This window comes from Ammospiza caudacuta, chromosome 5 (genome assembly GCF_027887145.1).
Source record: "Ammospiza caudacuta isolate bAmmCau1 chromosome 5, bAmmCau1.pri, whole genome shotgun sequence".
Classification (NCBI taxonomy): domain Eukaryota; kingdom Metazoa; phylum Chordata; class Aves; order Passeriformes; family Passerellidae; genus Ammospiza; species Ammospiza caudacuta.
In genome coordinates, this window is record NC_080597.1 from 46,052,245 (window position 1) to 46,340,602 (window position 288,358).

Sequence of the window (288,358 nt, forward strand, 5' to 3'; positions counted from 1 at the left end):
GATGTATCTCAAAGGAGTATCCCCAGATGGTGACAGTCCAGTTTCTGAAAGAAGAAAGATGAATCCCATCTCGTGGGGTCCAGCTCCCCAGATGTGTGTCCACCTTTTAACTGCAGAGACTATAAATCCTATAGCAGTGATGTCCAGCTTCCCTTTGGTCAAAACCATAAACCCTTGAGGTGATGTTCATCTTCCTTTCTCAAGCTGTTTTTCTCTGCTTCAATAAGGTGTGAGATAAGCATATTTCCTTTATATATATTCCAAAGCTATAGTTTCAAGGATACAAGTAATATTCTAAAATTATACTTCAAAAGGTTATTATTGCAGAACTCTTTATGGATTAAGTGCAGGCAAAAAGCAACATCTTTAACACTTTATTTCCAATGCTCCTAAATCAACTAGGGTTAATTGCAAACAAAAGATATGTTCAAAGGTCTTTTTCCATGCTTTATTCTCCTCAGTTATTATTAGAATTCACAGCTCTCCCATTGTCAGGGTCCACACATTTCGCATTCACAACTACACACATCGCCTGTTTGTACCTGACATGAAACACAACTTTGTATTTCACAGTGTAATGCCTGCAATTGTTTCCTCAGCCCCTTCCTGTGCCCAAGTCATTCCATCCGGCCCCATGGTGTGACTGACACTGTATCTCAGGCTGCCAGTTAAGTATTATAAGCTATTAGGCATTATTAACTAATTAACACTTAGAGTCTACTAGCATGTAGCTGTTACAAACAGCACTAAAAAGTGCTATTTAGATATGTGAACTGCAAAAAAAAAAAAAAAAGAAAAAGAATAGAAGGAAGGCTGTTATGCAGACATGGCAGTACAAAGTATTTTGTCAGGCGCTGTCAGGATTTGTCAGTGAGGATGATGACATTGAAATAAAGGCAAAATTATAATACAAAAATAATATATAGTATGTAAGAACACCCAAGAGCTCAGAGCAACTGGTGATGACATTCATGGCTTCTCTAGGAGCTGGAATGTGAAATTTCAGGAAGTAAAACATAAATGTTAGAGAGAGCTACATGGATCTAATGGCTACATTTAATGAGAGAAAACTTAACAACAAGAAGAAGGTTTCCAGCCACTTCAGGAATAAATTTCTTTGTTAGAATCTCCAAGTTTAGAAAGAACTTTGACAAGTTCCCACTCCACACACACCAGGGCTTAAGAGATAAGAATAGTGTTTTACACTCTGAAAGTTATCCCTGTTCCAAAATTGAATTTATACTGAAGTTATATTTTCATGGAAATTTTGGGGAAAATATTTCTTAATCCACAGTGCTGGAAAACTGCATTCATTGTTCATCAGGCTGTAGCAGGACCATCAACATCTAACTTTGCCAGAAGGTTCACCTGGAGCCACCCATGCCTCTGTGCTTTGCGTTGCATAACTGCAGTCACTCACTGAAAGATCTCCTATTCCTGGGTTCAGTCTATTTGTGGTACAGAAACGGATATTAGACAGGTATTAGGTGCTACAAATAGAGACAGCAAAGCATACAATGTGCCATTTGAATAAAGCTTTAAAGCTTTCCAAGAGTTTCCAAGGAGAGACAAAAGTAAGACTCTAGAACTACCAGTGCTTCACATGAAACAGTTTTTCATAATGGAACAGTATCTGAAACTTAAATCACATTTTTGGAAAATGCATAGTGTTAAATCTGGGGTTTTTTTCCCAAGCTTTTTATCAGTGCACAAGGAATTATTTCCAAGTTCTAGAGAGTGCCTGAGAATCTTTACATTTTAAATCCCCTGGTAAACAGAAGCAGCACTGGAGGTAGTGATGAATGACCTACCTTCTCTAATGAACCCCAGGCATTTGTAATACAAATGTGATATGAGTGAATGCAAGATACTGTAAAGCTAGCTGAGGTGGCACACCTTTCAGCTATCAGTGGGCCTTCAACTTTGCCTGATTTTATTGCTAATGGATGAATTTTTGTAAATTAATGTTTTTTGTTGATCTTAAAGAAGGATGCAATTAATAGAGTGTATAGCAGTACAGATTCAGCAAATGGGCTGCAGATAAACTGTGTAAACTGATGATTCTATTGATTCCCAATGCAACATAAAGTTTAAGCTCTCACTTCTTATTTTCAAGTCAATTAGTGGACTTAGCTAACAAATCTTAAAATACAACTTGTATTTTTGGGATGTGAGAAGCTCTGCATCTCAGTAGTAGATAGTTCTCTATACAATAAACTCTGTAAAATAACAGTTGCAAGTCTCACTCACAGGTAATACAGAATAATTCACCACTTTTTATTTTCTTTCAAGACCACTGCCACAGTTGAAGAGTGGTACTTTCAAATTTAGTGCTTCCACTGAGACTCCAAACCACATGCTGCTCACTTGCTCTCTCTTCCACACCCCCATCTCTCCTGCAGCATGGCTGGCGAGAAGAATTGGAAGACCAAAAGGTGAAGATCATGGTTGAGATAAGAACAATTTACTGGAAATAACAACGAGCGAGGGAAATGGACAGTGACAGCAACAGTGTTAATAACAAGTGTTCAAACAGAGAGAGTGATTCACAGCAAAACTGCTCACCCATGAGCTCCTACTGGCCACAGCCACACCACTGCTCAGCTCCACTCCCTCCGGCTCAGCACCAGGGCCACACCACTGCTCCCCCTGCCTCCCAAAGCTGGCCAGAAGGCACTCCTTGTCCCAGGAGGAGGCTCCCCTTCCCCCAGCACTGGCAAGGACATGAGGTGGCCCAGGACATGTCCTGCCCATGCCCCCTCCCAGCTACCGTACGATGAACCCCATCCTGGTCGGAACCTACCCACCACATTTGGGAATTTGTGGAGGGGGGAAAGAGGGCATCAGATTCCCCTCCCCAGTGGTCGGTGGTGAGCTCACAGCCACTGGTGGCTGTGTGAGTTTCCTTTTCAATATGAAGCTGCGTCAGACACGGAGTTTGACATAGTAAAATGGATATGATGAGTGCATTTTCTATGTAGTGTTCACACATACTGTTAGGAAAACATAGATAATTTCACTTTGGGTTGAGAAATCTGATGGAAACCCTAATTTAATTAATTGAATTAGCTAATATTAGCTAACCCTAATTTAATTAGCTGAATATATTTTCTGTGAATTCAAAGTGGAGCAAAAAGTCAATTACTAGTGCCACCACTGCTGGTTTTGTTCCCTATCCTTTTTTTTTACTGTATGGAAGTTGGTAATTTTTAAATAGTGATGGAATTTCAAGCCTCTTTTAAACAGTTCACAAGGACACCCAAGAAAGCAGAAATAACTGTAGACTAAAGTTAAACAAGGCAAAGCAGGGCTTCTGTAAGGTAAACATGAGGGAAAGATATACAGGAACGAAACTTCAGTAAAATTGGGGGAACCCAAGAAAGCATGAGTTGAATGATGGACAGAAGCAGATAAGAATATAAATTCTTTTAAAGAGAGAAAGAAAATGCAGGATAAATTTTACAGACTGACAGACAGAGAAATAGTTTGTAATTAAGATACTCATTTCTGTCCCAGACATAAAACTATGACTGCACTGTAGATTTGAATCCTGTTCTGGATCCAGTCTGTGCCCAACCTACCTCATTCACAGAGGCTGAACATAGCCATGTTGAACTCTTGTTTCAGCTAGATGGAACTGACATTACTAGCTACTATCGCAATAACACAATTTTGTTGGGATAAGAAAAAAGCCAACACTTAAAAATGTGTTTGTTTTCTATTCAGTCGATTCAATCTGATTGTTACATTTTTTCTACAATTTTAGTAGTTAGTAATTAGTGTTACCAAAATTATCTTTCATATGAGAGAAAAAGACTCTTTAAAAAGGAATGGATAGTTTTTCAATGTGTATAAAGCTACATGCACAGTTCTTTTACCTTTTCTCATTCATGGACTACGTCCAGGATCAGCCATCCTGGACAGATTAAATCAGAAAGATGATAGATGTAAATATAGGGAAATGATGATAAAAAAAGTTCAGTGAAATTAACAAAGGGTGTCCCAGGAGTATTCCTAATTTAATGACAATGGAAGAAAAGCCAGTGTCTTCCATTTTCTCCAATTTTGAATTTTTTAAATATTGGAGAGCATTCCTTTTTGTTTTTAATTTTCTGAGGAATGACTTTGAATAACATATGAAAGAATGGAAAGAAATATATTCTAAATAGAATATATTTAGAGTATTTATATAAAAATATTCAAATATTTATATAGGAATATTAAAATTATGTTTTACATTAACAAATATAGTTAAAAATTGTATTCCTATTGATTAATCATGTGTTTAACATATGCTTAAATATATGTTAAATTCTAATGGCCTAGGACTTGAAATAAGACTGTCTGAAAAATAAGCTTTTTAATGATCTGATCAGATACTAATGTAACCAATAATTACCCATTTTTCACAAGATAAAATTACTTTCCTTTTCCTTAATTCAATGCTTTTTTCTACACAAAACCCCATCCTATTTTAGATTGCTGTGAATTAGTTAGCATTTGTGTGTGTGTTCAAAGATGTTCTTCCTTTAGGAGTTTTAAACACAGAAACTAATTTCAAAGGTATGATGGTTTTAGCCATGGTTGTCTGATATGTCAAAACTGTTCCTAATTCCTGTATTTGCTTTACACATCAGAATGAATCCAAATTTTCTCCTGTGTGGTTGCAAAATGAGCTGGTTGGTTTTGAAGGCCAGAGATAAAATTAAGTGCATTAATTGTGCCCAAAGCATATCAACAATGCAATTCAAGAGCCATGGTTTTAAAAGGATGATTCACAATATAAGCTTTAAGCACTCGGTGTTGGAGATACATGAAATCTAAACACAATGTAGAAGTTAGGTTTTGTGAGATTTGCACATTGTGTGCTAAAAATAGACTGCTATTCAAGGAAAATAATTGGTGCTTAAGTGGAAGGAGATAATGGTGAGATTTATAGCAGGACCTAGTACAGCCAACAGACAAGTTGCAGAACTAAATGTTGTTGGCACAAGTAAAATTGTTTCAGCATATTTTTACTGTTTGGCTATCTAAACTATGAATAAATTCACATTCAATTCATTAACTAAGTATCACTGAAATCCAGAAGAAAATGCAGCAATATGCCAAATGCATTAGAATAACTTCACATTTTACATGCACAAACATGTACATGTTGGAAGGACAACCATTAAGGGAATATCTCATTGAAGGTGTATTTTTTAAATACATGGCACACAGAATTACATACAGGTATATTTTAATACTGTACATTTTAGATATGTGGTTTCTGCTTTCCTTTTCTAAATCTCCTTTAGAATAAAACATTTCTGTTACTATGGAATCTGGTTAGACTTATTGTAACCTGAAAATATATTCACACAATCTTGTAAAGCACAGAAATTTCCAAGTAGAGTGTCAGTGCATTTGTAAAATGAAAAATAAAACATTTTGACTGAGAAATAAATATTTTGATCAAAATATCTCAGACACAGAGAAGTTTTAGAAATTGAAAAATTCCTGAGTTGCTGCTCTGGCATTCCATCAGAAGCTATGGGAGCTTTTGGTGATTAGAGAATTTTTCACAGAATAAAAAAAAGTACATTTGTTGTTATGAATGTCAATGTTGTCCCTTGCTGTGTGCATGCAGGACTATAGTGAGAGGAAACAATGGCAAATTGTGGTACCTACATACAATCCAGTCATACTGGAACCTGTTGCACAAAGAGCCTCTTTCACCTTCTGCAATGGAATCAAAGTGCCTCTTGTGATAGTACATGGGAAAGTGATTTCCACTGAAGTACTTCAGGGGATGATCAGTCATTATAGGTCAGACTCATGCCTTGTTCAGATATTGACAAAATTATTTTACTGTTGACATTTGGAATAATCTTCAACCTATAATGTAATAAAAAAAATCAGTAATTGACAGTCAACCCTGTAAAACGAAATTATTTCCTTTTGAATTTGCAAGAATCTCCAAACAAATACATAAAGCATCTTGTATGTTTTGTTCTTTTTCTCTTTTTTCCTGAGGTGATGACGAAGCAGAAGTGGTTTCAAAGAACTCTGGGTCAGAGCTGCCACGTGCCCCAGGCCCTGGTGTTGTCCCACACCTCCCTGTCCTGGAGCACAGCTGCTGGAGAGGCCTGGCCTTTGCACCAGCAGTGTGACCTGGTCTTTGAAGTGCACCAAAGTCAGAGTCACAGCACACTGTTATCACTGTCCTGCAGCTTTTGTGCTCATACTTATGTTTTTTATTTTGCAGTTAATATTTGCATGTGAAGGGACACAGTTTTTTGCTTCTTAGAGAACTTCCCTTGATTGTATTGCAGTGCAGGGAGTTCTTTGTCTGAAGGGGTTGGCTGTGCACAGGGAAGGTGTGCTGTTCTTGCAGATCACAGGACACACCAGTGTGAAAAGGAGAGAGACCACTATGGCGAAGTTTTCCTGCATACATTTTTACCTTTTGAGATGTCATTTTCAGTGCATTATCCTTGTAGGCCTCACAGAAACTCTCCTCATCCTTTCTATTTGGGGTGAATATATAGGAAAATATATTCATAAATATAAAAAATATATCTGGTGTGAAAAGGTGTTTGAGGCTAGAAGCAATTAAACTGAGGATGAGGCTGTGGTTTCTTTAAAATAAATGTGTTCAACCCTTTGACATCCACACTTCTGCATCCGGGTCCTTTTGGTAGGATCCTGTATGACATTTTTTTTTTCTGAGAAAATGGTGAATTTCCATCTCCCCAGCCATTTGCACATTGTATTGATTCAAGCAGGATTACTGGAGTATGATCCTGCATGATCTGCCCAGCATACAACAAACTTCAATTAGATTCACCTGGATCCAACAGCCTATTACAGTAATTTGTTTGGCATAACTCAGTGCTGCTTTTATTCAAGTAAATGTCTGAAGGTCTGGATTTCCATACACTAGAAAACCACTGTACTTGTGTACTTTCAGTTTGGACTGGATGAGATAGCTTAACTTATTACACTCCTAGGAGCAAAACCATTTTTATTGACCATTTGCTCTTCCCTCCTGATCTGTGACAGCCCAAGGGTCTTCAGCTTCAGTTTGTTCTGGAAAGCCTCTTTTCATCATTTCTTGTCCACCTCTTTGTCTCTTTGAGGGCCTCTTTGAGGGCAACTGGGAAAGCTGCTTGTACACTCTAGAGACAATTCAAGTAAGCTGGTTTGAGTTTACTTTAGAATAAGCAGGATGTGCATTTGAAGACTAGTGTAAGTACTTTAAAAATATTGTCTTGTGGTAAAACTATGACATTAAAATTTCATATATTCTGTCAGTGGTTCTGTTGATTCAGATGTCTAAATAAATGGACTCATTGGCTTAAAAAGGTGTGATGAGAGTATGTGTTGCCCTTGATAACACAGGAGAGGAGTAAAAATGAAGAGCAAGCTTACCAAAAGAGACAGAACTTGAACTGCGGCAGGGATGTCAGAGTGGAGGTGAGCGGAGTAAGCATAAGCTGTGGAAAGGGGTGAAGAGAAGGCTTGTACTGTGTTGATATTGAATGATTTTTAGAAAGTCACCAAAATGCACAACCAACACACACAAAACTAACTCTGGAAAATTAATAAGGTGTAAGGACTTTGGTCTTGAGCAATTGTCATCATCATTCTCAAACTTGTTTACACTAAGGGTAGATTGGCTTGCACTTTCCTATATGTGCAATTTCCAGGTGTACCATTAAGGAATTTTGCTTGCTATGACTACCACAACTGCATTAGTAATTGTACAATAATTGTACAGTTGTGTTACCAGACACTGAAATGGCTCTTAATCTATCTCCTGAGGATGATATTTTAAATGTGAGAATGATAAAACTTTTCAGTCTTGTCCAAGTGCGTTTAGCTACATCTTAAATTTTCACAGAACTCACCCATTTCTGTAAAAATAGCTCAAAAGGGATCATTATTATAGATAAACATAGATGAGTCCACATGACTATTATTCGTGTTCATAAAAAATTTATTTAATTTTTAAAATCTGATGCTGTATGTTTATGATGTATATAATCTCAGGTCAGGAAGGATAAATAACCATTATAATGCAACAGAAACCAACTTCATAAAACAAGGGTGTTTTGTGAATTTAAGGGTGTTAATTTAAACAATAGCTAATAAAATCAAACTAATTTTATGTACATAAATTAAGTAAAAGAGGTAGACTAATCAAAGCTTAAAAATATAATTCAAAACAAAGCTCATTGATTTGGCATTGTAAAAACACATATAATCAAAAGAGTTGGAATAAGCACAGGTTTATGTTAAAAGTGCCAAGCATTTATTCTTGCTGAGATCATTATAGAAACTCAGACTAATTTCAGCTGGAAGTCACAGGACACGAGTAGAAGGCAAATCTGCTCTCTCACTGTTATCAATGATGCCTGCTTGGATGTGCTGGAGTGGGAATGTGCTTGGATGGGAATGATGTAGAGGATGGCATTTCATGCTACCTACTCTGTTCTGGAAAGAAGGGAGAAACAAGGGAGAAGAGGCAAGCTACTAATGAGCAGTCACAGGAACAGGGTTTTAAAGCAAAGATTGATGGTCAATCAGACACATTTATGTATATTCCATAAATTCATAATCTGGTAGGAAAATGAAGAATCATCAGAATACTTAATGGAACGTTTAAATTGTCAGTGAAATTTTAGGTGTTTAAGTAATTCTAGCAGAGTTATACTATGAAATAAATGGCCTCATTAATCTGAGTCTGTAATAGATGAAGTTGTCCTTGCATTTTCTTTTGCTGGGTTTCCTATAGACAAAAGCCTTGTGCATTTTGGAGCCCCATGTGATTTCAACAAAATTTGAGAGATGGGTAGTAGTCTTAAATTTATTCAATTCCATTAGGAAAGAATGCCTGGGAGGAAACTAAGAAAGCCACAGAAAGATGCTTCAGCATCTCTGAAAATCTGTCCCTTGGGATCACCATTACACAAAAAAGCAAAGATTTGAAGTTTCACAGCATAGGAAAAACTTGAATAAACCATGAGATAAAATCCATAAAAAACAAGACTTCATTAGTTCCAGAGCTCACAGAACTTGTTATCATTCAGCTTGTTTAGCAACTTCAAATTTTAGACAACTTTTTTCCTTGCGTATGTGACATGAAGCTTAACAGGATATTGAATCTTCTGTATCTGTGTAGGGCTCCAATGAAAAAAAAAAAAACAATAAAAAAAACCCAAGCCAGTGTTCCCTTAATGATTTTCTTTCTGTATGGTTATGCATGTATGTGCCAGGAGAGAAGGAGTGGAGAAGGCAAGCAAGGGAAGCATAAAAAGACCGAAATGTCATTTTGAGGATTTGGTGAAGCAGTGCGTTATCTGCGTTCTGCCTTCTGACATCTGCTGGCAAAACCTCTCCATTGCAATGCTTGCTCTGAATTTTTCGGAAATCCCTCCCCCAGAGCTCTAGGGGCTTCTCTGACATTTGTGGGTGTTTGATGGCAGTGAAAACCAGGGCACTTATGGATAAGGAGGTAACTCTGGTGGCTGTCAGGAGCAGCAGATATGCCATGAAGCTTAAAGTGGGAGGAAAACAAAGAAGATTTATATGGTGGGTTTATCACACTAGCAGCTGCAACTCTGCATCTTGGGCTATCCCTTCTGTGTAGAGCAGACATTTGAGTGCCTCTAAACTGCTTGGATAAGCAAATGTTTCCACTCCAAGCTCTAAGCACTGAACTTGCTTCTGGCTGCCAAGTGCCAGCACACCTGCCTGACACTGCAGCTACTATGGATCTCTCTGTCCCCCAACCACAAGTAAAAATGCTAATTATGCTTGTTGTGAATCCTGAATTTCAGGACCACAGTGCATACAGAAATGACTGGTCTGAAAACAAGTTTTAGAAGAAAACTATACATGATTAATCATTGGTCAAAACAAAAATGTCAAAATTATTCTCATGACCATACAAGATATATGCCCAAGGATCTAGAACTCCCTGACTGCTTATCATCCTTACATTATATTTGGGCTGTGTTTTGGAAAATGAGAATTACACACATCCAAGATCAATACAAGATGCTTATGCTATGTTTACCATGCCCTGTGGGTGAGAAAGAAATGGAAATTTGAACTGACTTGCTATGTGAGACAATCTGGCAGGTGGTGGAGTTCTGCAACTTGGCCAGAAGCGAGGCACTCAGTCTCCAGGGTAAATGTTTTGGCAGGATGATGAATGCCAGGCAGGGCATGCATGAGTCAGGTGGTGTCATTTATGTCCATTCACAAGTGACTGTTTAGCATGGGTAACAAGAAACTAATTTCACTTTGGTCAGGTGAGGGTGGAATTAATTCTAGCACTGAAGAGAGACACACATGAAGACTTCTGAGCACCACCACAGCATCACAGTGCTCTGCCCTCATGTAATCTAAGTTCTGAAAAGGCTGCCTACTACTTTTTCAAAGGAATCTGTCAATGAGAGCCATAAAAGCAGAAAAATTCAAAGGCACACATCCTTAACTTTTCCTGCCATGTGTGTGATGAAGGAGGAAAGGCTTGAGAGAGAAGGCAAAGCTCAGTCAGCCTGACCTCCTAGTCCTGCACATCCTAAGATCTAAGGAGCCATAATTCTCTTTAGGTATATATAATTTTCTGCCATATTTACACAAGATAAATTACTTTTATTCAGATTATTAACTATGTAATCCATTAGCTCCACATTTGAAATCTGATTGAAAGGTATAGTAATTCTAAATAGATAATGTAATCTTTTATTTATGTGGACTGGGTGTATTTGATTCTGTATTAATCAGAGGCATTTTTTTTCATGCTGAATTGATAGTTGATTATCTTCAGCCAAGCTGAAATGCTCTTTAGTTCTCTTCTCTGTCTCAAAAAAATAAGTGCTTCCTTTTGGTCATGCATTTGAAAATATCTTGAAATCTGCAATTCAGAGCATTTAAAAATGATCATTTTCTATTCATGTTTTGGTCCTATCCTGTTCTCCACTGCCCACTTCCCCCTCTCAGATCAAGGCTGTTTTGGAATAAATATGGTAATATTCTAAATAATGCTACTTCTTCTGCTCTTGACTTTTGAAAAGCTCCACATTTCCTGTACTCAGTATGCAGAAAGATGATATAAAAATACATCTTCTTGCCTTACTATTAAAACAGCATAAAATGCAAAGTCTTCAACAATCTTTAGGCCATCTTGTAAGGTTTTTTAATGCACATACACAAGCCTGAGTGCATTTTCCCCCTCTTCCTTTATTAAAACATAGATGGTTAAAACTTAGAGAAAAAAAGATTTTAAGTCAGAAAGAAATACTGGGGAACACTACAACTTATTCCTATTTAATTATTCAACATACTTTACCTTACACTAAACTTACTTCCTGAAATATGGATGATACTGTAACTATTAAACAGGGGAAAAATAATCAGGTTGACCTCTTGTTTTTCAGCAAACAATCTGACCATGCCTTAATTTATCTCTAGCCTGGAAGGAACTGAGTTACTGGGCCGGTAAGTTTTGATACCTCTTTTACCAGAAAGTGCAATGCCTTTTAAAAACAACACTGTGCAGATTAGAGAATGCTGCATTATGAGATAAATAAATGGCACCATGAATATTTACAGTGAAGCCTAATCCTTTTTGTAGATGAGTTCACAAGTCTGCCATCATGTTGCCCTTGGTAAAGACGTTTCAGACAAAAATAAGTATGATTTGTTTTGTTAAATCACATTGATCTTACTTACCTACTTACTACTATTGGTCTGTCTAACCTCCTGTTTTCACAAGGTAACCTTGATGAAAATATATGCAATATATGTTTTGGAAATAATTATATTTATTTTAAAATTGAATTTTGAAAATCATTAGGTAAGAAGGTCTGCTTTGTTTCCTATTTTGTCTATAATGTAATCTCTAATGTAAAATTGTAACAAAATCTACTTATAACCAAGGATAAAACATTGGTTAATTTTGGAATTCTTTGTAGCATAACTGCAAGATTTGGTGCTTTTTGATACACAGGAAAATAGGAACTCTCATATAGTATCAAATTAAGAAAAATGTATGCACTAATGACCTCTGTAATACAGTAACTCAAATTTAGAACACTTTTGGTACTGATTTTATTATTTTACTTGTTTCTTTTTCTTTCTCTGGATGCCTGATTTAGTGATTGTTTCTATTTCCTGTTTCCAGTCCCACAGATGCAGGTGGAGGGATGTTTTAGAAGAAAACTTGTGGGTATTCTTTAAAGAAAAAAGAAGGGAAAATGGCTGATATTGCCCTCTGGAATAGTTTGAGGCTTTTCCTAAACATGTGAATAATACTTACTCTATCTCGAATAAGAAGATGGTACTACACTTAATATTCTTGTCATTTACAACTTTGCTATGCAAGAAAGCCCCATAGGCATCCCCAAGTATTTGGCCCATGGAGGAGTCCTTTAGATGTAAAAAAGCTCAGACCTGTTACTTATGGAATATATAATATAGCTAAGTCAATAATTGGTCAAAAAGAAAATTTAAGACTAAATGCAAAAGGTGAAGAGGCCAAATATTGTTCTACTTTTGATCTGAACTCTTCTGGTGTTTTTTTTTTCTGCTTTTCACAGGGATTACTGTCTAGATTCCAAAAGAAATGTAGAAGCCATGGCATAAAATACTGCAACACCTAACATTTTTGTATGTGCTTCACCCAGAGCAAGATTCAGAAGCTATGCCTGGCAGCACAGGGTCTCAAATGCATGGAGAAAGTAAGGTGCCTCATGATGATAAAAGATCTAAAAAGCTCAGCTGTGACTGGTTAGGAGGTAGCAAATGAGAAATGAGGAGAGCAGGTTTTTAAATCTTTTCCCTTTAGGGAGCTTAGGTGCTTTACAAATGAGGAAGCGAAGGGAGAAGACCCATCCTTTGATCAGCATTGAACTCCTATTTATTGATCCAACATGCACATTTTATAACCGTGTTAATTAAGTTCATACATATTGCAAAACCCGAGCTCATCATTGGCTACAGATTACACACCAACCCCTCCTTTTGTTTTCAATACCTGTGGTTTGTTATTGAGACCAAGACTTGTTTTTCTCATCCTGTTATGAATGGTTTTCAAGGCCTCCATGTTTGTCACTCTGCTTTCCCATAACTATCCAAGGACAAGGTATTTACTTGTTATTAAAAAACAAGCCTGAGAACTCTGCTGTTTACAGGAACGTGCTTGAGAATTTGCTGCTTACAGCTGCCTTTTACTTTTCAATCAGCTGTATATGATTATGGCATGTCTGAACAAAACTCTATAAGCCATGTCTGAGCAAAATTCTCCAACATACAAAGTATAAGGAAGAAGCATCTTTATATTTCAAAATAGTTACAGTGCTCAGAGTCTGGGGGATTTTACTCTTTTTGATGAAATAGCATCAGACCTGATCATGTGATATTCCATGGGGTAATTCAGATGAACAGCATTCATCTGAGGGTTTCTTTGTTAGTCTGGGGGAGTAAAGCATCGCTCCTGATGGGAGATGATCAGTAGGCACCATCTAAGCAAAGCAGATAGACTGTGGGACTGTCTGTGGCACCAGGGGTGTCCAAATGCCCCAAGGGAGTGGGCTGATGTCATTGTGAGACCACTCTTTAACATCTGCAAATGATCATGGTGACAAGAGAAGATCCCAAATAATTGGAAAAATAGTAAATATGTCCAATTTCAATAAGTCAAGAAGGAGGATGTGGGAACTACGGGTTATTTTGCAGGTAGTTAATAGACAAAATTCTCCTGGAAGTAATTTCCACATGCATGAAGGGCAAGGAGGTGATTTGGAATAATAAGTGTAGATTTAGTAGAGGCAAATTCTGTCTGACCAACACAATTGCCTTCTACAGTGAAATGGCTGTCTGTCTGGGGAAGAGCAATGGGTGTTTACCCTGACCAGTTAGGCTTTTGGCATTGCATACCACAACATCCTTACAGCCAAACTGGGCAGACCTAGGCTGGGTGGGTAGTTTAAAAAATGGGTGCAGACTGATGGAACTGCAAGGCTTGAAGAGCAGTGGCTGGTCACTAGTGGCATTTCCCCAAGTGCAGGACTGGAGCTGAACTGCTGACAGTCCTCATAGCAATCTGGGTAACAGTGGCAAACTCTCCCAGCAGGTGATACTGAGATGCTGGGAGCTGTCAATACACTGGAAGGCAAGGCTGCTGCTCAGAAAGCTGAAAACAGGCTGGAGAATTGAGCTCAAAGAAACCTTATCATGTTCAACGACAAATGCAAGTCCAGCACCTGGGACAGAATAACCCCAGGCAACAGTACAAGCTTCTAGCACTATCTAGCAAACATTCTTGCAGAAAAATGCCTGGAGATGCTGGGGAACAAGATGATCAGGTGTCCTAGCAGTGGTGAAGGCGTGACATATGAGAAAACTCGTAGCTGTGTTTGCTCAGGCCCTTTAAAGAAGGAAAAGGGGAGAAATAACTGCTGTACTCAACAGCATGTGGATGGTGACAGGGAAAACGGAGCTAGAGGCTTCTTGGAAGTGCATAGCAAAGGGCTGAGGCAACTGACACAAAAGGCAGAAAGAGAATTTCAGAGAAATTTGTTTGGATGTAAGGAAGGAAAACCTTTCCATTAAGGGAGGTCAAAGGCTGGAAAAGGGACAAAGAGAGTAGCAGCCACAATTCCTCCTTGAAGGTATCTGATACCACTGGACCCAGCCCTAAGCAACCTGATTTAACTTTGAAGTCAGCCCATGCATGACTGAGCTGGAAAGACTTCCAGAAATCCCTTTCAACCCATTTTCTCCCTGATTCCCAGCCTTCTCTCCTCTTGAATGAAAGTAATCACTCCCCAGATTACCTTGAATATACATGTATCTGTGGGTAATTTTTCTTTCCTTTTTCTTTGTTATTGTTTTTATTTTTCCCCATCCTGGAAGTTGTCATTACTCTGCAGCATTTATGTTTGCATGCACAAGCAGCATTTATGTTAGCATGCACAAGCATACATGTGATTTATATCTTAGAAGAATTGTTTTAAATGGTAATAAAAACCCCAAAACATAGTGTTTATCTGTATAGCTTAAATGTTGTAGAAAAAAAAGACTGGTTACTTTCTGTAATTGTTTTGCAGTCAGTTTTTCTATTTTATGTGGAAGCTTTGAAAGACCAATGATCATTCCAGCATGCTAGTTAAAAACCTTTTTTTCTTCAAAATGCAATACCCAGCATGATTTTAGTAAATACCTGTGGGAGACTTATTAGGGAACCCCAGAATAGCTTTGCTCCATCATCTTTTCATTTCCATCAGCTTTTCAGGAGTCAATTACTTTTATTTTTGTATGTGAACATCTGGAATGTTGCAGAGCTTGTAAAGAACTTAAATCTGGTGGACCAGATTCTCACCTGTGATAAAAACATGATTGTGTGTTTGGGTATCTGTACAGACATTGTAAAGGGGACTTGTAGGCACTGTTGGACTGCCTCAGCTCACACAGTGTCAGGATGATAACCACAAATAGTTTACAGCAGCTGACATTGGAGATCCTTGCTTCCTCTTCCCCAGCTTTATGGGATGGCAATAAAGGAATACTGTAGGATGCTGCTGTACATCAGGCTCTACATCACTATATATCTCCTTACACTGAGGCATTCCTGGTGAGCACTGTGGTCTGAACTACTGCTTATTTATTTTAGCGTGGGAAGCTCAATATTAATATAGTTGGAAAACCTAACCAAAATCCTAATCTTTATGTATAAAATGAGAAACCAAGAACCTAACTGCTAAAATGAAAAGCAGTGCCAAAACTGGCACTTTTAGCTGGTTTAGATTAGTAGCATGGTGAGTGGTGGGAGGGGAGGATCTCTTCAGAAAGATAAAGGAGCAAAACTATATAATTAACAGTACTGACAGTACTGACATTGGTGTAAATTCTTAGAGACTAATCTACATGTGGCTATCAAAATACTGATTTTCCATTTTTTCTATTTAGCAGCTCAGAACATGCATGCTTCTGAGTAAAATTTGTGCTTAAAAGATATACACACCAGATCCACACATAACTAGTCAGAAACAAGTTTTTTACTTTCCTGATTTTTATGCTGTGCTATTCACCTTGAAATGGAAATACTGAAGTTGTTCCAAATACTACACCTGTTGCAAATGCCAATGCCCATTTTCATATATTATGCTTGCCTTTTAGCATGTGAAAGACACCTACACATGGATGAAAAGTAAGAAACAGTGACACTAACTCAAAAATGGAACTAGCTGAAGAAATAAAGAGAGAACATTCATGTAATAATTGTGGTTCATAACTACATTGTGCCACAGTATTCAGCTGGGGATTTTTCAATCAGAAAGATATAAATACAGGCTGTGTAAGACAAAGAGCGCCAATCTGGTGTTTCCATAACACGGTGAATTTATCATATTGTGCATGTGCAGCATGTACAAAGGCACCTTTGGAGATGAGTCAAGCTTACCAAGTAAGCATCTGTAAAACCAGCTGCACTCTGTAGGTGCAACATATCATTTCAGTTCTTCCCAGGAGCGTTGACCATACCCTGAAAGCAAGCAGAGAAGCTTTCTGAAAGCATGTCTTTCAGGACATGCTTTCATCTGCATGGTGTCACACAAGCTGTGTGTGAGTACTGCAGATTTGTTCAGATTTTCAGATGTTCTACGAGGAGATTTGGAACTGCTCATATGCAGCAGCATCGTGACATAAACAAAGACCACATTTTTCAATATTTTCACTGACAAAATTCTTAGGTTTCAAACAGGTCAGCTTACTTACTGCTTTGTCTGCTACTTCTTCTTTGGTTGTTTGCATAGGACTTGTTTGTTTCAACATGGTGATAAAAGTTCTGTGTCTACAGATGTATTTACCAGTTTTCTGCAACAGCAGGACACCAACATGAAACCACCAAGTTGCTCTGGTCTTACAACATGCAGTGAGCTTGAGTGTAATGGTACATGCAGGTAAAATAGACATAGGTGCTCCTATAGCAACAGGGTGTTTGCCACATCTCCACTGCACAGCTGCTGTAGTTGCATTTTTGCTGCTCTAGTTGTATTTTTGGTGTACTTTCACTGCATTTCATGGAGTAGCAATACCTATGGTCCTTCACTGAGGCAGGGAGTTAGAAGGATTACCCTTTCCACTATGTATTCAGGACCCCTGATCATTTGGAATTGGTGGGGCATGAGCATCCAGCCCCTGTGGATCGACTTGAGTTTGGATCTATCTCTTATCCTGAAATTGTGGTAGCAGCACAATCTTGGCTTTTTCCAATTCCCTCTAAATTATTTTTTAGCTGTCTGCAAATCTAGAAACATGGTTACCAAATAGGGCAATTCTGAAGTTATTGTATCAGCTTCCAATGAATGAGACAAGACCATATTTGTCTTTACAACCAGCAGCCTTTTAATTCAGCTGCAGTCAGCATCCGGCATGTGTGTGTACTGCAGTGCTTTCTGCAACTGCGCTTGTGACAGTCACATACCAGGCTACTTTTAACTTGCCCTTTCAATACCAGCCTCTTTGTATTTCATCCTAAAGCTGCATCACTGCATGCAGAGTAGTCCACATTAAGTCTTCATTCCCCCCCGCCCCCCTTTTTTGTTTTTTTGACTGTATGGATCTTTAGGTCTGCTTTTGAAAAAAAAATTTCAAACATTCTACAGATGCTTGCTTGCATGGAAGAACTCTAGCATGGACAATAACAAGAAGAGAACCCTTCCCTCGTCTGTTTCTGACAGTTGATTGTGAACATCAGGTAAGATGTGGTAACAGAGCTAAGGGTTCTTTTCTGAAAACTGGCCATTACACTAGCTTGTAGAATTGAAAAAAACCCCAACAGATGATCAGATATATCAGTACTTCTCAATGCTGTATGCATTCATCCCCATTTAATCTAGGAGTAGACCAGAATTACAGGACAAAACTGAGGACTGGACTGATGTCACTGTAACAAACAAGGTTTCTTTCTCACCTCTTTTAGCTCTCTCCCCTCCACTTCTCTGCACCACCTTTTGAACGGCAGAGAACACAGCAAAATAAACTACAATACTCTGCTTTTAACTATCCTTGCTCAGTGAATTTCCCTTTATTATTCAATAGTCGTGGCAGACCACCACGACCCGCCACCCGTCTTTAAAGCTGTCTTAAGAGAAACAGGAAGTCTTTAGCACCTGGCCCGTGCTACCTTTACTCACTACTTCTGGAGCGCAGGTACACGGACCAAGCTCGCCACCCCAGCGCCCAGGGAAGCGGGGCCCGGCCGAGAGTCCTCGGCTTTCCCGCCGCCGGAGCTGCCGTGCGTGTCTCCCTTCTCCCTCTGGAGGGAGACACAGTCCAGTTTTTGGCTGCCGCCGGCGCCGCCGCGTCCCTCCTGCCCCTGCTCCGGCGGCGGCGCCCCCCTTCCCCGGGGCAGCTGCCCTGCCCTGCCTGCCCGGCCCGGCCGCTCCCTCCCGGCCCGCTGCCCCAGCCTCGCACCGCAGGGCCGGAGGGGTCCCGGGGAGCGCGGCGGGGCCGCCCCGGCTCCGCGGGGATCTCCCCGGCCACACGGGGATCTCCCCGGCCACACGCGCCTGGGCGTCAACTTCGCACCCCCGCCCCGCCGCTCGGAGCGGAGAGGAGAGAAGGGAGGGGAAGGGAAGGGAGAGCTGCGGAGCGGAGCGGGCGGCGGAGGGAGGCGGCCCAAGCCCCAGCGTGCGGGGGCGGCGAGCGCCGCTCGGTCAGACAGAGCGGCGGCCGCTGGGACCTGCTCCCTCGCAAGGGCTGGGGAGGAGAGCCCCGCGTGGCCAGATAAATACGGGGGAGGAGACGGGCGTCTCTCCCTCTCCCCACCTCCCTCCACCTCCTCCCTCCCCCCAGCCGCGGAGGGCGCGCTTGCAGCTGCCTCTGCGTGTCCGGGCGCCCGGGGCGTCTCCGCGCCCTTCCGCGGTGCGGTGCGGTGCGGTGCGGGCTGGGCGCGGGAGGCTGCTGCTGCTGAAGGTGAAGCTCTCGCTCTCCAATTACTTTTCCCAAGAGAGAGAAGGAGGCAGCAGGAGGAGGAAGTCGTGCTGTGTGTGGAAGGCACACCAATCAGAGATGCTCTAACGCAGGGACTGCTGCAGGACGCGCCGGCTTCTGCTCCTTCCTCTGCCGGCGGGGCTGAATCGGGACCACGCGCAGCTGGCGTAGGGGCCGGAGCCGTACTGGGCTGCAGGACTTACCCATCTCCGCTTTTCCATTAGCTCAACCATACTTCGTGCTCTCTATTTTTTCCTTTTTTAATACTCTGAAATCGTGCACAAGAAGCACTCCAAATCTTCTCTCCATTCCCAGTTACTTCACCGTTCCTCTAGCGTCTCTTAGCCGGATTCCTGGTGTATTCGCAGAGAGGCGGGGTGAGCGAGCCGGGCCCCGCGGACGGCTGCTGCCCCAGCCGGGCCGAGCCGAGGGGAGCCGAGCGGAGCGCGGCACGGCGCCGCTCCATGCCCCGAGCGCTGGCGGGGCGCGGGGCGTGTGCCGGCGATGCCCGGGCGGTAAGGCTGGAGCTCCCCCCGGACGGGAGGCGGCCGATCGCTAGGCATTTCTAGCAAGAATCGGGACTGCAGGTAGGTGAGCGGAACGCTCCAGGGTCGTGTGTCTGTCCGTGTGTCTGTCTGGGCGCTGGTGGGGCGATACCGGCGGGGCCAGGTGTGGGGTGTGCGGGGCGGCTGCCGCGGGCTGCGCCCTCCCGCTGCCCTAAAGTCGGACGAAGCCGCATGTGGAGAAGAACTGCTTTGCCGTCCTTCTGCTGGAGCAGCCGGCTACAGCCTTTCGCCGGGAGATTCTCAAGGCTTTTGTTTTCCCTTTTATTTTTCTTTGATTTTACTTAAAATATTAGTTCAACAGAGCCGAGAGGGGAGCAGGGGAATCCACCTGGTTTTCAACTTTTATGGAACGGGTGGTCGCTAACTCGCAGGACCTTCGGGCACTTGGGTTACTGTGCCCGGACGCTTTATCAGCCGCCTGCAAGAGAACGGCTGGAAGAGCGGGTAGTCGCTTTATGCGTCCTCTAAAAACAAAACAAACAAGCAAAAAACGCGTTAAAGGGAAGATTCGTGGCTCTGTTTCTTTCTTTGTGTGGTGCTCTTGAAGTTGTGCATATATAGTATGAGATATACCTTGTCTATCCACGTTGCTTTTGCAGAGAAAGTTTTAAAATAACCTGCTTTATTCCTGTGGAGCTGTAGGATCGGACACCAGGTTATCAATGCAAAGAATAAAGAGCGAGAGCTTGCACTGCCCTGTTAGGGGTTGCCACGCGTGGCTCTTCTGTATGTTTCATTCCTACGGGAGTTAAAATGCTTAAAGCATTTTAAATTATATGTGTAGCTACAGTTCTCTCTTTCCAGCTTTTGCTTGGAGCTTATCAGTTGTTTTTTTTTTTTTTTTTTTTTTTTTTTTTTTTTTTTTTTTTTTTTAAGTACCTCAGTTCTACCACCCTCCCCCCAGCAGACACTGGCTCAGTATTTGAAGAAGCGTGCTTTGACTCCTGCAGAACTGTCAATTTAAATAATAAACATTCTCAACTCCTTTCTCTAAAACCCCATAAAGGACTCCAGGTCATAGGGTCTTTGCACCACAGTGGATACATTTAAATTACTATTGACTAAATGATAACTGTTATCTGGTTTCTCTGTCTTACCAACTAGTTTCAGACTTTAGCGTTCAGCCTACTATATGTTTAACACTTTCAAGCTACTTTATGGGCTAATTTAAGTCAAATTGAGAAATTAGATTCTTTCCTGTAGTGCTGGGTACACACTTGAAACATAGTTCAGTGATGCTAAGAGGATAGTTTAGCTGAAGTTGGAAAAGAGCATACTCAGATATTTTTAACAGAGGTGGCAAAGGTGCAAGTTTCATTATACTTTTTCACATTAATTGGGCTGTCATCTCATACTGATGCCTAAATTGTTTTGTGAGTGTATAATTAACAGTAGTAAAGTAATTCTTATAAATTTCACTGTTAATATTTTATTTCAGAGAGCTGATGCTGCTGAGGCAGTATTGAAAACCCTGTGGGTTTTGTTTCACATAGTCCCAATTTCCAGCAGTTATTCTTATAAATGTAAACTACCTCAGTACTGTAATTTCAGTGGAAAGCTTTGCTCAGTTGATACAGCAAATCAGATTTACTACTCAATGGTTCTGTATATTTTTTGGTATATAGAAGATTCCTCAAAAATGCGGTATTAGCTTTAGATACACTGATGGTAGTGGGTGACTGAGATAAAATCTTGATTCAGTCTTGCTGTTTTAATCAGAGAATGATGACTAAGCTGCCAGGACCTTTAATCACACTGGACATGGGGTAACTTTTTTACCTGCCTCATGATCTGAGGGATCTCAGCTTTACGTGTAGATGCCTGTAGTGCACTTGATTATTCCGGTGGGGAATACATGAAAAACTTGTTCTGAATGAAAGTAAATAGATGTGTGTACAGATGGATGTTGGAGATTGTTTTACTGGCAGGTTGCAAAGTGATGATTCATTGAGCCCTATCAGGTTTACATAAAGCAAATAATACTTTATACTGAATTGTTATGGCAAAGAAAAATGTAGCAGCCAAGAAGTTTCATGATTTCATCAGAAGTGATGAGAGACTTGATAAAGGACATCTTTGCAAATACAGGCAGTATGTTTTTGGTAAGCAAAATATAACCATGAAGTTTTTTGGATCTGAGCATTTTCACACCAAAATTTATTGCTGTCTGTATTGCTACTTACCAACCAGTGTAAAGCCTAAATAATGTACTAGAAAGATGTTACATTTATTATGTTGTATGTTTTGCTTACTATAAATAAGTAATGTTACAATGCTAACTAGTTATCTCACCAAAGGAAATCACTGACTTGGAAGCCTGAAAATTACAATACCTAATACTTATCTACACAGAAATGTGATCACCATCTTGAAAAATTATTCTGAATGATACAGCTATCAGTGAGCAAGTGGTTCTATGCCTCTGTTTTATCTTCTGCAGGATTTTATTAGAAATGCTTCATTAAGTCACATTATTTTGCAGCTGTTTGCTCACTGAAAATTAAAATAAAAATCAGGAAATTTATCCAGCAGAGCAGTAATATTTCCTTTGTTAAGTACTGAAACTTCAAATAAAACAAAATCTTTTAGCTTGTGTGCCAGAAGCAGTGAGTACATCCTATTTTTGTGATGTATGGATGGCATTTACAGATGCAATTCATCAATGTATTTATTAGTCAAATGTCATCAAACAAAGAAGATAAATGGCAGTAAACAAAGACTGCATGGTAATACAGAGGCTAAAGCAACAGAAGACCCTACAATCTAATTAATTAATGTTCAGTTTCCTATTTCCAGTCTGTATTTAAACATCTCCCTTAAATGTCTTTCATAATTTTTCTATTGCATATCCAAGTAATTCAGGTAGCAATAGCTTTTTATTATAAAATATATTTTTCATTTACCTTTTGAAATGCTGAATTTTGAAGACATTGAGCCAAAATTTGTGTAAAGACGAGTGTAACAGAAGGGTCCTATGCCAGCAGAACTGAATACTGACCTGTCCCTGTTCATGACCATTTTTGTGTTGAGGGTTATTCCCAACTGATGTAGACTTTCACTGCTCCCTTGGAGTAGTTGCAGCTCTGACATTTTAAACCAGCTGGAGTATTTGCTCCATTATCCTTAGATCACTGAATTTAAGTGTATTACTTAGAAGGATTTTGCTTGTGCTTTGTTTTACTGTTATTTTTTTTTAGCATGGTAAAACAATTACATAGTATACTCAGCTTCAGAGAGTCCATTGTAAACACACACTTTGACATTTGAAATATTTTTTAAAAACAGAAGTTCACTCTTAGGGCTATTTCAACAGGAAATTTGGCTCATTGATTTGGTTTTATAAACTGTTAATATTTACTTTGAAACACTTCTCCTCATGACTAAGTTCAGATATATAACATTCACCAGACATAGGAATGAATGTGGAAACATCAACAGTAATGTTGTTCATTTTTCCTGATGACAGCTACAGAGCTATCTCCTCTTGCTCTTGTGGAACTTGGGAAGATAGTGGGGTTTACGTTTTGTTTCTTTATATACCCGAGCCAGCCGCTCTTGTTTACCATATGTAGTGAGCTATTTATCAAAAGAGATAACAAAACAATAATGGCCAATTAACGTACCTTTTCATATTAGTGGTGCAGAACAGTCACATTTTTAAGATAAACAATTTAAGGCATCTTCATATAGCTTCTTTCATGTCATGTGTTTTGAAAAACAGTGGAGATAGAAGAGAGAAAGCAAAGACCTTGTGCTTTACTAGTTAAAGCAGTTAGCATAACTACGAGGTATGGCACTACATAGTTAGATAAAATGGGATGAAGTCACTGAAAAAAGCTTTCTTAGCTTTTTCTTCTGTCTGAATACATTGGTACAGTGATCTGTAGAATGCTCTTCAAGCTGTTGCTTGAAGTAGCACTGGAAAATGCTTTGTATGGATTTGATCCTTAGTCCTTAACTAAACACTTACAGGAGAAGCTCCTATATGTTTTGTGGGCTGGAAGAATAATTTATATAGCTGCATGTGTAAAAGGTTAGAAAATGCTTTTCCCCCTCATCTTTGAAGTTTCTCAAACCTCCTAATCTGTGCTATGTTCATAGCTTGCATTTTCTAGTTGCCTCACTTCACATCTTCCTGATCTTGTAATAGGAAACTTGAACACAGGTCTCTTGGCACCAGGACAGTGTTGTATGCAGCCGTCTCAGCTGTGAGCATCCCTTTAACAATGCCAAGGGGACAGCCTCGGTACAGGCTGGCATTCAGCTGAAAGCACACCTAGCTTTTTTTGACTCCTGGGTGTTTGGTAATCTTCTATGCCTATGTCACAAATCTAAGCTAATGTGGCAGAAGGTGCTTTACACTGGCAAACTTCACAGGTAAATAATAAACAATCACAGTTCAACAAACCTAGTGGGTTGTATAAATAGCAAAATATTAATAAATGAGTCAGTAAATATCAAACACTTTTAAAATAGATAAATTTTTGGTCTTGGTTGTATGCTGGCCTCTCTCTCTGTGGAATATTTCTTGCCTCCTCTGTTGCTATATTAAGGTCCAGTATTTGGAGATGAGGTACTGGACTAGACGGACCACCGTCTTGATTCAATAAAGCAATTTCTTTCTTGGAATGCAAGGAGGCAGTATTGCAGTACTGCATATTTATTTTACTTACAAGAACCGAAGTGCAAGAACAAAACTGCAATTGCTTAGTGTACTGCTTTTACTTTCTTTTTCACTTTTAAAAGCAGAATATAAAACATTTCTAAAATAAATCTGTCGGTGACATGCAGTCTCACACCAGCTCTTTTAGAGACAGGAGCACAGACCTGACTAGTCTCTCACATTTGCAGTGATACTCTCATATTGGATTTCTTCTACTCCCTCACTGCATTTTCTGCATCACATATTGATAAGGCCGAGCTGCCTTATCAATCTGATCCATCCTGCCACAAAGCCGTCAGTATGTAGCAGGTGTTCTCCCTCATCTCGGTCTGACAGGTCGTGTCATGGGCAGGGTAGAGGGTGTGGCTCAGCCCCTGGGTTACCCAGTGGATTTTCATGCTCATCTGAGCGTCTTCATACAGAACAGTCTTCCTGGTTACAAGCTGTCCCTGCCTCACCCCTCAGCATGTGGAACTGTGTGTGAGAGAACCTGTACCATGCAGTCATGCACTCGTAGGATGGGTGCTGCCTTCGGCCTCGTGACCGTGTGTTTGGGAGAGCTGGGAGCACTGCATCCAAACCGTGTACTCTAGATCCCCTGTCAGCTGAGACTTTCAGTGTTTGTTCCCATTTAAGATGCCTGTTTGGCCTTTCAGGTTCTAGGCTCAATGATATTTTCTCACTGGGTATTGTATTACTGCATTTAATGATGCTGCAAAGTCACATAGAATGGCTTGATGGCTCAGAGGAAAGCTGATGTCTTTCTGTGCTATTTGTATGTTGTAAACTGTTTGAAATGTGGCTCTTTTCCAGTAAGGGATGAAAGTGGGTACCATCTGAAGCTTGTCTCATGGTTTATCTAAGATGATTAGTAGTCTTAGTTCAGTTTGAACTGTAGAAGGGTCCAAGTCCCAAAAGTCATCTGGGAAAAATTAGGATGTGCAGAGAGGCAAAGCTTGAGGTCTGATCATGTGAGACATTTCAGCTGGTGTGGCTTCAGTGGGACCAATCAAATTAGTTACGTGATTTAAGTATTTTCTGAAGTGAGCCTGAATAAATATTTCTAACTGCTTAGACTCATCTGTGCTGGAGGCATGTAGGTGGGGTGGTCTTTTGATAACTATGTTTGTGTCTGTATCATGGGTATAAATTTAAGACTTGAGCTTTTATGAAGCTTCAATTCCATTATAATCAGAAGAGAGACTATATAACAGCAAGCAAAATTCAGAAAGATTCTACAGGTGTATGGGTACTCTGCATTATAAAGTTAGAGGCTACTATTACAATAATGTACGTTTTCAAATATGGTATTGCTGGTGTGGTAATAAAGTAAAATATCACTTTCTGACTAAGCATATCAGGGTCTGGTATTTGTGCAGGAAATTAGGTCATGTTTAGAGTCTAATTGCAGAAAAAAAGATCTATTTCAGCACCATTAAAAGAGAAGAATACCCTTACAGGGGCATATCCTCTCTTCAGACTCTGTTACCTGTGTGAATTTTGGGAAAAAAATGTCAATCTATGCATTGCAACAAATAAGCTATTATTAAACAAGATGGGAAGTTTTATCTTAAGATCTGGTAACAGCAGCAAATACAGAGAGATCAGTTCTATGGGCTTACTGGAATCAAGACACAAGAAATACTGTGTTTATATGCAAATATAACATGCCATAAATTTAGATATGGTATTATCAGCCAGTACACTGACATTTCTCATTATTATGATCCTGCTTTTTTCTGTTCAGTCTAGATTCACAAGGGATAAACCTTGCATTGGAATTAAGGTAATATTTAAAATGCGTTACTGCAAAGTGTCCAAACCTTCATAAGGAAGGCCTTACGCTGGTATTTGTGCAGAGGATGTTCAAATAAAGAAGTGGCTGTGAATCCTGGTTGAGCTTCTGATTTAGGAAATGTTGGGGTTTTTTTCCCTAATGCAGATTCATTTTTCCTTCATGGCAATGAGATTTTATTATTCTGGTTATAAACATTGTCATTGTGATTGTTCTGGTTTAGCCCAAGTAGGCAGCTCAGCCCACTCAGCCACTTGCTCACTCCCTCACAGTGAGATGGGGAAGAGAATTGGAACAGCAACAGTGAGAAAACTTGTGGGTTAAGACAGTTTAATAGGTAAAGCAAAACCTGCACGCACAAGCAAAGCAAAACAAGGAATTAATTCAGCACTTTGCACTGGCAGGCAGGGGTGCAGCCATCTCCAGGGAAGCAGGGCTCCCTCACACATACCCGTGACTTGTGAAATGTTTGCAATTCCTGCTTCTTCCCTTCCTTGGCTTTGAGCATGACCTCATATGATATGAAATATCACTTTGGCTATTTGGGGTCAGCAGTCCTGCACCTCCAAGCTTTTCACTGGTGGAGCAATGTGAAGAAGAGACAAAAGGCCTTGATGCTGTTTAAGCATTGTGTAGCAGTAACTAAACATCTCTTTTATCAGCATTGTTTTGGTCACAAATCTAAAACAGCAACCTAAAAGCTAATATAAGAATATTAACTATTTTCCAGCCAAACCCAGTACAATCTCTACCACTTATTCTTACAATTTGCATCACAATTCTGTCCTGTATTGTCCAATATCCTCCCATTAACCACCCCTTTTCCCTTCTCACTGCCTAAAATATGCAGCTATTATTCCTTTAGTCTGTGGCCCACCAGTGTATAGTCCATAAAATGCCAATTGAGTTCATCTAGTCCTTAACTTGGATTCTGTTTGTTATGGTGGTCACTCAGGAGAGGAGAGGTGGTTGTTTTGTGGAGTTACTGGACACAAAAGCCAGCTCAGGCTGGGTCACTACTGCACTTGCTCTGGTTGCTGTAAGGCTTATCCTCAACTGGTTTGGGTGGTTCTTGCTGTAGAACTTACTGTAACATGCAACTCAAATAAGGGCTTATGGCAATTTAAATGTAAATCTATTGCAGTCTCCATCCCTGGTCCCTTTGGACCAGGCCATAGGGTTTTACATTGCAGTGAACTTCTCTGATAGCCACTGCTGCAGCACGGGTCTGTCCATTGACCACAGCCTGTTCAGGGGTGTATCTGCTGCAGTGTGAAATAATCCACAGCTGTGGTCACTCTTGGGTGTGCTCCACTGCTCTGATGTGGCCTTGTCCTCAGACCACAGCCCCTTCAGGGGGTACTTGCTCTATTGTGGCCCTACCCATGACTGGGTCACAAATCTGAAACACAGTGAACTACTGTTAAGAAAGGTAACTCTATTCCAGCTAAAACCAGTACATTGTTAGAAGTATTCTTGGTGATCCTATTCCAGATTTTGTTTTACCACATAGATCAGTTTGTGACCAAAGCCTAACAACATAAAAGAATGTAACTCTGGGTAACTTTCTTCCTTGTGCACTGTTTTTGTATCACATGTGATTCTGAGCCCTGAGCTTGCAGCTCTTTGTACATTGCCTTGGGCCTTTAGATGACTCTGAGAGGTTTTAGGGAGCTTTAGCCCTCCTGTTTGTGCAGGCTGGCATGGCACAGCATGCACCTGTTGGTGTACACACAAGTGCATAGCTGCCTTCTCCCATTCTGCTCATGTCTGCGTCCGCTTGTGTAATTGTTGGGGTCACTGCTTATGGAAAATTTACTAGGAGAAAGTTTAAGCCTAAATCAGCTGTTCTGAGCTTCTCTCCCTTTGAGGCTGTGGTATAATTCTTGAGGTTTAAGGATTTTTTGGCAGCTTAATTATTCTTGAATATTTCAAGTAGTCTTTGACTTGCTTTGTTTTGTTGCATTATTATGAAGATATATTTGATGCTGAGTAAATACACACTTGATATGTTTTTACATTGGAAGAAAAATTAAAAATTGCTAATTATAATCAAATAAACTTTTCATAAAACACATCTGTAAGAAAGATGTTGACTCAGCTATTGCTATAGCTGCTTGAATACTCCAAATCTCTTTAATATGACACCTTGTTCCCATTTCCAACATTTTCAGCTTGAAAAATTGAACAGCCAGTAATGACACTCATATTCTCTCTTTCCTCATCATGTCTCAGCTGCTCATAACCTAACTTTTTCTCCTCTGGTTCTCCTTGCCCTTCCTTTTCTCTTCACTGTTCACCTCATCTGCATTGGTGTCATATGATCTTTCCGAATGTCAAGTAAATGCAGACTGCAGTCAGCATTACCAAATTGCTTTCCTGCCAGAAAAGTCTCTTTTCATGTGCATGACCCATCATCTCACAGTTAGCTGCAAGTCATTCTGATTCCCAAATTTACAATGTATTTTCTATTTAATGAGCTATTAGACATTATGCACTTTTTAACTTCATTTTTTCTAACTGCTTTCCTCCTGATAATTATAGCTTTCGAAAGAAACAATTAATTTGAAACCAATTCCGCAACAGAAGTGACATTATTTAGATAGCATTCCTCCATCTACATGCACTAGGGATTATCTCATTGGGATTCATTTATATTTGGAAACTCCTGGAGACCACTGTATGAGTCCAATAGCCACCATGGTGTCATCAATAACATAGACAAGGCTACTGCATATGCTATTTTAATAAAACATAAAATGAAGGTGGATACATGGCTGGCTGGGTAGTTGGTTTTTGCTTTGTCTAAATGAAAAAAATTAGTTTATACACTTTCTTCACCCATGAGAATGCTTTGAGTAAACCTGAGCACAAACACAAATAATAGTCCATGTGTATTGCAAAGATTTGGACATTTTTGAATTGGTATGTTGTTCTCATATATTCTTTTGGTAAGGATAATATTCTGTTTGTTAGGATAATTCTTCAAATTAAGTGGTTGTCTAATAACCAGCTGGCAAAAATTGAAGCTGATTCAGTTACTATGAAGGAGTGAGTTCAACATTTGTGGCTCATATGTAAGGTTCCTTTACATCCGTGTATTTATTAAATCTAATAATATGTACTAATGCAGGCTATATAATCCTGGTTTTGTCATTGTAGTTAATTATACCTAATTAATAGATACAAACTAAATGTATATGCAACCTGCCAAAGGATCACCTTGTGGTAAATCCTAATAATCTTTCCACAAATGCTAATATTTTTGTTTTTGGCTACTTTGAGTTCCAGCTAAGCAAAATATGGAAATGATTAATGGAAGGAAAACTTATCCATCACTCTGCCATGGAAGTTGGTAGAAATGTCCCAGCTACTGTAAAACAGTCTCTGATAGACTCCCTTCACTGGTTGCATATTGGAGCTCATACCTCATTCCCACAGTTACTTTGTGGGAACAATATTGCAAATGTTCCTGCAAGAAAATTTCCTTTCTCTAAATCTGTACATGTTAAATGCAGATTCAAAATTAATACAAGATACATATAATTGAAAAATACATTGAAAGTTTAGTATTATGTAGAATCCTTGTAACCTTTGTAGCTGAAGGGTATGTTGTTTATTCCCTTCTGTCTTGGATATTGTAGGATCACAATTTACCTGTGCCTTATGCACCTTTGCACCCCTGTTTGAGAAAATTGCTAAGTGTAAAAGTGAGTAATTAGTCAAGCAGATAGCTTTATGTCTCCCCTCATTTCTCTGGAACTTTTTGGTTTAGCACTGCTTCAGTTCAGTTGCAATCTTTTCTGGTTTCTTATCATGACAGGCCTAGTTCTGTCAGCTGAAATAATAAAATATTTCTCACTAGTGAATGATTCAAGTGATTCAAAGCCAGATTTTTAAAGCAAAATGTTTTTTAGTCTCCCAAACTTCCTACCCATTAAACAAAGAGATAAAATAGTCTGCACATACCAAATCCTTCCTAAGCTTTACTGTTTTACAGGAAAAGGTAAGAATCTCTGATTTCGTGCCTTGTCCGCAGCTACTCTATGAGCTGCAGATTTCAGTCTCTGTGTCTTTTCAGTGTCCCAAGCAATTGTTGATAATTCATGGCCTCCTCCCTGGAGAGACAATTTATAGCTGTCTGGTTCTTGTAATTTCTGTGTGTATTCTGGCCTTGACCAGAAGATCTGTATAATTTTTATCTAACACCTGAAAATAACATTTTTCCATTTACTGACCTGGCCATTATGACTTTAAATTATTGCCCCTCCATAGATATAATTATTTTTCTTTTTATTTGCAGCATGCGGTTGCCTTTGCATGTAAAATACATTTACAACCCTGTAAGCATAACAGTCCTTAAAACATTATGCACTGACCATGTATGAATAGCTGTGTGACAGTCTTCATTATCAACTGAAGCCATAAGACAAACATACATGGTTTTGCTGTATATGCAATATGTTCCTAGATCAGGAGTGGGCTGTGGAGTTCAGACCTCCAGTGATGATCATAATGTCTATGTGATATTGGAAAGATTTAAAGGTACATCTTTCTCTGTTCTTCCACTTTTGGGGTTGTGTTTTGTTGTCTAATTAACCTTTTTTAAATTGGGCTTTGCCAAAGAGTGAACCAGACCTACTATAATGTTTTAGATATTGGGCTACAGTTAGTTTTGGAGGCAGAGGGAAATGGATGATGGAGCTGTCTATATAATGATAAGTGGGTTCCCACAATATGACTGTTTCTGGTAGAAGTTATTGTTTGAAAATCATCATTTGCTTTAGTTTCTCCTTTCCCCTCAGATCAGGAGAATTCTTGAACTTAATTCATTGTCATGAAATAAGTGACTGGAGTCCACTGGAAAAGGAAATAGAATAGTGGACAAACAATTTCTCTGCTTTGTTTTTATCAGCTGTTGCTGAGGTTCTCCAGTGAGTCTGATCTTAGTAAAGATTTTCAGTTTTTATCCATCAGATCTCTTTTGTGAAGGAGAAGAAAATTATCTGTTAAGATACTTCAGTAATGGCCAGAGTCAGAGAACAAGTGGGACTACAATCTAACAAAAGAAGGAACTGAGAATGTAAGAAAAGTACTTCTTTGTACTTTGATGAATACTTTGTCAAATTCTTTCTGCTGGTCAGTGGCAGAGAGTGTTTCACATAGCACTGTTACAGGACAAATGCGAATATGTTCAGGCACTGAGTAGCTGTTTCCACTTTGGAGGAAAGAAACTGTACCTGGACTCTGCCTTCTGTTCTATTTTTGTTTTATGCTCTTTTCATATTTTTGGAAGACATTTCGTTAGAGTTTCCCAGAAATGTCTAGCCATGCATTGTAGAAAAGAATGTCTGCCTATGATTTTCTATGGAAGCTTGGTTTGTAAGGCCTTTCATTTCAACTATTGTAAATGCTTTCTAGCATTGAAGAAAACAAAACCATAATTGGGGAACAGGACGATGTCCATGTCCTTTCTTTTTTTAATTTAAAGACTTTTAAACTTAGAACTTAGGCTTCTGCCCAAGAAATACTTCCTTTGAAAAATGAACCCTAATTTATTGTTCTACTACATTTTTTGGTGGTTTTTTTCTTTTTTTTAAAGAGTTGTTATTGAATGAAATAATGTCTTTGATTAGTAGCAACATACTAATAATTAGAAACTTTTATTTACCTGTAAATACATTCCTCTACAAAAATTTGATCTCTACGTTAAATACCCCTCGCTCCAATGAATGAGTGCCAATTACATTAAGTAGTGGTATAGTAAAGGAGCACAACTCCTTGGTTTTGTTTTTATCAGCATAATCAGTTGTAGTAGTAATTTTCTGTGGGAATTTTAATTTTCCGGTATAATACGCAGTGAACTTGTAATGGTTCCTGAACTAGGTCTAATTTTTTCAGTTTCTTTGCCATTTGAGGGCACTTCCTCATACCTTTGAATGCTTTCAAGCCTCTAGTCCTTTATCTGTCTTTGAGCATAGCTAACATTTTGCCATTCCACTGACTTTCAACACCAGGCTGCCTTGGTGAGTCAAACTGATTTGTGGTCAGGGTTCAATAAAACAGACAGAAAAATTTTAAATCCAAAGTTATTTTTAATATTAAAAATCAAATATAAAGTGGATTTTAAAATACAGTCTGTTCTTTTTATCTTATGCTTCAGCTTACCTCTTCCATTTGGTACCCTGAATTGGTTTGACTTCTGCAGTTGCTCAGAGACCTGTGTAACACTGTAGCTTTTTCAGAAAAAGCTAAAGGACTTCAGCAACAGGCACTGCCATCATTAAAACTGGTTTTTAAAATAGCATCATATCCCTTCATGGTTAGCTTCATGTTCAGTTTCTCTGCTAGCCTACAATACTATAAAGCTTTCAGACTGAGTACTGCATACCTCCTTTTTAATTTCAGTCTCAGAGGTGACGAAGGAGGTTTAAAACCTGCTCAGATGGCCTAGATCTGTCAGAGAAAAGAGAGTCGAGCCCTTCACATAACCACTGCAGATACTCTGAAATTCACTCTGAGAATCTCATATAACAAAAGCTCTTTGGGTGGCTGATTTTGACTGAAAGGGTGAAGGTGAAGCCACCTCTCAGCATTTTCAGCACTAATAAAAGTTGTGGTTGGAATTTGCCTTTTCACTGATATTATCATATCCAGAAGCTGGATAACAGCTACAATTGTGTTTTACCACCCCCTTGTGTTACTTGATTGGCCTGAATATCTTTTTCCAGCAATTAAATTTTGTGACTTGGAATGATACAGATAGATGCAGCAGTCTCACAGGTCTCATAGTATTATGTTTCCTTGCCTGTTCAAACATATGGTAGTAATTTTATTTTTTGAAGTTATTCTTTTTAATCTTGAAGCCTCTGCTCAAAAATGTATTAAACCTCCTGGTATTTGGAGAAGAGTAATAATGGTGCATCATCAAATAAAATTCCTGAGCCAGCATACAGGACCTGAAAAGAACACCTTTTTAGACATCTCCCTCTCTTTTTCAAAGACCCCCAAAAACCACAAGCTATGCAAAATTAAAAGTAAATACACCTTTAATTGTGATTTATTTTGTTGTCAGATAATTAACCTTTGCAAAGCTACATTTGAAATGACAGTATCTTATTTTAATGGTAAAATAAGCTCCTTTAGAGACTTCAGTGTTCTGCAAAATTGGAATACTATGTATGTCACCTTGTTACTGCTTTGTGAAGTTTAAAGAAGTGCTGCTTGGCTTTAGGTGTTGGAAATTTGGTCATAACCTACCCAAAAAGGGTATTAAAGGCAGGATTCAGCTTGAGACTGACACCTAAAATAGGCATCCAATTGCAATGGGATGTGGGTGCTTTAGCTTCCTTCCTAGTCAAGGGAGATGAGATCCAGGGTAGGATTCAGGTGTATAACATAATTTAAAACTCTCTAAAACTTCTTGTCTGGCCTCCAAGTGCTGCTTCAGATGGTTGCAGAACCCTGTCTGGATCAGATGCAAAATGGCTTGCATCACATCTGCTGATCCCTTCTCTTGGGCATTTCAGATGGCTCTAGATGGTTATGTTTGGGCACTCGATTCCTGTTGCTTATCAATAGACCTAGAAAGTTGTGGAGGGATAGAATGTAAGAAAATAAAGGTAGTGCAGAAGGTGTCTCACCCCTGAGGAGCTGCAGCTGCACTAATCACCAAAGGTTAGGAACAGGCCTGCCCTTAACAGGCCACAGCTGTGTCCAATAAGAAGACGAGTGCTACAAAAGAGTGTGGTAGCTGGTTGGGAAGAGAGTTGGAGTTTGTTGGCTGTGCTGTGGAGAAGACGGAGTCAGTGCTGCCCATGAGAGATCACCAAGAAGGTATGGAACTTTGCAATAAGATGGCAACAGAAAGTGATTTGGCTTGCTTTGAAATCTACTATCTGCTTTGGATCAACTAAATTGTACTTCAAATCACAGCAAGTTGATTGAGTTGAATAGTTTGCCTTAAATGTAGCATTCTAGCAATTTGTAGTGAACATTTTAAATGTGGCAAAATATTTAAGATATTTGGATGGACTCTGTAGTAATGTACCAGATCAATAAGATGTCAATTATGTTTCCCCCTGCACTCATCACTGGTAGAGCTGCACCTTGAGGACTGTGTTCAGTTCTGGGCCCCTTCTATCAAGAAGTATGTTGGTGTGATGGGCGATGAAACTGGGAAAGGTCTGGAGCACAAGTTGTATGAGGAATAGCTGAGGGAGCTGGAGGTGTTTACCTTGGAGATGAGCAAGTTCAGGGGAGACCTTATCACTCTTTACAACTGCCTGACAGGAGCCTGCACCTTGGTGGGGCCCAGCTTCTTTTCACAGGCAACTTGTGACAGGACAAGAGGACAGAGCCTCAAGCTGTGCCAGGGGAGGTTCAGGTTGGACATCAGGAAAAACTTGTTCCTGGAAAGGGTGGTTAAGCATTTGAACGGGCTGCCCAGTAAGGTGGTGAAATCACCACCTCTGGAGGTGTTCAAGGAATGACTGGACCTGGCACTAAGTGCTGTGGTTTAGTGGACAAGGGGGTGATCAGGCCAAGGTTGGACTTGATCTGGGAGGTCTTTTCAAAGCTGTGATTTAGTTAACTGAACTGACTACTGACATTTCAATGCCTAAATGTAGGTCCCGTAATCCTGAATATATCTATGTTCAGTACCTATGTTATTGATAGATAACAGAAAGAATAGTAGCATCATATACAAGAATAACAAAACTAATTAACATTGGAGGCTATTTCTGCTAAAACTGTATTTTTTTTTTTTTGGTCTGTTGTTTAATGATGTAGTCTAATACAAAATACTGATGTGTGAAAAAATCCTCTGCTGCCCCATGAAATATTAAGCTGAAGTCTGAAATACATCCCAAGTTATGAGCCTGTTAATCAAGCTCTTTCAGCTAGATTTAATGTTTCTGATAATTTGAAAAGAAATAAATAATCAGAGAGTTTTAATAATAAAAATTAATATATAATATGCTACATATATATGTTAATAAGAAAGAAATAATCATCTTTTAAATGTAGGTCTGGAAAGGGTGCTTCTAGCTTTCCTTCTAGTTTATAAGGAGCACGACTTTAACAAAATTTTATTTCTCAGATCAGGTTTTGTTGCTGAGGCCCTGATCCGGAAGGATAGTTAATTTCAGAACAGGCACTTATTGGACTGTGATGTAACGGGGAAATGCGAGAAGAAGTTTCCAGAAGAATGAATGACCATATATTGAGTGACTGTAGAAATGTACTTGGCGAGTTTCAGAGCAGCAAACCAATGCAAAGTCCGGAAAGAGGCATACTTTTTGTGAAGTGTTTTTGTCTCAGTGACACTTAGCATGACCTTTCAGGACTGTGGTGCTGAACAGTGATAAAAAACTCCATTTTTCTGTCCTTTGGAAGACTGATGCCTACAAGAGAATCTTTCAATCCTTAGTCCTCACTGCATCTGCCTGTCATTAAGCGTACAGCTCTAAGTCATTACATTGTCGTAGCTGTGGCAGTGGTCCCTGTGTCCTGGCCTTTGAGGAGTGGGAAGTATATAATTGCTGACATCTACTAGTGTTTTATCAAAATACTGAGGATGTTATGAGAATTTCTTCTGGGGTTTTGATTCTCTAATGAGCAACTTGACTGTGATTAATTAAGCTCCTCTAGTTTTGGCTCTTTGTAGAATATAGGTCTACTGGCATCAATCCCTAAATTCCCACTCTGCTCATTGGCACAGGACAGCATTCATCTATGGAACTGGAAAAAATGACCATCATAAAACAAAGCAGCTCTCCTTCCTTTGTCTAATGAGAGTGAGTAATTTAAGAAACACACCTGCTTTGCTACTTCTTAGATTCTTGAATTCTATACTACAGAATTACAGAGAACTTTAAACAGAAGTGCTTTTGCTTATCGTTTGTGTGGTAAAGTGAGTCTTAGTGTAGACAGCAATAGTTGAATTCACTTAGTAAATAAAATGCTTGGGCCCCAATTCTGACATGATTAGCCCATGTACCCTCTCTCCCCGTATTGCCCTTTTTTTGTCTTCCCCAGAATTACTCTTTTCTCAGTAAATGCAAAGTAAGTTTTGACTGTATTTTTATATGCTGAGGGTTGTCACGGCTCTTATGAAGAACCTGCCTTGATTCTTCCAACAGGTGTATTTGTGAAGCATTTTTCTGCAGGACACTTCTATTAACAGAACATCAATATCTGACTAATTAGAGACGGAATATCCAAGCAGTATTTAGTAGTGCAGTTTTCTGACTTTTTAATTAATTGCAAAACAGGAGAAAGTGTTAATTGTCGTTGGAAAGATCCTAAATACCATTTTGCCAATTTTTACAATTTAATTGCAAGAAATTATGCAAATAACCAAATATATTACATTTCAAAAAATAAAGGTTTCTCATTCTACTTGTAATACAGTCATAAAATATTTTATGGTAGGTAAAATTTTAAGCTCCTGAAGGAATTTGAGGATTAGAATTCTCAGTGAATAAACATTATCTTTCTTATGTACTCAGTGGCCATTCTTTATAAATGTCCCATTCAAAAGAAAGTTTTCTACAATTTTCCTTTAGAATGCTTATACAAATGAAAAAATTGATATATTATTTGTGGTATTGTATGACAACTCTAATTGCAAGCTTCAAAACCAAGGACCTAATCTGTCTTAAAATGTTAGAGTGGATAGATGCACATGTATTGATGGATGCAGTTTAAAACCCTAGGACCTGTCTATAATGGAAAAAATTAGCATCAGCATTTTGTGCAACTGAACTGATGATGAGTGCTGTTTGGGTAAAAATGAATGAGGGATGAACTTTTAGACCAGGTTTTGACTGAGCCATGAGCCTGCATATGGCTATAATTCCCATGAGTTATGTGAGAACAGCTTTAAAACAAGATATCTGATGGTTAGCCTATTTTTAGGCTATCTGCATGGGGGCTTTTGTAGGACCCACATTAATGAAGGTATGTATATGTTGTGTTTGTAGTGAATATCTGTGAAGAGTCAGCAAGTTCTTTCTCCATAATAAGCAGATTGCATTATTAAGTTTGGGTCACTATTTATTACTAAATTGTAATCTTTACCATGGTTAGCTTTGGGCAGGTTTTATTTTGGTTGCTATATAGATGTACTTAAAATCAGTCTCCATTCCTATAATAAAATAGGTGGGAGATAACAGAACTTTGCAAGTTCTTCTGAATACTTTCACCTTTCATTTCCTCACAAGTCTCCCCAAACGAGTACCTCAGCATCATTTCCCAGAAGAATTTTTTCTACCATTACTTAATTCTGCATACAATTTTATTTCCTTTTCACAGCAGCACAGAAGAGACCATCAGAAAAACTCACATAAAATCTTGACTTCCATCCTACTTTTACTCTAAATGTAGACCAGGAAGTCTGCTTTCTGGGAAGCTCACTTGTTTTTTGGTAGTGTCCATCTGACCTGCTGGGCTACCTCAGCAGCACTGCTTAGAGTTCATGGTAGTAACGCTTCAGCATGGGGAGACTTTACTCAGATTTTACTTGGGGTGATGCAGGTGTCTTTCTCAGAGGCAATAAACCAAATAATCCCCAGTCAAAACACTTTTTGGACAGCAGGTCCAGCATTTTCAGCTGGTGCCTGTCCATGGTACTTTATGATAGGGATGTGAAGTTCTTAGAGCTTCCATTGACCTCAGTTAAAATTTGCAGTTCTGCAACTCCATCTGGGAACTTTCTGTGAGCACAAATTAAGATTGCATGTGCAAACTGTGAGACAGCCTGCATAACTTACTGTCATTTGCACATGTAAAATGATTATGTGCATACAATTCAGGCCATATGCTGAAAAAACAACACTGTATTTTAATCACATCTCTTAGATTAGCAAGTAGTTTAAATTTGATTTAACTATCTGCCCAGAAGAGTCCCGTCTCAGATGAGTATGAAATTCTTTTCTACATTGAGCAGGTCAAAATTTGAAAGTTTTCTGGACGTACAGCTTGCTTTAAAGACTGTCATGAAATCCTGGAAAAAGGAGATGAACATTAGTAAGGTTTGTAATCAAGTAGTCTGCTCAGAGAAGCTAATCGCTATCTTCAAACAATCTTTGCCTAAGTAATATTTTTGCACAGTGTCCTGGTTTAAAGGGAAGTGAATTTTTGGGGAGTTTGTGGTCAAACCAATCAGTGCTGAAATTTGAATATTGGCACCTGATGTGGCCACTGAGGACATGGATATGCCTCTGGGAACGCAGGGGGTTAAAAGCAGAGAACTCCCAGAGGGAAGCTCTCTTGGTTCCACTGGATGTACTGTACTGATAGCTGCAGTGGGTTTTTTTCCCTAAGACTTGTGCAAAACATTTCCAAGAGAGAGAAAATTGCAGATTGCTAGTAGTGAGTATAATTTGTTTTTTTTTCCATTTCATTCAATTGAATTTTTTGGCTTCTAGCCAAATGTGATTTAAAATATTTTTAGGTCTCGACCACTAAACAAATTAAGAACTGCATCCTCATTGCATGGAAGATGGGTTGGCATTTCTAGTTCAGCTTATTTAGTTCAGTGACTGTAGCTGTTATGCAGCACAGGTGACAAGAAGGTCCTTTGCCTTTGTGCATTAGTTAGAAAGCTTAGCTGGGGGATGCTGTTGTGTCAGCTACAAGGTTAGAATTGCTATGGACTTCTGATGCTTGAGAGAGCTGTTACAGCCTTGAGATGAAGAGATGTGACTCCTAAGTGCAAGGACTGCAATGCATTGCATTTTGTGTTGTGACATTCACTGTTTCAATCCCTAGTGAAACAACCTTGAAGCAATATTCACCTTTGCTAATCCAAGCGGAGTCTGAATCACTTTTCCTGCTCATGGGAGACAAGGCTATCAGGATAGCTGCATGTTACCCTGAGGACCAAATCTGAGTTTTCTGCAGGTGTTTTTTATTAGTTCATGAATGTATCTGAACTTGGCCTGCAAACAGAAAAAAAATCAGCTGATCAAATGTCTTAGTTTAGGAATGGTACTCCCCACTTTAGTGCTCCCACTGAGATTCTCCAAACCATGTGCTGGTCATTTGCTTCTCTCTCCTGCTCCATTGGTGGGATGGAGAGTAGAACTGGGGGCAAAAAAATGTGAAGGTTATGCATTGAGATAAGAATATTTACTGGAAACAGCAGTGAAATAAGAAAACAAGCAGCAACAGTAACAATGCTAATGGAAGCAGGGTTGGGTGGTACAAGAAATATATGATTTACACAGAAACCGCAGGACAAAAAGCAATACCTGTCTGCTTCCTTTGTGCCAACCCTGAAGGTAGCACTTCCCTGCCCCTTCCCCCACTCCCTCCCAAAAAGTATGTGAGGTGGTATGAAGTAATCTTGGGGTCCTAGCCATGCCCTTTCCTGGCTATAGCAAAAATTTGCCCAGTCTTGGAACTAGATTATCAAACTTTGGGATTTTTCTGTGGTTCAGGACTGACAGATTTTCATCTATCCGTCATATGTGTTGAATTTTTTAAAAATTCAACAGAGGAATGCTTTTGTGACCTTGCTTGTAATTATTGAAAATGCTGTATTTTGACATTATAGTTTGGAGAGCAATTTTCAAAGTTATGCAAAATGAGAACTTGCATAGCCGCACAGTTTTCTGTGGTGACCTGGACAATTTGTATTGACCTGCTTTAATTTTAAGGGAAAAAGTATCTCCTTTAGAAATCTTTTCTTTAGCTGAATCTGTACACTGTTACACATTCTGTTTGATCTTATCACCTAGCTGTATTGTTGATGCCTCTGTATATAGGAAATTTACTGTTCTCTTTTGGGGATATATACTGTGTTTCTCAAAGCAGGTGCAGTAGAGCATTATTGAGTGCCAGTGATGACTTATGCAAATTGGAACCCTTCATCTGGTAGGCAGATGATTTACAAATCAGGCTTTGTATTTTTTGTAAGTCTGGACTGAAGGTACTGATTTTCAACCCTTCAGTTTGGAGGACTGAAATTTCTGCAGAAACTGAGGAATTGGGTATGAAGTGTGTTCTTCGACATGGTACTAATTAAGGTTGAAGAAAAACATACTCCATGGTGACAACATCCCTCATTTGGAATCTGTTTGGAGGTAGCCAACTCTTGGGAAAAGACTTTGAAGTCTTAGTAAACACCTAAGACTGATGGGTAGTCCAGCACAGTGTGCAGCTCTTGTGCTCTGCCTGAAGCAGAGTAACTGCTTTCAGAATCTTTATGTAGTCAATAAGATTACCCACTTCAGTTATGATATGTCCTTCAAAGGACTTGGAGGGATGGTGTTCATGGGAGGGCAGTTCTGTGGTAAAAGGTCATCCTCGTATTATCAGAAAGTGTTTTATAGTAAGCATAGAGGCCAAGCAATTGAACTTCTGCATCTTCAAAGAGTGCCAAATAGAGGAATGTGACAACATTTAAAAACCCCAACAAACAAACATAATCAACCCACATTGTTTTTCAGTACAGAGCTCAAGATTTATTTTTTAGAAAAAATCTGCTCTCTGTGGTTAACTTGAAATACAAAATAAAATCCTGGTAATTACAGGCCAGTTAGCCTGACCTCAGTATGAGGTAAGGTAATGGAACAGCTTATATTGAGTATCATCACACAGCACTTGCAGGATGGCCAGGGTATCAGACCCCGCCAGCAGGAGGGTAGGTCATGTTTGACCAACCTGGTCTCCTTTTATGACCAGGTGACCTGCCTGGTGGATGCAGGAAAGGCTGTGGGTGTTGTGTGCCTGGACTTCAGCAAGGCCTTTGACACTGTCTCCCATAGCACACTCCTGGAAAAGCTGGAGCCCAGGGCTTGGCCAGGAGCTCTCTGTGCTGGGTTAGGAACTGGCTGGATGGCTGGACCCAGACAGGGGTGGTGAATGGTGCTGCATCCAGCTGGTGGCCTGTCACCAGGGGTGTCCCTCAGAGGTCTGTGCTGGGGCCAGTTCTGTTCAATACCTTTACTGATGACATGGATGAGGGGATTGAGTATTTCATTAGTAAATTTTAAGACGACACTAAGCTGGGAGCATGTGTTGATCTGTTGGAAAGCAGGAGGGCTCTGCAGAGAGACCTGGAATGGTTGGATGGATGGGCACAGTCCAGTAAGATGCAGTTTAATAAGGCCAAGTGCCCAGTCCTGCATTTTGGCCACAGTAACCCTCTGCAATGCTCTGGGCTGGGGACGGTGTGGCTGGACAGTGCCCAGGCAGAAAGGGACCTGGGGGTGCTGGTGACAGCCGGCTGGACATGAGCCAGCAGTGTGCCCTGGTGGCCATACAGGCCAGTGGCATCCTGGCCTGTGTCAGGAACAGTGTGGCCAGCAGGAGCAGGGAGGTCATCCTCCCCCTGTAGTGGCACTGGTGAGGCCTCACCGTGAGTGCCGTGTCCAGTTCTGGCCCCTCAGTTTGGGAAGGACCTTGAGAGCTTGAGCGCGTCCAGAGGAGGCAGCGAGGCTGGAGAGGGGCTGGGAACACAAACCCTGTGAGGAGCGACTGAGGGAGCTGGGGGTGTTTAGCCTGGAGAAAAGGAGACTCAGGGTGACTTTATCACTCTACAATTCCCTGAAAGGTGGCTGTGGTCAGATGGGGGTTGGTCTCTTTCACCAGACAGCAACTGACAGAACCAGAGGACACAGTCTCAAGCTGTGTCAAGAGAAATATAGGTTGGATACTAGGAAAGATTTTTTTATGGAAGGAATGATAAAGTACTGGAATGGACTGTCTGGGGAGGTGGTGGAGTCACCATCCTTGGATATGTTTAAAAAAAGACTGGATATGGCACTTGGTATCATGGTTTAGTTGAGGTGTTAGGGCTGGGTTGGACTCAATCTTAAAGGTCTCTTCCAACCTTGTGATTTTGTGAAAATGTTAAGGATGCCTTTCTTCTTTTGACCTTTCCCACTTCTCAGCATAATGTTGTTTACAATGTAAATACATTTAAGTATTTTAGGAAAAAGAAGCAAGACCTCAACTTCTGGAAAGAGCAGAAAAATGTTGGCTGCCCAAATGAAGTTTTGGATGCCCTTCAAAAACTTTAAATCCACAAATTCTTAGATCAATGAATTTACCTCATCTAGACTTCTGAGAGGAAATGGTGTGTGTATGGATCTGTGGTCTAAGCATAGATGTTTTCTGAACCATGCCTGTGCAAATACTAGATTTCATAATCTGGTTTTCTTTAATTGTCACTGAAGAATGATCATTAAAAAAAAAAGTTTTGTTTTCAAACTATATGGACTGTGATTACGAGGGAGATTATTGAAATTGAGATTTTTTTGGTAATGTTCTTGAAGAAGAAGAAAGATACAGTGGGGTGGGGTTTTTTGTGTTTTTTTTGTGCCTTTTTTTGGGTTTGGCTATTTTGAGGACTTCTAAATGTAACTGTCAAAAGAAAAGTAGCTTGCTGATATGATCAATAAGAAGCTAATGTTGATTTTTTTTTTCTTCCTTATTACTGTGACTCACCTCTCTGATGTTGTGGAAGGGGAAAAAGTCAGCTTCTCTTTTGAGTGTTCTTAGAATATTTATTTACAATTCAATCTCTATCCAAAATTGTAATTTTAGGGTGTGGGAAAAGTAATTTCCAAAGTGATGGATGTCATTTGTGCATGAAGCCAAACAGATTTCAAGTCCTTTTCATTGCCACATTGAGAACTCAGTGAGAGCTGTTGCAAGGGCAGCATGACAGAAGCAGCTCTGGCACAGTGAGGACTGCTGGTGGTGTCCAAGTTCAGCTGCTGCTACCTGGGATGCCCAGGACTAATGGTTTGTGTAGGCAGTGCCAGCAGCTGGAAGGAACACAAAAATTTTCAAAAGAGAGAACCAGAAGGCTACAGGTAGAGTCCAGCACATCAGTAGATTTTGCTTGGAAATGTGTTCTGAGGACAATAAAACTTACTAATAAATTGGTTGGAAAGAGGTGGCAAATGACTCAGCTTCTGTTTTCAGTACTTTTGATCCTAAACATATAAATAAGCAAAACTTTTACTGATATGTAAAAAGAAAATAGCCAAAAGTCATAACTGGCTGTAGAATTTGTTGGAAATTAGATGTGTGGAGACAGAGGTGTGTGTGGCTGTTCCTTTCTCCCTCCCATGGACCACTCACGTCAGTGTTACCTGCTTTGCTTGCTCCCCACACAGAGATGACCTTGTTCTGGCTGGCCTTGTACTTTCTCGTTTCTTTGTCTGTGTTAAAGCCAGCTGGTTCTCTCTATGGAAATTCACAGCCAGGACCCTTTCAGCAGATGTCTACATGGCTTCTACAGCTCTTCTCCTCTGCCCTTCTGTGGCTTTATTAGACTTTTACCCTCACATTACAAAGCGAAAGCTGGGTTACTCAACTTTCTTGAAGTGTGTAGCAATTTGAAGGCTATTTATAGTTGAACTTCAGAGCATATGGAGTGAGTATAGCCAGAATACTTATGACCTCTAGATCGCTGGCCTTTCTTCACTCAACCCCCAGATTTACGTAAGACATTGTAGCCTTTTATTTTTGAACCAGGATCTGTCCTGGTGCATTATAAAAGAAGGTTTTCTCCTGGAAACTGCAGATAAGTTAGGCTGCTTTCCAGCAGCATAACTTTATAGAAGTTTTCACACAGTTTATAACAAGATGATAACTGTGAGAAGGATAATGTTTGTTTAATGTGTAAGGGAGACTGAAGTCAGGTTTGAGATGGTATCACCCACAAGACACATTGAGAAGTCAAATAATAGTGTTGTCAAAAGAGTGCAGTGAACAGTGTCTCTATCTCTACCAGCTTTGGTAAAAACGTTTGAGACTATATACTTGCTACACTTGTTATTGCATGAGACCTCTTGCTACTTTAGCAGAAGATTTATACTTTTTACAGCTCAGATTTTAAAACTGCTTTCTGGAAACTTGGGATAGTCTAAAAGACCTCAGACCTATCTTTGAATACTCAGGGTTCAAAACATCAATAAAAGTATTTCTAAATGTGCTGCTTGCAGAAGTGACAAAACATGGAGGTCTTTGTACAAATACAAAGCTGGGTCAATGTTGTTTATACCTGTTTTTATTTTTAAGTAAGATTTTTCCTTAATATTTGTAGAGTTAGCAAGGATCTTGACAAAACCTCATATAAACATCTTTCTCTGCTTACTTGCAGTAATCTGAGGAAAAACAATCTTTGTAAATGAACAGTAAACAAAACAGTTTTTCTTGGATGAGCGTATGATTTTGATGGGTATTTTGAGTATCTCATTCAGTGCATACTAGAAGATAGCTGTGTGAAGGAATTATCTGTACTCAAGACTTCTAAGGCAATCTTGTTTCCCCTGTGTAGGGACACATTCTTGAGAATATTTTTCAAATAGAAAAAGACAAATTGTCCATTGTAGGTAGGAGACAGATTCCTCTGTGATATAAATTGACTGAGATTCCCAATGAAAGTTGAAAGAGGAAAAAAGAAATTAACTGCTACCACAGAGTATCAAGTCTACTTCATTTTCACGCTTTTGGAAAATGTCATTATTCTGATAGGGAACTGAATAGAAACATTTTCCTTTGAGTTTTTCCCCAAAGTCAGAAATCTGATTTGGATTTCAACCTGATGTTTTTGAGAGAACAGGTGTGGTGACTAAGGTGGACTTCTGGTTGTGGCAAGTACTTAGTTTTGGGTTCAAGTGTAAGCAGTTACTCTGGAATGGGAGGCTGCATAATGTTGTCAAAAAGGCATTGTAGGAGAGCTTCTACAATGTTCCCTGGCTAGTTCCTTGCCATCTGTCTGCAGTTTTGTGACCATCTCTAGTTAATTATTCCTTCAGGCTCTCAACAGATCCTGTACCTTCCAAGGTGATGCCCTGTGGAGGTTATGGTTTTCTTCAGGCACTTGGCAGAGCATGTTCTCTTAGCTGGGGACCTCACTCAAACTCTGATAATTGAAAATAATGTCACGACTCCTAGGTGTTTGTCTCATGTGCTTAGCAATGTGGGTTGAAAGGAATATATTACAACATGCTTCCAGGATTCTGTAGATTTTTGTGAGTGTAATTGAGAACTGATTTTGATTCAAGGTGGTGCTATTGATCACTGTTTATCTGAGCTTGCATCTTAACTATCTAGGAAACCAGTAAGACAAGAGGTGCACCAGACTGTAAATATTCAATCCAAAAAAGGTGACATGTTTCCTCACATAACAAAACTAGAGAACAAGAATATGAAATAAAAAGGTGGTGGTCTCTCTTGGGAAGAGCCCTGCAATTTTTTTGGTCTCAAGATAAGTATGACAAGCAAGGGGCATATGTAGTTCATAATGTTTGGAGGGTTCAAGCTTTGTAGTAGATCAGCTGTTTTCAGTGCAGGAGTGATCAGCTAGGGATGGGGAAGTTTTGAAGTGCCCTAGGTTGGACAGAGTGATGGAAGAATATGAAGGAAACACTGAAGTACATATGGATGGAGGAGAACAATGATGGGTCTTGTAGAGAGGCAGAGGGTGCTCTTGGCATTGTTTGTGGTGGAGGTGCAGAACTGCTTGCTGCAGATTGTTGTGGGCTCTAAAAGTGTACTTGACTCCAGGAATGGTCACTTCCATGAAGAAATTTCCACAAAGTTCTTACAAAAAATAAAAAAATGCCATCTCTGCCTCAAGAATTAACTGAGATGCAAATTGCTAGATTTTGTGAGCATGGGGAAATGATCACTGCATATTTACCCTCTTACAAGCTCTGTATAAACTTCTTACAAGGCTCCTGCTTTTGATGACTGTTAAAAACTATTTCTGGGGGGAGATGTACTTTCAGTCTCATCCTATACAACTGTTCTCATGAGCAGGCAGATGGATTTTGAGAGTGAGACACCTGTGAAGAGTAGACTGCCCTCTGGTAGGGGAAAGGACTTGCTTGTGTCTGCTTTCTGTGAATCATGAAGTAAAGTAAAATTCCTCAGAAAATATTTGAATTCTTCAGGAGCTCTTATTAAAGGAGTTGTAAGCTTGCTGTTTGGGAAAATACTAGGACAAAAAGCGTTATACCACTATACTGTTCTTTCAATTGATGATTTTCTCTTCCAGTAGAAGTTAATTTTGAATTATTTTAAGAGAATCATAACAAATGTTTCTATAAAATGCTGGATTTTAATCACAATTTAAGATGCTCATTTACACTGACAAAACCTTGCTGCTTCTTAACTCTAAATGTGATTAATGTTATTTGCAATATTTTTCAAGACTTTGCATTGATCTATTTTTCATGGTAACTGAGGCGAAAGCCAACTGAAAATAGAAAGCATCAGTGACAATGGTGGGAAAATCTCAATTCTTGACAGCAGTCCCACTTAAAAACACAAGGAAGAAACCAATTTTTAACAGAGTTTGGATAATAAAAGGTTATCAGTGTCAAAAAAGACCTTACAAGCTTACACTTAAGCTTCTGTTTTGCTCAGTCAAACATGGATGGCACCAACTTTTCAAAGTGCTTACTCTTAGTGAGTAGGGTTTTAAACTTTGGAATTAGTTTTCCTCCTTTTTTTTTTTTTTCATTATATCAAAAGCTCTTACCTCTGCATTGCATATAGTTTGTCTAAGTACAGATCTAAGATTTCATTTTGCCTAATGAGACTCAAAAGTAAGCAGTCTTTAAATACTGTGAATGGATGCATGAGATTTTTATTGTTTTCTCTGGGATTAGCCATATAGCTCTTATGGAAATTTTCCAAGGGACTTTGGAGATCGATACCTCAGGAATGACCAGAGCATCAAGGTGTGCCTTACATGCCTTTTTTATTTCTACATACTATGACAGTCTCACTGGGGTGGAACAACTTGTTCCCATCTCAATCTGCCAACTGTGAGTTCCCTTCAGAGCTGCATTAGGCTGAGAGTTTTGTCCAGTCTTCTCTCATGGTTTTGGAATTTCAAACTTCAGTTTACCAGTGAGGTTCCTCTATAGATGTCATTGCAAGAGTTCTACTTACATGTGAGCATTTTGCTAATCTTTTATTAATCATTAAACTTATTTTGACTTCCTCTCTGTATAATTATTGCAAAAGAGAGCAATACTATTGTGTAATGTTTGCATCACTTCTTCCACAGCCTTTTCATACAGTCCTTTGGAAAGGGAATGATAGAAAAGGTCACTGAACAACAGTATGAAATAATGTAGCATCAACATTTGGAGATTGTAATTTTCACAGGGTAACCTTTTTGTTTTAAATATTCTAGATACATTCTTACTTGATTTACAGGTTTGGTGATGAGGTAAGGAGAGATTAAAATATGAAACGGATTGAAATCTGGGAAACAGATTTGGCTGGGGATAAAAAGGGATTTTTGAAAACATAAAAATGTTCTTAGTTTTTAAGGGAAACATTCATGTATTCAAGCCTACACAATGATGTAGAAGTGAAATTACTTGAAATTTACTTTAAAATGATATTTTTATTTTGAAGTAACCTGAATTATAAAATGATTGAAAAGTGTGACACCAAAACCATAAAAAAATGCCCTTTTGAGTCTGACAAAACTTAAAACTTTAACTACAGTTTTTGTAATTCTTGTTTGCTGAAGAGAAACCCATTTTTCTGTTTTATTCTATTTTATCCTCTCTTTATTGCCTCACCTAAGAACACCAATGTTTGTACAGATCTACTGAAGGTAAATTATGAGGGGGCTTGACTTTTTATAGTAATTTAAGTGGATGCAATGGGGTTCTTTTCCCACATATGTGAAAATCATGAAAAAATTATTTTTTTTTACTTGTTGGTAGGGATGCAGTTGCTTGGGATCTAGCTTGTATACCCTGGTGTTACTTTCTCTATGAGCTCTCTTCCCAAAGAACTGACGGGTGAAAAAAGAGGTTTGAGGAGCTTTCCTCCTTGTTCTTTTTCACTCTCTTTGCAGATGGGTTTGTAATATGTAGGACCTTACAGTGTACACTACAGCATTTCCATCAATGTCCCATTCAACAGTTATTAAAAGTGAATATATGTCATGACACTGTCCCATGCTGCACACCTATGCTCAATCAATCATCTTACCTTCTAAATTCTTTAAAGTTACTTATAATGTAAGAGTAATGTGAGTAGTTCAACCCTGATACTTGAAGTTCTATTAAAAGTACTCCTAATTCAAATAAGTCAGACTTACCAAATCAAATCACTTTGTAGAATCTAGATTTTTCTTAGCATTGTTTTGGATTAAGAAATGTTCTGAAAATCTCATGAAAAATAATTTTATATGGTGATATTTTTATCTGGGATCAGTAGTATCTGTGATTCCATTAGAAACAGCACCATTGAGAGGAATTATTTTTAAAATAATTTCAGATGTGCTAAAATTATTTTGTATAATGCATTTTCATTAGTATTTCAGACAGTGCTGCATCTAAGGCCTCACAGATCATGTTGAGTTGTAAGGAATCCATCAGGATGATCAAGTCCAACTCCTGGCTTTGTCAAGGACACCCCAAGAATCCCATGATCCCAGCCTGAGAATATTGTGGAAACACTTATGGAAGTCAGACAGGCCCAGTGCTGATAGATGTTGGATATGTAACTTACTTATAGGGTGTTACATCATCTGAGTTTGGAAATATTCACCTTCTGAGAATATAAATCTAATCTAGATGAAATTTAGTATTAGGTTATTTACTGAGATTGAAGACTTGGTCAAATATCTCTAAATCACTTCCAAGCAGACACCTTACCATGGAGGCTAATGAGTCCTGTAGATATTGTATATTTTATGCAGACTACTGGAGAGACTACAGATCTTTTATTTTTCTCTGTGCATTCCTTCAGCCCAACTCATTCCAACTTAATATGAAATGGCATAATGTACTGAAAAACTGTTATTATTTTTGGTGAGTGGCGTGCTAATTTTAAACACAGCTGTAGGCGGGAGTATTTCATATGGTTGCATTGGCCAACCTGTGTTGCATGTTCCTGTCATCTGCCTGTTTTAGCAAGTGTCTCACCTAAGATTGCTTTGAGCCTGGAAAATTTTATGTCAGACTCCTAATTTTCTTGGTATATTGATATCCCCTGGCTTTAAGCTGAGCTGCCACTAATTATGGTTGCTCTTGTAATCTGTTTACAGAGAAGATGGTCTGGGAACACTTCTAAATCATACCTTTTTAAATGTAAGTATTTAAGTTACGTCACTGCATAGAGCTTCCTGTACCATTATTTTCAGACATACTCATGAGTGTATTTGTGAATAGATTTAGAAAAGGCTTCCTCTTGGAAACTTGTATTTACTGAATGACAGAATGAGATGGCTTTGTAGATGAGAGGGGAAACCAGATATATTCCTCTGCAAATTATTCAAGCTGACAGAAGGATCACTGAAGAGACAAAACTTGTCACATCCTATATGATTTAGGCTGATATCTATTTGACCCATCTGCACCCATATCTGTATTAAATAGTTCATAATACTTATAGGCATTCTGTTTCTAACTAATCTGTCTTCAAAGCTTTCTAGTTCCTTGTTATCTCAACTTGAGAAATTCTCTGAATTTGCCTGACATAATCCTAGACATTTTGAAGAGTATAAAGCTGTTGATTACAGAAGCTGGATTCCACTGCTCCTTTTGTCTATGTTTATATTGAGGCATTGCTGCCAAACCCTGAAGAAATATGTTTGTGTTCAGTACAATAGGTGAAAACTATCTGTAGACTAATGTTTTTCAGTGATAGTTATGATATTGTTGTGTCAGCATTGCTATTCTAGCGTGAAAGATAACCTCATCTTTCCTGAAACTTCTCACATAATAGTAAAAGCAAATCAAGACAAAGGAAAACTTATTTACCTTCCAAAAGGCTCTCTCTTTCTTGTAAGTTCAGTTAAATTTATGAGACAGTTTACAAATAAAATACAGTACACATCTGTATAGACCAGTCAAAGAGTTTTCAAAGAGTATTCTTATTTAAAATAGCTCTGCATAGTCTGTTCCATTGTTAATGTAATTGACTGTAGCTTTCCATGGGAGGCAGTGATTGTTAAAAATCTTAACATCTGAAGTGGCATTTTATTATTTAGGGTGTGTTGTTGAGATATTTATTTTTCTCTGTCAGGTTATTTTTTCACCTTTCTCTCTCCTAAATTTTTCTGGTTTAGAATGTGGATTTGCTGCATAATCTCATGTTTCACAAGAGCGTGGAAAGCAATTAAGAATACTTTTGGACTGGTTTGGCTCAGAAAAGCCTTCCCCTGAGATAATTTCATGCTGAAAGCAAACTCTGATTCTTGGCAGCAGAAAGAATTGAACCTTTTAAAAAGCAGACTCCCAGTAAGCACAATTAAGTTATTTGACCAAGCGAAGGTTGAATTTAGCCTCTCAAATAAACAATTCTGCCGGCTGCATCAGTACTGCACTGGTCCCAAATTCCCACTTCTTTGATCTGGCACAGCAAATTCATGGAGAGGAAAAGGCAAGATTCTGTATTTATTTGATAATCTGTCAGATGGAGTACAGGTTGAGGCCAGCCTCCACAGTTTTCTGTAGTGCCAGGGGAGACTCGTGAAGGTCGTGGGGAGAATAAAGAATTTGTCCCTAAACTCATTTGTATGTATTGCCACTTGGACTCTGCATCTTGTGAGTCTTCCTGCCTTTTGCTTGCTTTCCTCTGTGCTAAGACTCCCATTTTGCACACCTTTGGTGTTGTTTCTACACCCTTTTTCTGGATTAGCTTGTGAAAGTATTACAGGCTGTGCCTGTGTGACACTTCAGAGGGAGCAGTGAGATTGTTCCTGTCACTGACTCATGGTTACAGCGTGTGTGCAGACTCAGGAAGCCCAAGCTGATGTGATGTACATGCTTCTGTTAGTGTTTGTTTATTGTAGGCTCAGAGGAACAGGAACCTGGGTGACAGTGTCCCTCAGAGCACCCTGAAGCACCAAAAGCAGGCAGAAAATATGCACTGCTATGTTGAACTATCTCACTCCAGATTTTAAGGTTTCTAATAATACTGTGAGCAATCTTTGTGTGGTATCCATAGCCAAAGAATAACTATGAATGAAATAAGCAGTTTGTGCATTTAATATTTCTCCTGATGCTAAATTCTCCCAAATAATCCTCACACGTGTTATCGTGTCCAAGTGCAAAAGAATTAAGCAGTGCTGAGGCCTGCAAGGCTGTAGAGGAAAGTCTTGGTTCTTTTTCCCCTCCATGAGCAGATTTCATCTTGGACAAGAAGCCCCATTTTAATTTCAGCTAAACTAGGAAAAGGAGAGATAGAGGGTAGCTAAGCAGATGAGGAAAACAAACATTTAGTAATTTTAGTGATTTTGTGATTTGGTTCCGTGCCTGGTTCCCAAAAACGTTGCTCATTTTTCTTAGGCACTGTGTGATGATAAAGCTGGGTCTGAGTGAGCTTTCCACAAAGGAGGCTATGGCAGATCTAAGCTCCTATGTGCTGAAGCACCTCTAAATATGTTGTGCTTCTAAAGTGCTCCTTGAGAGGAACAATGTGGAGGGATGGAATGTAAGAAAATAGAGTGCAGAAGGCAGTCTCACCCCTGAGGAGTTGGAGCTGCACTAATCACCAAAGATTAGGAACAGGCCTGCCCTTAACAGGCCACAGCTGTGTCCAACAAGACAAGTGCTACAAAAGAGTGGGTTAGGTGGGTGAGGAGAGAGCTGGAGTTTGTTGTCTGTGCTGAGAAGAAGAAGGAGGAGTCAGTGAAGGAGTGCTGTGAAGAGCTGTCCATGAGAAATCACCGAGAAGGTATGGGACTTTTGAAATAAGATGACAACAAAACAAAACTTCAGTGGTGCATTGAAGTTACTCAGAACCACAATGAGAGAGTATGTCAGTGCAGCAGACAATGAATTGTTACTGACTACTTCAGAAATCCAAATGCCTTAAAAATTTTAATTCTCTTCTTTTGCTCTGGGCAGCTGTCACAGTCCTCCTATGTCAGTAAGGACCATGAGACACATCCAGAGGAGTGCAGTTCAGAGCATCCACCTTAGGTCCTTTGAGACATCCTGCAGATGATCTGTACCATTTCCTTGTTAGTCTTCAAAAACAAATCTTTCCATTAAAGGGTTCTGCTGAGAATGTCTTAAGATTTGAAGAGGATTTCTTTGTGTCAGGTTTGTGACACTCTACCATAAAGATCACTTCTCTCTCTAGGAGAACAACACATGCTCTGTGTTTCATTTTTCTTTTGCACAAGTAAGAGGAAATCTGAAGCAAATAGTCAAACTTCTGCAGAACAACTCCAAACACTGTAACTGTGGATTCGGTGTTTTTCTGTAATTCTATTTTAGAATCAGCCTAACTTTGTATTAAATACTAAAATAAACTCTATTTTTTGACCTTTGTGGTTGAAGTTTTAAAAATACATCCAATTGAAGCATCTCTGTATCATTGTAAAATGTACAAGTTGCAAGTAGAGAATAGAAGTTATGATGGCAGCTTTGTATTTCAGATTTTTCTTGTTAGAACTCGGTATTACAGCAGGTGTCTGGGGCTTGTTTTTGCTTTAGTTTCTTTTGTTTTACTTTGGTTTTGCTTTTGTTTGTGTTTTTTTTTTTTTACACTTGCTACTTAGCAAGTATTTATTTTAAGTCTGTAAAAAAAAAAGGTTTGTCACATGTAGCAATTTGTAAGCTTTATTTCAAGTGTTCTGTGGATATTTTGTACAGGATGGAATACAACATCTTCCATGGGACATGGAACTTCATATTTAGTGGCCTTAACAGAGCCACTGGTATTTTCATTTGACTTCTGCAACCCATAAAAAGAAGTTGACCTCGTTCTCTGTTCATCTTCACAGCAGTGTCTATCTTGTGCTCTGAACTGCTGAAATGACTGTTACAGGGATGCTTCAAGGGCACAGGGTAGAAAAGGGAGAGAGATTGGATACTCTTTCACTAAGGATAAGGATTAGGTGAGAATTTCAGCAAAAAGAGAATTGAAGTATAAGACTCTCAGATCCTATGATTAGGTTAATGGCCCTTGCTAGCAACTTAAGAAAGACTAAGAAATATTATAAATAATCACTTTCTCATATGGGACCTCTTCATGGCAGCATCAGAGCAGTCCTATGTACTTGATTTGAAGCATCAACAGCTCTCTTGTGCATATAACCTGTTCAGGAATGCGAGAGGACCTCAGATTTAAACAGCGTACCATGATGAGGGAAATGGAAAAAGATGAGGTTTGAACTGTAATCCTGATTAACCTAAAAGTACTTCAAGTTGGATTATGTTTGTACTTACGTATTTTATGTCCAAACATAATTTTATTATTTGCATTTGTTATGGGGATAAATGTTACACACAGAAAACTACCTTTAGTCTATAGACTTAGACACAAGATTTCAAAGGTAACAGAGCAAGTATGCCCTAATATTGAGTTGAACATTATAACTTTACTTGGTTAAATTTATTTCCAGGTTGTGATTGTGATGGTGATTGTGGCCTGTGTTAAAATGTCAGGGTGCTCAAGAGAGTGAGAATAAGATTGGAGGTTTCCAGGATGAGTGAATTTTTTTTCTCCAGGAATTAGTGAAGATTGCCATAAAGCTTACTGCAGTTTATGTAGAAGCAGTTTCTTAATTGCTCATATATAAGATGTGTAGTGGGGCATATAATGCTAACATGTGTTCCAAGAATTCTTGAAATTTTTGGTTGCCAATAAATGTCATAATAAGGAAAAGCTCAAGATGATTAATGAAGTAAAATCTGTGGTGACTAATCTTTATGTAAATAATTAAAGTGTAGTTTTGGTCTTTTCTTGGAGCGGAACAGATGTGCACCTTGGCAGTGCAAATTTCCATGCGTGTTCTTTCTCTTATCTTAGCTGAGAAAATAACTAATGTCAGCAGAAAAGGGCATCAGTTTCTTTGTGGTCAATGAATCCTCAAGCTCTGAAATATCCAGATGGTTTTGAGGGTTATTATTACTGTAGAGCTGAAAAGAGAAAAATCCATTACCTGCAAGATTGTTTTCAAAACAGCAGCAAAATTTCATAAGGAATATTTGGCAATGCATAAATTGCTAAAATGGAAGTATTTGAACATTGGCAGTAAAATCTTATTTGTATTTATTAATGCTAATTTTAACATGGAGAGACAGCACTCTGCTTTCAAACTAATGGAAGCTATTTGCTTCTAGTTAATTTACCAGCATGTATGCTGCATCCTATAGAAAGACAAGAAAGAGATAGGTTATCACTTAATCTTAGGGCCATAAGATTACAGGATAATTAGGAGAAGGGACCTTGAAGTCCACTTCTGCTCAAAACGTGGCCAGATCTCAAGTCAGACTGAATTGTACAGAGCTTTATCTAGTATTGTCTTGAAAACATCCAAGAGGAAGTGCTGCACAGTCTCTCTGAGCAACCTGCTCCCCTGCCTGACTGCCCTTAAGGGTGAAATTTTTTATCCTTAAATCCTTTCTGAACCTTTTGTTTCAGGTTACATCCATTGTCATTGGTCTTCATCCCATGAAGATCTTGGCTCCATCTTCTTGTTAGCCACCCTGTAGGCATTGGCAGGCTGCTGTTAAATATCCCCAAAGTTTTTTTAGTTTAACCAAGCTCTGGCTCTCTGAGTCTCTCGTTGTGGGGAAAGTGCTTTAGCCTCAGGCATCGTGGGGGCTCTCTGCTGAACTCCCCCCAGTTTGTTCATGGCTTTCTACTATTGAGCCCAGTTAGATGAAGTCTAGTGAGTGCTGAGTGGGGGATTAAGGGAGGATGAGTTCATCTCTTGATCTGCTAGGGCACAGATCTGGCCCATGCTCAGCTGCCCACCAAGGCAGTTTCCGCAGAACTTCTGCCCAGTTTATCCCTCCCCATCCCAGGCTGCAGCAGGGGGGCTTCCTTTTGCAGGGCAGCACTTGGCTTTTCTCCTCTCTGAATTGCTCACAATTCTTTTTAGCACATTTCTCTAGCCCACCTTTGCCTCTCTGGAAGACAGCTCTGCCTTCTAGCATATCAGCTGGCCCCTCTCTCTTAGGTGTTAATCTGCAAACTAGATGAGTGTGGACTCCACTGTCTCCTCTGAGCTGGTGACAAAAACATTGAGCAGGACAGGTCCCAGGCTAGAACTCTGCAATTCTCTGTGGTCACCAATTGTTGCAGTGTTGTTGAGGGTCCCCAGGACAAGGCGAGAGATGACTCCAAGTTCTCAGAAGGCTGATTAATTATTTTATGATATATTTTATTAAAAGAAAATGATATACTAAAACTATACTAAAGAAAGAGAAAGGAGACATCAGAAGGCTAGACAAGAATGAATAATAAAAACCCGTGACAGACTCAGAGTCTGACACAGCTGGCTATGATTGGCCATTAATTAAAAACAATTCACATGCTGGGTAAACAATTCTCCAAATGACATTCCAGAGCAGCACAACATGGAGAATCTGAGGCTTCTCATCTTGCCAGGAGAAGAAATCCTGGCGAAGGGATTTTTCATAAAATATCACAGTGACAGTTTTCTATTTCTTACTTGCCAGAATCTTGCACCCCACTATGGCACAGTCAGTACAGCCACGGCTGCCACCCACTCTCCCACCCCAGGTAGCTCTGCCCTGTCAGTGACCAGCAGATGCTGGCAGGCATTGCCCTGCCTGGCTCACACACAGGGCCACCTCTAGCACAGAGTTCTTCCTGACACCTTCAGTGAACTTAACTGCTTGTGTCCTGCCATGGTGCCCTTGCAGCACGCATCAGGGAACCTTGGCAACTGTGTAATTTCAATCATATCTCTTGAACTACTAAAACATTCTAGAAAGTTCATTTTTTAAGAAAGTCAGTTTTTAAGACATGAAAATATTAAGGAATTAAATGAAATTTTATTTATAATTCTGTAATCGATCTCTGAAGAGATTAATATTTTCCTGTTCAATATTTGATTTTGTATGCTGTTTGATGATCAACCCATTGAAATTTTTGTCTTAATAATCATGAAAGTGGAAATGATGCAAAATTGCTTTCCATGAATGCTACTATTAGTGCTTCTACAATATGCAAGAAGTTTTTTTTATAATATGATTATAACAATTATGAGAGTCTGATGTTCTATGTAAAGAAAGTGACTAATTTAAATGCAAGTAAAAGCAAGGAATAGCAAATAATTTATAAACATAACTTTTCTATGAAATTGAAAAATGGAAAGGAATTTCATTCAGTGGTATAGTTTAGTTCTGAAGCACTGCTTTTAGATTTTAATTTCATTGAATGAAATTATGTTAGTCCATAGTCATTACAGACAGGTTGAAATTCTGTAGAGACCTGGGTATGGATTTTTGGTATGAAAAGCAGAGTGCAGGTGGACTGAGCAGAGCAGGTGTGCTGCTTCAGGAATCTTGTTCCAGCGAGTATCTTAGCTTGAGATCCTAATTCACTCCATTTTTGAGACCTTGGAGAATAGAATGTATCAATTCCTGCCTCGAATTTAGCAGTGACACTAATGTTTATCCTGTGTAAACAGTCTTGATAAATTACAGATACTAACCAAATATTGATTCTGTAAAGAATTAATTTCAAATTAATTTTAGTTGTCCATAAGAAGAGCTTTATGAAAAGATTTAAAAATCCAAAATGTATTACAGCTGATAACTAACATTTAAAGTAATTAATTGAAGCTTGTGATAATGTTATTGTATATTTGAGGGTGGCAGTAATATACATTGGAGAGAAATGGTATGATCCCAATGACGTTTCTGTTCAGTCTCTTAAAACACAGTATTAGCCATCATTTGTTATTTGAGGTTGTCACTATACTCTCTTGTTAACATCTTAACTCTTAATAACATTCTGAATAACTGTTGGATTCACTGCTCATGCTAGTTTTAATAGGAAGTTGTTATTGCTGACTAATAAATGTTTCATGTTTGGAAATCTGCTTTTTCTGCTGATCTTTTCATTTAGTGAAAGGCTGCTTAAAGGAGGTTCTGAAGAGCATCAGTTTTTCATGGGGTGATAGTTACATTATTAGTCTTGCTGAATTAGATAATTAAGGGGACAAGCATTTAAATAGTTTTCAAGATTCTTGGGTGAATATATCGCAGGAAAACAGCTGCAGCTAAAGGCTGTAGAAGATTTCTAGACCATCACATTTCATGAAAGCAATTGACTTAATTTTATAAGACCATATTTCAAACAATAAAGTGGTTTTTGTAATATATTCTCTTTCAGTATAAGCAGAACTTTGTAGCTTGCCACAAATTAATCTCTATGTAAATTGATAGGGTGCAAGTTTCATGTTTGTTTTTTTTTCCTGGATATGAGGATATGAGGGTGCTTTGGCTTTGGACTTTTGTTCTTTCTTGAGAGAGAAACATTCAAGAAGTCAAGCTGATAACAAGCCAGACTTGTGCATGACACTGCTTTATGAGCTAAATTATTCCTACAGGTTGAATATTGACTAGACTTGCCCTTCACAAATATGCACCCTTTGTTAATATGCTGTTTACAATGTGCTAATGTTCCCACAAAGCCCAGTGAAGTAGAGCAAATTTTCCCACTGCATTAGTACAGGATTCTGTCTTTGAATCATTTTATTTCAAGTCAAATAGCTTTTTAGCTCTACAGCATCAATATAACTAGTATTTATTGTTTTGCAAAACAAGTTGTTGCTGTTTCCCATTAGTCATCTTTCTGCCTTGCTGACTCACTCCAGTTTTTTTTTCTGCTCTCTCAAACCATTGACATTCTACTAAAGATTTTGCAAGTGAATGTAACAATTTGCCTTTATGTTCAGTTTTCATTCTCTTTTTGCTATCATGGATAAGTGGAGTCATACAGGGGAAGCTGGTTCAGGATGACAGCTGAATACAATTTCTGTCTTTATGTAGAAAGGAGCAAGCACTTTTTTTCCCTCTATTTACTCTGCTCAGAGCAGGAGAAATTTCTATTTCTTGTATTGTTACATGTCACAGAGGGGCTGTGGACACAGATATGTTGTTCCACACGTGTGGCCAGCACACTTGGAACAGGTAGTGCTGTGCCTTGCAATGACTCCTGGCCTGGTTTGGTGTCTGCTCTGTAGGTGATGGTTTGTTGATAAATTAATATCTTTTGGAGGAGCACAAGCTCATCTGCTCTACATAGAGCAATGTGCTTAAAGCTAAGAATGTGTTTTGATGAAATGAATAATTATTAATTTGTTTAGGTGCTGGACAGAGTTATTTGTGTACAGAGATGTTTCCCGCTCTTGTCTGTCCCGGGGTGCTGTAGGAGAATACGAGATTCCCAGTGTAATGAATGTATTTTACCACTAGATGGTATTGTTATATGAGATTAAGTATTTGCTTTGTGCCAGGGGATGCTGAAGGCGAGAGGACTTTTAATGGCTGTTAGTCATGTGGGAGGGTACCAGTGGTGGCTTCTGAGTGAAGGGCAGATGGCCCCAGGAATATGGCTTAGCAGTTAATTAAACTAGAATTTAGGATTCCTTTTCCACTCTGTAGCTTGTAGGCTTCTTTGAATAATGAAAGTCCTTGTGAGTATACTCAATGAGTATACTGACAGAACACTGGAAATTGGAGAAGGTCTTCAGTTGCTTTCATAGTTTTCCATGATATTTTACATCTTGTCTCCACTAAGGATTTGATTTTCATTACACATATATCTGCTTGACAAAGTGTTTTTTTTCAGGAAATACTGAAAAGGAAGGAGGTAATACCTGTATGATCAGGAACATGAGGAGTCACAATTTGTAGCCTGAGTGAGGCAGTGATACTCATGTGCTTACACATCTACTTCTTAAAAATCCAGGGAGGAAGTAATGTGAGATGTATTCAATCACTTAGCCAAGTTATTATGCATCTTATTTCTTAAATAAAAAGATAACAAGAATTAGCAGCTGCTAATTGTTTGTGTTCTTAGGATGCTTTGTTCTGTGAAGTACCAAGAAAGTCTGCATGAGCTCTTTTATCTTGCTGTTGTGTGAAAGGTATTATTCATTTAACTCTGGATAGGGAAGCAGCTCTGAACACCGCAAAGCAGGCTGCTGCTTTCATTTGAAAACTCGACATAAAAACAGAGAAACATTTTGTATTTTTTTAGGATGGCTTTTACACTTCCTTATAGCTTTGTTTTCTTAAAATTTTTGAGAGAAAGTATTTTATACTTCAGCTGATTTGGAGTTTAAATTGCTTGTTCACGGCAGGCTTTGTTTGAGAATCTGCTGATTTCCTGTTTGAATCACAGGCAGATGTATTGCAGGATCTCAGTGCTGTGACTGACATTTACACTGTGCTCATGTTGTTGCTGTGGCAGTGCTACGCTGCTGCAGTCTTAGATCAACCCTATTTTCTTTGGAATTGTATGAATCCACAACAAAATAAGGTACCTGCCCCAGAGTTCATATTAGTTCATGTATTTAGAAGTAGCTTTCTGTACAGAAAAATGGCAGTGAAGTGCATATTTTTCAGTCATGCTGAGCTTTCCCAGAGTCCTGCCCAGTCCCCAGCAGTTCACACTAATCTTCAGGGAGACACAAGCACAGAATTCAGTGGTGCATGGATAAGGTGCAGCTCCTGGTGCTTGCTTCTCCCTGACTCTGTTCTCATTAGACTCGAAGGTGTAGCGTGTTTTAGCGTATGCCAAGCCAAAGCCTGGCTGGTGCGGTGCCTGGCAGCAGGCTGGGGAGCAGCCATCCGCAGCAGGCAGTTGGTCTGTCTGCCCTTCTGGCATATGGTGCTGCCTTGAAGGTGCTCTGTGCCGCGAGCAGCTGCCACCAGGGCAGCACCCAGCCCCTGGCGCTGTCCGTGTCACGCCAGCTCTGCTGATGGCACACTGCAGGCTTGCCCTGCTCGACAGCCAGGGCTGCTCTGTGCAAGGGCCCCCAGGGTGCCCAGGGATGCAAAATCACCTCATGTGTTAACGAGCAGAGTAAACAGTGATTTAAATGACTGGGTTCCCAGCAGGTATACACCACTCCAGCTCTTATCCCACTGGAAGGCCTGGCAGAAGAAATTTTATATCAAACTCAGAGTGATTCCTAGGCTAGGATGGCCTGCAGACAGCAAAGTCCGAAACAGAAATGTTGCATCATGCAATGTTGCCTACCAACCTTTAGCAGAGAAACGTATTTCATATTAAAAGTCATAAATATTTTAAAAGAACATGAAAGCTACTGGGCTTTTAAACTGTCATCATTATAATTTCCTATATTAATTTCTTCTCGCATTTTCTTTCTTGTACAGTCTTCCATTGAATGGATGTTGCTTCTTCTTTTTCCCTGGATTTCATTTTCCTTTTTGTTTCAATTATCTTCATGATGCTGTTTAAAAATATTTGAGAGAAAAAATGCAAACTAGTTTTTTTTTTTTCTGTGTTTTGCCAACTTCTGAAATTAGCTGCTGTGTGTGTTCTGTTACAGTTTTCTTGTATGAACATTTGGAAACTAGTGAAGAAGTTTCTTTTTCTGTGAGGGAATCCACTATCAGAGATTTTCTTCTACTGATGGTATCAGAGGTAGATTGTATTTGGGGAGGAGTGCTTGATCAAAGCCTGTAGCTCTTTATGAATATGTATTTGTTTAAATTTCTTTAAATGAAAGACTTTTGATTGACTTTAAAAAAATTAACTTCATCTCTGATAAGAAATATAAACAATTAAATTTTAATAAAAATAACAGCTAATATAGTAAGTGGTCTCACTTGTCATAAACATGTTACTATTCAGTTCTGTGGAAAGACTTTTAGGAATACAGTTATTTTCATTGTATTGCCAAAATACTACAAACAAAACACAATTTAAAAAACCCCTCTTGGACAAATCTTTCTTTTCCCTTTCTAAGTTAAGTTAGTGTCCTGATTTTGGCCAAGGACAGGGTTAATTTTTTGAAGTAGCTACGAGGGAGCCTGACTTATGAGAAGAAGGGGGTTCCATTGCTGTTTCCAGTAAATTAGGCAACAGGGTAACTTGCATATCAGCAATATTATTTTTAAGAGATATATCCCAGTCATTTGTAGTTCTGGTAATAATTAATTAGACCTTCAGTGACCTGTAGGGAGTCTAACAAAGGCAAGAAGTGAAAATCCAGCAATTTCAGTGACTTTCTGGTTGCCCTTATTAGATAAGGGTAGAAAGCATATTGTAACTGAAGAGAAAGAAAGCATCTCTTCCTTATTTTTCAATACTTGTTGGCAAATGATGGAGAAAAATATCAAGAAGGACAGCAATTGTTAGAAAAGATTGCATTTTGTGGAAGGGAAAACTCACTTGTAGCCAGTCTGTCTGACAGAAGCAGAACTCACACAGAGTTCTTGGGTATTCTCAATATCAGATTTCTGCACAATCACTCTCTGATGGTGGTGGTAAGGTGTGCATCTCCTGGATTTAGATTAAAAGTATTAATAATGATTGAAATAATCTTTCATTTTAAAAAATCAGATTGACTGATGGAAGGACCACAGATACCTCCTCTGACTACTAGCTCAATTCAAACCTTACATTTGCTGCTAGTATTTCATAGCTCTTTTGTTCAACCTGTCAAAAAGGAGGTTGTATTTTCCTCTAGTGCATGTACACTGAAAGTGTGCTATGTATATCCTCTGTAAGTTTAGCTGCTGTGTCATTATAGTGATATCAACAGCCTTGATTTATATTCCTTTAGCAATACTACCTAACTTCTTGTTTACTTTCTTTACTACAATAGTTGGCTAAAGGCTTTAAAGGATTTTTCTGTAATAACTTCAATCTCTTTTTATGGTGCAGAATCTTTTAGCTGATAGTCTGCCAGTTTGGTTCTTTGTTTCAGGGCTTGTCAGTCTGCATTCATCTACATTTGCTTTTGGCAAGACCAGGGTCTTTAATGATAGAAATCTTTTCCTCTTCAATTGCAGTTTCCATATGATATGTTGTGGCTCCTCATCTAATAACACTTACAGACTTTGAAATCTTCCGCTTTAACACTCTGGTTTAGGTCTTTTAGCAGGAGAAAAAGGAAAAAAAAATTAAAGGCAGGAGAGAATAAGGCGTTCAAGGACACATCTCTGATTTTGCAGCATCTTTTTACTATATTCTCATTAACCTGTTTATGTCGAAAATTTGACCAAACCCCTTAAAACTAATAGAACCTTCTGGATGTAAATGGGCACTTTGTCCAGTAGATTATCCAAGTCTTGTCTTGAGAAAAGCACATCTCAGGTGTATGTCTTGGGTCCTAATTCAACATAAGGTGTGAGCCCCTTCCTAAAGGATTAAAATCCTGAAAAATGTTTAACATTTCTTCAATTCTGAGGAGTGAATGGACTTGGTAAAAAAACCGAACATTTGCCGGGGGGGTTTTTGATGCATCATTTGAAGCATGTTTAGTTTCCTGGCAGAGAGATGCTGTGACTGCTCCAGCTGTGAGACTCGGGATTCTCTGGTCCTTGCAAAATCCTCTGAAGGATAACACTCATGTCCCTGTGCTGTGCCCTGGATCTCTCCCACTTGTGGGGACACCTGGCCCACACTTAGGCAGAGGTCTTTGACTCCATCAGCCTGGCATCACTCCTCTTCTGCCAAACAATGATGTTTTGGGGGTACTAAAGCAGAGTGGGAGGCAGAAGCCAATAGATTAGGGAGCTGAACATCTCTGATTGTCTGAGGAGACATCAGTGCTTGCTAGGGTGCTCTAAAGCTTGTTTTGTGGATGCCGTTCTTACTGTCAGAGCCAGGCTAATCAGAAATGCAAAAAATGAAGGTTAATTTCTCACTGTTTGGAAGTGTTGTCTTTCTTAACATAAGCTTAAAAAAGTTTATGGAATGACATGTCCAACATTAAGAGTGAGACAATAATTAACCCTAGTTTCTGGGAAGGTACTTTAAACACTCAACAAGAATGGGTAGAAACTATGAAAGGTCTCTTGCTAAAAGATATTTCCACTTGAATCTTTTACAGCCCTTCTGATTTCTGCCCTTTGGCCTCCTTCCAGTTCAGTGCATCTCCTAGTCCAGTACCAGGGAAAGCTTCACACTGTTCCATCAAACTTTTGTCAAATGATTCTCCAGATAAAATGTAACTGACATTTTTTTTCTCAGCCTCTTTTTGCACCCTGTCAGAACAGTCAGAGCAGCGATCAAGCCATTCAGCCAGTGGTGTGGAAACAGGCCATGCTGGTATTTTTGGCGTGGCCTAGAACATCCTTTTCTAGGCAGACACGTGGAAGGGTGTAGTGAGTTGACCCTAGCTGGATGCCAGACCAAAGACTAAAGCCTCTCTATCACTCCCCTCTGCAGCTGGACTGGGGAGAGAAAATATAATAAAGGGCTTGAGAGTCAAAATAAGGACACAGAGACCACTCACCAAATACAGTCAGAGGCAAAATGGGCTTGAATTGGAGATATTAATTGAATTTATTACTAACAATATTGGAGCAGGATAGTGAGAAGTAAAATAAGACCTTAAAAACACCTTCTCCCTGCCCTTTCCTTGTTCTCAGCTCCAGCAGCATAGGGAGAGAGGGAATGGGGTTTATGTTCAGTCCATTACAGTTGTTTCTCCTATTGCTCAGGGAAAGGAGTTGTTCCTGTGCTCCACTGTGGGCTTCTCCCACGGGAGACAGGTCTCCATGGACTGCTTCAACGTGAGCCCATGCAGTGGGCTACAGTCCTCCACAAACTGCTCCAGTAAGGGTCACTTTTTCATGGGGTGCAGTCCTTCAAGCACAGCCTGCTCCAGCATGGGTCCCCCATGGGGTCAAAAGTCCTACCAGAAAATTGCTCCAGAGTGGGCTCTTCTCTCCATGGGTCTGCAGGTCCCTGCCAGGAGCCTGCTCCAGCCCATGGGTTCACAGCCTCCTCTCAGGCATCTACTCGCTCTGGTGTGGGGCTCCTCCACAGGATGCAGGTGATCTCTGCCTCCCCATGGACTTCTGTGGGCTGCAGGGGCACAGCTCCATCATGGTGGGCTGAACCACGGCCTGCGGGGCAGTCTCAGCTCCAGCACCTGGAGCACCTCCTGCCCCTCCTTCTCCACTGACCTTGGTGTCTTCAGAGCTGTTCATCTCATGTATTCTCACCCCACTCTTCTCTGGCTGCAAGTGTGTGTGCAATTACCTTTTTTCAAAATTCTTAAATCTGTAGTCACTGAGGCATTAGCTCTATTTCTAAATGGCCCAGCCTTGGCTGGTGGCACATCTGTCTTGGAGCTGCCCAAGATCACCTCTGCTGGACATGGAAGAAAATTCTGGCAGCTTCTCACAGAATCCACCCCTGTAGCTCCCCACTAGCAAAACCTGACCATGGCAACCTACAAAGGTAGAGAATCCTGCACATCCCTTCCCGGGGGGATGGCAAGGACATTGAAGGGAGCTGCCTGCAAATTGGATCTCATGTTTCCAGCATGGAAGGCCAGCCACAGGCTGGGCCCCTTTGCCATGTTTATATTCTCCCACCATGGACTTCATTGTTCACTTTAGATCATTTGCCAGATCACCCCTTGGGGAGAGCTGCTTTCATCAATCCTCAGTGGGAGTGTTGAGCAGAGCGTGGGCAGTGCCCAGTGCCACATTACTGTAATTCAATGTTTCCAGTTTGTGCTGGGCATCAGATAGGCACTGTCCATTCTGTTTATTGTTCCACTGCCCATTTTAATCTCCTGTGTGTCACTCTCTGGTGTCATAGGACTACATGGACAGGACTCCTGGGATTGTGGAGGTAGACATGCCAGCAAATCTATGATGAATTCTGGTTTTTTTGGCTCATGTCAACATTAGTTCAGCATTAGCATGTTTTCCGCTGGATGACTTTCCTTTGTCATAAAAAGATGCCTGCTTCAACTCTCTCTTGCACGTGCAGAGCATAAACTTTATTTTTAAACTACATTGAAGATACTGTGTTATATGGTGGAAAGGCAAGGGGAGCAGGCAGTTGATAAACAATTTAGCAAACAAGAGAATCCAGGTAGAGGTTTTTCTCAAGGTCTCTTGAGTCATGTTACCTATCCTGGCCTGGGATATGATTAATTGAGCCTAAAGAGTCCTGGACGATGTTTGTACAGCCTCTTTGTTCACAGAAACTTGCACTCTTTGGGCTGGGAATCTTTCTTAGGGTTTCACTAGCCTTTACTATAGAAAGTGTTCCTCATGCCAACAAAAAGGGGAAGGCAAACAGGGGGGTGGCATTGGGTAATTAGACAGGAATCTGAAACTTTCAGTTATGAGATTAGTACTGAGTTACTGGCTTGATTGAAAAATGATCCTTCTATTATGAATAGAAGCCCAGAGGAGCCCTGGTTGTGGCTGTGGTTAAATCAGCATGAGTGTCTGGGTTGTGGCAGTTGGAAAAGCAGAGGCATTCCCCTGGTTCCTGCATGCCATGGCCCTGCGAGGCACATTGGGAAGGAAGCACCTCAGTGTGGTCCCTGACATAATGTGGCACTGCTGCCACTCCAACCCGTTCAGGTGGTGGTGTAGAGCTTGCTCGTTCTCTGTGGACCTGCCCTTCTTTCCCACCAGCCCCAGTTTTAGACAATTTAAAAGATATAGCTGTGTTATACCACCTTCCTCTTGCCCCTCTGTCTGCTCTGCTTCTCTAGGTGTGTTGTGGGGGGCAGTGGGGTCCTATAGCACAGCAAGTGAGGGATGCCCACTTTTCCTTGAAGTGACAGTGGTGTCTGTGTCTCCAAAGCTGTTAGCTGGATGGGGAAGTCCCAGGAAGTGTTATACAGATTTATGCTGCACTAAATTGTTGAATATTTCAGGAAGGCCGTAGCTGGAGGATGAGGGTGAACAAGCTCTTCTCTTGTAGTCTCTGTTGTCAGTAAATTTTTTATACAGTTGAGATTTATTCTAGTGTCAGCCTTGTTTGGTTCTGTATAGTGGGGGCAAGATGGAATAGCCTGTTTAAATAAAACTTTTGGCAGTATGTGAAGCCACCCTTCTTTTTTTAATCCTTAATGAATGTTTTGTCACTTCATACTACTCTTTCATTGTCAGCCCCTTACATGCTGTTCTTCATTACAGCAATTCTGTGCATGTTAATTTTTGATAGAGGGAGAGAGTGGGAGACAAATATTTAGGCAGAACTCTTTGTTTGGGAATGTACAGAACCAATGTGTCAGTTAAGAGAGAGAAACATTTTAACTACCAGTTCCTTGCTAGGCTTTTTTTTTTTTTTTTTTTTTAGGTATAGTCTTTGCTAGCAGATTTTTTTTTTTTTTTTTTCCCCCAGAAGGCAGCTAGAGAAAAGCCCACTCAGCCATTAGGGTGCTCGACATGTTCCTTGGCACATGTGGTGGCACCCTCCACCCGGCAGCCTGGACTGGAGGCAGCATCAGGGGCTGCTGGGCAGGCAGGCAGAGCAAAATGTTAATGTGACATTGTGACATGCCCTGGCCACCAAGGAGCAGTGTGTGGGTCCTTCTCACCGACAACATGAGGCTGTGCAGGCAGTTTCTGCGAATTGTAGAAGTGGCTTCTTGCAGTGTGCAGCCCTTCTGCTGGTGTACAAGGGCTGAGTAAAAACAAGATGCTTAAAAGTTACAGCAAGGCACAGTGCAACAGAGAGCATTCCTTAGCACTTGAAATAATACAGAAATGCAAAAAGCAGACAGAACTGTCTGACTGGAAAATCCTCAAACAAGGAGGGATGTTTGTACATAATGAAGTCAATCTGCAATGTCAAATGCAACCCGAGATTTTGAGATGTGTTGGAATGTACTAAGTAAAAATCTGAGATTTTGAAATATTTTCAGTGTAAAGTAGAACTGTATAAGAGTAGACATACTTTGTTTCTCAAGAGACTTGAAAATTATGGCAGTTTTGTATGTTTATTTCATATTCTCTGTAGAGAACTGCTGTGACAGAAGGTAATACATAGTCAACTTAAAGTGGAATTTAGTAAGAAAACTAAAAAACATTGGAAGTAGATGGGCTTGGTATTTTAGTTAGAAAATCTAAGTACAATACTACCAGAGGCAGATATGATTTCCCTAGAAGAAAAATTTGTTTTTCAAAATGCAAAAGAGAAAATAATGTTAAAATCAGTATTGTGCAAGGCAGAATTACGAACAAAAAACTGATGGGAAATATCCTGATCTATTGAAATCAGGAAGGGAAAATCATTAGCATAACTGGCATTACAGTGATCTTTTATATTATCTATAGGCTTCCATAAACTGAATTATCAGACCTGATATTAATAAGAAAAATTGGCAAGCTCTGATTAAACTGTTGGTGCTTTCTCTCAGTCCTACTTCCAGAAAATAATCTAGTAGTGGTGTTAGAAAGCATCCTCAGCAAATGCAACCAGTTTGTTTCCTTGTTTGTGTGAACAGAGGATAAGGTCTCATAATACGTGTGTGTGCAGTGTTTGTGTGCATATATAAAATAACCATTCCTTTTATATAACATTGATTTTTCTCACAGTTTTATAATGATCACAGCTGTTATCCCTGGCAAAACCCAGTCTGCCTTGCAGAGTCAGACAGAATAACTGTGTCAAATAAGATTTATTTCAAGGAAAATAAATGCCACTGCCCTTACTCACACAAAATTAAAGGCTTAAAAAAAAAGAAAAGCTTTTGCAAACTCCTTGCTTGCTTTGCTTTCTCGCTTGACCGGCTCCAAGCCAGTGAAAGACTCTCAGTGATTGAAGCAGTTGCAGAGGCTAAATGAAGTTTTTAGGTGAACATTTTAAATTGAAGCTGGCTAGGAGGTTCATGAAGTAATTTGAACACTCAGTGTGTGCATGTATAGAACACAGGTAAAAGTATTTTCCCCATTATCAGCCAGAGTCTGTCTATGAGCCAGGGTCGATACAGGGGTATACCTGTTGTGACACAGACTTACCCACAGCCACAACCACTTTGAGGTGCATCTTGTTCCAGTGTGGCCTTGTACATGGGCTACAATCCCTTCCAAAATAAACCTGCTCCAACATGACTGACCCATAGCTGCAATCCCTCCAGGGCTGTGCCTGCTCTGTCATGGGCTTGTCTATAGCCACACACACTGATGTACCCCAGCATGTCATCACGCAGAGCCACAGATGCTTCGAGGTGTGTGTTCTCCAGCATGGATTCACCCTTGGGCCACGGTCCCTTTGGAGGACACCTGCTGTGGCACAGACACAGCCATGGGTGCAGACGCCCCAAGAGGTACCTGATATGGGCTTGTCCACAGCCACACTCTTTGAGACATCCTGCTCCCATGTGGGCTTAGCTCCCTTCAGCTCCAGATCTCACTGGAGTTTCAGCCTGTCCAGTACAGCAGTACAGAAACAGCAGTGGTGCCTTCATCATCTGTCAGTGCATGGGCAATGCTAGGGTGGAAATGTTCCCAGGCACCATACAGTAAGGTCAGAAGCAGTACAGCACTACAAAAAAAGCAGCCACTAACAAGCACTAGACTCTAATTTACAGTGAAGCAAACAAGCACAGGAATCTGCCAATTAATAGATAAACAGCAATAAATTCAATCTGGCACATTACAATCAAGTCTGTTGTATTCTTGAACCTTCTGAGCCCCATGTTAGGTGCCAAAGAAGGACTGTTGTGGTGTAACCCCAGCTGGCAGCACAGAATTATCCAGCTGCTTGCTCCATCCCATGGTGGGATAGAGGAGAGAATCAGAAGGGTAGAAGTGAGGAAAACTGGGTTGAGGTAAAGAAACTTTAATAGGTAAAGAAAAAGCCACACAGGCACGCAAAGCAAAACAAGGAATTCATCCACCATTTCCCATGGGCAGGCAGGTGTTCAGCTATCTTCAGGACAGCGGGGCTTTATCAAGCATTACAGTCACTTTGAATGACAAATGCCATCACTCCAAATGTCCTTCAGCTTCCTCCTTCTTGCCCCAGCTTTTATTGCTGAACAGGGCACCATTCAGTATGGGATATTCCTTGAGGCATTTTGGGTCAGTTGTCCCAGCTGTGTCCCCTAACAATGACTTGTGCACCCCCAGCCACCTTGCTGACAGGAAGCAGGAGAGGCCCAAAGATTTGATGCTGTGTCAGCTCTGCTCAGCAGCACCTAAAACATCTGTATGGTGCAACACTCTTTTCAGCACAAATCCAAAACACAGACCTGTACTAGCTACTGTGGGGAAATGTAACTCTATCCCAGCCAAATCCAGCCCACATGTGTATGACTGGATTTTCTCAGCTTTATTCTCCAGAAATTTTGGCACAATTTGAATTCTTTATAAATGTGCCTGGCGTTTAGGGATACCTGATAAACATAGTGCAGGTGCCCTGCTCCAGCTGCTGCACATCAGCATTTCATAGTAGTCTCATCTGGGACTCTGGATATAGGAATGATCTTACTTGAAACTTCTGAAGGTGTGTGCTGTGTGTAGAGCCATGCATTATAAGTGTAACACTTCTGAAGGTCCCCCGTGTCTCTGCTCTCCGTGCTGTTTATGCGTGTACAGAGGCTCTGATTGCCCTGTGCACGAGAGCATGTGCTTTACAGTGCACACGCTTTCCAGCCTGGTGAATTCTGTACATGGAGGTTGGTTTGGTTCCCATGGAGACCTCAGACTTTGTTGTCAAGTTTGAGGGTCATATTCAAGGAATAAAACCGTGATTTTTTTCAGTTTTGTCTTTAACTTAGAGGGGCATAGCAATCCTGCTAGCTGGGCGCTCTGGTGAACAATGGAGTTTCAAATAAGTTGTATTCAACATAGCTTGTACATTTATGTCTGTAGCTGAATCATTCCTTCTGGTCAGCACCTTTCAGACACTTGATCCCCTTTCGCAACATAAAACAAACCTTTCTTATATGGTAATAGAAAGCATTATCTTTTCCCTTCTTAGCCTGCCCTAAGTGACCTGTGATTTTCTTGACCTAGAAAAGAAATACTGAAATGAAAACATAATTCTATAAACAGTTAATGTGCTGTATATTCATTACTATTTTTGTAGAAGTTATTCTCACTTCATTAGCTTGCTCTCCCCTTACATCCATTTTTATAAGAATTACTGTGAAGCCAGAATTTGATTAGTCTTACCTTTGTCAATTCAAGTTATTAATGATTAGTTAATTCTCTCAAGGAATCTATTTTTACTGTGTCAGTATTCATTTTAAGCCATTGAATCTCATGTTTAAACATTTTTAGTACATACTTTTCAATTATGTAGTCACAGTAGAGTAAAAGAAAACATTAAATACTTCCTTACAGGTGACTTGTGAAGCAGAAATTATTTATGTCTGATTTTCACAGCTCTAAATATATTGCCTAATGTTACACAGTGTATATGATGCAACTCATGAGCAAAATTATTCTTCTATTCTAGTTTTAGCTTTGAATATCACTTCTGTACAGGAACAGAAACAAGTGACTTCTTATTTAAAAAGAAGCTCATTATTTCTTCATTAGTAAGGGGTGTGAAAAGCTATTAAGGTGATTTTCTTGTTGATAATCTAAGTCTTGTCAACATTTTCTCAGCTCTTCATAGTGTTTGAAGAAACCTTTTCCTTCCAAAATTTGCAGATAAGACACTACCAATTGTATGCATAGAATGACCTGACCTGGTAGATAAAAATAAATGTACTATTCTAAAAATGACTGTAAATGTAAATATAAAGCCATGAGTACGTGATGTAGGACAAAGAAAATGGGACGCTTGCTGCTTGGGTTGTCTTTTACTTACATTCTTGTGAAACTACAGTAAGCTAGAATAAGCAAGTAGCGTGTGCTTTTTGGAAGTTTTAGACTGCCCTATTTGCACTTTTTATGCTGTACGTGGATGTTGGGAAGAGAGAAAAATAGAGTTTCCTACAGAATGTGCATGAGGATGTGCGTCAGGTCTCCAGGGAGTGTTTGCACGGCTGTACGAGCAAACTGCATACTCTGCAGAGGGACTGTGACTCATGTCTGAGGGGGATATTTTCTTACTAAGCCTTTTCAGTGCAGCACAGAAATTCCAGGAGTGTCTCATGAGGATACTGTGCAGATGAGAGCAGTTGGAAGTGCCTGTGCTCGCCCCATTAGAGTAGCCATCTGCCGGCCCTTTGAGAGAAGGTACAGTTGCATAGGAAGTATAATGAGGTCTGCAAAAGTCTGCAGAAGAGCCGCTACCTCTTAGGCAGCCTGACTGAGTAAAAGATGTGGAGACAGAGCTCATGATGCCCCAGAAACACCATCCTCTGCCCTTTCTCTTGTGGTTTTGAAATCTCACCAGAGCTGAAAGCTCCAACTAGGACTCTCTAGAGACATTGTTTAAGAACGCATAGCTCTCGAGCTCCCTCAGTTGGCTCTGTGTCTTTTTTTAAAAATCTCACACAGACAAATTAGATAAGTAATTAAATGCATACTTTTAGTTGCTGACTTGCAGGATCAGACCATGAAAGATTGCATGTTGTTTTGGGAGATTGTCTACTTGCTGATATTGTTAAAAATACTTGTTTTCCACCAGTTTTTCAGGGCTTCTCACATCCCTTCCAGGAGGTGGATGCTCACAATTCCACTGCATAATTTTTTAGGAATTTATCCATGTAAAGATTATATTGCAGGGAAGATTTGCCGGTCTGGAGAGGAGTGACTTTGTAAGTGTTCTCCAGACACAGAGAGTATCATTACTGCTTGGGCTCAGAGGCTGCTAATATTTCCACTGCTTGTGGACTGTTGATGTCAGATTTTTGTATAGACTAGCCAAATTGACACAATTCCCTTCTTGCCACAGTGGCACTCCAAGTTCCTAGCTAGTTTTCTGTACCTAGTTTTCTGCACTTTTTTTGCTATTCACATGCATTGTATCTAGTATGACATTCTGTACCTAGTTTTCTGCACTTTTTTTGCTATTCACATGCATTGTATCTAGTATGACATTTCTTCCATTTTGTCATATTAAACACTAGTTTGTTATCCTGCTAGATTCCCTGTACAAAGTAGTACTTTTGTTGGAATATTTGTTATAGTTTAGTGGTAAGATGTTTTTAAATTTTTGGTGGTATTTTTGTAAATCCATTAACTACATCTAGGCAAACTTAGATTGTGTTGCCACTTTTTGACAGCATGGTGCTAAAACTACTGAAACTGGATTGATTGTTTCTGAAGAGTGGTTCCATTACTTAACTGGGCTCTGGAGATTAGATATACTGAATGGCAACTTCTCTTTCTTTTCTTTCTTAATTCATTTCTGTTTCATGGTTAAATAGACTATGTGCTATTGAATGAATTCAGATTGTCTAAGTATTCCCAACATGCTTTTTATCAATAGTTATGCTCTATAAAGTTATCACTGCTTTTTAACTGCTTCATCACTTTCTTCCTGGTTATTAGTTTGAATAAAGTTGTTCCATGTTCAGTATTTTTCTTGATTTTGTCTCCTTTGTAGTGGTCTTTGTTTGTCTCCCCTAGTCATATTAAAAAATTCCCCTTTCTTAAGGACTAAATAATTTGATTGTAATTCTCTCTGTCAATTTCTTTTGTGGCTGTTTCACAACTGTGCATAGCATTGTATATAAATCACTAGTTCCCATTTTCGGCAAGGTTTTTTTTTAATCCACAAACCTGCAATCAATCTCTCTGAAGCCAAACTGGCCTTCTTGAACTCTTATAGAATAAAATCCTGCCCCAATTGAATTCAGTGGGAGTTTTGTCATTCATGTCAATTACTTCAATGCTTCACTCACAGTTAACAAACATTAGGTTTTAATTATAATGCCTTTTAGGCACCTCCAGCATTCTTCCTGCTTTATGGCTTTTAATTACTTCCCAGTGAGCACACTATTTACTCCTCCTAATTCCAGTCAGCTTGGGTTTTTTGTTTTTGAAGCATTTTTTTTTCTCATTGCTTGTCAGTACACAAGAGAAGGATGGCACCTTTGAAAAATAGAAATATAGCCAAAAGGGAATTAAGGTAAATGTTAAGCATTAATCATTCTCTAAAGGCAAAAAACCTATTAATTTTGATGGGCTTTATAGGAAACATGGACTTCTGCATGCCATCCAATGAAGGAAAACAGTTTTGCAGTACACAATTATCACATCTCAAGCACAAAGTGGTAATGTGTTTAAGAGTAAAGGATGGAAAAAAACTCCAATTGCCTGTGGCACACCTTGTGGTCCTATGATAAGAAATTTATAAGATTTTTTGTCTGAGAGATTACACAGCAACAAAAATTATTGACAGTGATTGCATATCAGAGAAAGATGTACTGAATTTATGGTCATCTGCTGTTTATCAATTTGTTGATAACAATATCATGTTTTCTGAAGTACTGTGCTTTCTAGTCTTTATTGGCTTGCTTCTTTTGTACCTTTTGAATAGCAATTTTGCTAACTGCATTTGTATAAAAGTGTCCCATGTCCAAGGAATTAATGATCACACAGACTGTTAATGAAATAAACCTGAATCACTCTGTGAATTTTCTCATGGCTGGTCTACAGATCTGAAGTTGCAGATTTATTAAGCTACTAAGATAAGCAATGATGATTTTCTGTGTTTATCTGTGTGTCTCATGATCATATATGGCTTTGTTCTTACATGGGATGATATCTGCTATTTGCTTCAGGTTGTGTAACACCTAGATGAATAAGGACTGATCCTACTCATTTCTGTATGCTCTGACCTTCAAATTTGCTCCCTCATTACATGAGACAGTATTCTATTGGGTCCTGAAAAGGACAGTAGTAATGGTGCCAAATTCCTTTGAGCAAGATGTTCTACAAAGAAACAGAACTACCGGAAAACACAACGTGGTACCATTACTTACTGGTTTTATGGTATGTCTTGGAAAATGTAACTGGTAAATAGCATCTGGGGAGGAGCTCTGTGTGCATCTGCAGGCTGCTGAAAGGGAGAGCCTCTTACTGGTCTACATAAGTGCACGAGTTTCTTTCTTGGTGGCAGCACATGAAGTGAAATACCTCATCATCGATCAAATGCTGAACATGTGAGACTTAAAGCGCCAGTGTGTTTCTTCAGGAGTAGTATTAAATAAAATTCCTAGGAGCAGAGGAGGAGAATATGGTGCCTATAAATGTCTAAGCAGGAGTAAATGGTATTATCTTGTAGTCAGATAATAAGTCTAGTAGTCCAGGGGGGTGATGTTCTTGTTAGAGAACTGATCCCATTCAAAAGGTTTTGTCAGGATCAATCCCAAAGAACTGAGGTGCTATCTACATTCAGCATATATTTTTCAGACTTCTGAGTACAGCAAAGTAACTATTGAAAAAAGAGTTCTTGTATAATAGTGAAAACAACTATCCTCTTTTGTAATTATTTTATTGCTCAGAAGTATTGCTGATGACTAGAATCCCACTGTATGCAGCCATCCTATTGCCATGTCTACCCTTTCCCTGTTCTGACTGCACAGTGGAAGTAGATAAGAAATACTCTGGTCATTCAGTCTAAAAATAGTTTTGACAACTATTTCACCTCACAACAAGGAGGTGAAGATGGCTAGCTTAGTAGTGGGGAGGGCAAGAGGCATTCACATTTGTTTTTTACCAAGACTGATATTGCCATGGTAATTAATTTTTTTAAACAAAACCCCAAACCCTTTTGTTTACAGAATTTTGACTTTGAGAGTCTTGAGCCATCCATCAATCACTTTGCCTCTTAAGTACTAAAACATCAATATCGATATTCTGAACTTTCTGCTTTCTCTTTGATGTCTTTTCTGATTGGTAACACTATCTGAGTCCTCTCAGTTGAAATCATTCAGCGGTAAAATACAGAATTAGGTCATTGAGGAATTTGTAGATAGTGAAATAGTGTAGATAGAATTTGTAGATTTTCTGAAAATTAAATAGCATTATTTCTTATTTCCCATAATATTGGTAACAATAACTTAACCTCTTCATCCCTCTTTTCAAAATGTAGGAAAGACGGTCCTGGTTTGCTTGAGGCCAGTTTCCTGGAACTGAGACTGCTCAGAAGCTTGAGCAAAATATAATAGCAAAGAGATATATATTAAATATAACAGCAATGTTAGCATTGTGGGAACTGATGCTGCTCTTTGAGAGAGATCCAAACCTTTTCTGATGGCAGAACAGGCAGCTACTAGCACTGGCTCTTTCATTGTAGTTATGGTGACATTGGAGGTGGATTTAGAGCAGATACTTCTTTTGGTAACGCATTTTATTGAGCAGTTGCCTTATCCCTGCCTCTTACATTCTGTCTGGATTTTTTTGCCATCCACACAAGAAGGGTACCTAAGAGGAGCTTGGACTGTGCTGCTGTGACAGGAATTTACTGCTGCTCTATTTTCTTTTGTGGAAAGGATGTTTTTTTCTATCATGGTGCCAGCATGGAGAATGGGACCAAATCCCAAAAAGTCTTGTTTGCTTTGAATGGGATGTTTTTTTCTGAAGTGTTTCTCTACAGCTTCTCTGTAACGGGAAAAAATGTCTTGTAAAGAAAAGAACACCCCCCCCGAAAAAGCCACTAATGCAGCAAAACTCCATCCTGACTGAAAATGGTAATGTACTTCCTATGTACTTAGCTATAGCTTGTGCTGACTGCTTTGGGAAAACAGTTGTGAGGCTTTGAAATTCCGATGTTTGTTTCTTCTGTGATCTTTCAGTTATCTGCCTTGCTGTAAGGCAAGCTGCAGATCCACTGTTCTGAAAAGATGTGTTTGGGCTTGCGAGAAATGGGAGAAATCTTAGAGCCTCTGGATATTCTTTGCTTTAAAAAAGTCATTTGATCCTCCATCACCACGTGGTGGGGGCTGTGTTCTGCAAAGGAGAAGCAAGGGGGAGATTCTAGAGCAGTAACTTGTTCCTCACAGGTTTTGTATGCACTTTTAGAGTTTAGGCTAACTGACTTTGTTTCCTTCTCAGTCCTGAGGATTTCAAAATACGTTCTAATTAAAGAATTTACTAGAAATAGTTTTTAAGAGTGAAGGAAAAATATTTATCTGTTGTAAAGAAGGAATTTGTTATACAGACGTGAGATAGGGCAGGTATAAACTAACACTGTCATTAAGTCTAATCCCCTGTAATCACTGTGAATTATTACAATTATTACAACAGATGTTTTTTTCAGGGGTTCACACAAGAGCTGCCTCATAGAATCTGATATTTAGAGAACATCTGCTGCACAAATAGTCACACATCCATAACAAAGTGATTCCTACTACTCTGTGACAAATGCTAAGACAAGACAAAAGTAGTGAAAGGCCAAAAAGAGACAACTACAATGTCACAGTAAAGCAAATAAGAGAGATTGAGAGACATGGGCATGTCCTATATCTCTGAGATGTCAAGGATTTATCCAGCTACAACTCAATCTCAAGAGGCAATCAAAAGTCCAGTGATCCCCACTGGATTTGATTCTTCTGAAGGAGAAGTTGAAGTTCATTCTGATGTGAAACTGGAGAGTCATTTCAAGTTCCAGTGTGACAGCAGCATCCATGATACTGGATCCTGTCTTTCTTGCTTTACCAGTAATGGGGTAAATTCCAATGCTTCAGAGAAAACCAGTTTAAATTAAGCTGTCTGTTAAAAAGGAATTGGAAGCCTAAGTCACACAAGAGAAGGACCCAGCTCCTGTGATGTGCAGGGTTTTAACTTACCAGCATCTCTCTGCTAATATAGCATCCATCTTCATTAGTGTGAGCTATCTGTGGTTGAAAGCTGTCAGAATTACCTAGCAGCACAATTTCATTTGAGAAATTACTAGTATTAACTCTTCATACTGTTGTTCCAAGTCTACATCTTTGTTAATGAAATGAGAAAACTTGTTGGTAAGGTCAGCACTTCAGTTTGCTTATAAATTGTTTGCATTTTTTCCTGAAGCTTGTGAAGCTATATGCACTAAATTCTGCTTGTAGAAATGTATTTTCAAGAAATGACCTAGAAGAATATTTTGAAAGAAAGAGTCCCATCTACCCTCGTTTCTTGGCCTGATGAGATGGGACACCACTGCCAACATGTAATTCCACGTATTGCATGTAATTTGACATAATTCTTGGTTCAGTATCCAGTTTTTCTTTTGCATGGTGTCATAGTTTAGCAATGGTATATTCTCCACTTTGGTGCTCTCACTGAGGCTCTCCAAAACATGTCCCTCCTGCTTGCTCCCCCTCTCCCTTCTGCCGTTGGGCTGGAGAGGAGAGTTGGAGGCACCGAAGATGAACATCAGGTGTTGGGGTAAGAACAATTTACTGGAAACAGCAATGAAGTAAAAAACCAAACAGCAACAGCAACAGTCATAATGACAGGAAGGTACAAGAAAGAGCTGAACAATTCACACAGAAACGCCCCCAGGAACAGACAATAGCTGACTGTGCCCTCTGCCATGCTATGTGGACCCAAAAGAGCCCTCCTTCATGGAAGAGAATCCCTTCCCCCTACCACTGGCAATGGCAAAGTTGTCTAGAATAATTTCTGGGTCCTACCCATACCCCCTTCTGGCTACTGCAAAAGTTAACTCATTCCTGGCCAGAACCAGGATACTTGGAGGGAAAATAATATATTAAATGACAGTTCTGATTTATCCATTAAGATTCTAAAAAATTAAATACTTTGGTTTCTTGTAAAGCATATACTACAGAGCATATTTAAAATTAAAATAGGCGGTTCCACGACCAGATGCAGGCCTCTGTACCATTCTGTTATCTAAATAAAAACTAGTAAGTCCTAAACATGTATTCAGAATCTAGGATTTATTTCTGTTTGTCAAGTTAGCAAAAGAAAGTTTCAATGATGACAGCAAATCATAGAACCATAGGATAAAATCATTAAGGTTGGAAAAAACTCCTAGGATTGAGTCCAGCTTTGCACCATCACCACCCTGCCAAATAGATCATAGCACTAAGTGCCATGTCCAGTCATTTCTTCAGCACTACCAGGGACAGTGAGTCCAGGACTTCCTGGAGCATCCATTCCAATGCTTGACAACCTATTCCATGAAAAAATTCTTCCCAATGTCCAATCTGAACCTCCCCTGAGGGCATTTCCTCCTGTCCCATTGCTAGCTGCCTGGGAGAAGTGGCTCAGCCCCATCTCACTACCACTTCCTTTCAGGTACTTGTCAAGAGCAATAAGGTCTCCCCCGAGCCTCCCTTTTCCCAAGATAAACAATCCCAGCCACTTCTCATAGGACTGGCTCTCTAGACTCTTTACCAGCCTTGCTGCCTTCTTTGAACACGCTCCAGCACCTCAATGTCTTTTGTGAAGTGAGGAGTCCAGAACTGGATGCAGCACTTGCGGCGTGGCCTCACCTGTGCCAATGAGGGGGGATCGTGCTGCAGTGAGGTGGCAACTTCTTCCTGTGCTGTACCTAGAAATGACAGCTGAGGTGGTTAAAAATTAAAGGCAAGTGTTTGTTCAGGTCCTCAGATGATATTCTGGTATAGGAATAGGAGTTACACTGATGTAAGGTCTCTTATAGGATTTAGGAATAGCTGTAATTAGTAAGATTAATTAATTATCTGTTCGGTTCCTTTTTCAGTAATGGGAGCTAATCAGGTGTTTTGTGTCTGTTTTTTAGTGTTTGTGATCTTGTTTCTTGTCATATTAATGCCACTCTTTAGTCGGAAGCAAACATTAATTAGTGCATAATTTAAAGTAGGAGAAGCAGAGGCTTGGGTGGTTAATCAATTTTTAGCAGAGGATTTTATCTAGAGCTGTTTATGGGATTTCCCAGTTATGAATCTTTATGTAGTATATTTTTACTCTCATCTCAGTTGATGCTATATTTAAAGTGTCCATGAAGGATTATTCTGATGTATTTAGAAGTCTGACCAAGGGTGCATGGGAGTGCACAGAAGCTTTAAGGACAGTTAATGCTGAATTTACAGAGCATTACTTACTTACTATTGTCCATTACTTACTTATTACTTAATCTTGTCCAGTTTCAGAGGGAGTCATACCCCTCAGTGATTTTATGGTCTCCAAAGAAATAGTGTTGCCTAGCGTACTAAAAAATTACTTAGGAAAATGTTTCCTCACAGATTTTTAGGAAGGGGGGGAATTTCCTTGTCTTTCCTTCTTAAAGCATGATTCTACAACTAACCCATTAGTCATACTGACAAGGCTGTTGCAGGAAAGATGGCCCCAGGTGCCACTGTTTCATCTGTCAGCATGAGAGAGAAGTGCTCCTGGTTTCTGTTTGTGTGATGAGTTTGTGCATCCTGGGGCCATGGTGGGCAGGTAGGCATGGAGCAGCCGTGTGCCCTGTGAGCTGTGCAAGCAGGGTTACAGCCAGCACATTAAGGGAAGGGGTTATCTGCCTCTTTTCAGCATCTAGATACTGCATTTGGTTTTGGGCCCCTAGTGGGAGAAGACATCAGTGAACTTCAGTGAGCTCACCTGTGAGAAGATGGGGGAGCTGGGGAAGGATGTTCAGCCTGGAAAAAAGATGACTTCAAGGAGACTTCACAGAAGTCCCCCAACCCAACACCTAGGGGTATGTCAGCTTGAGACAGGCATTTCACAGTGTGGGAGGAAAAGGAAAAGTTACAACATGAGGTGTTCAGATTGGATTTAAGCAAAGGCTGTTGCTGTGAGAAGCATCAGGCAGTGAAGCAGGTTGCTTGGACAGCCTCTGTGGTATCCATCCTTCTTTGCTCCCAACAAAGTCACTGAAAAGCAGTCTGTGGTTTGTTTTTTCACCTGTCAAACACTGCCAGTGGCTTCACTCCCTGAGAAATCCATAGGGCTGTTTCTTTTCCTTGGGGAACTGAATGTCACCATTTAACGAGAAGAAGTGCAAGGTGGAAATGGTTTCATTAGAGGGTGTTAAATTTTATAGTTCCTTCATCACATGTGTCACATTAATAGGAAGAAAGGGTTTTAAATGGTTGACTTTAATTAGGAGAACGGAGAAGTCTGCCAACAACAATAATCCATTTTTGGTGACCAAGTGTTTAAGTAATTTAGATGTTATTCCATTTATTCTTAATTATGTTTTCATTTATAGAAGTGTAATCTATTCAGAAAAATACCAGTGCTAATGCTTCACAGAGCACAAATTATGTTGCAGAATATTTAAAACAATTTTTTCGTCTAGTATTTCCTTTTTGCTATTACAATCTGTAATGCTTTTAGCGTCATTTGATACATCTGGTTATAAAGTGTCACCTTACTGTTAGTTTTACCATTTGGTAAGTGTTTGCATCTGGTTCAAAGGCTCCTTTTTGCAGTCTCTATATTACTGCCAAGCTGAGACCTTGATCAGCATAAAGCTGCAGAAATGCCAATTAATGCTTTTGTCATCTCAAGGGCTGATTATTGTAATTCACTCTTTTAGGGACTTTCAGCCCATACTGTTAGGAAATTGCAGCTGACTCATTATGCTGCCATGAGGATTCTCTTCAAAATGAGATATATGAATGTATTATTAAATTTAAAAAATACTGTTTGTAGAAAAATTAATATTAATTATTATATTACATTGCACCAGGCTGCCCAGGGAAGTGTGTGAGTCACCATTCCTGGAGGCATTTAAAAGATGTAGATGGGGCACTTAGGGATGTAGTTTAGTGGTGGAGTTGGCAGTATTGGGTTAATGGTTGGATATAATGATCTTAAAGGTCTTTTCCAATTTAAATGAGTCGATGGTTCTATGTATTAGGGAGATATTAAGCTGTTATTATTATAAGCCTGTCATGTGAGTAATCATTTTATAGTTTCTATATATCATCCAATTTACTGAGCTGTCTTGAGGAAGTCTATTAATATTTGTGCATCATCAAGACAGTAAATTATCCATGGATATTCCCCAAGCTGAACTTGTGTTGTTTCTCAATCACCATGGAAATGCATTATGTTTACTTGAACATCTGAACTGCAGGTTTTTCTACTCCTATTTTTAATTGACAAGTGTATAACACAGGCTTGGATGAGTATTCTTGAAAGCTAATTAATCACAGATATTGAAACTGACCAAATGACAGTCCAGATTTCATGATAGATTTGATATTAGCACATAGAAGATGTAAAAATGTTGTTTTTACTATTTTTCATAGCTATTTTAAATTATGATAGAAAAAAGGAAGTAATTCTCTTTCTATTTAGCAGATCTTTTTTTCGGTATTATATAGGTGAAAAAAAAAAAAAAGGTTTTTAACTTTCCTAAGCAGAATAATCAGAGTGATTTTATCAATATGGGTAATAGTGCTAATGTGTTTTGCATGCCAGTCAGTTCTGTCTCATTAGCAACCTTATGTTAGTAAAGTCTTTTTCCCTCTAAGAGGAAGCCTGAACATCTAAAAAGTAATTTTGAAAGGTTGGTTTCAAAGGAAAAGCAGCTTATGCCTTATATTACAAAGCCTAAATGAAAGCTTTCCATTCTGATAGACTCTTGGGTACCTATTTTTTGGTCTACAGCAACATACAGGCTTTGGAAAGGCTCAAGAAATTCACTCCAGTGAAGCCATGGGATCAAACATATTTCTGAGAGTTCTGATTTTAGCCTGGGATATAGTATTTCACTTCAGTCTACTATGCCTCCAGAAAGCATCTTTCCAATGCATTCTTTTGCTATTTGAAACATGTGATGTTCTTGAACAAAGAAAAGAATGCACAGGCAGATGGTCTCCAGAACATGGGAGCTGAGACTTGGTTTGTGTTGAATAACTATTATCTAGCCTTTTATTCACCAGCCCCAGACTGCATAAAATGAGGAACTAACAGAAAATGTTAGCTGTTCTTCAAGTCTGTTTTCTGCTGAAGAGAGAAGGAATAATGTAGAAGCTGGTGTGTCATAAAATGAGACCCAGAGAAAGGGCCCAGGCTCAGATCCACGCTCAGGTGAATGTGCTGTACAGGTTTCTCTCTGGGTTAAAGCTCTGAGACCAGCTAAAGGATTTTCTGCATGAGATGCCAAAGTAGCCAAGAAGGACTCTAGAATATTTCCTTTTTGCAGTCCGATTTCTAACCTTGTAGTGAATTGCCTCGTTAAAATAAACATGTTCTATTTTGCAGTAAGAGTCTTTGTTAGGCTGGTGAGATGGGATATATTCCCTCTCCAGGAGTAATTACTATAAGTGAGCAGAATATATAGGCTGTTTCATGTGGATATATGCTGCAGGGAGCTTGGGGCTGGGGAGCATCCCCTTGCTGAGTGAGCTGGGGTAGCTGAGCCTGGCTGCAGGGCAGAGCTCTGTTGCTGTTTGTCCTGTGAGAAGCTGGCAGCAGAGACAAACCCCGAAACACTGCAGTGAGAAAGTCAGAATAACTTACTTCAAACCAGATAATCCTCCCAACACAATAGAAGGATTTTCTTATTTTTCTGTATGATTTATATAAAACTTACTGCAGAAAGCAAAAAGGCTCCTTGGAGGGCCCTTTGCCTAGGTGTTTGATACTACAATGATAGCCTGCATTTATATTTCTGGGCTGTAAATTCTTTAGGGTGGACATCAAATTATTTACATTTAGTTGAGTGCTGTGTGCTTTTCCTGGAGTTTAATCATATTTGTAAGAAATCATCTCTTCACTAGGGAAACAACCTATCTTTCAGCCAAGTTAATGTGGAGTTTGGCCTATATAAGAATGGTGGGATTTGAAATGAGGATGTCATGTTTTGGTGAATGTCAAGATTCATTATCATGGATTTATGATATGCATTATTGATTTCAAATCCACCTTTGTCATTAGCTCCTTTGGGAGGTTAGTGCCTTTTAATGTGCTTGTTTTATATTTTCTAATTTAACAGCATTAGAAATCATGAGAGTTGAAATAAAGAAATTCCTACCTGCCAGCATCTTGGAACACCACCCCCCCTCCCTTTTTTTTTTCCATTTAAGCAACTGTTAAAAAGGGCAGAATTGAAATTAAAGGAGTTTCTACACAATATTTTGCTTATAAGCTTGGGAAGCAGCAGCCTCAAGTCTTCAGTAAACCTATCAGATTTTAAATCATTTATATTGCTGAAATTGGTTAATGTTCTATGAAAAATTAGGACAAATCTATATTATTCCAAATATCTGATATATTTTATTTATTACTAAATATTTCTTAATTTTCTTCCTTTATTTTTTAAATGTGATGCAAGAAAGGTAACTTTTTATCTGGAGTACTGTGGTGATTCTTGGTGAGAAGGTATGGGGAATTTCCCCCACATGAAAAGTTTAGGCACTTTAGGATAATAAATTGCTTTATGGATATATACAAGACAATAATTGTAGAACTAGTTGAAACTTGTCTCCTTAAACTGACAATTTGAAGGTCTGTTTAAATAAACTCTTCTTTCAAGTGGTATTTCTCTCTACTGGCTGACTTGCTAAGCTTCCTAAGCAGCACTTGAGTTCATTAGACAGCGCTGTGTGTTTGCAGTGCCAAAAGCTGCTGTGTTTGCAGTGACTCCTGCTGACAGCGGTGGCGGATCAGGACGTGAGGCAGCCACAGGGGACTGTGGCCATTCACCATTCTGGAGCAGATCTAACCTTGTGCTCTTCAGTCCTGGTAGAGCAGCTTATTGTGTGGACTGGAGGAGGTGGGACTTTGCTTTGATATGCTGAATCTCACTGCTCTGAATATTGGAAAAAATGCGTGGGGAATTACAGTGACAAAAGAGGTATGCTTGCAGCCGCGTAATTGCAACAAAATCCCCCTTCAGTTTCCACAGCATCAGTGATGCTGAGAAGTCAGTTTTGTACTGATAAAGATGTTTCCCAGTGGGAAAAAGGGTTAGTATAGTAGATAATGTGTAACTGCCCCTTGTTGTGGAGAACCCAGTTGATGAGGGCTGGTTCTCTAAGCTGAGGGAGCTAGTGTGGCCTGTTTTCTTTTCCACAGTCCTCTGTCTCACTAAGAGATTGTTCTTTCATCCTCTTAATACAGAATAATTATTTTATTTTTTATTGTGTAGTCATTGGTGCCGTTGTAGATCTGATAGGAGTCTGTTGTGTTTCACGCACATTATTGTGTTTAAATTAATTTAGAACATATTCAGACATCTAGAAAGGTGTAGCATGCAGCAGTGGGCTTCTTAAACAGAGGCACTTCCAGCATATGTTATATGAGACTGATAATATTCAGCTGTTACTTCTCAGTGTCAGACAGCATTTTGTTCTAAAATAATTGGTTTTTAATCTTTGTGAAAAAGTAGGTCACTGCTTAGGGACTGGCAAAAGCAGACAAGCTGGATCCCTCATTGTTCCAGTGTTGGAACACTGCTGTTCAAGGAAGGGGTCTGATGTTTTCCATTTCACTTGAAGCTGTTGCATTTTGGGGTATGCAGGTAGTATAGCTGCTTTTGCAGCTATATTAAGGCTAGAACATGACAGGAGCAGTCCATGTTTATAAGACAGCATGGTTAATTTTATTTATTTTGCCTTGGATTTGGGATAATAGTGCTGTACAATTCTGTTTATTGTAATATTATATTTTAATTGATATAAAGCACCTTTTTATAGTAAATAAAGTTATTGTTCCTCTGATGCTCTTCAAATATTCCTGTATCAAGAATATACAGCTTTGAGAGATCTTCAAAGTTAAACATAACATTTCATTGCTATTGAAGTATGAAATAAAAGCTACTAAAGTGTTGAAAAACTTTGTAGTGTTTTCTACTAGACAAAACTATCATTTGTACATCAGTGTCCTTGAAGCAATGCATTTTTGCATCCATTTGTTATAAACTAGGATCTGCAGCTGAGCCATGGCAGCCCAAGGGCTATGAATGTTGTTGGACACTATACATGAGGCAGTGGGGGTAGGAAGTCTGGAACTTTAATGGGATTGAATTTTTTTTTTGCAGTACAAAACCCCCCACGTTGACATGTAAGAATAGGATTGTGATGAAGAGCTAATAATGAAAATTAACATAAAATATTCCTACTGCTAAAGTTCCGGTGCTACAGGGTCATGGCTGTATCATGGCTCTTTTTCTCGGACCAGAGCTTCAAAATTTCTCACATACCTTTTCTAAGATGATCCCAGTGCTATCGGATCTGCATTTGTATATTTTAAGGTTTATTTTAGAAGATGTAGACAGGAGTATCTCTGAGAGTGTTCCTGGAGAAAATTATAAGCTAATTACAAGCTAATAAGCTAGTAAGCTAATTATAAGATAATAATTATAAGTGAATATTTTGGGGTGTAGATCAGACATAATGTCAGAACCTCCTGCCAGGTTTTCTTTTTAGAAAAGACTTTGATGAATACTTGTGTCTTTATCTACAAGAAAGCATTCAGGAACACAGGAGGGTTAATTCTATCAGTTTTCTTGGATTCACTAGTACTCTGTTTTTTAAAATAAGCACTTCTAAAAAATGACTTGTACATCGACTCTTCTAACTGCTCAGTAATTCGTTGATTAGTCATATGAGATCTATCAAAACTGCAATGTGGGAAATATTAGGAAGGTAGAGTTTCTGAGTTATTTGTCCATTATTAGCAGTTGTACAACAATTTGGGATGACGTTTCTATAAATACCTTAAAAATGAATGAAGAGAATCCAAAGAAACAAGTTTTAAACAGAGCAATATAGCATACTGCTGTTTGAACAGAGGAAAAATCCAAGACAAGGAAGACAGATAAGCCTTACCACAAACTTAATAAGACTTTGGATCAAACCCACCCCAATGAGAGCTCTGAAGTCGTTATTGTAGAAATCACTCTAAATCATATTGTGAGTGTGAAATCACTCCCAGCTTTTCATTTACTCTCCTGGGACCAGCAGCATCCAGGGATTTTATTTTGTTTGAAATATTTTTGGGACTGCGGCTATAACTTTTGTATAATTCTTAAATCTTACATCATGAAATATCTGATGCCTCATAAAAGTCTAGAGATCTAATGATTAGAAAAATTCTGCTATCAAAACAAGAAACACCTGTTCAAAATATTTGTTTGGAAGAGTCCATGAAAATTTTTTTCTTCTAAGTACTTACTGCACTTTGTGAAGCAAATACCTGTAATCCAATGGATAAAATAAATTTTCCAAGCATATACTAAAACATGCATGAAATATGCATGGTATGAGAAAATTTCAGGATTGTATTATTTATTTGTGATTTTACTTTCTAAGGAACTCATGTACTACACATTTGGAAATCTGAATCCTGTGTTTGGAGTCTTATCTTTGTAACCCCTGAAATCCTTCATTTGCCTTATCTTTCTGTGCAAGTATGAGGCTCATGTGGAAGAAGTTCTGACTCACTAGCAAAGTTGTCATCTGAGCAGAGGGTATAGGGATGGTCACAGTGTGTTTCTGGTATTTACTAGGTGGTTACTTTCTTGTATAGAATAATTGTGTTCCAAATACAGTTCTGACTGATTTTTAGTAATTTAGAGTTCTTAACTCTTGTCTTGGAACACTTAAATCTTTGGCCAAATATATCCTTGAAATTGGGCCATCTTAAAGGGAATGGCTGATTTCCCTGTTCTTTGACCACTCAGCTGTAAAACAGGAACATTTTCCTTCCTTATTAGAAGAAGGGATGTGAGAGCACATCATTATTAGTTACAGCATAATGCTTAACAAAAAAGTGATGTAATCATACTAATCAGCAAATTAGTAAGACCTGTTCATTAAAGCTAAATTCAAACATTTCAAATGCATAATCCCATGTGTGACTGTCACAGCTCTGCTCTCTGTGCCTTGTACTGAGCTACTGGATTTGGGCAGTCAGTTAAAATTCATCCATGAGCACTGCTTCATACAAATCAGCTGCACTGGGTCAGCTCAGCCTGGGCTTCCTTGGTGAATGGAAACCTGTGGAACTGCACAAACAGGACAGAAGGTCCTGCCTACTTGGTAACACCCCTCCAGCTTCTCTGCATCAGGGAACCTTTTGAATCAGAGGTTGCATCTTTGTGTTGGATAGACAGTGATAATTTTCTTGCATGAGCTCATCTAACTGAACCCATATAAACTTTAGATACCAATGTATCCTGTGACAGTGATTGCTATATTATCTGTCCAAACATTTCTATTTGTATTTCTTTCTAACTTTGTCTGATTTCACCTTATACTTAGTACAAGTAGTATTCATTATGTATTATGAAAAAACAATGAATAATGATTTCCTTTTCACTTTTCCATGCTACTGCAAGCCCATCATTTTTATATTCTTGTGGTTATTTTTCACAAAATAATGCATTTAATTCCCACTTTCAGTTTCTCTGGAGAGAACAGAATGTTCAGGAACTATAGAATACTGTCCTGTTAAGCTGCACAACTTTTTGACAGAACAGAGGAAAATGCAATTTTAATATTTCAGTAGCTGAAAGGAGGTAGTTCAAAGAGTGTAGGCAAACAATGATGAGAATGTGTTGACAGTGCATGAAATCTTTGATGTGGATTCCTTTATAAAATAAAATGACTTTTTGGGGCTGCAAGGATGGCTGCTAAAAACTCCAGTTATAAGCCCTTGTGAGAAAATAAGAAAGTCGTCCTGGTTTTAGCATTTCTCCTCAGCTGAAAGTATGATTGATGATTTTTAAAGAACATCTTTTAGAGCAAAGCACCATAACAGAGGCTATCTAACAGATACTGGTAATCAGTACTGTGTTTTTATATTCATTTATTCACTCTTTGTGGGAAATTAAAATAGATTAATGGGAGGGTTTTTTTTTTTTAGAAGAAGGGAGTAGAATTCAGGAAACAGAACTGTCAAAATTTGTCCTTACATGATGTGGTTGTGTAATGTTTGTCAAAGAAGAGAAGAGTACTACAACCTTTTTCTGTGCCCCACTATAGAATGTTTATCTGTAGAGTGCAAGCAATGGACTTCTTATTTGTTGCACTCACCTGAGGCACAAAGAAGGAGTGAAAGTGTTGAACTGGATTCCATCTTATAGACACAGCTCTGCTCAGGTTTAATCATTCTGTGTGCTGTAAGAACATGAGAAAATAGCCTGCCTTGAAAAATTTGAGGCTAAGTACTCTGCAATTCATGAGAGAGGAACAGAGGCACTGAAATCTGCGGCTCACTGAGGCCCTGGATGAGGTCTGCCTTGCTGTGGAGATCGTGGCCTGCACAGAACCTTCCCAGCAGGCTCTGAAGGGACACTCAAGTGGCTTCCTGTCTTCCCAGCTACTCATGCTGAGAAGAAATCCTTTATTGTGAAGAGCAATAAAGCTGTTTTCTATAAATAATCTTAAAAATCCTCTCGTCATTTGGCTGGCGGTCACGGTAAAGAGGGAATCAATCCCCATCCCAATCAGATTGTTTCTGACACTTAACAGTCCCCATCCCAATCAGATTGTTTCTGACACTTAACAGTTGATGGACATTGTTTTTCCTTTCACAGACAGTGAAGTGCTCAAATGATGAGCTCTTCTTTACTAAAATAAATAGGTCAGATACTTGAAAGTTCTTTTATGAAAAAGAAACACTTGTTAATAAAATATCTGGGAGATGATTGCGGTCTTTGATTTGAGGTTATATTTATATTTATTCTCTAGATGGAGAACTATGCTGAATGACTTCCTAATCCTCTGGGAACAGCTCCGTGGAAACAAAAGTAAGATGTGGGGATGGACAGATCTCTAAAGGATCTGATATTCTGTATGGAACTTGTGAGAAGCATCCTTGAAATATGGTCACACACAAGATTTCACAGCCTAGCAGCCAACAAATTCATGCCCTTCCAACTCCAAATAGGAAATAACTGCCTGAGAAATAATCATGAGTACTCAAAGAAAGTGCTCTTTGGAAAATAGCACAGGTTTTGTTTTGCCTACAGGAGGTACCCACCAGGAGTGTGTAAGAATGGTACTACAATCTTAAGTGTGATATTTGAGCGGTAGTCTCTTTTAAATACAAGGACTTGTTCACCTAAAGTTTTGTTAAAACCTCTATAATTTAACTAAGATGCCATGTCCATTACATAATCATTATTTTGTTGGCACCTGCTTGGTTTTTGCCCGTAAATGTTACTTAACATCTCTAGGATATGATGAAAATGCTTAGAAATTTTTGCACAGTGTCAAGCATTTGTAACATAACACAATTGGAAGATTAGGTATTGATGGTAGATACATGATCTACCTTTGTTAACATTATATTTGAGTGTTTAAACATCTTACTTTATACTGTAAGGTGATTACTTGTCTTACTGTGCCTTCCAGTTTTATGGATGGTGTCTCTGTATAGGAAGACTGACTGGGTCCCCTAAGATCCTGTAGGAAACCTGTAGAAGTTTAGAGAATGGAGGCACACTCTTCTAGTCCATTCACTGGACTCCCATTTCTTGCTGTCTGACATCTTTGATGCTCAAGACAAAGGAAACATAGCTGTTCCAGACTACTTTGCTGTACTGAAATTAACTTACAGGGAAGGATTCATAATATGATTCATAATATTTTTAACATTGTGCAGATGTTAAAAATATAAGCTTAAAGATTTCTGTATCTCTTGTTCATAAGGATGCAAATAGTTTTGCTTTTGATAAAAAAAATTCAGAGACACAAATACAGAACTGCTTCTTTTCAAGCATGCAAACTAGCATCAGGTATCCAGTACTTCTGAAAATTTAAATAGTGAATTATCTGCAGGAAAAGGACATCTCATAAGCTGACAATCCAGGTAACTGGAAATGGATTTCAGAAATCTCTTGCTGAAGGGGTACTGAGCAATCCTTGGATAGAGGAAATGGAAATTCTTTGAAAGATCTGTATTTCTGTGAAGACTGGTGTTTAGAAGGGGGTAGTACCCTTCAGGTAATGCTTTCACAGCAAAGATGGAGAGGCTGAGAAAAGTGTGCGTGCAGTAATGTGTGACAGAGAGAGACAGATTGTTAGGTGCAGAGTACACTTAAAAACATCACAGCTGTTCTGTCAGATATGACAAAATTATATAATACCTATTTTGAAGAAAGTTTATGGCTCTTAGGATCATAGAGTCACAGGTAATTCAGGTTGGAAGAGTCCTTAGGTCGTCAGCCTCCCCAGCCTGGGTGGCTGCAAGGGTTCTTCTTTCCCAGGAAAAGTGCTTTGCATCTCTCCTCTTTGGATGTGAAGAAGATCCTTGACTCACCTGTCAGCCAATTTCTCCAGCCCACCTGGATCTCACTGGATGGCAGGCCTACCCTCAGCATATCAGCTGGCCCTGCACCTTGGTGGCACCTGCAGACCTGAAGAGAGTGCATGCCAGTACATCCTCCAAGTGCCTAATAAAGGGGGTCAGCAGGACAGGTCCAACATCACTTCTCACTGGCCTGCAGACAAAGTGTGACCCATTGGCCATTACTGTCAGAGGCCTATCATCCCAGCAATCCTTTACACCTCTGCATGTCTATCCCTCCAGAGTGTAAAGTCCTAATATTTATAAAGGAGCACTGTGGTAAACAACGTTGAAGGCCTTCCTAAAGTTGAGGTGAATGACATTCACTGGTCTACCAGCGAATGTTTTTCTTTAGATATATTTTCTTCATTCTTAATGGAATTTTAATTGGAAAACAAAGCTATGATGGAGTTATTATGCACAGCTGGGCAGAGAGAGGCCAGAAGGAGAGAGAACACAGTGAAGGGCAGCTCCTTTTGCCAACAGTTCAGTGAGTTCTGTTGTCTGTCTGCTTCAGTTCAGTTGGAGAAACCACCTGTGGGTAACAGCACACAGCACTTCCATATGTACTTAACCATTGTGCAGATGTTAAAAATATAAGCTTAAGGGTTGTGCAGATATTAACTCACTCTAATGTGTCTTGTTACCCTGTTGAATCCAACATTAATGTTAGGAATGGCCAAATAATCTGTTCAGTGCATGTATGTGCAGAAGACCCAGGAGTAGCATTGCAACCTTTTAGAGCTGTGAATTGGATTGTAAAAATGCTGAAGTTGTGGTAGAATAGAGAGAACACACACCTAGGAGACTGATTTGCTACAAGACTACAGGGATCATCATAGAGCAGACATAACCTGAGGCTGAGGAATTGAGTAGCTTGTCTATAGATGGTGTGATTTTTTAGTAGCAACTGATACCAAATCAATTCTCTTGGCATGTGCTTGAGGAGATAACCTGCAAGAGTAACCCCAACTTTTAAAAAAGTTGTTATATTAAAAACAAGTACAATAATATTTTTCCTGGATTATTGCACTTCTATAAAATAACGTACAGAAATTTTAAATAGAACATGGATTCATTTTAAATAAAAAAGTAGTCATTGTGTAGCATTGTCTATGCCACAGTCTATTGGGATTTCAAAGACAGCTTTCGTTCTGTACCAAGAATTTTCTTACCAGAAAAAGTGAACCCTTGAACACTTCCCCAAATACTAAATCTTTCCAAAACAGGATCTATTCAAAATACAGTAATCTGACTCCAAATTCTATCATATTTAACCTATGCAGACTCGTAAAGATAACATGAAAGGGAATAATCTGAAGGAAGGGATTGTGGCTGATGATTCATGTGATGACCTAGGTTGTGCTGAAAGAAGTAAAGAGTGAATTTCTCTTTTTACCCTTCTATTGGAGAATGAAAATGGATGATACTTACATAATTGGAACAGGATAAGAAGAGAAAAGTGACTTGGTGAAAGGGGTTTGGTTTATAGCATTGGAACTTGGAGATCTCTGCTTAGTGAACAGCAGTGCTGCCTTAGTGTCAGTATACATCACTTCATGCTACATTGGGAAAATATTTGAGATTTCCTCAAAGTTGGGTGCAGTCCTCCATTATTGGGCATAATTTTTATTTTTCTCTGTGCTGTTTTTGTCACATGATGTTGATTTCCTGGCTTAAGATGAGTTTTCCATTCAAAATGTCAGTTTTTATGTATAAGTGCTCTCCCAAAGTGGTGTGAGGTGGTTGTTAAAGAGCAGTGGCTTTGCTTGGAGAACGTGGTCTTTGCCACACTTGGCTAAATACTTGGTTCTTGTGTTACTCTTCACAGGTGACTGTGCATTGTTACATGTAATGATATCTTAATTTTATCACAGGTAATGTGGTTTGAAAGGGAAAATGAAACAAAAAGTTGTACTCCTGCTTAGTTAGCCTGCTGTGAAATTCTAGCTCTCTGGGATGGAGACATGTTAAGAGTGGGATTAAAATGTATATCCTCTGGGTAGTGTGATAGTGGCATTTGGAAACTGGTGTGCTGGAAGGGTTAGTGCTTATTAACTGGAAATATTCTGTATGTCTGTATTGCTGAAAGGAAAAATGCTGAAGTAGTGAGTAGATTTCTTTTCATTGTGACTGAAATAAAGAACATGAAGAAAAAACTTAATGTAGTTTAATATATGTGTAGAAAATTGTCTTGGTGGTGTGCAGGCAGTACTTTACAGTAATTGTAGTATAACTAGGAGAATATTAATGCATGCTGCTTTGACCTGCTATCAGTCATTGTGATTTGAATATAATTTGCATAATACTTTGCATATTAGTAACATACTTCTCATTAGATTTTATACTGCTAGGATGGTGGATTAGCAACATTATTGTAGTAGCATTGTTCCAACAAAAGGGATCAACTTCTATGTTTCTCTTTTTTCTTACTATTTTCCAAAGTAATTTATAACAATGTTTTTAGAATATTATTATTTTTATCAGGATTAGTAATAAATCCTGGATGGCCATGTTAATACTACCTACCAGTTCCCTGTTAGCTTCTCATTTGTATTTATACTACCTTATTTAAGCATTCCTAGACAGTTTTATTCGTGATAAAAGCTATGTACTTTCACTATGACTTTTAAAATGTTTAGCATATTTAACAGTGACAACAGAGAGCTTAAATGCAGTGGTTAAAACCGAAAGCTGGACATGAAAGCTATTGATTTGATATAAATAGTTAAAATTATTAGAAAAATATTTCACTACAGGTGTATTAAAAAATGTTATGAAAACTTGTGACTTGATTGGCAGCCATCATTGCTATCAGAGAAGGCTTCCAGGATGGAAAGTTTGTCCAGTGTGTGTCTACAGTGATTCAAAGTGCATAGGACTTGGATCACAGGCAAAACCAGACAGGGAACTTGTCAAATAAGGTGGGTTATTTTTGGTTAGGAAGAAAACTTGTCTGTTTGTATGCATTTCCCAGACAAGGTGTTGCAGTTCCAGTGCATTATTGGAACATGTTGATTATTCCCTGTCTAATGCTTTGATTTTGACCTCATGCATTTAGATTTTTTAGAGATATGTTAGAGGTAGACACTGCATAAAAATCCAGAATGGCTACTAATCTCTTTCACCCTCAGTGTGAATTATCACTATCAGGTTCTTTCTTCCTAACTGCAAATGAATTCAATGTACAATACATGTGAATTCCACTGGCCCATAGCAAAATTCTTGGTGGTGCCAGGAAACTGTATCAAGTTCATAGAACATATATAGCTCTATGTTCTGAATTAGGCTTTTTGTCAGTGGAAAGATTACATGCATTTACATTGATATGTAATGGTTTCAGTTAATGTAAGTCCTGCTGTAATGTCAGTAGTCTTTTCTTTCCTCTATTTATTTATAGCTTTCAAAGGAACTTTTACAATTCTCAGTAGAGCTGTCTCCTAAAGTTCCAGTGACATGCAAACTGTTTTGTTGTTAATCAACCTCCCTCATAGCCAAGCATCATGAGAATTCCCAAAGAGCCTTTTTTGCTTTCAATGGAAGATGCACATTTATTTTTCAAACATTGACTTTTTAAACTAAAGTTTTCATTGTTGTTTAAAGAAATATTTTTTCACATATCCTAAAAGACTTATCCTTAGACAATATCTCAGTGTATTTCTTTGGGTTCTTGAAAAAGAGTTGTAATGTAGAATTGGCTTTGCACTACTTGATAGCAGAAATTTTACAGTGTAGCCAGCTGTTTTTTATGCCTGGTAATAAAGGTACTGTTAACAGGCCACATGTGTACTACTGCTGCCTTTACCTTAACTGCTCCCAGTTGTTTGAGAACTTGTCAACCTCTCACCTGTTCCACACTTTCCATAACTATTATTGACATAAAAATTCTGTGGGGAAAACAAGTGGATAGATTCCCTATGTATGTGTATGAACTGAATTAGAATTGTATGTACAATTATATGAATTCGAATAGCCACTTGCTAAACATAACTTGCATGAGTATTGAATGGTAAAATATTTCCCAGATGGATTTAATTTAGATTGCAAGTTCCCAGTGAAGTTATGTTACGTATTTGTATAGAACATTTGCTCTTTGAATGATGGTTCATCTCAGAAGCTTTAGAGTGTAATTAAGGACTTGTATATGTAAATCATAGAAATTAAAGATTGAATTTCAGTGTAAATTCTAAAATCCTGAGAATTTTAAGGGAAAACCTATCTTGGACCCTGGTTAATATACCTTCCCATATGGATATACCACATGTGTGAAAATTAGTTGAAAAGAAGCATCTTTCATCTCTTTCAAACCTCTGGAAAGAATGTACTCTAGATATTTTAATTTTCGGGTATGTATGGGAGGGGTGGATCAAAAATACTTCTCACCAAATGTTTGGCCCTTCCAGATACCAACTTGTATTTCTGGTGTTACAGCTGTTACTGTTAGGGAGGAAGGGACTTCTGTGAAGGGACACAGGATCTAGTCTTGTGTCTAGTCTAGTCTAGTCTTGTCTCAAGTCTAGTCACAGTGGATGTGACACTTGTGCATTCAGAGAATACCAGAATAGTATTTTTTAGTAGTACATAAAAAATTTTATGTCTTACAACATAACTGGACAAAAGTCTCCAGTCTGCTCCCAAAGGACTCATTCCTAAATCTTAGCAAAATTTTGTGCTGTTTTGAAATATTAGAAATACTACAGGATCTTTGCTTTACAAATTCAGAAGATGGATAAATACAAGAAAAGAAAAATGACATAGCATGTGATTTTAGACATTAATCATGCTTTTTCAAATCAAAAATTTAAAAGGAATCAGTCTATATTTGTGTAAAGATGTATTTTTAATTCAAACATTGATAAACAGTTTTTAAATAGAATTCTGAATGCTGTAGTTGTAGAGATTAGGGAAATATAAAAGTGCAATTTTTAATGTAGAATTTTACAGAATTCATACTATGGATTTGCAGAGCTCTACTTTATTGACATAATTACTGTAATTCAGAGTCAGTATTAATTGAACCAAACGTTATTAACAACACTTTAGAATATAAATGCTAATTTAATAAAGAATGACGAATTCATTTAACTCAGCATGGTCATCCTCTTTGCTGAATTTTATCATTAGCTTTCACTGTGTAGAGTCTCATGGCCCAAATCAAGAATAGGTCATGCATGGTTGCTTAGTGGTTTCTTAATTAGTATTATAACCCATTTGCTTTGTTAATAGCTTTGCATTTGCAAATATCATATCCCCTTTTTGCTGGGGAATCGTCAGTGTAGTAGAGTAGGCCTGTTAAGGAAGCAGTAGAAATCAAATCCTGTATAATCCTGCAAAACATGTTTGTCGTGTTCTGTGATCCAAGTGACTGTTCTTTGTTATAGCTTTCTTTAATACCCTTCTGTGAGAACCTGGGCTGACATAGAACCTGACTGCAAGATTGTATCTTTAAGGGTGGTGCTGTCATTCACTGTGATTTTAGCTATCTATGTTAAATGCATAAGTTCTTGATACATGTAGGTCAAATATGTAATCTCTGCTGGCTTTTTTTTTTTTTTTTTTTTTTTTTTTCCCATTTCTACCAAAAAGGGAAATGGTTTTATCAGAAAGGAAACATCTGTAGAGTGGAGATATGGCTGCATTGCTTACTGTTTAAAAGCTTCCTTAAACCCTTGCACTGCGTTGCTGAGCAGTGCAGCTCTTGGTCTCTAATGACAAACCAGAAGCTGCGATGTGCCAAGTCCCACGTCCTGTGGGCAGACATTTACTGCAGCTCTGTGGTGTGCCGTGGGGCTGGGGAGGTGGGGTGAGAGGCACTGCAGAGCTGAGCTTGGTGCCGAGGAAAGAAAGTTCTGAGAGTCCCCTTGGCTGCTGCTCCTGGGCACTGGTGCAGCTCATAGCCCCTTACTATGGCTGCTATGAAGAAAAGCAGCTCTGCTGCATGCAAACCCAGCACAACGGTGATAACTATCTGCTTCTGAAAATGACAGCCAGCTACACAGAGGGCACAGTAACAAGGGCTTTAGTGTGCCTACAATGAAATCTTATTTTTACATTAAAAAAATACCAACATTTTTAAATAGGAAAAAAAATTAATTTTCTCATTTCCTACAACAGAGTCATGTTGTGTGATTTGAGCTAATGTTGGTCTTGTTTAATGATCATTCACTAGCTCATGACAGAGGCTACAGAGTATAACAAAACCAGAATAAGCTCGCTCAGCACATGGTTGGAGGTTTATTTGCAGTTCGTGCTGCACAGATGGGTAATAGTTTGAAAGTGCAGATGGAATTTAAGGAACAGCAAGTTCAGTGGGGAAACTGCTGTATTAAAAAGAGGAAGAGAACTGAATGAATCAACAGCTTGAGAGAAAAATATTGCGATTCAGCTGGTTATTGCACAAATTATTTCAGCATCTCCTAATGTATAAACTGTGAGGACAAACAACAAATATTTTACAGGAATTGGCTGCTTCCCCATTATTCTCTTATACAAGAAGTACCTCTCAAACCTAGTCAAAATAGAAGGGTTTTTTTTCATTGAATGATGTTGTATGCGGAGTTAGTGAAGGAAAGATGCAATGATCTATCTAAACAGCAAGACAAAGCTAGAGAAAATGAGTAGGGCAAAGTGGCTGGAGGTTTTAACCCCAGGGTTTGTTAATCCAAAGAGAGAGATTAAAAAGCCACTTTGGTAAGAAGGGCAACCTGCCAGGCTCACCAGTCTGCAGCTCCTGCTAGTGCTGAGTGCCTGCCTCTTGGCAGGACCTGGTTCCAAGTCCTTCAACAGCATTTTCATTGTGCATCATCTTCAGAAAGGGCGGGCACAAAGAAAGCCTCACTACTCTTCTGGAAAGAGTAAAGGGAAGAATACTCCCAGCAAGGTTTCACCCACCTGCTTCTTTCCCTCAGCTGTGTCCACTTGTCACACCCTTTGCATTTACCTGCTTCCCACCAATGGCACAATTAGGTTGTGTCTGCAGCGATTTAACCTAATGCCAGTGTGTTATGGACTTCAGCTCTTGAGTGATTTTATTATCTGGGGATCTGTTTACTCGAAACTTTTCTGTTTTAGCTCAATTGAGTCTTTCATCATAATTAAGTAACTGGGCTACTCTATACTTTCAGATTTTCACATCAGAGATTTTTGGAAAAGTTTCATTCAATAAATAAGATCTGATAAGAAAAAATGAAAAAATATGATGAAAACTCATTTTTGCAGAACATTTACATATTTTATATTATTCTCTCAGTTCTCCAATTTTCTAATATTTCAGTAATAAGTATGAGGCAGATATTTTTAGCCAAGTTATAAAACAAAGAGAATTATTTTTGAAGTACTAAATTACGTATATATGTAATTCCAAGAATAATGCAGAATCCATCATTCAGAACAGGAGAAGCCTCAGCAATAAATTCATTCCTTCAAGCACTGATTTAAAAAGAGGGAGAAAGAGAAGAATAAAATTATATAATCAGATGAATTAAGACTATAATTTACTGCTGTGCTCTGATTTATCTCCTGCTGTTAGAGATTGTCTCATAAGTGAAGCCAGAATGGCTGAGCATTTAAATTCAAATTTTTTTAGAACTGACTGTTTTTTTTCTCAAAGTTGTATGTTTCCAAATATTTAAATTCTAGCTTATTGAAAAAAAAAAACAACCTTACCCTGAGAACTTGCAAGGTTATTTGCTGTGTATAACTAAGTTTGTAAAAAGAGATATTGTAAAGAATTGTAAAAGCCCCAAATAAGTAATTCTGCATCATAGTGTGGTAATGCTCTATTTAAAATAAACCACCCTCATGACAGATTTTCTGTAGAGTTCTGCTGTAGGAGCTGAGAGTCTTTCATCATAAGAAGAAATAACAAGGAAGTTATTAATGGTTTTTGTTGTGTTTATTGGATTAAAGAAAAAAAATCCATTTATTTTTTCTTTATTTCTTTCCATGAACTGACCTGTTTCTTCCAGAAGCCCATTGAGATTTACTCTTCTAGTCTGTCATTCTTCTGTTTCTTGAACTTTATAAATGGTGTTGGTTGCTTTTTTTCAATATTGAAGTCATACCATTTTTGGTGGTAACATCAGTGTCCTGATTGATATTTGATTAAAAAGAAATTAAATATCAATTTTTAACACTTCTGAAAATGGGCCTTTCTTTCTTTTTCTGGTCTATGGAAATTTTTTTTCATGGAGCTTCTACATTTTCTCAGAAGATAAAGAAAGTGAAGGTTTGGCTTGTTTTTGAAGGAAGCATTGATGCTGACAGACACAGAGAGGTTTCTTTTTGACGGAATCACAGCATGGGTTTGTATCTTCCAGCTAAGAGTTTATGATTGAAAACAACTGGAGGGGACCTTGCAAGGTCATAATGAAGGATGTAATAGGGAAAGATCCCAGCATTTATATTGAGGATCTGTTGATTCATTTTCTGGACACAAGATAAATTGTGGTGTTTTCAACCCTCATGTACAAAGAGTCTTTTGAAACTCAGACGGACTGAAAATGGGAAAAAAGTGTTAGTGCTGTTCAGAGAAAAAATACTAATTCTCCAAGCTAGCAAGTTGTAAAGACATGTCTGTAAAGCTGATCCCTGCCCAAGAGGTGCCAGCAGACATACAGTGAGTGCATTCACTGCCCATCCAGCTGACTTTACTGAGAAATTGAGTGTAGCTAATAATGGAGTACCGTGCCAAGGGAGTTATGTCCCTTCTAGTAACTAGGCTAGTTTTGTCCACTCTGATCTGAGCATCTCTACATGAAACTGCTCACATCTGCACAGACGTGTTTGGTTAGTGAAGACAGCTTCCTTGGATGCAGAGAGACATTAGAACTGTCTGCAGCTAAAACCTGTACAGCATTAAACCCCTCTGCCTCCTACTCCCTCTAAGTGTGTCTGTGGAAAATTTCCTTCCAGCAACGGTCCAGGCTGGACTCACTGGATTTTCAGTGGTTTTGGTTGCACCTCAAAAGAAAAAAGATGCTAGATTGTATTATGGGGATCCTGATGGCTCAAGGAAAGAAGTGATTTTGTGTAAAAACATCATTCCTTGCAGAGCATGTATGGAGATACCACAGCAGGAAATTACATCAGCCTGGCTTTTGAAGAACAGACTCACAAATAATATTCCTTAGCAGAAACTGACTGACATATTCTTGTTAGTGTCAATAGGTAGTATCATAAATTACCATTTATCACTTTTGTCATTGGCTCATAAAGAAACACAAAGAAATTTCTAGCAGTGAGACGGTGACTGACTGTTCACACTTTGACTGGAACAGCAGCTTTATAAATAGAGTAACCAGTTTGCATAGCCCTCTGCTGTGTCCTGCAGAAATAGCCTTTGTACCTGACTGTACGAAGGAGATTGAGTTGAATGAGTTTAACAAGTAACGCACTTATGTGGCTGTGTTTTTGCCATGTCAGGCTCCATGTGCAGAGGGTGAGCAGAGTTGAGCAGTTTATGAGGTGAGTGGAAAGCATCGATGCTGGCAGCCATCAGGCTTCATCCCTTGGTGCCACGGACTACAAAGAGCCAACCACTGATTTTGGTCACAAAACTCTGTTAAGGAGTACAGGAGCCTCATGTAGGATGGCATGGATGGACACAGCTGTTCCTGTCCTGCCTGCTATGAACACAGTAGTGCTTTGCTCTGTAGGAATATTGGTCAACCAGCTATGGTCAGTGTTTCTTTCTGCAAACCACACAGCCTCCCTGACTTGTGTGGTTATTTATGAATTTTATCTCTTTGTTATGAAGAGGAAAATAATACCGAGCAGTTTCTATCCTATTTCTGGATTTTCACTTCAGATTTTAAATATCCTCTTATAGTTTTCACAGTCTTTAGTAATAATGGAAGACTGACAAAAGAAAAACGGATATGCATGAAATACAGAGATACATTCTTTGACCATGTCCCCTCAATGGTACTATATATCCTAGTTTAATTTTTGAATTCTAGCTTTTTCCTTGCTCTCTCAATCCACAAACAGAAAGTAATTGGCGCTTTCAAGACAGGTTTTATGTGCCCTCAAGTTCTATTAGTGTAGAGAAACTCAATTTAAGAAGGCATAATTGGTATTAATTTCTTTAAGCATCCAAAGAAAAGGCTCAGCTTGAATGAGCTAACAGTAAGCAGGGCATGTGAGAAGCCTAGATGTTGGCTTGTCCTTGTCCTGTCGGCTTAAGGAGCAGCTCCTAACTCCATTCTGTTCAGGCCTGGGGCTGTGAAAGGGAGAGGCCTTCAGTGGAGGACACAGCTGGACTCCTGCTTTTGAGGCCCTTTGCAAACAGCATTGAAATGCTCTCACTGCAGTGGTTTTGGCTTTGGTCATGTTCCCCCTGAGCAACACGTCTTTTGGGAGTGGACTTGTCTCTAGGTTGTTAGATTTTTGCCCTCTCCATCTATGTTCTCCAAAAGGATATCAAGGAAATACTGTGTATCTTTGGTCAAAACTGTTTTTTATGATTTAGTCTGAATAGTTCAGAACTTTCACTATTTTAATCATTCTTTGATTTATCTTTCTTACAAAGAAGTAAGTGCATACCAAGTTAGTGGATCCACTTGAGCCATGCAGTGTCAAGCTTCTGTCAAGTCACAGAGAAAAAGATTAAAAATAAAAGGGCCAACTTTTGGTCTTCATCTCTCTGATGCAAGTGCCAACCTTTCCCTCAGTCAAATTTTTTAATTAAGTGTTTTAAAAAGAAGAATATGCTTTGAAGTTGTTGGATAAATCAAGGAGGATGGGAATTCAATGGGTTTTAAGCATAGGCTTTGAGTAAATCATTAGGGATTTTATGAGGGTAGTGTTAATAGAGTGCAAAGAGTAGATGGTGAATTTGAAAGAGGTTATACAAGGATATCTATATGCTGGATCTCTCTGGAAATAAGATTTTAAAAATATATTTGAGATAAAATGATAAAATGTGAAAATCATAGCAAAGAATAAAGTATTTTAATAAGATTGCCCTAGATAATTGTATGTAAAAAAAGTAAAATGTGTTAAAAGGCAGGTTACTTGTTATTTTAGGTCTAAACTCAAATCAACACTTAACTTTTAGCAATGGAAATTTTTTCTCCTGCCTGAATTTATGGTGTCCCTAGGGTAGTGCTGTTTTCTTATTGAAATGCTTCAAGTTTCTATAATATTCTGTTCAACAGATTGCATAAAGAATTTTCGAAATAATTTTAGTTTTGTGTGATTTTCCAAGGAGCAATAGGTAGATGACTCTAGTGCATTCTGCTTTCTTTCTTTAAAACAAATTAATGTGTAAATATTTTTGCCACCAAAGCTACAAAGGTTTTAAGATATACTTTCTTATTTTGTTGACCTTTATGATGTTTCTGAACTTCAAATAATTATAGTGCTTATTGACATCATGTAATTTCAGTTCTCTTGTCTGCAGGGACTTTGATGAAACAGTGGTAAATCCTTAAGAAATTCCTTCTTTCTATAATACGAGAGATAATTTGGAGACTAATGGGAGAGAGCTCAGCTCTTTACTATTTATGGCAGAAAGTTTTGGTCCCTTCAAAACATACCTCACTAATGATATGGTAGATGTGTCATAGCTAGAAGTATTGCACCATCCAGCTTCCCTGAAGAAAAATATGGGCTAAGTAGTGTTTGACCAATTGATGCCACTATTCTGTTATGGTTTGCTGTTCTTTGATAATCCTAGAACTATACAAACTGAAATGAAACTATGCAAAATGAAATGTACAGCGTAATTGATAAACTTAACACTGTTATGACATTTATTTATATGATGGCTCTGCTAGGTTCTGATAAACCATAGCAAAGACTAGAATCAAGGGGTTGTTAAAGCTTTGCACTGCCTTCCTCTCAGTGCAATGCACTGTATCTATGCTGAGACCCAGGAAAACTCTGTTAGGTGCCAAATGCTTCCCTAGATACCAAATTAAACAGGCTTGTACAACTAGTATTTTCCTAGTGTTTTCCTTTTCCCTCTATTTCCTAGAGGAAAAAAGGAAATTAACTAATATTACTTTGTGAACTTCCAAAGGATAAAGTGAATCCTCCACTAAGGAATATGCAAAAGTTCTGCCCCATCCTCCTCTGTAGTGGGGTGCTGCTGCCTTGCTGAGCAAGCTTCTCCCTGTTCCGCAGCCCTGGGCTTGGGAGAGTCCAGCTTTTGGTTTTTAAAGCTAGTCTAAGCTAGTAATTCCATCCTACCTTTAGTCAGTGGTGAAACTGACAACAGGCATCTCCAGAGAATTATTACTTATCTGGCCATTTTCTGAAAGTATTTTTTCTCCTGACTTGGCTATTTTTCTCCATTAAGTGGATTAGTTGGTGGTATTTTGATTACATCTGCTGTCCATTACCTTTTCTCTTTTTACATCTGCTATCCATTACCTTTTTCTCTCTCTAGTCTTTTAGGTATTTTATATGATCTAAGTCTTCTTTTCCAGGGACAAGGATTCAGCGAGTAGCCCAATAATGAAGCCCACCTGATTACAGGCAAGGTACTGTCAGATCCAGTCCATCAATAAAGTTTACACACACAACTACTGCTGAATAATATGCACTGGAAGCTGAGACTGGAATACGGAATTTTTATTGGCTGATTATTTGTTCCCTAAGGGCTGGGCAGGAGTTTGGATGTAGGGATCTTGTAAGTAGCCCATTTTTTCTAAGTTGATTAAATGGTGCCTAAGTCCTGTTGTTGACATGGCTACCAGCCTTGCTGGGAGATTCAAACAGGTATTTTCTGCAAGCTGTCTGCATTTGTAGGTGATTAATCTTCTCAAAATCTTATGTAACAATTCATAAGCAATTTAGTATGTGATACAGCTTTTGCTGATCCAGTTGTGGATGTATATTCAGAAGATATTTTCTAAAACAAGATTAAGCTACATGTACCTATTTTTCTACAAGTACTTTCTGACTGGTACAATAAAAGTTGCAACTCCATCCTCTAATCATTGACTTGGACTTACAACAGGAGAACTGTGTGTCCAGACATGGCATCTCAAGGTCAGCTGGCCTGCATTTCTGGAAATAAATTATATGGTGCTTACAAAAATGTTCTGGTTGTCTTTCAAAGTACCCAGGGCACCTTTATACTTGTTGAGGTCAATATTGTAACTCCTAACACCAGAGAAAAACATATTTATCTTCACTCAAAATTGAATTCTGTTACTCCATCTTTTAACTGTTCATTTTTATTTAACTCATTTGAATTACAAAATAAGCTGCTTATGAACTTTTCTGGGGTTGTTGTTTATAAAGTACTGTAAATAACATTAATTTTTTTAAAATCACAACTGAGTAAAACATGTCAAAAGAATTTCTGAGAACATTAGTATTTTGTAAAAATGAAGATAATAATTTTTGTGTAGACTCATTTATTTAGTCAGAAACAGTTTTTCCAAATCTAAGAGCAGTTTTACCTCTGATTGCTTTTTAAGTGTTTTTATGATGTGCAAAATATGTTAAAGGAGATAATGAACTATCTGGTCTCCTAATCTTACGGCACAAGAAAACTAGTCAGAAATGAAAAGGACATAACTTAACAGTTGGAGACATGAGAAATCCAGTTTGTATTCAGATTTCTTTCTGCAACCAAAAGAAAATGGCCATGTTTCTCACACTGGGTTTGAAATACTACAAATTCCAAATTTTTTGTAAACTCTGTGAGCTGATAGCAGACTAGCTTTTACTGATGAATATAAACCATCTCCCACATTTCTGAGTTACTTATTCATTTTATGCCATGTAAAAATAATTATAGCAGAAGCTCTTCCTAAAAAATATTTTTACTGTTGTTGTAAGACTATGTAGGACTTTTTTCAGCATCTTGAAATTACTTTGACAGGACATTAGGCATGACTTAAGAGATCTAAAACATGATGACTTGTGCTATGCGCATGTAAAATTTATATGACCGGAATACTTTGAAGACCCTTAGTAAGGGTAGTTTTTTATCAGTAAAATGGTAATTCTTGCATGTTAATAATGCCTTCCTACACGTTTTGAAGCTGTGTCAGGGGCAATTTAGATTGGATATTGGGAAGCAATTCTTCACCCAGAGGATGGTTGGGCACTGGACCAGCACCAAGCCTGACAGAGTTCAAGGAGCATGAGAACAAGTGCTGTGCAGGGCCAGGGATGTGGACTTGATGATCCTTGTGGGTCCTTTCCAGCTCAGCATATTCTGTGATTTGAGAGCAGCTCTCAGAGCAGCTAATTGTTTCTCTCATTCTTCTGGAGGTGTAGCAGCCATAGCTGGCAACTCGGTATCTTGTCATCCCACTGAGCAAACTTAAAAAAAAATGTGCTTGGTAGTAGAGTGGGATTAATGCTTTGGTCTGCTGAAAAATAATTGCTCAGAAGCAGTAATTATGCAGAGTGCATAATTATACAGTGTATAATTATACATTAAACACTGCATGTCTTGAGTTGTTTATTTCTGTTGACTTTATTTTTGTTACACAGAAGCAAATTCAAGTTTCCTTCAAAATATCAACTATCTAACAAAATAGTTTTTAATCATTGCTGAAGTATGACTAAGGTACAGGTGTATCCTAATCCATTTGATGAATATGCAGTATAATTCGATATTCAGTATTTGTTCTACTTAACTCTGCACCGTGACCTCTGTGTCAATACATGACTGTCTTTTGTCTCTGGAGGTTGCTAGACACTTTTGCAGCACTGTATATGCTTTTGTACCCCAGTTGTTGGCATCAGCTTTTTCAGAACAAAACTGGGAAAGGAGGCATCTGACAAATCTTTCCCTTAGAAAGTTTAGAAACCTCTATTTATTCAATTTTCTTAGCATGCCTTGTCCTGACTGCATTGGGCAAATGGTTCTTACCAGCTCCAGGGAGCCAGAGTGACAAAACAATATACCTGGGCTTAATCTTTTTTCTTATTATGGAACAGTTATAGCTATTGTACAGTTAAGGTTGAAGTTTACTTCCATTACAAGCCTGATCTACAACTCCCATCAACCACTTATCCCCAAAACAAGCCATTACCTGTGCAATTTCACATCATATCTCATGCAGAGTTGTATATTTCTATGAAGGCTAAAGAAAGAATACAGAAAGGTCTCTTAAAGTTCCAAAGCTTGATTCTCTGCTGCCGTGAACTAGTTTTAGTCATCATAAACAATGAATGTGTCATACAATGTGTATGTGTATATTTTATTAAAGGGATTACTACCTTGATTATTGTCAGAATCCCTAATAAGTCCTGTCATAGGGCCCTATTTTCACTTTCTTATTGCTTTGATGAATGTTTACTGTCTTGAGATTTTATTTCAGCTTGATGTTTGTGTTTATGCATGAAGGTATGTGTAAAATATCAGCCAGCTCAATGCAGTTATTGTGAAGCAAGACAGTTGCACAACAGATCACTCCTTTCTTTGTGTAAACACTATGTTGTAGCTTATGAAAAGAAATATCAAAAGCCTAAAAAAATCCAAAAGGAGATATCAGTTACTGGTTTAGCACAGGACAAAAAAATTTCTGGATAACACCCTGCCAGTTGGCACTGGCAGACCGTAAACCTTATATTCCACTTGGTGAAGCTGGCATTATTAGATTTAAAAAGTCCCAATTACTTACCTGAAATTAAACTAGCTTCAATAAATATCCAAATTATTCAAAACTTTTTAGTAGTTTTCTGTTTAATCTCACAGTTTTGTGGTATGATAATAAGTGGCAGAAAAATATATGTGCTGCTCCCTCTCTCCCTATAGTATACACTAGCATTGTTAAACTACATTTTCCTATTATTTGATCAAATTATTCTTTTAATTTGGTTAGGAACCAGTTGTGCTAATTTAAAAATGTAGTCCAATGTAAAATTTGAAATGCTTGTGTTTTCTTATCAGACAATTTGCTTTTGAAGAATAATCAAGACTTCTATCTTGAACTAAAAAAAATCAATATCCATGTTAATAAGCTTTGCTTTTTTGTAATGACAGGATCTAAATATAGAAGGGACAGAGCCATATTCATTCTTGCCACATTTTAAAAGGAATATGTAAAAAGTGTTAGACCTGTTCATTTGATCCTAGGTGCCTTACATTTTTTACTTCCTTTTGTAACTCATTAGACAGACCCTGTGGTATTTGAGAGGTGTTTTTTTTGTATAGGAGTTTCACCATGTAACTGACAGTTTTTCCCTGGAATAACCTTCTTTTATTTCACTAAGATATATCTGTAGAACGGGCTATCAGTTGTGACAAATTGATGTTTTCTTCTGGAGCTCACTGACTTCCTTTGGATTAGGTGTATGAGAACAGTAAATCTCATTTCCAGTCCTGACTTAAACTCAGTGCCAAAGAGCTTTTGCACTTAACCCTCTGTGTCACCTATCTTCTCATGAACAAAGTGAACATATGAATAAAACTCCCAGTTTTGTTCTTGAAAATCTATTCCATGTTGAATTAGCAGAGATACCAACTTTTAGCTATTTAAGGAAGATGGAATGTCTATAATCATCATATTTTAGTAGCACATGTAGTTTTTTTGCACTGGAGACTGAAATAAATTGCATGTTATCTTGTAGTACTAATGAAAACAAATAGAAGAACTTATGTCTTCTGTTGTGCTTGCTATGGATTTGTCATGAAAATTATCTCAAACAAGTCACAATGCACACCAAACAGATTTTTTTATACAACTCAATATATGGTTTTGCTGCAGAAATCTAATTAATTTGATTGATAATAGTCACCATTTATTGCATAGAACTGCTCTACAATGGCTAGTGCTTGAATTTTGGTTGGTCATATTAATTATTAAGTAGACTCCTTACTGATTCCTTTGCCCAGTTCTATTTTAAAATTGATGGTATGAAAGGAGATGGTCTTATCTGAACTGAGATAAAATTGAGGGTCATAACTTTTTTTAAAACCATAAGGTGTAACAGACTGTGATCTACTTGGGATGAGACCTCTCTCAAATAAATGTCAAACTAGTTCCTTGCCTGGAAAATTAAGAGTCTTCACTTTTTCTTCATTAACTTTACTGTTCATGTGCATTAGAGTGGTGTGGTATGTCTTTATTTTATTTTTTTTTTTTTTTAATCTTAAGTCTTTACATTTATTTAAGTTATATCTTAAGAAATGTTTTACCTGAAAATTTCTTATTCCACTATTAAGCTGAATTGCAAGGATATAATAAAAGATGATGGGAGTATGGATCTTGATTTCTTTCAGTGCATTCAGAGATCAATGTGTCTTTCTCTCAAGTTTTAAATATTTAATTTAATTCAGTATTTTCTTATAAATTTTAATTTTGGATAATATACTGTCCTGCATTTTTGTTGCTATTTGTAGCAGATAGTCCAAGTAAAGCAGATTGGTGTCTGACATGGACATGTAAAAATACAACAATAGCCTTAATTTATTTGACAGCATCTTCAGATAATCTATACATTTCCTTTCACAATATGAAGAATTTTAATGGTAGGGCTGTGAAAGGCTTTTGGGCAAAGGATTAATTTGCAACACTGGAGCAAAAACCTTCCTCTGTCTCTATGTGTGTGTGTATGTGTGTGTCAAGGCTATGCAGCTCTTTTGTTAACTGGGAAATTTTTACTGCAGTGTCTGTCTGCAGCAGTATACTTGCAGATGCATTCTGCAGTGAAGGTGCAGTCGTCTCCTTAGAGTACAGATCTGAAGGATTTGAAAGATTTTTTTTCAGACTCTCCAGGAGGTGATAAAGAGAAGTTTTTAAAATATCTTTCCAAACCAGAACTCAGGGTGTTTATTTTTCACAGTTTGGGGGATCTCTCATGGTCTTTGGTAAGACATTTTATCAAAGGGAGGCTGAAAAAGAAGGGGCTGATGTAGAGCCATTGAAGAATGACATAAATTCAGCTGGTTCTCTCTTTGGGAAGGGAAAAAATATAGTAACTTTCTATTCTGGTCTTTTCTGTGAAAAATTGAACATTTCCCAGTGGGTTCTGGGTCAAGATTTGTGTTTGTAATGCTTGAGGTTTTGACTTCTTTGGTGTTTAGACAAGAATATTTCAGCAGTGTTTTGGAAAGGAAAAATAAAAACAAGGCTGTCATTGATTTTGGTTTAGAGAAAGCAGTAGTCACTGGCTTGAGAGCTATCCAAATGAATCATCCTGATGGGTCTACACAGGAAAGCAGTTTAAAGGGTAAAGAATAAATTAAAGGATATTCCTTTACATTTAGGGTTTTTTCCCTGTATCTATAAAGCTGGAAACAACGTATGAACTGCCCTAATTTTAACTGATTCTTAAATTCCCGAAGGCATAAATTAGAGAGAATATATATGTATAGATATATATATAGGCATATATACATTGTTATATATTTATAGAGCTGTTTGAATATCTGTGATTATAGACTAATGTTAGCATCTCAGGTAAACCACTCCTTTTTCTATGATTCTATTTTATTGCAGCTTTTATTTAAGTTTTTCATACCTATCTAACAAAAAGTACTGTTAAATTAATTCATTCAGCAGAGTTCAGCTACTCAGTGCCAGAGGAGATTGGTCCCAAAACATGATCCCAAAATAATGAGGGCTAGATTTAGCTGCCCTTTTGCTGCTTTTTCTCTTTTCTCCTATGTAAAAGAAGAAATGCTAATGCTGACTTAGTTTTTCCACACTTAAAAATGAGAAGATGACTTCTATTAGTTCACAATACCATGCCCAAGAATGCACTAGAGATTGCTGCTTGATCCATCCCTGGGACTGTCATGCCGATGGAACATGCAAGTGCACTGATGAAGAGGAACATAGTGCCACACATGGATTGAAAAGATACCCTCCAAAATCTCCTGATCTTTGGGTCCTCGCGTGTTTTTGTTTGACCAAACCAGTGACAAGAAAAAGCTCCCCAGCTGGGACAAGTCAACTGACAGCAGTATACAGAGCCATAGTAACAAATTTTGAGGACTATGAGGAACACAATTAGAATTTTTATACATATCTAGTTAAAATACTTGGAAAAGCATTATGCTGGAAACATAATGAGCTTGTATGACTCAGAAAAGATAACATCAGGGATGAGGTTACTGCAGAAGCATAGTTACCTAGTAATATTATTTTCATGTAATTTTCCCAAATCCCTGTCATCTGTGCTGCTTAATAAGGGTTTTCAATGGATGTCAAAATGAAGTATTTGGAAAAAAAAATATCCAAGGTAGTACAACTATTTTTTCCCTGTTGTTTGAAAATATTTGGGTGGTATTAATCTAGGGGAAAAAAGTGTGGAAATCACCTGTTTTGTGATAAAATTCTAAGTGAAGTAAGTTTTTCACATCTGAGCTTCATATCTAAAACCAGGGATTTTTTATTTTTCTTTTGTTGTGTCTACATTCTGTTGTTAAAAATACCTATATCACGTTTCAACCTGATCAAGGGAAAGCCATTTGTTGCTTAAAAAATTTCTCTATTCACAATATAAAGGTAATGTGATAACAGTAGTATCACATTCACAAGCATACATAGATGCCACTGAAATTCACTTGTTTTCCTTGGGGCTTCTTCATCCTCCCTTTTAAAATGGTATCAATTTATGCTAATATGTATCCTATCCTATCTATCTTAATGTCTTCCAGGACATTATCCTAATAAATATCTCCCAAATATTCAAGGCAGTTATTTATATATGAAAGCCATTTATTTATATGTAAATTTTGATTAGCTGGTTCGAGGGTGCTGGTATCTCTCCAAGCAGTGTTAGAAGCTGCGGAGCAAAGTTGCCAAGTGCAGCTCCTGCGAGCGCAGTGGTGGCGCCGTGAGCAGCAGCACTTGCTGGGGTCCCGGCTCGGAAGGGAGGAAAGCTGGTGCTGGCACGGGGCGCCCTGGCTGCTGCCTCCACGGCCCCGCACAGCTTCTGACATGGCCTAAGAGCCAGCGAGGAACCAACTGGAAGCTGGAAAGGCTGCTAGCCAATTCCGAGCTCTTACATGACCACCCCTGCCAGCAGCACACGAGTGCCTATTGCCGCCGCTGAGGTTTGAAAACGCAAAATATTGGAAGTGCAATCTGTAATTATTATTTATACTGATAAGTAAAAGGGTCTTACTGCATAGCTGTGACACATTCAATTTGGTATGACCATCTAGTTCTGGAATTATTTTGCAATATTTTAACATTTATTTTTTAAAAAATTAACTAGTAATAATAGTTTAAAATATTATGCATAGACTGTAAAGAGAAAGAATAACTTGAAATTTTTTTTTACCAGGCATACACATTATTCAATGTTCCCTGTCTTTGGTTGGATGGCTGTGGTTCCTTGAGCTTATCAAAGCAGAAAGCTTTTACCAAATAAGTAAAGAGGTGGTACCTAATTTGTACTATGCAGAGAATGGGAAATTGCTTGCACGAGGTGTGTTCTTGATTGTCCAGGGCTACTGAAAACATAAAATGTGTTGAAGATGTGGGTTTTAACTAAAAATTAGAAACTATTGTATTTTGAATCAAAAGTAAATACTTTTGAATGTTTTAAACTTAAGATGATTTTTGAATCAAAATAGTCTTAAAAATTAGGTTTTGAAGCAGATATTTATTTAAAATATTTTGATTTATTCAAGTTGAATTCATTAATTGATTGTGGTTTTGCTTATTGATTTCTCTGCAAAAACCCCTGAACAATGTTCTTGTAAAGTTTCATGGAGCTGCAGCTCTGCTACAACACATTTTTTATCCTGTGTACAGCACATATAGCTGTCACATTCCAAAGCTCATAGTAAGGATAGACCCAGTCTAAATAAAATGATGAGGTTTTATAGCTGCCATTAATTTTTGTGAACTCTTTTTGCAGTTGAATGGCCAAATATTTATTTCTGTCTCGACATGTGCAGACAATCTTAATAAGCTGACCAGTACAGGATAATAAAGGATGTGTGAAAATGTGTTCTTCAGTCTGGGTTGTGTTATTGCCTTGGTTTATACAACTCCCCAGGGTCCTTAAGGTGGGAGAATAGATTGTTTAGTAACACACTAACAGGATTTGAAGTGTTTCACCTCTGGGACATTGATTTATGTCCCAGGCTAGGTTGGCACTGAGTGTAGCTGTCACCTGAGAGCTTTTGTTTGGCCTATGTGAAATGAAAAGCTTAAATTCATAGTGGACAGATCCAAATCACGAAATTACCCTCTTGTTTTGTGCTAATTATGGCCTTTCATGTTTCAATAAAGAGACAAGAATTAAACAGACATTAAAACTTCCCTCATATCCCTGGTGAGTAATCTTTGTTAAGGCACTTTGTCAGGTTTTCCTTGACAGTCAGGTGCTGCTGTCACCATGCCAAATACCCATTTAATCAGTAATGAAAAAAACCTTCAAGAACAGAAAATCTCCAACACTACTTTAAAAAAGCCATAGAAAATGTTCAGGATGAGAATTTCTACTGTTTAGAAAACTGTTATTCCTCTAAGACTTGGAGTCTAGCAATCTCAAACTCTGTCATCTCAAATGGTTGATTATCATGTGTCTAATTTCAGTGAAGAAACAGGGAAAAGCTGCATGCATGAATCACATTTCTATTTTTGTATCTACCGCACTACAGATGCAGAATAGTGTGTTCACTGAATAGAAGCAATTCATGCTGAAATATGGGGAAAGTTCTAATCCTAATTGACCAAGCATGATATTAAATACAAGAATAGAACCTGCCTGCTGAAGAAAGTGTGTGAGTCCTATGCTACCTAGGTCATAACTTCGTGAAAGTAATATTAAAACTTTATTCTGGATTTGCTGTGGATGAACAAGGTTGGGGAGAAATTTGACTTAGATAGGAGATTTTATTTTGTTGTATTTTTTGCCGCAGAAGTATGGTCAAACAGGTAGCTGAGCAATGGGTGATTTCAAATGTCAGGGCACCCCCAAACAAAAGGATAACGATCCTTAAAGCCCAGCTGCTACAAGAGTAGGAAGCACCCAGGTCCCCAGGATGTGCAGCTTGAAGATACCCAAAAGGGAATATCTCCATGGGAAAAAATAGCTCAGATCTTGTGTCTGAGGGCTTGGGAATGACTAACATATCTTCCAGGAACAAGAAGATCCTTTGAAATACATTAAATCAGAGAGGAGACTCCTTGACTTTGGATTTCTAAAGTATCATCTAAGAAATCCAGAATACTTTAGATAATTAAAAGCTGATAAATTTATTTTATGTTATTTTATGTTATTTTTTTCTTATGGACTAGAGCAGCCATGCTGTAGTAAATTAGATGCCAGCCTGCAGCCATGTAACTTCACAGTCCCCTTCTCTGTTAGTGGAAAATTGGTAAGACTCAGTGTGAGATCCCATGGAAGAAGAAAATGGCTTTATTCCAAACTATGATTTAGTTCACAGAATCACAGAATGTTTTGAGTTAGAAGGGATCTTCAATATATTATTTCAGTCCAGGGCACATCAATTTTGTCAGGCAAGAAGGCAAAATAGAGGAAAAGATTGGAAAATGTAGAGTTTTGATAGGACTAACTTGAAATTTTATATGAGCCTGTTGTATGTGGAGAGGAATTCTTACACTATGAATAGTGAGCATTTACTGAGTACATGTCTGGGTCAAAAAACTTAGCACTCTGCAAGGTGAATTGATTGCATATTTGGGACTTGACAGGCTTTCAGTACACATTGCTGACATTTTGTCACTAGAATGGGAACAGAAGAACAACAATATTTTGCATTAAACCAGTAAGGAGACCTTCTCCATAAACTTACAAAATCTTGGATTTTTTATAGTCATTTCTCTAGTTGACTCATTCTACCAATTAAATCAAATTTCTAGAGGCAGCTACACAATATTTGCATCACATCTCTTTTTATTATGTGAGCTACTAAATTCATGATGGGTTCTTTGAAAGCAATTGTTTATTACCTTGTTTGTGTACTTTTTCTTCATGTTTTTAATTTGCCAAGTCAACCAATTGCCTCATTTTTATGAAAGCCAGCTTTTAGCATAGACTGTTTTGTTGGTATCATTAAATAAAAGACATTAAATGATTACTGCAGTTGTAGGGAGTCGTGTAGTGTAGTTTAAACCTTTAGTGAGTAAAACTTACACATATGCAAAATTTTTCTACTGAAATCTGTTACTAGCTTTGTCAGCTGGCACAGCAATATATAGAAAGAAAATAAACTAATTCTTTTGGAATAGTGCAGGGATAAAGTACATGGCATTATCTTCTGGGGAAAAAAAAGCTGAAAGGGGAATGTCCTGTGGTTTGTGTTGCTCTTGGTTTTCTTTTCCTTTCTGGTTTCTTCCAGCTTCAATGTGGAATGTTCAAGTGGCTGTTCATTGAAAAATGTCTTTATGATCTTTTTGGCTGTACAGTTTGTATAGATCCAAATGGATTTTCCCCCCACAGATTTCCTTTTCTATAGGAGCTTTTCTCTTCCCATTCTCCCCTACCAAGAAATCTCTTTTTAGAGCCAATGGAGGAGGTGTCAAGGCCAAGTGGGGCCAGAAAGAATGGTTGCTGCAGCAACAAAATAAATTTGTCCAGGCATGTGGAGCTGCTGTGAATTGTGTTTCAGAAGCAGCTGGGCTGGGTGAGCTCCCCAGGGCCCTGGTTTGCAGAGGTGGGAGGCAGCTCCATGGGCTCAGTGCTGCTGCCACTCCTGTGCAGGTGCCTCCTTATGGGGCTGTGTCCTTCTTCCATCCACAGCCTGGGCTGCTCTGGAGTGTGCTGGGAGGGAGCAGTGGGGAAAGGCAAGGTTCAGGGCTGCAGACCTATGGCTGAATAAAAGCTGCCTGTCTGCTGCCTATCTGCTGCCGGCTGAGCAGGCATGAGCTGCTCTGTGTGGGTATGTGAAGGGTGTAACACTAGATCTGAACCAGCGTGTTCATTTCTTCATAGGGCAAGTTAGGAGATTTATCACTAGAACAACTCCAGCCACAGCTTCTGGCTGCAGAGCCAATGTAGAGCATGAGCAGGGACAGCTCTTGCCTCTTTGCAAAACAGGTGTTTACTGAGCTTTTTGAAGGGAGACTTACCTATTTTTCAGGCAGAGAAAAGACCTTAATCTCCTTCTGGAGTTCTTGTCAGAGCATTTCCTGATTACACAGGGGTACCTCAGAATAACTGTTAATCATGTTCAGCTCTCAGGATGGGCTCTGTGCTGCTTTTGTCAGATTAAGGGCTAACAAGAAGATTGCTTTTTCCCTGAGTAGGTCATTGGACTTTGCTCATTGAGACGGTGACTGGCGCTTCATTTGATATCCTTAAGCAAGCCTTTCAGTTGCTGTTTGAAGTCATCTCTGGTTTCCTGGGCCAGCAGGCGTAGGGGTGGCAACTGGACCTGATTCTGTGGCGCTGCTGCTAAGCCTGCAGCAGAGCCAGTGATGCTCTGACAGGCACAGTGGCTGCTCTGGCCCTGCTCAGGCTGGAAATGAGTGGTTTTGTTGAGCAGACAATTACTGTAAAGCTTCAGTTCCTTCTCTTGCTGGTAGTCTCAGTTATCCATTTCAGTAAAGTGTTTGGTCATGTATTAATTCAAGGAGGAGAAATGGCATCAGTGGCCCTAGGAGGGAAGTCCCCTGCAGCAGCCCAGGCTGTGGGATTGTTGCTGGCTGGGGAGCAGCTCCCTGGGGCTCTGGTGGGCAGCTGAGCATGGGCAGCCCTGTGCCCTGGCCCCAGGGATGGCCAGTGGGCTTCTGGGCTGCACAAACAGAGGCACAAATAGTGGTAGATTGAAAGAAGGGATCATTCTCCCTCACTCAGCAGTCATTACACCTTGTCTCACTGAGCTCCGTTTTGGTCCCCCAAAAGAAAGACACAAACAGGAGCATGTGCAGCAGAGGGCTCAAGATTTGAGCATTTGCCCTATAGGGGGAGTCTGAAGGACTTTCTGCCTCACAGTTTATTGATTCTTATGCTGTGGTTAATAAGAAGATGGAGACATGTTCTTTGGGAGACTGAGCAAAAATAAGTGTCAGCTGGAAGAGGAGAGGTACAGACTGAACAGAAGGAAAACTTTTTTTAATTTTTTTTTTTTAACCCTAAGACTGTCCAGGACAGTTGTACTCTCTGTTCTTGGGGGTTTATAAGACTCAACAGGATAAAGATCTGAGCAGTCTGGTCAGAGCTCAAAGGTGACCCTGCTTGAGCAGGTGTCTGCAGTAGAGACCTCCTGCCTCCTGATGTTGCTTCCAGCCTTGCCTGACTAAAATAACCTTTCCTTTGCTGGTAGAAAAGAAGTGAACAAAGGAGACAAAGAGAGAAACTGTTCTTGTATATCCCACATTTTTTGTGCAGACCACCAAATATGGCTTTGACATGGTATTGCTATTGCTTCTGGCTTGTCCTATTCTGTAGTCTGCCAGACCAATGCATTCCTGGGGGATTAACCCTGTGGCTGGTTTTGTGAAAGTCCATTTCTCAGAGGATTACTGACAATCCAGAGGAAACCAGGCACTAATGGACTAATATAAAACATGATGTGTTTTTTTTTTTCTTGTACCTTTATCAGTGTGTGTTGCAACACTCAGGTCAAAGAGCATGTCTGGCAGAGGCTGGTTGTTTTCATACCTGAGACTGACAGTCTCTGCAGCTTTGAAACCACCAATGAATGTGGTGGCTTTTCTGTGCAAGAATTCACCTCCTACTCAGACTAAGCTTTTGTTTTGTCATTGAAGGGAGAACCTGAATATGTTGTATTTTATTAATAATAAGAAACATTTTAGTTCTCCAGTATGTTCTTTTGCATGCCTTCTTTTACCTGATCAAATACTTCTTAGCAGTTCCTTTAATGCTTATGTATCATGGAACATTAGGCACCAAATAAGGGCTGTATCTAATAGTGCAGAATGAATGGTCCTCCTGCTGCAAGGCCTCACTTATCACTGTCATAAAAGAAGGAAAACAATGTAGCACGGTGGGCACTGGTGTTTGCTGCTTAGAGACATCAGTAGGGCACTTGAGGAGATCCTTGCAGCTGTGTCACAGGTGTTGTGGACAACTATGAAAACAACTGCAAATCTTTCTGCAGGGAAATGTAAGTACAAGGCTTTGGCACCTGTGTCCTTATGAAACTTCAGCTGCAGTTGCTAAAGGCCAGGATGAAAACCAAGAGGCTAGGAAAGGAGGTGGCTTTATTTTTTGTTATATAGAATTTGTCTGTTCAGGAGTCTTTTGGTTTTAATAAAAGGAAATCTCATCACATGTAGATTGCCGTTCTGAAATTCAGAAAACAAAGTAATAGGCCAAATTTATTTGGGGGGCTTTTAATTTAGTAATGTGTTTCAACAATCTTAGGAAACAGGTTATGCCGCCACATGGATTTGCACTAGAGGATACTGAGTTTATTTGCTCGTATTCCAGATGTCTAGCCTGTAGATAGCATTCTCTGATTTTAACACTCAACATACAGAGCAGAGGACTAAACCAGTTAAAATGGTAAGCTTGCATCTCAGTGTTCACTGAACCTAGTGTAGAGACTGATGCAATTTTTTACTGATCAATTGACTGGATTAACTCATAAGCAACCAGCAATGCCTAGCTATGTACTGTAGCTGTACCTCCTTCACATTGCTTTCATACTGTTTGAAATTAATTTAATTTGAAAAATGTTTTGTCAATAGACATCAAGTTAAGTGCAAGTGATTCTGCATACTTAACATTTTTTACTGAATTTAAGTAAATTTTATTTATATTAAAAGTTGCATAATTTTGTAAATACCTATGATGGTAAATTTTTAACCTCTCCCTTCAATTAAAGATAAACTAGCCTGTTCTTAATGTGAGAAAACCTAGGATTCATTATCTAAATCAACAGCCATATTCCCTTAACTCAGCAAAAATGCTATTTTTAATTAAATGAAATTTCAGCAATGAAAGGTTTTGTTGGAATTGCTGCTTGCTTAGTCAGAAAGATTTTCACATGTTCACACATACACAGTTTATATATTCTGTCAGACTCTCTTTGAAAGATTTTACAATCTGAAGATGTGATATGGAATGGTCCTGTCTTTCTGAATTGTCTGTATTTGCAGTTGATCCCTTTGTAGGATTGGATTTTCAGAATAACAGAGGTTAAAAAGCTACATTTTAATTTATGTCTCTGTTCTCCAAAGTACCAGTGTTAACCTGTCAAGCTTTCACCAAACTTGGGATGTGAACTGTAATAAAGAATGAATCTGCTCTTTCTAAGAATTTTTAAGTATAGAGCTCACAGTTTTTATGTAAGAGGTAGGGTTTGAAAATGTTGGAGCTATTTGAACATCACCTGATCTTGGTGGAATTATGTAATCAGAAACCTAATATGAGATCCATATTGTTTAGTAATTCATTTAATATGAAGTTATTATTATTATTATTAATAATAATAATAATAATAACAATAATAATAAATAACAATTTTTTAGAACAACTAAACTAAAGAAAAATACTTAGGAAAAATTAATTATAAATACAACATCAATAATGTACAAGCTAGAGTAGATCAAAGTAACTTTTGATTAAACTATTTTTAGTTGGAAAACATTGCAATAACTGAACTTGAACTCCTTCTGAGAGATCCTTTTTGATTAGTTTCCTGGCTTAAATTAGTTTTGAAAAGGTTTTAAAGTTGTGGAAACAATACCCTTTGCCATTTTCCAAATGAAGATTTTTGTTTTTCTCAATTGAAACAATTGTTTTGAAACATGTATTGGTTTTATAGTAACATCAGCAATGGAATAGGAATTTTAAACTAAATATCTTCTGTAGATAGCATTCTCAAGTTGCAAAAGTTTGGCAAATTTGACCTTTGTTTTCCTCTCAATGGGAAGGAGAAGTGGTTGAATATTTTTGTGTGCTGGGAAGTTATTGTCCTGTTGAGATCTGTTCCAGCACATGGAAAGGGATACCTACCCTAAGGAATCTGCTGAGGACACAAGGGTAGAGCTAGAAGAATATCCATCAAGGGAGATGGCCTTCCCACCCTGCTTAAGCCTTCCTGTGTTAATGTTCCTAGTTTATCTCTCTTCCCACCCTGCTTAAGCCTTCCTAGTTCATCTCTTGAGCCAGCATAGAATGCATAATCAACTGATGATGGTTAACAACCAAGGGAAAGAAAAACAAAAGTAAAAAGAAAGGTTCAGAGGGTCAAGGGCTCAAAAATGGTGAGTGAGTTCAGGAAAAAGGCATGGAGCAGAGCATGTCTGAGAGAGACCACTGCTTTCAGAAACACCTGCTGGTGATTTGCTCAGAGAGGTGTGCCAATTAAGGATCCTTACCATTATTTTCTTCCTTCTGCTGGTGTTGATGCCCAGGAAGCCAGGGCCAGGAGGACAAAGTGGTGTAATGAGATTGTAGGGCTTCTGAGAGAAAACATATAGAAGAGGTGAGGAGAACTTTGTATCCAGAGTATCAGCAAGAGAACCTGGAGGACCTGAAAAGGGAATGGTGACCTGGAGCTCTTGGGGCACACATGTTCCTTTCACTAGTGAAGGCACATGAATCAGGGATCGATGAACTGCTTCACAAATAACATGTCTGTGCCCACTGCCTTCAGAAGGTTTGCCAGATGATGACCTGGCATGCTGTGGTTTGACCACAGGCTAGCCTTTCTAGGGAATAACAAGTACTCTGATAGTAGAGAGGAAAACAAAATATGAACCTGTGATAAATCAATGTAGTTAAGGAGATAGGAAGGGACAGAAATGCAGAAAGTTAGGAATCACCAAGTGAAGTAAGCTAGAGGATATGCCAGGAGACAAATGTGTTGCATATAAAAGTAAGGAACATAGGGAAGGTGAGGACACTGTAGTTGTGAAGAGAGATGAGAAATACAGGTATTGCAGGTAGGGCAGAGGCCTCTACTTACTTAAGTATAGAATAACTGAAAATAAGAACCAAAAGAAGCCTCCTAATCCAAACCCCAGCTCCAGTGTAGGGTCACTACTCAACCATGCATACTTGAATAATTTACTCTATTTCTGGTAGGTTTTCATTTAGCATTATTTTAACAAGTATGCTATTGCCTCAGGGATATTATCCTTGGGGAAGCACAAAAAACTACCTTCAGACACTGGCTTTTGCTTGTCTTGCAGCAGCCTCCTAATTTATCTCTCCAAGTGAAAGTGAAATTAAATCAAAGAGATATCAAATTCCTTTACCGAAAATCTTGAGAAAAAAATACTTGTTCAATATAGTACCTGGAAAATTTGAGCTGTGTAAGTGATCTGAGTGAATAACTGAGAGAGCAAAGAGGATTATAACACCACAACGGGAGTGTAAGTGCCTAAACTGTTTAGAATGGTTTCTGCTCAGGCAGAATATTACTGTCTGTTGCAAGAGAAAAACTTCTTTCTGCTTTTTATTTCCTTTTGAGTTTTTTGGCTTTCTAGTTTTGATCTTTGTCAAATGAATTATTATAGGCTTTATAAAGAAATAGGAAGTATCAAGTTTCATTGTTATATATGCCAGAGAGATGGATCAATGGTTATTACAATTTCCAGATTTATTTGTATGCTTCCACTGACCTGGTCTTTGGAAGAACAGCAGATTAGCCCTTGATTACTGGGGGATGAACAATTCACACTGAATAATTTATTTGGCAAATGACTTATGACTTAGAATAATTTATTTCACTGAATGAATCCATTTGATGTTGCACAGGCTTTTTAGGTGAACAGCTTTCATTCTATAGATTATTCATAATTGGTTATGCAGTTTCCATAATTACATAAGTTTGTATATTGAAAACAAGATAACAGGTCTCAGTCTCTTTACCCTGACACAGATGCCCTGCTATGGTAGAGGCTTAGCAAAACTGGAAATCTGCAAGGATCTGTAAGAGTTCTGCAATTTGAGGCTAAATGACACATTTTTAATTGACTTCTTGCTATTCCAGGTATGTACTTTTGCTAGCAAACATTGCTTATATCTGTTCAGCATGGAAAAATGGCTATCTCAACTCTGAAACTATCTGTGTGATGCATTTGCTGCTCTTCTGCAGATGCTTCAAGTAATGTCTACTGCCAGTATTGAACAGATTTTCCAGTAGTTTTGGCAGCTGTTTGTAGTGAATGAAGCAACAGGGGAGTGTTGGAGAGCATGGACAGCATGAGGAAGAGGAGCACACAGAACAATATCTGAAATACTCTCTGTTACATGACTTTTATTCAAGACAAAAATATATGGAGGCAAGCCCAGACTGACTTGATTGACAATAATGGTCTGGATCTGGAATGATTAGCAGTCTACAAAGGTTTATGGATCTCATAATGAAGTGAGATTCCACTAGGAGTGTCCTTAAACTACTTAGCAGTATGTGCTAACACTGTCCAGAATTGCTACCATCTCGAGGAAGCAGCTAAAGCACAAGTAGATAGACTTTAAGTTCCTGGAATGGATATATGTATACTGAGAGAGAACCTAGTAATCAGCCTCTGGCTCAGGAATTTGGAGATCTGATAATGTGGGAGTGCAGAATTAAGGTGCTGATAAAATTAATACTTATTTTTTCTTCTGCCCTAGACATTTGAGTCTTTTAACACAAAGAAATAATTTTCCATTGGACTACAAAGTCCAGCTGATCACAGCAGAAGACTGAATGGTCTGGTTTTTTTCCTTCGTGGGTGTTTTTTTATTTTTATTTTTTTATATTTTTTTTCTTGTTTCATTTTTTAAGGAATTCAGTGCTTTGCTTTGTGGATATTGAAGTTATTGTTGATATTGGTACTTTCCTGGGAAACTCAGTTGATCCTTCACTATCTTAATGAGTGGCTTTATTGTTACGCAGTTGGTTGAGGCAGAGTCGTGTAGCTGTTACCTGCGCTGGGGGCAGCTGCACACTTTGGAGACTGCAAGGGAAATGGTGCTGTCTCTTGACAAAGAAGGGATTTACTGAACAATATTTCTGGGAACTATGGCTGTCTGATGTCTGCTGAAAGCAAACAGTTTGCAGAGAAAGCCTTACTACACTTTGAAAAATTGTATTTGGAGACTTTCCAAGATTTACAACGGCCAATGAGGTGCTTATCCAAAATTACAGTCTCCAGGGATATCTCATCAGACATATTATGTGTTCCTATTTTGGAAAAAAATAAGGTACTTAAAAAATTAAGTAAAATTTATTTCATTTATATTTCAGATTCTTCAGAAATTAATGAATGAGTTCATGAGGGCTTCCTGGACTATGTCATCAGTTTCTAATACACATAAATAGATGCAGTTGTCTTATGCAATCACTAGATGCCATTTCTTGATGCCAACCAAATATGATTGCAGTGTGCTACAAAGCTGAATTTTTCTTTTCTTTTATTGACTATCACTTTTAGTTGCAATATTAATACAGTGAAGACTTGGTCATAAATAAAATAGAGTCTGCAGGGAAGGGTTGCAACAACATTAACAGTGAAAATCATTACTATTTTTAAAATTACATCTTGAAATCAACTGAAGAAAATATTTTGTAATTTGATAGATATAAAGCTGTGTTAAGTATTTGTGTGTGCTTTAGGGCAAAATAAACCCACAAAATTCTTAAGGAAAACTCAAAATAACTTTTTTTCCTTCGTAAAGGGGAATTCAAAGCTTCTTCTGCTGTTTTGCACAATGTGATGATTTAAAGCCTAAAGGATTTTCTCCCTAAATCACCTATTCAAATTTGTATGATGGAAACATATTTAAATATAAAATTTTTCATCTTGTTTTTCATTTGAACTTTTAAATACTTTTTCAGGAAAGCAAGTGTCTTGTTAATCCTTTTCGCCATTCCACCATACTGATCTGCAAGTAGATGAGAATCATCACCTTACCTTTCTTTTTTAAAAAAACTAATTATATCTACTTAGTTTTTAAACTCAATATACATCTAGTCTCATTGAATCTTACCACTTTTAAAATATTATACAATCATGTATATTGGAATTTGTCCATTCTGTGGCTGGACTCTGTGATGCTAAATGTCTTTTCCAACATAAAGGATGCTATGATTATTTGAAAATCTTCAATTTTCAGTGAAATATTTAAGTTACAGCACAATGATAGAATGGGAGATGGCATAATTGACCCTTGGCTGTATTCATACAATTCTCTTTACCCTTTACAGGAGTTGACAAAGAGCCAAAGATGATCATGCCATGTTTCACAGTTTGGGATAAGAGATCATCTTCCTACTTGAAACTCTGCTTATTTTTAGAATGTTTTGTATAATTTTCTTACTTTAATAATGAATATTAAAGGAAAATAATCAAGGAAGATTTCACATACCTTTAAATAATTTTAAGTGAAAATTATTTTATGTACGATTTTATTTTCTTTCCTGGGGATTTTTAATGGCACTTTAAACAGATTTATGAAAATTTTACTAGGTTTTTATTCTTCAAATTCAGATTTAAACCAAAAGCAAAAAACTAAAATACTTTATTGCCTTAGAAACCTAAGAAAATGTGCTGCCTTAAAACAGCAAGAAAAAAAATGTGACAAGATTTACAACTTAAAGAACAAATATCTACTAAAAAATTTGAGATTAGCAGTTGGACGCTCAGAGGCAGAATTGAATGCACAGGGCTGAAGACTTTCAGCTCTCAGCAAGGTGCTGTCATATGCTCCAGGCTTGACTGCCCCTGGAGAAACGCAATATCCAAAATACATTTGAGGTGTTGCTTATGGTGGGGCATGCTGCTTGGAGGGGTCTGCACAGGTTACTGAGTATGTTTTGGAAAGTTCCCTGCATTGAGCAGTGCAGGATCTGAAAGCAGAACATTCAAATATAGTCATACAGTTTCCTTCAATCCATGACAAAACTTTCTGAATTTTCCTTGCTGCATTACCTGCTTTTGCTTCCTCGTCCCTGAGACCCTGTCTCCCCACACTTGCCTCTCTGTGCTTCAGTGTAGTCTAGCCTTGTTTATCTGGGTGTTTGAGGAGTTCTCCTATTTTCATTCCTTATTTTTCTCTTTCTTTCCTAAAATTGGCCAGATACTGGGAGTTCTGGCTAACTTTGTTGCAGTACTTGTGGAAAAAAAGAGAAACAGAAAGGAAACTAGTCTCCTCCCTGTTCTGTTCTATGTCATTAAAAATATTTCCCTTTTTTTTTTTCATTTTTTTATTTTTGAGTGTATGCCCTCAGTCTCTGCTGTCCACACAATTTTGGATGTAGCTCATGGGAATTACTACTATTTCTTTCTGAACCAAAGTACCCTGAGGTGCATGTTTCATTTTTATATTGAGAAAATGGAACAGTCAAGGTAATTGCTGTTTTGAAGGGTTTGGTTTGTATTTTGGACAATGTGTAGCTCCTGTGGTCTGAAAGCAGCAAAGAAGGCACAACTGTAGGAAAGCAAAAGGAAGCTTGGACATTGATGCTGTTAAATAGAACAGTTCTTGCAGATTCCCTTTTTAGTTGGGAAGACTATTTGTCCTGGACTGAGTGACAAGGTTGGTTTGCCTGTAGTTTTTGGAGCACTACAGAATAATTTGTATTGCTAAAACTCCTGAATTTACTATGAAGGAACAGTTGTGTAGGAAGTGCTGAAGTGGGATATTTGCCTCATGAAGAGGGCAAGAGAGCAAGCTGACTGAGCTCAATTTGTTTATTGATTAGGATTATAAAGGCAGAGATATAAAGTTGTACTTCCAGTTTATCTTTCTTTTCTGGTGCTTCAGTGACTGAAACAGAGAAATCTCTGCACCTCCTTTTGCAAATAATATTGATACCTTGTTAATAAAATGTAGCACCACAATTTCCAGTCTTCTTCAGCAGCTTATCTGAAAAGTAAAACCACAGAGTATAACATTCACAGATCATCCATGTTTGGTATCTGCTTGGCAATTTTGAGGTGGCTAATATAAAAGCACAAGATGTAGAAATCATCTGAGTAGTTCAAAATGGAAAAATGAAATAAATTTGAAAAACTCTAGAAGAATAATGGTCATAGAAAGTTCAGCTAAATCTCTTGATATAAATTCTTTAGTGTTGTGGCATCCATGTTCATATTGTGCCAGCACATTCATATAAATATTACACTGAATAAAGTCAAATCAGCATAGAACACCCTGAAGATAAGTCACAGAAACTAATATTAACCTGTGCTTCGGATTGTTTTAGCAGATTTCTAAATTGATTTCTTTAAGCAGATTTCATTAAGCAGATTTCTTGCATTTCAGAAACAATTTATCTATTGCTAAGGTTTACTTCAGCTCATTTCAAACAAGAAGAAAAAAATTGAGTACCACTGCTTTGAGAATCTCAAATAATAAGATAGGTAGTAAATAGTCTTTTGGGTGGGTATTGAAGAACATGATAATCTCATTATGGAGAGTTAATTTGGAAACTGACTGCTAGCACCTTGATAACATCCTAAATATCTAACACAAGAATTACATATGACATTTTGGGACAGAGAAGAGAGATCTATAAATTGTGTGTTTTCAACAGCTAAGTGACCCATAAGCCAATAATAGTTAATGGCAGACATCCTGTGTAGCAAAATTGCCATTTTTAGAAGATAATAGGTACATTTAAATTTTACCAGGCTTGACTTCTAGCAACATCCACCATGCATAAAGAGCCAGAGTTGTCATGTTAGGAGTCCAGAGGGGAATAACTGCTGTCTGTGTCTCTTTTTCAGAGCTGCTGTGGTCTATGCATATGTCATCCTTTTACATGTCCAGCATTTTCTTGGATTCTCATGCAGTGAAGGTGCCTCGCTTTCTTAGTGATATCTTTTGATTTTTTTGATTCCAGATGGTATTGGAATCCTGTGACCCTCTGCTGGCTTGGCACTTTCTCCAGTAAACCGTAGCCTGCAGCAGTATCCTGGGGAAAAAATCCTGATGTGCTTCCTGTTATAGAGGCCAGTGCCATGAACATTGCTGGTTTTAGAACTTAGCTGACTTAGCTAAAGGTAAAGCTTGTAAGCTGCTTTGCATTCTTTGGTCCTAAATTGGTACTTCTAGATATCCTGGGATTTGACCATGGCGTGTATTATGTATTTTTCTTTGGGTAAAGTTTAAAAGGCCTTCTGAACTATGATCTTACACCTGACCAGTAAATAACTTATAAAAAATAATACTGTGTAGATTGTGATTATTTCAGTGTGTAGAAACTGAAAGCAGACAGAACTTCTACCCACTGCCATATAAGCAAACCTCATATTTTGGTTTTAATTAACACAATCACAGCTTGTCCTGATTTATAAAAAAGTCATTATTGTGAAGTACTTTTTGAAGCTCTTAATTGAATAGAGCCACTTCCATAAAGTTAAGGTCCTTGCCAAATGAAGACTGCTGTTCCACAATGCACAGAACTGTAACAGAAAATCATTCTGAGGTGGCAAACAAAAAGAAAGCAGAAATGAAAATTATTAAAAACATATTTAATCAACAACATACGTATTTTTATGGAAAATTAGTTTGGTCAAAAATCAGAAAATTATAAATGAATAAATCTGTTTTCATCAAAATAACAGTAAATATTTGCAAATTATTTTTCACTTGTACTCTGAAGAGAGGTTTCTAAGAAGATTGTTCATCAAAACTAGTAACAAATAAAGCTGAAATGAGACATGAGAGAAGTTCTTCTCTTAGATTAATAAATAGTTACATGTTAGGAAAAAATATCATAATTCTTTCTTTTCAGTAGAAAAAATTGGTGGAGTCCAGAAGAAACTGCTACACCTATCTGTTCAAGATGTTCATAAATGATCTAGAAAAAGAGGTGAATGGGGAGATGACAAAGTGTGCTGATGCTATCTTTTCAGTGAAGTAAAAATGCCAAGTAACAGAAGTAACTGATGAGATTTGCAAAAGATTTCGAAATACAAGGAGTTAGTATGAGAAAGTGCCAGATGAAATTCAGTGTTGATAGTGATGCACATTGGGAAGAAAAGCTAACTTTGCATTCCTAATGATGGGCTCTGAATGATTATTTCCACTCAAGGTAGAAATCTTGGAATTTTAATAGATTGTTCTATGATAAAGTCAGCTCAGTGCTTAGAAATAGCCACTGATTCAACAGCGCAAAAAAATGGCAAAAAAATGGAAAGAAGTGCTGGGAAGGTAAGGCGAACAAAGTAGACAACATCATTAGGGCATTGTACAAATTTCTGGCCTGTCTTCATCCTTGAGAATTGGCACGCTTCTAGGGTTCTAGCCCTAAAATACATATAGCATAGTAGAATTAGACAAGATAAAGACTATGTGACTCTTGAAAGGTGTGTAATGGCTTCCTTAAATAAAGAGTGACTTTCTGTGCCAGTGTACTTCAACCTGAAAAAGAGAATTTGACCAGCCCTGTCTGGAGTATTCTGTGGGTAAAGCAGAGTTTATAATGGCATTGCCATGATGTGCTTTATTTTATATTGTTCCTTCGGTGTCATTGTTTGTCATTGCCAAGGACAGGATGTTGAGTTATACAAGTGTTTGGTCTGACATCCTACTTATCCTTTTGTTCTGCCTTTTTCCTATGGAAGAAGAAATATTTGAATATTCATATTCACTTTTTAACTAATAGTAGACTAGAATTTTGGGACTGAAGAAAGCCTTTCTGTCTGTCATGTCTGCACAAGTATGACATGGTAATATTACATACTAGGAACTGAAAGCCAATGAAGTGCGTAGATAATTTTATATTTTACTCAACTCCTTAAACTTTGAAATGTTTAAGTTGGAAAAGATTTCTAAGATCTAGAAGTCTAACATTAACCCAGCACTACCAAGTGCTCCACTCCTAACCACATCCCTAAGTGCCACATCTGCCCCTTCCATTTTATTTGCCTCCATTTCACTGTTTTATATTATTAGTTTTAGTTTGGCCACTTCACGCTATCATTGCAATTTGCATTTGAGATTTCCATTCAATTGGAAGATTAAAAAGAAAATGTTATTGTAGAATTTGACTTGGGAAGAGAAGTCATATAATTTTTTGAAAGCATGCAGCAGTCTATTTTAGTGTCGGTAGAGAGTCATATGACATGAACAACATTGTGTTTGTTTTGTATAAATTTTTATAGAAAAGTAAGACCACCTGTCACTAAATACAACTTAGGAAAATGAACAATTTAGTTGATGAGAGATTTCTGAAAAGTTGTTTGCAGTAGAGTCTTCTGATTAATGTTATTTTTATGTACACATACTTTTGGAAATAAACTGTTTTGTAATAAGTTTTTCTTGTTTTACGGTGAGAAGATCCACACATGGAGCTAATATGACATAGTTAGTATCTTGTAAATGAACATATTTTCCTAGTTAATGTTTGTTTCTAGCTGTTGGAGTAACTGTTAAGCAATCCTGCACTTAACTTGATCAGTGGTGTTCCATAAAACTCCTTGTGTATGTCTTCCATGTCCAGCTCCATCTCAGCATTTTAAGTCTAAACCCCAAATTTAGAAATGAAAATAGCTAGCTTTAAATTTTATTGCTATAAAAGACATCTCTGGAATAATATGGAGAGAAGATAATAAGGGAGACATGCATTGGTAGAGTGGAAAGTAAATAGAAATGACATGGTAAGGCACAATGGAGATTGGTAGGAGTATTAATTCTTACATGGTATTTGTTAAAATAAATCACAGATTTTTATGGAGGTTGTCATGGCATGCCTAAGTAGGGAAATATTTATTATACTCTTTTGTTGAACACCTAGCCTAAATCTGACAATTAATTCCATAGTCTGAAGAAATACTGGATGAAAAGTGTCCTTTCCATTGAGTGTTGTCAATTTTCTATTTTAAATTTCACATAGATATTGGTTATTCCTTTACTGAAAGAGATAGTAAATGAAGATTCCCCAGATGGATAATCAGAGACAAAAGCTGAAAACACATAATGTTTAGATATTTCCAATGCCTGCAAATATATTTTAGAAAAGAAATCTAAAAAGCTCCATTGTACCTTTTAACACTAAAAAAAGTGGATTGTGAGAAAGATGAAGCCTAAAGAAACTAATTGAAGAAAGCAGCAACATGGATAAAAATGCTTACAGGTAAGTTTGATATATTTAAAGAAACTATAAACTTAAGGGCTAATTGTACGATACTTTCAAAATAATGTTAGATAAGGATTAGAGAGAAGCTGTTAGAACTCATAGACTAGCATTCAAAGGAGGAAATAAATGTAAACTTGGCAGCTCAAAAGTAAAATTGCAATGAAATGAGACAAAACTGTTTTGAGGGGCAACTTGGTAAGGGAAACCTAAAATTAAAAGACACCTCCCCTCCCCCCCAACAGAAATGGGAAATTTGCAAGAAAATGCTAAAAAAAGGGAGATAATCAAAGCTATTGACTATAATAAGGCCATTCTGCGGGAACCCTGATTAGTTGTGTGCATTTATGTATTATGCAGAGAAGACTAGGAAAATACTTTCTTTAAAGTCATTGTTTATGGATGATATATTTGAGGGACTTTCTCAAATTAATGTGTCAATAAAAGACATTTTCTAACAGGTCAATATAATTAATAGTAACAGTTCACTGTTATCTGGTGGTTTTCATCCAAATGTTCTATGTAATTTAAATATAAAGCTGGTGGTCTGCTAATAGTAATAAGCAGCCTACAATTTTGAATGAGTAGGACCTGGAAAATATGATACTAGTGTTTGAAATGGGGAATCTCAGGATGAGAATTACATACCAGTAAATTTGAAGTTTGCATTAAACAATTTGATAGACATTATTATAAAGAATAAAATTGGTGGATTCATAAGTGGATTCAGTAAGCACTAATATGGCTTGGAAACTAGAAGGATATGTCATGAATCAAAAACCTAGAGTTCTTTGAATGTGTCAGTAAACATTGGCTAAAGATGATGTAGATGATATAATCTAGTCGGAGCTGTGAAAGAGATTATATCAAATTCCTGTAAAAAAGACCTATATTGCCACCTTATTAAAAGATAGGAATCAATGGTTTGTTTTTATAATGGAGTGTAGTTACAAAAAAATCCTGCAGAAGTCTGTGCTGAGCCTAGGCTGTTCAACATGTCCATAAATTTGAATATCACAGACTCATAAATTATTCAGAAAATGAGATGAGCATTATAGCAACAAAGTTTGCAGACAAAACAAAGTAATGCTTGGTATTTAAAACAGTCTGTGATGAGATTCTGATGGTACAATACTGGGTTACTGGGTAATAAAATGGCAAATGAAACTCAATGTCAATAAACACCAAGTGATGCATGCAGAGGAAATGGTCTTAACTGCCCATACAGAATAATGACCTCAAAATTTCCATTGTTATTATAATTTAGCAATATTAGAATCACAGCATATATTTAATACAGAGTGTCACTTCAATGGTAAAGACTGAAAAGGAGAAGGGGGTGTTGAAAATGTAAATGTAAAGCTTTGAGAACAAACACTGGAACTTCATTAAACTGATACAATTCCATGCTGCAGAGTTTTTTTGAATACTACATGCAAGATTAACTCATTCTATCACAGAAAGGTGTAGAAGAACTAGGAAGGGTACAGTGAATTTAACCAGATATGAACCAGAGGCATGGAGCACCTGTGCTCTTAGCAAAGACAATGTAATCTAGGACTCTTTCCTTTGAAAAACAGGTGTGATGAAATGTGAAAAAAGGTACAAAATCATAATGCTTATTCCTTCTGGTTACTTTATAATTAAGGAGCAGCATCTAAAACAGTCTAAGACAAATAAATGGAAGTGCTTTTTTCTACAACTGAATAGTAAATTCTAAAATTTGTCACTATAGGATATTTTGAAAGGCAAACACAGAGTTTCTGAAAGTGATGAAACCAAATTATTGAAAATAAGGCATTCATAGTTATTGTTTCCATGGTCTTTGTACAGCATAACACCCATGAGTCCTTACATTGCTGACTGCTGTATGACGAGTCATGCTGTTTGAACTCTGTCCTGGGTTGGTGATTTTTAAATATAGGACAGAGGTCAGACTGAGCAGTTCTAAAGTTGACTTGTCTCAAAGTTTGCAAATGAACATGGAAGACCTCATTCTAAACAGCCTTTTGCATCCTTCCCCATGCAGTCATCAGCACTTAGGCAAAGAACATCTGATATAGTGCCCCTATTCCTTGGAAATGTTTTTTTCTTTGTGCTGGGAACAGGGATGTTTTAGGTGCTGCTGAGCAGCACTGTCACAGCACCAAGGCTTTGGGCTCTCCTGCTGCTCTGTCAGTGAGCTGGCTGGGATGCACAGGGAGCTGGGAGGGGACACAGAGAGCTGACCCCAGCTGACCAAAGGGACAATGCAGACCAGTATTGTGTTCAACAATAAGAGCTGGGGGCAAGAAAGAAAGAATGGTGGGGACATTCAAAGTGGAGGCATTTGTCTTCCTAAGTCACCATGATGTGATGGAGCTCTGCTTGCCTGAAGATGGCTGAGCACCTGCCCGACCAAGAGAATTTGTTCCTTGCTTTGATTTGCTTGAATGCATGGCTTTTCCTTTACCTATTAAGCTTCTTTTATCTCACCCCATGAGTTTTCTCCCTTTTAGCCACCTGATTCTCTTATCCATCTTTCTGGAGGGAGAGTGACCTGGGTGGTGCTGAGCTGCTGGCTAGGGTAAAGCCATCACAGGCAGTTTGACAGTGTGGACTCACATGTGATGATGTTTCCTAACAGCAGTCTTGTGTCCAGTTTCTTTTATGTGACAATTCATGTAATTTAAACACACTGTTCACTGTATAGGAATCCCGGCAAAAATGAATACTTCTAGCATTGTGCAAATTATTTTTTAATGGTTCATTGTACTGAAGAGTGAACAAATTCATTTTAATAAAAAATATCTGACAGTATAGTATGGCTCCTGATTCAGCATGCAATTTGCAATTTTACTTCAGTGAACAGTGTGTGTACAAGGCAGTGCTTTCTTGCCCATTGCAGAGATATCATGTACATATTGTTTACTTATAGGGTAATATTAATACTTAATTATGTGTGAAGCAGTGACAAAGCTGGGTAATTATGCTGAAAGGACAATGTTATTATCCAGGCTCAGCCCTCTTCTCCCTTTGAGGAAAGGAATGGAATAGAAAAATTAAAAAGTTTATAAGCTGTACTTTATCTACAAGGGATTTCCTCTGTGCTTGGACATTCTTTAAAGTTACCAAGGGACTTGGCCTTCAGTCTTCTTTGTGCCATGCTGAGGTACTTAATCTCCTGTTAAATGAACTAACTGGAGTAACAGAAACATTCCAGCTGCAGTGGCATGGAGCTGTATTTAGGCTGGCTGCTCCATTACCTACAACGTACAGGTCTATCACAAGTACTGGGATTTTTAGTTTCAGTTATATCAGTAAGACAGTAGGAAAGGTAATTATCTTTTCTAGAGTGCTCCTTCAGCAGTGCTGGGCTTTCACTATGTTACTTTCAAATTAGAAGAATGAAGACTGAAATATATATTTGGAGATAAATGGCATTAAAAGGGAAAGATTGTGTTTAAAACCAATTGTATTTAAATGAAAGGATTAACTTCTTTTATCCTTAATGTGTCCAAAGCATTGGTATTCTGGAGCTCTCCTAGGAGGATATCTAAATTTGCAGGAGAAATGCTTCAGGTCATCACCACTGTGTGTTGTTCTGTCCATTAGAAGTCAAATATGCTGTCTGTAACTATGGGCAGATAGTTAGAATAATTTGAATAGAAATTTTGTAAGGAAGATTATGTGAAAAGGACTTCCCTGAATATTATTTAGAATTACCCTTTTTGTCCTGTCACTGCGTGCACTTTTTTTATGAGGGCATATAGTGATTGAACAAGAAGGAATGCATTTAAACTGGCAGAGAATAGGTTTAGATTGGATATTAGGAAGAAATTCTTTACTCTGAAGGTGATGAGACTATGGATTAGGTTGTCCAGAGAAATGCTTTTACTGCTCCTATAAGTGTTCAAGGTCAGGTTGGATGGGGCTTGGAGAAAACTGATGTATGAAGGTGTCTATGCCCAGGGCAGGGGGTTGGAACTAGATGATCTTGAAGGTTCCTTCCAACCCAAACCATTCTATGATTCTGTGGATTGTTTTTTCCTGATAATAATTTCTGAATAAATTTTTCAATTCATACACATTGGTGAAAAAATGCTTAACATCTGAAACCTAACTGAAATAAAAACTGCATCTGCATCTCTCAGGGCTACAAATGGTCATAAAATAACTAGGAACCAGGACTACTATTTTGCTTTGCTTCTGTCATGGAGTGAGAGGTAAAGTGAATTAATTGAATACTGTTCTTGAGAAAACCAGAATTGTTCATAGTAACAAATAAGCCTCTTCTAGATAATGAAACCTGATGTATTTTTAAATTATAGTGTTACCTGAACTAAAAACTGGGTAGAGTATTACAGTGCACTTTTCCTATTGGATTAGGTTCAGGTGTATATTCCTGGGTGGAGTGTCTGAGTCTCTGGAACTTACTGGTGGTGGTAGCAATTTACTCCTCATGGATTTTGTCACAGAAGAATCAGTAATATTTACTAGTTTAGGTATTAAGACTGACTATATTCTTATAGAGAAAAATACATCCGTCTTCATTATCCTGAATATATTTGCAAAAATGAAAAAGTCAGCATTTAAGAAAAGGAATGTGTAAGTCAGCAAAATTTTCCTCTAGAAGTGTCTGGTTCGTGTCCCAAATTATATTTTCAATTACTGTAGACAGATCTCCTTGAACTGTGAGCATTTGTATTGGGATCATTATTGTGGTAAATACAGTATTATGTGCCAGGTTGCCTCCATTGATAGCCATAAGTAAAAGACAAGAGTCCTGGCTGGTTTGCATATTCTCTGAGTGTCCTTCAGATGGCAGGAGAGGAGACTGACTGTATAACTGATATAACTGCATTTCTGGGGGCACTGGATTGGTTTCCCGAAGTTTTTTGTATGTAGAGGTTTTGACCTTCCAGGAGAGAATGGTCCAGACTAACTGAAGTGTTTGGATTTGCAGGCCAGACCTAGGACTGGTCCGCATCCATTAAAGTTCCATTGCGGGGTTACTGTGGTACCTGAAGAACTATACTAAAATGAGAATGCAACTTGTCTGTAAGACCAAAATATTGTCATATGAGTTCTCAGAACTGTAAACTGAAATGTCAGAACATAATGGACAAATTTCCATGTTGTGTCTCATTATGGGCAGCTTTGATTTCTGTGTAACTGAAGTCTAGGCAGAAGTTACACTTTTATTTACTTTTCAGGCTTCAAAGGTAAACATTTCACATTTTGAACTAGAGATGGTGTGTTTTGGGCCAGTATCAAACTGTATGCATTTCTTTGCACTTAATTAGTTAGGCAGTGTCTCTGATTATTTCTTTCCTGTAATTTTAATGTTGCCATTTGGCCCAGATTTCACTGAGTTTGGTACTTTCCTTCTTGATACTAGTCCTTACTTTTGACTGTTTCATTCCTAAGGCAGGAGCAGTGAATTAGATTAGGTATTAAAATCAAGAATATTTGCTTTTTTGAAGTAACTGTCAAAAGTGTTTTTCTGTGAAACCTTTCATTTTTTATATCTTCTAGTTGGTTACAATTTTTGAGCCGCAAGTCCAAAGTACCATTCTAGGCACAAAGAAAGGAGCTAAGACATTCCTTTCACTAATTTGTTCTGCCTTTTTTTTTATAATGGCTAAACTTTAGGCATCTGCTTATCTTTGTGCCCAAAGTATACTTTCAGTGAAGCTGCTAGGAATAAGTTATTTCAATCTATCTCATAGGTTGAAAGTTTTATGACAGTTCCTTCAAATGTAGAAGAAACCAGCTTCTGGTATTGCTCCACTGAAATGCTGATGGATTTGACGTGTCACAAATGTTGCCAACCTCTACTGCCCAAATGGAGCAGGTACCACTTTGTGGAAGTTTAATAACTACTAGATGTTGATGAAGTTTGACTTTGTAGATAGTGAGCTTATACTGTTCTTGTGGTTAATAGATGGATGGAAGCACATATCACTCCACTGGAAATCCATACGCGTCCGTCTTGAAAACTGCAAGTCTTTTTCAGGAAAATTATTTTGATATCCTATTCCCTCTGGATGTTCATATGTAAAGGCATGCCATAGCTATGATGGAATTGTTCTCTGGACATAGAGGTTGTGGCCATATTCTGGCAGCCATCAGGTCTTTGGCAGGCTTATGCAAGGGTGTCTGCACTTAAAGGACCTAATGCATTCTGGACATGTAATTGGCTGTGAGGAGATTCTACATTATTTTGTATACAGCTTTCAGTTTGAAAGAATATTGCTATTGTAACCGCAAGGGAAGCTAGCCCGTAATAGCAGATGCTGTTACCAGGCAGTTAATTTGCAAAAGGCCAAGAATTAACAGTTTTACTATTTATGTGGCACACTAATTTTTCTGCAAAAGGAAATCCGCATTGATGAATAATTTAAATCCCAGTCTCCCTGCGAGTCTATAATCACGTGCCCCACAGAGACTGGAGTACATTCTACTGTGAGCATTGTGCAAAAGATTAGTAGCTCTGTAGTGGCAGTGCTGCTATAACAGTGTGAATTGCACTTTTAATTTGTCTTCCCATCTGACAGAGCATCTCATTATACTTACAAAATCTATTTTAAATTATACTTTTTAAATTCTCAGTTGAAAGATATTTACATAAAAAAGGTGAAGATTAAATAAATTGTTTTAAGTCATATCAGCAAATCATTTTAATGAGAGCATCCTTTCTTCTTGCATTTGGAAAAGAATGTGTGTTTTATTCCCACCATGTTTAGTTCCAGTCAGTCAAACCCAGCAATGACTGGATCCAATTTTTTTACATTACAGTCTAGATGTGAAATGTGTGATAAGACCTATTTTGTGTCATAAAATTATGCAGGATCTCTAATAGCTAACTTGTTAGCTATCTTGAGCTGAGAAGTATTTTATACAAAATCTTATGTAAGATGAAAACTTGTTTTTTTCCCCATAAGTAGTCCTGAGCTGAAAATTATTGCATTTTGTTAATCAGATTAAATTGTGGGGGAATATACACAAAAGATCCTTAGGCACACATTTTTAATAACAACATTACATTTCTTTCACTCCTTCTTTTTGCCCTATTTGCTCTTCCTTACCTACATTATTGAAATCTAGGAAGCATAATAGCTGATCTATTTAATGCTACATCATTATCTTCCCACAGCATAATGCATACTATTCATTCTCTCATATTATTCATTAATCCATTATATTTATTCTATCGTAGTCTTTGTGTAACAATGTAAGGACTCAGACTTTCACTGTACAAATGAATAATATTTTGCAGCATTCAAAGATCGCAATTAATATCAGTGACCTGCTCATTTGATGGTTCACTTGTTGGTAGGATTGCATGTTAGTTGGCCACTACTTGTTGTAGCTCTTGTTTATTTCTCTGGACATTTGCTGCTGGCGTTAGTCCTGTGCTGAGCGCGGTGTGAAAGCTGTGGCCATTTATATGAGACTTCAGCAGGAATAGGACTGTACTTAGGTGAAACAATTTCTCTTACAAAATATATGGTCCAGGTCCTTTGAGGTAAGGGGGGGTTTGGGAGGCTGTTGCAGTGCTCCTTGCTCCTGGCAATTGTTTTCCAGCAGAGTGCAGCTCCTGGGCTGTGGCTGCTGCTGGAGCCGTGGCTGCCGTGACTGGCTGGGGACACGAGCACCCCGTGCTGTGGGACAGAGCTCTGAGGTCACATCGGGGCAGACAGGCTGCTCCAACCCACGTCCCCAGCTGTATTCCTGTGCTTTGTGGGGCACGGCAAGAGGTGGTTTTACTGCTTTTTAGTTTCTTATTTTGTCCTTTTTTTGCACACAAATTATTCTCAAATTTTACAATTCTTAATGATTGGTGAGGCGTGGGCTTTGGGTTCAGATCCAGATTTGAACTTCAGAGGCTGCTGGGAGATATTAGGACCTACATTTCTGACTTACCTTACCTATTGTTGTTTTTTGTACTTTTTATTTGCCAAGAAGAGTTCATGTAAGCTCTTCATTTTTAGACCATTTCTCTAGATCACATTTGACTTTGCAGCACCCACAGATTTAGCTGGGAAGTTAAAGTAGAAATTAATTTAAAAAATTAGTTTTACTATATGCCTAGTTGACTTGTACAGCTGTAAATTGCCCACATTTAAAACTAATAAAAGAGTAGATATATAATGAAAGGGTAAATAATGTCCAGAATGGACAGCAGTGTTAATTAAGATCTTATGTCTCCCAGGAATTGAAGGTGTAGCCCCAGCTCCACAGAAAATGGAACATGTGCTGAGTTGTAAATGCAGAAGCTTTTCCCAGTGCAGAGTTCCAGGCTAGAGAGCTCAACACCTTGCATAGTTGGCCTCTAACTGCGTACATGCCAATGAGCTGATATTGCATGTGCACACCAAACAGCAATTACACTTCATAAAGCTATGCAAGCATTTTGGAAAACAAGTCTCACTACAGTGTTAAAATCAACTTCCACCATCTGTTTGGGAGAAGCAGTGGGCTGGTTTCTCGTGAACTTGGCAATTAAATATGCTAAAATATAGTAGTGGCAGAATACAATATTTGCCATACCTATTAAGAACAAAAGCTAAAATCCAGCTAAGTAACAGCAAACCTCAGATCAAGAGTCGCCATCTGGCTACCAGGTTAATCAAAACTCTTGATACTCGTCATACTCTCTCAACTGGTGTACATTTTTAGTTATTAATTTTAAAGCAACAGGAGTTAAATTCTGATTAGAAAAGCAAAGTTCTTATTTCAAGTGTTTAAAAAGCTGTAAAGCATATAAGTGTGTATATTATGGGGTCTTATATTCAGATTATTTTTCTGGGTATGGTTTTTAGATTTTTAAAATTATTTTTGGAGGACAGCAAAAAATGCATAAATTTTAGCAGTTCTCTAATGCTAGAGAGATTAAGGCCAGCACAAGAACATAGTAGACCACTTTTCCAGTTTTTGAAATAATGAAATCACAGCTTTTTCTAGGTGAAATTTAATTTCTGCTCTTTCCAGTAATAAAGCAAGCTAACAAACACAGAATACCTTTTAAGGGTATGTCAGGACTTCTGGTATTCTGGAAAATTATGTCAAAGAATAAACTTGTTTCTAAATCTCATTTGGGTGTTCAATTTCCAGAACCAGTGCCCTGGAGTATTCTATGAACAATAATTTAAGTGGAGAACTCTGCATGACAGAAGATTAGAGTGAACAAAATGCTCTCACAGAAACACACTTCAGTACCTGGCATAAGTGCGCAATTGGTGCTGCTCCTACCAGGAGGAGATAGTTGTCATAACTGTGTGAAAAGAGGAAATTGCAGCTGTTTAATGTACTCTTGCTGGATAAGTAAAAGACTCCATTGAGTGTGTTTCATGTCATCCATCCCTGCTTTTCAAATTATTAATTCGCATATACCTACTGGCATCACTCAAGCAATAATAATACATAGATTTTCATTTTTAATTAGTATTTGACAAATATAATACTTTGAGGAGCAGGCCACAATAGAAAAAAATTATGGTGAGGCTCAAAGACTTAACTTTTTTTTCCTTATGCTACCTGTAGATGAGTATTTCTGAATTACAGCCATGATGACAAATGTCCCATTTATCTTTTACCTCACGTAAAAGATTTTCATTATAGCTGAGCAAAGAATTGATATTTGATGAGCTTAATCTGGCTGACAGTGCACTGGAAATATATAGCGATTTATATTTATGGGAACAATACATACTGGAGAATTGCTTTCCCACTTCATTCCATTGTTTGTTCATGTAAATACTTTGCACATCTTGCAGTTAATGAGACAAATAGTTTGAGAGGACTGCTAAACTTTGAGGTCAAAGCATACAGTTAAGGTTCATCAGCCCAATGCTAACTTGGGTGAAATACAATGGGAATATGGGATTGGAAAAGGACACTGCTCTCAGCGTGCAGAGAAGTGTCTTCTAGATACTTTCTTCCAAGTGGATTTTAGTCTTCCTTTTTCCGTTGAAGAAACATTAATTGCCACCATCAAATAAAATATATTGGACTGGACATACAGGAGAAAGCCACTGGAAATACCTGCAGACAATATCTTTACACACTCATGGCACTTCTTGTTTCCAGATTTATTCCTGAGATGTGAATTCATCCTCATTCCTGCCATTCACAGGAGATTTAGCAGCATTTGGATTAGCCAGTGAAAACCAAACATGCATTGCTGTGATACCAGTAAAAGAGAAAGGTGCACATACTATTCACTATTACAAGAAACAGAAAAAAATCCAAAACAGAAGTCTTAATCAGAATTTCACTTCCATCTACCTTAGTAGCTTTTTGTTAAGTATATGCATTTCTGTGGTAAGTAATTTTCATCATTTAGGCAGCATTTTTTAAACTGCCAACACACCTTGACCTTGAAATTTCAATTTCGTTTTTCTCTGAAATTTCAAAGTTCACATAAGGAAATTATGGGAAAATTCCCCTTTCCAAAATTTGTGACTTATTTTATGCAAATTTTTTGTATTCCTGGTTCAACATTTATATTAATGAAACTTGAACAATAGCAATATAAGTGAAATGATTATACTTAATATAGCTATCCAGAATAAATTTCCATACAGCATCTGTAGATAATTTGGAAAAAGAAGCATAAAATAAATATGTGACTCCACTGATTATTTCCAGATCAAAAATTTGGCAGTACTTGCCAAATCTGATTGTCTGGAAATTTAGGTTAATCTTTTTCAAGTTCTTAAGGTTTTAATACATGAAAATGGATGCTTTTGTTTCATTGCCATTAGAAACCCCATTTTCTGTGAAACTGCAAAGGACAATTACAATTGGAAGTTCTTGTCTAATTATTGGACTTTGGGAGCTTTCAGAGAAACACTAAATATCAAAGACTCCAGAGAAGCACTGGGGAAATTGTGCTTCCTTCACTGTGCAGCTGAAATGGAGGCCCATTGTGAGCAGCTGCAACTGCAAATTATGCAAGGAGCAACACAAAACCAGAGAATTTCCTCTCTTGAGCCAGTGCTGTAAGAAGGGCTTTCACCTTTAACTAGCAAGGATTTTGGGAAGAGCGAGGCAGATAGCCATTAAAATTAAATAAAATTAACTTATGCAGGAGGAAATACACATTGGCTTAGACTGTATTTTGTTTCTCTTTAAATTTTGAAAGCTGTGGTGATTTTTCAAAATTAAAAGAATATATTATGAACTGCTGATCTCAGTATTGTACATATAGTTTCCTACAAGTCTGGCAAACTCATAATTTCCTTTAATGGTGATGGCACTGCAATAGCTATATTTGTGACTGAAATGATATGGAAATATTATTATACCATTTTTTCTTAGTAAGTAATATATGAGCAGTATTATAACTGAGCTCTTGCAAAATATAACATTCCCTTATTAAAATTTAGTCATAAGTTCATTGAAACAGCATTCTAAACCTTTCTATCTCACCATTTATCTTTAGAAGTTTTGGTAATTTTCTGACATCTTTCATTTATGGCCATTCCTATGTCATACTAGCTAATTCTATTTCTTACCTAAAGACCCTTTTCTGGTCTTGCACATTTAGAGAGTAATGTTCTCTTATTAATGGACTCACATAAAATGCCTTTCTAAGACAGCACTAAAAGGATCCTAGTTGACTGTACTGCTCTTCTATGTTACAAAATTTGGATTATTTCTGGCAGCAAATTAGACATTACTTGGTTGAGTTCCTATACAGTTCCAATTAATTATTATAAAATGAAGAATGAAAAGAAAAAAACCAACTCACTCTTTAATCATGAATACTACAAACACTGACTGTAACCTCTTGCTTAGGAACAAGTTGCATGAAATTCTGCATATCCTTGTCTCTAATAGTGGTGCTGCTAATGTAATTCTTATGAAAGTATAATGACAGAGCTCTCTTAAATAATAATATGCAAATAAAAGTAAATAATTTTTTGTTGTTCCACTAAGCATGCATAAGAATGCAAATGCAGAACTTGTTAGGAACATTTAAACCTGCTGTAAATATGGTAATATCTGAGTATTTTCTGAGCCAAGTCTGCATTAGGAAGAAAAATCATCTTTATTGAAATTTAGTTCACTCTTATAAACTTCTAATTCAAGGACATTTCACATTGCTAGGCTGGGATAAAAGGATCTTGATCTAATTATGATCAATATATCTAATTATGATCTAATTATGATCAAAAATATAATTATTTATATTTTATTGATAAAGTCAACTGAAGTGTTAATCTCGGTTCTTTACTCCAGTCCTGTCTGCCAGGGCAACATGAATCCAGTGCCTTCCCTCTGGGCTGGAAGATGTGTGTGGTGAGCAGGGCAGGTCATTGCTGGCCAGTGTCTGTCCCACTGCCACTCAGTAATTTCTTAGGCTTTCCATTTTAGCATGTCATTTTCCGTACGTTATTCACCTAAAAGGGTCAGCCTGCTCAGCAGTGTCACCATTGGTAGCCTGGCTACCAGACTCAGGGAGAAACTCTCAATATTCTGATGGCTGAAAATGGCAGGTATGGAGCCAGTAAAGCATCCGGTTTGGCAGTTTTACAGTCATTTGTGCTTTTCTTAACAGTAGAACTGCTTGTAGATTAGGTAATACTTCCTGTGGGGAAAAAAAAAAAAAGACAGAAAAGCTCTTGTTGTTAATTGCATTAAAAGATAAGGGTTTTGCTCTTTCACAAAAGGGAACAATTCACTGGGTAATTTGAAGTAATTTATTCTGCATTCTATACTCTAAATTAGGGGGATGTACTGCAGGTAACTGTTCCCTGACTTTGGTACACAAGCTGTCTTTTCCCTAGGCTATGGTGTCACAGTAGGAATAATGGCCCTAAAATGCAGATCAGAACTTGTCTGAGGGCCTCCTGAGTGACAGGTTCCTTTCAACATGCTATTGAGGTTTTCTGAGGATCTGAAAAGGCTTTTCAGATTAATCACAACCTAAAGGGCATCTTGTACAAGTATAAAATAATTATAATAATGATCTCCTTCCTCATGAGATTATAGGGTTGCATCTACATTAGCAAACAGTTTATCCCTGCAGAAGTGATTTTGTAGACCCAAACTGTTGTTGCTGAGGGCATGATGTCCACATTATATTAATCTAGTGGAGAAAGTTTTTTTGACAAGTCCTTGTGTCCTGAAGGGAACACCCCTAAACTGCAGGAATGCATTAGATTCACTCTTGGGCTCATTTTTTGCTTAATTTTCATCTAAAAGGGATTAATTTGCTGTGAAACATTCCAGAATCATTCCATGATATGATACAGACCACAGCAAATGGAGAAAATTTGAAAAACTGTTTGAAAATCAAAGTCTAGCTCCAAACTGAAATGCGGATATAAGTGCCCCTTGTAAGAGTCCAAGGAACTAGAGGAACAAAATACTATTTATTGATTTGTTTTGTCATTAATTCTCCTGTTGTGCACTACCTGCAAGTCTCAAACTACATATCATGCAGCAGGAAGCTGGCTATAGAAATTTAAGAGGGGCTGGTTATGACTGGCTACTTAGTGAGCTCCTGGCCATATTAAAATGCCATTTCAAGGCTGGCATAGTACATGCCGAAGAAAGTGCATTATTTCTTGAGGTAGACTCACTTGGATGAAAATCAGGGTTGAAGGTCCCCATAACTCTTACACAGCTGCTGTTACCTTCCAAAAGAGGATATTTGAAAAGGGGGTGGGAAATAAATTTTATTTTTCAAGGAAAACTGGGTGCCATTTAGATACTTCAGCTATCATTAAGCAATGACCTAGCTTGAATTAATTCCTAGCAAACCATCACAGGAATACCCTGAATTTTCTGTTTTCAGTATGAGCTGGTGTTAATAATATCTTATTGTTTTACAATATTGACAAGCAAGTAGAGACTGAGAGTCAAAATTCTCTAGCATACTGGGTGATTCTAAAGACAGCATTAATTATCATAGTCTATGCAACTGGTTAGCTAAAGTGCCAGGGCAAAACCCCATTAATATTTGATAAAGCCCTGTGCAGAGAGAAAAAACCCCATTTTTTCATTTGTATGAGTAGAAAATTCATATTTTCTTCTATGTGGGCATACCTCTGCTGAGTACAAGATGCTGTATCTGGATTACCTGCTGGACTTCATATTTTACTTCCCAGCTGGTGGCTGAAGGTTGTTTGTGCTGCCTGGATGCCTTCCTTTAGCATCTCTCAGAGTGAAAAAAGTATTTTTCTATGCATATCCTCAGGAATAGAGATTTGCATTTTGTACCAGATCCATATTTTGGAAAAGTCTGGTCTAACTTTGATCTCACTTTTTTTTCTCTGAAGGTTGTGCCTGTGCTGGCTGTGACAAATGAGCATGGGTTAGGACTTGACATTAAAAGAGTGGAGGAGCACATCCCAGCTATGTTTCAACTAGGTTTACTCCCAGTTGACAACTCTCCTCTCTTCTTAGTGTGTTATGTCAACTGTTAGAACTATTTTTGGTCATTGCACAAGAAAGCTTCATATTTTTCTGTGATTTGAGCAACCTGTCATTTTTATTTACACTTGAACCCTTACTTTCAAGTGTGGCCCAAAATGTGTAGGAGTCAGGTATAAAACATGGATTAGGCTCAGACCTACAATTATTTGTCAGAAATTGCTACTATGCCTATTGACAGATGTAAAATATCGCCATGAAAATAGCAGGGTAGAGCTCAGTCAGAGTCCTGCTTCCCTGTTCATCGGCAGAGGTCTCTCATAGTGTTATCTGCCAGAAGACTTCTTTGGGGAAAAAAAAAAAAATCAAAAAACTTTCAGTTGGATATTCATGCAATAGAATCTGAACATAAAAATTTCAGATCTGACAAGATTGTGTAATATAATAATGGCCTTCATCCATACTCATATGCATGTAAGAATCCCAGAATTAGTCCTCCACTATTGATTGAAAGATATTATGTTTAAGACAGTAGTAACTTTAAATAGAGCTAATAACAACAGAGATTTTTAAATTTCTGCATCCAAACTTTCAAAATACGTCTAATATATATAGTATAGTTTCTTCTGTTATCTAAAAATATTTGGACTTGAAAGTACATAATTTTTAGGTTCTACATCTCTACATTTTCTACATATTTTCTACATTTTCTTTGTTTCTGCTCTTGTGGGAAACAAGGCTTCTTCATATCTCGAAAATTGTTATGTTCGCCAGTTTTAGATTTCCATGTTGTCATTGTTAAAAAAACAGGATGACAATACAACAAAGATTTTAAATTTAAAATATAAGTGATACAAAAGAGAGTGAGTTTTAAATAAAGTGAGGGAGCCTTAATTATGGAATACTCACTCATGCTCAACAGTTTGACTTTAACTCAATGAAGTTAGTAAAAAAGCGGTTTTGGTACTGAATAATTCACCTGTATAGTACTGTGACTTTTTGGGTCACCTTAAATGTTATGACACCGAGATGGCAATTATGCCTCGAAGATGTTAAAATAATAAGAAGGAATATTTGTCTTAATCAAATCTTCATCACTGTGAAGATTAACTGTGGTTAGTTTTCGAGTGGAGCACAATGTGGGTTTAGCAAAGTAGCGAGAACACTCACAGTTTTTTTTACTGTGAAATGCTGTTACCTTAGGAGTTTTTCTGAGGAGGATGAAATGACATGGAAGAAATCACTTCACTAATGAACTTGCAAAAAACTTGCTTATAGTTTTCTACATGAAAAAACTTAGTTCTTGTGTTCCTGTACTAGAGTACAAGAAAGGAATCAAGGTATTGATATAGAGACAAGACCCCAGAATCACTGAGCCTAGTCCTGATCCTGCCTGCTGGCAAGATACCATCTGGTGCCCTTCTTATGGAAATGGTTTTCTGCTGCAATGTGTTTATTTCCTTTTGATTTCTCTGTTTCCCTTCAGCCTTTCCTTTGCTTCACAAGCTAAGCTCTTTAAAACTCCTCCTGTGGTAGAGGCTTTATTCCTCTGACTGGAAGACTGTCCCCATATTTTTTGTGGGTTCAGTTTCACTTTTGTAAAGATGACTGGCCAGAATTGTGTAGATAATTCTGAATGATAGTTTAAGAAACTTCATACTTTTCCTTCTGTGTCTTTAGAAATAGATCTATTAGAAATAGATAATTTAATAATTTATAGGATTTGCCTTTTTACAGCCATCTTGTGTCACATTAATAATGATGTGCTCTTGATGATCAGCTTAAAGAAACAAATTGGTTTTACACATGTTGTTTCAGATGATAAGTTCCCAACTTGTAGCACAAATGCTATTAATCCCTGATATTTCCTTTCAGTACTACATGCTGGTACTGCACGTGGATTCAATCCACCTTTCAATTCTTGTAATCCATAGCATCTTCTGCTTAATGTAGAAGTCCTGTAGTGATGCTGTAGAAAATGCTCTATCTAAAACCAGACAAATTCTATCTACCTCATTTCTTTGTCTGGAAAATGAGTTATCCAAAAGAACTGTCAAGTTAGTCTGGCATGAGCTACCTTTGGTAACACTGCTTCATTTTATCCTATGTTCTATTTACTTCCCTGTCTTTAATTTGTCTTTTTCTTCAAAGCTTTCAAAGCCCTTGCAAACTGAAGAGGTCAGACTAATAGGCTTACACTTGCCCAGATCATTTTTGTCATTGCTTTTATATATGGGCACTTCAGTTCCAATTATCACTAATATTTGATGCTTTCTTTGCCTTAGATTTGGAGGCTTATCTCTGCCGCTGCACGGCCTTTATGAAATCACAGTACACCCAGTGATTCAGATCTTAGTGAGACATTTTGTTCAAAGCTCATTGCATGATTATCTTTTTTTTTTTTTTCACAGTTAAGCTTTTGATTGGTTATTGAGATATGAATAAAGAAAATTTAAATAACCATCTGCAGGAGGATCACATGTAAGATATAAGCAAATACTGCTGTCTTGATGATTAAGTGAATAGCTCATACCTCCTGCAACTTAAAGCTCCCTTAATCATAGAAACTGGGAGAAGAATAGTTGAAAGTGTCATGATAATATCAGAGAAAATGATGAGAACTGGAGCCTAAGTACCCTCTAATACTGAGCACTTCATGGTCAGAGATTATTTCTCAAAGCTGTTGGACATCATTGGGCAGCTTAAAAATATTTTAATACTTTGGATGTTTAAATATTCCATAATGATTTATGCTAGTACTTAAAAAGTCAGTGAATGGAATGTGTAGGTTTAAGGCTAGATTATTAAGTTTTGTGTTTTCATAAATACGTAGAAGTATAGAACCTAACCTCCCAAAAATTAATGGGATTTTCTTTCTCCATACTGAGTAATGTGTCAGCATTAACATTTGTCAGGTGAACATTGTTTTACTGGTCCTCATGAAATGACCAAGAAAAAATTTAGTCAGTTAAATACATCTGTATTGTTTGAGTTGAAGCTGGCTAGAAAGACTGTGCATTTCTTGTTTACAATTTCTTTGTTTTCTTCATTGTTTTCAATCAGGTGTTGTAGTGAAAAATTAATGAAGATGAAAATTACTGTCAACTGTGTGTACAGAGAACTGGGGTTAATCTGGAATCAGGGGACATTGACATTGATAGCAGTTTAGAGGGAAGACCATTATCACAACCATACATGAGCTTTTGGAAGAAATAAGTTCTTTCCCTCATCTCTCAGTGTTTCTAGTTGGGAGATGGAATGCAGCTAGGTGCCTAAAGCATTTTATACCTCTGGCAATTTGAGCATTCGTGCTTATCAGATTTTGGAAACAATAATATATATGTAAATTTCTCATCCAAGTGCTATGAGACTGTCTGCAAATGTAATTACCTGTATGTGCATCTGTCTACAGTTTCCCTCTGCTGGGAAACTAATTGAAGTATGCAAAGAAGAATATTTTTTTGTTTATTGCATGTTTTCATATATACCATAACTTTTTATTTTTCAGATATTTGAGATATTTTCTTTTCTTGAAACTGTCTCTTATAAAAGCTCACTTGCTAATCTGTTTCCAAGAACTCATGTTGTGTACATACATTTGTGCATGTGCTTAAATTTAAGTATGTGCTTAAGTTACACTGATTTAAATAAAAGAAATAAATGAGCATACCCATCAATCATATGCTAAAGGACTTTTGTGAGATTTAATTTGCCTCAGAGTCCTAAGTTTTAGCACATTAGCCTTTCAAAAGCCCTCTTTATGGCATTAAAGACCCAAAATCTTCAGTCTGCTTCCACTGCTACACTTAACAAAGTGACAGTGACAAGACTGGTGTATCCATCTGCCTAGAGTGCTTTAACTATTTCTGAATGTTTCTTCGTAGTGGGGCTAAGCTCGCCATCAATGCTTATTCTGGCTATTGAAATATCCACACTGTTAAACAACTTTTTAAAGGAAAAAACCCAACAAACCCACCCCTTCTGCTTTGTGTGCACGGATTTCCCACATCTCCTGTGAGACACTAGTGTGCCTTGCTAGGCTAAATGCCTCTTCCCTTTCTCTCATTGCCCAGCTGCATCAAAGAAAGTGAGAACGTGTCCGTGTCTATCCCCAGCTTCCTTTTGGAGTCAGAGTGCCCTTTGTGTCTGTTACAAGCTATGTTGTATGAAGCAAAAGGAAGATTGATTTTCACAAGCTACCATGTACCTGAAGTAGTGAAAGTGGCAAATTACTTGTTCCCTGAGCAAACATGACGGGAATGTCATAGAGGGAATTTATATATATGCAAATGCACAGGGGTCACACTGGCGTTATTTTTACAGAGCGACCTTATTCACCAGGGGGGCATTTTTAAATCTGCATTAGTCTACACTGGAAAGGCTGAATAAAACTGCAAATACCTGCATTGTGGGGGATGTAGCAACTAACAGAACTAATAAATAATGTACAATTCAACAGAGTAGAGAAGATAATTTAAATGGCTGCATTATTTCTGTAGAGACTTGGGGTCTCAAGTGATTTCTACTACTCATTTAGGCTTTTTCTGAAGTAGCAAATAAAATATTTGTCATAAAAACTAAACTAAGAGGATGTGGGACTAATTTTCTACCAGGCTTTTTGTCTCTTAAGCATTCTGTCAGGATTCAGTAGAAAAATAGGCTTATGTATCTTTTTGTGAACCCTTGCATTCACAGGGTCTGTGTATTTGCAAAAGGCAAATGGATCTTACTGACAGTGAAACTTCCCACATATGTAAAGCAGGAATGAATGAATTTTGAACAACTTCAAAAAAACTGTGAGAGTTGTTTTGAGAATCTGTTTTATGTAAAAAAAAGAAAAACAAGGAGCAACAGAGAAGAATGCTGTTACTCGTAGGAAGCATGACAATTTTATTTGTGTAAAAGCTTTTAAAGGAAGAATAAAAGCTAATTTTTCCTTTTAATTTTTACTCCACAATAATTGAGATAACATCAGTTTTTACTCCACCTAAAATCAGAAAGCAAGGCAGTTTAGCGCTGGTCATACAACATAAGGTAATTCCCATGTGATTCTCCTTTAATTCTGAATTGTTGGCAAGGTGGCTGAAATCAAGTCCAGAAACAAAGAAGGAAGAAAGTAGAAGCACAAAAGCTTATGGATGCTACGGTTAAAATACACATCTGTGCATGGCATTTTCAGTACAGCTGAATGGTTGGAGCCCATCTGCTGTTGAAAGTGGGCTGATAGTGAGGTGGAGCAGTGACAAGGAGAGCCTGTGCAACATGAGTGTATTCACAGTTTGCTGTTGTTGAGCCACAGAGGGCAGGGGGAGGGATTTCTGCTGATGTGACAGCTTGTGAAACTCTTCTGCAGCATTAGATATGGTTTCTCCTTGAGAAAAAGCCCTGCAGTTTTTTGTCACTAATCACTAAAACAGTCTATTCTTGAGTCGTGATACCAGACTGGTTTTGGTCTCATGGAGTGTGCTTCAGGCAAAAGAAATCTTTGGGAGCAAAAGTAACAAATCCTATGAAGGAATCCTTGTGTTGTGGTGTCAGTGAAGAGCTGGGCACAACAGAGCCATCTCACACTCAGCCACTGCCTGTTTGGATTATGTGGGTGACATCTTTTTGTTATATTTTGAATGTGTTCCTGAACCACAAAAGGAGCTATCTTTCTTTTTTCTTGCTTCAAAGCACATTGAAAAATGAACTCAAACACAGCAGACTTTCATGTCCTCTTTTGTGTGAAAGTGCAGAGAATTCCTTGGGTTTATTTCCAATATGTTAGGTTAGAAACTGAAGGAAATTCTTTGTTACACATAAAGCTCATGTGTAAAATTGATTTTCACATGTAGGTGTTTCCTATGCATGGCTATTCTCTGTTTTGATCGGCTTTGGCTTATGTGACATTATTGAAGGCTGGATGGATCACAGTGAGGGAGAGGTTCTAAAGAAAAGAAAGTAAATATAAGAATAAATCTTGCAAAAAGAAAACTATTCTGGTTACTATCTATAGTTTGTCTGTGGAGCTCTGCATCACCTCTAGTAAAAGCAGACATAATTTCAGAGCTTATTTGTCCTATTTATCACAGCCAGTTATGTTAGTGTAACGACAGTACTGAAATGGACTCAGTTTTATTTCCCGGATGCACTTACCCGACACAGATCAGGGTTGCAAGAGGCTAATGGTTATTTCAGAGCTGAGGTCAAATGCTACCTAGTCCCAGTGTCTTCTCAGTGCCCTATCACGGGCTGTTTTGCAAATCCATAACAAGATAGCCAGCATCAGGGTTTCAGAGCCCAGGTGATAATGCATGCAGTGTGATACTGAGCATATCTCATGGCCTCTCTGTCCTCTCCTTCTTTTCCAGCTCCTGACTCTGTCAATAATGTGCCTCCATTCCAATCTCAGCTTCTTGGACTATAAACCCTTCATTTTTTGTTTCTAGGGCTGTGTTGCTACAATGTGGTCCTTGTGTGTAGCAGGACTTCTCCTAGCAGAGAGCTTCACATCTTGTTTGTGCTCATGCAGCCTCTTGCCTGTCCTTGGACTGACCACTGGGAGTGACAATGCCACAATCCCAGGTCTGGGTCTAGGGTTGCATAATATAATTACTTTGAAGGTTAACATCTTCTTCCAGCTTTTTCTATTTGAACAGCTCTATGTTATAAATACTTTAACTGATTAGAGTTTTTTCTGTAGTTCTTCTGGTGCCTCTGAACTATTAGTCCCAAACTGCTCCTTGCACGGATTTTTTCTGTTAATTATGTTTATTATGAAACTATTATTAGACACAGTTCAGATTTTAGTCTTTCTAAAGGTGAATACCACTAATAACTAGTGCAGAAAAATGTAATAGGGTTGTGGTGCAGAAAGTGATGAATAATTTTTCTCATGATTGGGAAACCTAGCAATGGCAATGAGCCTAGATTTTCTGTGTCAAAGCTGAAACCCTTCCCTGGCTTTGCAGAAAACAGTCTCACTCAGTGCTACCTTGCTCCTTTTTGTTGTGCTCAGCTGTGTGCAGGGGTTTGCATCTTCACTCTGCCATGCATCCCGAGGGCTGCTGTTCTCAGGCAGAGAGGTTGGTTTTCTCTCTTTCCCCTGCCACTATTCTTTTTCCTGAGCATTTGCATTTTCTGATGTGCATTTGCTGCCAGTCTCACAGCGCAGTGAGGGAATCTGGCATCAGCAGAATACAGGAAGAAACTGTATTAGATTCAACCTTGCTTTAATGGTGCAAGTCCCACTAGGTTTTGAGAAATGTTATGTAGGTGAGGAAGAAAGATTTGATTTTAATGAGAGATGACTTGCACCAGCAGCATAACAGGTGCAGTATGAGAATCTAGAGTGAAAGAGTTAATTCATATTCTTTTCACAGACATAACTGTGAAAGAGCATATGCTGAATGTGCATTCCAGTCTCATTTTTTGTTCTTATTTACAGTGACACATAATGTATTTCCCTTTAACTTTGAGTGCTTCATAAACCTGGAGCTGATGATGAATATGCAGTTTACACTCCAAAGGCACTGGAATCAGTGCAAGAAGACCTTAGAGTGGTTCACAGCACACTGTGATCTCTGCTGTGATTATTAATCAGTTAGGCTTTCAGGGGCACATGCACCATCCTGGCTACAGCACTTGCTTATTCCTCTCTCCTTTTGCTTGATAAATGTGATATCTAAACCTCTGGGAAACTCATAAGAAATGTGTGACTTCTGTAAAGAATCCTGAATGCTGTTTGCTCTGAATTAATGTTTAAAAGGGTTTGGTGCACCCTTCAGTGGGTTGTTAGTTTCAGTCTTGTTTTCTTACACACAGCCTGCTCATCAATCTCCTGGAGAGCAAGATTGGCAGTTCTGGGGGAAGTGGTCTGCTTTCAAGTCTGGAAGATATAAGTGTAGTTGTGGGGTGTGTGTTGCCTCATCAGCATGTGGTGTTATATGGGAAAGAAATTTACTGAAAGGAGAGGAATTGTTTTGAAGAAGTGGAAAATGATTTAGGACTTTCAACATATTACTGGTTAAATCTGTATTAGAGCAGTTGGTATTTCAGAGTTGTGGTTGCCCAAGATAGCACTGTACACAGGCAGAGGAGAAGAGATGCCCTTGAATTCCTTTGGGTTTTGTAGGAATACAATAGGAGACAAATGTGCAACCATAATGAATTAATGCATTTTTTTCTGCTCATAAAAACAATCTATTTGTAGGCATTACAATACAGCAACAATTTTGTTCAAGTGATCAAGTTTTCAACTTTTCTAGTATAAATGGTTTGAAATAGTTATCATTGTTCTACTGACCTATCAGCAGACACATGACCACGGTGTAGAGCTGTTCCACAGCCAGCTCCATAGGGTTCTTCCACAGGGAAGAAGTGAGAGAAGGACTCATTACTGTACCTCTTGCCACTCTCTGCACAGCTGTAATCCTTAAGCACTAGAGCCTAATGCCTGAACTTGTCTTTTTGGCAGGTGGAGGGGTATTTTGTCTTTGGAGGAGGTTACTGAGAAATAAGTCATGTGCTATCTTGTGCTTGAACCACTCTGGTGGCTTGCTGTCACAGTGAAAACATCACTGAGAAGATGAGGGGAGCTCTGTGCAATTTCCCTTGGTGCAGTAAATCAGATCTTTTCATTACCCAGAGGTAGTGAGGGAGAGGGTAGTGAATCTGCCCTGCTCTACTTCATGTTTACAAACCCTTCAGGTCTTCCTAACAGGATTTCTCTGCAGGAGGATTGAGACATGAACTGAAGGTCTATTCAGATCTGTTACTGCCTTAGGACTCGTTGCACAATCCAAAAAGAGCTGCAATCCCAAAAGTTAGAGACACCACTGTTTGACCAGAGACAACTGCAGGGCCATGACTGGCTGCAGACACAGCAGTGGAACAGCTCAGTTTGTCAAAACCTGCTCAGAGATGCATGGGTTCATCCTTCTTGCCAGCTTTGGAGTCTGGTTATGAACACTGTTTGTGCCCTGAGAGAAATTATGATGATGCTGAATTCTCCTGGTACTGACTAGGATGGAGGAGTGCTGTCAGACCAGGGTGGGAGGTTACGTTGCTACTTTATGTACCTCATTTAGAGCTCAGCAGAATTTAAGACTTTAAGACTGTGAGCTGGACACTTATAAAACATTAGTGAATTCTACTTAAATTAAGAAAAATATGCATTTTTAAGAAATCTTAAGATAAATATTTAATTTTGTGTATTTTTATTTTCAGGATGAATAAGAGATACTTACAGAAAGCAACAAAAGGAAAACTGCTAATAATAATATTTGTTGTAACACTGTGGGGGAAATTAGCATCTGGGGCAAATCATCATAAAGGTAAGAAATTCTGTTCTGTTCTATCATGTTGTGTCTGTGGCCTCCACCAACAAATTCAGAAGGGTCTGGGCTATGCCACCTTTCCTCCTTATGCATATTTATGTCTCCTGATACTGGTTCACTAATCAGTGAATTAGCATTTCATTAAATGCTAAAAAAGTGTAATAAAATAAGAAAAAATTAGTGAGTACATTTTGTCTCATAAAAATCGTTATCAGCAGATATATATGATGCAAATGAATTCCTGGAAAGAAACAATTTTAGTGGCTTATATGATGCTTCTGCGTGCAGTTATCTACCAAGATTAACTTCATGGATAATGTGTATTGAATGAGATTGTTTCATCATAGAAAAAATACTGCCACTTTGCAGTATTGTCTGGTTTCTATGCTTTGCTCCTAACACCTGAGCAGGAACTTTTTGTGACAATGTGAGATTTGTTTCCTCTTGGTCATTCCAGCCCTTAATATGTATGTATTCATACCAGCACAAGCTGTGATGGATTATTTAATTTTGGTTAAAGGTCTTTCTTTTGCATGTGTGTTTCTGTTAACCCTAACACAAGAAACATGCTCTTCAGATTCATAAACAAATGTCTTGTTATAGGCTAATAGAACTTGAAATGTGATGTGCAGGATAACAGGATTTTGAACTCCATTTCTCATTGTCATATAGTGTCGGCTGTTTATCTGCTTATACAAGATCAGAATAAGCTCTAACAACCTGGATAAAACAAGGGTGGGACACAAACATTACCACAAGCTAAGGAATTAAACCCAGAGGAAGGATTAAAAAAAACCCCAGTTAGTTAATTTCTCTGGTTCCATGTATATTTTATGATGTTCACTCTGATGACAGGATTTCATGAGCAAGTATTTTTATACACCAAGCTGCTAGATATTTTTCTGTTGTTGAAGATACCTTTCTTCAAAATGACCCTCTGATTAAGGACTTCAGGATGCAGAGACATTTATGCAAAGTGTTATAGAAGTTGCAGTTTGACTGCAGACAAAACAGAATCTGATGTGGTCCAGCAGGCCTCCGGGTGGGCATCATGCCAGAGAAGAACTGTGCTGATACCCTTTCCTCAGCCTTGTTCCCCCTCCAAACCAAAATACAGATTTCTGCTGTGGCTTCCCAGTTTAGCTCTCTATTGGAAAAGAGCCAAGTTATCCTAGCCTGCATTCAGAATTCTTTTGCTTTGATTATTTCTCTTTAAACATACAAATAGCCAATATCCAGACCATTTTGATTCCATGTGCATGGGCTGGTCAAGCTGTGTTTGATTCTGTGGAATTCAAACTTTGCCAAAGTATGCTTACTGTACTTTTTGGAAAACTGATGAATAAAACCTATCACCATGGATTATATAGAAACAAATTATAAACATAAGGACTATGTTGGGATTTAGTACTTCATAATTGAGAAAAAAAAAAATCCACCACCAATTGTAGCTTAGCTGTGTGAGAGGAACTCCAGCAGAGCTATATATTGATTATCTGGACAGTGTTTGTTGTTTAAACCTCAGCCTTAGAGCAGAGATAACTTAAGGAATATTTAATTTAATTTTTTTAAGATAAAAAAGTGCATGCTCTCCCTTAAAAATGAGATTATTAGCTGTAGGGTCTTTATATTCCTGCAAGCTAACAAAAATCTTCTTTTTCTTTAATTTGTATCTTTTCATGCCTTTAAAAAATATATGAAGTTTTGCAGGAAAAAATAATAATGAGAAGCATGACTTGAGTATTTAATTTGGAAAAGCAGCTATTTTACCTGTTCAATTTCTTTTGGAAAGAAAATATATTCAGAAATATTTTGGCCTGTGAATTTAGTAAATCAGCTCCACTCACTATACTGGGGATTTTTTAAAAAAGCAAAACTCAAGAGTTATGCAGCTCAATTACCATTGATTTCTAAAGGTACTAGGAGTTTGAATTCCCATTGTGTCATAGAAAATCTTCCCCCTGCTCTCATGGCAAAAATGGAGCTAAGGTACATTGAAGGAGAACTTCATGCTGTTCCCCTTTGCATGGAGTTTCCAAATACTGAGAAACATGAATTTTTTCTGCCCTAATTATCCCTAGCATCATTAATCTTCATTTATAGAAGTCCTTACTAACATATTGACATGACAAACCCTTAATGACTTTGAAGGAGCCCCTACAATTCCAAAAATCAATAATCTGCATTTAAAAAAAATCTTTACTTTCCTATTGACTTACTCATATTATTCACTAGTTGCACTAACCTTCAAACCCATCTCTTTTTCAGAAAGCTATTGTTAAAGAAAAGAAAAGGTACAAGAAGAAAAGGATCATCAGTGTGTGAAAAATTGTTTAATGAGCATTCTGCTCTCCAGGCAGACTTCAGGAGGAATATTAACAGATGACTCTGACAGGCTATGAGTAGACTGGTTGTGCTTATTTCTGGGATATGGCACAAATGAAAACTCCCAAGTCAGCAGCAAGAAAAATAGAGGCCAAGGCAGGGCATGGGAAACAAGGCTCTGAGGACCACTTGAGCAATAGGGTTACAAGCTGGGATTTCAGATTACATCTTTTCAGTGTGATGTGTGTGGATGCCAAATCCACCCCTCTTTCTCTTGAGAAGTCTGGTTTGAAGAGACTTCTGCAACCATTATCTTGACTGATGACTGGAGTTTCATCATTCTGGACAGTAAGTCCAAGAGCTAAGAATGTTAAACAGTGTTTAAAACAACACAAATCTTGCTTTTTTTTTTTTTACTGCACACAGGATTACGAGTCCTTCAGTGTGATTCCTGGCTGTGCAAATGCTTATATTCTATTTATCCTGTCTTCTGTAAAAAAATCTCAGTAACTTTGCTTTTCTTTTCGTTTTGCTGGAACCTGATACCATGGTGACAGGTGCCTTACCCAAGCACGTGCACCTGAGAATCAGCTTGCAGCCCCAGAAGCGTTTGTGCTGCAGTAGCTACATATGAGGAGAAAGGCACATCAGTCTCCAAAAGGATGTTGTCAAGTGTATGAGTCAAAAAACTGATAAAGGCTAATCCTGATCCTCCTACACATTGCTAGCCCTTGGAGAACAAACAAACCTGTACAAACATACAGTGTTTGCTGGCAGATATGGCAGGCGGGCATCAGTTCAACATCACTGCCTTTTTGCTATTTCTGTCATAGGGAGCGTGAATTGATTTGATGACCATTGTATCACAGCCATGTTTAAGGTGTCAAGTGTTGAAATGGTCCTTTTGAGAAAAAAATGTGCTGATACCACCTCACAAGCACTTCTTTCTAGAGAAGAGACTACTGTGGCACAAAATTTATACTCTAAAATTAAAAACTCTTTCAAACTACATAAATCCATGAACTTTTTTATCAATAAGGTTTTTTAAAATTGATAATGTAATAAAATATCCTAGTTAAATGAAGAGTGCTTTTGAATCTAAGTATAGTTTAATATTTCTCAAAATGCAAAAATATAAGTTTAACATTAGTTTTAAATCCTGGAAAAAATAAGAAGTAACTTAAAAATATGGCTAATGATGAATGCTTACATGCCAGACGGAATTTGTTGCAGAACCAGAAGACACTCTAGGTAGATAAGTTATTGAATATTTTTTGACTTATCATGAAAAGTCATGATAATTTATTTTTATTTTTAAAAAGTCACTCAGAAGCTGAACTCATTAATCTGATGCCTATTATATAGATAAAGTAAACTACTGTATGAGATGCAGAATTGCTGCTCCCACTTGCCTGTGAATTTGCACTATATTAGAAGTCTGAGGGAATGTCTTTCTACTCACAAGGAGAAAATGAATTTTGGTTTCTCCTTGCAGAGGAGGAGCTGTTCCAAAAATCCAGCTGAATGAAGGAGCCCCTAAAGCTGGTGGTTAGGTCACCCTTCTTGGATGGATCTGCCTTGCTCAGTCGCCCAGTTCCTGCTGGGGCAGGAACACTGCTGGCACCAGTGCTGTGATGCAGCCTGTGCCACAGGTGCCTGGAGTTTGGGAATGGGTATGAATATGGGAACCAAGAAACTACATTCCTAATGTTTTGAGACACTGTCTAGGTAAGACTAGAGAATATACCAAATGGTTACAGAGGAGGTCTGTGAAGTATTCAAACTCTCAGTAGAAATACCTTCATCATGAGGTTATAGTGGTTTAGTATGGGTTTACATTTGTCCTTTCTGTTGAGTATTTTACACTGTGTAGAAGACAGCATTCATAATGCAGAGGCCATTTGTATTAGAATTAAAAACAGAAAGTAGCCTCAGTGCAGAGTACAGAAACCAGATATAGACATTTCTTCTTCCACCTAAGCAACCACTTGAGAGCTGCATGCTCCCTCATTTTCCTTCGGTTGAGCTGAGTGAGCCCCATTGGAGGTGATGCCATTTTTTGGGGACATAAGATACGTGGTTTGAGCTACAGAGTGCACCCAATTCAGGTCTCCCAGTTCCACTCTGGGGGTTCTAATATAAGGGGTAAGCAGATGCAGTACTGTTTTTTCCTCAGTTTGCACTTTTTTTGAAGTACCTGTACTGTAATGTTTATTGAGGGATCTGACCCTGCTGATAAATTCACCTTCTGGTTGTGTGGACCTGTCAAAGGACAGAAGAATTGTTCTGCATATTCCCAGGTTCTTTACTGGAATTAGAAAATAAAATGTCCAATATTTAAATGAGGGAAGTTGCAGGCATGAAGAGGAATGTGTGTGGATGCCTTGGAAGCTGCCATGTGAGACTGGAAACTGGTGGGTAGGGTCTGTCAAAATATTAGATGGACACATCCACTCATGTGTTATTTTTCTGTCAGTCCTGCTTCATGCAAAAACTCTTTTGTCATATTTGCTGTCTCAAACATGGACCATCTTATCTCTTGTAGAAGTTTGGCCCAGAGATAAATTCTTTTAAATGAGAGTGCTTTGCGTGCAGCTTTCACTAACCTAATCCTAACTGTAATTAATGTTTAAATATAGAAACAAATGAAGATAATAGTTATTTTAGCAGGCAGAGGGAAGACAGATATTAGATGTTCTTATCTAACTTGAGCCTGATTTGAAAGTTTCAGTCATCAGGATCAGAACCTAATCCAAAAATTGCCATTTCCTTGAAGATAAAATAGAACAGTCAGTCAAAAACTTTTGTATCAGTATCTGTCACTGCAATCTAAAATGTTAATGCTATATCTGTTAGAATTCAGGAGATAACATTCCTTGGCCTTCTACCAGGATCAAAAAGGAAGAAGAATCTCTTTTTGCTAAGGTGCCAGTAGTTCTGGTGGTTCACTAGGACATGGGTGCAGAAATCATTACAATATCAGAGTTGTGCCTATTTCTTCCCTGTGCTGCCAGCTCCATCACAGCAAATGTCTCCCTTCCTTTTTACCCCATTCCCACCCTCACCTTGGCTCTGCAACTTGTCTGTCCTTGAAGCAGCCATGGAGGTTCCTGCATTGCAATGATGCATCATGCATTTTGCCTTAGACTGATCACTTAAAAATATTTCTATTCATATTTGGCAAGTAGTATGGTTTCTTGAGGTTTTTCTGTGAAAAGGAAAAGGGCAGGGGTTTTTTTTGGGCCTGGTCTTGTAATCCCTATGCAAATTTTTTACTAACTTGCCACAAGTAAGTACACAGGGTAATTTTCTTAAATACATTCAGATTTTGAAATTGTGGAGTAAAGAAGATGATTGAAAAGAATATTATATTCTTGTAAAAGTTGTAGAGTTGATTTTACAGTTTCAAATTCTAAACTTTTTAATATTTTCATTTCTAGTAATGCTATCTTCCTTTAGATAACTATCCCACTAATCAAATGTTTCTTTAGCCAATTTCTGTTTCAGAAGATTAAACTTTCCTATACTTCTTTGTTAGGAAAATAGTGTAAGATCTTAGGACTGAAAAAAACACTGATAATATGCTTATTCTTCTGTTATTTGTTCCTGTCATGAGTAAATGTTGACATTTCCCTAATACTGCAATCAGATCCACTTTTCCAGTTTTATATTCTTGCTCTCAAATTCCTCCAGAAGAGTTTTTATGTGTACTGAGTAATACATTCTTCTAGACTTCTTTATCCTTATGCCTAGGAAAACAGAGTGATTGCATTTGCATGCCACAGTTTTTACTAAAATCATAAAAATAGTATGAAATAAATTGTTACACAGTATTCTTTTTTGAATCTGTGGATCAGAATTTTTTTGTTAACTTTTTAAGTGCTCAATTAATGTAGCACATAGTAATGTATATTTTGTTAGCCTTTCCATATTTAAAATATTATTTTCTGGGCTTGCAGTTATATTCTGAATTTTTCATTTGCCTAAATGTATATCATGTTATAAAGAATCTCTTAAATAAAGATGTCAGATGCAGCTGTGATCAGGAAGGAAGAGAAGGACTGTTTGGGGACCTGGAGACACCTGTCAGACATCATGGAGCAGGATGCTGTGCCACAGCAGGCCATGGCATTGCTGCACTTGCCTGTGCCCGCTCTCCAGACCCTTCCCTCTTTATGGAAACAGTTTTACTCATTGAGTGTACTGGCTGTGCTGTCTTTTAAGAGGATCCTTCCAGTACAGATATGTAATATAGGAGGTGTAAACAGGACAATTGTTACAAAATTTTAAAGGTAAATATCGGATGAGTTTACACAAGTAAACCTTTTGAGGGAATTTTCCGTCTCTATATAAATAATTCTGGTAACAAAAGTCTACTGAGTTACTCTGAGAATGTGAATCCTTATGTGCAGGAAAGCTCTGCATGGACTTATGGTTGAAGTTTCCAGCCTTGGAATTGGACATGAGATGTAGAAAAGGCTGTGTTTGGATCTTCTGATGGCTTTGGAGCCAATGGTTGGATTATCTTGCGATATAATGGATGGGCATGACAAGTTTATATCCAAGACCCTGAAATCAGCTTTCTGTGGTAGAGAAATCAAGCAGATTTGTCTCCACTAGTGTGACAATTTAATTTTTTCCTGTCTTTTTTCCTTGAAGAAATATATCTGGGAATATCCAACAAGAATGTAATTGAAAAGAAAATCTGATTAGTGTACAGTTTTCTTTACATGATATTTGCTCAAATTTTAACATTTTAAGATCATATAATTCTTATAAATCAAATATAATGAGTCAATATCATGTTACAATTACAGTCTGATCCTTAACAGTATGTGTGTGGAACTAGATGATCTTTAAGGTCCCTTACACCATGTGTAAAATGACTGTAACAGCAGGATTAGAACCAATTCTATCTTCAAAGTCAACATCTGCTTTCCTGTATGGAGGACATATATATTGTATTGCCCGTATTAAAGTTTTTGCATTGTCCCTTGGGCTTTGCAACACACATTCCATACAATCAACAATGACTGTCCCATATGTATGCTGGTGCCTGCTGCATACCCCATAATCCAGCTCAAAGGATTTCACATACTCAGATTGCTTGGTTTGTGCCTGAAAAAGCACATCCCATGTAGAGATTATTTCTATAACATTCAGGGCATATGTTAATCTGATTTTGATTTGTATTAATTTTCTGCTGCTGATGTATAAAGACTGTACCCTTCTCTCTTGACACTCTTCACTGAATTTACTCAACAACAGTGTTAGTAATTGCTTGTACAATGTCATATTTTAGAACAGCTGTTCTTTAGTCATACAGGTGCCAAGAAAACATTCAGAAGCAGTCAGCTGTTCTGGGAAGTATCCATAAAAAAATATTTTCCTTGTTATGGTTTGCGGTTTATAAACTTTCTTTCTGAGGAAAAAATTGAGTTGTGTTCACTGTGGGGCTGAGGGAATTTACTCTTTTAAGGCTCACTGGGGCAGTCTTCCTGTGCAATAGTGAGTTAGAATTATAGAATGATAGAAATTTTTAGGTAGGAAAAGGCCTTTGAGGTTGTGAGTCCAGCATAAAGGACTCAGTGCAAATTTGTAAAATTTGTAATCATTTTAGAAGACAATGTGTGCATATATGCATATGTGTGTAAGAGGTATGAGAGACTTGGGTGAAAGAGGAAAATGCAAGGTCATCAGTGCTGAAATAGCTTACGTGGACCATTTTAGTTTTTTAAGGCTTATAATTTATTTATGGGAGTTTCACAAAATAGTGGTGATTTTCAAAACAAACTGAAAACTCAGGGAATTTTCCACAACATCTAGTTTTAGGCATCTCTTCTAGATTCTCTGGAACAGCCTTCAGAGCTCATTCCTATCAAAAAGTGAGAACCCAAGCTTTAAGTATAAGTGTGAGTTTTTCCCTGAATTCCTACATCAAATAATTTACAAACTGTTGGGCAGCTTCTGGAACTTTTGGAAAGCCTCTTAGCAGGAGGACTTGGTTTGGATGTTGTTCCTTCATCTGCCTAAAAGCTCTTCTCCTCTATCAGGGTCATAATGTCTGAATAAAATTCTAAAGGTCTTATTTTATTTCTAATTTTCAAAAAGAGTCTCATTTTGCAGTTCAGAAGCCAGTGAAATCTGGTTTGTGACAGATTTATTTATATCTGTGTATTATTCTGCAAATGTCATTCCGTTGTTCAAAAAAAAGGTTTAGCTGTTAAACCTGGATTTTATGTTTGTTCAATTTTTTCGTGTTGAGCAAAAATACACAGAATCAGAGAATTGTTGATGTGGGAAGGGACCTCTGGAGATAATCCAGGTTCACCTGGAGCAGGCTACATAGGATAGTGTCCAGGCAGGTCCTGAATATCTCCAGAGAAGGAGGCTCCACAACCTCTCTGCACAGCCTCTTCCAATGGTCTGATTTAATTAAAACTTTTAGAGAGATGCTTCTGCCTGAATTAAGGTGCAAATGAGATCATACCTTGAAGTCAATAGTATGGATTTTATTTAACAGTAAATATGAGGTAGAGACAGAGAGATAGAAAGAAATAATAAAAGGTGGAAGGGGGGGGGGGGGGAAGGGTGGGAGAGAAAAATAGTGACAGAGGGACAGATTAAGTAGAAAATGTCACCATTCCATGGTACCTGATGGTGTCATTGAGCCTCTTTGATTTTCTTGGTGGTGAGGGTCCCCTAAAACAGAGTTCAGTGGATTAATACCTGTTCAGGCAAGGTGGGAACCCCCAGGTGACTCTCCTGGGGGAGAAAGGTTTGCCACTGTCTCTTGCAACAGACTCTGGATCTGTTGTGCCACTTTGGTCATGTGTAGTCCCCTGGTGCAAAAAAATCCTTTATAACAATGTTTCAGCCATTAGCCGTAGTATTTCAGTCTCTCACACACTCTCACAGGAAAGCAGTGTTTCATCAGATTCAGACTGAATTTCCTGTTTCAGTTTCTGTTTGTTGCACCTTGTCCTGGCACTGGGCACCACTGAAGAGTCCGGCCTCATTCTCCTGGCAGCAGCCCTTAAGATATTTGTGTGCATGCAGAGAAAGTCTGGAAGAACTGTTACATTTGTAAAGAAATAGTAGTGGAATTCTGACCGTCCTTTGGGAGTGTGGAAGTACCATGTAACTGTGGCCAAGAAAAACCCACTTCTGTACTTAGATGGGAGCAAAACTGTGGCAGGCTAAGTGAGGGATGGGCACTTTCTTGGGGGTTCAGATGACAGAAAGCAGGAAAATCATAAAAGAGCAGTCTGCCTTGTGCAGCTCTCTTTTACCAGGCTGAGCAAGAATTCTGTCTGTAATGATGACGAGGCTGAGGCAGGAGCTGCCAAATCTGTCTTGTTCTTTTTCCCCCATAGATTTGTACAACTCTTGTACTCAATTTTTTCTCAAATAAATGCAGACTTAGAATTCCTTTTTGCAAAATACTTCTGGCTTCAATATCAAGTGCCCTTGAATGACTAAAGTATAAACCTGAACGTGTGTGTTATTTTGAGTGAATGCAGAGCTGCAGAAAGGATATACACAATAAGAGTATTCTGTTAAGACCAACACAAATCTTGGGTGCATTGTGCCATTGTATTTTTAGGTGCCAGTTATTAGAATTGCTTCAGCTGAGTCTATGCTCCAGAGCTGTGTATGAGAGGAGAGCTGCCTGAATTACTGAGAATTGTTCTGGATCCAGGTTTTGAACCCAAATCTATCTATGTGTCTGATGAATGAGGAGCAAGCATGAACCACTTCAGCCTGTAGTTGTATCTCAATGAATAGAACTGAGCATAGAAAAGACCAAAACCATCATTAGATTCCTTCAGTGTACTGAAAGACTGAGGAAAAACCAAAGTTTTAAAAATCAGACAGATAGCAGAAAGTGTTGTACCTCTGAAAAACACAATGAAGATATTTATTATGTAAACAACTTATTTAAAACTTTATTCAGTTTTGTTCTATTATGTAATATGCTACTGATAGAAAAAAGATATTACTAGTGCTAAACTTTCATCTAAGATGCATTGGCATGTGTCAGATAACTGTGGAAATTCTGTGAAATGGAGCCCAGAAGGTGTGCTAACTGCTACACACCGCAGAGTGGAAAGTAAATATATATCCAGCAAGTGAATATTGAGAAAAGAAGCATCTGGAAGAAATGGGAATTTTGGATTCTTAATTGTCTCATTCACCCCAGAACATCTGCCAGAGATATTAAGAGCAAAAATGACTACATGTGAGAGAAGATAAAAGTTTAAATAAGGAAGGAGGAAGAGTAATTTTGTGCCATCTTGTTACGCTGCTGAGCACCGTGCATATGAAAGTTGTTTAAATATCTTTTTTTTCCTGGTAGTTTTGCTTAAAAATTGTCTTAGGAGAGTTAAAATACTGTTTCCTCAGTCTGTGTAAATGTTTTAAAAACCTGTGAAAATCCAGAAAACCTCAGTAATGAAAAGTAAATGGTCCATATTTTCTCCCTTATTGTAACAAAACATTGCATGCTAGATAGGTGTGTTACAGAAGACAGAGGACATCCTGCAGAGGTTGTGCCCTGGAAATACCTGAGAAAAGAATTCACCTTTTATCCTCCTTAGGCTACTCCTGTTCATCTATTGTTTAGATGATCACCAGTCCTGGAAATGTCTCCTGGGGAACTGCAGGAATGAAGTGCACTCAGGCCTCTGCCTAATGTTAGGGAAGAAGATGGGGTTGGACACAAACAGCTAAAAGTGGGGAAATAGGAGGAGCCCCATTACACAGGGCTCAGTGCTCTTAGCTCATGACTTTCTTGATTTTTCTGTTTTTGCCCTGCAAATTGCAAGATGTATTTTCTGCAAAGAGATTTGAGGACAGAATGCACATTTTCCACCCTTCTGTCAGAACAACACTGTCATTAGATTTTCCTGGGTTTACTCTGAAAGACATCTCGCAAAGAGGAACATGACTGAAGAAAAGACCATAGCCACAAGCCTGGGGGTCTTGTATATTCTCCTTCACAAGTGTGCAATAAAGTAAATTGTTCAGTACTTTTCTCCAAGTGCTAGAAAAAAAGAAAGAATTTTTAAACTGATGTAATTTTAAATTTTCTTTCAAAAAAACTCAGAAAAGCAAACTAAAAGGATCGCTGTGTATTGTTGACTATAAAAATGCCGTACTCTAGAACACCTGTTTGTTGAAGAGTTGTAGAAGTATCAAAAAATGTTCAGAATCAGTCAGCTATTATTGGAAACAGCAAAGCACAAAAATATTTTGATTAGTTTGGACTAAGACTTACCATGATAGGATATAAACAAGTTTGGTTTGTGTTAAAGGTCTTTAGAACTGAGATGCTTCATATTTTTTTCTGAAAGTGAGAGCAAAACATTAAAATACTCTGAACGGCCTATGAAAATCATACTCTTATTTTTGCACTACATGTGATTTATTTCATCACAGGCAACATTTTAGCCTCATTATTTCTTCATCTTTCTGAAATAAACAGTGCTAGTCTCTTTAGACAATAAGACACTATTGATAGTAATTACTGAAAGTATTTTTAAAAATAATGATTTTGCTGGAGGAAATATATTTCTCAACTGTAATTCTTGTTTCTATTTTCAAATACGAATTAGCCTAATGAACATTTTTAACCTAGATATGCAATAAATCCTGTGAAGAGCTCCTATTTAAAACTGTCATACTAAATAATGGTGTCTGGGAGAAAAAAAAAAAGTAAAAGGTCCCACTAATCAGATTATTTTTGCCTGCCAGAAAAGCTCTCCTAAAATCTATCTTTAGACCAGATCTGTAGGAGTGATTATAAACTAATTTGCTTTTCTGCTGGGTGCTAGGACTACAACAGTCTACACTTAAGCAGCATAATGACCCACACTAAAAATGTAGGAAAATGCCAAATTATGGCTTATCCTAATACTCATTGTAAGAGAGGTGTGTTAAACTATAAAATATCACTCAATTTTTCATAACAATAATCATTAGGGGGTAACAATTTCAGTATTTTTAATGGAGTTTTTATGCTTTTTTGGCATTTATTTTTTACTTTATTTTATTGAAAAATCTCCTAGGTTTATGCATGGCAATTATGAATAATCAAAGGAAAGATAGATGGGAAAATGATATTTCTTTCTTACAGACAACCTGGAGAAAAATGCAGAAATGATACTTTAGAGCTGGGATTTAGAAGGTTCAGATTTTGTGCATTTTTGTGTCCCTTTATTAATACAATGAAGAAATAAATATGTGATGTGTTTTAACTCCAGGATGTCTGAGTTCTCTAAGTTTCTCTCTCTTTTTTTCTTTTTTCTTTGCTCTTTAAACAGAACTTTGAAAATCAGTCTTGATTTTCTACAACCATAACTAGTAAAGTTTTAAAAGCTCCTAAAATAAAAACTAGGGGAGCATGTTTCTTCCTCTGTCTCAAGTTTTGACCTGCACATGACTCCTCTGCTGTGTTCTGGCAAATGTCATAGATCTAAAAACTCAACTTTACCGAAGACAATAAATCAGTGGATATATTTTAGCTTGGTTTAGTTATACATATATATTGTGAATGTTAGAGTAGACATGGTCATTACAGAGCCCTGATCCAGTATTGTGGCAATGTCAGATTCCAATGAGGGCAGTCTCACAGATGAAATGACTAACCAGGGACCAAGTAATATCTTTCCTGATGTTTCCCTTAAGGAGGGATCTCTTCTTGCACCCTTAAGATTTGGGTGATACCTTCTGGGGGTGCTTCTTTAGCTGCATTGATCATATAGGGATGTCCAGCTTAGATTGGGCACTGTGGACATCCAGTGTGTGCTGATGTGTCTTTGGTTTTGTACAAAACAGTTGAAACCCCACTCTCATTATTGTAATAATAATACAGTAAATGATGCTATAAAGATTCAGAAAGTGAATGAAAATGTCAAGATGCATTGCTATGTTAAAACATTGGAGTTAAAACATGCTTCTACCTGGAGACCCTGGTATGTCCTTGATATGTGTGTTTATCTCAGTATGCTTATGTGCAGTACTTGAGAAAAAATAATCAGGGACAAAATTCCAGCAAATCTTTCCAGTTTGCAGGTTTGGACACTGCTGTGCGCTGCTTTTGGGACTCTGAACCATGCATGAACTGCAGAAATTTGGTTTCTGTTCTATCAGATGACGATGTATATTCATGTAATAGAAGTTGGTATGCTGCTTGCTGGACTCTAGAAACAACTGTATGAGAAAGGAAAGGTGGATGAACATGTGGCTCCCTTGGAGAGATGAGGTAGAGGATCAGAAATAACCAGATTACATCTGTGTTATGCACCATGTTCATTAAAGTAAGAATCCAAGTGAAGAGCAAAACAAATATCAGAGTGGTTGTGTGTGAAATAAAAGATTCACAGTTCCCATGTTTACTTTTTTTGTTTTTCCTTAGAAATTATAGATGCCCAGTCAACATAGAATTCCTAGACAAGGCACCACTTCCACGTAAAGAATTAGGTGTTAAAGCAAGGCTGGAGTTGGGAAATGCTGGCTCATTCTACTGCATCTTCAGTTTCTGATTTCTTCATATCTTTATTTTGTTTTACAATGATCTGCTATCTACAGCTGCACCTGAAGGATATGTGCTAGGATTATTCTGAAGATTTCCCTGGCTTGTGAGCCCTGTAAAGATAAAACTCCTGCTAGATTTGTGCGTGTGATCAGGCAAGGTGTCTCATGAATGGCATTTTGTCAAATCCTCTGGTGTATCCCCTTGCTGTTCAGCTTTTAAGGTGGTGAATTGAAGGGGAAGGCAATTTTTTTCCGAGTTTTGTGACAGTCTTCCACAGGCTAAAGAAGATTACACTTGGCTCCCTTCACAGCATATCAGTGCTGTGGACCTGGACAGTTATTTAACAGTCATGTATTTTTTCTAGTGTGCATTTTAGAACTAAAGCAGTAAAAATATTTTGTTTTGAGGCAGTGTAGATATTTGTAAGGAATTGTGGATACTCAGTTATTTCCCCATTACAGTTTCATCTAACCTTGGAAAGAGGCACAGCCCTATGGATATTTATAAACAGTCTGCTTTCATTTCTGACATATTTTTAGACCCTGGCAGACAAATACACTGCACTGCAATGCATTGTGTGTGGCATTCAGCTTTGCACTTGGGACTTTGAAAGACTCAAACCAGCCCACAGATAACAACTGCGACCCAATCTCTCAGTTGTTCCACTAAAACACACACTTCAGTGCAATGTGAGGTCTGAGGTTTTGAGGTTCTAATGTTGACCACTGTGAGGAAATTCCTACATTAAAGTAGCAAAAAGATCAAAGAATATGCACTCATAAAAATGTATGAAGCCGGTAGTGGATGCTATAATGTGCAGTAGGTAATTTGTCTGTTTGTCTTCCTTGCAAGTTCCTATTGGCAAGAATTGCATTAAAACTCAAGCATTAATTATTTTTGTTTTAGATTTCATATCTCCCTGAGAGACAACCACTCTCCTTTCCCGCCTTTGCACTTTCACAATGGTGGGAAAGATGTGAATGCTGTGGGTGCTTCTTTGGACTCTCCCTTTGGCATGACCAGTCTCTGGCACTGACATAACATCTTGGACAGGGCCTCATTCCTGGCACCTGCAGAAGCAATGCTCTGGCTCTTGTGGGAGAATGATGGATCTGGGTGTTGGGTAGCATGGCCAAGGCAGAGCTGTGGGAGCTGGACCTGTTTGGAAGCTTGCCCTTATCAGCAGCCCCTTCACCCGCCCTTTCAGCAGGAGCAGCCCAGCACCATGGGCTTCTCTCTGCTCCATGGCAGGAGACAGAGCTGCTTGGCTGGTCTGCGAGTCTCATATTCAATGCACGAGACTTGACTTCTCTGGGGTAATAGAAAGTTAGTTTACTAATAATTTACTTTTATTTTGCTCCAGGTGTGCAGTCCCAAAAAACTCATGTCCAAGAGCTGCCCAGCAAACTCCTGTGCTCTGTACTTGTGTCCCGGCAGTGGTCTAGCTCCACAAGGTGCCCGGCTTATTTTGTGGATAGGCAGGGAAAAGGATCCTGAGGTGGCCTGGTATGGCCTCTTACATCCCTGTGTGCAATGTATGAGCTTCCAAAAAGATACAGGATTAAGATGCCAAACATGAAGCCAAATATTTATTGTCTGAAAATGTCCCTGAATAATTATGATTTTTTTGGTCCATATTGTTGTTTTGAATAGGTTTTTTTGAAGGTGTGAATTATTTCAGCTGCTTTTGTTACATATAGTTGTTAAAAAAAACACTTCTGGAGTTCTGGGTTCTGTGATATTTTTGCAGCTTCTGACTTTGGGTAGCTATGAGGGTGGTGTGTATGTTTCCTATCAACAGCCTCTGTTAACAAGAGTTCCTTCAGAAACAAATGCCAGGGAGTCTTGCGAGGAGCATCTTAAAAGGTATGTTTTAAACAAGAAGACATGTCTGAAAGTATTGTCTACTGGGAATCCTTGGGCAAAAATATTCTTCATAGAACTACTCTGAATGGCCCTCCTGGCAGTTTCTCCTCTTTTACTTGGCTTGTTGGAATGTGGTTTTTTTTTCCTCTGTCTTGAAGAATAGCCAGTGTCTTCCCAGGCCATCCAGTTTCAATTCATAGACTCTGTCTAGATCCTTATTGATTAATCATAACCACGGCTCAGAGACTTGCTATTTATATGGAATCAACAATGTAGAGGGAAGGTTGTAGCAGGGGAGATCCCTCCAAAGGCAGGCATTTCACAGTACTAGACATGTGCCTTGTTAGCAGTTTTTTTCTAAAGGCCTGAGTTAAGTTTCCCTCCTGACTCTACACTTCAAAGAGCTTGCCTGGGGCTCTAAAGAAGCAAGCTGAAACTTAAAATTAAGATCTTTGTTTCAGACAGTGAACTGTGCACTGGGACATCCCATGGAGTTTCTCTTAACGCATATGGAGGAGTCTGAAGGACGGTTTTGAAGTCCTGGCAGGCGGGGGGGGGGGGGGGGTAAAAAAGGAAAAAGGAAAAAATAAAGAAGCAGTTATATAGTTGTCATGAAGGTGAATGTGCATGTATGTGCCTATGGTTTGTGGGAGGAATATTCCAAACTGTATTTGATAATTTTCTTTAGCTGACTGATTAAGTAAAAGTGCATTACAGCGCTGCAAGCTGGAATGCAATGTATTATAAAAATACATTAGAGAATTAAAGAAAACTTAAATTAATGCATTCTATCCAGTCATGAAAATAGATAAGGTGAAGAAAAACAAAATCAAGCCAAACAACAAACCAAAAAAATTTAACTCACCATCTAAAACTATGTGTAAAATAAAATGAGCCAAAGAGATAATGATCAAGGCAAACAAGCGAGCAAAAATCTTCCAGAGCTCTTAAAAGGTGGAATTAAAAAAAGAAATGCTTTTTATAGATACTATGTTAAATTTCATCACATATTTGTGTGATGAATGTATACAACATTCAAGTGTTAAAAGGTATTTTCAGTGCCTTGTGGTATGTTTTCATGCAAATAGTGAGTGCAGAGCTGTATATAAATACCTTTCTGAATAGAAGAGGGATTGCGAGTGACTCAGTATTCTGATTATCATCTTTGGAAAGATTTTGCACAATGGGAATCTTTACATTTGTAGAATTTTCAGAGCTTTACCTTGACTTCACTATCTGGTTTCTATCAGGTCATCATTAAAATCCTGGAGTGCTTCTGTTATAGCAAGTTTTATCAGATTGATAGATCCTCAGTACATATATTAAACAAGTGATGTTCATACTTGCCATCAGGAAAAAAAAAACCTGGGCTGCCTAATTTGGAAATCATGGCTTTCTCTTTACTCTTCTTTATTTGATAGGATTTATTAGATTTTCAACATAAATTTGGGGGACTTGCTTTTCAAAGCTTGAAAAGTCTTAGCATAGGCTGAATAAAGGGTGCTAAGCATAATTTTTTGAAAAGAAAAGTGAAATAGAACATGAATACTTTGATAATGAAATTCTTGTTGACATGTTTAAATATGAATTGACCATCTTAAAACTGAGGTCTTTTAACTACAAGAAAAGTGGAGAAGGTCTTTTTTCAAGTGAGAGAGAGCTTCAAACTGAAATAGAATAGATTTAGGTTAGATATTGAGAAAATATTCTTTACCATGAGGGTGATGCGCTGAGAAGCTGTGGGTGCCCCCTCTGTGGAAATGTTTAAGGATTGGATGGAACTCTGAGCAACCTGCTCTAGGAGAAGGTGTCTCTGTCCACAGCAGAGAGGTTGGAACTAAATGATCTTTAAGGTCCCTTTCAACCCAGGCAATTTTAAGATTCTGTGAAAGTAACTTCTGGACCTTAATAAATGAAGATCTTAATTGCAGAAGAAGGATCACACATGAGCAGTTAGATGTGTGTTGCAATGGAACTATAATGCAAGGACACAGCTGCGCCTTTCTTTGGGGAAATCATATTTCCCCTTCCCTGGGCTTTGTCTGCTGTCTCTGCAGAGGCACCTCTAAGTGCTTGAGATACTTTTTAATAAGGATGAAAAGGCTGCAAGCAGGCCGTTCAAAAGCACTGCTGAATACACCTCTCCACCTTTTTGCACTAATCCTGTTCCATAGAAACTTCCACACACAATATTTTTCTTAAGACACTACTTAGAGTGAAGATATTGTGCCAGAGGGTTATGCAAATACAGGGAGTAGAAACACAATTTTTTTTTTTTCTTCCTGATGTATCCCTGAGAACATGTTTGTCATCTATACAATGTGACCATTTGGGTCAGCTAGAAAGAAAAGAAAATCAATGATGAGAGTCATCTAGGGGAACAGGAAATATATTCCCCATAATTGTGTAAATGACCAGCTTCTGACTCTCTGAGGCTGAGGAGAAAATGTGGGGGTTTTTGGTTTCTGCCAAAGGCTGAAGGCTGCACTGAGACATGTGCTACTGCTTCTTGCTGAGTCGAGATATTTGGCAGAAGGCCCAAAGAGAGAGTATGAGAGAATAAAAAGTCTTTGTGCCAAATGTTCTTTTGAGTGCCTGAAAGCTGGATTAGTCTTTTTTCTCTGTGAAATCATATAATTAGTAATCTCAAGCATCAGCCTGGTAATTTGCAAAATGTCTGCACACTTTAATATATCGTTTGCTTAACATGTTTGATAACAACCTCAGAGATACTTGGGCTTTTGACTTGTAGTATTTATAAACTGCACCTCGCCCTGAGTGTTTTTCTACCAGTCCTACACAAACTTTCTCACAGATTGTGTCAGCTCCCAGCTGCTGGAGAAGAAATGTGGGAAGCATCTCATCTGCAAAAAGCAAAGTGGCTGCATTTCTGTCCCATAAAGAAACACGCAGCCTTTGCTGCTGTCATCATCCTCTCATCCACAGCCTGGCAATTGGGGTGGCTGTGGTGGAGCAGCTCCTGCCTGCACCTGCAGTAGGAGGTGGGGTAGGACACAGCAGGCAGGCTGCAGTCAGGGAGCCCATCCTGAGGTGAGGACTGGGATAATGTGCAGAAACTTCTTCTGCTCCTCTTCCACTGGGTGGACATGTGCAGGGCTGGAAACCCCCCAAATGATTGCTGCTTGTGATCTTGTCTCTGAATGCTTTGTGGTTTTGTGAACCTAGAGATTACCCAATTTCAAAATTAAAAAGTTGGTCCTAGGGAGGGCAGCACTCTAGGCTGAGTGGGGGTCATATGGAAAAGAGGAAATTATTCTTCAGGGTACCTGAAAATCGGTTGTGTTTTGAATTCCTATTTCTTTGGCTAAAACCTTGGTATGAAGTAATAATTTGTAGCCATTGCCATAAAAAGGCACTGACTTTTCTGTAAGAGAGGAGGTAAGATTGTTTAAGACTGGCTCACTCCTGCCAGAGGACTGACTGAATACAATTAGCCTCAGAAAGGCTGGGAGATGGCTGTGGGCTCTCCAGGTCCAAGAGATGCTACATGAAGTGCTCCATCTGTAGTTTTTGTTTATGAGAACAGCTGGGACTATGCCAGCTTGCTACTTTATTCCAGTAAGTCTTTTCTTCTTGTAGTGGAGCTATCTCAGCAGTCCATTTCAGTGCATAGATTTTGCTATGGGAATATCTGAGGCTAAATCTCACAGATTCATTAGTGAGCTCTTCTCAAGGGAATGCTTATATTGTAGTTTTTCCTTGATCTTTTTCCAAAAGGGAAGATGTCTTCCCATACAGATGGCTGTAAATGACGGCTGGCAGACAAAGTGATGGATGAGATTTTTCTTTGGCACCGTGCAGAAGATTATGCTTGGCAGTGTGATTGTGGCAAACCATTCATTAGTTCAGGTTTTAAAGGCTACTGGAGATGCTGTGTGCATAGCATTGTCATATGAACTCTGCTCATCCTCCTTCACCCAAGTGGACTAATTGGGTTAATTGAGGGGTAGAGGAACTGGGCCAGCATCTGCAGAATAAACACTTACCAAGAATGACTCTTGTTATTTTAAAATTATTCTCTCAGGAGAGAAAAAATCATGTCGAATCCAAGAAGCCTGGGAGGAGCTGCAGTTAGCAGTATTTTCTCTGTGTGTGTTGCCTACAAGTGGCGCTGCAAAATATTCCAAGCAATCAGCTATGGTGTTTTAAGCAATTCACCTGAAAACCTCTCCCAAGATGCTAGAGACATCAGAGTAAAGGAGAAATGAAAAACAATGCTGTACTTTTAACCTAAAATTGATTTTCCACTGGTCTAAGTAGAGCATACTCTGTCTGGAATTTTCCGTGCCCAAAGTGAACAAGGGATTTTAAGAACTGTAGCTGAGGTACAAAGCATGGGAACGTGAATACAGTAAATAGGACCTGTCATAAGGTGTGTTTGTAGGGTTTTCAGAAATAATTGTATGGGAATATATAATATATACACTGATGAGAATTGCCTCTCAGTGCCTCTTCTCAAAGCTGAACAGGTTCAGCTCCTCCAGCTTTTTCTTGCAAGAGAGATGCTCCAGTTCCCTATTCATCTTTGTATGATCCACTCCATGTCTCTCTTGCACTGAGGAGCCCAGAGCTGGGCGCAGCACTCCAGATGTGCCTCACTGGGGTGGAGTAGAGGATCAGGATCACCTCCATTGGCCTGGCAATGCACCCCAGGATGCCATTGGCCTTGTCGGCCTCAAGTAAACACAGCTGGCTCCTGACAGCTTGTATAGACACGATGTACATAAGTATCTGGAGGGAGGCTGCCAAAAGGACAGAGCCCCACTGTGGTCCCTTCCAACCTTACCCATTCTATGATTCTGTGATAGTGTAGAATTGGATAGCAAAAAATTAGCATTTTTGTCCTGCTGTTACTATAGTACAACCCTGCATGTCATCTGAAAATAAAGCAATGTGAATGCCTTTCCTGAGATGCACCACAACTGTGTCATGCCTCATTGTCACCACTGAGGACACAGGAATTGCTGCTGTGTCTGTAATTGATTTTTCTGTTCCCTGGCCAAACAAGGAAAAAAAAAAAAAAAGCAAAGAAAAAGAAGAACACCAAGGAAGTTTTTACAAAATAAAAAAAAGCTTTGTTTTTGATAATTTTCCCAATTTAAAAAATATCATAAGATTTTCAGACCAATTAAATATGTACAAAATAAAATTTAAAAGAAAACCCTTGTGGATACAATTTTCTTTGATTTTGTTTCATTTAATAATCTTAATTCACCACAGTTTGCATGTCTAGACTATATATCATCATTTGTTCAATCATTGCAAGAGGTTCTGCAAATTCAATCATCAGAATAAATATTTCAGTTGCAAATCCAGATGTCACCTTTATTGGAAAAAAATAAATTACTCTGTCATTGATATTCTGGTCCAAAAACCACCTATCAAACCAAAAACATTGAGTTCAAAGGGTTTTGAATTTGATCTTTGGAGGTAATGTTCACTAAGATTGCTGCTGATGTACATCTACCAGTGCTGCTTTGGGAGTTAGGCGTCTTTTCCCAATGTCTGTGCTGCCAGTTCTCTCTTCAGCCCATGAAATGGAGCTGAAATGGAGTTGTGCTTTGTTTTGTGTTCACAAAAGAAAGCTGAAGCTTGTGTTCCCAAAATCTTGGCTGCTTTTTTTCCCAGCTGCACTAATGGCTGGTCAAATCAAAGATTTCATCCCTAACAAAAAGTGTCACATTTCTTGTGTCCTCACATCACAGAACTGCAGTAATGTCAGAACCGTGGCTGGTAGGGTAGAAATAAACTACGTTCAAGGTTTTCCCTAACAGCTGTTACATGGATATTATAGAAAATATTGCAGAATGTTAAAATTAATTAAATGAAGAAATTAGATAGTGTATTTGTTTTCATATCTCTTATTCTGACATTTAAAGAGCAAGTTAGATGGAAATCCGGACTTGGCAATGGTTATACAAAATTTTGATTGCTTAGAAATGGCAGCTACCAACACTTATTAAAATATTGAAAAAATGCAACAATATTGTGTGAGAGTGTGTGTTTTGTGTGTGTGCAGGAGATTTTGCAAGTTTGTTTGTATCCTTCCTCTCTACAGTGACACATTTAGACTGATATGACATACTGAAATTGCTGAAGTGTAGCAGAAAAATAACGTACATTTGTTTTCCTTGTCAATCAGTATGAACAAAGCAAATAAACTATGTGAACAAGAAAACCCTCTTTCTTATCTCTGTTCATTTAATAGTAGGGCAGTGATCTAGAGCCCATTCTGGAAAAGTGGTATATTATTACCACTAATTTTATTTATTTTACCAATAACATCCAATCACTCATTTGTTTGAATATTGTGGTACAGAATAGTGACTAATCACTTTGGAAAATGGATGAAGTAAGTTGACAATATCCTGAAATACTGTCTATTTTTCCTTACAGATGATAATTTAAAAGAGTCATTCCATGATAATCATTAATGTGGATATGCTTGACATGAATAAAAGGTGCATATGTACCTACTTTGAAAGACTGGGTTACTGTAGTACTTCATATGGAAAATCTTCCTGATCATATCCAAGATGACAAAAAGTCTAAAGTGTATAAAACATTAGATGCAATGTGGATTGAGAATCATTGCTAAATGCAATTTCCATTTTTCTATTTATTGTTAATGCTTCTTTTCTCACCTATAGCATAGACTCAAACAAATAAAGTTTGCAGATTTTAAATACTCCTGTGACCTCCGAAAAATTACCTGGAATAGAATGAAATAAGATACATTTATTTCATGTAAGATTGCAGAGCTGCAGTTCCTGCAAGCTGATATAGGAACTGGTCTCTGCAGGAGTTAATCAGGTGTCTGTGGTTGCCATTTCCTTCCTCTTCCCTTTGGCTGGAAATGCTTCTCAGTGGTCTCTGCACCTCATTGTAGGAGCTAAACTGGTTGAGAACTAACCCTAAAAGAAGGGAAATTTTTCTTCCAGTCCAAATCCCTGGCTTACCATCTTCACTATCAAATGACAGTGTTCATGCAAGCAGCAGATGAAAGAATGCTGGACAAGACACAAGGGATCTTTTGCTTCCAGTAGCTCTTAGTCATTAGATGGATTAAACTGTATCACCCAGCTGTGCTGCTGTCTTTGCAGAGAGCATACAATAGGGCCTTTTTGATTTTTCCCCTGCTATTTATATGTGCCTACTGCAATGATGGGGATCTTGAAGATAGAAACATAATAAAGCTGTGACTTCATTTTTTTAGTTCTTGGCAACATGATTTCTTCTTCTTTGTTAATGGCCAGTGTATGTGTTGATACATGATCTGTGCAACTTGCAGGAAAGAAAAGATGCAAATGGCTGAGCAGATGGGTGACAGAAATGAACATCAACGTTTAAGTGTTGAGACTAGGTGATCATGATGAACGCTGCTATTCAGAAGATTTTCTTGATTTAATGCAAGGTTCGCATTCCTACACTAAATACCTTATATTCATATTTTTGAGTTGAATTACAGAATAGCAATGTAGAGAGATTCCCTGGGGTAATCTTCCCACAGAAGTAGAGGAGTAAGGGTCATAACTTAGAGTGAGATGCACTTTGCCAATGTAACTGAAATTTTATTCACCTGAAGGAAAGAAATATAAAGGTTTCTTCCTACCATGAAGGAAAAAGAAAAGTTTTATCTAAAATGAAGACTAGTAATTGTTTAGTTATATTTTTTTCCCGGAACATGATACTGATCACTGAAGTTTCTAGTTCTGATTTATGAGATAGGTATTGATGATTTCTCTACAAGAAAAAAGTCTGTAAAAGTGGCAGGTTAATTACAGCATATGCCATTAATGGGTCAGATAGGGTTATTCCTGTTTTCCAAGCTCCAATCTCATGATAGATCTTCTGTTAGATCTTCTGGAACATAATTTATGTGTATGTTATGTTATGTACAATCATTAGGAAAACTTTGCAACCTGTACACATAAAGACCTCAGAGTCTCTTTCTTCAGTCCCTCTCCACACTGCTTGCGTTAGCAGCAAGTGAAATACTTTTGCAGCGGTTTTGAATAACTAATTTCTGTGGGATTACAGAAATGACATTCGGTTCTTCAAACAATTTCTGCAAAGTAAGCAGCCTACTCTGAAATCTGTGCTAGGATGAAAAGAAACAAAACCAAAATGTGAATCACCCAAAGTACTATCCTCCTTTTGTGGAATGACCCAGTGGCTTAATGAGGTTAATTTGTTTTAGATTGTGGGGAATTCTTTATCTACTGTATAGAAGCTTTAATTTCACGTGGATGTGACAGAACCTGTACTTGCTGCACTGGAACTTAATTATTTGATAGCATAAGGACCTGAAATCCCTACTTTTCCTCTCAAGGAATTTTCATGGCATTTTCTAGATGGCAAATAGAAACTAGAGGATGGTTAGCTAAGATTTCTCAATGTTTGAAATATCTTTGTATATTTTTCTAAGATGCTTTTGCTTTATATCCAGAAAATTTCAAAGCATCTTTATTAAAGATCTCCCAAATAACATTGATAGTATGTGGTTATTTTTTGTTCTCTTCCATTTTTCATAAGTATTTTGACCCTTTGAAATGCTTTTCTTTATTATACATGAATATGAATGCTTCATTTCATTGCACTCCTTTTCCAGAAGTCTTACAATGCTTATTACTACAAAGGAGGCATTCAAAATTTTTGTCTCTGTGTGAAAATTTCCCTCACAAAATTTTACAATATCTCTTTTAACTGGTTTCCATTCCTGATAGCTAATTTTGTACATGGTACTTTGTTTTCCCTTAGTGGTTGTATTACGGTGAATGTGTAGACACAGTAAAGCAGTATAAAGTTATATGAAAAGAGAGTGAGGACACAAAATTTCAGGATGGGTGATATATAGAATACAAATTAAAACTAATTTAGTGAAAAAAGTAAGCGGTTTGAAGTTCTTATCCTACCACTAAATTTACTTTCTTTTGTAGATTCAGTGTCTAGGGTTTTTTATGTACCTTTCATAAAATGAAATTTAGTGAATTTGTGTTCGGATAAGTGGATATAAGATATGTAATTGCTATCAAAATTAAAGCTAATGTGAATCTGAAAAAGTGGGATATGTTTGTTCTACTATATATTATATATGCCCAGTATATCCTAGGATAATTTTTTTTTCTTATTCACAAATAAAGAACTTTAAAAGCATTTTATTAAGAAAAAAAATGAATGTATTTATTTAAATGGCTTTATTGTCATATATACCAGTGGAATTGTTTGGAAAAGAATTAAAAGTAATTTTTAGGGCAGCTGGTGCTAGTAGCTGTAAAAATATTTGCTCAATGTCATTAAAGGTATAAAATAACAGAGATTGCAAAGTTCAGACAGATAGTAGGAATTACTTTCCTTATCCTCTATTGAATTAAATATTACAGTTATAAAGTGAAGAAAATCAGTGTTTGTGCATAAAGAGATTTTTTTCCTCCTAGATTTTTGATTTAAATGTAACATTTCAGCATATAAAAATATGAAGGATCATGGGTCAATTGTTTGCATTGTGTTATATAATTTCAGCTGTAGCACAGTGTGATGTGGTTGAGTATAATCAAACCTGACATGGTACAATACACAGAGTGATGACAAAGACCACAGACTGTTCACTGGAATTTGTTATACTGAAAAATGCATAATTCCCCAATGAAATGTTTAGCAGTTTATGTTTTGTTGATGAAGACCCAGAGTGTAATTGCTGTCTGTGGGTTTTGCCTCTAGGAAATTCACGGGTCCGTAGCCTACATCAAGTTTTGTTCCTTCCTCAGGCCTTTTAGGAGCTGACACTGTGAAGTAACAATGGGGTGAATGTAGACATAGTGTTGGTCTCCTGTTCTTCGGGCTTTTTCCTTGTAGAGGCTCTTGTTTATTGTTTGACATTAGTGATATTAAAGATTGCTGAAGTATTCAGTATACAAGCTTCGCATAAAGCACACAAAAAATTAAATAGCTGCAGAACTAAGGGACACATATTGCTTCACATAATTAGTATTCCGCCCATACAAGGTTGTAGGACAATATCAGCTAAAGTTCAGATTTTTTTCTCTCTTTCTTCTGATGGTAATGAGCTTTCCTCAGGAATATCTGGCCTTGTATAAGCAACTGCTGAAAGTTCAGTTAAAACATTTTCCAAACTCCAGATCCTTTGGTAACTGGCTGCTGAACCAGAAAGGGTGTTTTGGTAGCTCTCCTCTTACCAGATTGCTCCTCTTATTGGACTCAGTTAGAGCAGCATGAATGGAAGTGATAGGTACAGATATGGAATAATGAGGATTGTCCTGTTGCCTTCTTTGTTTGAAAGATTTGGGTCCCCATGTTCCCAAACTAACTTTGCAGTGCCAGACAGAAAAATTTAAAGTGTGATTCCTTAGTAGATTTTATTTCTGGGTTTTGTTTGAGTGTTTTCCCTGTATCCTGTTCTCTGTCTGCCTGTAGGAAGGTTTTGGAGTACCATATCAAAGTCTCTTCTGGGCATAAAATCTGGAGACATGGATTGAGAAAACATATGCATATATGGGTATTTTAGCATTGATATACTTTCATTTTAAAGTTTCTGCCATAGGGAAAATGAAAAAAATAATATTGGTAGATGTACACAGCTGTTTATGGGAGTCCAGGAATTAATGTAGTTTCTAGATTAGTTTTATGTTTCTGCTTCCCGCTTCATTGGTACAGGCCCATATGGAGCCTCGTCCAACTGTTCTTCTTTAGCCAGTATTTTCTGCCTGAAATAGTTATACTGTTTTTGGAAAAGAGATCAACTCTCCATTCCAGTGGTAATTACATCACAACTCTCATTTCATGTGTGGCAGACTGCCTTACAGAGCCAAGTTTAATGCATTTCTAATTTAAAAAGTCCAAATGAAACAATATGATGTTACTTCTCGAAGATATCAAATTGTTCATCTTCTTATTTTCACAGCTCACCATGTTAAAACTGGGACCTGTGAAGTGGTGGCGCTTCACAGATGCTGCAATAAGAATAAGATAGAAGAAAGATCACAGACAGTGAAGTGTTCCTGCTTCCCTGGGCAGGTAGCAGGTACCACCCGGGCAGCTCCTTCTTGTGTTGATGGTGCGACTCCTTCTATTTCTTCCTTTCTTTGTGTTCCTGGGAGTTTTGCTGGCTTAAGGTCATTAATGAGACCCACTCCATTACAGTTAACTATTTAAGTAGGAAATCTTCTGCATTTTGAAGGGAGTACCCAAGGTGAATGGGAGAAAGATGGAAAAATTAATTATTTGCTATTGCTTTGTGGAAATGCTAAACAAAATTATTATGGCAGAGAAAGAGGCCTCTTGAGAGGCTAAATTTGATCTAACTAAAAAGAGGACTTTTGGAATTGTATGAAATTCACTTAATTAAAAGTATTTATGCAAAACCTACATAAGCATATAATTTTCATATACTACAGTATTACATCTTTATATATTTATCTCACAGGAAAAAAACAAGCAAACAAACAGAACACAGTTCTGTCTGGTTTTTAATCTTTTTAGACCTACACCGTTATTCCTATTCACAGTGCAATATTAGTGTCTTAGCAATTCTGGTACTGGCTCATATGTTTTATTTGGGAAAATACTAGATGATTTTTCACATCTCTTTCTCTGAAAGAGTGGCAGGATTCACCCTTTACATGATCTCTTTAATGTTGATATGTTGTTGGCTGTAAATATGGCATCATTGGGGAATAAATTTAATCAAGCTATGCTAGGCTATATTCTAGACCAAGCAAAAGATGAGATTCTACTTAAAACTTTGAAATCTGGCTGAGCAAGATAAAAATGAAGTTGGGAAGAAATGCTGTGAAGAGATTGACTTTGAAGCACGTAGCACCTTTTGCAAATTGGAAACCCAATTTTTTCTGAAGGTTCTGAGGTGGCTGAAAATCACAGATTGGCTGTCAGTCAGCGTGTTTGTCATATTTTCCTGGAAAATAAATGAAATGTTGCAGCGTAATGACATCTTAAAGTGTCCATTTCCACAAAATGCAAATGCATTTGTTTTTTTTTGTAGCTTCGATAGTGGAGCAGAAATGGTGGTGCCACATGCAACCATGTCTTGAAGGGGAGGAATGTAAAGTTCTTCCAGATCGTAAGGGATGGAGCTGTTCCTCTGGGAATAAAGTGAAAACAACTAGGGTAGGTATGATACCAACCTGACATGTTACCAACAAGTAAAAAAAAGAAAGGTGCACAGGAAATTGGGTGCACAAAGAAGACCTAAGTTGAGAAGACTAAAGAAGCATGGGAAGAGAGTTATACTGGGATTGGACTTCCTGGTCCCTCACTTTTCTCAGCATACTTTTCAATTTTTTGAACATAGTAAGCTGTGTGCCAGACCTTCTCAGGTAAGCACTGGAGATAGTAGAGTTGATCCCTTCAACTAACAGTAATGATGAAATGCATTATAATCTAATATGTATTTCTCTCTGAAATCAGTTGCTGTGTACTGTGTCTGTACACTTTTCTAACCTCTTCATTCAAAGGATAAATGCTTCAAACCAGCATTTTGTTCAGTTGCATGGAATTACAACATTTCTACATAGAAAGCACTGAGCATGGTCAGCATTTGAGGTGTCATTACAGGATGATCTGGTTCTTTCCATCTTGTATAACTGTGATTTGCTAAAAAATTTTGACAGAGTTTCAGGGAGTTCCTTTCCTCCACTTGACACTTTTTCATATTATTGGTTAAAATTTATATTAACAGAAATGTATTTAAAGGTCATATACAATGTCTGACAAAAAAGGATACATGCTATACATGCTGTCCACGTTGCATTTTAGTGGATAACAGAAACAGAAGAAAAACAAATTTTTCAGATAAGCATTAAATGCACAAACTTCCTAAAATTAGGGCATTGTATCTTGTCAGGGACCACACAATTCTTCATCAACATACAAAAATGAAAATGTACTCTGAAGACATATGCATGTGTTTAAGTATAAACACCTTCCTCCCTGCACCCCAGGACATGTACTCATGACTGATTTTTCTTTTGTGTATTTAATAGTTTGTAGTGTCAGGCCATAATATGCTAGATTGGTGTTTACTCTAAACAGGTGTTTGAGTATCTATGTAATTTTACTGAAATATTCCTTACATAGGCACTAAATTTCTGGTACACATTGGATGTGGTGAAATACAGCAGGTACTGACTGAATTATATTTCTTCTGTTCCACAGAGAACTCTATATGTCTTAGTTTCTGTATTTATAAGTCTCCAAAACATTTTGACATTATTTGAAGGAAGGATGCTTCCCAAATGTTTGCTTTGAAGTTCCCTTCCTAAATACACTTTTAGATGTTTTTCTTCTGAAAACAACCTTGCTGGAATGCTGCCCACACTTAACTGTATAAATGCCAATGCAAATCTGATTATATGCACGTAAAATATATTTGCATATAGAATATAATAAAAAAGGAACCAGATTGATGTTAAAGAAATATAAATAGAATATAGAAATATTTAAATATATTTATATATATAAATATACAAATATATAAATATATAAATACATAAGCATAAGCATAAGCATAAGCATAAGCAGAAATAGAAATAGAAATAGAAATAGAAATAGAAATAGAAATAGAAATAGAAATAGAAATAGAAATAGAAATAGAAATAGAAATAGAAATAGAAATAGAAATAGAAATAGAAATGTGTGTGTTTTGAAATTTTTCCTGGTTACTACTACATCAAAGTATTAGTGTTACAGAATACTTGCCATTTTATATGTAGTGAGAGAGTTTAACGAATTGTAAGTAAAAATGTGGACCTGAATTATATTTCTGCTGGAAAAAAAGTGGTCACAAAAAGGGGAAAATCAATTATGATTTCTTTGATGAGATTTCTTCTTCAAAGTTTGTCAGATAGGTTTCTCTGCATTGATTGAGGTGATGAAGTTTTTCTGCTGTTAGGGATCGAAAGAAGCCCAAGGCTCCTGTCCCCAGGAGCTCATGCCTTTGTTGTTTTTAGACTTTTAGGTTTGTGTCTTTGCAGCAGCTGGAATTTTCTTGTCCTCCATGGTGGGGGCAATCCTCAGAACTCATTTAATACCTCTTCCATAATGATGCTTTGGAAAAGCCAGTCCTTTTCTATATGTGCTATCATAAACTGATTCAGTTCGATGGCCACCATAGCCTGCTTACAGACCTAGCACCAGTGAAAGGGAAATACTAGTCACCTTAAATCCCCCCTGTTTGTTCTGCTTGTCCACATGCTTTATGTTTTCCTCCTTTTCCTTTCATTTCCCACAGAGCTGCAAGGCTATTCTGAGACAATAGCAAACTTTAATTCAAATTCTGACTGCAAGTTGACCTAAGTCATTGAAACCAGGTCAGTGACAGGTGAATGGAGGTCTCTCTTTCAGAATCAGTGACCTGTGATTTTAAGAGACATCATTCCGATGGCCAGTAAAATACATATTGCTATTGGAAATATCTGTGGTTCTTTGTGTTAACAGAGTAGCCTATTATCAAATGGCAAGTACTTTTCCCTTACATGTAATCACTACCATATTTTTGTAGCTCCTCTTTCTGCTCCCCAAGGTCTATATAAATAAAAGGAAAAAATTCTAAATTGCTCTTTTTTTCCAAAATTCTCCCTCTTTTCTTTTGAGAAAAATAAAAAATAACTGTACAGAGAGCCAATATTAAGAAGTTATGAATAATAAGTTTCTGATTGTCAAAGGAAATAACCTATATGTGATTATCATGTGTAATGTAAAAGCGTAAAGAAATAAAGGGAACTAAATAGCTTGGGTGATTTAAGTAAATTACAGAAAAATCTTCTCAAGCCTTTCCTGAAAGGCCAAAAAAAAAGGAGTTTATCTTCACCTCCAAACATTTTCTGTAAGTTTGCCTTCTTCATGTGCCAAAATCCTGACGTAATTACCTGCTGAAGTACTGTCTTCTACAGGATACCAAATTGAAAAGTAGCACCTACATTTCCACATCACGAGTTATTTGTAGTTAACCTCTATGTTAGAAATAAAAACAGTGAAGGAAGGTGGTATTTTGAATGTCCACCTCTGCTTATATAATCTCACTATTGTAAAAAAATTATGATACTGACTTCCTAATAGTTATGGTATTAGTCACTAAGCAAAAAAGGCCAGATAAAAAATGGCAGAAAACTAATTGATTTTTAAAAATGTGGTCTACTTGAGGTTTTGCATTTTGTTCAGTTATATAGATCTAATAAGGTCATACAAGAATGATGAATTAGAAGTACTCAGAATTCAAAAGGTGAGAAATCAAATTTGGAAATTATTTACCTTTAGTATACAAACTTGGGTATTATTTTCCTAATCTGTTTACATATTAGAGGGAAAAGGTTGATATTAAAAATTAACTATAGAAAAGAACTGAATATGGGGAAAAATGTGTATGAATAAGATGAGTACTGACTATTTTGGGTCTATGTAGCCTGCAGGAGAGGAAGGGAGAAAAAGACACTGACAACTTAGGTAAATCAGTAAATTTTTCGACATCATATAAAGAAATATGGGCTTGTGTTCTCAGTCATAATACCACAACAAAAGCGGATGTTCATGAATACATTAGGAGAATTATGAGAGGATTATGAGCATAGCTGCAATTTTACCAGGGACGCTTGGGCATTCTCCTCCAGGCTAAGAAACTGTTGTGAAAGGAAACTATTGCATTTTTCCCCCACATGGCAAGTCTCAATTTTTGATACATAAACACAAAAAATTTTGTCACATTGCCCTCTCTAAATGATGAGAAAAGAGTTTCAAAAAAGTGAAACGTTTTTTTTACATTTGCAGTACTCTTTCTTCTACAGCCTCTTTCTAATAGAATTGTAATTCCAGAAGTTCTCCTTCTTGTTTCTTTCTTTTTGTTGTGTTTCCTTTCTCTTCTTGCAATACAGGAAAGGGTCTGTATTAAAAAAAGTAATTTTCCCATCAGCTGAAAAATATACTGTTATTACGTATAAAACTGAGAATGACATTCTAAAAATTCTCTGATTTTATATCAAACAGACAAGCTCTTTACAAAGAGTGAGAACTAACATTTTGCAGTCGGATAAAAGCTGAAGCGAAAGAATTAAATATTTCTCTTAGTTACAGAGTATATTCCACATCAGAGGTCTCTCTCTGGATAGGGCTTTTCCCTGGGCAGATCTAGATGCCAGGCTTTGTTTGTACTTTTAAAAAGAGTACATTGCCTGCTACCTTTGTGATACAGGCAGGGTTTGCATAAAGTGCCCCAGTGGTCGCCAGTTCTCCAGGCAACCACCCTGGGACTAGCTTGGAAGATGTCATGGCTCCTGGGCAGCGCATTAACCTGTGTGCCTTTCCTGCAGAATTTAGAGAAAAAGGGCAAGGTAAAGTGGTGTGTCCTGGGTCTCATCTTGAGATTCTGGAAGTGGAACGTGACTGAAGAAGTGTGTACTTGCTCCAGGCAGTGGGAGAGTGTTCCTGGGCTGATATTTTATGAACATATAGAAAAGTATGCAATGGTATTTTTCATGAGAAAAAATATATGAAAAAATAAGCTATTTCACTTGAAAGGGGCATACACCGGTCATCACATCTGGCTACCTTAACAATTCAGGGCTGACCAAATTAAAACATGGAAATCATAACATTATCTAAATGTCTCTGAAACACTGATAGGCTTGGACACCTCTCTAGGAATCCTCTTCCAATGTTTGACAATCATCTTGGTCAAGAAAAGCTTCCTGGCGTTCAGTCCAAGCCCTCCCTGGTGCAGTGTCAAACCATTACATGGTAATTAAATGGTACCTTGTCCTCAGTCTTTTACTTTTATTTGGTAGAACTGCTTGTGGAATGAGGCATAGTTTAACATTAAACTGTGGTTAAATTATGTGGGGTAGAATTTACTGGACTTTGTTCGGGTTAGGACTCTCTGGAGTGAGATAACTAGCCCAAGCTCTAGACTGTCTTTTTACTTTTAGATAGAGTTGTTCAGTTCCAGAGGACGGTTGATTTTGTTATAAGTCTCATAAATTGTCTTCTGGAGGTGCTTATGTTTCTCAAATAATCTAGAGGAAAACTACCATGACTAACTTAGCTGCTAATGTTTAGAAATTTAATGTTGAATAAGAAACAGCTAGCTTAGATAATTTAGTCACTTTGATGGGGTCTTCAGCAGGAAAATGACCATAAAGGCCCATTCATTCTTTGTCAGTTTGGGAAGATTTGGACTTTGACCCCTGTCAAATGCAATATAATATAATGTAATATAATATAATATAATATAATGTAATATAATATAATATAATATAATATAATATAATATAATATAATATAATATAATATAATATAATATAATATAATATAATATATAAATTTTAAAAATGCTCATATTCTGAAGGTACACAGCTGTGAGCTAAATTAGTGACTCATACTATGATGAGCAACATGTCCAGTATCTACTATACACTAAAAATTGGCAACAGTGCCTGTTTTAGAATTGTTGGTGTAATGTTAATACTAATAATATAAATTAACAACAATGGAAAAATCAGATACATAGTCGATATTGATTATTAACCCCTGAAAATTTCTAGAAATTGAAAGTGAGTAATGTTTTCCTATAAACACGGGGTAAGAAGTATTTTCAGCCAGGTTATAAAGGGCTGTGGTTTGGAAATGAGCATTCAGCTTCTGGAATAGCTGAGCACCTACACTTTTAAGAAGGGCTGAAGGAACTGAAATGTGGAGGAAAGCAAACTGCAGAACAGAAAGAAATCAATAGCTAGTATATTACTATGTAACTATATGCCAAACCAATAGCAGAAATAGAGTACTGCAATAAAATAAAATAAATATTATAAGGGCAGAGAGAAATAAAAGAGAAATATTACAGATCCCAAAATAAATCCATAGTGAGTATATTTATCTACATTCCAAATCCAAATCTGCATTCCAAATCAATAGCAGAGACAGATGACTAGTGTGAAAAGAACAGAAATATTGCCAGGATGCTGAGAAATCCATACTCATACTGAGAGCATCTATACCTTCAAAAACATTATAGGAGAGAGCTCAGTAATTTGAAATATTCCAATTTATCTAATTTTACATTATGGCTTCCAGAATTTAAAGGAAACTCAAAATTGAATAAATCCTTGGGAAAATAGAAAATTTACTGTCTGAACACACCAACTGGCTTCATTTGAAGCCAAATTGTGATCAGTATATGCATCCCACTGCTCTCAATCAATGCAGTTTTGTTGCTATTTATAAATACTGCTTACATTTTTACTCTACCACCTCTTTCTCACTTGCAGATGCTGAGTTGTTTCTAAATTAATTACAGCTGATGAAAGGGGAGACAGTAATTTTATTTATGTTTCAATTTATGAAGTATGCTGTTCATAACCCTTTCAGCATGAGGAATGGAAGGACCCTTGTTTGGTACCTTTACATTTTGGTGGGCTACTCAGATTCCCAGTATCAAGAGGCAGCATAAAGTGGTGACTCAACTGCTATCAGTGCTGTCATAAGTGCTGCTTGAGTAAGACATAGTAATAATAATACTAATAATACTAATAATAATAATAATAATAATAATAATTACAAGAGAGCTAAAATCCCTGGATATGAAAGGAGAATGGCATTTTTCTTGTAACTGAGCCTTACCTGGAGTTAGCAATGCAGCAATGTTAGATGTTGGTCTGTAGTTCAGACAAGCAACAGATCCATAGGTTCTTTAAGTGTTACTGTTTTTTCTGCCAAAGTTAAAAGTGTGGTAGCTTCTTCCTTCATGTTTTTGTTCCTCTTACTCCTCCAGGTTTTTCAGAAACAGCAGTAGTAATGATATGGAATTAGAAAAAGCAGAAATTCATAATCTAAATACAATGTATAGGCTATTCCAGGATGTTTCTGGTAGGCAGAATGTATGGTAGTTGTGCTCAGTGACTGCTAAGAGAGCAGTGTATTTCTCACATGACATGTTTTACAGAGTAAAAATGCTGCTAACTTACAAGACATAAAAAATTTTGACCACTGAGAAATGTGAAATAATTGTAGGATAGATGAATGATCTGCCATGTGTCAGGTACAGGAAGCACTTTTTCTACTATTATGTAAGGGGTTTTATCATTGAAGAAACCACCTCACTGTAAAACTACTTTGCTCCTCTGCCTCACTTCAGAGCCTCTGTATAGACTCCTCGGCACCTACTTTAATTTATAATGAAGATTTATTGGAATAATGTACATATATACAGTGACCAGCAATACCTGGAGGTTCATAAAAATGATGTGATTACAATATAAGTGAGTGCACAAACTGTAGCAAAATATTACCCATGGAAAAGAGTGATTGCACTTGTGACAGCCTCTTTGTTGCTATGGTATCTCTTTCCATGCCTTTGGCTAATCTGTCACTAGGAGAAATTTGCAGCTGTCTCAGCATGTTTCTCTTTGCTAACTCAGAGACCACTGTATCTAATCTGTCATTAAAATAGCAATAAGTGGTATGCACATATTTTCTAAGAATAAATACAAGTTTTAGGGGATGAATAAGCTGGTAGTGTAAATAGGATGACACTTTCTAGGGTCAAACTGGACTTTTGTATTAATCAGTAATTATTGTTTTGATCTAGCATGGCAGTTCTTTGCTTTTGAAGCTTTGTATTTTTTGTAGGGCACCTAAACACTAATCTTTTGGGACACGTGGACATTTTGATGGAAATAGTTATCATGCCAGCCAACACATGTTAAAAGGAGTCATCAGTTTTCAGGGCTATGCAATTTACTGATTTTCCTAAAAATAGCTTTTATGTACCAAATTTGCCTCTTTAGTGTGAAGTTGGTATGCCTAGTTCTACCCTAAGTAGAGTTGTGAGTCTCCATTTGGCAGGAGTCTAGGCCTTACTGATGTTCCTTTGTGGTCACAGAAATCTAGACCAGAAATCTAGTCATGGTCCTTTCTCCAGAAGCAAATGTACTCTGAAATATCTGCAAAAGAGCAATTATGGAATAAAGGATTAAAGGAAGAAGTGTTGTGGTGTGAAATGCAATGAGCAAAGTAATAGACTGAAAGGTCAGTAAAGCTTGTCGGGCAAGTGAGGATAACCCAAACATTCAAATCCCAAAACATTTTCAGTTTCAAATTTTGTTTAGTTCTGTTCTGAGTTTGAGTCCTATGGATACTGAAATGAAGAATGAAAGTGAGTAACATCAAAAGAGAGAATGGATTAAAGGCAATATTCACAGGTACAGATCTTTTGAAAAGATGGAGCCTGATGATAAATTGCCTTGCTGTATCTCCCTTCATCACACCCACAGCATAGTAGTATATGCTGTAGTTTATGCATTTTTGTCAGGGAGTAGTTTTCCTGAAGGTAAGATTGCAGCTAGAATGCATTGTAAGGCACCATTTTAGCTTCTCCAGAACCTGAACATTGACAGAATTTCTCTGCAATCAAAGCAAACTATTCACTATTTAAAGAAAAATGCAATTAGATTTCAACTGCATGTCATTAATTACTAACCAGTGATTTTTGCAACCATTACTTTTTCCATGTGCAAATTCTCCAATTAATCTGTCCAGCCAAGATGTTTTCTGCCTTTGTCCCAGAAGATTCAACTTGTGATTTACTTTTTTATTCTTCTGCTTTGTCCTTTGCTGGCATGTTTGAGATATTGACCTCAGGTCTGAAAAAAAATTTTCTGCCTCTGTGATGGAAAATAAGAGCAAGTACTTAAGGCTGTTTGTTAATGACTGGTTTTCTTCAATTCATTCACCCCATGAATTTCCACTTTTCCAATGTCCTGACACCAAAATCAAAGATGTTTCTACTTCCATTTGCAGCTTCATTCTGCCAGTCTCTTTGCCATTCACAGCTGTGCAAAAAGGGCTCTTTGAATATCTAGTAGTCCTTTTAAATTTTCTTGGAAAATTTTTGTCAGGTTCTAATATCTCAGAAATTACTGTACGAGATGATATTCAAATGCCAGTATCATGTGAGTCATGCTGGCATGCTTTAAGACTAGTGCTTCTTTCTTGTCTCGCCCTCCTTTTTAGCCTGTAGGGGCTTCTTTGGATAATTTCTGAAAGTCAGAAATGATATATTTTTGGTCAGAGAGACCAGGATATTCTGAAACCTCACATGATCTGCTGCCTAAATAGCTTCAGACAGAATTTTTTCCTCTTTCCCTGGGTATTTGGCTCAGGCTTCACAAACTCTACATCACTTCTAAGTTGCAGAAAGGTATGAGGCTGGCCCTCCATTGTTCAAAAGGTAATGCTTTTATTTCTTCAAAACAACATAGTTTTCTTGAGGTATTTCCTTACTCATTAGGACTAATTATAGAAAACATCAGAAACACCCCCTTGGCGCAGCTCTGCTTTTCTGCCTTCTTATAGGGAAGGAAATGAAATATAATCGCTATGAAGTGGGGAATCAGACATACAGAGCATTCTGAGCCTACAGAGTCACAGAGTTGGAGGAGTGAACAGCTCTCAAACCAATTGAAATCAGATTACTCAGCCATTATTCCATTGCATAGCAAAGTGAGCATGGTTGTAAATCTTAAATATTTCTTCCTAAGAATAATGAAGATAGTCTTATCCTTTGTGAAAACTCTTCTAAACAAAGAAAAAACTCAGACAGGAATAAGTGGAAGATTGCTGCCTATGGCTAAATTAATAAAGAAAGCAACCAACATAGAGTTAATTTCCATGAGAATTTCAAAATTGCACATTTTTTTATGACTTGTAGTTTACTTTTCTATCACCCTGGTGAACACCAAGTCAATTTCAGGAAAGACATTACTGCTGTGTATAGAGAAAATACTCCAAAGGACTTTTCATGTTCTATAAAATGGACTCTCAGCTTTCTTCTGCTGCATTATTAAAATATACAGATGATCCCTTCTTAGATCTTACAGTCCTGATTATCATCCATCACCTTCCATATCTGCAATGATAAATGCCATAGAACTCTGAAGTGCAGATTCTGAAGCTAAAAAATATCCCATCCTCCAGGGCTTATTTGTATGATGAAACCTGTAAAATTATGTTGGCAAGACCAACAAAAGTTTGTCTCCAGTTTATGAAGAAGAATGGGTTTTCAAGGAAACAAAGCATTGTGTCAAATCAACGTGCATCTACAAATTCAGTAGTAATAGATCTGAGAATTTTAATAGAGCTGCAGATTGAAGAATGTCATAAGATAAATTACTGATGCCAGCCAGAAGAACTTGTTTCTTCATCCTGAGTTCAAACTTTGTGGCTTAGAACCATGTTCCTGCCAAAGGAAGACCAAAGGACTGTGTCTCTACTCATGCTGTTTCTAATTCAGGAAAATGCACTCCATAATCAGATTAGTTGTTCTAGAAATTTGACATCTCTCTGTTCTGATTCCTTGTCACCTTTTCAGAGTCACCCTGGAAAATGTAAATTTCTCATCTTCAGGGCATCACTCCAATTCCACTTGCTAATAATTTTTATTCCTCATTCATGAAGAAGAAAAAGGGAGCAGGAGACTTTATTCTAGAATTCAACTTGACAAATTTGAAGCCTATTTCTTGGAAAGCCAATCACTTTTTAGAAGGTCAATGGGGAAATTGCCAGAATCCTTTTTCTTTCTCGCAACCTTAAAGCACATTATTGGTACTTACATTCCTGAAATTTGAAGGCAACAACCCTTTCTGAGACTTTTGGTCTTTCCTTCATTACATGAGATTTTAGAATTCCAGAGCCTAATTGCAATTAGCTACTTTGATTCATTCATACTTTGTCTTAGGTCACAATCTATTTAGATAAGATAATGAGAAAATGCATATATGAAGACAACTGGACATGTTCTATAAGCAAGACACTTTAAATTAAATTCATTTTTAGCTTTGACAGAATACTTATTTTCTGTTCACTGTGAAGTTCAAAAATAATATCCAGATGATCCTGAGTACAGAGATGTTATAAGGTGTTGTAACTTTCACCTGTATATCTCCATAATGCTCAAGCAAGAAAACATTTACTTATTAAAGTGACAGCACTTGTTCTGTTCATCTTTGACCAAGATGACTACAACTATTGGGAATCAGAAACCATAATCTTGACTATGTCTTAGTGAAAGAGGCTTTATGTGTTGTTTTCCTGGGCAATGAGAAATCCTTCTTATTGTTCAGCCTCTGGGTGAAAACCCATGTCTTCCTTTTTCACAGTTCTACTAGGACTTGAGAAAAGATATCAAAGATTTTTCTGAAATCCTTCAGATCTGCCACCTTTCTTCTTTTTCTTGTCTTTCTTATCTGTATTGGACTAATGGCATGATGGGTACTCATACAGGAGAAAGTTAAAATTAGGATTCCTGAAATTAATTTTATATTCTCTGAAATGGTACCCACTACTCTGTCAGTACCTATTTTTTTAAGCCAAAATTTCTCCAAGCACAGAAAAGTCTTTTCTTCATGTGGAAATTCTAAATGGATGAAAAGAGAAAGGAGAATGATCAAAGGGATTCAAGTTGATGACTGATTCATTGTTTTTAAATCATTTTTCCCTCCAGGATATTGGTTCTGTTGTTTTCTAACTTGTGTTTTAGTTATCTTATATTCCCTCAGCTATGGCAGTATTCCTGGAGACAAATGTGAATGCACTTCCTCAAAATGCCAGCAGTGGAAGCTGGTAAGCAAGTGGGGAAAAATCACCAGAGAAATCTCTGAAGCTTGGGACAAAGGCAGAAAACACATCAGTACTGCACTAACAGAACAGCAGGTACTCTTATAGAGAAGATAAAATTACAGGTAAGGAAATAATTTACATTTCTATTTCGAACTTGTCCAAATGGCTTGTTACTCTCCATTTAAAATACCAGGAAAAACCCTAGAGCATAAAATTTGAAGAAGAAAAAGATCTCAAATTTGAATAATTTGGACAACCTGATTTTTTAGTGAGGATAATTGGAAGTTCTGACCTCCTTTCTAGACAAATATATTAAAAGATGAAAATTCTTTATGCCTATTAGACAGTTTAGAACCTCAGTCTAGTTTTAAAACAAGACTGGATTTGAGTTTTTTAAATGTTTTGCTTTTTTGTATTTAGAATGTAAACACAGGAAAATGCTTGTTATAGGGTTTCCTTTCCAATAAAAAACAAGTGTAGCCTTTTCCATAGGTACATGATGTCAGATAAAGCCAAAGACAGAAGGACTCTCTTCCCATCTCTCCATTAACACTTCCTGACAGGGTAACACGACTCTTTCTTATGCTTCAGTTTCCTCATAGGTTGAAAGGAAAGAGGTTATTTTTATCTCCCAGTTGGGATGATTAAGCAGGATAAGTGGTGTAGAAGAGAAAAAAATTACTTTTTTGTAATTAATTGTCTTGCAGTCTTTTATGCCGCCATGCTGCAGTCCCACTATGGAGTTGTGAGCACCATAAAAACCTCAAGAGGATATATCCTTGTCTGAATTGCTGCAGTTATTATCTGTTACAGAAAGTAAAATAAGGTTTTTGTTTAAGTCTTCTTTTAATTTAAAATTGTTGTCTGTAAATGAAACATTGTGTTACATTAAAATAATTCTACCATAAACTCTGTTCTCTACCGAGTTACAGAAAACATTGAGAAAATTAGGGTATGTTCAAAACAGTGGCATAACCTTTTGGAAGACAGTAATAATGAGTATATAGGAAGGACTAATGAATTGGATTTAGCCTTGATGTAACTCATATATCTTCATCAACGATTCACTATCATCATTATCCCAGTGAGATGTACCAATTAATTTTATTTTGTAAACTATCCAGTTCAAGGAAGTATGAACACAGGACCATATTAATTGATTTCATAGTACTCAAATATGTAGAGATTTTATTTAAGCAAGAAATTTTTGAAATTTTGAGTTTAATCTTGTATATTTTCAATGATCTGCAGCATGATATTTAAGAAAATAAAAGAAGAAAACTTCAAGAAATTTTGGTGATCTGATAAGATGCTATGTATCACATCAGAAGTGATTATTATTGGCAGGTTCAAAATCTATCTCAAATATATAGATAAAGAACTATCTGTCTGAATTGAATATTGTCTTTTGAAATGTGTCCTCTGTTGTTTTATAGTGTTTCCTGTAACCTTCTAATTTTTTTTTTTGCTTTAAACATATATGAGGAGAACACACTCAAGTCTTTCATTTTGAAGGAATTCTGACTTCATGACTCCTTTCTGTACCACAGGTCTATGTATGAACTTATTCTCAAAGAACTTTCCAAATACTGTTTTGTCATACTTAAATTTTGCTGATTACTTTCAGAAATGAGTGTAATCTATCAGTTTCTATTGCTTTTTGGTTTGAATTTGAGTATGTTTGGGTATTTTAAAGACCATGCACTTTTCCTAAGAGAATTTTCTCTGATTCTGAAATGTTTTAACCTGTCATTTTTTATTTATCCTTGTAAGTTAAAAAAATATTCCAACTATCCCAGTTTTGTTTTCTGTAACTAATTTCATAACAGTGTAGTACTTGACATGTGTTTGTTTCTTAGGCAAACGTGTAAAACTCCTCAAGTCCGAATGGAGAAGTAGAGAAAGGAGGTTTCTGCTGTGCCTGATGACAATTTTTGTTTTTTCCACACTCAAAAAATATTCTGGCTCCACGATGGAGCACTAGTTGTGATGAATCCTAGTCTTGGTCGGATTCTAAGGAAGGGCCAGAACGTTCGTTGAGGAATAAAGAGTCAAACCACTCCAGAAAATGTGTTCCAGCCCCGGTTTATTGCTCACAGAGCAGCAGGTGTGTACAAATACAGGTTTACACAGTATTAAAAGGAATTGTTGTACCTTACTCCTCATTGCAGTTGCTTAGTTTGCTGTGGACATTGAAGACTTGTGGCTCATTTGGGCAGAGTTTCTGGAGGGTGGTTGGAGAGATTCTGACTGTGCTACTAAGCAGCCTCAGAGCATTACTTAGATGCTTCTGGGACCCCTAAAATATCTTCACACTCTTGACTTTCAGAGATAGACCCAGTTGGTAAGCTTAAGTTACTCTCATGGGTAACAGCAGATGCTCTGGAGAACAGCACTTGGAAGAGAAATCCATCTTAGTACATCCAGTCTGGTGTGGCATCTGTAGTTGAAAGCTCAGTATTACATGCTGAATTACTTAAATTTCATAAAAAATCCCCAAGAATTGGGTATTTCCATTTCATTCCTAAGACAGGCTAGAAGCTGTTTACCTATCTTAAAACTGTGTTAAGGCTGAAGACCTTTATCATTTACAGGAACATACGCCATGCTCTGAGGTATTTTTCCATTACCTATTTTACTAGTCCTACCTTTCAGACTATTAGAAGTAAGTGGAAAGATCACTTGACATGGGAAAGGTTTCTAAAGACTTTTAAAAATTTTTAACACTGGCTGTCTAGATCTTCACTTTACAACCAAAAATTTCCAACTGAAATCCTTAAGAATGGTGGAAAATAAAGGAGTGCAGCTATATTTCAAATGGCATTGCATGAAATGAGTTTTCAGAATGTTTGTCTCTCTATAATGGAAGTCATAAGCACAAGAACTATCAAAAGTGCAGTTTGGATTAGTCACTATGCAATAAAAATATGAAAGAATTATAAGGTTTTAGAGTCTGATGGTTATCAAAGAACTGGGAGCCTTTTGAGTCATGTCCTGGGAAATGCACTTTTTAATTAATAAAATGAGCTACTCATAGCTCCTGAAGGACAAGCATGAGGATCTGGAATTCTAAATCGCTTAACAGGCTTGGCAACATGTTTAGATTAATACTTTTCATACTGCAGTGCCTAAAATAAAACTAAGGGAAAAATTTGAAGCTGAGTCCTTAAATAAAAAGTTAGGTAGGATCAAAATTTTATATACAGGAATGAAATATTTGATGACTTGAAAAAGTGTCTTCCAATACATAACCTTCTCTGAAGGTAAGTGAATCTGTGTAGTTATTAAATATCTGTTTTCCAGACTGCTCAAAAAATAACTCAAATTTTGCGTTTTGTCATTAGCCCAGTCAAAGGGCTGTCTGTAATACTAAAATAAGGGCCTGTGTCCTCATTAATGGTTTTCTCTTGCAGTTCCCTTGAAATGTGCTTGAGTCACCTTCATTTCTCAGGCTTTTGAAATGGTTCCTCCTCCCTCCAGAAACCCAGTTATCTAGCAATAAGGACCCAAATCCACCTCCACCTGCTGTAAGGGGTCTATACATATATGAGCCCTATTCCAGAAAGGTCCTTAACATCTTTTTGTCCACTTTCCCCAATTCATTGGAACATAAACGACATGATTATCCATCTGTGAGGAAATTGTGAACCTGTCCTTTGTTAACATTTGCAAAGTACTTAGGATTATCACTGGTACAAGATAGTAGTACTAGAACAGAAGCATTTTCCAAGCTTAAAAGTTCAACTGTTTCAGTGAATGAACAAGCACAAGTGGCAATGCAAGCTGTCATTTGCTTTCACAGGCAATGTAGGAATGATAGTGCATGGCAAACACACTGCATGGATTTTAATGTTCCAGGAAATAGTGTGCTTCCATCTGTTCAAAAGATCCATTTCCAACCTCAACCTCATTCTCAGAGGGCCTGAGTAGAGAAAATGCACTGGCAGATGTTTGTTTCTGGTTATATGGGCCCTGTTTCTACACTGTAGTATTTATATTAAGTTCTTGCTACCACAACCAAATTATTTATGTTTTAGAAAAGAACAAGACTGATATAGCCCTCCTGAGTTCATTCCTTTTTAGAAACGCTTTGCTAAAGAATCACTTAGTTCATAATTTTATTAAATTTTTTGTGGTGTTTTGCATACAGTTTAAGAAAGGATACCACAATTATGACACAAAATGGACAGGAACATACTGCATACAAACAAGGGCTGTTTTGGTATGGGATCTCTGTCTTTTCTCCAGCACTTGGAAGACAATCCATTGTAGGCATTTCTTCAAGCCATTACTTATGGCTTTTGTCATTCCCTGTATTTAGCATATCTCATGTTGGTTATTAAATAAATTTGTGAGACCCCTTTTATTTTTGCTTGAAATCCCCATACCATTTTTGTTTCCCAGAGGCTTTTAATAGTTTAGAAAAAAATGGAAGGGGTGCCAAGTCAACTTCATCTCATGAAATTCTGCTTAGCTCAGGGTGAGCTATTAATTGCTTTCACAAAAAAAAAAAAAAAATTCCTTTCTGTGTCTTACGTATCTCAAGAGAAAAAAGAAAAAGCCTGAGTATGCTTAGATGACATGACTTATGATCACACACAATCTTATATAGTTGATGGAACAGTTCTAATTAAAAAGAAAAAATCCTCTATTAAGTACTTTCTGCTTCTTTGGAGAAAACCCAGAACAGAGGGTCCATCCATTCCATGTGGAATCATCTGTCAAGGCAAGAAACATTGGCCTAAATATTTTACCTTTTCTGCATTTGCATTGATACATAGCCCTGTCTTCCCTCCAACTCTCCTCACACACTAAATTAACTTCTTTACTGTGCATGATGGAAAAGAGAGAGAATTAAATTGCAAGGGGAGATATAAAAAGGCAAGTTGTCACATTCCAAGTGCTTGACTTTGCAAACTTTAGAGTCAGTTTTCAATACGGATTTTGTGTATGGCTTATGATAAACACAGAAAAAAATTCAAAAAGCTGCCAGTAAAAAAATAGTAACGTACAAGTTGTGTTATGAAATTTTCCAGCACGCACTTAATTTCAATATACCATCTATTGTTATCTGTTTTATTCCAACATTATTATATAATAATTAATTATGTGCCTAATTTTGGATGCAAAAGCCATTTTGTAGCTAGCTAATGATTTGTGATATATTTGTTTCTGTGAAGAAACAGAAGAATTTTACTATACCTAATTGGGGTTCTGTAACTTTGATGCTTAGGTGCTTGACTTAGGGAGAAGTGCTTTACTATTCAGGTAATATTCTCTCACCATTCTTTACATCCTACAGTCTTGATGTTTCTTCCTTTCTCTTCTGAGGCAGAAGAAAGTCCTGAGTAAAAGTATCACAGTTTTTATTGAAAATCTATTCTAACAAAATAAACACTATTATCTGCTGTATTCATCCACTGTGTGGATTTCAAAAATGAGGATATTTTTCACCCATTGTTGTCCAGAAATATCTCTTGAGGCTGGTAGCTTTTCTAATGTGATGTCATGAGATCTTTCAATCTCTGATCCATTCTGCATTATCCTGGCAAAAAGATTTTACCCAAAGACTCAGTTTGTTCAGAACATTTAGTAAGCAGAATAATGTGGAAATCTTCAGGTGAATTTAATTATATGTTGTGTTAAAATAAAACAAGTGAGTCCACATACAATTACAGCCAATTTACAGCAGCCACTCACTAATTTAAATTAAAAAGTCTGCAACTGCAGAGTAATTATGCTTTAATTGCATATTTAGGACAAGAAAATGAAGAGAATCTAATGTGGTGTATTTATGATATAACCACAATGTGAGAAAATTTATTATTATAAAGAGAGTAATTGCATTCCAAGAAGGAACAAATTAATTCAAATCAACACATAGGATGCTAAGGTTTCATGTACTTTTAAAATTTGTATTGTTAATTTTCCATACATATTAATTATTAACGGAAAACTTGATTTGCACGTTTCAGGGTGTTACTGTTCTCTACGGATTTTAAAGATCAGACATGTATTGTTATTGGTCCCTCTTTTCCTATGAAGGTCTTTGGCACAATACCTTAATACCTTACTTCCCAGACACTTGAATCAAATAGCATTTACTATATCCAAAATTAAGCATTTCTGGGATTACCACCTCTAGGTATTAGCTAAAATTTCATTGCTTCTTTATGAAACTGCCTTTAATATCCAAGAGGTTTATTCACTCCCTGATGTGTATGGTGCATGGATATATAACTTCCATTAATGTTGGTGTGCAATCTATGCTTGAACACAAGAAGTATTGAAATCATACATAGAGGCAAATGTGGACCACTAATATATACATATATATGTTTGTGTGTGTGTGTGTGTATGTAGGTGAGTGACCTGATATAGAGCAGAAATCTGAATGGCTATCTGCTCTTTTTTTTTTCTTATTTTAATCACCTATCTAATTTATGTGACAGTGTATGTTACTTCCATGGGGATATTTTCACCACAGGGTTGTAGTACTAGGTGGGAGGGGTAGATAGGCATGCAGATTATGATTTTACTGACTTTTCTGTGATTGAAAGCACATTTGCACTTCGAAACAGCTACGTAACTGAGCAGTCATGTGTGTGCAAAAATACCATTTTTGTTATCTGAAGTTTATCACCTCAGCCCATGCATAGATCTGTGAAATAATGCATCACACGATAGTTGAGATTGGAATGCAACTCTGAAAGTGCCAGCCCTCGGCTCAACTAGAGACATCTAAACCCTGTAAGGGCAAGACAGCTTTTAAATATCTTCAGTAATGGAGCCCACAGTCTCCCTGGGCAAAATGTGCTAGTACTCTGCCACCCTCACAGTAAAAAAACATTTTTCTGAGAGGAAACTGTCTGTGTTGGCTTGTTCTCAGTTTCTTGTCCTGCTGCTGGGCACCACTTTCTGGGTCACTTTTCTTGCCCCCCTTTCTTCACATATTTGTATACATTGATGTGTTTCCCCCAAGCCTTCTCTTTTTCAAGTTGAACAGTTCCAACACTCTCAATCTTTCCTCATATGAGATACTCCTCTGTCTTATTTGCCTCAGTGGCTCTTTACGGGATAGACAGATAGGTAGAGATAGATATAGATATAGAGAAATGTATCACAAATGAAGCCAGTAAAATTCCACCTGCGGATAATATCAGAAGATGTGTATTTTACATTGTGTAGCTCAGTGGCACCTGGTTCTATGAGCAGAATTCCAGCTTGCTACAATAAAGCAAAAAAATAAATACAATAAGGTGGTACATCAGCCTTTTGAGCTTTGGTGCAGGGCACAGAAATATGTTGCCTGACTGTTAAATTAATTCTTTATTATTTTTTCAGGCAATCTTCCACTTTAGAAGGGACCACATGAGGCTGTTTCCAACAGCAAGACCAAAGCAAAATAAAAGCAGTGTAATAAATAAGCCTGTGTATCATAAAAATCACGAAGCACAATTTTATTATCGCCTCAAGTGCAGTTCCTAGAAACAACTCTGCGGAAAAGGCAAACTGAAGTAATGAACTCCTTGAACAGTCTGTTTAATATTCTGTTTGTTGTACAGTTATGCTCTGCAGAGCTGACAAGAGCTGTATGCAAACAGTTTTGCTGAGGGCAAAAGAATGTTTCATCATTAAGGAGCATGACCCTTCTCTCAGTGATCAAAATGAAAAGCGTATGTCCCTTGATGTCATAAAGTGTTGTGACCATTCCAATGAGTTGTTCTTCAAACCTTGGAATGTTTCCCCCTGACACAGTTTGATGATTAATTGTATCTACTGACACAGCAGAAATATTCCTCAAAGTTATGTTTCTTTGATATGACAAATTTTTTCTTTTAAAGTTTAAAATCCAAATCAGTTAGAGGGAAAGTCCAATTATTGTGAAATGCTTTGTCCCCCACTCTTTCTTTGTGGTCCTTCTGTTTCCTTCTTGTTTCATGTTAGGCTGGGTGAAAACCACTCTAAATTAAATCCTCTGTAATTTTTTACTTTGTGAATAACAGGATCTCTATCTCTACTTAGCTTCTGCATGATTTCTTCCTGTTTCTCCACTAGGTGATTATTGCTTGCTAAGATAAATTAAGCCTTTAAAAGGACATTGCCTTTTCCAACTTAAATGATTTTATGATGTTATGATTGCTTTGTAAAAATGCATGCAAAGAATGGAAGAATACAGCTCCAGTATCAGTCACGGTATACTCAATAGCTAACATTTAAAAAGCATAGTTACATACATAATTTTTAACAACAACAAAAAAAGAATAACAGAAAACATTAAATGCCAACATGTGGGTTGGCAATTCATGATTTTATTATATTTTAAAGCATGGTCACAGTTCAATTTTTCCTTGTCAAATCCTATCCTCACTAAACACTTAAAAACACCATTTAAGTTGGGGAGCAATGCCATTTAATATCATGGGGGTTTATGCCCTTATTTAAAAACAATAGAAAGATGTTTGCTGGACAGAGATCTTACACTGCAGTCTCATTTTCCATTACTTCAGAAACAGATTCACTATGCCCAATTTCTGATTTTCTCATTTTCTTTTTCTTTACAGGTAACCCGATAGCTAAAGACAAATCAAGCCAGTCTCAAGGCTGATAACTTTAAATACAACACATAGGAATTTCATTCATCCAGGCAATCCTTGAAGTGAAATTTTATACTGCTGGGGTGTATCCTTCAGAATCAATTGTTTCAATGAGAACCTGGCTTGCAATCAGCAAGAGCCTTGAGATCAAAACTACTGGAAAGTTATTTTGAACTTCTGTGTCACAAATATTTCAACTGATTGAACTGTGTACACTTGTAGAATTACACTTGCTGAGGAATTTGCAGCTGTAATCATGAGCTAATATACTAAAGGTGCAGAAAAGCAACAAACTTTTGGGTTCTCCATTGCAGAACAGTGGCTTTTCATCTTGAAGTCAAACTCTGAAATGTATTGGATCCTTCACTCTGAAATGATCCTTGGTCCACTGTTCAGATTGCTGGTGGGACTGCACATGGCTTTAATTAAATTTCTGTTGCAGAAATTGTCCTCAAGCATGGCACAGTTTTAGACATTTTTATTTGTGTTCTAATCTTGCAGCTCTCAAAGGTACATATTTCAACATCTTGAAGTTGCTTTGTTATAGGAATGGAATTATATATCCATTGTTAATAATTATTGTTGACAAGTAATAGTTATCTGAATACATCAGTCATATTAGAATGTATAGTCAGGTTGACATGTTTCCCTAAGGCTAACCAACTACTGCAGCTTAACAGTTAAAGAAAGTAGTGGTCAAAACTCAATTACCACTTCCATCATAAGGCATTTTATATATTTAATATATGCATTTCGATTTAGTTTGAAGGAAATGGGTGTTCCCAATATGTACTTTACTTTCCTAACCTTTAATTCATTTAAATTGATGGTAAGAAGTCAATTACACTATTTCATCCCTTTTTTACAAAGATAGGCAGGGATGTAAATGAGTTTTGCAGTTATGATATTGGATGGGAAGCATTCAGAATTTTTGTCTTTTTATTAAAAAATAAAATCTCTTGCTTGAACCTAAATACTGATGGATGCTTATGTAGATGTCTGCTCAGTCTGTTTGCCATAAAGGAAAAAAGTCCTAGTGCTCTCCCAGTATTACACTTCATGGGTGTTTTGCTTGCATACAGTCATCCAATTCAGATCTGTTTTGTTAGAAATTATTGAACTTTGAAATGTGTTGTTACATGAAAAAAATCCTCAATATTTGAAGGCCTTAAGCATCTTTGAGCTTTTTTCTAAGTTATTACAGAATGTATAATTTTATACTCCATTTAATGTATATTGGACCGTCTGTAATGTTGATACAAAAGAAGTTTGGCAATTCCTTTTAGTGACACTGCATAAATACAATGACTAGAGGGAGTTCTGACTGTATGCTTTGGTGAATTGAAATGAAAGCCACACACACCTAATGGTAGTCAAAAATACATAAAAGTAAGCTTGTTTAAGTCTGTGGTCATCAAACACAGCAAAACCCCCAAAAATAGAAAAAAAAAAACAAATAAAAAGAAAAAAAAGAAAAAAAAGAATAGAAAGAAATGGTTTAATCATTACAAGCCATTGACATGGGTAGTTTAGTTATATATTAAGTTCTGTGATGGATGAACACCCTGGTGAGCTCTGCCTGTTGCTGTAGCCCTGCTGTTCCAAAACCATTTCATTACGTCTGCTGTATTATTGCACAGGAGAGCTTAAATAAAATAAATGACTGTTGGGAATAAAACTGAGAAGTATATTCTATCATTTTGCTCGAAAATAATAAGAAATATGCTGACAGAAAAAGATCTTATTTTCTGATTAAAATTTAATTAGAATAAACCGGTTGTAGCAGAAACTAAGTCTCTTGGTATTTTAGGATGGATTAGTATTATATGGATTTGTGCTAAGAGGTTCAGGATGGAAGGAACATCTTAAAGAGGTTTTCTGGGACAGTGCAAAGTGTAAATGTGCTGTTTTGTAAAATCTAAATATGACCTCTCTTTGGTCGAAAATCTACATCATGCTTCTCAATACTTGTTTTCTTTGTTTCCTTGTTCTTAAACAGCGCTGAAAATACTGTATTATATACAAGTGTAACACATGCATACCAATAAATGAAAATAAATGGATTTTCAAATATACTGAATAGATTCTCTGCAGTAGATTAATGTTGTGACTATTCATAGCAAGTGAATAAAATTGTAATATAAAATAGAGTTCCCTGTATGGATGTGTGCATTGGAGGTCTGTTTACTCATGGAACAAAATAATTTTTTGGTGAATAAGAATCTCAAAGGTTTTATTAACTTTATATTTCCTACCACTTTGAAATGTCTTTTTTTGAAAGGAACTGATACCTATGGGAAATTCTGGCGGGTGTACTGTTGTTTTCAGTTCAGATTGAATAAATTTTTTCTCTTCACAAAATATGAATCCTGAAAAATTATCATTTAGATGTTTTAAGTAGCAACAAGACATGGTAGACAATCCTGAAAAAGTAATATTTCAGGTTAATATGTAGAACTGTTTAAAAGAAAAGGAAAAAGAAAGCCAGATTCTCAGATCTGCTTGTGCACCTTGAAGCAAGCTGGGAGCCCCAGCTGAGGTGTCCATAGTGCAGGTTTAATGCTCCTTCAAAAATGGAGTGACAGGCTCAGCTATGTGCATTCATGTAAGAATATTAATTGCTTCAATTAATAATTTATTCATTTATATAATATTTTCTAGATTGTTTCATCTGATTGCAAAAATGATCAGGCATTAGGATCAGATCCATGTTACTCTTTGAATTAAGTAAACATCAAGAATGCTGAACTGCAGAATATGAAGTTCTGCAGTTCCAAGTGGCAGTGCATTGAGAGAGGAAGAAAAATCGCAGCTTTGTGATACCTCTCACAGTTAGATGTATTGGATCAGTTCAGCAAAGCACAAAAGGAAGTCCTGATATGAATCTTAATGAAAAAAGATTCAAATCTAAAATAAAGCTTGAAAAGCATTCAAGTCTAGATCTTGGTTGTATGTGGTTTATTGGTCATAAAAAATGTTAACCTTTTGAAACAGCACTGCTGCAGGCAACATTGTAACTACCTATAAATACACCTATTGTGCTATACATTTTCAATTCCTGTATTTATCCTGTATCTTTTAGATCTTGACTCCTTCAGCTCTGCCTAAAAATGTTTCTGGTCTAGCATTTCAGTACTACACCAAACAAATGCAGTTCTATTTTGTTAAGAGTCTATATGCTTTAGGAGTGCATCAGATGCGTTTATTTTGAAAATAAATTATCTGATATAAAGTATTTTAATTTGTTAGTTTTCATAAAAATATATGCAGGGATTTTTTTTTTTTGCTCATTATAATTGTACAGCTGGCTTTTATAATTTCTAGGTAATGCATGAAAGTCTGTAACAACACAACAGAAATATGTGATTGGCATCCTTTTCTGTTGATTTACTTCCTCCTCCTTCATGCCTCAAATTTTACACATCTGTTAACCAATCTATTGGCAAAGAAAAGGAGCACAGTTTTGATTTGCAAGAGAACTGTTGCCCTAATTTCTAGGTTTTTTTGCCAAAAGTTGTATAACTCTGAATCAAACCTGTCACACCTGAATAATCTGATGCCATTAAATGATTTCTTGCGAATTCAGCGGTCTTAAATTGTAAAATAAGAATTTCCTAATCACTTTGTCTTTATTACAAAGTTTGTATCCTGAAAAACATTTTTGTTTATTCTTTCACAGAATGAGTGAATGTTTCCAGATTACATCTTTGGTCTTGTTTCTGTAAGAGCTTATTTAATTTTTGGACACTACTTCACAGACAGTCATTGCAAATATTTTAGCAAAAGTATGGCTGGGGTTTTTGTACATTCTGTATTCATCTGTACTACAGAAGAGGTAGTACATGAAAAGGCTGAATTTCCCACAGCTTTGCTAACAGTTGAGATTACAAGTGTTGTCAATGTCTTGTTATCCAAAACTAATTTAAAACCATCTGGCAGGAGGGCCACTGATGGTGAGAGTGGAAACTCTTGTGTAAGGGAGTGACAGTTCTTTATCAGACTGCTGTGAATAGGATGCTGGGAGAGTCAAACAACTGAAGTATGGTTTCATCACCAGAGATGTAGGGTCTGGGGAAGTGGATCCAGCCTGTGAGCACAGGGGTACAGTCAGCATCCTGAACCTGTGGCTGTGGGGGTGGCAGTAGGACCTTAGACCTGTTCTCTGGGTTGTGGGAAAGGTTTGACTCCTGTCTCCGGGATTTTCTCCACAGTCAGATGACAGAAATGACAGGGCACCTGGGTAATTTCAGTGTGGTTTGTATAAGGCCGTCAGATGCAGATGATTGTTTAGCATTTTGTTTAGAAAATTCTGATCAAGCAAATTCATTAAAGTTCACATATTCATTAAATTCCACATCTCTCTCTCCATTCAGGTCAATGGTTAAAGGAACTACTCTCTATTTTCATTCTTTCCTTGCAAGTATACAGGTAGCAACTGGAAGTGAAATCCAGTTATTCCTCGATAATAGATTCTCTTGATTAAATGTCCCTAATCACATCAATATTAGCTATGACTGAAAGACTTGAAATATATCTGGATTTCAGTTCTGAAAACCAGTTTATTGCCCAACTAAATGAAATAGTTTGTGTAATAGAAATATTATTGCATATATGTAAACCCTAACAGTAAAACTTCTATATCAGCTCTTCAAATGATATTTATGTTCGTAACTGTGAAATGTAAAGTTTGGTTTGCATTCTTTATAACATCAGGGAAATTCTTTTTTTCTGCTAAAACGCTGGGGTAACCCAAGGACACTGCAGTTTGGGAGTTATGCCTTTCACTGCTTCAACTGTGCAGCTGGGAAAACAACACGTAGAAATACTTTTGTTACATTGCCAAGACATTTTTCTTGAGTGTGAGGAATGTGTAAAGTTGTAAGTTTACTCCATATAAGCATAGTGGTTGAATCTCTTTAACCCTTTTCTTCTCACTGCCATAACAAACATCACAGAAACTGTGCTTGAAAACTGTACTGCAGCGTTATGTCTTAGTATTTAAATCAGAACTTGTAAAATGCACACTGCTTTAGTTACTATTTCTCCGTATACAGTAGTTTTTTTATAGTCTTTTTCCTCCTTGTGATTAATTTTGATGCCTTGTCATATTTGGGCACAGAGAATACAATCCCTACTATTACTGATTGAGGGTTTGTGCATCTTTGTGTTACTTTTATTTTTCGTTGGTAATTTTCTCATGTCCTGCAATCCAGTCAGTTCTTTCAAAACTCTGGTAAGGATTAGAAAAGTTTTTTTAATAAATAGTGGCCTGGAACTGAAGACAGGAGAGAAGAGAGAGAGATGATGTGTTTCTATAATTTTATCTTAGCTTCCAGTTTGAACTACTCTTTCTAAAGAGAAGCACTTTTTTCTAACTATAAATGGACTGTGTTTCAATATGCTCCCTGATCATAAAGCTGATGAAATGGTCCTCTCTGTATGTCAGATTACCTCAGCAGAATTTACAAATGGAAGATGATGATTTTGCTAATGTCCATGGGCAGGTAGACATAATTTGGTCCCAGATGCTCTGCGGAATATTCATGGCAAAAGTGACTCAAAAACAATGCCTCCATATGCCATAATTGCTGGAATTATTTCTCAGGCATATTCCCTTGTCATCCCTCATATGTAGAACTCATTAGATTCCTAGTGGGAGAACATATGGAGAAGAGAGTTGATGGAAAACATTATAAAACAGATTGTGTATTTAAATTTATATTATAAAAGACCTCTGTGCACAGGCAAACTTAGCAGAGAAAGTTCAAACTCTTTCTTTCCACTTCATAAGGAAATTGACATTTATGGAGCTGTTAGTACATTCAAATCCACTTCTAGATGGTGGATTAAAACCTGGCTTTACAGCTAACAGTGGTCATTTTGCTGCTAATTTGAAGCCAACTCTGTATTTCCTACATTTTTGCAAATATTTACTTAAACTACAATTAAGATCTTTTTACTAATTGGAATGACCAGAAGTTCCACCCATACAAATCTGTTGGCAGGATCAGGCCTTTGGCTATGGGTTGTGATTTCAGTGTCAACATAATATCTTTGATGAATAACATGTTTCTAGTTCTCAAAAGAGTTTTAATATTTCTTTCATCCATCTCAGCTGACTAATGGATGAGGATTGTATCCAGTGCAGAGATGTTTTAACGACTACTATTAGATAATTATTTATCCTCTACAGCAGTTAAATACCCCAAAAAATAAGTTAATCATACATTTATTCAAAGTATTATACACAGATGTTTGTGATGCCTTTTTTTCATTACACTTAGGACTCTTTCTTGGTTTAAGGTAATTTATTTTCTGTTATTTTTTACTCAAGACTGACCATGAAACAGATTTCAATAGGGAGCACTTGGAGTGCCATAAAGTGTCCCTCCCTGTAGTCGAGGTGGGCCCTAGCAGGAGCTACCTGTCAGCCAGGTGTGGGGGAACAGACTGATGTCTGTGACCTTGCTGCCATGGCTGGTAAAATATGGCCTATCACCAAGAGAAAGTGTAGAAAGTGCTTCCAGAGAAACACATCTGCCCAGCTCCTAAAGGAACAGTTCTGACAGGGTGTCTCTCAGTACATGGAGCTGAATCAAATGTTATACCCAAATCAATAGCGAAGGACACAGGGAAACTGTAGGGCATCTCTGGCTCTATAGTGTGGCTCTGTAGACCTTAAAAATGTTTGATATGACCACAGGATGTCCATTTAGGTCACTGCCTCTTTAAAAGAAGACAGAACATAGCTCTTTAAATAGTATCTGCAGTAGAGTTGTGTGTGTATTTGCTGGCCAATATGCCTTCCTGAAGCCAAGATTTGTCATGTTATGAGAGACAGAAGTTCAGATCCACACCTCCTCCTTTGCTGCTGGAAATGGACTGTGTAATTATACTGTTCTTCTAAACCAGAGTCACACAGTACACTGTTGGCAAGTGCTCTGAACCCTTCAGAGCAAAATAGTTACTCTGACAAGCCTCGCAGGAAGCAAAATGTGCATTACCACAAACGCTTTGTCTTAATACTGACAACCTTGATTGTTCTCTATGTGTGGATTATTTCCTTACAGCTGCAGGAAAAATGTTTGTTATTAGGTGAAAATGTAAAATTTTTAGTTTGCACCAGTCTGAACATCACACTTAAAAGATATATTTTGCAATTTCATATATATTTATCATATTATGATAAATTAATTTGTGCTATGTATGTATTAGTCTCTCTGTCAGCTGCTGGTGGCACCTTTTAAAATGGTGTCATCTATTACTGACTTTTTTAATCACTGCAGAAAAATGGTCATTGGGTGGTGGTAAAGTCTTTCATCAGCATTTTGTGGTTTTTCCATTCTCTCAGTATGTGCATGAGAAACTGGATGATGAAGTAGTGAAAGAGCCTTGAAGACGTACTGATTTAATTAATTTCAGGCAAATAGACCTTGATTAGTGAAGAAAGTTATAGCTCCTCTGTGTAAGATTGTGTTCCATCATTCAGAATATCCAGCCCTCTGCTTTGATTCAAATTTGATTATAAGAAATTGGGGCAGTAGTAATATCAATATAAAAGATTAATAGCAACTTGAAAGATGAATCCTTCAGCACTGAAGTATGTGATCAAGTATCCAGCACATTTTAAATCCTGGGCTTTACCTAATGCTCCTAATGGCTAAGGTAAATAGCAAGTATGTTCCACATTTTTATGTCCTTGGAAGGAAATACAGACATACCAGAAGACTGGCAGCAGAAGTGCTCACTGTACTTCAGTTAATGATGTTTTTATTGCTCAAGTCCATATAGCTTGGATCTTACCTCACCTTTTGTTAAAGCATGTAACATAAGGACCTTAAACCAATCGATTTCTGCAATTAGCAGTTCTGAAAGGAAGCACAAAAACAAGTTCAAGGCTGTTTATGCCTGGGTTAACTCCACTGTCTTTAGTGAAGTTTTTCTCCAGTTAAATCTAATCTTAACTTTCTAGTTAAATTGTTCCAAAAACTAAGCTGCAGTTAATTTGAAGATCTACATTAAAGGGCATGTGAAACTCCAAGGGCTTGGGTAAGAATAAAATAAAGATAACAGAAAATTTAGGTTTCTTTTACTGTTTCACCAGATATCACATTTTTATATAATGGTGGGAATTATGGTTCTGGTCCCACCTCCAACAGAGAAATATGAAATTCAGTCCTGGTCTTATTCCTTCCATTAAATACATACCAAATGCTGTTTATGAATGTCATTTGGCACAAAACTTTTTTTCTCAAAACCCCAGTGTGAGGTCTCTGTTCCATGCCTGTGCATCTTGCATCCTGAAAGTAGAGCTTTCTGGGAACTTTGCTGATGACTAAATCTTCTTATGGACTTCTGCTGAGGTTTGCATTTCTTACTGACTGTCTATGTGAGCTGTTCTAAAAATTGTGTCATTGGTTCATACTCCTGCATCTCCTCACTTTTTTGTTGATCAATATAGTAATAAATGCTTTATAAATAGTCTTTGAATTTGATGTATCTGATAATTTGAAGCAATTACAAAATGGTATTTCTTGCTTTATTTCAAAATTATAAATGGTTCAAATATCACGAACAGTAATAAACTCAGTCAACTCATTCACAATAAAGAAATGTGATGCCTTAAGCTACTTTTAACCAGTCAGAATATTGTCAAGGTGACCTTTCATGCTGCTTCAATTGCATAGCCTTGCCATTATTTAACCATTAGAATGATGGAAAGCTTGCACTTTGCTATTTGAGTGGCAGCATTTCTAGACATGAGGACCTGAAGGAATGGAACCATTGAGAGGCTATAATTAATGTGCCACATTAAGGAGTTAAAATAAGCAGCCAAAGAAAAACTAAACCTGGTGGAGCAAAGCAGCTACAGTCTAGTCTTGGAAACTAAAAATTCAATTGCAATTCTTTGTAGAATCCTAATAGCTGATGCTGGTATCTCAACCATCCACTGTTGAAATGCATATGAAAAACACAGTTTCTGGATTGCTATTAAAACTCTTTAATTTAAATATTAATGAGATAAATACCATTTCATATTATTACCTCCTATTTTAAAAGGAAAAAATTTTTGTTTAAAATTTTTTACATACATATTTATACGAATAGAAGTAACTAGAAAAAATAGTAGTAATAATAAAAATCTGTCCATTACAATGTTAAAATGTAATTGTTTCATGACTTTATGATTAGGTGTATTCTGTCTACATGAAGCTTGACTCCTGTTGACAGAAAGCAAAATCATCAGAAAGATGTGGCTGTTGAGGAACCTTTTGTCTTTACAAAGCTATTGGTGGAGGATGAGCATCACAGACTGTGGGAGCTGTGTGAAAAGCAGAACAGAAGATGGTTTCTTTTTCCGTCAGTGGTTAGGTGATTTATATACATGACTCTCATTAACATTAATGGAAGTTATCTGCCTCATCTTTTATGAGCCTGATGTGACGTTAATGGCAGTCTTCCCATTGTCTCTAGTGGGCTGTGGATCAACCAGTCAGTGCACAAATGGGTTTGGCTGAAATATCGGCGCTTGTAGAATGGTGCTTGCCTAGAATTTCAACATGCTTCATTCACAGTTACAACAAAAAATGCTGTGTGAATGCCTAAGTGTCTGCTCTGGGGAGTGTAATGGTGCAGAGTGTGCTGATCCGCGGCACTGTGGGGCGTCCTCATGGCAGACTGAAGAGATGTCTGAGCCAGCTTGCAATGAGCTGGTGTGAGCAGGAGCAATAATCTGCCCAGAAGCATGAGCTGCCTCACTTTTCAGAGATTTGAAGTGGAGTAGGTGTAATGGGGTTTGTGGTCCAGACTACAGGATGGGGGAGTTGCAGTGCCATGCGATGCTGTACTTCTGTCAACAATACTGTAATGTACAAGCCCACTTTTTTTGAAATCCAGCCTGAGATCTGCCTCTATGCTGAGTTCTCTTCTGCTTTTGATTATTTTTGTTGTGTTTTGCTTTGGGTTTTAAATTTTTTTTAAACAGAGGAATAATATTTTTGTTTCAATAAATCCTTCTACTACTGACTCACGAATGCTTTGCAGTTCTAACAAGTCTAAACTCTGCTCCTTTTTCTACTGTGAGGAGGGGAAGGAGACCAGCAGAATTTGATGGACATCTGTTCACATCTGTCCTGGGATAGAGTTCATTTTCTTCTTAGTAGCTGGTACAGTGCTGTGTTTTGTATTTAGTATAAGAATAAAGTGGAAAATGCACTGCTATTTTGCTTGTGTATAAGTGGTTTGTAAGTCAAGGAATTTTCAATGCTCCATGCTCTGCCAGTGCAGAGCTGGGAGGGAGTGTGGCCAGGACAGCTGATCTTAAGTAGCCAAAGGGTTTATTCCATACCACAGAACATCAAGCCCACTATACAAACTGGAGGGATTTGGTTGGGAGGGGTGATCACCAGGATGAGCATTGGCACGTGGGTGGTGAGCAATTGTATTTTGGGCCACTGATTTCTCTTGGGTTTCATTTTCCTCTCTCTTTTTAAAAAAAATTTATTATTGAAAGTATTATCATTATTATCATTACCATAATCTCTATTTGTTTCAAATATTAAACTGTTCTTATCTTAACCCACCTTTTTTTTTGACTCTCATCCCAATTCACGGGGGAGGTAAGTGAGCAGCTGCATGGCGCCGGGGTTGAATCTCAGCAGAATGCATGTTCCTTATTATGAGCCAGTCACTACAGGGACAGGTGACCAGCCTTGCTGTCAGTGAAGAACATTTCTCACCACACAGACAAGCCAGTACATAATAGCTTTTCCACGGATTGGGAACTTCTCTTATAGTTAAGCAAGTTCATGCTAAAGTATTCCCAGCTGTACCAGGTTTCTCCTTAATACAGTGTCACATTTGTGTCTACATAAAAAACCGGCCTCTAGAAGAACTTGCACGTTGAAGCTGAGCCTCTAGTAAGAACAGGGAAAGCTGGATCCTGTGGGCTTTAAAATACAAAAGGTTTCTGCTCCTACTCTGCCAGACACGGCCCCTGATGGTCTCAATCTCAGGTGCAGGCTGTAGCAAGGCTGGGCGTGTACTTTGAAGACGTAGATGTACACACAATGCAAAGCAGACCAACACAGGTGAGAGACTGGCACCGTTATCTGAACCTTAAGCACACCTAGCTTGCACAGGGCCACGAGCAGCACGGACCACACAATCACCTTCTCTCCTCCGGCTGCTCAGGATTAAAACATGTGCACCAATGCTGTTTGCTGCAGCTGAAATGTGCCACAAAATGCTGTTAATTTCTGCTTCTCACTGAGATTCTGCTATGGTCTATTTCTCTGCATGACACCATGAAATGCAGACGCATTGGATTTTCCGCAGCTCTGGGCTCCTCACAGTTTCAAAATAAGAGCTGAGAGAAGCATGGAACAAGATATTGGCGATCCATCAGGTAGGGAAGAAGCAAGTACCCAAATGTGGGATTTACTAGCTACATTCACAGATTTTAGGGGATGCACAGCTGGAGTAATTGTGGGAAGAACAGAACAAATACTCCCTACTTGTTCAGCTGTGCTGCTGCTCTACCATGCATAACAGAAAAGGTAGGTGTAGGGAAGAAAATAGAGATTAGTGCCATTCAATTTGCCTGTAGAATGCTTTACAATGTTATTTACACAATGTGGTTTGGTGCTTTAGTTTTAATTAACGTTTTATTTTATTTTTTCTTATTTATTTTTAGATTAAGAATTGTTTGATAATTTAAAAAAAGGATTTTCCTACCTTGTTGGCAATCACAAGTTGGACTGCACTGCTCTGGAATTTTTTTATTGTATATAAATCTAAGTCTAATAAAGTTCTGCATTTTTATTAAGGACTTGTTTTCTGCTTAATTGTAAGGATATGAGAAACTACAGCAATGCCAAAGGGTTTTATTAAACTATCAAAAATCAGCAAGCAATATACACAAGCCAATTAAATAGCACTCTATGTCTCTAAAGTAGAAGGCATAGATGCTTGCACTTAAATTAATACTTTGACCAAGAAATCAACCCTTATAGAGTCAAACCCATAAAATTTATCAGATACAATATACTAAGTGCAGATTAACAGTCCTTTTACCACAGCAATAAAAAATAATTAAACCCACAATTCTTTAAAAACCTGATATCAATACTACAGGTTTTAAGTTATTTCCATTAAAATATATGCATTTGCAATCAATGATTGCACCATATGTGCCAAAGATATCAGCGTTGGGAGGAGTGCCAGAGTTTTCTTGCCTGCATTCATGCTGGGTCTGTACTGCTTCTAGGATTCACTGTAGGGGCTGTGAATGTGCTGTGGGGTACAATGAATTATGTTCCCTCCACAAGAAAAAATGCTATCCTTGGTGATGCAGGTGCTTCTTTGGTGCCTAAGAACAGGTGCAGATCCTCTGAAAGGTGTTTGGATATGATTAACACTGGAGCTTCCAGAAAGGTCTTCCTGCTTTGGATCCTGCTTTCGACCACAGAAACACAGAACTGATGGGTGTGGCTAGCCAACACAAAATCCCTGTCACACTAACAGGAGTCCTTCCCCACCGTGCATCATGGAGCTATTCTTCGTACAGTTCTATGAATTGCTGGCAAATCTGAGACGGCTCTGGAGGCATTCCTGCACACGACTCTGGTGAGAATCAGGAGGGATATTTGGATGCAGGTACTCAGTGCTATGGTTTTTTAGACAAATTTATGAGGAAGCAATAGAAGCATTTTTCTCACTGTCTGTGCGCTGGATGTAGTTCCAATTAGCCTTTCCTGGGCCAGAGAAAATCGTACCATAGAGCTAGTAACCAATACAAATTAGACTAATTCCTTTTAGTTTGGTGCTGAATCAGGAAGTGGTTTCCATTTCATGGGGATTTTTTCCCCCAGTGGATCTTACAAATCTGTTCAGTCTTTTGCTCATTTCTATTTGGATGAATGTTTGTATTTCAAAGTCATCATCATTGAACCTGTTGTGTAGGCAGCTTTATAAAAAAGGATAAGGGTAGAGTGATCACAAGGTATTCAATCCTCACTTTCAAGATGACCCTTTATTATAGGACAGGAGTATGCAGCATAATCTGTGCATACTATTTTTCAAGCACTTAATTTCACTTGGCTCCTTAGTGAATTGGGAGACCTTCTTAGATTCCAGATCTGTTAATCATCAGCTGTATAAATAAAAGCATGAAGTCAGAATTGCTTAAAATGCTCAGTAAAATACTGGACATTTTATGGTTACATCACCACATGGTGATGGTTAATCTCATCCTTCATGGGACCGTAAGAAATGAGGCTCAAAGTGGGTTCATTTGCCCCTACAATAATCTCCTCAGTCTGCAAGAGGGAATTAGCCAATGTAATCTAATATATGTTAGAAATGGAAATACTAGTAAAAGGTATTAACAATTAGTAGCACATCTGAGCCAAAAGAAAAAAAAAGTCCAGAAAACAGTGCAGAAAATAGACCCATGAACAACATCCACCTGTATTTAGTGTTCAGTGTGTGTGTGTTCTAATATTTTAGATCTCTATTCTGTATTTGTTTTTGAAAACCAAACTGTAGTAATAGAAGATGTGTATAAATATATAATATGCTTAGAGGAAGAGAAATAAGAAACATTGGAAGAAAAACATGAGTGTTTATACCATAATAATGTTTTGTACCGTAACAAGAAAATTCTTTACCACTTTAACCGTCTTGCTGAGATGGCAACTAAGATTGCATGGAAGATTTTATGCAAATTTTTATATGACTTTTTAAGTAAGGTAGTATTTTTAGCTTTTCTTGGTTCACACATGTCTGCCATACAGTAAAAAAATGTTTCATAGCTCTTAATTGCCATAGGCATAACTTAAATGGAAAGAACAACCTTGCTCTCAGGACAAATCTCCCACACCCATAAAACCCTGCTTAGCACTATTTTCCTTTGAACATGTTTACTCTTCAATAGTTTCCTGCCCTCACAGAGCAAGCATGACATTTGAACATCCCACCAGTTGCTGCATGCTCAGCATAGTGAGAATTTCCTCCAGTGTTATGAATGACTGCTTCTAAAGGGCACCAGTTACTCGCCTGAATGGAAATCAAAATGCTGTTCATAGTTAAGCTTTCTTGTTGTTCACATCAACACCTTTAACACTCAATTTATGAAAGTGACTTTTTTTTCAGTAATTGTTTTGATTTTTGATTTCTCCCAATTCTTGAATTATTTGGTATCTTTTGCATTCTCTTCAGTATTTTCAGAAAACTTTAGGGTAGAGGTGAAGGAACTTGGAATGAAAATATGAACTGCTCACAGGCAGTTAACCAAAATAAACAGGGATAGGAGGAAGAGAGCTTAAACTACATTTGAGCTTTATTCAGATGAAATGAGATCTTTAAAACTTAATTTTTGTGTTCTATTGTTGGGTTGGTTCTGTGCTTTCAAGCACATTTCCAGTTGATATTTATCAGCTGACACTATGCACTGTTTCAGAACCATAATTGTGAAATTTCCTTTCTATCCATTAAATGAAACAGGGCACCAAGAGGGGTGATAGTTCCACCTTCACATCTTTCTGCCAATGTAAACTCCTTGGTAGAGGCATAATTCTCATCAGTTATCAATTATATCCTTCATGCAGCTAGCAAAGGGGAAAGTGGGTTTTGCTGACAGAAAAATCCATCTCGGAAAATCACAATGAATTTAAAAAAGAATAATGTGAACATCATCCTGCAGCAACTCTGTTATGGCAACCTATAAAAACCAAGCACATCAAGAGCCTGCTTAGAGACAATTGTCAAGAAAGGAGCTACTGGTACAATTCCAAGATCTGTTGTCACATCCCTGCAGGCTAAAGAGGCTGACAGCTCCTCTGAGTGGATGACTCCTCCCTGAAAATCACCCTCTTCTTGTGTCATAGTTTGATGATATTTATACTGACAGATGTCACAAAATGACATTCTAAGATGATTTGGGTTCAAGCTCAATGGAATGTTTGGTTTCAACTCAAAAGTTTTTGAGGTAAAACCACGCCAAACTTCTATGCCATGTGTTTATATGCAGTTGAAACTGATAGCCTGCAGAAAGAGACATCTGCAGATATGACATGTTTACAAACTCATCAGAACATGCCCACTGCCTTGACTGCTTTCAGATATGCAAATGAACTTTTTGATGTACAAAGTTTCTTAGGATCCCAGAATCACAGGAAAATTCAGGCTGAAAGAAACTTCCAGAGGTTTCTAGTGCAACCTCTGACGCAAAGCAAGGCTGTGTCTCAGATCAGACCAGGTTATTCAGGGCTTCATCCAGATTAATTTAAAAAATCTCCAAGGATGGAGACGGCACAATTGTTTAAATAAATCTTTCAGTGGTGTTTTCATAAGGAATCTAATTAGAAAAAAAAGGGGTATCAGTGCAGGGAAGATTAGTATTGGGAAAGTGTCTGACAAAATGGACTTGACATATTTTCCCTATTCTGTTGCTCAAAATGTCCATTTCTATTACTCCTTCTTTTTGTATGGCTTCCTCTTGTGCATTCTTTCTCTTCTATTATATACAGAATTCTGTGAAGGGCCATGGCATGAAGCATGCACATATTGGCAAACATCTGTCAGGCTTTCTTTGCTATGAAGTGTAGGACATCTCCCCTGTTGCACCAATATCACAACCTTTTGGTTTCTTTGCAAGGTTGAAAAATTTTATTTTACTTAAAGATGTTTTGGCAATCCAAATCAAATATGTGATAAATAAGTGACACTTACAAGCACCAGTTTGAGCTTCTGCCCACTGTGTGTTTTGTCAATGTTTTCTTAGATGTTTTTTAGATATGAGGATGAACATTTTTACTATGAGGGTGGTGAGACACAGGAACAGATTTTCCAGAGAGTCTGTGGATGTTCCATCCCTGGAAGTGTTCAAGGCCTTGTTAGAATGGGCTTAGAATAATCTGGTCTACTGCTGGAACATATCTCTGCATATGGCAGTCGAGTTGGAATTAGGTGACTTTTTAGGTCCTTTTCAACCCTAAACTTTCTTTTCTATGATTCTATAACTGTTCTCAGTGTGATTCACTTTTCAGAATTCAAACAAGTCCCTACATATCCATTTGTTGTCTTATAGTGTTATTGAAGAACCCTCTCCCACAATTTCAGGATTTGCCTGTTTTCTGTAGATTTCCCTTCTTACAATCCTGAATGGCCTTCTCTCCTCCCAATTAACTACCTCCTTCCCATCTCTGAATGCAATATACAGTCACTGACTGCCTTATTCTCGCTAAGCTGTGCAGTTAAAGATGCTCTACGCAGCTGAAAGGAACACAGAGGGTCAAAGCACAGCAGGGTTGGCTGCAGGGGACCATGGGAGCCATGACTATCTCTCCCTGTCTCTCTCTCTCCCCCCTTCTGTCTGACATAGAGAGGTATATGAACTCTTTGACTATTGGTATTCCATTCTGCTCAGTCAGAGGGGGGAGCAGGACGAGGCTGTTGTGCTGCATGTGTTTGTGTGAGTGCTGGGTATGTTGCATACATCTCACAAAATGTACGACTCAGACCTGTGCTCTGTTAATGCCTGCTAAGGACTCACACTCAGTCTTGCTACTGGCTGAACCTGGACTTGCTCATGCAGCATCCTCACAGCCCTTCATCTGCTGAATCTGGCCTGATTTCTCCTGACATACTGCCTTTTACTCTGGGCTTAACTTGGGAGCTGATAATTGTGCATTTCTCAAAGATCTTTCTCTGAGATCTGATATTTCTTATAGAAATATTATAGATATTCTTATAGAAATATTTCCTATAGAAATATCAGGGCTATTTCTGTAAATAGATCAAGCCCTGATATAAGGAAAGAAACAGTCTGATTTAGGAGCATTTGTAATCTCTGCCACCACTCCCGCCCCCTCCATTAAAAGCAATTACCTTACTGCTTTTCTCTCTATATTTATCTATCCATCTATCTGTGAATCCTTAGCAAGTAATTAGACCTTGTGCTGTCATGTCAGATTGCAGCCCAAAGTAAAAAAAAATAGTAGAAAAGACAAATTCACTGCTAAAACTCCTAAAAAACATTCTAGTACTTATTCATGATTTTTAGTGGGTCATGCTCTGTCCTAGTCAGATGTTAGGAGAGAATATAATAAAAAAATTTAAAAAGTAGAAATAAAACTTGTCTGCAATGGAAATATGCTATGAAATGTGGAAATGCTGTCTCCAGCAATGGAAAACTGAAATGGAGGAGGAAGTGCAAGCTTACCCTAAAGTCTCTGAAAATGCACCCTTTTATGTGACTGAACAGTCAGCTTTGCAGGTTGTCTCTATCTGATGGGGTGTGGGCTGAAAAATTTCCAACGTTTATTTGACTCTTACCTGAAAAAGAAATTGACATTCTTTTGCCATTCTCTGCACTCAAATAAAGGTTCAGTACTTCATGTAATGTGTGGCATACAGGATGTATATATCCATATATGATGGATACATATGCATATGTGATGGATACTATTCCTCCAGCTTCATCTGACAATGTAAACAAGGGTGTATAATCTTCCAGCTGAAATTCTCTACTTACTGAGCCAGCTGATAAAATCTAACTGTTATTGCCATCTACCTGAAGTCTTGTAAGAAACTTCACTCTACTCAAGTGCCACAGATGAGCTAAGTTTCTTCTGTGAGAATGCATCCCTTGTTTATGGTACTCTGGGAGCGAGGTAGCACTATAAAAGCAGAAATCAGCTGAGAAGTATGATTTAAACTGATATGATTTTAGAGATTATTTAGAATAGATTCCTGATAACAGACAGGAAATTTTTATCTGTATCTTGCATATTTTTTATCTGCATCTTGCATATTTTTTATCTCTATCTTGCATATTTTAAGGATTATGCATATTATCAAGTATCTGGTCCTAAAAGTGGCAGATTGATTTATACTCATAAATGTATCAGTGAACAAGTCATGCACTGAACTAAATCTAGTCAGTAATGTCTAGTTGTGCTTTTTCAAAGGCAGATTAATTTACATACTACAACCACAGAATTATTAAGAATCGCTGTAAGAAATCAGGATTTAGGTGGAGAAGTAGGCTGTTTCAGTTTTAATTTCCCCAGCTATTATTTTGCTGATAATATGAAAGAAGTCTTGATTTTTTTTTTAACCAACTGTCAAGGAAAAGACCTACGCAGGACGAGTCAGCTGAGGCATGAAGATTGTGACAGGCCAGGGTGCAGCAATGACAGATTGGATCTTGAGTTTCCTTTTGATTTTTTCAACCTAAAAATATCCTGTTCTTTTATTTACTTATATCTTCCTGAAAGTTTCCTACTGAAAACTGGACTCCAGTTCCTGCCACTTTAGTGCCTTGGACAGCAGGATGGTTGCTTTCTATTTCTTATATGCTAAACTCTTAATAATATAACCCTTCTTAGCAAGGACAGCACACTGTTGACTTGTTTCCAGTTTTACAGCCTTTATATATCTCAGACCCTTTTTTGCAGTGTAGCCATCTAGAAACTTGTTTGCCTTCTTCCATGTCTGCCCATGAGTTTCCTGGAGTACTTCACAGGTGCTGCTATTGAATTTTGTTGTACTGATCTGAGCCCATTTCAACAATTTATCAAAATTATTTTGAATTGTAAGCCTACACTCCAAAGTGCTTGCAGCTCCCCTCAGCTCTATTATCTACAAATATGAGGAGCTTTTCTGTTATTGATATTGTTCATGAAAACACTGACTAGAATTATGTGTAGTGCAGCCTTACCTTCTTCCCACCAAATGTGATCCTACAGTGTGATGCAACCTCGTGATAATTATGTTAAAACTGGCTCTTTTACCTGCAAGGCGGCTGTGTTCAGCCAGAACCAAAATACCAGACGCACCATTTTCTCCTGAGAGTGACTGGGCCAAAGATATTTCCCAGTTTCATCACAGTTTGGCCTGGGCTTCTACTCTGTTTTCTGAGGGAGAGACAGCCAGGTAAAGACAAACAGGTTGGTCATTGAAAAGGTTCCATTTCAAGAAATGGATAGTGGATGCTTAAAGCTACTTCGTTGCTTTTAGGAGCTTATAAATTGATTATTTAATCATTTACTTCAGCATTATTCTGCAAAGATAAAGTTATGTTTACTGATCTCTAATTCCCCAGGTGTTTATTTTTCTTTTTCCTAAAGTTAAGATCAATATTTATCCTTCTCCATCCCTTTCAGATTTCATCTATTTGCCATGAAGTCTAGAAGATAATCACTAACAATTCAAAGATGGATTTGCTCTACAATAAATTTTCTCAAGCCTTGTGACTTGAATATATATAACTTTCCTGAATACCTAAATATTCTTTGATTTATTTTTATTCTATTCTGGCCTATGTTCACATCCCTTTGTTGTTAACAGCAATCTTATGAATCAGCTGATCACTATTAACCTTTTTGTGAAAAAGGAAGTGAAAAACCCTGGGACATTTCTGCCTCTGATATGTTATCTGTTAATATCTCATTTCTTCCACAAGGCTCAAGACATTTTAATTCATTTTGCCATGCCCTCTACAGCTTTTATCTATTGTGCCTATTTTTTTTTTTTGGGCTATCATTTGCAAGTTTATTACCCATTACTGGATTTTACGCATTTACACTTATCACTCCTTGTTTTGTTTGTGTGTACGTCTGTACTGCTTTCTCAATCATCCTAAGTAATTTCCTTCCATTTATACTTTTGGACAATCTTGATTCTGAAACACATCAGAAAGCTCCCTGCAATCCCAAATTAGTCTTACCACATTTCATATGCAGAATTGTTTAACTTCAATATTGTTTGTTTTTGCACTGGTTGCAGTAACAAAATATTTTCGCTCATTATTCCTTTGCCCAGGATTTTACCAAATACAGATTTTATTAGTTTGGTTTTGTTTTAGGCTCATCAGCAATAATTTCCTACTCTTATTCTTGTCCACTCAGAAATCATGAATTCTAAAGAAATGAAAGATAAAGTTCCTGTTGCAGGAACTATGGTTTTGAAAAAGCTGGGGTATTTTTTTTCCTATGTTCCTGCTGGGGCATCATGTTGCTGAACAGGAATAATCTGCCATGGTATTTTGTGATACCAAATATAAGAGAGAAAGAGGATATTTCACAATGTGATAGTCTGCTGAAAAGTACTAATTTTGCATTATAAAGAATGGACTGGAAAGGAGCTAATAATAAAAATGGTATTTTATTTAGATGTTAGGGTTTTTTGGGCATATGAATTAGAAAGAATGTTATTTCAACTCCTATTGAAATGCAACCATTCCAGTGCAGGCAGAATACAACAATACTACGTATCATAAGACTGAAAGGAGTAGAGCCATTATCAGGAAGGATGAAATACTTTTTGTGAAAAAGTGTTATTTGAAATTCTGCCTCTGATTACTATCTTTGAAACTGACCAGGAGTTCAGTTGCTGCTTCTGAAAAGGGATATTATTTATTTATAATTCACATTAGAAAACTAGTTTTGCATTCGGATCTTCCATAATTATTATATGTTGAAAGCAGTGTCACTTCCTCTAAATATAGAGGAAGAATTCGTCGCTTAGTCTATAAATAGGGCATTATTGCTGGATGGGAATGTATGAGCTCCTGAAGAACTTACAGAGCTTCACTCTGGGAATGAAAGGCCCATGTACCTTATGTTAGTCTGTGTGCCTTGGGATCTGACCAGGCTTTGTGTCTCACTATGCTCAAAATTCTGTTATGAGCAAATGATGTCATATATATGGAGATAAGAATTTGTTGCCCACCCAGTCAATATTTTAACAGGCTAATAGTTCAAACCAACACAGAGCATCTTCATCAATAGTATTAACATATTTATATTAAACCCTCCTAATATTTTTCCCTTTGTTCAATGTTGTTGTCCTCACCTTTTCAATATCCCTCTGAGTCCAAGACTGACCCTTCAATACTTCAGTAGAATGGAAAAGGGAACTATAAAGTCATCAGACTCCTGAGGTCTTTGTCAGATGGAGCATGATGTTCGTGACATGGATTTTTTCAGTCTTGCATCTGCTTGGATTTACTTTTATATATTTTCTTCACACAGACTTCTTATATGCTGGTTATTTTAATGGTTTTCAGATTATTCAGCTTTTCTATTTGCTTTTTTCTTTACAACTAGTGCCACACTACTCATGAGGCTGCACTTGTATAGTGACCACCTGTTGGATTCTGGTTGATTGTCATTGGCATTTGCAGTCTGGTACCTCAGATAAACTTTTCAATTTTTGCTCTAGAGTTCTAGATTATTTAACCCACTTGTTGTTATAAAATAAAACTTATGGCAAAACAAACTTTTGGCAATAGTTGCCTCACTTCTAGACAATTGATATCGTGGCTAAGCCATGCCAAGACAATCCCTTGTAAGTACTCAGGCCCTTGCACTGTAAGGGCAATATAAAGCCTTTTGTTAATAACAGCAAAAATGTATTTGCTGGGCTACTCTCTATCTCAACAAAGGGAGGGTGGTATGACTATACTCCTAGTTTGACATAGATAAATGCAGCTAAATGAATTTGTGTCACCATTTCTCTTTTTTATGGCTTCAATGTGATTTACCATTTATGTTTTGTCTAGTAGCATTTCTATTCCTCAGTTTCCTCAGTTTAAAATGCAAATAATGTTATTTCCTGGACTGTCATTTGTAAAGTAATTTAATAGCCCTTTTGGATGTGTGTCTCATTAACTACTAATATTACCAAATTGTTAGTATCGGGAAAATCCTAAAAGAAGCTTGTTATTTCTGCTTTTGACAACTTAATTATTTGGTACAGTATTTAGAGTAATTAATATAACCTTTCCCTTTCCAGCAGCTACTCATGTTTAAGGTACAAAACAACTAATGGAGATCTGGGAAGAACACCATACATTGCAAATGACTGATTTTATTTGGGAGTTCTGAAACAGGCAATAATAACAGAGCAAGTCTGTTGAATCACTTTGTCATACTGTATTAATTTATCTTGGGTAATGGAACTGCAAATTGTGTTTTGTGCTCTAATTTTTTGGCAGCTATAAAATGCATTTTATCTAAATATTCAGCAAAGAAAAGATGAGAAACCTTAAATCTTCATCTTCTGTAGAATTAGTTATTACTTCTCATCTTGCCTTTGGCCATGAAAATGAGTCAAGAGTTCAATGGGCACTGTTATATTGCTGCAGCATATATTTCTGATGAAATGTGCTTTATACCTTTCAAAGGTACCATGTGAACAGTTATGCAGGCATGCTACTGCCAAAATAGGGATTGACAAACTGTGATGAGATCATGGAGTTCTACCTCAACATACCAGTATGAAAATCAGACTGAAAGGAAGGAAAAGGAACTCAGAAATCATTAGCAAGTGTAAAATGGGAGGGCATAGGCTGTTGGGAGAGTTTGCTGTGCCTAGGGAGGACTGTGTACAACTGTGGCTGTGGTGCCTCCTTTCTTGTGAGCTCCTGCAGATAGAGGAGGGGCCCTGTGACCTGATCCATGTCTTGGGTGGAACATTTCACCAGAGAGTATCACAGAATTATAGAATAATTTGGGTTTGGAGGGACTTTAAATATCATCTGGTTCTAATCCCTCTGCCATGGGCAGGGATAACTTCCACTGGACCAGTTTGCTCAAAGCCCCATCCAGCCTGGCCTTGAACACTTCCAGGGATGGCATGTCCAGAACTTCTCTGGTCAACCCATTCCAATGCCTCACCACCCTCACCTTCTTCCTAATATCTTATCTAACCTGCCCTCCTTTCATTTTAAGCTATTCCTCCTTGTCCTATCACTGCATGTCCTTGTAATAGCTAAGGGACAAGAATTTCCAAGGAAAGAGTGTTCCACTTGGTGTTTATTTCTGCATCTGTTTTTCCTTCACTGATAAATCCAGAAAGGAAGGAACTTCCATGTCTATAGCTAGAAGGCTGTTTCCAATGGCGAGGGTAGAGGACTTTCCCAAGGCTACAGACTCATTTCTGGATGATGGTAAAGCCTTTTTATACTTTTAAATCTTCAGGAGAGGAAACCAGTGAGTGCCATGATACAATTTACAGTTAGTATGCAATTTGACTGGGAGCAAAAAATGACTGACTTTATTTATTAAAGAAATCACACAAAATACTTCCCTATTCTCTGTAGAAAAAAAAAAAAAAGAGGTTTTTTTGGGGACTTCTAAAGGTTCCAAATTAGAGTCGGGCCTAGTGTTACAATATATGTTGTTGTACATACTTATATTATTTAGTATACATATGTTTATGAGCTATACTAGTTTTTTCATTCTATCTGTAGTACTATACAGCTTCTGAATGGTTGCATGGAGTAATCCTCTCCAGTGTGGCACATACACAAATACAGTAACCTTTCTGACAGCGAACATCAACATTTTTAATAAAAGAAGCAATCTGAAAAGGGCACACGAAGACCTTTAAAAATATGCTTGAAATCAGACGTGAAAAAAATACCACCTCTGTAGCAATAAATGCTGGCTGAAATATGGTGTGGTCTTGCACCACTTCCTAGCCCCCCCCAGTTATAGAGGCAGTGCTACTTATTGATTAAAAGAGAAGGGCTTAGCTTTTAGTTTCGCAGTGGAAGTTTGTTAAAAGGAAGAGCTCAGTTAGTGTTCTTATAGCAGTGTTTAATGAGCTGATATGTCTATAATCAGAGGAGAGAAAGGTACCAAATGTACCTGTAATGTCACGAGTGAGTTATTTGCCATTTTTAACTACAGCGTCAGTACATCAGACCAGAATCAAGGAGATGACATACACTTAGCAGGAGGGCATTGTGAAAAGCAATCCTGAAATATAATTAGTAATAAAAAAATATCTATTAATGTGCTAATATGTTAACAGGATCTTAACACTGAGTTGCTGAATGATGTAAGTAGAAGGCAATAATTAAGAAGTCAGAGGTTAGAATGTTATTAGCAGCTATATGCATGGATATGGCAACCCCCCCAAAAAGTCTGACTGCTTACCATAGACCTACGCATGCTGACTCAGGGTGAGAGGTAAATATTGTGTCATGTCATGGGCAATTTTAAAGCATGTTTTCTATTTTATTCTGTACTTGCTGCAGCAATAGAGCTGAAAATTTTAGCTCATGCTGCAGTTTTTTGTGGCAGCAAAATACATTTCTGAAATATTCACTAAAGAGAATATGATGAGAAACCCTGAATCCTAATTTACTGAGGAGTTTCTCATGACTTCTCATTTTGCCTTTGGCCATGAAAATCATCCAAGAATAAGATAGCTACTTTGTCGTTTCCAATTCTATATATTTCTACTATAATTCTTTTATAAATGAATTGTATCCCATGCCAGGTCATGCAAAGCTTTTATCAATCAGCACAGAGTTAATAAGAAGCACTAATTGGTGTTAACTCATGAGGCTGCAATACCTTAGCAAGCTCTGTGCTATCTGTAAGTGCCAGGATGAATTCTAGCAAAAGTCAGAGTTACCACCATCTTTATCCATGGTAGCCTGGAGGCTGAAGCAGATGGCCACAGGTGATACTTTCACTCCTTAACAGCTGCCAGTTACACCCTGGACTACACTGAAACCAGGACCACTGACAAACCTTGATTAAAAACAGAGTGCAGAGGAAGGGTTACTGCTGCTTTTTAAACTCACCATACCCATTTTAACTGAGGGAAGAACACAGTTCTCTGTTTTCTGGGTTTCTCTTGACCTTTCCACCTCCTTTCTGGACGACATTTAGGGCAGAACTAAATGAAGCTGCACAAATGGCAGGCTGAACTTGCCCTTTTGCTACCAGGGGAATCCTTCTGGTTTAACAGGTCAAAAATTATTGTCCCAGACTGGAAACAATTATCACAATTGCAGTCAAGAACAAAAACTAGTTCTTCGCCAATGTAGCTATCAAGTGAAGATGGTTAATAAAAACAAGCAGAGCAGCACTGCTGGTTTCCTCAAACTACAGTTTAGAGTTCTTCTGGGACATTCTTGGTTTTTGTCAGGTTGGGACAGAAGGTTTAATTGTGGGGAACATATTGCAAAAATAATCCACTTGACTTTCACTAAGCCCCTAAAACAGTCAGCCATAAATGAATGCTTTTTGAAATGTTGTCATATTTATAGTAACAAGCAATATATTTAAGTAGCAGAGGAGTCATAAAGGAAGCTCAGTATTAAGAGTTTTGAAGCAGATACTAAATTAGGCTTTATTAAATTATTTCCTCCTATGATTTTTCCATGACTCCCCACAACTGCCTCTTTTGACCAAGAAATGCATCTTAATCTCAGGATTATATGAATTCACCTACATAATCAAAATCATCCAAAAGAAGTTCAGGAATGATACTGATCCTGTGAATACAGAAAAAAATTGAATATGCATGACCAAAAATGCCCTTTCCATGCATGCAATCCAGTTGGGGAAGATTTGAAAGTTGAAGAGTTGCTTTCTAGCGCCAGGTGAATTTTCCTTTAGGAAAAAGAAAAGGAGGAATTGTATCTGGATGCAGGCAAATTAATTCAGAAGTTACTGCTAGTGTGATCCATCATGTAATAGATTTAATTAACTCTAGAATTTTCTGCTATAGCCCTGTAGTTTTTGACAGACTTTTTCTATTTTTTCTTTCCACCCTAAATTTCATCACAGTCACTTTGTACTAATTTGTTGTCCCTGTGTTCTGCTAATGCATATAATTATAAACTGTTGGGCTAAACAAGTCTCCTTTCCTCTCATCATCACAGTATCATGCTCTGCAACAGTTCTAGTTTGAGTGAATTTTTCTTAAGCATGACTGATTACAATTATACTGACAATGCAGATTTTTATTTTAATTTGCTTTCCTTAATTAAAGTTTAACTGGCTCAATAGATCTGATCTTCCACAAGGTAATAATTTGGAGTCCTCCAAAATTTAGATAATGCAGCCTGAGAAACAGATCTTAAAGATATTTTCTTCAGGAAGCTCCAAGAATTTGCTCTGTGATGTCTCAAAATGGTGTCAACTTAAGTACTCAATGGCCCTTAGTTCCTGATATCCAGATACTATAAGTTTCTGTGTTTGTTTAAATATTTCTATAACTGATATATCTACCTCATTAATAAAGATTTTTGTTTTTATATATATTGTCTTCTGGATAAAAAAAGGGAAACCTTTCTTTTTTCATAACATTATATAGATTGAAACTTGGAAATAGAAAATAAAAAAAGAGGAACTACATGTTTTGGAATGGTGTTAACTTATGGCTTAATGGCTTAAATCAAAACTGTGCTTTTTATAACATCCCACTCACACTGCGAAATAAAAACGTTTGACCTATTCTGACCTAAACTAGGATGGTGTCTCTTGGTAATTGCTGAAATTTTATTGCACCATGGTGACATAGCTGAGTGGTGAGATGAAGATGTAACTCTTGTTGTAAAGAAATTTATACTCAAAACCTTGGCTGGGATGGACAATGACTGTTTAAATGAGGAAAAAGGGAGCTGGACAACTGCGTTATAGATATGATGGAGTTTGGCCCAGGAAAGTGCTTGCTCTTATGAACATTGAACTTGAGAACACTTAACAGCAGAGTCAGATGTCTCTTTCTTTCCACAATATATATGATATAGGAACACAAATATATATATAATAATGCAAAAGGTTCATATGTTATTATTTAATTATTATTTATGATGTCGTATGTTATGCTAATTTACTTTTCTGTGTTTCCTCACTTGGAATTTATGCTACTAGCTATTAGACAACATGTTTGGTCTGGTTTTGTAACATAAAATATAACATTATCCTTTATTCCTATACTTTATACACTTTCCTCATTTATTCTGTGAATTCTGCCTTTGTACCTAGATTAAAATAGAGGAGATTCTTAGTCCTGACTAATTGGGAGAGAGTTATGACAAAATCTAGATGGGGACTTTTTAGTGAAATAAGCCCCATAGGATAAGAAGCAGCCAAGATTGCTTTATTTGTTTATGGGGAAATGGTAAAGAGGGAAGACCTATGCCTCTTCGTCATATGCAATTAGTCCAATACTGTCTTCCCTCTGAGCAGGTGGATTCGCAGAACATACAACTGCAGTGATTATGACAACTCTGAGTCATTTAAACCAAGTAAATAAATTACTATCCTCCATTATTAGAAATGGAATATCTGTAAAGAAGGTTTTTTTCTGAAAAATAGGAGCAAAAAACCATTTGAAAAATTCTTGGAAAATAAGTGGTACACTGAGAAACTTGTTGACCATTATACTATCTCCCAAAGTGAGAAAACCATCCTGGGAGATATTTTTCTTTGTAATGAAATATCAAGATCTGTGTTCAGTGATTTTTGATCCTTTTAAAACAATTTTCTCTAAAAGTTGCCTCCTTAGATGTAGAAGTAGCACAATGTATGCTTTGAAGAATTGACAAATCAATAAAAAAAATAAAAGGTACCTTTGATACATTATTTCAAAATCACCAAGATTGATATTGTAGGAAAGAATGAGAAAAAGCAGAAGGATGTGTTTTGAAATAGCAAGAAGTTCTCTGCGAAAAGGAGAATAGCAGAAGTTGTTATTAAGGGTGAGCTAGTGAAGCATAATTTTCATTGTTTTAGACAAACTGACTGGAATAAATGGAGTTGAAGAAAGACAGGAAGGAAAAGAAGTAGGGGGAAAGTAATTTTCCTTTTCTCCTTTTACATAGCCTCAGAATTTTCAAACTCGAAGCTGATGGTATTCCCCCTTGGGCCCACCTTGTATTTGGGCTTTGCTGGGTTGGATGTCCACCCTTGCATGTGGGTTTTGCTGGAATATTATTAATTCATAAACCAAAAATTCATTGGATATGGAGGTGTGTCTTGCAGTGTGTGATCTCTGTTGAACTGAGTCGGGTTCTCAGTAAGTGCCTGATGGCATGCAAGGACACTGGGAGACAACAAATGCAGCACTTGAACTGATGATATTGACAAAGTTAATCTGAGTCAGTCACTGACAGTGTCTTCTCTGAAAAATATACCTCCACTGGCCTCAGAATAATAGTGCCAGTGCATACATCTTTGGAAAGGAATGTGACCCACCAGCCTGTGTTGTTCCTCCCTGTGCTGAATGACTGAATACTTCATATTTCATCATTCAGCAATGCTCGTGTCTTGCCACTTCCCAGTGCAGAGGCCTTATTTCAGTGAGAAAATAGGTAAGAAAATTTCTTCCTTCTCCTTCAGAGCTCCAAGAAAGAGCCTCAGTCCTTGAAGAATTCAGATTCATGTTTTTAAAAACTGGTAATCACTGGATAATAACTGGTGAAATAAGACATCTCATTAAATTTCTTGATAAACTGTGCACATATTAACTGCTTTCTTTCATGTTTCATTGCTGTCACTGGCCTTTGTACCCTAATCACAGTCAGGTAAAATAATTTCTGCTGGTTTCTTCCCATGAATTAATTTTCCAGAAAGAGCCTTTCCCCCCACATTTTCTTTCCTTTTCCTGCTTTTAGAAGACTGGTTGCAGGAACAGGGCAAAGCTGTCCAAATAGACTAGAAGGTCCACATTCCCTCTTTTGAGTTTGAAAGAAATTGTGTATCACTCTGGTTTTCCTCTCAATTTTCTAAAACTGAAGAATAAAAATCGAGAAGGGATATTTAGATTATGCAGATGCAGGTACTGTTGTTTCCTACAAGAAGAGGAAAGGGGAGACCTTGCACTGTTCAGAAATGCTGGAGGAATTATGCTTATTGCTCTCCCTGTTTTTTTCACTGCAGGTGTAACCACATGATATAGAGATAAGGATCAACACAGCTTCAGACAAATTAATTGAGTTAATTGAAGTGTGTCCTAGATTATGGCTCAAAGTGCCTACCCTCAGCTGGTCAAAACTGAAACCAAGCTTACCCAAGGAGATAATGAATGGGGTGATGTGGAACTGAAATTAACTTTTCTGTCCTTTGGTGGAAATAAAGTCACATAGCTTGTCAAAAAGGTGAAATGGTAAAAAATCAGCAGAGGGCTTTTCAAATTACCACGCAGCAGAGTCTCCTGAAAAGTCATCAAACTCAAAAAGGCTGTGAAAAAGCCTCTGTGTTCAACAAATAGATATAATATGGATATAGTTGGCAAAAAATCCCATGTTTGGCAGGATGAAGGTAAGTTTGCTCTGACCTTACTATTCATACTGTGCTTTTTAAAGTGACTTAGGTTTGTAGTAAACCAGGATCAAAGATAGAAACATATTAGAGACTGTGAACCTTTTTTTTTTTTTGTCCCAAAGTTGCACTGTGAAAGGTGTGGCAATTTATAAAAATTTGTGATCCAACCTGGAAGATATTGAACTGGGGCAGTGAAACAGTTACCACCATGGGAAGGGGACTAACAAAAGGAAGATGAGGTGGGCCAGGACAGGAGGGCTTCTGCTATGGAAAGTGGTTAGCCACATGTCCACCACATGCTCCCTCAGGAGAGCAAAACAGGCGGCACTACGGCTTCAGCGTTACCATCATGTAGGAAATCTTCCTGCACAAGGGACTAAGAATCTGGAAGATTTTAAATGTAAATCCTGAAAATCTGCTGTAACATTCTTGAAAAGTGCAATTCATTTAGAAACTGCCTTTTAATGTTCCCCCTCCCTTGTGAAACTCCAACTACTGTTCTTTTGAGATCGGCATAAACCTGAACTCCCTCTGCTGCCTGTCTACAGCACTCTGCTGTTTTCCAATGACTGGCATATTAATAAACTATTTAAAGTTGCTCCCCACAGGACAGTAATAAAATGATTGTTTGGTGTATACCTATCATTTGTTTGAGTATATTTCTCTGTGAGTGTCAACAAGTTATATTGCTTAAATAGTTACAAACTCAAGTAGAAGAATTTTGTTACTTCAAATGACATCAGACACTTTAATGTTTTTTGCTGCCTTTATGTGGAAAAAGCATTCTTGTTTGAATGACACTCAAACTTTGTCAGTTTGTGTAAGTAAACAGACCATATTACATGTTGCTATGCTCAAAAATGTCATGGGAAGATATGATGCTGTCATTCTCCTGCACTGTTCTAAAAATGTAAATAGAATAACTTAACTAAATTACAAGCAAGAATGAAATTCTGTAGCTATTTGTTCTAAAAGAATAAAATACATTTCTATCTGAAATGCAAAACACTAATTATTAAGAGTGAGCAATTTTCTCCTTTAATATATTACCAGACAGTTTTTTCAGTCTTGCTCTTCTCTTTGAGTTTACTAAAATGAAAACAAATATTACAACTTTATAGGTGCACCTATGTAAGTATCAATATCAGGAAAGTATAAATAAGATGTCCTTCTAGAAGGAAACAAAACTTTTACAGCCAATCTTAATACCACTTTTTCCAGACTGCTGGTTTTTCAGTTACATTCATTACTGGCCTGTTAGTTTTATGTTACCTAACATTGAATTAAGTTGTGTGATGAATCTTCCTAAGGGCTATCACAGTTCAGATGAAGAGCACGACTGGGAAAAGCCAGCATGGATTCATCAAGGGCAAATAATTCTTGATAAACATGATCTTCTAGGACAAATAACCTGCTCAGCTGATGTTGAGTGAGGATGGACATTATCCACCTGTATTTCCCCAGGGCTTTCTATATAGGAACCATAATCCAGGAGTGAAGCAAAGATTGGGCTCTACCTGACTGAGGAGCAGCTCTATAAGAAGGGGCCTAGGAACCTTTGTGGACAACAAGCTTCAAGGTATGAATGCACAGTGCGCTCTGCAGCAGAGAACCCAACAGAATGCCAGACTGCATTAATGAGGATGTCACCAAGAGATAAAGGTGTTATCCCACTCAGCAACTATCAGGCCACACAGTGTTTAGTTTTGGTTTTTGCTATGCTAAAAACGTGTGGACTGGCTGGAGAGGGTCCAGGCATGGGCCACAAACATGATCAATGGACTAGAAATCCTGCCATATGAGGTAAGGCTGAGAAAACAGGGTTTGTTCAGCTTGAGAAAAGAAGGCTTAAGGGAGACCTTACCACCATATGTCAGTGTTTAAAGGATGACTATAAAGAAAATAGATACTCAAGTGGAGTCATATGGAAAAGAGGAAGAGTAATGGGTACAATTTAATGTTATCTAGAATAGGATTTTACCAAGAAAAATTGGACCAGAAAATGTTTGAGGTCCCTTCCAACCTGGGATTCTATGAATGATAATCTTCACATAATGTTTAATGAAAATATGACAACTTTAATTAGAATGTACTCTGCTATTATGCGTGTAAGTTTGTTGTGGCTTTTAGCCATTTTGTTTTTATGTAGAGGGATAGAATTTAACTAAATAAAGATAGTATAGGAAATAATCTTAACCCCTAAAGAGTTGCAGCTGGGCTAATTATTAAAGATTAGGAGCAGGCCTGATGTTAACAGGCCACAGCTGTAGCCCATACGAAGAGTGTTATAAAAGAGTGGATTGGTTGGTTGAGGGGAACTGGAGTCTGTTGTCTACTGTGAGTAGAAGAAAGAGTCAGTGCTTGGAGGAGCAGCCTACAAGAAACATCAAGGAGGCGTGAAACTCTAGCAATATGGAACCTTTACAATATAATGACACTAGAACTCTTGTAATAGAATGACAACACTTTTAGAATAATTTACTATTTTCACTTTATTTTTTGCTAAAGCAGCTCTATAAAAAACATTTGATGCAAATTGGCCAAATTATTTATGCTTGCTAATTCTGATTTTTAAAAATAGATAGTGTTTTATATAGCTTGCAAAACTGTGAATATGGTTATATCGATGATAAATGATGAGGCTGGTGAAGTACTTTTCCAGATTGCATTAAACTAGAATTTCCTTGGACAGCCTTCTCTACTGGTTGTAATTTGTCCTGCTCCTGCTTAAGAAAGAGCAGGGGTATTTCCTTCTCTTTCCATTCACAAAACATTCCCCTTTGGGACGTTTCCTTCCCCCTTTATCTCTTTTTTTAGCATCAAGACTTCTGTTCCCCAGTATAGGGAATACTACTTGTCAGACTGCACAGGCACCAGCATATGCTCATCAATTCTCTGGACAGAAAAAAAAGCTGCTGATGGGTAATGCATCTTTTAGCTGAGCTTTTCTTTGACTGGTAGCCCTGCTAGGAAATCTTCCCAAAGGCTATGCAGCACCAAATCTTCTCTACTGCTCTATAAGATACAGATGCTGTGTGGAATACTCTTGTGCCTTAGTACCAAACATGGAATATCAGTGTGTAATAGGAGAATGTAAGTGTGAACAACTGCACTTATCACAGGAAGTGTGAGACTTGATATGTCTGTAACACACTCCAGAAACCAGTGCAGAAAATGTTTGTGGTGTTTGCAAATCAACACATTGGCTTCTGTGCTTATATGGTTTCCCACACCTTCCAATCTCTGAAGCATTTGGTTTTGCATGAAATAAAAGATCTTTTAGGGAGGACTTCACTTGATCTTTCTTTGTGAAAATCTTTGACCTAATATCCTCGTTCTCTAATGATAAAAATTAATAATGTTAATATTAATGTAGAAATAACACAAATGTTTCTGGTTATCCCTGAATTTATCTCATAATGGCTTTGCTTCCTAATTCTGTCATGCATGACCAAAACCACCATTAGCTACTGACCTCTTTCTTAGTCTAGTTGTTTGCCATCATGCTGCTTAAATAGTTATCTTGAAATTCTAGCATGGAAAATATGGAAAAGTAACTAAATTTTAGTACTGCAGCAGTCTCTCCCTTGCCAGACTCCAAAAGTTTTAGCTGTAAGAAAAGCCCATGTGACTGGAGTTCCTCAGTATCTCATTCATCAACATATGGCCCTTCTTGAGTCACAAAATGTATAGCCAAGACTTCTACCCACAAGCATCAAATTAGAACAAGCACAAATTGGTAGAAAATGGTGTCACTGGAAATGCAATCATGTTGCCTGATTTAGGCAGTCATACATGGTCTCTCAAACAATGCCATTTAAAACCTTAAAATAATACATAAATTTCATTTTCTCTTTTTTTATGAGAGAGTGGATACTCCCTTAAGGGTATCTGGTCAAGGAATTTTTTCAGTACAAAAGAAGTAATAAAAAAAGGAATAAGCCATAAAAAAGACACAAACCTAAGAGATGAAAATAAGGGAGGCAAGGAGCAGCACACACCTCTTCAGACACATAATTGACCATTATTAATCCTTTCTTAGCAATCTCTCTTTGTCATTTCATGTTCTGCAGAGTAGGTGCCAATTATTGGGGCAGTCACTGTGACCAGATTTGGTGCCAGCCAGAGCCAGACTGTGGCTGGATACCCCACAGTCTGTGGTGTCAGCTACTGGAGCAAGTGGGATCTCAGTGTCAGCTGCCTCAGAGGGTGGAGAGTCTCTGCCTCTCTCCATTATGTGTTCCAAAAAACCCACCTGCTGTGGGTCACCACTGTGAATGAGGCCACTGAGGTGCTGGCAGCTGGAGTGGGACAGTCCATGTGCCTCATGCCAGCTTTAGGGGGGCCTGTGTCAGCATCATCCCCAGACTGGGATGGGTGTGGTGTGACTGCGTCACTTGCCAGCAAACCTCAGTCTGGAGCAGGCAGCAGTCATGGGGGCCTGGGTGTGGGCAGGGGACCAGGCTGCTGGGGGATCTCTGCAGGTATTCAGGAGACCTGAAAATCTGTGTGTGTGTAACTCCAGAGACTGCCCTATGTGTGCGTGGGGTATGTGCTCACCTTCACCGCCTGTTGAACCTGAAAACCTGGGTGGAACCCCTGGGTCCACAGGCATACCAGGCTGGGGTCCTGTGGTCAGGCAGGAAGAGTCCTGGTCCACAGTTGCTGGACAGAGTAGTTGCTCCTAATATTCATTAATAAGAACCACGAAAAAAGCTTCTAAATAAGAGAAAAATATAGGAGCATTCCAGCTTGGAAAAGGTATATTGTGGAGGATTATAAAGCCATGCATGGTTTAGAGAATGTGAATGGGAGCTGATAACTTCATCACAGAAGCAAGGAGCTTGGTGAAGACAGGTTTCTGTCTTGACTTCTTTCATATAATTAATGATGAAATTATTTTATTTGCTGTCACAAGAATCTGAAGGCCAGGAGTAAAAATGGATTCAAAGACAGGTAAGATAAGCTCATGGAAGGCAGTTCCCCTGGTAGCTATTAAATGTGATGGACAGATACAATGTCCAGCTCATGAAATCCCTAAACACACATTGCTGGAAGCTGGGAGGTTATGCTTGGATACTATTCCTGCTCTTCCTGATATAATCTTTCCCAAAGTATCTATAAGCAAACTACTATTGGAAGCAGGACTGACCTAGTTTGGCAATTTCTATGCCCTTATGTTACCAAGGCCTGAGCATTAATCTTGATTTGCCCTGAGGTACTGCTATAAAATCTTCACATACAGTCCTCCAGCACTGAAAACAGATGTGTCCTCCAGGTCTGTTGTGAGGGGATAATGTTTACCTGCCTTGTGACATCCTGTGTTTAAACATCTGCCTTCACCATGTGCTGTATGTAATGTTGAATACATTACTTTAAAGGCAGTGATTTAGGAGAAGAGAGGAAGGCTGCCTTTTTGCTTTGTCAGGTGGAGTCCTTTCAAGGCAGATGATGTGAGCCTTTATCTGGGCAGATGGGTATGAAGGAGAGCAGAGGGAGCTGGCAGAGAGAAAGGCATAATCTGCAGGATGCTCCAGTGACAGCCAGACTGGAAGGTTACTGAAAAGCAAAGTAGACTGAAGCATAGCCAAAGCAGTGATGGAAAGTAGCTTTTTTTTCACATGAACCAGAGAAAGATCCTAGAATGACAGTGTTTTGGGTTGGAATGGACCTCTAAGGGTCACCTAGTCCAAACCTCTGCAGTGAACAGAGACATCTTCAGCTAAAACAGGTTGCTCAGAGCCCTCTCCAGCCTAGCATGTTACCGGAGATGGAGCAATGTGTTATTGAAAGCTGTTGCAAGCGGAACTGAGAACAAACATGATCTAGGAAGTACAACAGACTAAAGGGATTTAGTTTTTTTTTTCCTCACTTAACAGATCAGTTTTTCTACTTTAAGTGTCAAATTTTTCTAATATGAGTTTAAGTAAAATGCATCTTTTAAGACTGAGATTTGTGAGACCTAAGTGTGTTTACTATGATGTAGGAAATTAATCTTGAAGCTTTGCCTCCATTGGAGTCCTGTCACATGGTCCAATGTCTTTTGGATATTATAAAAAAGATTTGCTGAAAGAAGCAGACTTAGACCACAGTGAATATGAGATTTATTAGAACTGCTGTTGTCTGATCTAATTTTCCTTTCCACTGGCTTGAGCTTCATTCACAGCACTATCTTTTTATAGTAAATCATTGTTCAAGATGCATTACTCTTAAACTATGAATGACAGGCTCTTGGTGGTGGCATAATATCATTTAGCTCAGCTTGGTAGGTAAATTCTAACATAACATTTCTTTGGAGACAAAACCCACCTTGTTTTTGCCTTTGTAGTCTTAATTTCTAGCAAGAGTGAGACTAGAAATAGATCTCTTGTACTTAATGGTGACTCAAAGTAGGGAAAATATCCCTAGAAGGTAGATTCTGGAAAAGGAAGATAAAGCTAATATGTTCATGCATAGGTTGAATTCTGTCTGCAATTACAGCAAATCATTCTCATACTAGGGAGTCAGCTTAGGTTAGGAGACCTTTTCCTTGATTAGCCTGCGTGTGTATGAAACGTAGCAACAATCAGTCAAAGGAGACTCACAGCAGAGGAGAGAGAGGTGTGAGAGAAACAGCAGCTACAAACAGAACAAGCCTGCATCAATGGGGGAATAATACTTTGGAAGAGACAGATTTCTGGACAGAAAGTCCCATATAAATTATTAAAACAATGGAAGCAAAACCCATCAATTTTCAGAACTGACCATTGGAAATGAAGGAGAGGAAAAAAGCAAGTTATTGTGGCAGGGACAGTGCTGCTGCTGTGGGAAAGGCTGATAGCAGAGTGTGTGTATTGGAATGAGACTGGAGAGAAAGGGAGGTTACTTTGATTTTTTTTGGCATATCTAACTGCTCTGAAACCTCCTACTCTGTAATACCATAATTAGAAGGAGGCTCAGTTGTGGAAAGCTACATACAGGTATTCAGCTAAACCTGGGGAACTTCAAGGAGGTTTTTGAACTGCTCGGTGAAAGGATTAGGGCAATGATAGCAAGAAGTGGAGATCCCTGGATCTCTTGAAAGAAAACTTGGATTTAGAGCAGGGAAAGACTGTGATGATGTTATTACTGCAGTTTTTAATGGAAGGATGTAGTAACTGAGACAATTGCTTGTTTTATTGGAATTCTGTAGCTGCAGGGTGACTTGACAGATCCAAAGACTCATGAAATATTTGTGAGGCAAGAGAATGTTTCAGGCCTTTATGCTGTGTTCATATGGTTCTTCATCTGCATTTTAAAAGCCCTACTGAGAAGCTGAACCAGATGGACTTGCTGACCATCCATTAACTTGGGAATATTTGCACTGAGCTCTGCTGTGTGGAGCACACACATCCTATAGCTTGCTGGGTGGTGAAAAAGTCTTTATAGGGGAAGTAATTTAAATCTGTTCAGAAAATAAAGTACTAATTAAGGTATAGGGGCAGGAAAATAATAGAAACACAAGTGGGCTCATTTTTATTTAGTTGTAAGGATAACTTTTTCTGGAATACGATGGCTTTTTTATCATGGGAAATTTTTGGATCAAAATTCAATATCTTTCTAAAGGTAAAGGTACCAGCTGTAAAGGCACAGGAACCAGCTTGCCTGGGGCTTCTGCTTGATGCAGGAAAGGATGGGTGGAATTCAGTGACATATATTATGCAGGTCAGATTATGTTAGCCCATTAATGCCTGTTGGCTTTAATACCCTTGAATCTATAGAACTTTGTGCACTAGAGTAGCTAACAATGCTGACATTTTAAATTGTCATCTTCAGATTTCAGAGCTGGAAAAAATGGGGCAGTTCATCCATGTGTTTGCTGTTTTCTTAGTAAGCATGAAGGTCAGAAACTTTTCTTCTCAAATATAAAATCTTTCATTGTACAGTAAAAGGTCCTTTTTCTAGGAGGCGGGAGGAATTCTTACCCTAGTATGAAGTCTGATATGATGTAAGAATTCATCCCCTTTTTTTGGGTGGAAAGATTTTATAAGACCATTGCTTGTCAGCTGTAAAAAAATCAATTAAGCCTGTAGTGACTCTGGTCTATTGGGGTTTTGTAGTAAGCTAACTCCATCCTGGAATGCTATAAATGTGGCTCCCAATTGGTAGAGGACCTGTGTAACTATGGGGCTCCTCCCCAGAAAGTGTGTAGTTCTGGGCAGCGGTAACTCCTTTACCTTTGACGGATCATTGGAAAGAAATAAAGACCCCAACTGGAGATCAAATAATTCCAGCCAACCTCATTGTGAAGATATTTAATGGGGGCTTGGTAGATGGAAATAGACGGGAGCACTCCAGCACATCAGTCCTTTGTGTATGGAGGGCAACAGAAGCCAGAGCGCCTCAGCCAGGCCAGCAGGGTAGGCTGGGTGAGGCTGTTCTTCTCAAATGTGGCTCTTAAGCAATACAAAGCAGAGGAAGCTTTAATAGAATTTTATTTTAAAAGGGAATATGAACTTCTATTGAATCTCCATTGGAAAACCCCCTCATATACTTCAGTTTAAATCAACAAAACTAAATATCTTTTCAAAATTATGAAGACTTTACATTAGCCTATAATTACTATGTGATGTTCCTCCTCAAATTGTGCTCTCTTGTGCCTCTTTGTACAGATATGACATCATTGTGCTGGTTTTGGAGCCCTTGTCTCCATTTGAACATAGCTGACCATGATTGAAGGTGATTGATTGAAGTAGTGTGGCTTAATGAGTCAGCTGAGCCTATGGAGCTGATGGAGAGCCTCTTGTTACAGGCACCTGCTGGGTTTGTAAACAAACCAGCTAAGTTCAGTCATCTTTCTGGTGGACTTGAGGGCCAGAAGAGAAAGAAAGGATTGAAACGTGCTCAACTTCTTAGAAATTTGTTTGACTTTGGCATTTTACTGCATTTATTTTCCTTGAATATTTCCATATTTAGAGTACAAATGTTCACTTGTTATAACATAATGAACTCCTGCTAACTTGCATCCTAAACTGCAATGAAAATTTTAAGGGGCTCAACCATGAAGTGTAATGCATGCAAATATCTCAACTTTACCTTGAATGTTTTCAGAAAAATGTGGTTTTGCTGGTTTCTAAACATAAAACATCTTAATTTACATTGAGCTTCAAATGCAATAATTGCACAAAATTAATAATTCTCTTAGAAAGAATAATAAAAATGCATTTTTTCATAATTTTAATGTACCTAATTAGTATCTTATCTGAAGCTCTTGCTTATTGCAGTAGACATGTAATAGGTTTATTGTTCAATGTACCATTTCTGACATAGTATGGGAAACAAACAATGTAACAAAAACGTGTTCTGTAACTTTTAAAATTGCAAGATATTATGAAAAATTGAAAGAGAATTTCTGGAACTGGATAATAGGTTAACTCATGGATAATTAAAAAAAAAGAAAAAAGGTTTTTCTGCTGAATGATCAATCTTGGTTCAGCATGATGAGTTTGGGGTCTTTTTCTCAAGTCAGTCTGTAAGTCTGCAGTATGGGTGTCTGCACTTTGATGTGAAATAGTGTTACAAAAATGTGATAAAAGAGGTGAAGCTTCATATTTAAAGAAAACTAAACCAGTGCAGCTTTTTTAGGGTAATAATTTTCAAGATACATATAAGGAGCCAAAGAGGCTACTAAAATTAGTTTTTATAGCAAGTAAGCTGAAGGCCCTTGAACTCAATGGGCATTACGAGATCTTTGCAAATCTAGTACTTTAGCTAGACATTCAGTTACTTCCACTTCTTTTCCTCAGGGTTTTTTGCTTGGCTGCCTTTCCTTGGGCTTTTTTGTTTTTGAAGGCTGTGGAGAAAATGTTCAATGTAGGTGGATTTAGATATGAGGTAAAAAGCAATTAACATCTTGGCAAAAGTAAGATGGTCTCCAACAATTTATTTTCTGAACTTCAGAGAGGGTTTCCAACAAAACCCACCTTGAAAAGTCTCATTTCTTCCAAAAATTCCTTTAAACACTTGCAACGCAACCTGCTTATTTTGCTTAGTTTGACCTCAATAAGTTCTCAACTCATTTAACTTATTTAAGCATTTTCTCTTAATCAATCTATAGATATTTCATGCTCTAAGTATTTTCTGTTAAATTGTTCTCTCCACACACTCTTATTGCCTTCATGCTTTTGGTTCCCTCAGCTTTTCAATGTCTATTTGGCTGTGCTTCGAATTGAATACATTAGTCTAAATTCTACTAACTTTGTAGAATGGAATATTTTTTCTTTCCTATAATTAAAGGTAGTTCTGTATGGGCTGCTCAAATCACATTGTCCTTTATAAGCAATATGCTATTGTGAAATTCCCACTTTACTGTACTGAAGTAGCATTGGTGGCCCCGTTTCTTTTCTCATGTTTTGAAAAACAATTTCATCTAGTTTCTCTATCTTCTACATATTGAGTAGAACCTGAGGAAATTCTATACTGCATTTCTGTGCCTTTGCTGTAGAAAGTTCATTTACTACACTTCCCAATTTATTATCATCTGTTAATTTAATTATTGTGCTGTTTAACCTCTTCCTGGTTGCTAATGAAGATGAATGTATGACATTTTTTTCATTTTCAATGCTGATGAAAAATGGTGTGTTAAAAGAGTACAAATGCAGCACTTACAGATCTCGCAAAAAATCCTCTAGTTCATTTTACTGCTATTTATTATTATATTGTTACTTTATTGCTTGTGTTTGTTCATTTGGTTTTCTAATGATGACGTGTTGATTCCCTGGATAGATTGGTTGAACATCAACAGATAGCCCAAAAATACCTGCAAAACTTTTGTAAAGTTGAAAATTGCCTCCATGTGTTTGTATTCCCATAACATACTAATTTCATCCAATATGATAGACTTTTGATAAAGCAAGAATTTATTAAGTTAAATTAATATCTGGAACACAGGCATTTTTAGGTTACCTACTTCATTTTCTCAACCTGCAGTGAAGTTTGTTAGGCAGTAACTGTTGGGTTCATGTGTAATTTTTGAACATTGGTTTTCTATTAGCTGTATCTCAGATTACACAGCACCTGCAGTTTTCTACACGTCTGCCAACACCTGCTCATAGGAAAGGGTATTCATTTGCTAACTGGGTAACTCATGGATTTGCTAATTGACCACCTTCCTATTATCTTGTATTCCTGTTCCTTATTTGTCAATATACTTACTTTGCCATTGTCAGTTTTCTCTTGATAAGTAAGTCAAGGGGGATGCTTAGAAGGTAGTTCAGCTTCTCTGTTACAAAGCTCAGTTTTTGGTTGCCTCAGTATGATGTGCCTTTGGAGTATCTTGGTGATGGCAGTCCATGGCACTGTGAGTTCTCTTGCAGTAACAAACCACTGCTCTTGGGAGTTTCCTTTACATCTTTACACTCTCTCCTGTGAAGCTTCCCCCTTGGGGGCTTCTTTCACAAGAAAACTAGTGTATTAATTATATGTCCCAAAAAAGATGAGAAACTGCTAGCCTAAGTTCTCTGTTGGACATAGAATATAAGAAATTAGAAGACTCTGTTCCTAAGCAGCCAGCTGCACACAGTGAACCTAGAGGGGAAGAATAAATGTAAAGAGTTTGCTGCCTTTCTGACAATCAGAGATAACAGAAACTGATAAAAAAATGCTTTGAATACTTTTCCAAATTCATCTGGCCCATGCTGAGATTTGAGATCATGGCCATCTCCTGCAGATACCAGTCAAGGTTCCTGAGCTGAATGCCTGTTGTTATTTTTGTTATTGTGAAGGGATGCAGGTCATCACATATATTGTCTAAGTTTCTGTGTTTACCCAAGGCACTTTTAGTCTTAGCACAGAAAATCAAGAAGTATTTTCACAGTGCTATTCAAAACTGGACTGTATCTAAGATGCTATCTTTAAAATGCCCCTTTTTTTAATATAATGGGCATAAAGTCTAGCAGCTATAGTAAATGCTGTATAAATTGCACTATACCTCTAGCAAACACTGGATTCTACAGTTTACCTAGACTCACAGTTAATTAATGAGATTTAAAAAATGCAATAAGATTAGCTCTCAGATTCAGTGTCATAAGCAGGTTCAGCTTATGAAAAAGTATGAGCATTAACTAGCTGTGGGAAGGCTTTCAGTTAAAGTAATCCAGAGAACAGAAAATGATAGTTGAATCTACAAATGGATTCACATCAGAAACAAAGTGATTAAGTTCTTAACACTGAAAAATCCAGTAACTTCAAAGATGAAGCCCAGAAGGATTGGTTTAATCAAACGTCACATTGATGTTGGCAATAAAGATTGTTATTGAAATGCCTTACAGAGCTTCATTTATGAGGATAAAAGTCATAGAACATCAGTGGAATCAAATGTTAAAAGGGGGAATTGTGTCTGTTGCAGGTTGTTCTTGGGCATCTCTACTCTTATTAGTACACTCGCTCTGGTGAAATTTTAGATGGATTATGGGAAGTTAAACAGTGCCACTCGGTGAGAACAGTATCTGCTGTCTGAGGTTTATGACTCATTTGGTTTTTGAAGTGAAGCTTGGTCCATTAACACCCAAGACACATATAAGGATAACAGTTCTACAGGTGTTTCTGCACTTAAGTGGAAAAACAGCATTCAGTAGTAGGAGGATGCTGGATCATTTTCAAGTCTTGTTGCTTAATTCACTTGCAATGTTGCAGAGATTAGGGAGTAAAGTTATGGCAGCTTTAATTTTCAAAATGTATGTTTCTCTTTAGATGATTTAGCAGAAGCACCATCTATTTTCCAAAAGCATCCTCAACATCAGCTTTTGCAAGCATAAAAGCATTTAATAGAATATGAAAAGCAGGGATTACTTGTATATTAGAGAAATGTCAATTACATTTCTGTTTGGAATAGTGGCTAAGGATTAAGAACAGATTTTTGCAAATGCTAAAGTGGGATTGAAAACACAATCTGATAGTCAATTAAAAGAAATTAGGTCATTTTGAGGCACCATCAAGTACCACTGCAACTACATGCCTGACTGTTCTGCTAAAGCTTCCCCTTCAGACATCTCACAGGATATGCCTTTTGAACAGACTTGGATATGCTAATGAATATTTCAGCTTAAAAGTGTTTGTCAGCAGTTTTAAAATATTCCCAATTCAATTCATTGAAATGGCTTTCCTAAGATTTAGTGGCATGCTTGGGAGGATCCATCACAAAGCTTTTCCAAAAAGGATCACATAGTGTGGTAGCTTATTCTCTATTTCAAGAGATAAAGAAATACAATAAATAATATGAGGTGGGGTGATTTCACATTCATTTCTGCTGCTTAACACTTCTTCCTACAGAAGCAGTTACTCTGGTATTCAGCAACAGAAAGCAGTGGTCCAGTTCCCAGTTGCTGTAAATTGGCAAAGATTCACTGACTACAAATTCATTCAAAGTCCAGTGTAGTTCACAGAATCCTAAAGGTGTGATGTAGTAAGAGGGTCCACACAGTGCAACATAGTCAGAAGTCATTTTACGGTTTCCCCATAGTATTGTCCTTCACAATATCTAACCTTGCATTCATTACTTTCAATAGGTAACCAAAGTAATACCTCAGTTTTCAAAAAGTTTTGGAATTATATGAAGATGAGAACTATAATTTACCCTTCTCTGCACACAGGTTCAGATTAAAACCTGGAATGCAATCCCCTCTTCAAAGTTTGTTCAGTCCTTTCAAATTGTAAGGAAAGAATATAAGTACGGTTAGAATAGTAAAAAAACTCATAAAAAGATAGGGACAGGAGGAAAAATATTTCTCCTCCTATCCCTTGCACTTCAGCGGGATTGTTTAGAGTGACTTTTAGTCACTTTATTTGCAAATGGGGTAATGATGTTAAGAACTGTAAGGTAATTTATTTTATATTTCTAAAAGCTTTCCAATTGATCAGAGATACTCTAAAGTGAACTAGATGAATGGCAACTGAATGTGGGACCAGAAGTTGTGTACTTTAACAATCCAACATTAGAGTAAGTAAAGACTAGTTATCCTCTGCTGGGCTGAAACCTTGGAAAGGGGGTGGCAGTTTGATGGTTACTGACACCCTGGTGTAGAGTAGTCTAAAAACAGTGTAGCTGGTGAACAGTGAAAGAAATGAGAGAGTGAAGAGCAAATCTCTCCTTTTCCAGTGTGGAAGTCCTCTCTCCACACAGGGGAGGGGGAGCATACATTTCAGTCCTTCATCTCTAATCCACACAGATAATGCATTGTGCTTGTCTGTGATGGAGTCAAATTTCTTCATACAGTGCTGGTTTGGATTTGTGATTAAACCACCTGGTGTTTGGCTGCTGCTGAACAGTTCCTGCAGAGCACTGGAGGCTTTTCCTTTTTTCCTCTTCGTTCCCTCCTATCCCAATGAGTAGCTGGGGGTGGGCAAGAGATTGGGAGGAGACACAGCTGGAACAGATGGTCCCAACTACTGAATAGATACTCCTTGCCATAGGATTTCAGGCTCAGCAGTAAAATGGGTAGGAAGAAAAACTATGGGATTTATTTTACAATTGTTGCTCAGAAACTGCATGGACATTGATCTGCTTGTGGGTTGTCGAGAGTTACCTTTGTGTCACTTGTTTTTTTTTCCTCCTTTCTTCACTTATTAAACTATCTTTGTCTCAGCTAATAAGTTTTGTTGCTCTTGTCCTGACTATTTTCTCCTAGTCTTGCTGGGGGCATGAATAGCTGAGTGCATGCTTACCTGCTACCTGGGGTCAGACCACAACAGACAGAAAGCTGCAATAATAGTGAAAATGTCGGTCTGACTTAGTTCCTAATAAAGCTTGTATAGGAAATGGCTAAAGAAACATGCTAGGGTTCCTCCTGCCTCACCAACAGGTCTCAAACTATTCCACTTTCTCATCATCCACTTTGTCTCTACTGTTTTTTCAGCAGAGATCTAGTTCTGAAAACTGCAATTGATTCCTTTCATTTGTCTGATCTCTGTTAAAATCAATCTGTGTAAAAATACTGATCTGGAATTTAGATCTTTTCATGCAGTTCCTTTGCTGTTGGTGAGAAGAGAAAATCAGGCTTGTGAATGGCCCCTATTGTTCTCAGCACAGGAAAATTTGGCCTTTACTTTTCTGGTGTCACTAGTCTGCATTGACCAAGTGTGACACATTTTCACCTCAGAGATCAAACATCAGGGCAGGTTCAGGACTGAAGGGCATATTACTTTACGTGGTGTAAAAAAACATTTTCTTGAAGCATAGGCTGGTGCCTCTGCATTGTGGGTGGGTTTTTTGCTTTGTTTTTAAAAGAACAGACATGGAGAGGACAGGTGGTAACACAGAGAGAATTGAGACTGGTCTGATAAAGATATTTAGATAGGCCATTTGAAATGAGACTCCCTTATCATTGCTCCTAAGTCCAAAGTCATGTATGAACTCAAAGATATAACTGATTTTATTCTTAGAGCATGTAAGAGATACCTTTATAAACTCAGTTGAGCAAAAAAGGCGCAGGTTGTCTTTGTTGCTCCATCAAGGTCAAAACAAGAGAATGTAATAAGCACAAAAGAAAAAAATAAATTCTCAGCTTTCTTTTATAATAGCACTTTCTGTGTTTTACAAGTAATTTGATCTCTACCAAAACAGTAAGTAACCAGTATATACTGTTCTATAACACCAAGAGTCTTCTGTGGCTTCTTAAAAAGCCCCTTTTATTCCTGCCCATGCTAGTCTTCTCTGCTAGAGTAACCCCTTGGGGGAAGCTGTGTAGTGTAAGAATGTATTTATTCAGTCTCCAAAACCAGCAAAATACTTTGACATTTGGTCAGGTCTTTTTGGATTGATTGCCGACATTTACAGCCCTGTTTAGAACATCCACAATTTGACCTTGAGGCTAATCATATGCTGCTCTCAAGACAGCATCAGTCTTGAGATCTGTGATGGGCTGCTCCTGTTTGTCTTCTGGAATGGAGTCCTAGGTGCATCCAGCGGGCTGCAATCACATCAGCCGTGAGAAGAGCTGCAGCAGCTGCTGTGCAGGCTGCAGAGGACAACACCGGCACATCTGCCTGCATCTGCCACAAGATGCAGTGGGACACTCAGGCTGCAGGATCTAAGCTGAGTGACAGCAGCTTGTGCTAGGGCTGGATCAATCTTGGGAGCAGCATGAGATCATGACCACTAATGACTTATATAGTTATGGCTATGTTTCAGGTTTCTTTGTGGTTCAAAATTTGTCTGGCATAGACCTTAGCTGACTGATTTGACGTATCTATGCTGGGAGCCCCTCAGATGAAGCCAGCATCATGGGCAAACGCTGTTCCTCCAGGATCACTTATGGTTTTGGAAAGAGAGTTTAGGCTTTGAGATTATTTGTTGGCCATTGGATAAGTCAATTATTACTATCTCCTCTTGACAATTGGATAATTGCAGTGTATGTGTCTGGTGTATTTTCCAATTTCACTATTTAAATTGTTTTAAACTTGTTTCTGGGCAGTTTTCATTGTCCTCAAACAGGAAATATTGTTTCTGTGACTATGTAAAACTACAGTAGTACTTCAAATATAGAGATAACCTACAATTATTTTGCTGCTAACCTTAGATAGCTCTCTGATGTCTTTGCAAACTTAACAGACCAACAGCTCTAAGACACAAAAAATAAACAGTAAACCCTGAAGTCAGCAAGGTCAGACTGGGGCAGATCACTTTAATGAGTCCCACAGGCGGCTGCTGATGAAAACTGAGCAGAAATTGGGTAGCCAGATCACCCAAATGCATCTGTGAAAAAATATTTAAGAAAAGGGAAGAAAATTTGGGTTAGTTGGGGTTATCTTGCATACACATTTGTGGCCAGAGAAGAAAGGAGTGAGAATTTGTGAGAGCAACAGCTCCGCAAACACCAAGTAAAGGAGAGGAAGGAGGTGCTCTGTTTACTGGAGCTGAGATTCTGTAGCCCATGGTGGGGCAGCTGTGCCTGTGCAGCCCCTTGAGGGCTGTGGGGGAGCAGATATTCACCTGCTGGCTGTGGAGGAGACCCATTCTGGAGCAGGTGTTGCCTGACAGGCTCCTGTGAGGGACCCGTGGAGAGAGGAGCCCACAGTGCAGCAAATTGGTTGATAGAATTTGTGACCCTGTGGGGGATCCACACTGAAGCAGCCTGTTCCTGAAGGAATGGGAAGGGACCCACTCTGAAAGAGCTGCAGCCTGTGGGAGTGACTTATGGGAGAAGTTTGGGGAGAACTGGCTCCGGTGGGAGAGGCCCCTGGAACAGAGGAAGGACTCCTCTCTCTGAAGAGAAAGCAGGAGTAGAAACAATGTGTGATGAACTAACTGCAGTGCCCATTCCATATCTCCCCTCACAGCAGGGTGAAAAAAGGTAGGGAGTTAACCTGGGAAGGAGGGAGGGGTATGGCAAAGGTGTTTTTAGGATTTGTTTTGCTTCTCACTGTCCTGCTCTGATCTTAATTGGTAATAAATTGAACCAGTTTCCCTAAGTGGAGATTGTTTTGCCCCTGATGGTAATTGGTGAGTGTTCTCTCCCTGCCCCTAATTCATGAAGATTTTGTGATATTTTCCCTCCCCTGCTCAGTTGAGGAGGGGAATGATAGAGTGGCTTTGATGGGTACCTGGCATCCAGCCAGGGTCAAACTACCACAGGAGCAACCTGGTGTTAAAGGGAGTGTGGAGGAGGAAAAGGTAAACCAGATATACATTATTCAGGTGGGAAACTTTTTAAAGAAATCAAATTATAAAGCACATGCCCAACTGTGATGTTACCCTGTCCAAACATTGGTCTGAAGAGTAATTTATAGACCTGCTACATGAGGGCTTTGCTTGTTTGCTTTGCACTTTTAGGGATTTGCATATAGACTTCCAAAGATGGATTTTTCATTGTGAGCAGTGCATACCAGAAAGTAAATTTTAATTTTTAAATTTAGTAGTAGTTTTCATTAGCAGAGTCACTCACATGCCCCATTAAAATGTGAATTTATTATTCTTAGGTGATTCTTGTGAGAGGATTTATTTCAGTGGTTTTGGGTACATTAGAATTGGATACAGGTGCAGGTCAAGTGCTTTCAAACATGTGATTTCTGTTTCTTTCTTTCCCTCTGTCTCTTTCTGCTCTGTCCAACTCCTGTAGCTCAAATTCTAATTTTTTTTTGCTCACGTTGAACAGTGCTTGGCACTCTATTTGATGTTTGCTGGCTTGCTCAAGGTACAGGACTTTATTGTGAGCTGAGTTTTCATGGTAGTTCCCTCCATGTTGCAAGAGAGATTTTATTTACTAGATTAACTAGATTGATTTATTAGATTGTGTCCCCCCCCCCCTTTTTATTAAATAGACTAACAGGTATACTCTATATATGAAAACTGCTAAAAATAGTATTTCTCTGCTTTCTCAGAATGAGGTTTGTGTAACAAAGTAAGTGGAACATTTGGAAGTGCTGACCTTTAATATGAAACATACTCTAGCTGTAACAGAGGACTAGTGTGCCCTTCAACATGAATCTTTGTCACCTCCACGTAGACATATCTTTCTCTGAACACCAAATTGTTATGTACAAGCTCACCTTGAAATGTGCACACTGCCTTTGCTCCCGAGTTAATTCTGCAAACTGCCCTGTAGTTTCTGACATGCCACCTGAACCATAATCTGCTTTTTTCTGCTTTATGCAAACTGTTTCTAACTGACCCTGATTATTTTCATTTCCTGTAAATTTTTCCATCATAATTAACTGAGGATGTCCAATCCACATGTTCTTAAGAGGACTGAGAAATAAATCAGGTTCTGGTCAACCTTTGGTATGGGTCCTGTTGGTCCCTAACTTTAAAAGTTGTAGGAGAGACCTGCATCTGTGTGAACTGGTGCTTTCAACTGGAAGAATTAGAATTGCTTCTCTGAAGGGACAAGGTGTGAGATTAAAATTAGATATTAAGACACTTAAAATTATGAGTATACAGGTCAGTGAGGTCCAAACTTCTGCCATGGCAAACAATTACCCAGTCAAGCCAACCAGTGGAGTCTGGAGAGATCATTAGGTCACCATATGCTAAGTAAGAGCTTTATGATGAACTGAAGTGCTCCCCTTGTTGTACCTGTTAAAGTGGGAGTTTAGACATTAAATTTGTAGAGATTAACATGTGCACCTTTTAATTTGGAGTTATTTCAGCATACCAATATGTTGCCTACATATAGAGTCTGTGTCATTAGAGATGGCCCGAGGTAACCAAGGCATCTGCTGAGCTCTGTCATTGTCCCCATGCCCACTGCCTGCTACACTGCACTGTGAATCTCTTTCCCTACACAGTTAGGCAGTGAGTGATATTTAGTTTTCAATGGGATTCTCTTTTGTTCTGTTTGTTTTGTATTCACTTTGAATTAGAGCAAATAATAAAAAATTTTCAAACTCCTCCAAATCTTTGAAGTTCTCTTATCTTCTGGGAAACTGGAGGGATTATTCAGTATCAAGGCCAGTGCCATGCTGTCTTCCCAGGAAGGTTTGGTGGTCTGAGGAGCCCCTGGTATATTCTGCATATTTTGCATTTTTTTGATTTTTTTGACAAAGTAATATAGGAGGTATTAGAGCCTTCTGGCTTGGAACAGAGCATGTATTCACTAAGCTAAAATTTTGAGGCTCTTTCTATACTATTACTTTTTGTTTTTTATTACAAGGTCAGAAAGCCACCACTTCCACATTACTCGGCCTTGTAGCACATGGATGTTGAAGAGAGACAATGTTGCCTTGAAACCTTGCCTTTGCTGCATTGAAAATTTCTTGTCACTGAGGCATTTATGAAAATAAATTTTGGGCTTGATGAACACAATATTTTTATAAAATTATACTCTTTTCAAGTTCCCAGACACCTCTATTTCCACAACAAGACAAATTTTCTCTATTCTAATACTCAATCGACGGTAATTTTAAGAAAAAAAATCTAACTTTTGGTAATTACAGTTGAAAACAGTCATTACAGTGAAAGGAAATTTTAACAGATATGTAACATCACATTTGTTTTACACTATTTTTATGTGCCTATACAGGTTTTGCAGGTGAGTGCTGCTTCTTCCTACCTGCTAGAAAAAATAGTTCTAAATAAATTTGTCTTTTTTTCCCCTCCTCTTGTGTAAGCTTGGCATAGTTCAAGAGAGGAGATAAGAATGGAAGAGAGTGTGAGGATTTATGCATCTCAAAGATTTTCTTGCTAGGCCAGAATAAATGATTTTCTGTGTGCTCTTAGTTTTCAAAAGCTTAGTCAACTGAGTATTTGAAACATTAATGCACAGTAAAGACTTACTGTTGTCATAAGTAAGGCCCATCAGATATTTGAGTCTCAGAAGCTTTCTTCAATCCAGAAAAGTGCTGTGGTGGCAGTTCACCATGTCCTTTGACTCAGCTCCTGGAATCAGTGCCACTGGTATCAAATATGCTAAACACTACAGCAGATCCCCTTGTGAATAGAAACTGCAAACAAAAAAAGGTTTTAAGATAAAACCCTTGTGCTATTTTCAGATTAAAACAAATTTCTTTTGTTATTCTTTCTGCTGCTCCCAGAATCTTTGACTACCTTTGAAGAGTAATTTAAAGGCAGCGGCCTAAATTTCAGAAGTGATTAGGAAATTGATGATTTACTTTCAGGAGGACCAACTACTGCTACCCAGAACAGGGTGTATTTCTGTAAGAATACCTTCTTTCCTTTCAGTGTGTGATACAGGCTTTCACTAACATGGAATTCCTTTTAAACAGAACTCTTCTGGGAGCAAGAGTTTTAGTTGCCCTTTTTTAGAGTGTGTTTTCTACCTCAGGATCATTATACCACAAAACCAGATGACCGAGCACATAAAATCTCTGATGGACTCAATTAACACAATGTTCAAGAAGTTCCCTGATGTTTATAATCCTTGGCTGTCCCTTTGCCCTTGAACCATCCCATTTAATCACTTAGAGACACAAACTATGCTGCTGATTGTTTCTTTCTCATATTAGCCCATTACTGTAAGTGTAGGAATGATTTCTATGCCCTTTTTGCCCTCATTCATTGCCAACAGGTGTAATGTCCCAGCATTTGAAAAGCCCCAAAATATGTAGTGCCAATCAGCAACTCACACTCTGTGCAGATGCCTGACTAGGAGTATGACATTGATAATTGAGAGTGTTTATGCCAGTTCTTCCTTAGACCCAAGAGCTGTAGCTGGTACCATGCAGACGAAGGTCCTCACTGCCCAAGAGTTCTGCATGGCCCCTGCTCGAGCTCTTCCTGCCCCGACCAGACTCATGGTCTGTGGGAATTCATGGCTGCAGGTGGGAGGGATGAACGAGTGGTAGTGAGAAAAGTCACTCTGGAATTTCTGTGGGGAGATCTCAGCAGAGTGAGGAAAGGGGAGAAGGATATGCTGCAGGTGTCAAAGCAAGAGATATCAGAGAAATGCAGTCAGGTAATGGAGGGCTGAAGCAATTCAAGTTGTTGGTTTAATATTTGGAGATTTCCTCCACCAGTGTAGAACTAATGTATGATTTTCATCAGGAGCAAGAAATTGTAAATGCTTCTTTTGCAGCTAAACACAATGCTGGTAACAACATTTGTAGGGCTGGTGTGGGATGCACCACAAGATGCTCGGGGCACTGGCTTCTAAAAAGGTCTGCCAAAACACTGTATGTCAGTCAGCACACACCTCAGAGCACCCAGATCACTCATCCAAAACAGAGTCACTGTGATGCAAGTGTCAGAGAAATTAAAGAAAAACACAGGCACAGGCTGTAAAAAAAAAAAAAAAAAAAAAAAAAAAAAAAGTATTTAACAAGTGCTAAGAATAGAGAGTAAACAGTTCAGTCCATAGTGAGTATTTCTGCTGCCTCTGACAGGTTAGAAAAGAGGTTCTTTGCTGTAACTTCCAAGTCTCTAAAGCCGTTTGAGAAGGGAGCCAGAGGACAGGTAGGGTGTGCTTAGCTGGTTGTAAATTATATTTTCATTTCTTTGGCAAATATCTTAGTAAATGTCTCAGTAAGACAAAAATGCAGGAGCTACCTAAATTCTTCTAAGATCAAAGATATTAAGCCTTTTATGCAAAATCTAATCTGTTTTTCAACTGTGTTGTTTCTGACTTAACTCCTTCCTGGGTATAAAGTTGTTCTTATCTGAACACATCTGCTGCGTTTGCATTTGATGTCCAAAATTAAAATATGAGAGGTTCCTTTTACCATCCTCTCTGCCTATTCATACTTGTCTGTTTTAGGCAGTATCTAGAATATTGTTTTCAAAATATTCCATTTAATTTTCAAAGTACTTAAATAAAGGACTATTACAGGGTTTCAAAACTATGGTGACAAAAAGAGAGAAGATTGTGCTTCTGCAGCTGATATCTGGCAGTTTATTTGGTTTAGAAATGTTAGCTGCTATGTGCTACTTGACTGACACCACCAAGAAAGCAGTATTTTCTAATTGCCAACTGCCCGTCCTAATTTGTGCTGATGTAAACTACCACCACTAATTATCTTATTACAAGAATTTTTTTCCTCCCTCTCTCCAAATCCCTCCCTATTTAAGACCCTGTTCTTGTTAAAATCTACCCTACGTCATTTATTTCTCTTGTTAGAAGCTTGCTATCCCCTCTTTTCTTCTGCAGTGCTCTTGAATACTTTTTGTTGCTGTTGACAGTATTTTAGGTTATAAACTGTTTGGAGGCAGAGAGTGTAGTTTCTGCACTTTTTTTGCCAGTATGCTGTAAAGATGGTTCTCAGGGCTGCGAGGACTTGCAAGTATGGAAGGTTTTCTCAAATATGATTCTATGAGTGACACTATAATAAAATAATCAAATACAAAACAATTCTAGTTCTCTATGAATGGATTTTATTTTTATTCCTAGTTCTCAAACATGGAAAGAGTAATTTCAGGAAGATTGCAGAAAAATATATCATATGTCTTTTATGAGTTTTAAATGAAGGCATGGCATTGGAAATTCAAGAATGATGCATATTTACATAACGATTAAGGAGATAATTGTGCTATCCTTATGCACAAGAAAACATTAAGAGATCTGCTTGGTATTGAGCAAATAATGGTTAGTATCCTGTGGTACTTTCATCACCTAAATGTGCAGTACTTGAAATACAACTTCAGTAGGTTCCTCTGAGAGGAAGAGGATGACCCAGCCTATAGAGTACAGTACTATTTGGAAGAGTTAATGCAAAATTAAAGTTTCTGTAATTTTGTAGAGAAAACACTATTAAGGCTGTCTCACTGTATAGAGATGGGAAATTAAAATAACTTTTTGCCAGTCACTGAAGCATATATAATATTGACTGCAGAAAGACAATGCATTATGCTTACTTCTGTCATTCAGTCTAGGTGTTAAAACAGAAGTCCATGTGTGATCTGCTTCTACTTTCAAGCACAGAATCACAGAACAGTTTGGGTTGGAAGGACCTTAAGGATTATCTGTTTTCAATCCTGCTGCATTGGTCAGGGACATCTTCCACTAGAATTGTTAAGAGTCTCATCCAACTTGGCCTTGAACACTTCCAGGGGTGGAGAGTCCCCAGGTACTCTGGGTAGCCTGTTTCAGTGTCTCACCATCCTTACAATGAAGAATTTCTTCCAAATGGCTAATGTAAACCTCCTTCTTCAGTTTAAAGACATTCCCTCTTGTCCTATCACTACATGTCCTTGTAAAAAGGTGTGTCTGTCCTCCTTGGAGTTATAGGGAACAGGTCACCATTTGCTTTAAAAAAAGGTCAAATTTCATCACTATTAAAATGAGTGTGTTTTGTTTATGTGGTGAACTTTGGGTAGTAGGATGGTTTTATGGGTTTTTGCCTTCTGTTGAAGATGCTAGGAGCTGCCCCCAAGTAGGACAAAGCCAGTTATGGTTGGTTCCAAAATGGACTCGTTGTCACAGGCTGAGTCCACCAGTGATGCTGGTTGTGTGTCTGTGATAGTATTTAGGAAAGGAAAGGGTAAAAATTACAGTTGTGCAGCAGCTGTAATAGGGGAAATGTGAGAGAAACAGCCCTGTAGGCACCAAGGTCAGAGAAAAAGGATGGGGTGCTGCAGGTGTCAGAGCAGAGCTTCCCCTGCAGCCCACGGAGGACCCCATTCTACTGCAGCTATGGTACAAGCTCTTCCCAGAGCACATTAACCAGAACTTTCAAAACATTGGTAAATTTGCTTGATGGACCATGGTGTTTTGAAGAACAATCTTTTTGTTTATTTAATTTTAAGAGTCAGTAATATTGTTTAGAAGATGGAACTTTCACTGGAGTTCAAGCACCAAGAGTATTATGGTGGTAGCAATTTGAGAAAGTGTTTGTAACATCGCTCTGGAAAGATGAAACTTGTGTCGCAGAGCTAATGCATATATCTGGGGAATAAAAAAAAAATTATTTGATTAGAAGCATAATCTAGGTTTCTTCTTCTTTTCCAGAGAAGTATCTTTTACATAGAAATGGTTTGTCAGCCATAAAATTGATGTCCTTAAACTCAAATGAGTTAAAGCCACCAGTAGGAACAGAGATACAAGACTTGGTTAGGAAGTGAATCAGAGAATCAGGATATGCTGAGCTGGAAGGGACTCACAATGATCATAGAGAACAGCTCCTGGCCCTGTGCAGAGCACACCAAGAATCACATTATGTGTCTGAGAGCATTGTCAAAATGCTTCCTGAACTCTCAGGCTGCGACTGCTTCCCTGGGGAGCCTGCTCCAGTGCCCAACCACCCTCTGGGTGAAAACCTTTTTTTAGAAAAAAAACACTTTGAACTTTTCTTCTTTGGGCAAGATTTTCCAATAAAGAAACTTCAAATGAATTGTTAAACCAGTCTCAGGATAGTGGGATGTTTCTTAGTAGCAATAATACTAAGCTGTCAGCAGTACCATTCATTTTTGTTGGGGTAGGTAACTTCATTGAATAGAGAGAATATGTATCACTTCCTTGGTGCAAAGATTTATTTGTACCTAATAAGACAGAATACTGTCTGAATGATGTGTTCATCTAATTTTTTAACATATTGTAAAGGGTCTTCCAGAAAATTATTATAAATTTATCTTTTTCAACAGAAAGGTTAAAAGCATTTTCCCCTCATTTTTGAGTTAGGGTTACTTGATGGTAGGATGATGGTAGTCTCTTTGGTCAGTTTTGAAGATTTTGATATTTGATGCTATATTTGGGGTTGTTTTCCACATTAGCATTTTAATATTTTATAGCCATTTTTAACTCTCCAACCATCTGTAACTAATTTTCTTTTGTAAAAACCCCTGCTAATGTCTGTTTATATGCAATTGCAATTGGGGCATGTAGAATATTACCTCAAACTTAATATTTGGCTAAAAGCTTGAGAATCTGGAATGATATTAAAATTAACTTTCAATTTATTATGCTTAGACATGAGTTTAGAAAAATGTTGAGTTAAACAACATGTCTGCTAAGATACTTTTGAAGACCCATTAGTGTCATTAACTAACTTTAGACTTAGACATATCTAAATATTAAAACATAATCATATCCAACATTCATTTTTGTTATTATCATTAAAAATTGTAAAAATTCTAATAATTTTTTGAAATAAAACTTAAGTCAATTGTGATTAATCTCTCTAAGAACTTAAGTATATTTTTGTAGTGTTTTAGTAATCTAGGAGAAAATCTCATAAGGGAAAATTTATGGTGAGTAAAAAACAGAACATAATTTTCTTTAGTTCTACAAAAATTATTTACTCTGTATGCCTGAATTCCTTTTTCAAGGGAGAAAACTTTCCAAGCAGTCTGTTCTAGTGTATAGAGATTGCAAAGTGGAAGTTGCCCATGAGTTCTTCCTCTCAAAAGCAACTAAACGATAGAAACAATTCCTTCTCCCTCCTCCATGCCCTCTCCCTCCCCCACCCCCCCATAATTTAAGTTTGTAACAACAATTCTTTAGCAGTGAATTTTCACTAGAGTATTCATCTGAATTAATACTTGAGGTGACTATGTGTATTCTGTCCTACCATAAAATAGCATATGAAGTGTCAAAAAGTAATTGAAGGAAAAAGCATTTCTGACTTAAGGAAGAGGGTAGAAATAGATGATGCTGGGGATTTTCTTGCATATAAAATGTGCAATAGATTGTGACTAAGGTGTGGACATTCTTTCTAGTAACATTAGCACTTCTCTTTGCATCGGTGACAGATTGAGCCTGCTGTGAATACATGGCATGTCTGCAGGTATGAGAAAATGAAGATGGCAATGTTAGCTCAAGGGGTAGAAATTAAGTTAATTACTCCACTTTAACTTTGCCATAGTTTTGGGTTTTGTAATGACCCTGCTGATTCAGCTGTTAAAAATGGGTTTTGTCTCAGCTTGCAAGACAGTGATGATGCAATTCTTGATTTTTGCCTTAAATTAAAACTTTGAGTTTGAATTCAGACTATAACTAGGTGAGTGGCAGCTTGTGAATTTACAGTGTGATTGAGGCAATGCAGTCATCAAAGCGTACTCACTCTTGGATTAATAAATATGCCATACTGAAAAACCTGAAGAGGCCAGAGAACTCAACACAAACAAGACCTTAACTTATGTTCGAATGGAGTTTTGATGGAAGAGATAATATGAGACCATTGCCCACACCTGGGGATTGTACCCAAAGCAAATGGAAGAGATCTATATGAACTGCGTTATTATGTTCCACCAAAAGCTATGCCCTCCTGTGAAAGGCTCATGGGAAATGAACTACTGCTCATAAATAATAAGTTACTGTTCATAACCAGTTTCCATGACAGCTCTTCAGCGACTGGCTATAGAAAGTGACTGGACAGCTGCAGAAATGGATTTTTTTGGTGTCCTCCTTGCATAATTTTTGCTTAATATTAAAAGGCATGAATAGTGTAGGATAAAGATTGGTCAGAAAGGCAAAAGATATGTTAAATGCATTTAATGAATTTCATTTTACTGTGAGTGAGACTCTTGTGAGTCACTGGAATTTGGGACCAGATGTGCATGCAAGCAGTTCTGTCTTCTGCCTTGATCAGTCTCAGTCTGATCATGTTAAATAAATCTTCAGTTGGAGGCTGATGGGGAGGGAAAAATTCGAGCCAGTTTCCCTAGTGAATGACATTTAACACTTAATCCCTAAAGTGCTGATAATGCTTTCTTTTTTTGCGGCCTCCTTAATATGCTTAAACATAAAGCAGCTGCATGAAAAATGCTGCCAGATTATTCTGTGTCTCTTAGTGTCTTTGGTACAAAATAAATATTTGAATTTGCAAGTGCTGTTTAGGGAGTTTTGTAGTCTTGTTTTTTCAGTCTGAGAAAATTTTTAATGACATTTCAAAATCCTTTGTAAATCCATCTGAAGTTGCTATCCAGGCTTTTAAAATCTGCATGGCAATAGACTCTGAAAAATTTTGTTTTCCTATTTAAGTACCAAATAAGATGACTAGAGATTTCCATTGATTATTTTTTTCTTGTTTTTCAGATAAGTGACTAATTTTCTGTATGAAGTGATTCCAGTTTTCCCCTTCCATTGCCTTTTGTTTTTCCCCTGTTCTCCTTTCACTTTTTGTCTTTTCTGTTCCCGTATTTTATGATCATTTTTGTAATGGTTAATATTGAGAATGATACAAATACTTGAAGAATTCTACTCAGTGATTTTAGTAGTAATCTGATGTTTTCAAACTGAAGTTTAAATCTAACCTCTAGTATTGCAGAGAACTCATCTATATTCTTGTTCATGAGTCATGTTACCACCTTTCATTGATTTGTGTAACATTCTGTAAGCAATTTCAAATATGGACTAATTCTAAATGCACTCCTATAAAATGTGGATTCCTGAGACCCTAAAGGAGAATAGGTATGACATTTGCTGTATTGTGGTCATAGTAGGGGAGGGAGGAGAGGAAAATAGACATTCTTCATAGGCAGGGGCTACTGCAAAAATTCCTGTGCCAGGGTTTCTTACTCACCATTAGAGGCAAAAGAACTAGTTGAGTGACTCTAGTAGGACTGAGTACACATGTCTTAAAACACAATGAATACAGGAGTCTTCAATGAAAGAAGGCTGAGCTGAATTATGTTGCATTTGCCATAAACTAGGAGTGTGCAAGTGAGCAGTGTAATACATGATAATGTATTCAGCTACAAGACCTGAGCCCTGATACTGTGCATTCATATGAAAGGAACAAATTTTCAAGCACTCTGCACTTCTTATGTATGTCCCTCCTTGATATTTGCTATATTACACTCATAAATATACTTGGTTTCTCAAAACCTAATATTAATGCAAATTGTCTACTTTCAAAATACACCTGGTATTACAGATACAAGCAGAGGTGGAAAGTAGCTTGCTGTACTTGTAATTGTTCTTAAAATAAGAGAATATAGAAGAAGATTATAATTAATTTGCTCAAATCTTTTCAAATCTCAGATGCACTAAAGCTTAACTGAATTTCCATCTGAAATCAGTGGAAACATATACCCTTTAAAAATGAAGTCCTGTTACATATTGAAACCATGTAATGGAGATCTATCATTAAGCTAATATTTCCATTCATCAAAATTGGTCATTCATAATATGAGCTTTTTCATGCACATCAAAAAATCACAGATATTTGCAGAGCTTCACTGTTATGCTGATGTGCAGGCTTAATGGAAAAGGCCTTGCTGCAGTAGTACATATTCTTGAGTACATCATTTGAGTTAAAAATCCAGGACCTGACTGTGTGCTGAGTCAGAGCCTAAGAAGTCAATAAAAGTATCCATCAGCTTCTATAAAGTGACACAGCCTTGTTCTCCACACAGTCCTTCACACTTAATTAGGCATGAATTGAATTGCAATGGTGTCTGTATGCCCATTAGCTCTGCACAGTGCTCGCTGCACTCCTCGTCTCCCGGCTGGGAGCACTGTGTGGCTCTGGCTGGGGAAGAAGTGCCCAGATACAGAGACCTGTGAGGAAAAGATGGACTGTGGCTTGACGAGTTTTGTGATGAGTCAGGTTCCTTTCATACCAAGACCTGTTTGTTAATTTTTTTAAATTGGGTGAGTTGAATGGGGGTTTGACAAACCTGACCTATGTCCCTACCCATGGCAGGGAGGGTAGGAACTAGACGATGATTAAGGTCCCTTCCAACCCTAACCATTCTCTGATTCTAGGTAAGAAAAGATTTAAAATCTTTTGAAAGATTTGAAATTTTCAGTGTTTGTGTATCCTCATTTATTTCAATGTGTTCTTTACATATTAATGCCTAATTTTTAATGTTTCTGAGTGCACATTAGGTATATAAAGTCACATGAAAAAAAATCAGTCTTTCTCTTTCTAAGTGAATGTTTCCTCTCCTTGCTGTATGTGTGCTCCTTCTGATGTTTCTGAAGCCTTTTTGTCTCTGTGTTATTTATTGTAGGAAACAGATTGTTCATTAAGTCTTCCTGGGTCAATTCAAAAGCTGTTATTTAGACTCCTGATTCCATTAGTGCTTACATCAGTTCAAGTTCCTAGAAGATCATGATGAACAATTCTCCCCAAATCTGCAATCTTTTCTTTGACATAGTACTATGTGTAAATTCTGTTTTTCTTCTGCGATGATAATTTTAGGTAAAGGATAAAATGGATGAAGGAGCTGAATCAGTGAAGATGAGATAACATTGGCTGAATTGTACAAGCCTGTGTGGGCAGGCTTTTTCAGCAACGGACCTATACTCTTACTTGATAAAGAGTGAGTGTACTATTGCTCAGAAAGGTATGATGTGGAGGCAGAATAAATGGAACTCAAACGTGGTGAAAAGAATTTTGCATGTATATGAAAGTGCAATTACTTTTCAGGAATGTGGCAGGAGAAAGTAGAACACTGTGTGCTACAGAGTCAATAGAACTTGTTTGTAGTAAGCGTAAACTTTTTATTTTGTTGATGCTTGAAAAAACTGGTGTCTATATATCTAGCCAAAATACCTTCCTGATTTAAAAAATAAAAGGAATCTTTGACGGTCTAATTGCCTTCACTAGACCTACTATTCTACCTACTTACACTTATTTTAAAAGTCAAAAGTCCTGGAGAGTTCATCATATCTTCTGATTAGAAAGCCTTAATTAAAAAAAGAAGCCATATAATGAGATTTTGCTGAGCAGTCATAGAGTTTGAGCACTAAATTGCCCTGCTGATTTCTACTGAGCACTATATTCAGTCATTGTCTACTAAGTTCTGTAAACCTGTGTATTTATTGGTTTCTGCAGTTTCCACACTTGAGCTTTTTCAGGTTGACCCCTAACCCTAAAAAATGCTTTGCCTACAAGGCCTAAAGATACTTTTAGAAGTACGACATTATAAGATGTTAGACTGAGACCATCCTCTAATGTCCTGACCAATTATATCTCATTGTTTCCTGTGATATCCCTGCTGGTTTATGTTGATATTTTTCTCTTACATTTAGTTGATGCATGGACAGTGACTGTCTTTTAGTTTCTTTTTTGCAGTGTGTAACAGAATATGATTCTGGTTCAAGAAACGTTCCCAGAATAAATTGTAATTGATAAGAGTTAAGAATTTTCAGGGGTGAAATAGTCCCTGTTTGTTTTATAATGCAACCTTTGGGAAATCTGTGAAAGGTGGGGGATTAAATTTAAAAAATTAAGGAGAAAATTGTATTAGTTTCAGCCAACAGCTGAACTTAACTATGTATTGGTAACATCATGGTGCAGGTTACAAATTACTTCTGATAGTCATACTCCAGAGGGTTATTAAATTGTCAATGTCCTCAGAATATTTTATTCCTGCACATATGACTGGGCTGTCCCTTCAGGTTAGTAACATCCTATGAGTGAAAACCTGGTGAGAACTCATATTGCTGCTCTGTGGGCAAGCGACAGACAACAAATCTTTTTCTCTGAATCATTCTCTGAATCTTCCTTGGAATTGCACTCTGCTATGCTGCAAGATTTGCACTGGGAAAAACATATTAGATATGAAATAATTCCTAGGACCTATCATATTGAGATGTAGCTTCTTATCATAATATTGCTTTACCTACTGGCATGAGGAAAAGCAGCATGTGACATGGAAATAGATCAATAACTGTTCATAGCACATTGTAATTACACCTGAAAATTGGAGGAACAGGAAAGCTCTCTCTCGTATGTGTGGGGGGTGGGATTGTGAGTGGGTTTTTGGGTGGGTTTGTTTGTTTTTTGTTTGTTTGGGTTTTTTTCCACAGAAGACAAAATAGTGCTAAAAAATATCTGGAGTAAGCATTTTTGGACTCTTACTGATCCGATATTTCCAGGAGCAATACTATATTTCAATACTCTGATTTCTTTCTCACAGGAATGAATATAATTTTAAACTCTCTGGTACTGTTGCTATATAGATAGTACCTTGCCTACACAGTTTGCATACTTTTGCATTTGAATATTCTTTACTCAGCCTTTTCAGAAAATGAAATATTTAGCAGAGTCAATTCATTTTAGTTCAGATATGTCAGTCAGAAGAATGCAGATGTAATCAGCATTCCTTGTCCCGTTCTTCCTATCCTCTTCCAAAGAGGGGCAACGTGCTGTAGTGGGCCCTACCACAGCTCACTGGGGTCTGACCATCTAGAAGAATAAGAGTCTATCTTGCCTGCTAAAACCTCTCTGAGTGCTGCAATGGAACCATAATGCCACACTGCTCTTATCCTCTTTGCTGAACATCCCAGTCTGTTAACCCCATGCTACATGTTGCTATCCTACTGGAGTTTCAGTTAAGAAAATTAAATGGATATGGTAATTTAAAGATGTCTGGGGTGAGTCTATTCAGGCATGTCTTACTTTACAATGAAATACTGACAGGTTTCAGAAAATGATTCTTCTTCTATTAGAATGCAAATAAACACCATTTTCCCTAGAGCCTCCTGTCTAACTATGGAATAATAACTCTAGACAAAAGCTGTATATTGTCATATTTGACATTTTACCTTTATTCTATGCTTAGTTTTTCCATAAATATAACATTCTTCCAATGTGATTAGATGTGCACAGTGGTGAATCAGGAATTGTTAATCAAAATTATTTTAAACAGTCACTTATGAGAACAAGTATCAGTGGAATATGGGAAAGGGCATAAAGAAGAGACTATCTGTAGTTTAAAAGGTACCCTTTAGCAGGATGCAATTTTAAACAAGATGTTGGAAAGGTAATGTAGGTGTGTGTATCAAGCACTGTGGCAGAAATTGACTTCATAATGATGTGAGCCTCAATGAGCTCGCTTAAAGGTTGAGGATGTAATAAGCCAAACTGAAAACTGAACTTCTTTTTTTATTCTTTTTAACTGCAGTGTGAGAGAGAAGTGACAGGGAAAAAAGAGGGGAAGGAAGAAGAGGAGTGGGGTAGAGAAAGAACTAGTGAACCCAATTAAACCATACTGAATGTTTGAGATGCTTGAGTATGAAATTTCAGGTGTACTCAGTTGTAGACACAATAATCACCTATTGAGGGAGCAAAAACTGAAAGTGTGATTCCAAAACAATACTACACTTCGATTCTCATAGGTTGCATCGCTGCTGAGCTTCAGGCTTCTATCTCCCTTATCTAATACAGATCATTGGTACTTGGAGGATGACCCTAACAGCATGGTGTCCTCAGGTCACCAGTCTGTAAGTTTTTAATTATTCTGCATCAGGGTATGTCATTGCACACAATATCATTCAGAATGCTAAAAAGAGTGATTATGGTGCCTTTTTTAAAATTAGGCATTTTGATGCAAAATTCTTTTTCATTGACTCTATGCGTTCAGTGTGATAAACATTACACACTGATCCTAATTCAGTTTTGTGAGGATTTAAATTTATTTCTATTTGTCTGAGATATATTCAAATAGCATTCATAGCAACCCTATTTATATCTTTGGAAAGGGGACTCTGGTTTGGTCTGTAAGTGTTTTCTGCTAAAGAAGTTTTTTAAGCCTATGTCTATGTCTGTATTCTATTTAATATTGTGTTTATTTTTGTAGTGGCATATCTTGCATCTTGTATATGTGGAGCAACCAAGAGGTTGAATTGTTGACATACTTGGTTAACCTGTGATTCTGGGTTCTGTCTGTCTGCTTTGTGTGCACAGGCAAATCCCATTTATGAGCTAAAGCAGATAGATTAGCATTTTTGAACTTCTATTTATCCCTTGATAAGAGTTTAGTGCACATAATTTTCCAACATTCCCTTAACAATAAATCCCGAACTCCAGCTGCAGGGACTTGTTCTCTAGTATGCATCTAAGCAGTTCAAATCCTTAGTCTTTAGCTAAGATTTCCAAAAGGTCTAAAAATATTCTGCAGATTTGAAATGAAGAGGCTATAATCATAATTTTATATAGGCTAACCAACCCATATGTTATTATATAAATATATAAATTTAGCATAATATCTTAATATATCTGAAAAATTCCTATAAAATGTAACTATATTGTGGGAATGTGCTTTTGATTTTACTTGGATGAAGGTTTAGTATATATTTTCAGAATGAATAGCATTTTCTTCCCAATCTGCTACAAATTGGAACCTGTTGGTTGTGAACAGCCTTTAATGAAATTCAGTCCTGGGCTTTGGATCACTCCAGAGCCTCTGTAAGCCCTCCAGCAGCTTTTAAGTGGGGGATTGGACCTGTGTTCTTAACTCCCTTAGCAGAAGTTAGCTGAGTGCCAAATCACCCTGCAGATTTGGGAGAGCTTCTCAGTGAAAGTAGGAGTAGCTGATTAGTGGGGAAAGCAAAATATCCTTGACTGTTGCCAGAAAAACTTAATCCACTTCACTGTCAATAGCAACAATGCTGGAATGAATCTGCTAAGGCTCTACTTAGACCTTAGGGCATGAAAATCAGGTTTTCAAGCAAAGAGCTTGATTAACGTGTCCTCATTTTCATTTTGCAGAGTTTGGGTCTGTCCAACTGTCAGATAGTAAAAGGGAGCATAAATATTTCCCACTTCTAATTGATTAGAAAATAAATACCCTAATGCAAAGTTATCTGCACCTTAATGTTTATCCTGTAGTAGATCACTCTGTAAAAATTGTTCAAAGCTGGTTGTTTTTGTTTCGAACAAGATTTTAATCACAGGATTAGGTATTTCTCTGTGGTCATGTATGCTTTTCTCTGTCCATGTAAATACCTCAGACAGGGTCAGGCTGAGGTGTTTAAAGGCTTTTCATGGCAGCCCTTCTGTCTTCCTGGAAGGCCAATAGACTTTTGCTGTCTGAGGTGTGAATGAAGTATTGATTCTGAGGGGATCAAACTTCTGCGGTTCTCTGTAAATCAGGAAAACATCAATGAATCAACAAGGATTTTATGGCTGGAAGACTGAAAAAAGAAGTTACTCACTTTCCGTGAGGGTGTTCTAAGAAAATTACTGCAGTTCCAATCTTAATAAAATCTAATGACTGTAGTTGAAACTGTCTTTCACTGCCACCAGCAAAGCCAAGAGCTGACCTGTGTGACAGTCTTGATGACACTCACCTGTTAAGATTTGACTCAATCTGCTCTTTGGGTTCACCACGGGCATTCATAATTACTGCTGACCTCCTTAGTAGTGTCTAATATAATTATGGTTTGTTTCATTATGGTTGTCATTACTGGTGATTCATTTATGCTTCATACAAAATATTGCCCAAGTTCTTTCAAACTGTGATGCAAGTCCCTTAGGAAGCTTGCACATAACACTTGAATGTCAAAGTTCAGATGTAGCAGGCTGAGAGTAACAAGGTCCATTAAGCATATTTTTAAGGTCTGTGCAACTTGATTATTTGGCATAGTTCTCTTACATTGTTCTTATAACTGTACCTTAAAATTCCAGCTACAAACTAAATATTAATTGGGATGCTGACATTTTACATACTGCCAGGCAAAAGAATGTTTAGGAGGATGTAGATGCCTCGAGTCTCCAGAACCTTAATTAACTGGTGACTTCCACTACCACCGAAGTGCTGTAAGAATAACCCTGGTGATTAAAAAAGGGTTTACAAAGAAGGCTAGAGATGAGTGTTATTTCTTCTTACACCATGAGAGGAGCTTCATTAGAAGGCAGACGCCTGCCAGGGGAGCAGAAGGATTACTGCTCTTCCAGTGCAAGGGTGAGATCTCTGTCATGAAGAAAGCATGTAAGGCTGTGGAGCGCACCCGCTTTTACTTTAGTGTAACTTAAATACACAATTAAGCCTGGAATTCAGATTTCCTCTCAAATGGAAGTTTATTACATTTGGTGGATAATCCTTTTCAACACACCGTTTACTTCAGTCTCTACATAGTTGGAAATAAGAGATTACTGCTTTCTCTCCGATTGCATTCCTGGTCCAGTCCTCGTGGTCCTCTGTGCAGTCTGACCAGAGGTACACACTGTTAAATTTCTTACCAGCCATCCTGCTTAAATAAGTGCATTTGAGAGACCAATTTACTTTGAATCTAATGGCTTGTGGCTACTGAGTACGAGGGTGAGAGGCTGACTCCGTGCAGCTGATTATAGAAATTCCATGCGTACTTTAGGACAGTTTCAAAGTAATATAAAGAAGCAGACTGTGCCAACAGGAAGGAAATATTAGGGATCTGGGACTGTGAGCATGAATGTTATTATTATCAATGTATGTGTCTCTCTCTTTCTCAGTATAGATATATTACTTTCTGTTCTCATTCATTTTCAACATTGACTTTGATCTCAACTCTTCTCTGAATTTATTCACATTCACTATAACTTGTCTGCTGAAAAGCAAAAATAATCTAGACAGGAAAGAAGAATATACCAAATGACTGATATATCCAATTAAGCCTTCTCTGTGGAGATATGAGATATTCAAAATGTGATGTTGGTAATCAATCCACAGAGCAGAACATAGTTGTATGAAATATTATTTTAATAAACAAATTTATCTAGGAAACCCTTGATCTGCTGACAAACTTTTTTTTTGTCAACAGGAAATAAGTTTGAAAAACATCATTCCTACTTAATACATTCTCATACATGCTTTGTTGGTCTTGAAATGATTACTTTTTATATTATTTCTTCTATGAACTTAGTTTCCCTGTGAGTTGTTTCTTCCTTTTACTCATGCTCTGTCGCTTTTAATTTTGGTAGTAAAAGAAGTGAAGCTTCCCAGTTTTTTCATGTTCTTTTCAAGCTAGGCTTGCTCTGTCCTTGCACTGTCTGTGGAAAATGTGTTAAAGATCACAGATAATTTCTGCAGTATTCATTAGTCTTTGGTAGGTGTGTGTGTGAGGTACAGATATATGCATGTAGTAATGCTACTGTGAAGGATGGGACAGACACCTGTGCCTTTGGCTTGCAATTACCAATTAAATGCTGTGGAGAGGGTGAAATTTAATTTCTGCATTGCAGGAAAATTAGACCTTGAAAAATTTTTTATTCTGATTCTTAAGGAAAATTATTCTTTTCAGCCATGAAAAAAGACTACCACAGGCATGCATGAATCTGGGAATTATATACCTTGAAGAGCACAGTTTTAAGCCCCCAGTCCAGGATTGCTGCATCCTAGCTCTGTGTAGGATCCTGAGTCTTTAGAAGGGCGCACTCAAAGCCCAAGCCTCAGCACACAAAGCTAAGGGCTGCCTTGTGTCGTGTCCCTCCTGCTGCACCAGCTCTGCTGTGTGTGCTGCTAGCTCCAAGCTCAAGATGCCCAAGTTGCAGAGCTCCTGTTTGTGAAAGAAAACCTTAATGTCACAGAATTCTGGAGTTCTGAGGCAATCCTCTTACTGAGACTGCAGACTGTAAGTTATTAGAATTTTGAATGCCTTTCTGGTTAATCAAGTTGAAGCTCATTTTTCAGCACCCAAGCCACTAGGAGCAGCTCAATGCACAGGACCACACTAAAAAAAAAGTCTCAAATAAAACATCCTGAAATACCTCATTATGGACCTCAGTCCTTTAGTATCCATGATGCTGATTTAGGCGATGATACAATTGAGATGTGACCCACCTGGGTTACCATTATATTTACATTCCTTTGGTATAAAGAATTCCTTGGTAAACTGCAAAACATCACCACTCCAAAGTACCTTCTGCAGAGTGTCAGAAGTAGAATGTTTTGATAGCTATTTTAGGGACTATTGCAGGAGTAAATGTAGCAGATACATGTCCTGAATACACAGACTACAGGGAACTGTTTATGGTGGTAGGAGGATTTGAGATTATACTTTTTGCCTTATAATGTCAGCACTATAAACATCAGTCAGGTACTCTGGCTGTGTAATCTGAATCAGCAATCCCACTTTATAGGCAGACACCTACAGAAAGTTTTGAGATTTTTATCTCATCCTTGTTTTGGTTAATTTTCACCTTTCAGTTAGAAACAATATAGATTTATATCAATGATTTAGATTATTGTAATCGATGCAGATATTTATGTAAAAAATAAGCAAACTAAACCAAAATGAAGCAAAACAACCAAAACTGAACACCAACAAAAGAATAAATGAACAAGTATGGGAAATAGAAGTGATAATATAAACTATTTTGATTTTTCACCATTAATATCTTGATAGATAGATGCTGTTTAGCTCCAACAACAGATTGGTTACCTCATAGAAAATGTTAAAAGGTGGACAGATGTTTATTTGGCAGAAGATAGCCCCTGAAGTGGTCTGTCGACACCTGGCTGTCCTTAGTATCCAACTCTTTAAACTTTTCCTTACATTTCTCTCTTATTCTTCAGGACACACAATATTTACTTATGATTCTTGCCAATATATTTTCTAATATATTTATGAAATTCCATATATATTAGACAACAGGAATTTTATTGCCATTTTATGTCTTCAAGATTGTTTCCCTGAATTGCTATTACTCTTCTTACCCTCTCTAGCTGTACTGTCCATCGTAATGTACTTCTCTATTTCTCCCTATCCATGCAGTTACTTACTTTCAATTTAATGTGAAAAAAGAGAAATAAAAAGTGCATAAAGCTAACTGTGGCTGCCTCTATCAATAATTCAAAATAGGATATAATGGTTATATAATAATTCACGACTTCATTCATTTATTACAGTGCTCTGACATAGAGGCTGTTGAGGAAAAATCCTTCACTCCCTCCATCACCTAACATCTTTCTTACATTTGCTGTTCAGAATATAATGGACCTAAGCTGAAAATCCTATTATCAGGTTAGTATCTGATTACACAGCATTTTCTATTCTGACTTAGAAATTGTTACTGTTATTGCTTGTCTGGGCAGCTCATTAATATCTATGTAGAAAGCATTTAAATCTTTAAAAAAAATCTTAAGATAATAAAAATCTTTAAAAAGCCTTTATAAGGTACCTAACTGGTTTTGAGTTAGTTTGCACTTAAATATAATATATATAATACAAAATACAGCATGTCTATAAGGTAAGTGTTGAAATTCCATTACTCCAAATTCTTATTTGTGCAATATATACTTGTTGCATTTTTAGGGAAACAGGAACTGGGACCTTTATTTATTTAAGGATATTTTTGTTGCAGTTCCCAAAATATGTTTGCTGATCATTATTTTCATCATTTGGATGCCATGTTGCTTGTCCTGTGAGAGTTGTTCTTCCCCAATTTCACTATCAGAATGCGTTTGTCTGAAAAACATTCATGCAGCACAAGGAGTTACTGGTATTCCGTCTTAGCTGAGAAACTTTTAAATGTGTAATATAAAGTTTACCTTCTCTTCATCGCCTCTACTGCCTCGAGGTACATAAAATTCTCGAATTCTGTACTGACAGTTAACTATCAGAAGAAATTCCTTGATACGTGCCATTGTGAAGGGCTTTATTGAAGGCAAGGAGAAACAATTAATCAAAAATAAAGTTTTCTTGTTATAAACACAAAATTTAAGGAGATAACTAAGGCTGTTTTCAGAGTTACAGCCTTTGGATGACTTGTTCTTTTCTTCTGTCATTTCCCCAAAGTTCTTGTTTTCATTGTTATTTTTTTTATCCAAACTTCTATCTATACTCTCTCACAAAGTTACACTTCTCTGTCTGTTCTGTCTTCTGTATGGCAGATACGCAATTTTCTCTATTATATTGATTTGGGAGTTAAAACAATAATGTTCTCTGATTAAAAAATCACCATTACTGAAAAATGATAAGGCAAAATGACAGCAGGTTACTTTTATGATCAGGGGAACAATTTATGAGATATTTTATGAGCAGAAGCATCTTTCTTCAGGAAGTCCTTGACAGCTCTTCTCAGATATTCAAACTAGGATGCTTTTTAGTAAAAATTAAAATGAAGATGATGTATAGAACAGCAGATGTTTGTTTTACTTTTTAATTTTTAGTGCAAGTTAAAAATATAATAAATAGTTATGAACATGTGAAGAAAGAAATAAAAAATTCAACCCAGATCTAAATTCTGTTTGTTCTACAACAATATTGTGTTTGCACGCAACTCTTCCTGCAAGATTTTAGTATGACTTTTTTGTCTAACCTTTTCTATATTATTCCTTTTTAACCTTATTTCCTCAATTTTCAGATTTGTATTTTTAGTTTCATGTTTTCTGTTAATCATTTCCATATTTCTTTGTTTGTAGTTTAAATTATATCTTCCTATATTTTAACATATTTTTTTCTATACACCTGTTTTTGCTTCTTACATTTACTAACATCTCTATGTTGTCCTTGGTATTCATCATATCTATTTTTATTTTGTCTTCTGTTCTACTTTTGCACAAGATAAGAAGCTGTTGCTTTATTTGCACCAATTCCTGGCATAAACTGAACATATCAATGCAATCATTTGAAAAAAAAAGAAATAAAGGGTATTTTGACTTTAATCAAAACTTTGCCTGAGCCCCCCTAATTTACTGTGAATACACTTTTGTAAAATTATTTTCTCTGTTTTTTTTTTTTTTTTTTTCAGAACAGCCTTTTCCTTTCCAGTAGCTATGGATAATGGCTGTTTATAATTGTGAATTAATACTTATAGGCTGGAGATCTCAGAATACAGAGTAGATTTCTGAATGCATACCTGAGTTGGATATGATCTGAAAGTTTGTCAGTCTTTACTGTGGATAAGTGTAGCATGGTGTTCTGACAAAGTGGGAAGTAAAGCTTTACCTAATTCACGAAAGTTATCAGCGGTGCATATCAAAGGGAGGTAATGCTTCTCTTGGAGTTAAAGAATGCTGAGAGCACCCTGATTCATCAATCCCAAAGTCAAAAATTCTGAGGATGTGAAGAGCAGAAAGTTGCATGGGTGAGGATGTGTCAGACAAAGTTCCTCATAAAGGAACCAACAAATGATAGAACTGACAGCTTGTCTAGAGCTGCCAAACTGGGATGGCCAGCCTGGAAACATGTGAGTGATGGTCATTCATTATAAAAGCACAGTCTCACTTTTTAACAGCAGGAACTTCTAACACATCCATTCTACAAATGTGTGGAGATTCCACTCTTGAGTGGCACACCCCTAAAGGTCACTCCTCAAGCTGAGCAAAAGAGTTCTGCTCATAGTAATTGCTGTGAGTGAGTAACATCAATCTTTGCTTAATAATTGTTTTTCTACCTCTGGTATAGTTGCTTCAATATTGCTTAAAAAATAGTGCCGTGTACTAGTAATCTGCCTATATTGAGCAGAAATGCTTCTGATTAAGGTACTTTAGTTTAATCATTATTATGATAAATTCAAATAAATAATTTTCTTATATTGGTTTGCAATCCTTTGTCCTGCAGGACAAAGTTGTACAAAGATTCAATTGCATCTATGCAATGCTTTAGATAGGAACTGTTTACCAAGTCTTGGACTAGGATTTAATGCAGTTGCACCTACACTCATCCCTGAGACAGAGTTTAGAAAGCAAGGGAGTCCTTACTAAATCTTAAGGTTCAACAGGATGACTCCTCTAATAAAACTTGCCTGAAGCCTCCGTTCAGCCTGTGACACTGACAAAATGCACATTATCAGTGCATGAGAATAACCATGCAAATTTAGTGCCTAATGAGTCTGGGCCTTTCAGAGGTTTCTCTTTACAATAAAAAAATTACTTTGATTATATGCTGTCAGACTGGTTGGCATGGTCTTCAAGAAGTAATTTTTGGTAAGCACAACTATTCCCATGTAGTGGTGTCTGCTTTCAGCTAATGCATCCAGTAGGTGCAAGGCTGCTGGCCGTTGAACCTCCTGCTCCTGCATTTTTTAATGTTCATCATGGTTTCTCTAATGAAGGGGTAAGCATGAAACAAGGAGCCCTGAAAAATTTTTGCATGAAAGATATGGTTTTGGGAGTGTTTCCACAGCTTTTGGTTGCCTGAGGCCTCATATGCAGAAAGGACTTGGACAATGTCAGAAATACCTGTACAATTCCTGTCCTTCAGCACCCACTAGCAGTTTCGGAGCTCTTTGGTCTCTCACAGCTCAACCTCATTATTGAATAGCGCAATTAAAGACTATCAACTAGTTTCATCCTTTGCCTTGTCTGCGGAACAGGCACCATGGGGAGAGGACTTACATGAGTAGTGGCAACTAGAGTTCCTTCCAACTCTAGTGGAGACCACAGTGGAAGCACAGATAATACCCTTGGAGCTCTTCACATTTACTGTCCCTGATGAAATGCAGACAAAACAATTTAAAAACCAGTTTAAAACTGGTGTTCTTTAGACCTAGAGTGCTTACTAAATAGTGTGCCACATTGTTTTTTAATAATTTAATCTGCAAAATATAAATTAAATCCAATGAAGAAGCCATCTTTTCAAGTTTATGGTGGTTTTCTTCTGTTATGGAAAGAATAGGAAGTTTATTTTTCTTTAAATAAATGATGTAAATGTTACAAATGAAATCTCTATTAGAAAACTGTGTATTTTCATTTTTTTTCCTATTGAACCTGAAAATACTGCTCCTTTAATTTGATATGAAAGCTGTCCCGTGGTTGGAAGCTGTACTTCTCCTTCACAGCTCCTTCCTTGTCAAAGTGACCATTCCTCAATTTTTTCTCTATATAGGCTGGTGTCTCAAAAATTAACAGGATCCCCTTTGTTTAGTGTTTTACTTCAAGTCTGTATGAATGTCAATGAGACAACTCCAGAGAGGTGAAAGCTTTCTCATGAGATAAAATGACCATCAACTAAGTTGATAAAAGTCTCTATACATCAAGTTTAGTTGGTTTATTAAAAAATAACATGCAATTGAAAACTAGACCAAATAGATTATTTTAGCTCACCTGTTGAAGTAAATTTTGTTAATGACATTAAATATATGTGGTAGTAACACTTTCTGTAACTCATTAAAAAATTTATCTGAGATTGATATTTAACAAAATTTACCAGCCACTGGTCACTATATAATTTCTGATACCATGAACACTTTGCCTTATATGATTTATGTACTGCATATAAATAGGTAGATATGATAAATTTAAAAAGAATGTAGTGTAATTGCATGAGGTGGTTTTGAGAAACAACTAGCTACTATAATTATTCATACAGAAGAACTCTGTGAAACAAAGCAATCTATCTCTGAATTGTGTGTAAAAATTTTAAAAATTGGTCATGTGTGAATATAACTTTTTTTTCCTCTAAATTTTATTAATTTTTTGGATATGATCTCTCATACCCACTGAAAAGTCCCAAAAATGCAGTCCTCCCTGTTTCAATAGCCTGTCCAGATTTTGCCATTGGTCATTGTCTTGAAATAACTATTACTATAGTTTGTGATCAGCAAAAGGGTGCCTCATCCACTGCAGCCTTTGTGCTGTATACCTGCATGAAAGCTTCCACAGAACAGAGTAAGCCACAGGCCATGGACCACCCAGCTTCCCATGAAAGGGTTTTAACTTCCCATGAAAAGGCTGCTGGGCACCATTTCAGAGGACTGTATTGATAAATTTCACCCTTCATGGTGTTTTTTTCTTCTAGCTTCAGGGAACATTTTGTCTATATCTGCACCTTGACTTGCATCCATAATTCTCTTTGAAGCCTAGACACCCTGCACATCTCTACCACATAGAGCCCCATCCCTAAGTTAGTGCCCATGTTATTGTAATGAACTCTTAATGTACAACACTGTACGGTGCTGCTTTTGTCTTGCAACCTTCTTATATCCTGGAACAGCAATTGTAAAGCCAGTAGAGGTCCTGATGAAAGAGAGGAAGAAATTTTCTGCATCTGGCTTTGTTGCTTTAGATCTACATAAAAGTCAGTTAATACATTACAGTTGATTTGTTTAACTGATTAATATAAAAAGAAAATAATATAACATTAAAAATAAACATGAGGAATTTCTTATGGACTGAGTTAATTGCTTATATTATTAGTTACATTTAGGTAGAAAAACAATCTTATCTATTCTGTGTCATGTTCTGGAATTCTGATTCAAGAGTTCTGAGTTTTAATTTTCTGCAGGTTTTGTTTTCAGGGATAATATTTATAAATGGTATATTGCATCATTTTTAATGACAGCTTGGTTAGATCTTTATTAGAAACATCTTAAAATAGTGTACAATTATCAACAAAATCTTTCTGATTATGGTGAAATATAGAGCTTTACTTTATCTTTAATATTTTAGGAGCATGAGTACTAAAATGTCTTAGTATATTCAAACTAAACTGATCCTACATTTCTCATGTTGCATCTTAACAAAAGTTTGTGCTGAGGCTCAGGTAATGTATTTGATCCAAATTTCTCAACAATCATCTCAAGCATGGACACATTTTTCATCATTAAAAATACAGGTTGACATTGTTTGCTCTCATCTGTCTCTGCAGCATGGAAATCCCAGATTTGTATCTGTGTCCACAGCTTGGTTATCACAAGTCATTTTAGAATAGCCATTTTGTCTCACAGCTATCTTTAATGTACTGTAAAGCCCATATTACTTTCCTATACTAGTTTACCAAGCATTGTGCTGCCAGGATTGCCTCTTCTCCTGTTTAACTGAACATCTCTCTTTGTTTAAATTTCTTTGTTGGCTCCCAATTTCCTTTTATATCAAGTTCAATCTCATGCTTTGCCTTCATCCTTAATATTTCACCTTTTTTTTTTTTTTTTTTTTCTCAGCTTGTTTACCTGTCTCTCACCTGTAGCTCTTTGTACTGGAAATTCTAAATGCTTCTTAGGTAAGCAAGATCTGTGTAATGTGCAACCTGGGATGATTGAAGCTTCTCTCATGATTTCACTTCATGTTTGCATTTTATGCTGGTACTAATGATTCTCAGTTTAGAAAGTGCATTGAAATCTAAATATTAAAAAGACTGTAATACTCACCCATTATTTAGTTTTAATTTTAATTGCAGATTCCTCATTCAGGGCACTAGTTATAAGATCTAATATTAAGCTTGTTGTATTCAGGGTTGTGTACAAAGACACCTAGAGGAGAGCTGAATCTCTTACTCAGTGAATTTCATTATATCTTGGATTTTCTAGTTGATCTTTTCTTTCTTGCAATGGGCTGCTGTCATAGCAAATGATCAGTGAACACTTGATACTGAGACTACTGAAGTTTTTCAAAATGAGAAAGTTCAAAAGTGAATTATACATAATCCACTATCTTTGAGTGAGGAAGTCACTCTCCATTACCTAAGTCTGACAAGAGCCTGGTTGTATAGGGGATCATGCCTCCATGAAGAAATAATCAGGAACTTAATCCAGGCTGTTGTAGATCATACTGGTCTTGTGTTATTACATCTGTTTCCCTCAAAAGACTTGGCATTCTGAATATTTGCAGTGACATTCTTACAGTAAGTGTATTCTCAACATGTATATTATGGTAACTGGGATTTGCAGTACTGTTGGGCAGTGGAGTCCTGGATCACTTCAAGAAATTGGGAAATTCAGTTTATAAAGTCCAACTACCTGAATTCAATGTTGAGCATGCTTAGATATGCAAGGAGACAGAGCCTTTCGTGTGGTCCCCTGAAATCGACAGTTTACCAAGACAAAGTACACTTTTCCTCCTTTGGATAATGCAAGGTTTTATTTAATGTGCTAAATTTATGATCTGAAAGGAATGTGCATGTTTTATAAAATATGGTTAAGGGATCACTAAGTGGAAAAAACACAAAGCACATTTCCTTCTTAAAAAGCAGTGCTGTTTTATGAAGATTTTTACATGTAAAAACACTTTGGTTCTCATGTGAGCTATGTGCTGTGCTCTGCTTGCCAGTTTCTTTAGACTGGAAAGCCTGTGGCACTAAAGGACCTATTCATGTACAGCTCTGATCCTAAGGTCATTACATATGAGGACTAAATTAAAGGGAAGAATAAAAAGAGGAAGGATCAGGAGGAGGAAGAGCATTTGCACTGAACTAATTTCATGATATAAAAGAAAATAGGACTGTTTTTTTCCTGTTTTTCTAAACTGAGAAAAATATTTCATAGCAATAACCTTTGCAATTTTCAACCATCAATTTTAAAAAATATTTAGTGTCATTTTTCTAGTATGCAATCAATGCTGAATGCTTAAAAGTTTTTATGTGTAGTTAAAATTTATTGTTTCCAGTTTCCACTGCATATTATATGTTTTACAAGTATGCTTTTCTTTAAAAGTTATTAATCTTCAGTGACTTTTTGTTGTTTTCTACACTGAAATGTCTTGACAAATTCAATACCATGCCTGGAACTTAGGTCTCCAGGGAGGTGACATATTTCAAGTCAATATTACATAGGCTAAACATTTACACAATTGACCAAAATGATTCCTTTAGTCCCATTATGGCATCTTGAAACCCCTTTACTGCATGTCTACACAGCTGGTCAAAGCATCTCTGAAGCCGGTTTTGTTGACTGAGTCAATAATTACTATTTCAAAAAATCATTAAGTAAAAGCTATCTGAGCTTTCAAGGTAATTAGATTTTATGCCCTGTATGTAAGTTCTACAAGAGACTTTGAGCTGCACAATGCTTCATAATAGTTAACAGTACTGAATTTGATTTACTACCATAGAAAATGCGTGGTGCTCTGAGTAAGAACTAACCCAACCCTTGGAGAAACCCAAAGATGTTTATACCAGTGGTTAGTGCTTCATGCAGTTACTGAAATGAGTGTTTTAAAGAGTTTCTTTACTGTCTTTGCTTAACATAAGCTGACCAATGTACACCAAGTGTAGGACATTTAATATAGATGGACATCTGGAGTCCTCTCCTTGTAAAAGATTAGAAAAATGGAGAAAGATCCAAAACTGAGATGAATGCAATTTAAGGAATCATTTCCTTAAGCTAGAATTGTTGTTTATTATAGATTATATAATTACACTGTGAGGTCATCACTGACCTAAATATTTATTTTATAGATGTTAGTATTGATACCAGGTTCAGAGAGAGAAATTCTGAAAGCCTTGAACATGCTGAACTAGTTCACAGAAATTATGGAATTTATAATATATTTGTGAACTACATTATGGAAATTATAATCATCCGTGCCCCAAGGTATACTTCTCTTACGGTTTTTCAAGTATTCAGAACTTTCAAACATTAGAGTTAGATTTGAGCAGCTTAAAATCAAGACTCTTGTGCATATGCAGACTGTTTGGTTTTGGTTTTTTTCTTGACCAAAGAATCTTTTTTTATTAAGCTTTATATATATTGCACAATTTTTAAAAGAAATTCCTCTTTAAACTGCATTATTTTGACACTTTTCTTCCTTTAGGTCCAAGGTTCTGAGTGTTGTCATTTCATTTTGGGATAGTATTAAGCATACTTAAATTAGAAATATGGTTTGCTTTAGTAAAAATTCTATACATGAAAAATATTTAATTTTCTTTCTGTAGCTGTTTGTCATCGATAGTGTGAACAGGTTTGACTTCATTAGTATAAACAGGGTGTGAGAAGTTGTTTGCACTATTTCTGGTGAACTATTGCTTTTAGTATTTTTTCACACAAGGGAAAAATATTTTTTTTTCACCATAAAAAATGATTAAATTTGTATGGAGCTGACAAAAAGACATGAAAACGTTGAAATCACAAAGCCTTAGTTTTGGAGCTCTATAATAGAGTATGAAATACTTTTTATTTGACAGTTCTCAAATTATGTATGTAGTTCACTAAAGAAATTCCTGATGGCACATACAGATGTGATGTATTTACTTGTAAACAGAGGAATATAATGCTGATTTGTAACTCAGTCCCACAAAGGCAAGGTGATCTTTTCTATCCCTCAGAACTCTAACAGTATTGTGAGGTGTTGAATGCTGCATGCATTCTATCTCTTACTTTTATAATGGGATAACTTGTGTTAGTATAGCTAGGCATAAACACAACTATCTACAATACTGAGGGTTCCATTTAATTTATGATGATTAAGCAGTCCATCATAAATTATCATCTCCAGGTCTTGATTAGGAACATATTTTTATAATTATTTTTGCAGAAAACCAAAAAGATATGAACATAGAAGTCAGCTTAGAGTCAACCAAATAAATAAAATTAAATTCCAGTGAAATAAAACATCTCATGTATAGTAGTTACTGTTATTTCCTTTGTTACTCTTTATCTGAAAGTTTTATCTAACCATTATCCTGTTAGGGGTATTTTAACATATAATCAGCTGTCCCTCCTTTCACCTTAAGCAATTGTAGCTTTTCAGTTTGAAGTAGCATTTTTCATTTTTGTGCCAGAAAGACCAGAAAATTGCCAATCAAAGAAATTCAAAGATTCCTAACATTTTTATTTTGCTTAAGAAATATCAGCAAACAATGGCTTTTAAATTTATCCATTCCTTCTATCCTGTCACATCCTTTCAGGCACAACCACTAGGAAGACCATCCCTGAGCACAGGATTGTGTTCAGACAGTTGTTGAATATCTCCTGTACAACGTCTCTGGGCAATCTGTTCCAGTGCTCAGTCACCCAGCACAGTAAAGTTCTTTCTCCTGTTCAGGTGGAACTTCCTGTGCATCAGTCTCAGCCCGCTACCTCTTGTCACATTGCTTGGCACCACCTGCAAGGGCCTGGCTCCATCCTCTGGGCACCCTCCCTTCAGATACTCCCAGACATTGATGAGGTCCATTCTCAGTCATCTCTTTTTGAGGCTGAACAGGTCCAGCTCTTCATCCTATCTTTGTAAGAGAGGTGCTCTACATATCAAAAGTCAAATAATGTACTGAAGCATTTTAAAACCAGGAAAAGTCCTGTCAGAATCATACCTATTAAAAAAAATCTTATTCTGAGAGTCTGAGTTGAGTTTCTGGCAATTAACCACTCCTCTCTTTCTCTCTAGCACACTGATTTTTAGTGTCAGAGGTCATACTGAGGTTGCATATACCTCTGCCTGTGCATGTCTTAAAAGAACTGCAAAGATGTTTCAAGTAACCAATACCAACAAATCAGCTAAAATAGGATCCTGCAATCATGAAGAATGTCTTTTAAAAGTTTATTGGTATACATGCTCATTCACTTTTTATGGTGGCTTCAAAATCATGTTTGGAGCACAATTACTACTACAGCTCTTATTTCTTTTTATGCTCAAAGTTGCAGTTTATTATGTGATTGCCATACATAGCATACCAATAGAGCTGAAATTAAAGTTTTCAAGACGTTTTATCAATTAAATCACTTTATAGTTCAAGATAAAAACAAGAACTGTGCTATATTTTATGCAAATTTGGTTTAATTCACCTGACCTACTTCTTATTATCCTACTTGAAGTCAGAGATATTAAAAATGGCTGTTTGAGAAGGGGAGAGTAGGAAATTAAATAGGCAGATCTTCAGTACTTTCAGTGTGTGTGGTAGGTCCTTAGAAAAAAATCAGGGGGTGGATTAAACATGAAAGGAACCACTCTAGATTTTTTTTCCCTGTGTCCAGAGCATAGATCCTAGTCTCTTCCCATTGACAACCCCTGCAAAATTCCCAGCACACCAAACCCAGGTTGTGTAAGGTTTTTGCTGTAGATGAGGGAGCTACAGGGCAGACAGCAGCTTCCCAAGGAGATGCACTGATTGCAGTAGAAGCATGCAGCAAGTGTAGCACTGAGACAATTTGAGTTTGTCTTAATAACTAATTGTGAAAGAGGTATAATAAGAAGTGGACAAGCCCCAGCCTGTGGGTTTGGGGTTTCACCCTTTATTTGTGCATGTTTTTCCTGTTGTGTCCTCCGTTACCTGATCCTTTGTGCGCAGAATCCCAAACCACAGAGCCTCAGGAGTTCTGAATCCCTCATCCCCTGCTCTGGGTGGTGCTGTGATGCCTTTCAGTCAGTAGGGCTCTCAGCAGCAAGACTTTGACCACAGTTGTGAGTGCACATATGTAACACAACAGATGTCTAAGAGAGCAATGTTGCATGAAGAGGGAGGACCTTTGCAATATATGGCAGTGTGCATGGTACTTTTTTGGGTAATCAAGATGATGCTATCAAGAGGCACATACTTAAGTGGAAAATGCTGCAGAACAGAAAGCAAATGTAATTATTTTCTCAGGGACCTTGAAACCTTTTCCTTGATGCCTTATACTGCTGAACACAAAAATATGATAAGTCTGAAAATTAGATTTCCTTTTTTTAGCTGGTATATTGTTTGTGCCTGTTTGAAGTAGTAGTACTCAGGAATTCAGAAATGAAATAAAATTATTTCTTAGAGACTGCACTGAAATATGCTTATGCGTAATAAAGACTTTGGGATATAATTTGTACTTAATGGAACTTATCTTAGTTCTTGTAGATGGACCTGGGCCATTGGTTATGATTGGTCCAGAGGAATCTTTAGTTTGTAGACTTGGAGCTCAATGCAGGGTCAGATGATACCATGCTGAAACTGCAAAATGGAAAACAAAAGCACGTGGCCACCAGCATATTGCCCTTGACTGACATTATGCAGAGCAAGATGCTTTTGCACAGCTCCAGAGGTCCTGACCTATGAAAGACTGAATGCTTTAGTTACTGAGCAAGTACCAAAATAATAGTTCTCCTTAAGAGAAAAAATAATCACACTGAGTTAATCCTGAATACCTATCTAAAAAATTGCTGGCCAGTGAAGTTTCATGTCATCAAGTACTGAAACCTAAAGAAGTGCACCTAATGAATAGAAGATTTTGCATTTGTTGAGATATTCCTGTCTTCTAAACCTGTTAGAGGAGCACTAGCACAATTGTGATACCGACTTGTGATAGATCAGGACTTCTTGAAAAACCTCAAAGTTTTGAGGCTCAAGAAACATTTCTAAAAATGAATTAAATCCTTGAAATTTAAAGTCTAACAGTTTAAGGGAAATGCTTAGTAGTTATTGACTCAGACACATGAAGAAATTTCACTCTTCCATATACAATTTAAAAGCATAATATTTGAAAGCTATCTACCATAAAGAAAAGCTTTTCTTCAAAAGCATTATCTTAAAAGTGGGGAAGAAATCTATATAGATGAAAATGAAACTGAATTACAATCTCTCTTTTTCTTGTTTAGGAGTCTGGAGATTATATAGTAATTAAAAATATCAGGAAATGTTGAGTTCTATTTCCAAAGAAATAAAATTAGTAAGTAAATTCCTCTTAGGCTAATACTACTGAACATGTAAAACACGAGGGTAAAGGTAAGTACAAAGATGACAGGCCAGAGGTTAAAGATGGAGGGAAGTTAGAGGCATAGGAGAAAATTACTGCTTCTGTTTTCAGTACAGCTACTGACTTTGAGCATGGGAGTGAAAACAGAGCTAATGAGAATGAAGGACAGACAAAAGTGAGTAACATATGAAAAGAAAAGCTCTGAAAGCTTGACGCAAGAAAAATTGAGGCTCTGGCTCACACAGTGAATCAAATTGTAGGTCAGTCAGAACTTTTTAACAAATCTATCAGCTTATGAATAACTTTTGTTAACAGTGAATCTCACTGCATCTGCTGGAGAAGGAAGCTGGAGTGACTCAGCAGTTCATTTTCAAAAGAGAGTGTGTGTTTTTGAGAACTCTTTCTCTGGAAAGCAGACTGATGACATGGACATGAAAAGAAAGTGTAGTACAACTAGCTCATCAAAGACAACTCGTGTCTGAATAATAGATTATCCTTCTTTGATTAAAATAAATAATTCCTTAAATAAAGGGAGGTAGTAAATGTGTTTGCCACAAAATGTTTGATCTGTGTCTTCACTGGAAAATGTTAGTCAAATTGGAATAGGAACTCAGTAAAATATATAGTAGAGAAGCAAATGCAGAACGTGCTGTGACAAAAGATGAAATTTGAGGCTTAAGAGAAGTTTCCAGGATTTTAAGGATTTGTCTATGGATCAATTTTGATCAATATTTTGACAATTGTATTAATATTTAAAATGTTATTCAATGTTAAAATGTTGATTCATTGTCAATAGAAATAAATTTTTAACTAGAAATAAATAGAGTTATGCTAGCAACAGGAAAAAGATAAATTACCAAGGGCCTGATATGAGTTTAAGCCAGTATTAGGGAAGTCAAATGAAAGGTAATGTCCAAACATATAACTCTAACCTCACAGTGGGTACAATTCGAGCTGCAGAAGTGCTTTAACTACCTCATTATTTTGTAGCAGGACCTTACCATTCCCTAGGGTGCCTTCTTTTTACTTGTGCTAAGTATCTTTGAGCATTTTGTGAAAGGAGCATCATTAATTAACCATGCAGTAATTCCTTTACTGAAACACTTGTATGTCATATGTGTTATGACCCATTGATAAAAGCAATTTACATTGATAGTAAACTGGCTTATTTATTTATTTAAATATAAGGCATAGAAACCATACAGGCAGCAGGGTCTATATTAATTTCCTGCAGAATGCCACTTTGTATCATGTCATGTTCTTACTTTCCTTATGTACCTGCTTTTCCCCTCTGACTGGGAGAGCTGTGGACACCTTGCTGCCCAGTTCTACGGAACTGCTGGGTCCTGGGTTAGGCCTCATTATAGTCTTGCTTGCAAGGGCACTCTCCTGGGAGGGGAGCAGTGGGTACCAGAGTTTGCTCAGCAGGAGCAGGACAATGCACCCGGGCCCCTCCTCTCTTGGCTCTCAGAATAATGAGCACCGTCATACACTACTCACAGAGCTGGCCTTCAGCTGACTGAATGTCGTGTTGCTCTTTAGGCAAACATTACAAGCATCATATCTGGGAAGGGATTCCAGGTCAGTGTTTTACAGTTGGATGACAACACCTCCCAGCACTCCTGCATGAGGACCACCAGATTTTAAAAAACACCCCTTTGCTCAGCAGTTATTTCTCGTGTCTTGGACTTTGGATGTCATTTTAATAATTTTATCAACTCCTTGGTGTTTACTAAGGAATCTAACCGCTTAACCAGGAGTTGTGGCTCACTGCAGGGTGTTTTCAGGTGCCTCAGTCTTTTCTTGAATCTAGTCTTTGTAGAAGATTAACTGTCATATGGACAGGTTTGGAAAATGGCAGGCAAGAAGATCTGGATGCTATTGATTGGTAAATGTGTTGAACCACTAACATGATATAAAAAAAATAAATGCAGTTTTAATTATTATTATTACATGGTATTTCTGGTAGAAAAAGTAGTATAGGAAGAATAATGCATTTATGCTTTGCACTAATAATATTGTACTCAAGGCTGGTGCAATTATTGTGTTTCAAAAACTTATAAGATGGAGCTTCACCATTAAGTGAAAATCTCTGTGCATGCTTATCTCTCAACCCAGGGGCTTAACAGAGAAGGTATTTTCTACAATTCCCCAAAACACATTTCAAATGTGTGGTCAGAATAATTTATCTGCCCCTCTCGCTTGGGCGAGGCAAGGATGCCCTCATTCTCACTAAAGTAATTTTGATGCTCATCGTAAGCTTGACAATTATTTGGGAAGTAAAGCTCTTATGGGAAAGGGGTTTAAACATATCCTCCTAGAACCAAAACTTCCCTGGTCCACAGGGAATGTTCTAAGAACTAGGTGACTATAAAGTCATGTGTGGGAGCAGTGACACTTTGTCCAGTGAAAGAAAGATACTACATCACAGGTGGACTTGATGGACTTAAAGGCCATTTCCAGCATAAGGGATTCTGTGATTCTAACTGACTCCTTGGTTCTAACACTAAAAAACTGCAAAAAACACAGAGGAAAAATGAAGTTCAATATTACCATCATAAAATACAAACTAAGCCAAAGTTTTATATTTTTTGCCTTTTCAGTTTTGAGAGTAAAAGAACGGTTTTCTAATAACAATGTAAGGTTTTGAGTCCTTGGAACACTATAGACACATTAGTGCAACTAATAGAATAAATCTAACTGAGAATTACTAAATTAGAGAAAAATAGATGGAATTTGCTTAATTAGTATAGAAAGTTTTAAATAACGTCTCCAGTGGGCCAACTATGGTTCAGGAGATATCAGAAGACATCCTTAAAATAAAACAATTAATTACTTTAAGTTGAATATCAGTTGATTCCACCAAGTTATTAGTTTTATTCGTGGTACAACAATCCAAATTAGAAACATCAAATATGTGGGGGAAGAAAGAAAAATCAAAATATTCTGAAAGCAGCTTTGAATAAAAAAAAAATAAAAATCACAAGTTTCCCCAGCTGGATAGAGCCACAATAAAGACTGGTAGAAAGAAATTATTTTAGGAAGATACTTACAAGAGAATAACAGAGAATAACAGTAAAGTCCACTAAATTTGGAAATGAATCAGCATGTTACCTATTCCCATGCTGAGTAGATGATGTCAATGTTTTGTAGCTACCTGAGATTTTTAAACTTTGATTTCTCAAAGCATAAGAAAGTTCCAACAATGTTTCTGAACTCTGGCCTTGTGGTCAAACTCTCTTCAGTTTGCTGCTGCAGACTAAAATAACTCCAGTAGATTTATTTTGGATGTACTCTTGGGAAGGGGAGCATTTCTAAACCTGAGTGTCAGGAAGCCTGATATGATTACTTCTTAAAAATTTCTGATCTCTCCCACTTTTCTTTTGGATGTAATGATTGTAGGTTTTGCTAATTAAATTTGTTATGAATCTATTTCATATGACTGTAAAAATGTCTTTAGGTATGCAGTCAGTTGAAACTCAGTGAATGGAGGTTCAGCAAAACCTTCTGCATTAAATGTTTACTTCAAAATAGGCAACATCTCTCGACAACTGGACTCGTGGCCCCAGCAGCCTACATATGCAAAACCTTCCCGGAGAATTTATATGGCAAGGCTAGGATCCTTATAGTAAAATAGCAATAGATGCTAGTAACAGAAATAAGATAAAAGAAAAAATGTTTTGGAACCGGATTCAAGTTGTTTATAAGTCTTACTATTATAACTATTGAAAATTTTATTGCTATTATGTTCCTATTTTGGATCCAGGAGGTTTACTTAAAGTTCTAGTTTTTACAATTAACTTACAGACTGGATTTCATGCTAGTAAAGTGTCAATTAATAGAAAACTGTCAGGAACTACAGACCAAGGAAAGCAGGGCTACAGAAGTAGGAAGTGGACCTATTCTGAGATTATTGATTTGAAGTTACATTTTTATGTTCTGGAAGTCTTGTTAATGTTTAATTTGATGAATTCTTTCTCAAAAGGACTGAGAAATAAAACTTCATTGGAAATTAAATATTTTATTATTTAAATTTAATTTAAATAGGAAGATTTAAAAATATTTGTAACAAAATGAAATAGTTCTCTGGGGTTTTTTTGATTTTTAATTGTTTTTTCTCCATGAGAAATGAAAGTTTCTGCATTTACTTTTGAGAAACTCAGTCCTGGACAACTACAAAAAAAAATGGCAGTTTCTTTTAAGAGCAAATGATCCCCACACACCTAAACATCATAGTGCTATTAAAAGGTATTAGTTTGAAGAGAATATAATCTGGGAATTAAGACAGGAGTAATTAAGAGCTTTTTGTATCAAAAATGTGGAAAGGCAAAGGCCACAGGGCAGGCTGGCCCCCCTGACCACCAACCCTGCCTGATGGCACATGGGCTGGGGTCTCCTGCCTGGGAGGGACCCTCAGAGGGATGCTCTCTCCAGCCTGTTCTGCTTCGTGTTCTCCTGGCTGGACCCCAGTCCTGGCTCACCCCTCTCCCTGCCTGGGATATTGTTGGATGTTCGCAGTCCCTGGTTCTCTCTACCATGCTCGGTGCCCACGGGATGGAAACAACTGGCAAGGGCATCAGCGCCGCTCCCAGCTCCAGGTTCCCCTGAGCCGAGGGAGTAGCTGGCCATCACAGTGTTTCTGCTTGTAACTGGTCTGTGGAAAAATCTTGGTGTCCAGGACAGAAAGTGAAATTTTAAAAAAAGCATGATATGTGAAAGCAGACATGCAAAAGCAAAGCATAAATGTTGGAATTTGAGTCGTGAAATGTGAAGGCTTGTGCAGCTGCCAAAGACCGAGCTGAGAGACTGAAAGGAGCAGAGCAGGTTCAGCACTTGGAAAAAACATCAGCACAATGCTCACTAATTGGTTAACTTCTTCAGAGCTGCAGAAAGTTCTTTCTGGCAGGTGAAATTCTATTAGTTAAGTTAAATTCTGTTAGTTAGCAGCTGAGTTATGGTTTGCCTTGTGATAAACTATCAGCTGCTGGTCCCAAGGGTGCCAATTGAGGCCTATATACACATTCTTGAGGGACACCTGTAGGCTTGTGAGCTCCTCTGTGGAGAGCAAAAGGCAGTGTAACTGTCAGAAACCACCCAACAAAAAACACTGGAGTCTCCCATGAACAGTTAGCAGAAATCTATGCCACCAACTTCATTGCAGTAAAGACTTCTCAATATGTTAATATCTGTTCAGAAAAGATCACAGTGAAAACATTATCTGTCCAGGCAGCAGATGTACAGTCTTACACCTCCTACCATAAACCTAATTGCTTATGTAATTTTTCTATCAGAAAATTAGAATCAGATTACAAATATTTGCGTTAGCTAGTGTAGGAAGGAAGAATAAAGGCAGTATAAAAATATTTAGCACAGTTACTAGGATACACTGATCTTTTTGTAAGTTGATTTAACAGATCTAGTATAATGTTATTTTTTAGAATTATAGAATATCTTCAGTTGGAAGGGACCCACCAGGATCATCAAGTGCCTGTGCAAGGAAACCCCAGGAATCACACCAAAACAATAATTTGGAATAAATTATCATAGATTAAGAAATTTTGAAATAGCTGTGATAAAAGAGCATCACATGAGAATGATAGCATGCATGGTAAAGGAATTAAAGTGGGAAAAAATATTTCAGCTGAGGTCTTTTAAGATCTGCAAAGATGGTCCTGCACTTATATTTCCATCCATGCAACACTTGTTGCAGGGTTAATGCATGTGACACACATGTGAGTCATAGCAGCTAGTGGAAACTTGTGGAGTTTTCCTAGAGCTTTAAGTCCAAATAGTATAAATCTATTTTATAAATTTATTTTATGCCACATGATAACCATCTCATAGATTTTAATTGAATCTGTTACATGCTATTAGATTAATGGAATGGCCTTGGGTATCTTTTTAAGAGGATGACATCATTAGTCAATACTTTGTTCATCAAGATGCAGTCAGTGAATGTTAAGGACACAAGATTTTGGCAAATGGAATTGTCTGAAGCTGTGCTGAAACTCAGCTACTCCATATTAAATGTGTTTCTCCATGCTTCCTAATTTGTGTGTTTCAAAACTGGACTCTGTCAAGAGATGCAGATAATTTCTTGTCAAAGATCTACCAGAAGGCTTCCTCTGAACTTGTCAAGGAATAGACTGCACTAATGAAACATCAGCATTGCTAAAATATTATTATACAAGGATTATACACTTTTCTTTTTAAAATATAAAACCAATTTTAATTTCAGTACAAGTTATGCAGTACCAACCATAAAGCAGTAAACAAAGAATTAATTTGTGTTCCTTCTGCACTTATCAGTCATTGACTAATTAGTTTCTCTCTCTCAGGTTCTGAGTGACTCTTAAAAAGAAGAATCTCTTGAGGATACAAAGGTTAATTTTGAAGTGATTACAAATATTCAGCTAACATTATAATTAATAGCAATACTTAAAGCACAGCAGTCATCTCCCATCCCTGTAAGGAGCATTTGCTAATTAGAGAGACTATTGGAATTTTTTAGGATATTTAATTTTTCACTCTCCAATCAAGGGAGCTCGTGAATCTGGGAGAAGTATTAAACCACTTCATATTCTTAAGCATCTAAATAAATAAATCTTATGTACTTAATTTTATCCCAATAACTCCTTAAACACTTTAAAAAATACTGGGCAGATTGTGCTATTACATACACATAAATCTTCCATGGATTCACAAACATTTTTTATGCTATTAACAAATAAAACCAAAATTACTTCTAGGCCTACTGATCGCAAAGAATAATTTACCCACCAGAGAAATTAATTTCTGTTCTGATTTGAGGTGGGATAAAGTTAATTTCTTCACAGTTGTTATTATGGGGCTCTGTTTTGGGTTTGTGCTGAAAACAGTGTTGATAACACAGACATGTTTCTTACTGCTGAGCAGTGCTTCCCTGGAGTCAAAGTCTTTTCCCTCATCACCTCACCAGCAAGGAGACAGGATGCACAGGGGACTGGGAGGAGACACAGCCATGACAGCTGGTCTCAGCTGGCCACAGGGATATCCTAGCCCATGTGGAGTCATGCCCAACAATAAAAGCTGCAGGAAGAAGAAAGAAGGGCATGAGAGTCAGAGTGATGGTGTCATTGCATTTGATGGAGCCACCTGCCTGCTCATGAAAAGTGAAAGAAGTCCTTGGTTTTCTTGGTAGCTTTTGTTTTACCTGTTAAATTCTCTTTATCCCAACCCATGAGGTTTCTCAGTCTTACTCTTCCGATTCTCTCCCCCATTCAGCTGGAAGGGGAGTAAGTGACTGGTGGTGCTTAGAGTCTCACTGGGTTTAAACAATGAAATTTTCTTACTAGCAACAGAAGTGAGTACGAAGTAAATCAAATTGTGACATTAGGCCTAGTATAACATAAAATATACTCAATATTTCAAAATGGAAAATTTTATGTCAGATAAAATGAGTTGCAGAAATAAAGAAATTAGCTTATTTATTGTACTTCATAAAATTGCTATTCTGACCATGGTCAGGTTAGGATACAACATATTTAATTCAAATCGGGTATGGTTGTATTGAACTTAAACCACACATAAAATGGAAAATATCTTTCTTTCTTTTTGACATGTAAATGTCTTTTGAATGAAGGCAGGTAGCCCCAAACATGAACTCTGCTCTGAGATCTGTTAGTAATTTAGCTTTAGGTGATCAAGTCTCTGGCAAACAAAAGCATTCCAAATTTTCATTCCAAATTAGGAGTCTCAAAAAAGAAAAACCTTTAACACCAACATATTTCTGGCAATTGTTAGTCTGCATTCCTTACTGAAGGGGGACTTGTGATGCACCTGTTTGGATTTAGACATTTAAGAGTAAAGCAGAGAGCAGATGTAGCCATAACTTGTCAGTAGTTTATAAATGAGCAGCATTTTGCACAGAACTTGGTTTGTCCCCATCCACCACCCTCCCTGCAGATGATCTTTATTAAAAATACACAGTTATTTATATTTACATGCCATCATTTCAATAACTAGTTCAAACTATTTTATTATTATTTGCTGTCTGGAAAAAATCATAAAAGGAGTGAGTGTCAAAAGTTGTTTGCAATTGTCTTTTTTGCACATTTTATATCCTTGGCAGAGTAAGAAATGGGCATGAAATGTGTGCATGCTTGACTAATACGAGTCTTATCAGAACCTTTGTGTGGAAAGGTCTTTTTCTGATTAATAGCAAATCAATTTGAAAAGGTAATAATCTTTTTTAATGTCAAATAGAAAGACAAAGCTTGAAATACATATTTTTTTGTAACATTTTAAAGTTCAACCAGAAACTCTAATAGGAGAAGGGCTGCTCAAAACATAATTTCTTACATTAATTTTTGTTTGTTTTTTTTTTTTCTGGACTCATAAAATATATCTGGTCTTGTTTTTAACAAGTGGTTTTTTAAACAGTCATAAATGCTGAGAACTGAGTAAAAATTTACATAATATCAAAGCTGAATTTAAATTTGCTACTTAGAGAAAGGATGGAGCTTGTATACTAATTATTTTGAATGTTACATGCATATGGAAGACATCTGCTGGAATCGGACCTTTTTTGTAAACCCTGTATTATATTATGCCTCTGAAACTTACAGCATTGTTTGTTAACAGTAAAAAACATAAATAAAAAGAAATGTTATATGAATGGGGAATTAATAGTTTGTCTCAGGAATGAAGTATATCACTAAATTACAACTACTGAAATATCTGGAATTGCAATGTCTGGTACTTTTTTCCTGAACTGTAGGACCTACTCTGAAGCATGGGAAATCAATATCCTTTAATTGGGCTTTAGCTTTGAAGTAACATGAGAAAGAAACTACTATTCAAGAGAAGACCAAATATCAGACTCTTCATTGCACTGCTTCTATGTGACAGAAAATGTATTTTGTGTGTTTGTATTAGGCCTTCCTAGATAATACTTTTTTGAATCCTTCACTAATGTAAATATTTTTCTTTATATTGACTGAAACATTTAGTCTAGAACACTATTGTCCCAGTTACAAGTATGAAGAGATTTGTGCTAATGTTTCAGGAAATGGTAGAACCTTACCTGAGCAGAGCTGTATGGCTAGGTGGGAAAGAAATGGATCTAAGATACTTCAAGCAGCAAGTCCAGAGCTGTGATTAAAAAATTCTGATTTAGTTGTCCCTTACACATCTACGTCACAGAATGGCTTGGGTAACCAAATGTCCAGTCAATATCTAATGCCTGGAGGTACCCAGAAAATCAACAAAGCAGGAATCACCTGCGTAGATGTCCTGCCCAAGAGATACCTGTGACTATGGATGGTATAATTAAGATTGTCTTGTCACATGAAGAAGCAAAATTTTTCTAACTAGTTTACTTTTAGATTTTTTTTCATTACTTGTTAATTAATTTAAATCTGGGCGTATTATTTTGTCTGCTATTGCTCAATAAACCGTGTTCTATTTTACTTTTAATGGTTTGTAGCAATTGATTTATTGAAGATCACAGAAATGATGTAGTCAAGGTTGGCAATGTTTTTCTGAGGAGATATTATTCAGAACTCTAAGGCCAAGATGAGATGATTTTCAGAGTGGCTGGGAAGAGAAACAGGAATTGTTTGCTTTGAAGCACAAAGAGG

At 37.6% G+C, this 288,358-nt stretch overlaps 1 protein-coding gene across 3 annotated transcripts; it reads left to right on the top strand.

Moving 5' to 3' along the window:
* The first annotated feature begins 18,955 nt into the window (after positions 1–18,955).
* On the top strand, positions 18,956–201,714 carry TAFA2 (TAFA chemokine like family member 2). Of its 3 annotated transcripts, none has more exons than XR_009274758.1 (6): positions 18,956–19,577; positions 151,259–151,365; positions 178,041–178,193; positions 179,139–179,263; positions 190,696–190,878; positions 199,321–201,714. XR_009274758.1 is itself a non-coding variant. In XM_058805265.1 (5 exons), the coding sequence occupies exons 2-5, from the start codon at positions 151,260–151,262 to the stop codon at positions 199,330–199,332; spliced, it is 396 nt and encodes a 131-aa protein (XP_058661248.1). In that variant the 5' UTR covers positions 18,956–19,577; position 151,259; the 3' UTR covers positions 199,333–201,714. The 3 variants fall into 3 exon arrangements, 1 of the variants encoding a protein (XP_058661248.1); XR_009274759.1 differs by lacking the exon at positions 190,696–190,878 and adding an exon at positions 192,616–192,863; XM_058805265.1 differs by lacking the exon at positions 190,696–190,878.
* The last annotated feature ends 86,644 nt before the right edge of the window (positions 201,715–288,358 follow it).

Bases quoted from the DNA above. Each gene is read 5' to 3' on its own strand.
- TAFA2 (XM_058805265.1), top strand. From the start codon at position 151,260: ATGAATAAGAGATACTTACAGAAAGCAACAAAAGGAAAACTGCTAATA. The intron at 151,366-178,040 runs GTAAGAAATTCT...TTATTTTCACAG, and splicing joins TGGGGCAAATCATCATAAAG to CTCACCATGTTAAAACTGGG. The intron at 178,194-179,138 runs GTGCGACTCCTT...TTTTTTTTGTAG, and splicing joins AGCTCCTTCTTGTGTTGATG to CTTCGATAGTGGAGCAGAAA.